Source organism: Anser brachyrhynchus (assembly GCF_964034855.1).
Source record: "Anser brachyrhynchus genome assembly, chromosome: 18".
Classification (NCBI taxonomy): domain Eukaryota; kingdom Metazoa; phylum Chordata; class Aves; order Anseriformes; family Anatidae; genus Anser; species Anser brachyrhynchus.
In genome coordinates this window covers 12367268-12636907 of record NC_137711.1, presented here as the reverse complement: position 1 = coordinate 12636907, position 269640 = coordinate 12367268, and the positions used below count along the sequence as shown (strand labels likewise).

The 269640-nt window shown below is 45.7% G+C and overlaps 6 protein-coding genes and 1 long non-coding RNA gene across 32 annotated transcripts in view; 2 read left to right on the top strand and 5 right to left on the bottom strand.

The window, feature by feature from the left end:
• Positions 1-16815: 16815 nt before the first annotated feature.
• Positions 16816-43783, bottom strand: LOC308180148 (myosin heavy chain, skeletal muscle, adult-like). Its single transcript, XM_080561343.1, has 42 exons — positions 43603-43783; positions 37131-37211; positions 36524-36752; positions 33562-33599; positions 32812-33082; positions 32578-32721; positions 32329-32485; positions 31293-31320; positions 31088-31199; positions 30906-30998; positions 30369-30432; positions 30178-30276; positions 29969-30072; positions 29749-29887; positions 28890-29008; positions 28648-28797; positions 28129-28299; positions 27357-27666; positions 27139-27212; positions 26369-26456; positions 26159-26276; positions 25725-25848; positions 25505-25641; positions 25147-25402; positions 23199-23441; positions 22914-23090; positions 22689-22834; positions 22499-22589; positions 22020-22409; positions 21722-21848; positions 21416-21534; positions 20629-20825; positions 20192-20375; positions 19938-20103; positions 19641-19765; positions 19138-19446; positions 18834-19037; positions 18418-18543; positions 18154-18324; positions 17956-18060; positions 17720-17815; positions 16816-17100 (listed from the first exon to the last, which is right to left on the bottom strand). The coding sequence occupies exons 5-42, from the start codon at positions 33016-33018 to the stop codon at positions 16945-16947; spliced, it is 5826 nt and encodes a 1941-aa protein (XP_080417469.1). The 5' UTR covers positions 33019-33082; positions 33562-33599; positions 36524-36752; positions 37131-37211; positions 43603-43783; the 3' UTR covers positions 16816-16944.
• Positions 43784-57676: 13893 nt separating this feature from the next.
• On the bottom strand, positions 57677-101648 carry LOC308180146 (myosin heavy chain, skeletal muscle, adult-like). The gene is made up of 43 exons (XM_080561342.1): positions 100653-101648; positions 94251-95371; positions 92174-92408; positions 90053-90137; positions 76518-76565; positions 74917-75166; positions 74683-74826; positions 74434-74590; positions 73799-73826; positions 73589-73700; positions 73408-73500; positions 73223-73286; positions 73033-73131; positions 72828-72931; positions 72603-72741; positions 71516-71634; positions 71268-71417; positions 70532-70702; positions 68846-69155; positions 68660-68736; positions 67034-67121; positions 66822-66939; positions 66507-66630; positions 65893-66029; positions 65547-65802; positions 63792-64034; positions 63507-63683; positions 63282-63427; positions 63092-63182; positions 62615-63004; positions 62252-62378; positions 62019-62137; positions 61604-61800; positions 61167-61350; positions 60913-61078; positions 60616-60740; positions 60113-60421; positions 59809-60012; positions 59393-59518; positions 59129-59299; positions 58931-59035; positions 58695-58790; positions 57677-58264 (listed from the first exon to the last, which is right to left on the bottom strand). The coding sequence occupies exons 6-43, from the start codon at positions 75121-75123 to the stop codon at positions 58112-58114; spliced, it is 5826 nt and encodes a 1941-aa protein (XP_080417468.1). The 5' UTR covers positions 75124-75166; positions 76518-76565; positions 90053-90137; positions 92174-92408; positions 94251-95371; positions 100653-101648; the 3' UTR covers positions 57677-58111.
• LOC308180159 lies at positions 65692-71169 on the top strand. The gene is made up of 3 exons (XR_013940781.1): positions 65692-65809; positions 65931-66034; positions 66845-71169. It is a non-coding gene; the product is annotated as an uncharacterized lncRNA (long non-coding RNA).
• A 13625-nt stretch (positions 101649-115273) lies between the features above and the next one.
• On the bottom strand, positions 115274-126955 carry SCO1 (synthesis of cytochrome C oxidase 1). 2 transcript variants are annotated; one of them, XM_080560254.1, is made up of 8 exons: positions 126631-126955; positions 125655-126458; positions 125416-125506; positions 121361-121558; positions 120320-120412; positions 120089-120204; positions 117687-117837; positions 116076-116214 (listed from the first exon to the last, which is right to left on the bottom strand). In XM_080560254.1, the coding sequence occupies exons 1-7, from the start codon at positions 126766-126768 to the stop codon at positions 117715-117717; spliced, it is 1563 nt and encodes a 520-aa protein (XP_080416380.1). In that variant the 5' UTR covers positions 126769-126955; the 3' UTR covers positions 116076-116214; positions 117687-117714. The 2 variants fall into 2 exon arrangements, with proteins under 2 accessions (XP_080416379.1, XP_080416380.1); XM_080560253.1 differs by lacking the exon at positions 117687-117837 and having other exon boundaries at positions 115274-116214; positions 126631-126948.
• A 1873-nt stretch (positions 126956-128828) lies between these two features.
• Positions 128829-134636, bottom strand: TMEM220 (transmembrane protein 220). 3 transcript variants are annotated; one of them, XM_080560255.1, is made up of 6 exons: positions 134443-134605; positions 134237-134266; positions 133281-133341; positions 131188-131311; positions 130318-130377; positions 128829-129541 (listed from the first exon to the last, which is right to left on the bottom strand). In XM_080560255.1, the coding sequence occupies exons 1-6, from the start codon at positions 134527-134529 to the stop codon at positions 129409-129411; spliced, it is 495 nt and encodes a 164-aa protein (XP_080416381.1). In that variant the 5' UTR covers positions 134530-134605; the 3' UTR covers positions 128829-129408. The 3 variants fall into 3 exon arrangements, with proteins under 3 accessions (XP_080416381.1, XP_080416382.1, XP_080416383.1); XM_080560257.1 differs by lacking the exon at positions 128829-129541 and adding an exon at positions 129548-129947 and having other exon boundaries at positions 134443-134636; XM_080560256.1 differs by lacking the exon at positions 134237-134266 and having other exon boundaries at positions 134443-134599.
• A 7625-nt stretch (positions 134637-142261) lies between these two features.
• On the top strand, positions 142262-236823 carry MAP2K4 (mitogen-activated protein kinase kinase 4). 6 transcript variants are annotated; one of them, XM_080560551.1, is made up of 13 exons: positions 142262-142546; positions 157727-157759; positions 175240-175342; positions 187796-187891; positions 193886-194060; positions 204202-204321; positions 212729-212848; positions 215095-215146; positions 215595-215722; positions 229648-229725; positions 230669-230817; positions 234720-234765; positions 235880-236823. In XM_080560551.1, the coding sequence occupies exons 1-13, from the start codon at positions 142447-142449 to the stop codon at positions 235991-235993; spliced, it is 1314 nt and encodes a 437-aa protein (XP_080416677.1). In that variant the 5' UTR covers positions 142262-142446; the 3' UTR covers positions 235994-236823. The 6 variants fall into 6 exon arrangements, with proteins under 6 accessions (XP_080416677.1, XP_080416679.1, XP_080416678.1 ...); XM_080560553.1 differs by having other exon boundaries at positions 142263-142546; positions 187841-187891; XM_080560552.1 differs by lacking the exon at positions 157727-157759 and having other exon boundaries at positions 142264-142546.
• Positions 236824-249055: 12232 nt separating this feature from the next.
• MYOCD (myocardin) overlaps positions 249056-269640 on the bottom strand; it is a 252134-nt gene continuing 231549 nt past the window's right edge. For 11 of the 18 annotated variants that reach the window (XM_080560533.1, XM_080560543.1, XM_080560548.1 and 8 more), the window contains 9 exons: positions 265813-265888; positions 263394-263555; positions 258897-259072; positions 257674-257799; positions 256889-257163; positions 256367-256520; positions 254212-255165; positions 250477-250534; positions 249056-249782 (listed from right to left, as the gene is read on the bottom strand). In XM_080560533.1, the coding sequence (XP_080416659.1) occupies positions 249214-249782; positions 250477-250534; positions 254212-255165; positions 256367-256520; positions 256889-257163; positions 257674-257799; positions 258897-259072; positions 263394-263555; positions 265813-265888 (2550 nt within the window). In that variant the 3' untranslated portion in view covers positions 249056-249213. Of the gene's footprint in view, positions 249783-250476; positions 250535-251497; positions 251612-254211; positions 255166-256366; positions 256521-256888; positions 257164-257673; positions 257800-258896; positions 259073-263393; positions 263556-265812; positions 265889-269640 lie in introns of all 18 variants that reach the window. The other 7 variants (XM_080560549.1, XM_080560534.1, XM_080560539.1 and 4 more) reach the window with 4 other exon arrangements.

Sequence of the window (269640 nt, the reverse complement as noted above, 5' to 3'; positions counted from 1 at the left end):
ACCCTTTTATCCTTGATATGACTAGAAACGACACCAAGGATAAGTTGTTCCATCACCTTACTAGGGATGGAGGTGAGGCTGACCATCTACAGTTACCCAGGACCTCTTTCTTGCCCTTTCTGAAGACTGGAGTGACATTTGCTTTCCTCCAGTACTCAGGCACCTCTCCCAATGCCTGTGACTTACCAAAGATGATGGAGAGTGGCCTAGCAATGACTTCTGCCAGCTCCCTCAGCACCCGCAGATGCATCCCATCAGGATCCATGGACTTCTGGATGTCTAGCTTGCTTAATCGGTCCTTAACCCAGCCCTCACCAACCAAGGCAAACTCCTCCTTTATTCCAACTTTGCCTGGGGCCTTAGGGGTGTGGGGCTCCTCAGGAGAGCCTCTGGCATTATAGACAGAGACAAAGAAGGCATTCAGTAACTCCACCTTCTCTTTATCTTCTGTCACCAGGGCACCCACCTCAATTCATTAGTGGGCCTATATTGCCTCTAGTGTTAGTTTTATCTGCAATGTATTTGAAGAAGCCCTTTCTGTTGTCCCTGACCCCTCTTGCAAGGTTTAATTCTAGGGAGGCCTTAGCTTTCCTATTTGCCTCCCTACATTCTCTGGCAACCGCTTTATATTCCTCCCAAGTGGCCAGCCTCTCCTTCCATGATCTGTAGACTCTCCTCTTCCACTTGAGTTTGCCCAGTAATTCCCTGTTTAACCATGCAGGTCTCCTGGCTCTCTTTCCTGACTTCCTACCTGTGTGCAGTGCATTCTGTATGAACAACATGAAGGAATGAAGTGCAGTCTGTGCAGTTACAAATGGTAAGAAGTTGTCTTGGCAGCTGATTACACTGATAAGAGAAAAAGATTGATTACACTGATTCAGAGAAAAGAGATATCATAGAACCATAGAATGGCGTGGGTTGAAAAGGACCTTAAAGATCATCTAGTTTCAACCCCCCTGCTCTGGGCAAGGTTGCCAACCACTAGAGCAGGCTGCCCAGAGCCGCATCCAGCCTGGCCTTCAATGCTTCCAGGGATGGGGCATCCACAGCCTCCCTGGGCAACCTGTTCCAGTGCCTCACCACCCTCTGAGTGAAAAACTTTCTCCTAATTCCTAACCTAAATCTCCCCTGTCTTAGTTTAAAACCATTCCCCCTTGTCCTATCACTATCAACACATGTAAACAGGCGTTCCCCCTCCTGTTTATATGCCCCCTTCAAGTACTGGAAGGCTGCAATGAGGTCTCCTCAGAGCCTTCTCCAAGCTAAACAAGCCCAGTTCCCTCAACCTTTCCTCATAGGAGAGGTGCTCCAGCCCTCTGATCACCTTAGTGACCCGTTCCAAGAGCTCTACATCCTTCTTGTGCTGGGGACCCCAGGCCTGCACACAGTATTCCAGGTGGAGTCTAACAAGAGCAGAGCAGAGTGGGACAATCACCTCCCTCTCCCTGCTGGCCGCCCCTGTTTTAATGCAGCCCAGCCAAAATGCAACACCTTGCACTTGGCCTTGTTGAACCTCATTAGGTTTTCATCGGCCCACTTCTCCAGTCTGTCCAGGTCCCTCTGGATGGCATCCCTTCCCTCGATTGTATCGACTGCACAACTCAGCTTGGTGTCATCTGCAAACTTGCTGAGGGTACTCAATTCCATTGTCTATGTCACTGATAAAGATGTTGAAGAGCACCGGTCCCAAGATCGACCCCTGAGGGACACCACTTGTGATTGGCCTCCACCCAGACATAGAACGGTTGACCACAACCCTTTGGCTGCAATCAGCCAACCAATTCTTTATCCATCTAACAGTCCATCCTTCAAATCCATACCTCTCCAATTTAGAGAGAAGAATGTGGTGAGGGACCATATCAAAGGCTTTGCTCAAGTCCAGGTAGATGATATGCATCACCCTTTCTTTGTCCAGCGATGCCATTACTCCATCATAGAAGGCCACCAGATTGATTAGGCAAGATCTGCCTCTGGTGAAGCCATGCTAGCTGTCTCGGATGACCTCTTTATCTCATACGTGCCTTAAGATGTCTTCCAGGAGGATCTGCTCCATGATCTTGCCAGGCACAGAGGTGAGGCTCACTGGTCTGTAGTTCCCCGGGTCTTCCTTTCTCCCTTTCTTAAAAATGGGAGTAATGTTTCCCCTTTTCCAGTCACTGGGGACTTCACCTGACAGACATGATTTTTCAAATATGATGGAGAGCGGCTCGGCAACCACATCAGCCATCTCTCTCCGCACCCTGGGATGTATACCATCTGGCCCCATGTACTTATACACATCCAATTTCATTAGGCAGTCCCAGACTTGTTCCACTGTCACAGTGGGACAGAATCTGCTCCTCTCACCCTCTCCTCGAGGTTCAGGGTCCTCACAGACATAGGAAACTTGACCATCAGTGAAGACTGAGGCAAAGCACTTATTGAGTACCTCAGCTTTTTCCATGTCTGAGGAAGCCAGTTCTCCCGTCTCATTTATCAGAGGGGAACACTCTCCTTGGCCTGTCTCCTCCTACCTATGTATCTGTAGAACCCCTTCTTGTTATTCTTCACATCCCCTGCCAAGTTCAGCTCCATCTGTGTTTTGGCTTTCCTGATCCATCTCTACACATCCAGACGACACCCCTGTATTCCTCCCAGGCTACAAAACCCTGCTTCCACTTCCTGTACATTTCTCTCTTTTCCCTCACTTTAAGCTGCAGGTCCTTGCTCAGCCATGCCAGTCTCCCGCCTCCTCTGCTCAATTTCTTCTTCTGGGGGATGGAAAGCTCTTGTGCTCTCAGAAGGGTGTCCTTAAAGAGCTGCCTGCTCTGTTTCATTCCTATGCCCTTAAGGACAGTTTTCCAGAGGATCCCAGGCAGTAATTCCTTGAGCAGATGGAATTTTGCTCTCCTGAAGTTCAGGGTTCTGACTCTGCTTTTTGCCAGACCTATATTCCTTAAGATCACAAACTTCACCAGGGTATGGTCACTACAGCCCAGGCAGCCTCCAGTCTTAACCTCTCTAATGTTTTCTTCCGCATTGGTGAGTGCCAGGTCTAGTAAGGCTTCACCTCGGGTCGGTCCGTCTATTACCTGGACCAGGAAGTTATCCTCAACAGACTCCAGGAATCTCCTGGATTGTCTGGAACCCACCGTGCTGCTACCCCAGCAGATATCCAGGTGGTTGAGATGCCCCATCAGGACAAGAGCTTGTGAGCACAACAGTTCTTGCAGCTGAAGCAAGAAGGCGTCATCAACAGACTCCCCCGATCAGGTGGCCTGTAGCAGACCCCAACCACTAGATGTCCTTTACTGAACCGATCCTTGATTTTCACCCACAAGCTCTCAACCTGGTCATGGCTATTTCTCAGGCATAGCTCTTCACAATCTACCCACTTCCTAACATAGAGGGCAACTCCTCCTTACCTCCTTCCTCATCTATCCCTTCTGAACAGTCTGTAGCGAGCCATAGGAATCATCCCACCAGGTTTCAGTGATGGCAACTACATCATAGTTTCCTACTACCATGGTGGTCTCCAGCTTCTCCTGTTTGTTACCCATACTGTGTGCATTAGTGTAAATGCACCTCAGCAGGGCCACCTTTTGGGCGGGAGAAGCCCTAATACCCTCTTGACCATACTCAGGTGTTTCCACAGTAACCAAGCTCTCACCAGCCCTTGTGTCCTTCCTGCAAAATGTTACGTCATCCTCCTCCTTCACCAAGACATAAGACTGCAAGGTCTTGCTAGCACATTCCTCATCCACAAGAACTGGCATGTTACATTCATGCTCCTTTCTAGTAACCCTGGTTTCACTCCCACCCCCCTTCATACCTAGTTTAAAGCTCTCTCAATGAACCTTGCCAACTCCCATCCTAAAACCCTTTTCTGCTGGTGGAATAAGCTATTCCTGTCTGTTGTCAGCAGGCCTGGTCTCATGTAAATCAAGACAAGGTCAAAAAACCCAAACCCCCACTAGTGACACCAGGCTCAGAGCCAAGTATTAATCCACTGGCTCATCATTTCCAGTCCCTCATTATTTCCTATAACTGGAGGGATAGAGGAGAACATGACTTGTGTCCCGAATCATTGACCAGTCGTCCCAAGGCTCTGAAGTCCTTCTTCATAGTCCTTAGAGAAGTTCTTCCTATTTTATCACTGCCTACCTGAAACAACAGAAGAGGATAATAATCCAAGGGCCATACAAGCGAAGGAAGCGTTAACCTTTTTACATCTTTAACCTGGGACCCCAGGAGGCAGCAGATCTCCCTGTGTAGCAAGTCTGGTCTGCATATCAGGTCTTCTGCTCCCTTCAGCAGTGAGTCACCAATGACAATGACCCATCTTTTATTCTTTAGTGAGGAGGTTTTAATGCAGTGGGTAGTCTGATTAGACTTTGGTACCTCCAAGTAAGAAGAATCATCACCCTCACCAGTGTCCAGTTGTCCTCACAGAGCACTGTATGTGTTCTGCAGGGGCAGCTGGGGAGGCAGGGGAACCACTGGGCAGGTGCACCTGCTACACTTGTAACGCCAAGCAGGGACCTTTTGCCATTGCCTCCTGTCCCCCAACTCATCACCATCATTGTTAAGGGGAGGAAAGGAGATGGGGTTCACTGTAGCAGGAACTCTGACTGCTGGTCCCTTCCTGTTACCTGCTCACAAGGTGGTAGGGGGTGATGTGCTTCTTGCAGAGCCTCTGCTGTCTGCCTAAGCCTCAAGGCTGCTAGGGACTGGCTCCACCAATCTATCTCCCTCTCACACTCCCTAATGATCCTCAGCCTCTCCACCTCTTCCTTCAGGTCAGCCACTAGGCCGAGTAAATCATTCATCTGGTCGCATCTGACACAGGTGTTGTCTCTGTCGCCTTGTACTGCAAGGGTCAGGCTCTGGCATTCACTCCAGCCACAGACCTGTCCATTCACATGTTTGCGTGGGACCTCTCTCTGGGTCTCCACACTTTTCTTGGCAATAGCCTTCTGCTGGGGTACAGCCATGGCAAACCAGCAGGCTCACTAGTACTCTCTACGGTAGCTTCCTCACTAAAATTATAAGTTGTAAGAGGCAGAGTTCCCAAAGGAGGTAAGAGCAAGAAAAAGGGAGGTGAGAAAGGGAGGAGAGGATCCTCCGCTTGAACTGCCTGCACTAAGCACCAAGCCAGTCCTGTTTGTGGTGCTCCCTAGGGACTGCTTTTATAAAGTCAGGGGGGCGGCTGCCTCGGTGAGTGACTGCAAAATGGCGGTAACGCCCGATTTAAAAGGCTCGCTGCTGCTGCTGCTGGCTCTGCTCACGCCTCGTCAGCCTCTGTCGTGAGGGCTGCCGGGTCCTGACGGCTCCCTCGAGTGGCCTCGATGCCGGAAAAAAAGCCCTGCCCGCCTCAATCCCCCGCTCTGCTGCAGAAAGCGCCTGACCTGGAGCCGATCTTTTCCTCAAAGCCTAGTCTGTCTCTCTGTGAAATGACATTTTCCACTGGCTTTCTGCATAACATTTTCTCGTTTGAATGTTCCTCTGAGACTCCCTCCCCAAGAGGTTTAATACCAGAAGCTTTCTGCAGAGCACATGCAGCCCACAGTACTTCCCTACAGGGCTGTAACTATCTTCGTGGTCTTGTATTTACATCAACTGCATTATATCTGTACAGAGTGTGTATGGAAAGCAGTCATTCACCTTGCAAGGTTGAAAATTTCAAGTGCAAGTCAGTAAGAAATCATCTCCTTCTCACCCCACAAGTTTCAAAAAAAGGAGCTCCCACTGTCAGAACAATAGAACTTCCAGAAATTCCTTCTGAAGGTGCAACTGGATGCTTTCTGCACTGGGCTACTCAGACACAACTCTAAGGCTCCAAACTAGCTGCAAGTCTGGTGTTGGTATATCTATACCAAAGAACACCTCCCCTGCAGATGCTTACTGTACATGACAGCTGTCCCTAGGGATAAAATCCCATGGATGTGCCTGGGTGGGCAAGGAGGTGTCAGGTCCAGTAAGAAGACGGAACAGAAGAACTGAGACAGAGCATAATGAAGTTCCCCTTACTGCAGTTTGATTTATGCCTGGTTCCTGCTGACATGTGGTGGAAATCCTGAATCCCTTCAGCTTCCCACAGCAGACTTGAGTAGCAGATATGGGGGACCAATGCCAGAACAGTCCTGAATTCAGAACAGCACAAGGCACAGTTGGCAGCTCACAGATGAGCACAAACTCTTTCCTTCCCCACTTTTCCTGTTAGAGAAGGAGCTGAATCTGGACTTCCTGTGGTGTCACTGGACAGCTCATGCTCAGGTGTGCCTATTGCAGGAAACAGCTAGGTTTCCATAACAGAAGTACACAGTAAGTATAAAGGCCTGTGTCTAAGACCATTAAATTCAATTGAATAGTGCTCTAATATGTGCTAATGGAAAATAGTGCTGGAAGGTTTATGACTAACAGTTTTAACAGCTGATCTTTACTGATGTCTTTTTTTGTTAGGATGTTGCCTCTTTCCAAAAACTAACTGCAGTTCTTCAATAGATGTGGCAACATAAGTTTACGCCATTGCATTTGCATCTTTCTATCAAAATGGTATAATCAAAACAATAGCTTTTAAACTCTGCTGAGGTGTCAGAGTACCTCTGGCAGAACCTGTGTTAACCACAGAGAAGAAAGGATCTGGAAGAAAAACCTGACTTGGACAATGTATACAGATGGGACTCCTAGGTCTTTCACCAGCTGGAAGGAAGTCTTCCTAGCTTACATTTTTGAGACCTGAGTGTCTGCCTGCTTCCTGCTATTCTGAGCAGTCCGTTGTTCTCTAGTCTTGCTGCAGGCCCCATATTCAGATCTCTCTCTTCTCCCCATCATTCTGGAAGTTACTTCATCATGTTCTTATCCCGTTTAATTGCTGCCAGATAAGGTCCAGTCTTCTCTTCAGAACACCTCACCTGATCTGCACTGAAGTGTGCAGGACAGAGTTTTCCCATTTGTTCCTCAGTCACAGCCATTTAACAAAATACCACTCCATAGATTGCAGAGCTGAAGAGAACTAATAAAAACCTGTTGCTAATCTGAGCATATCAGGTTTTTCACAGGCATCCCCAGATTTCATCAGTTGTTTTTTCATCACTTGTTGTTTATTCCTTGTCATATTCTATGATTATTTTTAGAATCCAAAGTGGATGTCCTGAATTGTAGTTCTTTTAGGTAGGGATTTGTCACTTAATAGGTCTGTTTAACTTCCATTGAAGGAAAAAGGAGTCCTAGAATTCAGAATAAGACATTAAACACTTAGAATAAATATCAAGACAATGGTATTCATTCTTACACAGAGGGATGATCAGCTTCTATTATGAACAGAGATCCTGGAGTTAAATTTTACAAGTCCCTGTTACTTAGTCATGCTTCCTCTGAAGTTGGAGAGCACAGGGTTCTGCTTCTGGCTCTTGTCAAAATTCTGGTCATCCGTTCAGAAAATTAAGTGATTAAATTTAAGTGGATTCCCTCTACTGAGATGTTTCTGTGGGAAACTTCACAGCACAGAAAACTTTCTCCAAACTTTCCATACAATTTCTTTGTGCCCCAAACACTTTCAGATCTAAAGCCCCTCTTTGTAATTAAAGCCAAAACTCTCAAGGTTTGAAGGTTTTAAAGTATTCCCTTGGATCTGGTGATAGACATAGCTTTGTTTCAGTGGACTGAACCCAGCAAAAAAACTTAATGAGGTACTAGAGCTGGAAATCATGCCTATTTCTTCTGCTTGTTGCCAAAATATGTTGTTTAACAAATAGATTTAGGAAATGGACTTAACACCCACATAGTATATCTTGGGGATGAGAGTGATGGGATACGGTAAGTCTTCTGCTAAAGAAACTGTCAACATGCAACAAAATAGGTTGTCTCATAATGATGAAGTGCTCACAGAATGCAAAGCTAAAACACCCATGTTTCCTGTTAATAATAAAAGATGCTCAGTGTTTTTTTTACTGTTTGATGTTAGTTTTTACAGTAATCTTAAAGAAAATTCCTGATGGGATTTGCAGCTTGCAAATGCTGTTCTCAGCTATGCTGTTAATATTTATAGAACATGCCAAGAGGGACCTTTGTGCCTGTGGATCCTTAATGAACAGACTGACAACGAATGTGTAGCCTCATACCCCTGCGTAAAATAAGACCTCTCAGGAATGCTGGCATGAGACAAGGAGAAATGCCGGAACACTAATTCTCTGGTGCAAAGCTTCTCATCCCAACACTTCTGCTAAGATGTGGCTGGGCACTGGATCCTGGAGCCTGGAGATGGTAAGGACACTTTCCACATAAAAAGTTCTCTTTATTCTATTGAAAGGTGGGTGCTGTGTCAAATTAAATGGAATATGATGAAGGTTTTCTCTGTTCGTGACTTAGCTTATCTAGTCTGGGTAATTGTTTGTGGTTTATCTGGATAAGACGTCCTTCAGGGATTTTAACTATCATTCCAGATGAGCAGTGCTAGAAAGGATGAAGCAGGAAAGAAGCTGGAGAGATTTATAGAGAATACCCAGTGATGAGCCCAACAAATGAAAGGATAACTAATCTGGTCATGTGAAGAGCACCTTGGGCCAGGTATTTGTTTGCCTATGGCAAAGACAAAACACATCCTAGGGTTAAGTGAGCTAACCTTTGTATCTGTTGCTGTTGAGAACCTCTTTGTACCTCAGGTTAGATGGGAATGGGCTGAGATGGCTTTACTATCTTCTAATCCTGTTCCTTAGTTAAGAGACTAATTTCTGCAATGCTTGATACAGTTATTTGACCTCACAGCAGGGGAAAGGGAAGTGACTTCTATTTGAGAAGTTTCAACAGTAGACTTTAAAACCAGGAATCTCTTTATTCTCCTCTAATAACACCTAAGTAGCTCCCAACAGTGTAGAAGTAAAATAGTCTTACAAAGAAAAGGGAAGATAGAGGGCAAAATTAGATAGAGACAGGGAGGACATGGAACTTAATTTTGAAGAGGAACAGCTCTTGATTATGCATCAAATTTCTATGGTTACTTAAACTCCTCCTATCTCCACAGCAAATGTCAGTGAAAGATATCTGGGCAGTGGGTCCTGGCCGAGAAGGTGACATTCAGAATGCCCTTTCCATCAGATACCATAGCAGCCAAACAGCTCAAGTTACAGAGCAGGTGATTGGGGTGGACAGGCTCTGATGACAACGGAAGAGGAAGGAAAAGGCAAAAGAAGTTGGAGAATGGAATGAAAGGAGAAGAAATGAGGATAGCAATATAAACTAAAATTACCAGGCACTTGATTAACTGGTTTGTTTGTCCACTGAAAGTTCACCTGTAAGAGAAGCAGAGAGAGAGGTTACACTATGGAGTTTTGTTTAGATTTTTTACAACTAACATCTTGTTGCTGTAAGTGGATGTTATGATTATATCCAAAAAAATGACCTGCTTTCTTTATAAAAAATGAAAGGCTTTTGAACATAAAAACCATTAAATACAGCATTCATGACAGCAGAAATAGTATGCAGTATCGTTATCACATGAGATGTTTTCTACTGGTTATTCCCATATTCATTAATTACATTGAAAAAAAAAGAGGGTTCTCAAAACTTGTTTTCAATTTGGAGACTTATCCATAGCAAAATAGTTCTCACAGATGAAAGATTGTATTGGTGTTCATGTAAAATTAGCCTAATTGAATACTAACCTAATCAGCTAAAGTTGCAATGAACACTTCACTTGTTGACTGCTTTGCCAGGCAGCACAGGTGTATATCAGCTCCCTTCCAAATCAGTGTTTTCAGATCCATGGCAAGCCCCTCCAGTTGACCAGTATAATTTATGAGCAGGATGCCTTGTAGGGCCTCAGAGCAGAGCTATCCCATGACCTTGCACTGCTCTCTGCCTCATATATTTGCTAAGCCTCCATTTTGTCTCTTAGTACCCCAATTCCAAACCCTCCTTGTGTACTGGGTTGTATTTCTCCAAGAAGTACTGTGCTGACCTCAGGAAACTACTGGCATGAAGTAGTTGTGGTGCCTGCTCTGCTTGAGGTGTAAAAGCACTGTCGTGAAACCTTACTAGTAAGACTCAGGTGCTAGTTGATTTCCTCCTCTTCTCAGGCTCCTGACAGGAGCTTACAGTGTGAACTGTTAAATGTGGCTTTACTGACAGTGTCTGAAGGGGAATGTTTTCAATCATTTGCTCTGCTGTAACCAGAACGCTGCTTTTGCACTCAGGAGATCTCCTGCAGTCCATATATGACACAAGCTCTATATAAGCCCATCAGCTGCATCTATTTTAAGCTTTTCTCTGAGAGATCTTTCTTTATGGCCATTACAGACCAATGTTTTTCTCAGGACCTTTGCACTAGTACTGATCAGATGACAGACAGCTTGACTTTAAAAATAGTGCATCATTGCAAAGCAACCCTTGACCTTCAAACATAGCAGATAATCACAATTCAAGAAAAAGAAATCCTTAGTTTCTTCCTGGTGTTCTACCTTTGCCCTAATAATGTAGTAAATTGGATCATTAATTAACCACCACTGTAATTCAAGCACAGGAGAATATCACAAATAACAGAATTGTCAAATGGTTTGGGTTTGAAGGGACCTTCAAAGATCACCTAGTCCTACACCTGTATATAGGAAAAGAATAATCTATCTAAAGATGGCTTTAGAAACAGAACACCTTGACTGAGATGCTAGTTCAAATTGAAAATTAGAGCATGTTAAGGATCCCAGGAATTAAAAAAAAAAAAAAATCATGTAAGAGTAATGTGAGTTTAAGTTACTTCCAAATATGATAATTTTCAAGTAAGGCAGATTACATTTTTAAGGTATTTCTTATTTAAGGTAAATGCTATTATGATTCTATTTTGTTCAAAGTATATTTTTCAAAGTAAAGCTAGTGTTTTTCTCATATAATCACATAATTATCAATTATGTCACGTAAGTGTCAATCCAACACACTGAAATATGAATTGTATCCTATTGTAGAAACTTTCTCATTTTCCAACAATAACACCCAAACAGCAATACATATAAAAAAAATGCTAGGAACATGTTCAAAAATATCAAACTGTCCCTTTTTTTATAGCTGTCACACAATGCCAACTTGTGATATAATTTTCACTTCCTTTCCCGTCCAGTTTGGCAGCCATAAAATATGCATTTCTCTGCCTCATCTTCCAAAGTGCTTTTTTCATCTTCATTAGATTTCCTTCTTAATTTGGAAAACTTCTCCAGTTTGCCAGAGCTACTTTTAATTCTGAACCCATTTTGTTCTACCAGAGTGCTTAGATGCCCCTCTCACACAAGTTCACAAGCCCTTAACAAAGTCTGCAATGTAATGAACATTTTACGTAATCAAACAGGTAAACAAGATCATTAATGTATGGTGAATATGGCAGCTCATGTCATAATATTGTGTGGTTCCAAAATCTGTAACTGAATGCCCCTGCTTTAAAACCCAAGAGAAATGCCAGGACAGAATGACCAAGTGCTCTTTACTGGCCATTGTGGATTTTATCCTAGAGACTTCAGTCCCTAGAGGCAAATGTCCCTGCCAGGCTCATGCTAGGACAGTCTGTTTCCATGTCAGTGGCTGTAGTGTAAGGAAATGTCACATTCTGGGCCAGAGACATAAAAACTCCTCCTTGGAGAAGGAATCCACACAGCCAAAACCACGAAGCACAGCTCACCTAGATAAGATGGGCACCTCTGCCGGGCTCCCACCTCAAACTGGCATTCGGGTCTTGGAACCCCCATCCCTGCCCCTGGAACACATTGAGCCTAGGTGTCAGGTCCTCAGCACATGATTCTGCCCCACTGATGTTCTCCTGTTGTGCCACTTGCTAGAGGAGAGACAGCCGGTGGTTCCAGTGTCTGTTAGTGACTGGCCCTACCTCTCACAGCATCTCTGTCTCCCAGGGAGCTGGTCCTGCTCACAGGCCTCAGAGGGCAAGGGGAACCTCATACGCAATTCTTCTCAACCCCCCTCACTGGGCTTCCTCTGCAAGATGAAGAGGAGGGAGATGAGAGACAGGATTTCTTTTCCCACTGTGGCCCTGTTCTGTTTTTGTGTGTGAACAGTGAAGGTCCAGGCCGGCTTTGGTTGAGTTCACAGTCACTTACTTCTACAGGGACAATTACTTTGATGATGTGTATTTTGATCCTGGAGTCAGCTTAAAGGTAGACCATGGGAAACACTTGCTTACACTTCAGGCTGCAAAGGGCTTTCTCTGTTGCTCTTTGTGGCCTAAGGGTCTAAGAGATCCTCACCTGTGGAGGCAAGATCCTCATGGCCATCCTAAGATGAGTGGGGCACTCCAGAGCCCTGAGCCTCTCCTGGCACCTGCACTCTGAAGGTCCAGCCAGAGCACAGCTGTCAAAAGAGGTGCAACAGTCGCTGCCCTCAGGCTGTGCAATCAGGTGTGTGTGCTGGAGTTGGCAGGTCTATTGGTGCTTTGTGTTGGCCTTTTGACAGTCACACACTTCAGAGCACCTACATGGAGGCTTTCTCAGCAGAGGGCCCAATGCAAACGAGGCCCTGTACAGTGACCAGTGGCTGCTACTGTCAGCTCAGGGTCCTTTGTATCAGCATTAATGATCCACAAATTTCTAGGCCTTCTTTGGCCCATTCCACCTACCTTTGTCCTGTTCCAGTGAACACAGAATATAGATAGACACTAGATAAGTTGACCTATCTAGTTAGATTTCACCCCATTTGGTTGGGTTTGGCAATAACAGGTGGGTCAGCAAGTTTCACCAGCTTTAAATGCATGCCATTTTAAGCGAGTCCTAGCTGCTGTTTTATAGCAGGGAAGGCACCCAGTGGAAGGTCCACCTCTGAGGCTCCATGCTGCCACCCGCTGGCAATTCGTGTTCTCAGCACAAATTCTGCTCTGAGCACAAATGGATGAGGTCGGGTGTTGCCTGTCTGAGTTCCCTGTGACTGACAGGAGGCTGCTGGAGTCCAGTGCCGAGAGGAAAGCTGATGGGGCCTGTGTCCTCCATGCGACAGGCCAGGTGGCAATGGGACAGGCACAGCCACCCTCCCAACTGATGTCTCTGAGCCTTGACTTCCTCTAATTGATTTCCTGTGGCGACTGTACAGTACCGGGGTGCCTGCTTTCCTGAGCTCTCCAAAGAGCTCGTGAAGGCAGGCTGCAGGCAGAGTTGGGCCTCCATAACCAGCATGTTATAGCCACTGACTTGGCCAGAGGTTCTTCTGCAGTCCCCATACTGCAATGGGATTCCTTGAAGGATCTCCGTTGTGCAGCCCTGCTACTTTACCTCAGTGAGTGCTGCAAACGCACAGTCTGAGCAAGGGGAAGAGGCTTTCTGGAAGCTTCTGGAGCTTGGAGTAAGCCCTACCTCTGGCTTCACCACAGAGGGAGGCAGTTGTAAAATTGTGCACTTTCAGGGCTACATACCATCTTTTCATTTGTTGATATCCAAGAGAAGGGATGCCCCCACCCACCCCCAACAGACCACTGAAGTACTTGTGCAGCTGCCATGTTCCCGATGGGACAGCGTGTCCCAGGAGAGCAGAGTGAGCACCCAGACACTGGTTTCACTCACTGTCATTCCGCTGGCTTCAGAGGGGCCACTCTTGATTTATACTCTTACAAGTGAGAGCACACGCAGTTTCTGATTTTTCACATTTCAGCTGACAAAGGAGCTGTGCCGGAGCAGGCCTTTCTGGGATAAGAATAGCATCTGCCATCTTAGGACACAGCACAGTTGTCCAGCACCTACACGGCAACGCATTGCAGTGAGATATAGAAGGCAAGCTACCCGCTGAGGAATGTCTTCAAGTGCTATTAGTGGAAGCGTATCATCTACACAAGCAGGCATGGCTCCACGCAGGATTCTTGCAAGAGGTGGCTATTTTTAGTTTTTGACACTGCTGATGAAGGGAGACAAATGACAAAGTGATCCTCCTGGCACTGGCAACCTCCAGAGCTCTCTGAGCAAGCCCCTTCTGGGAATGACTCTTGTCAAGGCTGCAGGGCCTGAGAGTGCAGGAGAGGGGGGCCAGGAGGGAGCTGTGAATTTGCTGGGGACATGAGGCTGAGCCTCGGTCCCACCAGCACTGCCCAGCTGCACTTACGGCAAGCTCTCCCTGAGGGCGGGAACCTGTCCCTGAACTTAGGACATTCTGCTGCCTGCTGTATTTTCAACCACATCCCTGAGCTCTAGGGAGAGAACAGGGGGGCATGGAACTTTGTGTAAGCAAAGGTTACAGTAGCTCAGAAGAGAACAGACACAGTTATACTCATGATCTGAGAGTTGCTTCATCTCCAGTGATTTGCCCGCACTTTCGTATCAGTACCTCTTGTAACATTTTCTTTTTACAAGTCATCAGAGAAACTATTTCCAGATGCCACACTTACCAATGTGTCCAGGAGTCACCAGCCGGCTCACTCTTCTTCACGGCTGCTGCCTTCTCTCTACCCTATGGCTGGCTTTTGCTGGCTACCTTGCTTTGTTCTGATGTCATGACACATCCTTGAGCTCCCACGGTGGAGCCAATGCAAGGCAAAGGAGAGTGCAGGGTCTGAAAAGTGGGATTTCAAAGAGTCTCAGAATTTTATGCTTGTACAGAGTAGCCCTGCCGTTACAGCTAACAGAGATGCTCATGCGATGTTGTGTGTCATCTAGACTCCACCCATCCCTATCTGAAGCTTCGGAGAAGCCTGCAGGTGTGTGTGGACAGGGATTCTAAAGCCACTCAAAAGGAGCACTGAGCTCATAGATGCGTTTGGACAGTCCAGGCTCACCACAGAGACCCCATCCATGATGGCAGAGCCAGGCACTCTGTCAGGCAAAGAGCAAGACTGCAGAGGATGAGGAGGCATGAAAAAGATTGGAGTCTGCTGGGAAGCCATGGGGAAAAGTTATGCAGTGTCCTCAGAAGGGAAAACTAGTCTGGCATCTCTGCAAAGTGCTGGGTAGCTTTTTTAAGGTCCTTGTGATTGAAAACCTAAAGAACCATCTCCCCTTGCTCTCTCAGACAGTAGTGACAGCAGTGACAGAGGTTCTGCTCACCAGTCCTCCCTAGTGACACTGGAAGCAAGCTGGACTTCCTTGCAAGAGCTGGTGTGTTGGTGAGGCTGCACCTGGGAGCCAGGTAGGGTGGATATTCGTCCATTCATTGGATAATGCTGTCACAGACATACAGCCACAGAGCTGTTGGTGGAAACTTCCCAGTGGTGTGAGTGCCTGCTTGGAGGCAGAGCCCCCTCTATGGGCTTCTAAAGCTTGGACCAAGAGACCAGTCTCAGTCCTTATCACTTCCCATCACCCTTAAGGAGCTCCAGTGGCAAGCTCTCCATTGTAAACACTGTAAGCCAATCAGGGCTGAAAGCATTCAGGGGCTACCTGCTTGGGCACAATCGTTTTCTGCACAGCTTTCATCCCTTCAGCCCACAGCACCAGCCTCACTCCCACCCTTTCTCCCCTTCTAGGCTTAGTGATCCATGGAGGATCCACCTCTGCTTTTGAGCAGCAGCCCTTGTACAGTAGACAGAGGTGAAAACACATGGACCCTCGTGAGCCATCAACACATGCACTGTCCTCTGCTCCTGCATCGGCTTCTTGCTTCCCTTCAGTGCCAGCTGCACCTCACTCCTCAGTTGCTGTTAATGTCTTTCTCATCCACTCTGCATCAGTCCACACCAAGGGCTCCTGCGGTCAGGAGTCAGTCAAAGTAATGGGCTGTGAACACTTCAGACAGGGGCAGTGCGGCAACAGTGGGTGCAATTGTGCAAATTTCTACTCCTTAAAGGAACACCAAATTAACTTAGTAGTCCTCAGTTACCACTAACCTGTCTTTGATTCAGAGTACGCACAGCCCTGCAGAGCTTTCTGACAGAATCCTCCAGGGTTGTGTGGTCTTCCTGAAAACAAGGGACAGAATTTGCTTGGAAGCACAGAGCTGTCAGTTATGTGAGAGCATTGGTTTAGGCAGACATCTGTGTGCATGTCTTTAACGTACCATCACACTCTCCATGTGCCTTTTCACCCAAGGCCTAACGTTTCAGAATACTCCAGCTGAGACGGCTGATAGAGCACATGAGACTGTACGTGCGGCTGTACATGCCCAGCGTTCCTCTTCTGTCCAGATCAGGGTCTGAATGGAAGAAAAATTATTTGCCAATTTCCCCCTTCCCTTCTGACTCCCATCGACCAAAATATTGCCACCTTAGTATGTATTTAGGCTGAAGGGGAGCTTCAGGTATCTGAGGAAGTAATGGAGGAATACAGCCATCAGCTTTCTTCCTTTCCCTTGCCTGTGGACTTGCCACGCATGGCCTGACCTTTGAGGTGACATGCTGAGGAGGAGCATTCTTGCCACACAGTGTAAGGGAAATTGGCCCTGAGGAGGCCTCCTTCCACCCGGTTGGCCCCAGGCAGGGCTCAGCATTTTGCCACACTGCAGAGAAACTATGAGCAGGTGGTGACGGCAGCTGAGTGAATCTAGAGTAAGAGAAATTGCACAATTTAGAGGCACCGTGGAAGAGTCAGAACAGTGTGATAATTTCAGTGTCTGCTGAAAATTGTCTCTGCTGAGGAAATGTCTGTCCCATCATAGTGTGATGCACTGTGACATCTGATAGCTTACTCAGAGTCTGGTGGTTAGGATTTGTGATTGCCAAGATCAGAAACAAAAGCAGGCAAAGCAAAGAGGAAAGGGATTGCTCCCTCTTGCAACTCTCGTGGGATGTAAGCTGTGCTGAAAGGACAGTAGGAGAAGCATCAAGAATATGTGAGGGCAAGAGCAGTGCTAGAAGCTTGAAAGCGTCTATAGGTGATTCACCAAAATCCTAAGCTTATTCAGGAATAAAAAACAAAGAAGCCACTGTTCATAGTGTGTGTGCAAATTAATCTACGGTCTTTATTCTCTAAAAATTGACATGGTTACAAATACATTGCAGAAGAAAGCAACAGAGGGTTCACATTTTGTGCACCCCTCAAGCTACTTTGCTGCCACATGACATCCTCACTCTTCCTCTTCTATCTTCTTACTGTGAAACTCCCGGCTCTTCACTCGTAGCTTGTTGACCTGTGACTCTGCAATGTCAGCCCGTTCCTCGGCTTCTTCCAGCTCATGCTGGATCTTGCGGAATTTGGAGAGGTTGACATTGGACAGCTCCTCCTGTGTGGGGAGAGGGAGTTGGTGGTGAAGAGTCCAGGGCAGGCGTTTCACTCCTCATGCGTCTGGGCCTTGAGGGGCTCTGGTGATTACGCGGAGAAAGCACAGACCTCCTGTCTCCTACCTACCACTGCTGACCCAGAACCCTCTCAATGAGCTCATCATCCTCCCTTATTCAGGACCTCACTGTGACAAACTGTACCGGTACTGTGTCACTCTTGAGGAGCAATTCTGTCACGTGGTCTCTCATTTTGTGTGCTTATTCTCCCACCACTTGGTGTCTAATTTTCCCTGTGGTTTATTAGGTTGAGAAAGACTCAGAAACCCTGTGCTGTTACCAGCGTCAGAGATTCATGAGCTTCTCAGTCAATGGACGAGGCCCTCAGGAATTTTGGTCTGACTTCCTGAATCAAACAGGCGGCAGAATAACCCTTGGTTCATCCCTGAGTGCAGCATGGCCAGAAGAAGGCGAGGCCTGCTGACACGGGAATGAACCACATGGCCAAGGCTGTTGTGTCTTTGGTGTTACTTTCATGCCTCTTTCCTTGTATTCGTGCTCATCTCAATGACTGTGCTGCCCCGATGGAAGGATGCTCATGGCCATTCTCCAAGTAATACTTACAGCCTCCTCAGCTTGTCTCTTGTAGGATTTCACCTTCATCTGCAGCTTGTCCACCAGATCCTGGAGCCTGAGAATGTTCTTCCGGTCTTCCTCAGACTAGAGTGGTTGGTAAGCAGGAAAGAGAGAGAGTTGGTTTCCCCACAGCACCAGAAAACATGTCCTCTTGGAGTTCACGGAAAAATGCTTTGGCTTTCCGTGAGAAGGGTGCGTCAGCACAAAGACGCCTCCTGCCTTACCTGGTAGGTTAGCTCCTTCACCCTCCTCTCATACTTGCGCACACCCTTCACGGCTTCAGCACTGCGCTTCTGCTCAGCATCTACCTCCCCTTCCAGCTCCCGCACCTGCAATGAGAAGCCCATGTTTGGAGCTTGTTTGGAGCCAGGTGGCTCCCTTCATGACATGCTCACTTGTGCACAAATACCATCCCTACGCACCCTGGCCTCCAGCTTCTGGATTTGCTTCTTGCCTCCCTTCAGTGCCAGCTGCTCAGCCTCATCCAGACGGTGCTGCAGGTCTTTCACCGTCTGGTCCAGGTTCTTCTTCATCCTTTCCAGATGGGCACTGGTGTCCTGTTCCTTCTTCAGCTCTTCTGCCATCATGGCTGCCTGGAGAGGCAAAACAGCAAAGCCAGGTTGGGGCCAAAGATATTCTGGGGAGAATGCATCCATCACCCTCGGTGACAGAGTTCCCCAGCTCACATCTGTGATGGCCTTCTTGGCCTTCTCTTCGGCGTTGCGGGCTTCCTGGATGGTATCTTCCATTTCACTCTGAATTTGGGCAATGTCTGTTTCCAGCTTCTTCTTGGTGTTGATCAAGCTGGTGTTCTGTGCAAACAGAAATTGTAAGACTTGTATTCTGAGGCCTGAAATACCAAAGCTACAGCCTGAGCCAACTCTTTCCTCTTCAACCTTTAAATTCAGCGTTTGGAATTCTTTATTAAAGAATTGTTTACCAAATGTCAGTGGTGGGCTTAGGTGATGGGCTATGACCCTGTTTCCATTGTGGACAGCAGTATAGAGGCCATTCAAGACCATTGTCCTGCGTCACCCTCTACTACTCTAACAGTCATCTGTGTTAAGTGTCTACACAACGGGTTTGGGCACCAAGCCCTTACCTGGGTATGGAGGAGCTGCACACGCTCGCTTGCATCCAGAAGCTCCTGCTCAGCCACTTTCCTTGACCGCTCTGTCTGCTCCAGGGCTGCCCGCAGCTCCTCAATCTCAGCCTGCAAGAGGTTTGCTCTGCGCTCCACCATGGCCACCTGCTCCTTCAGGTCTTCCTGCGTCCTGAGTGCATCATCCAAATGTATCTGGGTATCCTGTAAAAGAGGAAAGAGAAATGACAAGGCAGCACAGCACACTAGGGTGCCAAAAATGTTAGAGAAGCCTTTCTTGTATGTGTAGCTTTGCTGAACGGACCTTGAGCACTGCCTGTGTGTTTCTCAGGTTCTTTTGTGCCTCTGCAGCCACACGGTTGGCATGGCTCAGCTGGATCTCCATTTCATTCAGGTCTCCCTCCATCTTCTTCTTCAGCCGCAGGGCTTCATTCCTGCTCCTGATCTCAGCATCCAGACTGCTCTGCAAGGACTCCACAATTCTGAGGTGATTTCTCTTCAGCTGGTCGATTTCCTCATCTTTCTCTGCTATCTTCCTGTCAATCTCAGACTTGACCTGGTTGAGCTCCAGCTGGAGGCGCAGGATTTTCCCCTCTTCATGTTCTAGGGAGGCCTGGACAAATGGTCACAAACACGTATAACATGGGTAGAGCTACTTCTTGTTTTCTTGATAATCACAGAATTTTTCAGAGAACCTGGCGTGGATGTGCTCCACAGCTAGAGCAGTAGGGGGACCGTGCATTTCTTAGCCATATTTCCCCACTGCTAGCGTTTCTAGTGTGGACAGCAGTGATTATGGGCACATACCTCAGCTTCCTCCAAGGCAGCCTGGATTTCAGATTTCTCCTGCTCAATCTGCTTCTTGACTTTCTCCAGCTCGTGGATTGCCTTTCCTCCCTCTGCAATCTGCTCCGTGAGGTCAGAAATCTCCTCTGTAGGGAAGGGTGAAACAAGGCATGGTCAGACATAGGGCATAAAGGGAAGGGCCCTCACACACCAGGGTGACAGGTCTCTTCTCATCACTGCAGGCACACACCCGTGTGGAGTGGTGGGTAGACAAGCTTGGGGGAAAGCCCGGCCAGCAGCAGAAAGCCACGGACTTACGCTGCAAGTTCTTGTTCTCACGCTTCAGCGTTTCCAGGTGGTCCAGGGACTCCTCATAGGCATTCTTCATCTTAAACAGCTCCGTGCTGAGAGAGCGAGACTCCTTCTGGGAAGCTTCCAGCTCAGCCTGTGTTTCCTCGTACTTCTGCTTCCACTCTGCCAGGATCTGGGCAGATCAACAGGGTGTGAGTATGGATGTGGCAGTTGTGAAGGGATGCTCTGCCCAGGAAGCACAGGGCCAGAGGCCAGAATACCTTGTCAAAGTTCTTCTGCTTCTTGTCCAGAGCTGCGCAGGCAGCATTTGCTCGCTCTACGTCAATCATCAGGTCTTCCACCTCGTTCTGCAGCCTCTGTTTTGTCTTTTCCAGGGAAGCACATTTGGCGTTGACAGCTTCAACGTGTTCCTCTGCATCCTGCAGGCGCTGTGCCAGCTTCTTCCTGGGAGGTGGTAAAAAGCTCATAGTTAGTGATCAAAGAGGAATGAGTATGCTCTCTACAACTGCACGCTGAGTCATTTTGCATTCTGTAGACTCCAATCCATAAGGTCTATAGGATAAAGTTTACCACATCTGTCATCCTTCCCCAAAGCAACCCCATGACTTATTTCTTTGAATATCTTGGTCTTCGCTTCCAAGGTCCCTTCTGAATTTTCATTGCCCCTCCTGCTTCCTTGCATCCTGTCACCACATACTTGGCCTCCTCCAGCTCTTCGGTGCGCTGAATAGCGTCCGTCTCATATTTGGTTCTCCACTGGGCCACTTCGCTGTTGGCTTTGGACAGGGCACGCTGCAGCTCACCCTTGGCTTCCTGCTCCTCCTCATATTGTTCCCGGAGCAAGTCACAGTCGTGGCGAGCAGATTGCAAGCCATGGGCCAGGGCATTCTTAGCCTGTGAAGACAATTGGATTGAGACAGTGTAATTGTAATAAGGGGAAAATCATTGAAAACTATTTGAATCCAAAAGTCAAAGTCATCCCGACGAGAAAAGGTACTTGTAATATATAGATTAATATATAGATTCAATATATTGATATTAAGGGTTCATTTATCACAATTTCAAATATTACCTCACTAGATATGATGAGTAAATTCCAAATGACAAATATAACGCTGGGAATTATTGAATCGTTTAAAATCTGTTATAAATATCATACTGCATTTGAGAAAAACAGGATAAGAAACTCAGTTTTTATAGCTGTATCTCAACCTTGCTTATACATCATTGTTAATCCTAGTGAAGACCTAATGATGTTCCTTCCTTTCTCAGTATCCAGGCTGGACATTATGCCTTCCTTTCCTTTCTTCCCATACTAGACAGGAAGGTGTCAAGATTGTCCAGATAGTTTGGAATCTGGAAAATTACTAATATGATAGCCTGTTTCTTTGTAATATCAAGAAATATCTAAAACAAACAAACAAACAAACAAAAAAACACCATGATCTGGATCAAAAATCTACACTACTACAGCAAGTATCTACCTTTATTTCTTCCTCTAGATGTCTCTTTAGTTCTTCAATCTGTTGAGTAAATGCCTGCTTGCCTCTTGATAGCTGAGATATCAAAGCATCTTTTTCTTCCACCTGGCGTGAATATTCCCCTGAGAAAGTTTACAGATAGACTATAATTTAAAAAGCAACATTAAAACAAGCTGTCTTAATATCACTGCATATCAGCTTAGAGAGGATAGGCCAATCTGAATAAAACATGTCTTTTTTCTTGCAGCATTGGTTTCAGGTTTTTTTTTTGTTTTTTTCACATTCCATAGGAGTGTGGGGGTACTTCACCTGCTTCTGTCTGCAGACGAGCTCTTTGAGTGTTGAGGTCATTGATCATGCGCTGATGCTCCTCCTCCTTTGTCTTGATCTCACTCAGCTGATCTTCCAGCGTGCGGCACATCTTCTCCAGGTTTGCCTAGGTGCGAAAAACATGTAAACGAAAGAGAAATATCACTACATTATGGCATACAGTTCTTACAAAGAATAGCAACACTACTGGGTATGATAGCAAAATGTAATCTGAGAAGTAAAAAATCACGCATCACGTCATGTAACATAGGTTAGTAAGACTACAGAAATTCTTTACCTTGGCTTTGGAGACAGACTCCATGTTACTGGCCAAGTCATCTATCTCCATCTTCAGCTCACTCTTCTCCTTCTCCAGCTTCTGCTTGACTCGTTGCAGGTTGTCGATCTGCTCCCCAAGCTCAGCTGTGCTGTCTGCATGCTTCTTCCGCAGGGCAGCAGCTGTGGCTTCGTGCTGCAGTGTGGCCTCTTCGAGGTCGCGGCGCATCTTCTGAAATTCTGCCTCACGCTTCTTGTTCATATCGATCTGAGCTGCTGTAGCCCCTCCTGCTTCTTCCAGGCGCTCGCTGATCTCCTCCAGCTCCCTGGAGAGGTCAGCACGGTGCTTCTCTGCTTTTGCCCGAGAGGTTCGCTCTGCCTCAATTTCCTCCTCCAGTTCCTCGATACGGGCCTGGGGAAAATGCAAGACCCTTTACACACCCATGCCCTCCTTGTACTGACGTCTTTCTGAAGGGCGGAAGGGAAGGACCAGAGGCTTGCCTGCAGCTCCTTGATCTTCTTCTGTAATTGCATGCCCAGGGCTTGCTCATCTTCAATTTTGCTCTGGATCTGGCTGATTTCAAAGTCTTTCCTTTGCACAAAGCATACAGAATCACAGTGTTAACACCTGAATAAAACTACCTAATAAATGCACCTGACCCACACTCAGGTGTCTCACAACCACACTTACTTTTTCAGTTTCTCATCCAGCTGCTGCTTATCATTTTCCAAATCCATTATGGTATCATGGGCCAGCTTCAGGTCTCCCTCAAGTTTCCTCTTAGCCCTTTCAAGGTCCATGCGCAGTTTCTTCTCTTGCTCTAGGGACCCTTCCAGCTAAACACAACAACACCATCAATGCCAGGCAGGTCAAACTCCATACCTGTCCTGTCTTGCTGGAGGCATGTGTGCTTACATCATCCACTTGCTGCTCCAGCTTGGTTTTTGCTTTGGTCAATGTATTGACTTTGTCCTCTTCGGCCTGCAGGTCATCCAGTGTCTGCTGGTGGGCCTCTTGGAGGGCTTTCTTCTCTTTTGTCAGCTTCACAATGGTCTCATCCAGAGCTGCCATCTCCTCGGTGAGGTTTTTCACCTTTGACAAGAAGGGAGCAAGTGTAGATAAAAATGTGGTTTAAAACTTTATGCTGTATTACAGACTAGAATTCTTTCTCAAGTATGAGTGATGTCTTCTGAGTCTTACCTTGTTTTCGGTGGCATGTTTTTCCTTCTCAACCTTGGCCAAGGTTAACTCCAGGTCATCAATGTCTTTCTTCAGCTCTGAACATTCATCCTCCAGTTTTCTCTTCTTGGCTGTCAGCTCAGCATTAATTTCCTCCTCATCCTCGGCCCTTTCAGTCACCTCCTTAACTTTGGCTTCCAGCTGGATTTTGGTTTTGATGAGCTGGTCACACCTTTCCTCAGCATCAGCCAAGCTGTCTGCTTCCTGATGGGAAGAGACAGATGTTCTTGGTTTATATTATGAAGTTTTCAAAGTATTAGTTAAAATGCAGACTGAAATTTTCCTTCAGTCAAGCAACTCATTAACCTTGAGAGGATTTTTTTTCTGGGAAGGGCTATACTGCTTCCCTCTGGAAACAACATGGCTTCCCAATTTTGTTTTTCCTCTCCTAAAGATGTCTTGAATGTGATAGGTGTGTGAAATTTACTGTCACCTACCAAGAGCAGAAAGGGGTTACAGGCATTTTTCTTCAGAAGTGAAGTATTCAATACTTTCCCTTTTGTAATTGAATCCTGCTGAACACCTTATTATATGGGGAGTAATGGCTTTGATAGTTTCAGGAATAGTTTAATGGAAGAAGATGATTCTTTCTCTAAATTTAATATTTTAGATAATAAAGACTGCTCCTTTTGTAAGTGGTGTCTTACCATTGCACATCATCTACCTATGTCTCATCTTCCCTCAGTATATCTGGTTTCACATATGCTAATACCAGGTAATCATTATATCTTCTTACTCTGGTGGGCTTTTTGATATCATGAATTTGCTTTTTCCTAAATAAATTTGATAGGAAAATATAAGAAAATACAATGGGATATTTATTTTTCTTCACTTACTGGATAAAAGAGGTAACAAAGGTTTCCCATTTTCTATGGAATGTTCAAGTAACTGGATAATTAAGTACTGTTTACTGTTTTTAGTTTCTAGTTTGTGTGATCTAATGAGTAATTTAAGATGATGTTTAAAGTGATACTTGAATACCAAATACTTTTGTGATTATTTTTAAGTAACATTCTATTTTGTGAAGTGCTGTGTGTCTACAGGGTGCTGTTCAAAATAAGTTACTATACAGCCCATACCAGAAAATACAAGTTAGAGTTGAAAACACTGCAATGTTCAAAAAAAATTTTTTTTCATTATAAATTTAATTTATGAAACTGATTCTTAATAGTTAAGTCTAAAGCATAAAGAGCTCTTTTGTGTAATTAATAGTGGAGGGAAGAAGAAACACGCCTGGATGGTGTGACTATTTCTCAGAAACAGGAACTGTGTTTCTATATCTTCTCAACCTAGAAGATAATTTGAAGATGTATTTCCCAGTTTCTGAGTAAATGATTAACCTTTAGTTATTAAGCAAATGGTGAATGTATTTTCCTGCAACCGAATTTACACTAGTTTCAAATCTGGCTTGCATTTACCCTCCAGAATGAATTCTTTTGCACCTTGGTGCTATGGAGATAGCTTTGCCCCTGCAGAACTCATAGAATCATAGAATATTTTGGGTTGAAAAGGACTTTAAATATCATCCAGTTCCAACCCCCTGCCATGGGAAGGGACACCTTCCACTAGACCAGGTTGCTCAAAGCCAACCTGGCCTTGAACACTTCCAGGGGAAATCACCTGCTCAGAGGGAGTTCAGGGTTAAGGCATAACTCTGCTCTGAGTATTTCATGTTCCCTAGCTGTAGATGTCTTATTCCTCTGAAAGCAAAAGCACTGACTCCAACTTGATGTTCCCTCTCTTTGCACTGACTTTTGGCAGTGCTTACTACATAACTTGCAGACAACTGATTCTTCAACTTTGCATTTCTGACTTTTACTCTTCTATAATCTGACCTTTTGCTTGGTAAAGAACAATCTGAATGTACAGAATCATTTTCTCAGTGATAAATGAATGCTGATAAACTCACAGCCTGCACTTGGAGCTGCAGATCATTTTTCTCCTGCACCAGCTTCACCATTTTCTCCTCCAGCTCCTTTCTCTTTGCCTCAGACTTTGCAAGCTCTTCCTTGGTTTTCTCAAACTCTTCCTTCATGTTGGCCATCTCCTTCTCAGATTCTGCACTCTTCAGCAAGGGCTTGATCTTGAAGAACAGCTTCATCCAGGGCCAGTGCTTGACATTCATGAATGCACGAACATTGTACTGGATGCAGAAGATGGACTCTCTGAAGCGTAATTAAAATGTACATAGATTATTTTGAATGTGATGAATGATGACACTTTCCCTCACAGGAAAGTGACTCTAACTGAAGATGAACAATGTCTACCTCCTCTCCACCATTCTCTGGTACTCCACTCTCATCAGGAAGCCTCTGCACCTGGCCTGTGTGCGAGTGATGAGCTGTGCCAGCTTCTCATCCCTCATCTCCTCCAGGAGCCCCAGCAGCCCAGCTTTGAAGAACACCTTGAGAAAGGGAATGTTGCAACACATCACTGCCAGGTAGAACAAAGCACAGGCATATAGCGATTGAGTCAGGAAGTTTGTACCTTGGTGTGACCAAATTTGTACTGGGTGTGATCCACATCAATAGATGCAAGAAGTTTCTCAGAAGCCTTCTTGCTATCAATGAACTGTCCCTCTGGGATGGCACTGGCATTAAGCACCTTGTATCTGCATTAAAAACAGATAAGGACATATTCAACAAGCAAACTACTGTTTTTATTGAATGCCTTGATGTTTTTATGGAAGAAATGATAGTTTTATAGAAACTATTTTAATGCTGATGAACTGTCACTCCTTCATTTGGATGATACAGCATGTATGCATATGTACTACTAAAGCTGATGTTTATGGAAACACATCTATTCCATTAGTCTCCTTGTTGAAAAGAATAAAGAACTGCATAGTGTAAGTTTTAATTGGTTGGATGTACAAGGTGCTCAACACAGATAAAATTAGTAGGAAAAATGAGCCTTCTTACCTCTGTTTAAAGTCTGCATACAGGACTCTGCTGGGGAAACCTTTCCTGCAAATTCTGATCCCTTCCAGCACACCGTTACACCGCAGCTGGTGCAGTACTAGTTCATGCTCCATGGCACCTAAAAATTCATTGCACAAGTGAATACCTTTTTTCAGCACAGAGAAGAATAGCTATTTCAGAGGCAAATCTCTTTTTACTTGAGCTTCCTACCAGGTGTTTTCGTTTCATTTGGGATGATGCAGCGGACAAAATGGGGGTGAGTACTCCGTAGATTGGTCATGAGCTTGTTTAAGTTCTCCTAGAGGGACCAGTAAGTAATGTGAGTTTTGAATGTCTGGTGTTCAATGCATCAAACCCATGGCAATAAGTTTTTAACTTATCAAAATTAGCTAGGTTTCTGAACACTTAGGTAAAGCCACAGAAACAAAAGATTTCTTCTATTTGTAGATATTGAATATGATTATTAAAGACTGAAAGACTGTGCTAAAATAAGTAGCTTAAAGGTCTTTCATGTTCTACCTACTCAAGTCAATCTGTTTGAGAAAAACCTGTTTTGGTATGGTTTGGCTTGGTTTTTAAATACGTTAAGTAGCTTATTGGAGAATACTTCTAAGGAGACATTCAATTCACCAAAATACCAGGCTCATAGGAATGCAGGGATACTAAAATTATAGCTGAAGTCTGACCCAAAAAAGGTAGAAAACTAAAAATCTATTATTATCTTCTCCAAACATTAACAAATACTAAAAAAGAAAATATATCAATTTTCATTATAATTGAAACCTGAATACTTATTCTAGAACAGTACATATTAACAATTGATTCAAGATCAATTACAAAACTGATCCTGAAAAACAGGTCATGAGATTTCCAAATAATGTTACCAACTTCACAGTAATACCAAAATAGCCCTTTCATATTTAATATTAGCTTTCTCCCTTTCTTCATATTACAAAGAGATAAGGAAAATAGTACTATACCCGGAAAAGAGCTGAAACAGTCTGGAAGGAAGAACCCTTCTTCTTGCCACCCTTCTTACCACCACCACCAGCCTCTGCAAATGAAAGAAAAGAAAAATACTGTTAAATATGGATGCCACATATTGGAGAGTGCAGAACACAAATAGCATTAAATGTTTAGTGTTTCCTGTTTTAATTCCCTTTGAATGTGCCTAAAATACAGAATTTACAGAACTGACCTGCATCTGCTCCACCGTAGTTAGCAAAGAGTAAGGCCAGTGTCTTCACTGATGATTTCTGGTACAACCCAATGACAGTTTCATTCAGGGGGTCCTTGTTCTTCTCAAGCCAGCCAGTGATGTTGTAGTCCACTGTGCCAGCATAGTGTATCAGGGAGAAGTGGGCCTCGGCCTTGCCTTTGGCAGGCTTGGGCTTCTGGAAATTGCTGGACTTGCCCAGATGCTGGTCATAGAGCTTGTTCTTGAAAGAGGTGTCAGTTGCCTTGGGAAACATGCACTCCTCTTCCAGAATGGAAAAGATGCCCATGGGCTGGAAGATTTTACAACAAAGAGGAGGAAGAAAGAGATAAGACATCACTTGATTAAAAAGAGGATAGAGTCAAAAGAGAAGGTTGATTCTGTGTCTTTCATGACCTTAATCGGAGAAAATTAACCAAGGCTCGTCTTTTTTTCAGCATTTTTGTAAATGTCTTTGCTTATGGAAAAAATGGTAAATACAACATTGCTAAATACTATATTCCCAATAGGCCATCTTTACTGACAGCTACATGACCATCTTTTATTTAACTTTATTTTGTAATCCGGAAGTACTTTCAGGAAAAGTTCTGAAATCTCAGTAGGGTCTTTAAAAACACTTCCACGCTATTGCCACTTTCACAGGGTATGCATTTAAAAAAAAAAAAAAAAAAAGCATATTCTCCCACACTTCTTAAGTATATCACTTGGCAACTGTGGAAGATCCAGTACTAATGTACGTGAACAGGAAGGATACCTTCTCAATGAGCTCAATGCAGGCAGCCAGGTCCATCCCAAAGTCAATGAATGTCCATTCAATCCCTTCCTTCTTGTACTCTTCCTGCTCCAGCACAAACATGTGGTGGTTGAAGAACTGCTGCAGTTTCTCATTGGTGAAGTTGATGCACAGCTGCTCAAAGCTGTTGAACTGTCAAATGCAAAAAGAAAGAAGGGATACAAAGTGTTCTTCACGGATGATAGTTTAAGTACAAGGCCTCTTCCTGTTTGCTTTCCTTTTGTTCTCTTGTTGGAAAAACTTTGCATTTAGCAAATTTAGCAAATTCAGTGTAATTAGAAGGTTTTTGGGGGAGGGAGGGGGGAGAATTTCAGTTCAGCAAGTAATTGTAGGAGGATAATACTAAATAATAGTAATTAATAATAATAATAAATGCTCAGGGAGTAATTGTAGGAGGATAATAACTTTTCTCAATTGTGGCTCAGAATTCCCTTTACTCTCAATTGTCCTATTAAGAAACTGCTAGAAAAACATCCTTACATCAAAGATCTCAAAGCCAGCAATGTCCAAGACACCAATGAAGTACTGCCTAGGCTGCTTTGTATCCAGCTGCTGGTTGATACGAACAACCATCCACAAGAACATCTTCTCATAGACAGCCTTTGCTAGAGCACCAACTGAATTTTGCACCTAAAGCAAAAAGAGAGTCTTGGAGTATAGAACAGAGGAGGATCAAAGGGATCTTAATTCAAAATATGGTTCTGTATTACCACACTTCTTACCTGCTGCACAGTTTGACCCTTGGTCACATATTCATTTCCAACCTTAACTCGGGGGTAACAGAGTGCTTTGAGCAGGTCTGCTGAGTTCAGACCCATCAGGTATGCAGCCTTGTCAGCAACTAAACACCAAGAAAGAGTGAGAGGAAAAATACATGTTGGACAGTGCCTAAGATTTTGTTCTTGAGGTATCGTCTCAAAAATAGCAGTGTTCACTTTAAGGAGTTGCACGAAAACATCTGTGTCAAAGCCATGAAGCTACTGTCTCTGTCATTAGGATGCGGAGTATACAACTCTTTTTGAGCTTTGGTTTCTACAAATGTTATTAAGGTTAACTCACTGCTTTCATCCTTTTTCAGACATGACTATGGTGCGTCATGTTTCTAGTCCTGAAGCAAGAGGAGTTATCACTCAGAGAGTTGAAGGAATGGACTTTAGCTCTTACTGTACCTGAGAGGAATCAAATATGCAACTGACATCAGCGTTCTTTCCCAGTAGGTGAGGGTGAACGGAAACATATTCTCCCACCTTGTTAGAGCTGGACCACTTCACTGTACCACAATATAGCAGTGATTGCTAGGTGTATTCCAAAAAAAGTATGACTAATGACGTTACAGAAATTGACATCCATGGCTCCTGGCTTCCAGGCAGTGAGCACCAGATCTTTTATTAAAGTACTCACAAAACTAAAATGCAGGTATGATGATAGATGAGGTAGGTGTCTCAACTGTTACACAACCATTGTACATAATTGTTTTTTTTAGTTTAAACTTTTGCATACTAAAAGCCTGAAATCTGCCTAAGGCCCTCTTTTAGTGACAATGACAATATCTTTTGGAAAGTTTGTTGAATCTGCTGATACCTTCTGTGCCATCTGGCTCTGCCTGCTCCTCTCGTTGTTTCTGCTTGAACTTCAAGTTCCCATAGTGCATGACAGCTCCTGTCAGCTTGTAGATGGCAGTCTTTTCATCAGCAGTGAAGCCCAAGATGTCAATGGCACTCTGGTAATATAAACAGTAAAATAAGTGCATGTATACCAGGGCTCTTGTCCACAATATGACCTGTTTTTTTATGTTACTTACATCTGTAGCCATCAGTTCCTCCTGGTCATCAATGCTGGGAACAGTGATCTCACCTTGACTCACATAGTGGTAGTCATATGGGTTGGTGGTAATGAGGAGCATGTCTGAAAGCAGGAAATAGGGAAAAACAAGCTTACTTCAGTCATCTGGGAGACAAGATGAGTTGTTGTTTAGTGATCTTCCTCCAAAAATATAGGTAATCTTCCTACCAATTAGCTCTGGCCTTTTGTTGGACATGATCTGATAAAAAATGTGGTAGCTTCTTTCTGCCTTGAGCTGGAAAGTGACTCTGGACTTCTCCAGCAGATCTGGTAAGGAAGGTAGAAAGTGATAGGCACAAGACAGCACACAGAGGTAGGAATTTGGGAAGGTATGTGAATACGCCAGGAGGGTTTCTTACAAGTTTCAATGTCAGCAGAAGCCAATTTTCCTGTGGCCCCAAAGTGAATTCTGATGAATTTGCCCTGTTAAAGATAAAAAGAACCATTTCAGCCTGGATGCATTTCATTGCCCCTGTACAAGAAAGATAGAATTGTACAAAAATATTAAGGGACTGGAGCGCCATTCCTGTGAGCAAAGGCAGAGGGAATTGGGCCTACTTATCTTAGAAAAGAGAAGGCTCAGGGGGCATCTTATCAATCTCTATTAACACCTTAATGGAAAGTGAAAAGAAATCAGACTCTTTTCAGTGTTGCCTACTGACAGGACAAAATGCAATAGTAAATAATAATAAGTAAATAAATAATAAGTAAAAACTGGAACATAAGAGGTTCCATCTTTACTATGTAGGTGACTGAGCACTTGGACAGGTTACCAGAGAGGTTCTGGAGTCTTCCTCCTCAAAAATATTCAAAAGCCTCCTGGACCTCCAGAGGTCCCTTGCAACCTCAACCATGCTGGGATTCTCTAAGGGATTTTGTCCAAAGCTACAACTCACAAAGCGCGAGGAGTTGTCATTTCTCACAGTCTTGGCATTTCCAAATGCCTCCAGCAGTGGGTTGGCGCTGATGATTTGATCCTCAAGCGTTCCCTACAGGACAATAATTATTCCTCGATATACTTTCCAAAAACAAGGAACAGAAAAAAAACACTGATTCAAGCCATTATCTATTAATGTACCTGCATTTTGCCAGGCTGCTCCTCCTTCTTCTTCTCCCCACTAGCTGCAATTGTTGCAAAGTACTGGATGACACGCTTTGTATTCACAGTCTTCCCTGCACCAGATTCTCCACTGCCAAATAGAGAAGCAGAGAGAGTGTGGTCAGGCAGCAGGTCTCCTGGTACAGGGCAGCCCTGCAGGGACCTGAGCAGGAAGTGTACTTACGTGATCAGGATTGACTGGTTCTCACGGTCTGTGAAAAGATAGATATTAAGAATGATTTTCCTGGTGCTCATGAATTAGAAAGAACACAAAAGCTAGGAGACAAATATGAACTGCAGCTTCTACCAGAGGGTGGAAGGACAGAAGACAGTGAAGAGCCCTGGGAATTCCAGCTGATATGTAGCAATGCTATACAGCAGTACTACATGCATTCTAAACAAGATCAGTGAAGACACCACTTCAGAGTAACTTTTATATTGTTTAGCCTTTCAAGATATCCTCTTTCTACCTGATATCTCTCTTATAAGTACATGTGACAAAATTACTGAGATTGAGGGTTGATTACATATAAATTCTTCTGGAGCTAAAATCTTCCTGAGGAAATCTGGAGACCTCACAAACAACGGAAAAGCCTAACCAAACTTTTTCGCTACTTTTCATCTCTTTTATTTTTACTCCTATATGTACATAAATTATATATTTCTGAGTTAATAGGTAGATACAGTTTGTTTTTAATCCTGCTATTCATAATTTATTTTCCATTTTGCAACAAAAGAACAGGAAAAGAAGACATGAATCCTGCATATCATTGATTTCAATATATATACTGGGAAGAGAAAATAAGAGGTGGAAATAAGAGAAGAAGACAGAAATATTTTTTTTTATAACTATTCTGTTTGAACGCTAATGCTTTTGTTTTCTTTTGACATTGTTTTTTCTGAAAGCATTACTTGTCTGATGCTTACTTTTCACTATAATGAGCAATAGGTCTAGAGTCAGTAAAGTCTAGACCAAACACTAGGTGTCTTCTAGCTGATGAATTTACTCCTTCTTAAAGACATTCATTACATGGTCCAGGTCTTTATTGACTGTAATGGGAACGCAGCATACACAGATCCTTAAAGTCAAGCACTTTAATCTTCCATTAATTTCACATGTGGTATTTTAAGTGTTGCTCAGGATTTACAGAGATAATTCCTATATTTCCGTCTACTGAGAGATCAATGAAAGAGCAAGTCAAAGGAGATCAAGCACTCACCAGTCAGCATGAACTGATAGGCATTGTCAGAGATGGAGAAGATGTGTGGAGGGGCCTCCTGGCGCTTTTTGCCTCGGTAGGCCAACACCACCTCTGGGTTGTACACCGGCAGCCACTTGTAGGGGTTGACGGTGACACAGAAGAGACCCGAGTAGGTCTGCGAGGAAGGGAGACAGCACATTGGCTTCTGCTCAGCCTGGCACAGCAGGTCTTCCTAGCTCCCAAAGGAAGACAGCTGCTGGTACTTACGTAGATCATCCAGGCTGCATAACGCTCTTTGAGGTTGTACAGCACAGCAGGTTCGTGGAGGTGGGTCATCATAGCCATGTCCTCGATTTTATCATACTTGGGAGGGTTCATGGAGAAGACCTGATCATCCTTCACGGTCAGAGTCTGCCAAGGAAATGAAAGAATATGTCTGCATATGTCTGCTAAAAGTTCAGTGTGAATCAAATATTGATCTGAAGATTCCTTTTCTCTTACCTCTCCTGCTTCAGTCTTGACAGTGACCTTCCCTGTTTCCCTGCTCTGGATTGTCCCTTTTACAAAGGATTCCTTCGGATGGGCCACAAAGACGGATGACTTGGCATCAAAAGGTTTGTTCTGGGCCTCAATTCTTTCCTTTTCTGACTTTCGGAGGTAGGGAGCCGCCTCCCCAAAAACAGCCATTTCTGAGTCTGCAGAGGCCATTTCTGCACGTTTACTAAAGGAATGTCAGCAGAGGACACTGGTGGGGAAAAAAGGTTGTCGCTCACTGGGAAAAATAGAATCTATGTCAGTGAGAAAACTCCTTACTCTTTAGCTAGTACAACAACCACATAAATCTACTTTGATTTGAACTTAAAGGTACTTAAGTCCCACTCAAGAGTGAGACTTTAGTCTAGCAGTAAATAGAAGATCTTCAATACTGTCTACAATTTGGTAACTCAGGTTGGTGAATTCTGACCAGTTTTGAGGTCTTCACATAAAAGAACCTATAGCCAGAGAAAATCACTATCTGTTCTGGTTCTTAATTATAAATGATGAATATTCAAGACAGCGCTTCCTTATTAGAAATATTACCGTATGTGCTATAAATGAAAACAACTTCACTTTTTAGATATTCCGTTTCAACAGTCTAGCCTAAGTAAGAGTTTGCAGAAATATAGGAGGATTTACAATAAAAAACTCATGCAGTTGTGAAAAAATCCTGTCTCAGCCTGTACTGTAGAATTTCAATATTCAGTATATTACCCTTTGAGAATAGCTTGTACCTTGGAAACTGTCCAATCCTGTAAAATAGGAATGGCAGGTGTTTCTTATTTTGGCAAGGAGTTTTAGACACAATTTATAGATTGAAGTTATAGACATGCATTGAAATTCTATTTAACATTTTTGTTCGCATGTACAGCACCTCATATAAATGTTTGCCAGAGGCAGGAGAAACTGAGTGGAATATTGAAAGGACATTGTCCTCTTTTTCCAAGCTCTCAAAACGCATGCACTTACCTTGAAGCTTTCCGTGGAGACAGGTCAGACTTGTCTGTGGGAGATTTTATAGTGTCTCATCTGCAGATGCTGCAGATGCTCCCCCTTTCTTCGGTCAAACATTTCTGGCAAAACTTATTTGGCAAAGCATTGTCTGGCAAACTACGGGCATAATTGTCATTTGATTTGAATGATATAATTAGAATGTTTTTATATCTTACTGACTATGTGAATACATCTATAAATAATTTATCAAGTGTGTTAAGGAGAGAATCTAGACTACTCAAGGCACTTAGAGAACTTGGATGCAGGAACTTAGGGTTTCTATTGCTGGCTTTCTCCGTGGTTTGCTGCTTGACCCATGGCAGTTTGCTTGGTATGTTTATACCACAACTTTTCAGTCATTCTGTGGAGATAGTAATATGTCTATGATACTTCAGGAACAGATGCATTAAGAGCAACAGGAAAAGTAGGTCAAAAAACAGTAAGTAATGTTTCTAAGAGCTACTTTGCAGTAGTATGTTCTAAAAAGCAGGAAGTCAAAAATTACTACAGCTGCGGTTTCTGTATAGGACAGTTTCAATAGCTGAGAGAATTTGAAATACAGTAGGTTGGAAGCCTCAGCCCACGAGGCTGTTCCAAGTAACAGTAGACTCTGGTTTGAAATGGAGCTCTTGAACACATTCCTGAGCTGTTTTTTTATTTACCAAATTTAAAATATATACTTGTACATGTACAGATAATATATGCTTTTATGCACATCATTAAAAAAGGGATTCCCTGAGAAATTCTGCTTTCTCACTGTTCAGTCTCTTACATCTTTTGCTTGCATCTGATATATATATGCTCCTATTATCATCTACATAAATAAATAGTCCCCTCTTGTCAAACCAGAAATTGCATAGATCCCCAAAGCCTTTCCCTACCTATAGCTCCCCAAAACAGTATCTCCCACACAGCCATGCTTGTACACACAAGCACATGTATTAACTCATCACAAAGCTCCAGCTACTGTGCATTCTGATAAATCCTCAGTCCTTCACTGCCTCCCATGAAAATGTGCATATTAGCATGTTCATGACCCCAGAAAAAAGTCCAACAGCACAATACTATCTATACCAGAGTTAAAGAGGCAGCAACAGTCTGGCGTAATCCTGATGGTATGGGAAAAGGTTTGTTGGTAATCCAGGAGAGTAACTGATCTAGTTTTAGGAAAGGGTGTCATCACTTACACTTCTTCAGATCCTCCATATGTAAACACATTCTTCTTTATGTTATTGCAGTGGTTTTACCTTGCTGGTCAGCTGAACTCCACCACAACCACTTTCTCACTCCCTCTTCTCAAAGGGAATGGGGGGGAAAATATGATGAAAAGGGCTCAAGGGTTGAGATAAAGACAGGGAGATCACTCAACAATTATCGTCGTTGGCAAAAATGAATCATAGAATCATACAATCACAGAATCATAGCATCATAGAATGGTTTGGGTTGGAAGAGAACTTAAACACCATCTAGTTCCAACCCCCCTGCCATGGGCAGGGACACCTCCCACTAGAACAGGGTGCTCATGCCCCATCCAACCTGGCCTTGAACACTTCCACGGATGGGGCATCCACAGCTTCTCTGGGCAACCTGTTCCAGCGCCTCACCACCCTCATCATGAGGAATTTCTTTCTAATATCTACTCTAAATTTCCCCTCTTAGTTTAAAGCCATTACTCCTTGTACTATATCACTACACTCCCTGGTAAAGAGTCCCTCTCCATCTTTCTTGTAGGCCCCTGTTGGGAGACCAATATAAGGTCTTCCCAGAATGCTTAGGAATAAATATGAAGAGGGTACAGTTTTTGATCTTTCAAATAACGAAAGTGAGACTGAGTAGATTATAGTTTCACTGGTTCTTCTTGTCTTTTTTAAAGATCCACATAATATTATTTTTTTTTTCCAGTCATATGGGACCTTCCCTCTGTGTCATCGTTTTTCAAAAATAATGAACATAAGCATTACAATTACACTGGTGAACTCCTTCAGTATTTTTTTGATGAGTTGCACCCAGCCCTATAGATATGAATACATCCAACTTCTTTTAATAATTCCAGCTTCACTACGTAGTAAGCTCGGACTTCCCCACTGTTGGTTATCCCTTACCTTCTCAAACACTGTTGGAAGATATGGTTGCCTGGGTGGAATTTATGTCTATGAAGACTGATGCAGAAAAGGTGCTGCATACTTAAGTGCTTTCTGTATCATAGAATCATAGAATCATGGAATCATTAAGGTTGGAAAAGACCTCCAAGATAATCTAGTCCAACCATCCCCCTACCACCAATATTACCCACTAAACCATCTTGCACTAGGTTGTCTCTCACATTCATTGGTAGACACATTTTCCCTGAGTTCTCTTGTGCACCATACCTGCAGAATTCTTATGCTTAATGTCCCTAAGTACCCAAGCAATGTTTCTGTATTACTGTTTTATTGACAGTCCTTGTCTCCATCTCTTGTAAACTTTTTAGCTTAGTTCATCAGCAAGTTCACAGCTAAGATAAAATTCTTAATCTTCTTGCAAAGAACAAGGTGGTTTGTTCCTGAGGTCTCATTAGCTTTCTTTTCAACACTCACTACCTCTCCCAAGCACAGCTACTTCCAAGCATATTCTAACTAGTGATTCTGTGAATAAGATGAATTCTAGTCTTATGAAATCTAGAGTAATAAATTCTGCTGCTTACCTCCCCAGCTTTCCACTAGATCCTTCACACAGTCAATACGTGGTTGCTGCAGCCTGAAATGCCATCCAGGATCAAATTCATCAGTAGTTTATCCCTGCTTCCAGAACTCAGCATTGCCCCTCCATCATTTACATTAGGTTATTGTCATTAGAACAGTCTAAGAACTTCCAGTATTGCTTGCCCAGTGCTGTTGCCCTCCCAGCAGATGTCCACATGGCTGAAACCCTGCCTAAGGAAGAGGAGACTTGCTAGTTGTTTGCAGACATCATTTTCCATTACTTTGTCTTGATCAGGTGGTCTATAACAGACCCCATAACAACATGATTCATTTTTATCTCATCTTGATGCACATCTACAGTTTCACTTTGGAACACTGCATAAACAAGGAGTACCTTAAGATAAAGCATAAATCCCCTTCCTCATTTTCCGTGCCTATTCCTCTTAAATAGCCTGTACTCTCCCATGACCATGTTCCAATAGTGTACACTATACCACCATATCTCCATGATTCTGACCATGTTCCCCTTCTCCCTTGGGGAAATTGTATTAGCAATTTCTTCTCTTTGTAGCTCCTTCCTCTTCCTATGATGAAGCCAACTTCACTCACCTCTCACACTCTTGTCATCAGGTTAGCAGTTTCATTGCAAAGACCTTCCTTCTTATTCCTCAAATGCAGATGTCCAAAGATCTAGAGGAATTCAAAGATGAAGTTAAGTTTCCAAACTTGGTGTGGAAGCGCCTACTTTAAAATCTATTTGGATATCACAGGACTGCCAGGTGATGAATGTAATCCTATGGTATTAAAAGGACTCATAGGGAAATCAAGGGAACTACAATGAAGTAAGTCTGATATTTGTACTTGGCAAATCAGAAGCACTGTAATATAGAGTAAGAATAATAGACACAGGAAAAAGTGACAGTCTTTCATTTGTATTTGTAAAGGGAAGCCATACTTCTCAAACCTGCTGGGTTCTTTGAAGGTCAGATAAAGTATGTAGATAAGGAGATTTAACTATTAAGACTACATCTTCAATGCTAAATAAATCTAGTCCTGAGTGCAAACTCTGGTATCAAGAAAAGTGGTATCATCAGTCTTGCATCCAGCACTCAGTGCTTGTGAGTGACCACCAGAATTTTCTGGCTGTTTCAGCATAGCCTAACACTTTACTTGGGTCTCTTCTTTTTAGCAAATGCCTACTTTCCATTCCATACCAACTAAACAAAGTATAAATCTGTAGCTTCTCCCCTGAAGTTTTTAATAAGTGATATAAACAATGGTGTGAAAGGAAAATTGTGAATTGCAGCACTGAGATCTATGTCAATGTTGATCACAAAAAATAGTTCATTAGCTGGCAGAGCAGTTTCAAATGGAAAAACCCTTATCCTTTGGACTAGAATTGGAGGTAGCAGAAACTGATAATGGCATTGAGAGAAAATAGAAAAAGAGTGTGAGGACAACATGGGAAGCTCAGAACTCTCAGGAGAAACCACACCAAAACTATTGTTTTTCTGTTGTTGCTGCTGTTTTGTTTTTTACTGTATCCTCCAGTTGTTCTTTCTGGAAGATAAAGATCATATTATATCATACTGGCAGGCAAACTATCTTGAAGAATTTCCTTCCACAGATTTAAAAATCTTGGCCATAGGGGTAAAAAACATTGGTCTACACACCATGGGCTTCAGATTTATTTTAATTTATAGAGATAATCAGTCCTACCCAAGTGATAGATTTCTGACAAGACCTACTGGGCATTCCAGCTTCTTGCGTAGGAATTACTCAGTAATCTAAATTACTGCATCTAGACATCACATGAGTTTATCTCCAAAGTTTTCAGTGAGATAGGCCACAAAAAACTGGACAATTTCCTCTGTTCAAGTGTGGGTCAGCCAAGAGATTACCTGTCTTTGGGAAGGGAGGGATCTGCTGAAAGAGGCAGCAATTGCAATGGAGGTTTGTATAACTGCTAAATGACAAATCAAAACACAAATCAACAGAACATATGTAAGCATTTAGTTGGCTTTGAGAGTATTTTATTATTTTTAACTCCTTCTTCAGAGAATTTCTGCTCAGCAAACCCAAGGCAATTTTTTGCTAAGCTTCAAAAAGGGCACCTGTAGACATGCACAGATCTATTTTTGTACTTTTCCAATCTGTAATTTCATTAAATATATATATATATATTCATTCAATAAGTAAGAGCTAGACCTGGAGAACACTTCCCTGAACACATCCTCTTGTCTCCTTGTGAACCTTCAAACCCTGTCCTATCAGGCAGTCAAGTTCACATGAGGTGCACTTGACCTCTTGCACTGGGCGCTCCAGCCCTCAATACCTCAGCATTTTGAGCAACACAACCCCAATCCAGCAGCTCAGCCATGTTCAGGCTTTCAGAAGATGAAGGACCTGCCACTGATCGTCCTCTCTCCCTGTCATGCAGTTCCTTGGCATTTGTATTTCAGACACAACCCAAGTTTGTCACAGCCCACCCAGCGTGGCAGCAGCAAGAGCCTCACTATGGCCACACAAAGTTTGACTGGCTCCAGGGCCCCTCACTTGCTCATATCCTATCTTTGCAGGACAGCAGATTCCTGATGCTGTAATGGACATATGCTATGCAGTACTGGGAATTTCCTCTACAAAGCATTCACTGTGACCATGAGTCCTTCACTACTGCATCACAGCTCTTCCTGGAGCACAGAGTACTTTGCTTTTCCAACTCTAATTCCTTGAAAAGCAAAGGAAAATTCACACAGCAGGGGAAAAACACCTTAAATAAGCAAATATTGGTCCAATTCCCACTGAAACTACTTTGTTCAACCCATTTTCCATACTAAAACCCAGCAGAAACAGCCAAACATATCTGTAATGCCAGCTATTTTTCAGCACCAAAATAACCCATTCCTCACAGGCACTCAGATACCTTACCAAACACAACTGCGCTATTCCAGAAACACCAGCTTTTGGCTGTGATATGACTTGCCTTGCCTTGTGTTCAATGAGTATGAGCTGAGAAGATACAGGCACTCATGAGCTCTGGTTAAGTATGAAGGTGGAGCAACATCAAAGACTCCTGAGTTTACGGCCCAATGCAAACTACTTTCAGCTCTGCTTCTTAGAACAACTGCATTAACCTTGCAATCTGTCTTGTAATCTGTAGAAGGAAATTCCACATCCAGTATCTCCATGTCATTATCATGAAACCATCTATAGACTTCCTGTTTAGGTCCTCTGCTCCTTCTACCCTGGACCAATCTGAGCAGGACCTCCTAGCTAGTTGCAATGACAGGAGAAGATGCATGGCTACAAGCCACTGGCCTGGCCTCCTCTTCAGACCCGTTGGTCTTCTTTTCTGCCCAGAGAGAAGCAAGCAAAGTCAACCCAGATGGACCATGTGGGAATCAACAAGGAAAGTTCAAGAAGGCATCTTCTTAGGACTCAACATGTTTGATGTAAGATTTAACCTTAGCAGCTGGTCAATTCCAGTAGAGAAAAGAACTGTTGGTGAGTTCTCATCTAAGTCTTTGAAGAAACACAGCATCAAGGTCACCATCACACAGTCTGTGCTTTCACAACAATATTGGGTACCTTTGATACAGTCATTAGATTCCTTTAATCATGCAGCCATCCTAAAGCAGCTGCACAGTGAACAGTTTGAGGAGATATATTCAAGTCAGATGGGCATCCAGTCAAGGACTGGAAAAATGGGACATCCTGATCCATGAAGTCTCCCCAAGAAATGGAGGATGTTTTTCAAAAGATAACTAGTTTCTTCCTTTGCACTGAGAGATCCACAGGCTCTCCCACATTCCTTCATGAAGCTTTTCTTGATCAGCATCACTGGTACAGATATTTCACCTGACTTCAAAGATGGAGGGAATTCATTCACATCAGAAATGAACAGGAAATCTGAAGATGGCACTGATTTCACCCTGTCCCCTCAAAGTTGTGTCACCAGCAGTTCCCCCTAGCAAGAGACATGGCAAATTTTGCTCTTGTCCAAATGGAGCTTGATGTAGAAGAAGTAGGAGAGCCAAAGAGTGCCTAATGGTCACAGCTTGCAGCTGTGACCATGTTACCCCACCTGTACTAGTGAACGGAATTAATTTCTTGGTCTCCACACAGCTGGATGAGTGCTTTTCTTAGCTCAATATCTGCACTTCCAAGGGGTGGTAGATCACAGACTCCCTCAGCAGCCTTCACTATATCTCATCCATAAGAACAAATATAGGAAGGAAAGCTGAAAAGATCCACAGAATCAGCACGGCTATGCCACAAGCAAAAAGCAACCCAGCTGTCCTCCAGTTCCTAACAGGGGTTTACGCAATTGTTATTGCATCCCTTAGGCTGTTATTCCCACAGCACCTTGCAGCTCCTGTGCTACTTCACTATTGTAGTTAAACCCTGGAAGGCAGCTAATTGCCACACAGCTGATTGTTCACTCTCCCAGTGGGATAGGGGAGAAAACTGGAAAGATAAAAGTGAGAAAAGTTGTGTGTTGAGATCAAGACAGTTTAACAGATAAAGTAAAAACTGCACATGCAAGTTAAAAGCAAAATAAGGTATTCATTCACTACTTCCCATCATTAGGCAGATGTTTAGCCACTTCCAGTAAAGCAGGACTCCATCACATATACCAGTTACTTGGGAAGACAAATGCCATAACTCCAAACCTACCCCTTTCCTCCTTCTTTCCCCCAACTTTTATTGCTGAATATGATATCATATGATATGGAATGTCCTTTTGGTCAGTTGGGATCAGTTGTCATGGCTGTTTCCTCCCAACTTCCTGTGCACTCCAACCTGGCAGGGCATGATGGGGAACAGGGAAGACCTTGACTCTGTGTAAGCACTGTTCAGCAACATCTGTAACATCGGTTTGTTATCAACACTATCTGTCACCACAAATCCCAAACACAACATCATATGAGCTACTATGAAGAAAATTACACTTGTTCCAGGAAAACAAAACAAAACAAACAACAACAAAAAAAAAAGTACCCTCATCAAAAAGATTTCAAGGAGAACTGTTCTAAGACAATGACTGTATTACTAGGAGCTGTGCACTCAGAAATACGGAATGGTGTCTGATGTGATTCCCACTCCATTAACATGTAGAGATCGAGCACCTGTCAACTTTTGTTTGTAAGAATCACAGTTCCCTCTTCTACAGCATCTGAGCTGTGAGCCCAAGGCTTCTGACTCCATTGAGTCCATACACAGACAACCTGGGTTGTCGGAGATTTTGAATCATCCCAGTACCAACTAAAGAGTAAATTGCCTCACAAGATGAATGGCACTCTAGAGTTTGGGTTCAGCTTCTAGCATTAGCCTCCTGCTATTTTTGAGAATGCCTGCAAAGTGGGAAGGGTGAAAAACAGCACAAAGGATAATGAGTTCAGAGTAGAGCAGAGAATCCCTTGTCTACAAAAGTCAGCCCCAGCATTAACTACCTTCTGCCTGTTAGCCCCATGGATAAAGCATTTGCCCAGGAAGTCAGTCTGTGTTCAGCACTCTCCTCAGCACAGAAGGGATGTGCATGCTCAGCACCCTTAACTTGCCTCTGAAATCTTGGTCCTAGTTTCCACAGAGACAAGTGCACTGAGATGTGTTCCTCCTGTCTCATGCTTACCATTTTTCTGGGTAGCTAGCTCTAGCACTAGCTGGCTTCATGATTGCCTATATCACGTGAGATGATTTCCTGAGGTGTTTCCAAACTTGAATGGTGCTGGGTGGTGAACTTGTTTGGAGCTGAAAAATCTCTGAGTACAGTGTGGAGGTCTTCCATGCTCTTAGCTGTACTGAAGAGGACTAGACATCTGTTTCTTAAACATAGGTGTCCAAGAACTTACTCTGTCTCTCTTCTCTTCTGGCCTTTCTGCCACCCACTGTGCCCATGTCCCACTGGATGCAAGAAGGCCTTCTTTGAATTTAGCAAAAATCATAAAATCATAGAACGGCTTGGGTTGGAAAGGACCTTAAAGATCATCTAGTTCCAACACCCCTGTCAAGGGCAGGGATGCCACCTATTAGATCAGGTTGCTCAGGGCCTCGTCCAACCTGAGCTTGAACACCTCCAGGGATGGGACATCCACAACCTCTCTGGGCAACTTGTTCCAATGCCTCACAACCCTCTGAGTGGAGAAGACCTGGATGAGACCAGCACCCATCACTTTCAGCCTATCTCTTAAGTTTCTGCATTACTGTGTAGAGGTTGCTGTGTGTGCAGTGGGGCTGTGTGGGCATATGGGTCACGTAGATCATCTTTGAGGACTGTGCCAGAGGAGAAAGGAATCTGTCAGGCTCTACATTCCTGCTGCCCTGGCCATTGACATTAGCTGCTTCTTTCCCAGGAGCTCTTCCATTTATTTAGTCCTTCCTCCACCAATTTCTCCAGCTAGGCCTTCCTTCTTTACATCCACATCCCCCAGCTGCTTATGCCCTGCTGGCAGCTCTAGCTATCTGCTCCAATTAATCCCTTCAGCACTGATGACTGAGTTGCTTCTTCAGGGTCTTCTGACTTGAGCAAGACCCATGGAGCAACCAGAAAGTCTCTGCTACTGAATGGGTGTGGATGATAGAAACCAATGAACCCACACAAAACAATAACACCTCTCCATGCATCCTGAGGTACTTGTCTCTTGACAACAGCACCACATTATTCCAGCTCACGTACTTCAGGCAGATGGCAGAGCAGAAGATTTTCAGCCTGCCCTCTACCATGAGTGAGGATGTCTGGCTTATTTCATGTGAGAAGCACTCAGGAAGAGGTCAGGTCAACCAGGTCTCTGCTTACAGACCTGGAAAAAAATGATGCAGATAAATTAGCATGATATTTTGTCCTCATCTGGGCTGAACTTGGGCAGGATTTTCACAGGTTTACTCTTCTTCATCTTTGATCCATCAGGTGTGTTGCAGCTATTAAAGCTAAAAGCAGCCTTTTGACTCTTGCCCTCTTTTTGGAGCTCAAAGCTACCCTGGTAAATTGGCAATCTCACTCTGTATAGGGTCAGCCTTCTCGTGGTACTTCCTCCAAGTTCTTCCCCTCCTTTCTCTGTCTTTTCATCCAAAATCCACCTACCAGAAAAGTTGAGTTTCTGCTCCTCATTTAGTGCAAAGGAAGGTTTCTCCATTGCTTTTAGGATGTGACTGCTGGTGTAAATCCTGTCACTGGTTCTGCCTGAGACTGTATGCCTTTGAATCTTTCTTCAACCTGAACCAGGTTGAATTCATATCCCTGATTCAGCTTATTTAGCATTTTGAGTAACTCTCCCCAGCTGATCTGGGATTGTTCCTCAAAATCTTCTGAAGCCATTAGTTCACATATGTATGCTATGAGGTGTTGCTGCACAGACCTCCCAACAGTTTCTCATTTGTGAGAGTACAGGCAGCAGGGAAAAAGTTACTTAGCATGAGGAACAATCATTCTGCTTTCTTTTTCTGCTTTTATTTCTGTATGCTCCTTAACTTTAGGATGCAGAGACACTGCCCTCATCTCTTTCATTTCCCCTGCATCTGCTGAACCTTTTGGCATTATGTGCATAACAGTAAATGGCAGCCATTTCCTAAGCCCTCCTCTCAGCAGTCAGTATTTTCACAAATTTTTCAAAAGGAATGTTAGGTGTTTTATTTTTAAGTGTGGATTCCCTAAATTCACTTCTACCGAGAAATAAGCATTGAATAACATTCTGGTTATATTCTATCTTGTTATATAGATAATATGTTTCAGTGCCTTGATTCTGCCCGAACATGTATGGTAATGTGAGATCTAGTTAATAAAAGACCACTTTCTGGTCTTATACTTTTTTTCACAAGATTATGTAATTCATACAAGGTGGAATAGTATCTCCCCAGAATCAATGGCATTCTTTCTATTCTGGAATGAGGGTATTAATATACAGCACTTTCCAGGTAAAATAATAAACCATTACCTCAAAACAGCAGAAGCTGAAATAGTGACAGACCCTCTCCCAGGGTAATGTGGAATAGTCAATACCTATGACTCTTGCAGCACACTTACAGAATGGACTCTGAAGTTCATAGAATCATAGAATGGTTTGTGTTGAAAGGGACCTTAAAGATCATCTAGTTCCAAGCCCCCTGCCAAGGGCAGGGTTGCCACCCACTAGATCAGGTTGCCCAGGTCCTCATCCAAGTTGGTCTTGAACACCTGCAGGCATGGGGCATCCACAACTTCTCTGGGCAACCTGTTCCAATGCCCTACCACCCTCATAGTAAAGAACTTCTTCCTTATATCTAATCTAAACCTAGCCTCGTTTAGTTTAAAGTCATTTCTCCTTGTCCTATATCACTACACTCACTGACAAAGAGTCCCTCCCCAGCTTTCCTGTAGCCCCCTTTAGGTACTGGAAGGCCACTATAAGGTCTCCCAGGAGCCTTCTCTTCTCCACACTGAACAACCCCAGCTCTCTCAGCCTCTCTTCACGGGAGAGGTGCTCCAGCTCCTTGATCATCTTTGTGACCCTGCTCTGGACTTGTTCTAATATGCCCATGTCCTTCTTGTGCTGGGGGCCCCAAAGGTGAAAGCAGTGCTCCAGGTGGGGTCTCACAAGAACAGAGCAGAGGGGGAGAATCACCTCCTTCACCCTGCTGGCCATGCTTCTTTTGATGCAGTCCAGGATATGGTTGGCTTTCTGGGCTGCAAGCACCCATTGCGAGCTCATGTTGAGCTTCTCATCAACCAGCACACCCAGGTCCTTCTCATCAATGCTGCTTTCAGTCCACTCTCCGCCCAGCCTGCATTTGTGTTTGGGATTGCCCCAGCCCAAATGCAGGACCTTGCACTTGGCCTTGTTGAACCTCATGAGGTTATCACAGGCCCACCTCTCAAGCCTGCCCAGGTCCCTCTTGATGGTGTCCCTTCCCTCCAGCATGTCAGCTACACCAGACAACTTGGTGTCATCGGCAAACTTGCTGAGGGTGCTCTCAATTCCACTGTCCACGTCACTAAGATATTAAATCATGCCGGTCCCAATACTGACCTCTGAGGAACACGACTCATTACTGATCTCCACCTGGACATTGAGCTGTTGACGGCAACTCTTTGAGTGTAATCATCCAGCCAATTGCTTACCCACCAAGTGGTCCATCCATCAAATCCATGGCTCTCCAATTTACAAATATATCATGGAGGACAGAGTCAAATGCTTCGCACGAATCCAGGTAGGTGATATCAATTGCTCTTCCCCTATTCACCAGTGCTCTAACCCCATCGTAGAAGGCCACCAAATCTGTCAGGCACAATCTGCCCTTAGTGAAGCCATCTTGGCTGTCACCAATCACCTCCTTAACAAGTTCCCTGTCTTGGTCATGTTTTAATAATAATAATAACAACAACAACAACAACAACTCTTTGCAGGATTTCCAGCTTGCAAGTGCTGTTGTTGGCCATGCTGTCATTATGCTAGGATTTTCCTAGACACATCAGTTGTCTCTGTAGCTCCTGCTGAACATTATGACAGAATGCCCAAGCTCTGCTCTAGCAGCATTTCTGCTGCCCTCAGTGTAAAATGAGAGCTTGCAGGAATGTTAGCACAGGACAAGCAGAAATGTCAGAGCACTGCTCTGTAGAGAAACATCTCATCCCTACACTTCTGCTAGGATGTGGCTTGACACAACCCTGGAGATGGTAAGAGCATATTTTCCATATTAAAAGGATATTTATCAATTCAGTGTAGACCTCCTAAGGTGCATGCTTTCAGTGTTCCTGCAGAATATGCTTAGTCCATATTTTTTATGTTGCCTGGTTAGGAAATGTGCCATTAAACTAACATTTCTGGTAAATGCGCCTGAAGAAATGGGGTGAGAGAATTGCTGGAAGCAATAAATACTTTCCCACGAAGAGTTACTTAGGATCATAATGAATGAGACTTAAAACCCACAGGTTGAAAGTAGTGTGTGTTGCCCATTCTTTACCATGGCGAATACGATCAAAAATTTCTGTTTACACATGAGCACTTGTGAAGACAGGCTAAAGTCACAGGCTGGTTATAAAGGAATGATGATGTCCTTGCTATCCCCTCACCGTTGTGCTCTCCTTAGAAACTAATTTCTGCAGTTCCTAATGCAGTTGTGATTTACCTTCACTGCATGTAAAGGAAGAGGAATGTGTCTGTCATAGGAGGCACACTGGTGACAGATTTGTTGGTAAGTAGCTTCTGACAGAGTGCTACTCTTGGAAGTTCCTAGAATGAGTTAACCAAACATTAAAGGCAAATAAACCACACAGCCAGTGATTAGAGAACGAGCAGCTTTCAGATATGCACCGCAGGTGCACCTTTATTCAAATTCCTCTTGTCTGCACAGCTAACATCAGTGGAAGAGATCTGGGCAGCACTTTCTGGACAAGAAAATGATATTCAGGGTGCCCTTTCCATAATTCAACAAAGCAGCTGAGGGGCTCCTGTTACAGAGCAGGTGAGTGGGGTTCACAGGCTGGGAGACTACTTGATAGAAAAAGTGATGGAAACAGCAAGTGGCAGGAATCAGAGAGGAGGAAGGAAGGGGAAGAAAAGGAAAGTAGGGAAGGAGAATGACATTTACCCCTGCAGGCAACATAAAATAAGTGGTACTAATGATATCAAAAGTCCATGTAGCCCAACTTTCTGTCTTTATAAGCAAATCACAGGAAGGAGAGGCATCTTGCATAAGGCAACATAGAGTGACAATTCATTAAAACTCTCCCAGCAGTTTGTATTTATGGAATCCCTGAGCAAGACATGATATCTGGGTATTTAACGGGTCATGATGTATTTTAACCGATTTGTTGGTCTAACATTTTTTGAAACCATTAAATGTTCTCTGAATGTATGGCATATTGTTGTGATCCTCAGCTGAGGCTAACTCAGAGAAAAGCAGACATCCACACATGTATTTTAATTCACTTTATTATTATCTCTGACTGAGTGCTACAAATAGATATATTCTTCTCACTTCAAATTTTTATATGAAGTCATACATTTGAGGAAGTAAAAAAAAAAAAAACTATTAAACTACAGAAAATATCTGCCAGGTGCCAGAGTAGTCTATGCTATAGTTATAGCTATATCTGCAGTTCATCTTTATACTACAGCATGATATTTTCTTTTCTTGAGGTATTTTCTAGATCATCTTTTTCCAAACACTAAGGCTCCTATCACATCAGAGACTCTCCCACAGCCTACTATGTAACGTTAGCAGATAGATTTCCTAGGTGGTCAGCCTAAATATTTTTTAATTGCTTTCTACATCCATCTGAGATGCAGAGGGAAGCGTACAAGTCCCTGCTCCCTCTGAAGACCAAACCAGACCAGCTCCAGCAGCAGATGGTGACGGTGACATGCCATCACATAGCCAGCAGCCAGGGTGTCAGGGTAGTGGTGCCCTGTGTGGAAGACCAGCACTTGGGGGGGTCTAACTGTGCTTACATTCCCTGTCCTGTGGAGATTACCTGCCCATCCCACTAAAGTCTTTTAGGGACAGATCTTTCTCTCCAAGTGGATTGTCACAAGGTACTTGAAAAGGTTTGAGTTCATCCCAAAGGAGAACTGAACACTGAGCCCAAAGGAAAAGAGAAAATTACTTTGCATCTCAAGGAGGACTGTGGCCTGAAAAAATATACCCCAAATCTGCTTCATCTCAAGGTGCAGTGCCAACTTCAGTCAGTTACTGCTTTGTCAAGCAATACGGGTGTATGTTGCCTTGCTTCCAAATAAGTCTTTCAGGTCCCTCAAAGTGCCTGCTTCTCCCTGAGATGTCTTTCCAGATAGTCTTCTTGGTTGTAGGGTCTAAGAGCAGAGCCATCCCAAAACCCTGCACTGCTCTCTGTCTCATGTATTTGCTAAGCTTGGATTTTTCCTCTTAGTACCCTGATGTATATATGTTTTTCATAGTCCTATCTGTCTTGAAACTCTACTTTTAGACACACAGTTCTGAATTCAAGAGAAATGGGAGAAAGAAACACCTTCTTTTTGTAGGCCCTTTTCCTGGGTGCATGCCAGATTTGTTGGTAAATGCAAGGAGAATTCTGATGTTGAACTGATATTTTTTTTTTTCTCAAATTGTCAGGAAGTTTCTTCCCCTAATACAGAGAACTTTCAATACTGTTCCAATACTGTTATTGGAATAGTGCTTACATACTCAGGAGGAACACATCCTTCTAGCCCAGGAGTTCACAGATCAGAGGTCCTCTGCAGTGGGGCAGAAGCTCTGCCGGAACATATGCACTACATCTATTTTAAACTTTCTCTCAGAGATCGTCCTTTATGGCCATTTTGGAGCTGTGTTTTCCCCATCATCAGTTAACAGCTGTCAACTGACAGGCAGCCCAACTCCATAAATAGCATGTCAATGCAACAGGCTATCCTTCTGCAGTTATGGCAGTAAGTATCTAAGAGGAAGGAACCCTTGGTTTCCCTCCCCTTGGTATGCTATTTGGACCCTGATAATTCAATAATTCATCATAATTTATGGCCTCCCATACATGAATAGTACTGTTAGTTCATCAGAAAACAAACCTGAGAATATGGTTTTTTTCCCTCATGTTCTATCTATATGTGATGTTTGTTGTTTAGACTAGCAGACTGACATATGGCACCGCTAGAGAGATTCATTTTTACCAGTTAAAATATTCTGGAAAAAAAAAAAAACATTAGCCTAACAGGTCCATAAAAAGAACAAAGAGTTCTCGTTTTCAAGGACGTTTACAGTCTTTATTAAATTAAAGGCAAATGATTAAGTTATCGATTTTGAAAGTTGATGTTTTTATGTACTTCAGAGTGTATTCCCCAAACTATCCTTGCTATTCAGGTAAGCAAGTAAACAGAATCCCCAAATGGGAATTCTTTCTATCTGGAAAAAGAAGCTTTTAATAGATAAAATTAATATTTCAGAGATTAACACTTCTACAAAATTTTGATGGGTATTGCAAGGCAAAGTCAGACATATGCACCTTCTCAGAAATTATAGCAATTTTTCTAGACGGGAATAGTAACTATGAAATATAAGCATAAAAATAGACATGAGGATCATCACAGTTTCAGTTGCAAGAAAGCTATTGAATTACTTGTTATTTGTCTATAAAAGTTCATAAGATACCATTTGTTATCTAGACAGTCCTTGAGAGATACTTGACTAATCCTTTAAAGCATAGGCTAAAGGAGATTATGGAAGACTGTGTTAATATATTCTGTACTAATATACAGTATTGCTTATTCAAGTATTTCCTAAATCTTTACTCCACATACTCTTTACTGCAAATACAAAAGTTATGGTCTTGGCCATAGAACCACCTATGTCCCTTAAAAAAATAAATAAATCTTTTCCATGTGAGAAAATTATTTTCATACTCCCATACCCAGTCTTCACATCTCTCATCTCTTGACTTAACAATGAATATCTGTCTATAACTCTTCATACTTGTTTTCTTTATCTTTGTCATTCTAGCTCCTCTCCTCCCTACAATGTGGAAAGATTTTCTCTCTCAGAAGAGTTTTACAAAGGTGCTCTATGCAATGCATCATATACAACCACTAAGATAACCCATTGCTGAGGAAAGCAAACATTTACTTCTAGCACCACAGAAACAGTACTTAGACTAATATAATAATAATATGATAGACTAATATAATAAAAAGACTAATATACTGAGTTATACTATTTTTGCAACTGTTTGACATTGATGGATGTGTATAAGCTTCTGCCCCCACTTCCTTTTCTCCCTGGCTCAGCTGAAATAATGCGTGTATGTCCCTGTCTGCTGTTGTCCTCCCAAAAGCAATTTGTTTCCATTTAGTAAATTTCCTTCCTAAAATTTTAGACAATTTCTCCAGTTTGAAGAGCTAACTGTCCTGATTGCATTTTTTCCTGCCAAAGTGCTCAGATGCCCCTCCCCCACAAGCTCTAAAACTCTTCTCGAAGTATGCAGTGTAACAGCCATCTGAGGTAATAACATCAGGTAATCATAAAATCATAGAACAGTTTGGGATGAAAGGGACCTTAAAAACCACCTTAGTTCCACCCACCCCACACACCCCCAATAAGCCTGGATGCAACCCACTAGATCAGGTTGCTGAAAGCCCCATCAAACCTGGCCTTGAACACCTCCGAATATGGGTAATCCACAGGTTCTGCGGGCAACCTGTTCCAGTGCTTCACTGTACTCACTGGGAAGAATGTTTTCCTAATATCTAATCTAAATCTCTCCTCTTTTAGGATAAAGCTATTGCCCCTTGTCCTATCACTACACTCCATGATAAAGAGTCCCTGACCAGATCTGTTCTGTAGTCCCCCCTTTCAGTACAGGAAGGATGCTATAAGGTCTCCCAAGAGCCTTCTCTTCTCCAGGATGAACAACTCCAGCTCTCTCAGACTGTCTTTGTAGGAGAGGTGCTCCAGTCTTCTGATCATCCTCATGGCCCTCCTCTGGACTTGCTCCAACAGCTCCATGTCCTTCTTTTCTTGGGGGCCCCAGAGCTGAATGCAATACTCCAGGTGGAGTCTCATGAGAGCAGACGGAAGGGGAGAATAACCTCCCTTGACCCGCTGATCACCCTTCCTTTGATGCAGCCCAGGATATGGTTGGCTTTCTGGGCTGCAAACTCACATTGCCAGTTTGGGTAGAGTTTTTCATCCACCAACACCTCCAAGTCCTTCACCTCAGGGCTGCTCTCAATCCATTCTCCATCCAGCCTCTTTTTGTTCTTGGGTTTGTCCTGATCCAGGTGCAGGACTTTACACTGCCATCTTGAACTTCATGAGGTTTTTACAGGCCCACATGTCATGGCCCCTCTATGTGCAACCATCCAGCCAATGTCTTACCCACTGAGTGGTCCATCCATCAAACCCATGCCTCTCCAATTTAGAAGTAAGGATGCCATGCAGGACAGTGTCAGATGCCTTGAACAAATCCAGGTAGATGATATGAGTTGCTCTTGCCTTATTCACGAATGCTGTAACTCCATTGTAGAAAGCCACCAAACTTGTCAGGCATGATTTGCCCTCAGTGAAGTCACATTGGCTGTCACCAAGCACAGTTTCCAGGAGGATTTGCTCCATGATGTTACTGGGCACAAAGGTGAAACTGACTAGCCTGTAGTTCCCCAGGTCTTCCGTTATTCCCTTTTTTAAAAAGGGAGTTATGTTTCCCCTTTTCCAGTCAGTGGGAACTTCACAAGGCTGCCATGACTTCTTGAATATGATGAATAGTGGCTTAGCAACTTCATCTGTCCAGTCCCTCAGGACCCTTGTATGCATATCACCAGGTCCCATGGACTTGTGCACCTTCAGGTTCCTTAGATGCTGTCAGACCTGATCTCCTTCAGTGATCAGGTCTTCATTCTCCCAGTCCCTTTCTTTTGCCTTCTGCAACTTGAGCAGTGCGGTTACTATATATTAATACTCTATATTAGTCACTTTCTGGTGAAGACTGAGGCAAAAAGACATTGAAAACCTCAGTCCAAATGCTAGGTAACCAGGTCTCCTGTTTCCTTATGAAGATGGCCCACATTTTTCCCTAGTATTCCTTTTATCACTGTACAGATTTAATTCTATCAGGGCTTTAGCTTTCCTACACTGATTCCTGGCTGCTCAGACAATTTCTCTGTATTCCTCCCAGGCTACCTTCCTTGCTTCCAACTTTTGTAGGTGTAATTTTTGTGTCTGACTTTGTCCAGGAGCTCTTTATTCATCCATTGATGCATCCGGGTCTTTTAGCCTGAATTCCTCTTTGTTGGGACATATTCCTTCTGTGCTTGAAGGATTTGATCCTTGAATATTAGCCAGCTTTCTTGAACCTCTCTCCATTCCAGGGCTTTGTACCCTTTGTCCCATACTATACCAAACAGATTACTGAAGAGGCCAAAGTCTACCCTACAGAAGTCCTGTGCTGTGAGCTTGCTGTGCACCCTGCAGTCTTCTCTAAGGATCTTGAACTCCTCCATTTCATGGTCAATATAGCCAAGAATCTTAATTACTGTGAGGTGAAAATAACAGTTCATGTGTTGGTGATACTGTGTGGTTCCAAAATCTGTAACTGAATGCCCCTGCTTTAAAACCCAAGAGAAATGCCAGGACAGAATGACCAAGTGCTCTTTACTGGCCATTGTGGATTTTATCCTAGAGACTTCAGTCCCTAGAGGCAAATGTCCCTGCCAGGCTCATGCTAGGACAGTCTGTTTCCATGTCAGTGGCTGTAGTGTAAGGAAATGTCACATTCTGGGCCAGAGACATAAAAACTCCTCCTTGGAGAAGGAATCCACACAGCCAAAACCACGAAGCACAGCTCACCTAGATAAGATGGGCACCTCTGCCGTGCTCCCACCTCAAACTGGCATTCGGGTCTTGGAACCCCCATCCCTGCCCCTGGAACACATTGAGCCTAGGTGTCAGGTCCTCAGCACATGATTCTGCCCCACTGATGTTCTCCTGTTGTGCCACTTGCTAGAGGAGAGACAGCCGGTGGTTCCAGTGTCTGTTAGTGACTGGCCCTACCTCTCACAGCATCTCTGTCTCCCAGGGAGCTGGTCCTGCTCACAGGCCTCAGAGGGCAAGGGGAACCTCATACGCAATTCTTCTCAACCCCCCTCACTGGGCTTCCTCTGCAAGATGAAGAGGAGGGAGATGAGAGACAGGATTTCTTTTCCCACTGTGGCCCTGTTCTGTTTTTGTGTGTGAACAGTGAAGGTCCAGGCCGGCTTTGGTTGAGTTCACAGTCACTTACTTCTACAGGGACAATTACTTTGATGATGTGTATTTTGATCCTGGAGTCAGCTTAAAGGTAGACCATGGGAAACACTTGCTTACACTTCAGGCTGCAAAGGGCTTTCTCTGTTGCTCTTTGTGGCCTAAGGGTCTAAGAGATCCTCACCTGTGGAGGCAAGATCCTCATGGCCATCCTAAGATGAGTGGGGCACTCCAGAGCCCTGAGCCTCTCCTGGCACCTGCACTCTGAAGGTCCAGCCAGAGCACAGCTGTCAAAAGAGGTGCAACAGTCGCTGCCCTCAGGCTGTGCAATCAGGTGTGTGTGCTGGAGTTGGCAGGTCTATTGGTGCTTTGTGTTGGCCTTTTGACAGTCACACACTTCAGAGCACCTACATGGAGGCTTTCTCAGCAGAGGGCCCAATGCAAACGAGGCCCTGTACAGTGACCAGTGGCTGCTACTGTCAGCTCAGGGTCCTTTGTATCAGCATTAATGATCCACAAATTTCTAGGCCTTCTTTGGCCCATTCCACCTACCTTTGTCCTGTTCCAGTGAACACAGAATATAGATAGACACTAGATAAGTTGACCTATCTAGTTAGATTTCACCCCATTTGGTTGGGTTTGGCAATAACAGGTGGGTCAGCAAGTTTCACCAGCTTTAAATGCATGCCATTTTAAGCGAGTCCTAGCTGCTGTTTTATAGCAGGGAAGGCACCCAGTGGAAGGTCCACCTCTGAGGCTCCATGCTGCCACCCGCTGGCAATTCGTGTTCTCAGCACAAATTCTGCTCTGAGCACAAATGGATGAGGTCGGGTGTTGCCTGTCTGAGTTCCCTGTGACTGACAGGAGGCTGCTGGAGTCCAGTGCCAAGAGGAAAGCTGATGGGGCCTGTGTCCTCCATGCGACAGGCCAGGTGGCAATGGGACAGGCACAGCCACCCTCCCAACTGATGTCTCTGAGCCTTGACTTCCTCTAATTGATTTCCTGTGGCGACTGTACAGTACCGGGGTGCCTGCTTTCCTGAGCTCTCCAAAGAGCTCGTGAAGGCAGGCTGCAGGCAGAGTTGGGCCTCCATAACCAGCATGTTATAGCCACTGACTTGGCCAGAGGTTCTTCTGCAGTCCCCATACTGCAATGGGATTCCTTGAAGGATCTCCGTTGTGCAGCCCTGCTACTTTACCTCAGTGAGTGCTGCAAACGCACAGTCTGAGCAAGGGGAAGAGGCTTTCTGGAAGCTTCTGGAGCTTGGAGTAAGCCCTACCTCTGGCTTCACCACAGAGGGAGGCAGTTGTAAAATTGTGCACTTTCAGGGCTACATACCATCTTTTCATTTGTTGATATCCAAGAGAAGGGATGCCCCCACCCACCCCCAACAGACCACTGAAGTACTTGTGCAGCTGCCATGTTCCCGATGGGACAGCGTGTCCCAGGAGGGCAGAGTGAGCACCCAGACACTGGTTTCACTCACTGTCATTCCGCTGGCTTCAGAGGGGCCACTCTTGATTTATACTCTTACAAGTGAGAGCACACGCAGTTTCTGATTTTTCACATTTCAGCTGACAAAGGAGCTGTGCCGGAGCAGGCCTTTCTGGGATAAGAATAGCATCTGCCATCTTAGGACACAGCACAGTTGTCCAGCACCTACACGGCAACGCATTGCAGTGAGATATAGAAGGCAAGCTACCCGCTGAGGAATGTCTTCAAGTGCTATTAGTGGAAGCGTATCATCTACACAAGCAGGCATGGCTCCACGCAGGATTCTTGCAAGAGGTGGCTATTTTTAGCTTTTGACACTGCTGATGAAGGGAGACAAATGACAAAGTGATCCTCCTGGCACTGGCAACCTCCAGAGCTCTCTGAGCAAGCCCCTTCTGGGAATGACTCTTGTCAAGGCTGCAGGGCCTGAGAGTGCAGGAGAGGGGGGCCAGGAGGGAGCTGTGAATTTGCTGGGGACATGAGGCTGAGCCTCGGTCCCACCAGCACTGCCCAGCTGCACTTACGGCAAGCTCTCCCTGAGGGCGGGAACCTGTCCCTGAACTTAGGACATTCTGCTGCCTGCTGTATTTTCAACCACATCCCTGAGCTCTAGGGAGAGAACAGGGGGGCATGGAACTTTGTGTAAGCAAAGGTTACAGTAGCTCAGAAGAGAACAGACACAGTTATACTCATGATCTGAGAGTTGCTTCATCTCCAGTGATTTGCCCGCACTTTCGTATCAGTACCTCTTGTAACATTTTCTTTTTACAAGTCATCAGAGAAACTATTTCCAGATGCCACACTTACCAATGTGTCCAGGAGTCACCAGCCGGCTCACTCTTCTTCACGGCTGCTGCCTTCTCTCTACCCTATGGCTGGCTTTTGCTGGCTACCTTGCTTTGTTCTGATGTCATGACACATCCTTGAGCTCCCACGGTGGAGCCAATGCAAGGCAAAGGAGAGTGCAGGGTCTGAAAAGTGGGATTTCAAAGAGTCTCAGAATTTTATGCTTGTACAGAGTAGCCCTGCCGTTACAGCTAACAGAGATGCTCATGCGATGTTGTGTGTCATCTAGACTCCACCCATCCCTATCTGAAGCTTCGGAGAAGCCTGCAGGTGTGTGTGGACAGGGATTCTAAAGCCACTCAAAAGGAGCACTGAGCTCATAGATGCGTTTGGACAGTCCAGGCTCACCACAGAGACCCCATCCATGATGGCAGAGCCAGGCACTCTGTCAGGCAAAGAGCAAGACTGCAGAGGATGAGGAGGCATGAAAAAGATTGGAGTCTGCTGGGAAGCCATGGGGAAAAGTTATGCAGTGTCCTCAGAAGGGAAAACTAGTCTGGCATCTCTGCAAAGTGCTGGGTAGCTTTTTTAAGGTCCTTGTGATTGAAAACCTAAAGAACCATCTCCCCTTGCTCTCTCAGACAGTAGTGACAGCAGTGACAGAGGTTCTGCTCACCAGTCCTCCCTAGTGACACTGGAAGCAAGCTGGACTTCCTTGCAAGAGCTGGTGTGTTGGTGAGGCTGCACCTGGGAGCCAGGTAGGGTGGATATTCATCCATTCATTGGATAATGCTGTCACAGACATACAGCCACAGAGCTGTTGGTTGAAACTTCCCAGTGGTGTGAGTGCCTGCTTGGAGGCAGAGCCCCCTCTATGGACTTCTAAAGCTTGGACCAAGAGACCAGTCTCAGTCCTTATCACTTCCCATCACCCTTAAGGAGCTCCAGTGGCAAGCTCTCCATTGTAAACATTGTAAGCCAATCAGGGCTGAAAGCATTCAGGGGCTACCTGCTTGGGCACAATCGTTTTCTGCACAGCTTTCATCCCTTCAGCCCACAGCACCAGCCTCACTCCCACCCTTTCTCCCCTTCTAGGCTTAGTGATCCATGGAGGATCCACCTCTGCTTTTGAGCAGCAGCCCTTGTACAGTAGACAGAGGTGAAAACACATGGACCCTCGTGAGCCATCAACACATACACTGTCCTCTGCTCCTGCATCGGCTTCTTGCTTCCCTTCAGTGCCAGCTGCACCTCACTCCTCAGTTGCTGCTAATGTCTTTCTCATCCACTCTGCATCAGTCCACACCAAGGGCTCCTGCGGTCAGGAGTCAGTCAAAGTAATGGGCTGTGAACACTTCAGACAGGGGCAGTGCGGCAACAGTGGGTGCAATTGTGCAAATTTCTACTCCTTAAAGGAACACCAAATTAACTTAGTAGTCCTCAGTTACTACTAACCTGTCTTTGACTCAGAGTACGCACAGCCCTGCAGAGCTTTCTGACAGAATCCTCCAGGGTTGTGTGGTCTTCCTGAAAACAAGGGACAGAATTTGCTTGGAAGCACAGAGCTGTCAGTTATGTGAGAGCATTGGTTTAGGCAGACATCTGTGTGCATGTCTTTAACGTACCATCACACTCTCCATGTGCCTTTTCACCCAAGGCCTAACGTTTCAGAATACTCCAGCTGAGACGGCTGATAGAGCACATGAGACTGTACGTGCGGCTGTACATGCCCAGCGTTCCTCTTCTGTCCAGATCAGGGTCTGAATGGAAGAAAAATTATTTGCCAATTTCCCCCTTCCCTTCTGACTCCCATCGACCAAAATATTGCCACCTTAGTATGTATTTAGGCTGAAGGGGAGCTTCAGGTATCTGAGGAAGTAATGGAGGAATACAGCCATCAGCTTTCTTCCTTTCCCTTGCCTGTGGACTTGCCACGCATGGCCTGACCTTTGAGGTGACATGCTGAGGAGGAGCATTCTTGCCACACAGTGTAAGGGAAATTGGCCCTGAGGAGGCCTCCTTCCACCCGGTTGGCCCCAGGCAGGGCTCAGCATTTTGCCACACTGCAGAGAAACTATGAGCAGGTGGTGACAGCAGCTGAGTGAATCTAGAGTAAGAGAAATTGCACAATTTAGAGGCACCGTGGAAGAGTCAGAACAGTGTGATAATTTCAGTGTCTGCTGAAAATTGTCTCTGCTGAGGAAATGTCTGTCCCATCATAGTGTGATGCACTGTGACATCTGATAGCTTACTCAGAGTCTGGTGGTTAGGATTTGTGATTGCCAAGATCAGAAACAAAAGCAGGCAAAGCAAAGAGGAAAGGGATTGCTCCCTCTTGCAACTCACGTGGGATGTAAGCTGTGCTGGAAGGTTAGTAGGAGAAGCATCAAGAATATGTGAGGGCAAGAGCAGTGCTAGAAGCTTGAAAGCATCTATAGGTGATTCACCAAAATCCTAAGCTTATTCAGGAATAAAAAACAAAGAAGCCACTGTTCATAGTGTGTGTGCAAATTAATCTACGGTCTTTATTCTCTACACATTGACATGGTTACAAATACATTGCAGAAGAAAGCAACAGAGGGTTCACATTTTGTGCATCCCTCAGGCCATTTTGTTTCCTCGTGACAACTTCATTCTTCCTCTTCTATCCTCCTATGAAACTCCCGGCTCTTCGCTCGTAGCTTGTTGACCTGTGACTCTGCAATGTCAGCCCGCTCCTCGGCTTCCTCCAGCTCATGCTGGATCTTGCGGAATTTGGAGAGGTTGACATTGGACAGCTCCTCCTGTGTGGGGAGAGGGAGTTGGTGGTGAGGAGCACAGGCTAGGGGTTGCACTGATTTGGCTGTTCCTTTCCTTCCACATAATTACCAAACTTATCTGGATTGCAGTGTTCCAGACGTCTTTCATAAAAATGCTTATTTAAATTATTTGAATTTTTTTGTGAAACATTTTTAGTACATTGTACATGTAGTATTATTAGTAAGAATTCCTTCTTAGAAATAACATCTGTTCTATGCCCCCAGAAATACTACATACATTTGCCCATTTATTTCCTTTCTTTGGTCTCATTCCTTTAGTACTTAAACACTAGACAAATATATAAACATGTCAGACAATATTTGGAGTCCTTCATTATTGACCTGTAGATTTCCCAGGTTTCCCATATGCTTTTCCTCAATTAATCCTCTTACCATCACTCAGAGTAATACTTACAGCCTCCTCAGATTGTCTCTTGTAGGATTTCACCTTCATCTGCAGCTTGTCCACCAGATCCTGGAGCCTGAGAATGTTCTTCCGGTCTTCCTCAGACTAGAGTGGTTGGTAAGCAGGAAAGAGAGAGAGTTGGTTTCCCCACAGCACCAGAAAACATGTCCTCTTGGAGTTCACGGAAAAATGCTTTGGCTTTCCGTGAGAAGGGTGCGTCAGCACAAAGACGCCTCCTGCCTTACCTGGTAGGTTAGCTCCTTCACCCTCCTCTCATACTTGCGCACACCCTTCACGGCTTCAGCACTGCGCTTCTGCTCAGCATCTACCTCCCCTTCCAGCTCCCGCACCTGCAATGAGAAGCCCATGTTTGGAGCTTGTTTGGAGCCAGGTGGCTCCCTTCATGACATGCTCACTTGTGCACAAATACCATCCCTACGCACCCTGGCCTCCAGCTTCTGGATTTGCTTCTTGCCTCCCTTCAGTGCCAGCTGCTCAGCCTCATCCAGACGGTGCTGCAGGTCTTTCACCGTCTGGTCCAGGTTCTTCTTCATCCTTTCCAGATGGGCACTGGTGTCCTGTTCCTTCTTCAGCTCTTCTGCCATCATGGCTGCCTGGAGAGGCAAAACAGCAAAGCCAGGTTGGGGCCAAAGATATTCTGGGGAGAATGCATCCATCACCCTCGGTGACAGAGTTCCCCAGCTCACATCTGTGATGGCCTTCTTGGCCTTCTCTTCGGCGTTGCGGGCTTCCTGGATGGTATCTTCCATTTCACTCTGAATTTGGGCAATGTCTGTTTCCAGCTTCTTCTTGGTGTTGATCAAGCTGGTGTTCTGTGCAAACAGAAATTGTAAGACTTGTATTCTGAGGCCTGAAATACCAAAGCTACAGCCTGAGCCAACTCTTTCCTCTTCAACCTTTAAATTCAGCGTTTGGAATTCTTTATTAAAGAATTGTTTACCAAATGTCAGTGGTGGGCTTAGGTGATGGGCTATGACCCTGTTTCCATTGTGGACAGCAGTATAGAGGCCATTCAAGACCATTGTCCTGCGTCACCCTCTACTACTCTAACAGTCATCTGTGTTAAGTGTCTACACAACGGGTTTGGGCACCAAGCCCTTACCTGGGTATGGAGGAGCTGCACACGCTCGCTTGCATCCAGAAGCTCCTGCTCAGCCACTTTCCTTGACCGCTCTGTCTGCTCCAGGGCTGCCCGCAGCTCCTCAATCTCAGCCTGCAAGAGGTTTGCTCTGCGCTCCACCATGGCCACCTGCTCCTTCAGGTCTTCCTGCGTCCTGAGTGCATCATCCAAATGTATCTGGGTATCCTGTAAAAGAGGAAAGAGAAATGACAAGGCAGCACAGCACACTAGGGTGCCAAAAATGTTAGAGAAGCCTTTCTTGTATGTGTAGCTTTGCTGAACGGACCTTGAGCACTGCCTGTGTGTTTCTCAGGTTCTTTTGTGCCTCTGCAGCCACACGGTTGGCATGGCTCAGCTGGATCTCCATTTCATTCAGGTCTCCCTCCATCTTCTTCTTCAGCCGCAGGGCTTCATTCCTGCTCCTGATCTCAGCATCCAGACTGCTCTGCAAGGACTCCACAATTCTGAGGTGATTTCTCTTCAGCTGGTCGATTTCCTCATCTTTCTCTGCTATCTTCCTGTCAATCTCAGACTTGACCTGGTTGAGCTCCAGCTGGAGGCGCAGGATTTTCCCCTCTTCATGTTCTAGGGAGGCCTGGACAAATGGTCACAAACACGTATAACATGGGTAGAGCTACTTCTTGTTTTCTTGATAATCACAGAATTTTTCAGAGAACCTGGCGTGGATGTGCTCCACAGCTAGAGCAGTAGGGGGACCGTGCATTTCTTAGCCATATTTCCCCACTGCTAGCGTTTCTAGTGTGGACAGCAGTGATTATGGGCACATACCTCAGCTTCCTCCAAGGCAGCCTGGATTTCAGATTTCTCCTGCTCAATCTGCTTCTTGACTTTCTCCAGCTCGTGGATTGCCTTTCCTCCCTCTGCAATCTGCTCCGTGAGGTCAGAAATCTCCTCTGTAGGGAAGGGTGAAACAAGGCATGGTCAGACATAGGGCATAAAGGGAAGGGCCCTCACACACCAGGGTGACAGGTCTCTTCTCATCACTGCAGGCACACACCCGTGTGGAGTGGTGGGTAGACAAGCTTGGGGGAAAGCCCGGCCAGCAGCAGAAAGCCACGGACTTACGCTGCAAGTTCTTGTTCTCACGCTTCAGCGTTTCCAGGTGGTCCAGGGACTCCTCATAGGCATTCTTCATCTTAAACAGCTCCGTGCTGAGAGAGCGAGACTCCTTCTGGGAAGCTTCCAGCTCAGCCTGTGTTTCCTCGTACTTCTGCTTCCACTCTGCCAGGATCTGGGCAGATCAACAGGGTGTGAGTATGGATGTGGCAGTTGTGAAGGGATGCTCTGCCCAGGAAGCACAGGGCCAGAGGCCAGAATACCTTGTCAAAGTTCTTCTGCTTCTTGTCCAGAGCTGCGCAGGCAGCATTTGCTCGCTCTACGTCAATCATCAGGTCTTCCACCTCGTTCTGCAGCCTCTGTTTTGTCTTTTCCAGGGAAGCACATTTGGCGTTGACAGCTTCAACGTGTTCCTCTGCATCCTGCAGGCGCTGTGCCAGCTTCTTCCTGGGAGGTGGTAAAAAGCTCATAGTTAGTGATCAAAGAGGAATGAGTATGCTCTCTACAACTGCACGCTGAGTCATTTTGCATTCTGTAGACTCCAATCCATAAGGTCTATAGGATAAAGTTTACCACATCTGTCATCCTTCCCCAAAGCAACCCCATGACTTATTTCTTTGAATATCTTGGTCTTCGCTTCCAAGGTCCCTTCTGAATTTTCATTGCCCCTCCTGCTTCCTTGCATCCTGTCACCACATACTTGGCCTCCTCCAGCTCTTCGGTGCGCTGAATAGCGTCCGTCTCATATTTGGTTCTCCACTGGGCCACTTCGCTGTTGGCTTTGGACAGGGCACGCTGCAGCTCACCCTTGGCTTCCTGCTCCTCCTCATATTGTTCCCGGAGCAAGTCACAGTCGTGGCGAGCAGATTGCAAGCCATGGGCCAGGGCATTCTTGGCCTGTGGTTAAAAGTATTGCAATAAGGAGTAGCTGTATTCTGGGAAATCTTTTCTTACTGCCATTTAAACGCTGGAGTATCTTCCAGGGAAATAGTAATTTACCCAGTGTACGATAATATCAAGCCAAAGGCTGATATATTGCAGGAAGCTAGGAGTCTGCACTGACAGAGCAGTGAGGTATAAATTTTATGAAATAAATACACATGAAGTGTCTTCACCTTTATCTCTTCCTCTAGTTGTCGCTTCAGTTCCTCAATCTGTTGGGTGAAGGCCTGTTTCCCTCTAGAAAGCTGAGAAATTAAAGCATCTTTTTCCTCAACCTGGCGTGCATATTCACCTGGAAAAGTTTGTATTTAGAAAATATTTTAACAGCCAAATTAAATGAATTTTAAATGAAATAAAGCCATTTAAAGGATTCTTCCATTTCTAAACTAGAGATTTGTTGCTTTACCAGATTCTGTCTGTAGACGTGCTCTTTGAGCACTGAGATCACTGATCATGCGTTGATTCTGCTCTTCCTTTGTTTTAAATTCACTTAGTTGGTCTTCCAAAGTGCGGCACATCTTCTCCAGGTTTGCCTAGGTGGAAAACATACATTTAAAAATGTGTTAATACCTGGACTCTGCCTTATTTACAGCAAGCAAATGTAGCCAGGAGATGCAGTTTACGTATCTATGGACAATATACATAAACCCAGGATGTATATATCAGATCAGAAGAAAAAAAGTTGTATTGTAACCTGGTGATGTTTAAGTACAAATATAAAAATAAATATTACATTGTTTACAAAGTGCTAATAAAAGTATTTCAGTACCTTGGCTTTGGAGACAGACTCCATGTTACTGGCCAAGTCATCTATCTCCATCTTCAGCTCACTCTTCTCCTTCTCCAGCTTCTGCTTGACTCGTTGCAGGTTGTCGATCTGCTCCCCAAGCTCAGCTGTGCTGTCTGCGTGCTTCTTCCGAAGGGTGGCAGCTGTGGCTTCGTGCTGCAGCGTGGCCTCTTCGAGGTCACGGCGCATCTTCTGAAATTCTGCCTCACGCTTCTTGTTCATCTCAATCTGAGCTGCTGTAGCCCCTCCTGCTTCTTCCAGGCGCTCGCTGATCTCCTCCAGCTCTCTGGAGAGGTCAGCACGGTGCTTCTCTGCTTTTGCCCGAGAGGTTCGCTCTGCCTCAATTTCCTCCTCCAGTTCCTCGATACGGGCCTGGGGAAAATGCGAGACCCTTCACACCCATGCCCTCCTTGTACTGATGTCCTTCAGCAGGGTGGAGGGAAAGGACCAGAGACTTGCCTGCAGCTCCTTGATCTTCTTCTGCAATTGCATGCCAAGAAGTTGCTCATCCTCAATTTTGCTCTGGATCTGGCTGATTTCAAAGTCTTTCCTTTGCACAAAGCATACAGAATCACAGTGTTAACACCTGAATAAAACTACCTAATAAATGCACCTGACCCACACTCAGGTGTCTCACAACCACACTTACTTTTTCAGTTTCTCATCCAGCTGCTGCTTATCATTTTCCAAATCCATTATGGTATCATGGGCCAGCTTCAGGTCTCCCTCAAGTTTCCTCTTAGCCCTTTCAAGGTCCATGCGCAGTTTCTTCTCTTGCTCCAGGGACCCTTCCAGCTAAACACAACAACACCATCAGTGCCAGGCAGGTCAAACTCCATACCTGTCCTGTCTTGCTGGAGGCACGTGTGCTTACATCATCCACTTGCTGCTCCAGCTTGGTTTTTGCTTTGGTCAATGTATTGACTTTGTCCTCTTCGGCCTGCAGGTCATCCAGTGTCTGCTGGTGGGCCTCTTGGAGGGCTTTCTTCTCTTTTGTCAGCTTCACAATGGTCTCATCCAGAGCTGCCATCTCCTCGGTGAGGTTTTTCACCTTTGACAAGAAGGGAGCAAGTGTAGATAAAAATGTGGTTTAAAACTTTATGCTGTATTACAGACTAGAATTCTTTCTCGAGTACGAGTGATGTCTTCTGAGTCTTACCTTGTTTTCGGTGGCATGTTTTTCCTTCTCAACCTTGGCCAAGGTTAACTCCAGGTCATCAATGTCTTTCTTCAGCTCTGAACATTCATCCTCCAGTTTTCTCTTCTTGGCTGTCAGCTCAGCATTAATTTCCTCCTCATCCTCGGCCCTTTCAGTCACCTCCTTAACTTTGGCTTCCAGCTGGATTTTGGTTTTGATGAGCTGGTCACACCTTTCCTCAGCATCAGCTAAAGCATCAGCTTCCTGATCATGAAAATGCACTTTTTTCAGAATATGTCTTTTGAGGGGATATTGTGTTTCTCAGCTTAATAATTTAGAATATTAAAAGTTATTTTATGGTTAAATATCTGTTTTATGTTCCAGCAGAAAGTATGTGCTTGTAGGAGTTTTAAGGAGCAGACCAAAATCTTTCTCGATGCAATGGTCTGCAGCTTCCTCACAAGAGGGAACAGCAGGGGAGGTGCTGATCTATTTTCCCTGGTGACCAGCAATTAGACCTGAGGGAATAGCATGAACCTGATTCCGGAGTGGTTCAGACTGAGTATTAGGAAAAGAATCTTCACCAAGAGAGCGGTCAGGCACTGGAACAGGCTCTCTAGGGAAGTGGTCACAGCACTGAGCCGGCTGGAGTTCAAGAAGTGCTTGGACAATGCTCTCTACATAGGGTTTTATTTTTGGGTAGTCCTGTGTGTAGCCAGGAGTTGGACTTGAAGATCAACTGTATGAAGTTCAACAAGGCCAAGTGCCGGGTCCTGCATCTGGGGCGCAACAACCCCAAGCAGCGCTACAGGCTGGGAGACGAGTGGTTAGAAAGCTGCCTGGCAGAGAAGGACCTGGGAGTATTGGTTGATAGTCGGCTGAATATGAGCCAGCAGTGTGCTCAGGTGGCCAAGAAGGCCAACAGCATCCTGGCTTGTATAAGAAACAGTGTGGCCAGCAGGTCTAGGGAAGTGATTGTCCCCCTGTACTTGGCTCTGGTGAGGCCGCACCTTGAGTACTGTGTTCAGTTTTGGGCCCCTTACTACAAGAAGGACATGGAGGTGCTCGAGCATGTCCGGAGAACGGCAACGAAGCTGGTGAGGAGAACAAGTCTTACGAGGAGCAGCTGGGCAAGCTGGGATTGTTCAGCCTGGAGAAGAGGAGGCTCAGGGGCGACCTTATTGCGCTCTATAGATACCTTAAAGGAGGCTGTAGCGAGGTGGGGGTTGGTCTGTTCTCCCACATGCCTGGTAACAGGATGAGGGGGAATGGGCTAAAGTTGCACCAGGGGAGGTTTAGGTTGGATATTAGGAAGAACTTCTTTACTGAAAGGGTTGTTAGGCATTGGAATGGGCTGCCCAGGGAAGTGGTTGAGTCACCATCCTCGGAGGTCTTTAAAAGACATTTAGACGTAGAGCTTAGTGATATGGTTTAGTGGAGGACTTGTTAGTGTTAGGTCAGAGGTTGGACTCGGTGATCTTGGAGGTCTCTTCCAACCTAGATGATTCTGTGATCCTCGTGGGTCCTTTCCAACTCAGGATATGCTATGATTCTATGATTGTTTGATAAGTCTCACCCATGATATACATACAATCATGGAATGCCCTTACTAGAACTTTCTGGCAGTACCTAGTTATGTTTTTAAAAGCATCATTTAATGAACTACAAAGTAATTGATTTAAATTTTACTTGTTATGTGTCTTTTGAAAATTTAATTGTAAACATCGGCCTTGTAGCCACTGTTAAGTTAGAATGAGGCACACTGGTCCTACTCACAGCCTGCACTTGGAGCTGCAGATCATTTTTCTCCTGCACCAGCTTCACCATTTTCTCCTCCAGCTCCTTCCTCTTTGCCTCAGACTTTGCAAGCTCTTCCTTGGTTTTCTCAAACTCTTGTTTCATGTTGGCCATCTCCTTCTCAGATTCTGCACTCTTCAGCAAGGGCTTGATCTTGAAGAACAGCTTCATCCAGGGCCAGTGCTTGACATTCATGAATGCACGAATATTGTACTGGATGCAGAAGATGGACTCTCTGAAAGGTAAGTGAAATAAATATTAAAAATTTAGGCGCAGATGACAAAATATACCAAATACAGTGAACTTGATTTAAATAAATGTTTACCTCCTCTCCACCATTTTCTGGTACTCCACTCTCATTAGGAAACCCCTGCACCTGGCCTGTGTGCGAGTAATGAGCTGTGCCAGCTTCTCATCCCTCATCTCCTCCAAAAGGCCTACTAGCCCGGCTTTGAAGAACACCTTAGGTAAGAACATAAAAATAGGTATAGTCTATGAGCTTGCTGTTCACAGTGGCCCATATCCCGTCTGCCATGGCAGATTATATGGGAAGTTAAGAGAAAGAGCAAAACCACAAAGAATGTATGCAGTGATGGATCCTCTTTTATATCTTCAGGCATCCTGGTCTGGTTATTGCAGTCATATTACTGCAGTTGAGAAACTATAATAGCCAGATCTTATTCATTTGTTTTTATTAATCCTTGATTCTTCTATTCTACAACTTTGTCTTCAATTAGGAACCCTGAATTAGAATCATCCTATGACAATGAATTTCACTGTTTTATTGAAGTGGTGAGTCAAAAAGTATTTAGTTGATGTGTTTTAAACACTGACGTGTCAGTGTTTGATGATTTCACGTGCTTTCTGAAGTATCTCAGTATCATTCTTAAGCTGTACAGAACAAAAACACACAGTACTTGAAACAAACAGTTTTGGTACCTTGGTGTGACCAAATTTATATTGTGTGTGGTCTATATCAATTGATCCAAGAAGTTTCTCACAAGCCTTCTTGCTGTCAATGAACTGTCCCTCTGGAATAGCACTTGCATTTAATACTTTGTATCTGGGGGAGAAAATGGTAATATAAGGAGGTCTGTTGTTGAGACCAATTGACTGATACACTACAAAAAAGAGAACGTAACTCCACTGCTAAATGTAAATGTTAGAGAAGGTTCTATTCACCAGAGGTGAATTTTAAATTTCATAAGCTACTTAAGATGGCCAAAATGATCTAGGAACGGGAAGCAGTCTGACCTCTGTTTAAAATCTGCATACAGGACTCTGTTGGGAAATCCTTTCCTGCAAATTCTGATCCCTTCCAGCACACCATTACACCGAAGCTGATGCAGCACCAGCTCATGTTCCATGGCACCTAACAATTCAGAGCACAAATGGATGTTGTATTCTGTAATACATCAGGGAAGACCTGCACCATATTGAAGACTTTCTATATGTAAGTCTCTTACCAGGCGTTTTTGTTTCATTTGGGATGATGCAGCGTACAAAATGGGGGTGGGTGCTTCTCAGATTTGTCATCAGCTTGTTTAAATTTTCCTGGGAGAGTCATTAACAAAAGTTTATATTAGCAAATGTAATTTCCAATGTAAGCATCAAGCAATTTGTACTGAGATAATGTGTTATCAAATATTAGCTTGCAGAATCCTGAACTGAAGCCACCTGCACCAGTTTTCTGACTTTCCACATATCTTTGTTATTATTAACTTAAGGTATTAAGCTTGTCTGTTTAGTCTGTAGGAACTCTGTACTCTTAAACATACAGTTTTATGACATTTCACTGACTCTAGTGAAATACCTTCATTAGAAATTATATCCTCCTTCCATTATACGTTCCAGGAGGGATATACTGATACTCCTCTGATGCGGTTTGAAGCATACTACAGTAGACATTTAAGGTGGGTCATATGGTTCACACTACATAGAACCTTCCTATTTTCTCCACTAAAAGCAAGAGTAACAGGCTGAATTTTATGTGTCTCGATTTCATGTTTTGCTTGTAAGTAAGGTAAGATGAGAACAAGGTGAGATGAATCCCAGGGCTGGTCTGTAACTAATATCTGTATAATTATTTATAAATAATTATTGTCTATAATTAGGGTAGGGAGGCAGGTACCTCCAGAGAACATTTCAGACTACCTAAATTAAGTAGTCCAAACATTAACATGTCTAAACTTTAAAATGCCTAAACCAGCCGGATATTGGAAGAAAGTCTGAAAACTTAAGAGCAATACAACCTAAATGCAGCAAGGTTCACCTCTTACTTCTTAAAGTATTATGATCTTAAACACGGGCTTATTACATTATTTTTGAATGATATGTGCTGGCAATAATTTCCCATTTGCAAGGCAAAAGCCTTGCAAACATAGCCTAGATCTATGATTATTTATCCTAGGTTGTATACACAAAGTCCATATCATGTTTCAGAGTACTGGCTAGAGGCTATGTCAGGTGATCAAGAATCATATGACAACAGATATGTAGGAGGAATTAGGCTGGATCAAGAAGAGAGCCCTGAGTGAATATCATAATGAGTGAATATCATAATGAGTGAATATCATAATGAGTGAATATCATAATAAATAGCCTCAGGGGAGACTCAGCATTTTACCTGACAGAAGTGTATGGAGCAGCCAGGCAGCAAAGCTTGGTTATAAGAAAAAACTGCCAAGTATCTCACATCTTAAAAATTCATAGCCCAAGGTTTATTTCAAGCATAACTGATCCATGAATCATGGAAAAAATACTAGAGATACAAATGGAGCAAACAGCTTGCCTCCAGGCCTCTGTGCATAAACAATGGTTAAAAGGTAATAAAAGGTTCTGAAGCAGAGGTGGGCATCTAAAGGAAATCTGTGTCTTCTAGGTATATTTTAGAAGTTTTCTGGAGAAGTGGACACAGCCAAATGTTGTGCATTCAATGGAAAAGAGCATAAATAAGTTACAGTGGATTTTCTCCTAAGGCCCAAGAACATCAATTTTTTTTTTTACACAACTAAGCCAAAAAAAGATGGGCTATTTTAAGTGACGAATTTCCTCCTTATATTAGGAAAAAAATATTGAACTTTGTACTGCACCCGGAAAAGAGCTGAGACAGTCTGGAATGAAGAACCTTTCTTCTTGCCACCTTTCTTGCCAGCACCAGCACTAGCCTCTGCAAAATTAAAAATATATAAAATAGATTTTATATTTTTGTTATTGCCTCTTACAATTCCTTTTTCTAAGCTGTACATCAGTGAAAATATGACTTTCATAGATCTGACCTGCTTCTGCTCCACCATAGTTGGCAAACAGTAAGGCCAATGTTTTCAGTGAAGACTTCTGGTATAACCCAATGACAGTTTCGTTCAAGGGGTCCTTGTTCTTCTCAAGCCAGCCAGTGATGTTGTAGTCCACTGTGCCAGCATAGTGTATCAGGGAGAAGTGGGCCTCAGTCTTGCCTTTGGTAGGCTTGGGCTTCTGGAAATTGCTGGACTTGCCCAGATGCTGGTCATAAAGCTTGTTCTTGAAAGAGGTGTCAGTTGCCTTGGGGAACATGCACTCCTCTTCCAGAATGGAAAAGATGCCCATAGGCTGGAAGAAACACACAAGAGAGACAAATTGCAATTTAGTTTTATGGGCAATTATGGTCTTTACCTAGTCAGAGTAGCAGAACACAGGCATAAGTGCTCATCAGAAAAAGCTATTTTTCAGTCACATTTTATGCTAGAAAATGTGATTAAACATATTGATAGTTATGTTTTTTACACCAAATGATTCATAATGATAAATGGAAATTCCTTTAGTTTGTGTTGAAAAGCTTCTTTATATAACCAGGGCACTACCTTCTTATTCAGAGGAACACAAACATATACAGATGTCATAAAAGTAATTGAACCAAAATGAGTATACAGTACACCCCTACAGAAAAGGCAGGCACCTATCCTGTGCTGCATTGAGAAGAATATTATCAGCAGGTTGAGGGAGGTGATCCTTCCTCTCTACTCAGCTCTGCTGAGAAACATCTGAAGTGCTTTGTCCAGTTCTGGGCTCCCCAGTACAAGAAAAGCATAGGCATACTAGAGTAAGCACAGTGAAGGGCCACTAATATATTTAGACTGGAATATCTGACATACAAGCAGAGGCTGAGAGAGCTGAGACTGTTGAGCCATGAGAAGAGAAGGCTCCGGAGGATCTTACCAATGTGTATAAATACTTAATGGGGGGTGGGAAGGAAGATGAAGCCAGTCTCTTTTCAGCAGTTCTCAGTGACAGTACAAGGTGCCACAGGCACAAATCGAATTACAGGAAATTCCATTTAAATGTAAGAAAATGTTTTTTTTACTGTGAGAGTGGTCAACCGTTGGAACAGATTCCCCAGAGTATCTATTCCTAGAGTATCATCTGAGATATTCAAAACCGAGCTTTACATGGTCCTGAGAAACCTGTCTAGTTAACCCTGCTTTGACCAAGGGAGTTAGATTAAATGATCTTACAGTTCTGTGATTATAATTTCTTATCATCTTGACAGCCAATGAACATTAAATTCCATGTTCAATATGAATACCTTCTTATTCTAAATCAAAGGATTCACATTAAGTGCAACCGTTTGCAATCAGTTATGCATTTCCATCTTCTATGTTTATTTTACAAACGATATATCTATTTTGCTGTAGGAGCACAAGTCTGTTGGACCTGAAAGGTGAGCTGGAGACTTTTAACTGGAAACTGTTTCTATCTGTTTTGAAAAAAAAAATACAGTTTTGTTGGGAGTTTAACAATCTTTTGGCACTTCAGAAAATATCAGTTCAAACCTGCCCTGTGACACCACCTTAATGTCTCATTTGACAGATAAAATAAACTAAGCAGCTAAGTATTCTTGAATAACAAAAGTTGAACATTTGGACATGAACGTGAGCGATCCCTTTGAAAAATTAGACTAAGTAATTATAATATTCCCATGCCCATACCTTCTCAATGAGCTCAATGCAAGCAGCCAGGTCCATCCCAAAGTCAATGAATGTCCATTCAATCCCTTCCTTCTTGTACTCCTCCTGCTCCAGCACGAACATGTGGTGGTTGAAGAACTGCTGCAGTTTCTCATTGGTGAAGTTGATGCACAGCTGCTCAAAGCTGTTGAACTGGAAATAGAATGAGAAAGATCCATATCTGCAAGATGCAGCAGTAACTGCAAAACCTTATCCTTTAAAAATAAGGAATGCAGTTACTTTGGTTTCATAGTGACTGAGCATTTCTTCAGTCAGCTTTACATCTATATAACAAAATAGAGAAATGCATGACATTCATTGTTCACAATTATATTTTTCTCCTCGATAAAACTGTGAAAATAGAATGTATTTCCTATGTTATCTTAGAACAAATTACAGAATAAAAAATACAAAGTTAGGCCTATTATGATGTATGTGTTTTATACTGTGTTGAACTTGATCATTTAAACTAAGAAATTTTTCTGCTTGAACCTTTCTGCTCTTTTGAGTTTGCACATCTTGAAAATGAGCCTATTGTTATAAGAAAAGTCCTTTCAGAAGTCATTTTTTACTTCATGACAAAAAAAAAAAGAGGCAATTAGCTACAAAAAAAAAAAAAAGGAGTTGATCATATGTGTTCTTTAAAAATATGTCTGAGAGTTGTCAGAACACCCAGCTGTCATTTCTAAGCAGCTCTTACCAAATCTTTGTTACTCACATCAAAGATCTCAAACCCAGCAATGTCCAAGACACCAATGAAGTACTGCCTGGGCTGCTTTGTATCCAGCTGCTGGTTGATACGAACAACCATCCACAAGAACATCCTCTCATAGACAGCCTTTGCCAGAGCACCTACAGCATTGTGAACCTAAAACAAAAGTAAATGCCTGCAGTTAGAACACAGAGCAGAGGAGAATCAAAGGGATATTATTTCAAAGCATGGTTACAGGTTACCATGTTTCTCACCTGTTGCACAGTTTGACCCTTGGTCACATATTCATTCCCAACTTTGACTCGAGGGTAACACAATGCCTTGAGCATGTCAGCTGAATTCAGGCCCATCAGGTAGGCAGCCTTGTCAGCAACTAAATAGCAAAGATAGACAGGAAAAAAAATAGAATTTTTTGTCATATAGATTTTGGATCTCTAAGGGCTGCAGTGTTCAGGTTTCTGTTCTTTGAAATATGTTGAAAGACTGTCACAGATATAATCTGTATAGCAGCAAAGTCTTAATTATGCATGTTGAACTTTTCTGAAAGAACTTATGTTTGAAGGTCTTCATTGAAGCATGCAAAATGCAATGAAGTTTTCAAAAAAAATCTGCAGCTTGTTAATCTGAATATTTCTAGTATGTGTGTAGCTCAGAAGTTGCAGTGACCTCAGGCAGGTAATGAGCTATACTCCAAATGTGATCAAAAACACCCAAATATTTAGAGTGGAACACACAGAGGATCTCTCTGTACTATTTCGGATTCAGCATCTACAGCCCTTTCTGAGCTTTGGTTTCTACTGATCTTCTGTAAAATTCAGTGGTTTTCATCCTTTTTCAGACATGACTATGGCACTTCCCAACTTCTGCCTAGTTCTTTAAAAAGAGAAGACTCTGAAAACCGGAGGCATGGGTTCTAGCTCCTGCTCTGACAGAGAGGAATCAAATCGACCTCTCTCATCAGAGTTCCCTGGACATCTGACAGGTGAGGGTGAATGAAAATATGGCCCCCTATCCTGTTAGAGCTGAATCACTTTATTGTTCCACAAAGATTGCCAGGCATTCCCAATAAAAATATGACTAGTAATGTTACAGTAAAGGCATCCATGGCTACTGGCTTCCTGGCACTGTTTAGAAGGCAGTTTAAAATGTCAATTTTTCACTGTATAGGATATGTAAATCCAGAGATTATACATCAGAGAAAATGATGTACTGTGAGGAGAAGTGAGATTTTTTTCTGACTTGCTGTTTTCCTTGAAATCCTAAAATCTAACTTTAGATGACTCTGTTTCTTTCACATACAGAGTGGCTCAGAGAATATTTAATTTCTGAGTTTGACAATACCTTCTGTGCCATCTGGCTCTGCCTGCTCCTCTCGCTGTTTCTGCTTGAACTTCAAGTTCCCATAGTGCATGACAGCCCCTGTCAGCTTGTAGATGGCAGTCTTTTCATCAGCAGTGAAGCCCAGGATGTCAATGGCACTCTGGTAATAGAATCAGTAAAGTGGAATATTTGCCTGTTATATGATGTATGACCTGTACCAGCTTGCCTGTTTCACAAGTTACTTACATCTGTAGCCATCAACTCCTCCTTGTCATCAATGCTGGGAACAGTGATCTCACCTTGACTCACAAAAGGGTAGTCATATGGGTTGGTAGTGATAAGGAGCATTTCTGAAAACAAATGTTGATGGGTTAAATTTCATTGTTTCTACAGTGTAATTCATTGGTGCTCAGTGATCTTCCTCCAAAAAAAGCTCAGTGATGCCTCCTACCAATTAGCTCTGGCTTCTTGTTGGAGGTGACCTGATAAAAAATGTGGTAGCTTCTTTCTGCCTTGAGCTGGAAAGTGACTCTGGACTTCTCCAGCAGATCTGGTAAGGAAGGTAGAAAGTGATAGGCACAAGAAAGCACACGGAGGTAGGAATTTAGGAAGGGGTGTGATCATGCCAGGATGTCACTTACAAGTTTCAATGTCAGCAGAAGCCAGTTTGCCTGTGGCCCCAAAGTGGATTCTGATGAATTTGCCCTGTTGAGGGGAAAAAGAACCACTTCAGCCTGGATAGATTCTTTTGACATCTCTTTATGTAAGAATGCCACTAGCCTCATCACTACTGTTAGGAGGGATTTTGTCCAAAGCTACAACTCACAAAGCGCGAGGAGTTGTCGTTTCTCACAGTCTTGGCATTTCCAAATGCCTCCAGCAGTGGGTTGGCGCTGATGATTTGGTCCTCAAGTGTTCCCTACAGGACAATAATTATTCCTCGATATACTTTCCAAAAACAAGGAACAGAAAAAAACACTGATTCAAGCCACTACCTATTAATGTACCTGCATTTTGCCAGACTGCTCCTCCTTCTTCTTCTCCCCACTAGCTGCAATTGTTGCAAAGTACTGGATGACACGCTTTGTGTTCACAGTCTTCCCTGCACCAGATTCTCCACTGCCAAATGAAATAGAGAAGCAGAGAGAGTGTGGTCAGGCAGCAGACACCCTGGTCCAGGGTAGCCCTGCAGGGACCCGAGCAGGAAGTGTACTTACGTGATCAGGATTGACTGGTTCTCGCGGTCTGTGAAAGAGGCAGAATGAAAGTTTTTAGCCATTGTCCTGAATAGAACTGAGTTAGTTGACTGAAAAGTAAATCTGTAAATGTAAGTTGGGGCTTCTCCAGAAAGTCCAAACAGTAACTCCTAGAAGACAGTACTGAATTTCCTTCCACATCCTAACAGTAGTAAATACAAGCTCTGCTGGACCCATACAACTCTCAGATGCACATGGTCCTCAGACAAACTGTGTATGCACTTGCCCTTCACACAGTTCTCATCAAGGAATCAAATCAAACTGACTACCTGTGTTCAAAGCAAAGATTGTATGGTATCATACAATCATACATACCATATTGTATGGTATGCATACAAAGATTGTATGCTTTCTGTTCCCTCACTGAAAAAAAAAAAAAAATATGAGCTCAGTATTATGTCTGTGATGGGAGAGTGTAGAATTGGGTACAATAGCACACAGTGCTCAATGTATGCATGCTTCTGGTACAGTTTGTCTTGCAATTGTCAATTTCTCTCACTCAGCTCCATGGTGTTTGTAGCTGCCTTGTCACATGCTCCAGTAAGAGCCGTGAGGCTTTTTGGTTTAGATTGCTTTGAATGAGATCAGGCACTCACCAGTCAGCATGAACTGATAGGCATTGTCAGAGATGGAGAAGATGTGTGGAGGGGCCTCCTGGCGCTTTTTGCCTCGGTAGGCCAACACCACCTCCGGGTTGTACACCGGCAGCCACTTGTAGGGGTTGACAGTGACACAGAAGAGACCCGAGTAGGTCTGCGAGGAAGGGAGACAGCACATTGGCTTCTGCTCAGCCTGGCACAGCAGGCCTTCCAGCTACCCAAAGGAATGCAGCTGCTGGTACTTACGTAGATCATCCAGGCTGCGTAACGCTCTTTGAGGTTGTACAGCACAGCGGGTTCGTGGAGGTGGGTCATCATGGCCATGTCCTCGATTTTATCATACTTGGGAGGGTTCATGGAGAAGACCTGATCATCCTTCACGGTCAGAGTCTGCCAAGGAAATGAAAGAATATGTCTGCATATGTCAGCTAAAAGTTCAGTGTGAATCAAATATTGATCTGAAGATTCCTTTTCTCTTACCTCTCCTGCTTCAGTCTTGACAGTAACCTTCCCTGTTTCCCTGCTCTGGATTGTCCCTTTTACAAAGGATTCCTTCGGATGGGCCACAAAGACGGATGACTTGGCATCAAAAGGTTTGTTCTGGGCCTCAATTCTCTCCTTTTCTGACTTTCGGAGGTAGGGAGCCGCCTCCCCAAAGACAGCCATCTCAGCATCTGCAGAGGCCATGTCTGTGCTTTACCGAAGGCACGTCAGCAGAAGACTCTAATGGCTAGAAGTAATATGGCATTGATTATTTATGTCTATTCTGTAAGACTGGGAAATCTTTTACATCATGTTCCTTGTTTTCTCATCACAATCTAATATTTGGAACATCTGTAATGACCTATCTGAAGATCCTAATCTTTAGGTTACTTAGAAAATGAGGATATAATTGATGTAGCCTAGTTCTTCAGACTTCTAGGAGAGCAATATCTAATCACCTTGCACAACTGAAAGTTTGGCTTTTTAAGAATACCATATCTGTAAGATGAGAGTGAAGCTACTTAGCAAGTTTTAATAAGACTATATAAGACTTAATAAGACTTAATAAGACTTAATAAGACTTCGCTATTAGAAGTAGAAATACAAGTGGAACATTTTGTTGAAAAGAGTAAAAGTGGAGAAACATTTCTGAAAAGCTGTAGTATAGGAGACCTACAGTCCTGGAAAATATTGAACCAATGGGGCATTTACTTATTAACTCCGATGGTAAAAGGAAGGCCATGGGAAATTAATGAATTTTGCTACTGAAGTTGCCAACAGAAGAAAAGGGCAAGTCTTTTATCTTTTAGTACTCTGCCGTAATTTAATTTGTTTATGCGTTTGTCATTGTTAAGTACAATATCTAAATAATCCCAGCCCCAAAGTTCTGACTTGAGTGAAACAAAATTCAAGCACTGAAATTGGAATTGCTACGCTTGTATGAAGCTCCCAGATAAATACTTCCTTAAAAAAACATCCAGGAGCAGGTGAGTTCTCCAAACTTTAGAAAACAAGAATACTTCTTTAGATGTTTTGTTAAACATGTGGATAGCTAAGTTAGCCAACTGCACTTGAAAATTCTCTATCTACATTAGTGAAATTTATTCCCTCTGTTCAACAGTTAAGAAGTCTCTTTTTTTTTTTTTTTTTTTTGTCTGGATAAAGAAAATGGGTACGTGAGAGAGCCTTGCATTTTGCAAAGATGGTTAGAATCTCTGTATGCTCAGATGATTTATTAATTCATACATTCTGAGGTAGGATGTACAATTTTGCACTTTTTCCACCTTTGTTCATCTTAGTCCTGTTCTATTGCTGCCATAACAATGATGTGAAGCCAGCACGCCTCACTCCCTGTTTGGTCAGTTAAGTAAGGTGAAGAATATCCCCATGGGAATTTTCTGGTCTTACATCAGTTGTCAGAGGATTCAAACACAGTCACTTGAAAACCTTACCAGCTGTGGGTACCCCACCACCTGCCTACTGTAATCACGCTGGTTTTGATTATAAGGTGAAACAGTGACCATTCATGCAGCCATACAGAAATCCCACCCAAAAAGATCTTTCTCTGCCCTCTAAGAATTAATAAATCAAATTCTTACCTCTCGTGACACCAGGTTGGTGGCTTGCACCCTGGCAGCTGGTCAGTACTGCAAAACACAAATGGCAATTCCCTACTTGCTGCTGCACAGAATTCCAGAGTGAAAATGTGCAGGTGTCTTGAAAGCAGATTTAAAACTTGAGCAGAGAAATTGAGTCCACTCATGGAAATGAGCACTGGAGGCACAAATACTGTGGTGTATAAGGACACCATCCCCTTCCTGCAAGCCCGCAGATCCCATACACTTACCTTGAAGCTTTCCGTGAAGACAGGGCAGACTTGCTGCAGGGATATTATATACGATCTCATTTGCAGATGCTGCAGATGCCTACTCTTTCTTCGGTCAAAAAATTTTTGGCAAACCTTCTTTGGTAAAGCATTGTCTGGCAAACTGAACTAAGGGCATAATTGTCATTTGACATGACTAGATATAATTAGAAAATTTTGATGTCTTACTGACTATATGAATACATCTTCTATAAACAATCTGACAAGGGTGTTAAGGAGGGAATCCGGACTAGTCAAAGCACTTAGAGAACTTGGATGCAGACTTATTGCTGACTTTCCCACCGACTCAGTGTATGACCCAGGGAGGATTGCTTGGTATGTGTGTGCTGCAGCTAACCCAGCAGTACAATAGATAAAACAGGATGTTAAAAGATAAATTAGCATTTTCAAAAGCTTTGGCAGTTGTGATGGTAAAATCCTGAAAGCAGAAGTGCAGGCATAGAACGTCTTACAAGGGTTAAAAGTACGGCAGCATGTTCAGCCACAAGCCACAGTAGTGAGAGACTTGGTCCTAACTGGGTTTTTAGGATGGTGTCTCTGAGAGAGATGTGAGGCAACTTCAGAGGTATCAGGAAGAGCATACACACTGAGTCGTGTGCATTTGTGCCTCTGTACACGCTTCAGATTGCAAAATTTGAGAGATTATCCAAGAAATGTTGTTGTGACTTTATGCACCAACTCATGTTGTAGGAGAGGTTACAGCCTCCTGAGACTTCTGATTTGCAGGTCAGTGCCAGTGAGCAAGAGATGCTCCATTCTTTTGCCGAAAATCTTTAAGCTTATCCAGGTCTTACCTGCCTATAACTCAAGGAAAGATAACTCTGATCTAACAAAAGGCCCCCACATCTTTTTTCCTACCTACAATTGACAGAAAAATCCCTCTAGTCAGTCACACCTATAGAAATAATTAGACACATACACACAAATTTCACCTCAGCATGCAGTCCCAGATGCTCTGTGCCGGATACATCCTTAGTCCAGCATTCCCATCTCATCACATATGTCTTCCACACATTCACACAGTCCAAAAAACACTGTGTTACCTATACCAGAGTACTGGTGTTGGCAAACATGCCCCTTGAGTGCTGATAGTGTGGGAAAGAGGGATTTGCTGGATGTCCTGGAGAGTGACTAATATAGGAAATGGGCATTGTCATGTAAGCTGCTTTAAATCCAGTCAGATTTCAACAAACTTTTCTCCTGGTCACTGGCATTTTGGTCATTAAAAGATGTCAGTGGGTAATACAGGGACAAGGTTAGAAAGATGATTCATGGGATCTGATGTAATACCCAGCATCAGGCACTGCTCTGTGCATGAAGGCCTTTTCCAAGGAAGGCTCTGGCACTGGAGCACCCACATTTTGGGCATCTGAGCCCAAGCCTGGAGCCCAAACCCAGTCCAAGCCAGGGTGCTGGGTTTCCAAGTGGTGCCCAACAACACAGTGGTTATAGGTCGTGGCCTAGGAGGGGACAGGAGGGCCTTGGCAGCTCAGAGCAGAGTTCAGAAGACCTCACACAAAGAGCAAGGCCTGGGAGGAGCAAAGATGGCTGAGAAGCCTCACCCAGGTTGGGAGAGCTAGGGGTTTGCTCCCCTCAGGCTGAGGCAGGAGCCTCTCACATTTCAGTTTGTGCCCATTGTCCTGTCACTGGACACCACTGGAAAAAGCCTGGTTTTCTCTTCTCTACATCCTTTGTTCATGTATTTATACATTGTGAGATCCTCTCCAAGTCTTTTCTTTTCAAAGCTGAACAGTCCATCTCTCAGCCTTTCCTCATTGCTGAGAATCTCCAGTCCCTTCATAATCTTTCTGGCCCTTAGTTGGATTCTCTCCAGTATGTCCATGTAGTCTCTTGTAATGGAGAGCCCAGAACTTGACCCAGCATTCCAGGTGTGGCCTCACCAGTGCTGAGTAGAGGGGATCACCTCCCTCAACCTTCTGTGACACTTCTTATGCAAACCGGATGACCATTCTCCTTCTTTGTGGAAAGGGCATGTTGCTGGCTCATGTTCAAGTTGGTTGTCCACCAGGACTCCCAGGTCCTTTTTTGCAAAGCTGCTTTCCACTTTCCAGCTGGTCAGTCCCCAGCATGTACTGTCGCCTGGGGATGTTCCTCCCCAGGTGAAGGACTCCATCCTTCATCTGCACTGTTGGACCCAGTATTGACCTCTGTTTTTTGACTAAGTAGTACCTATTTGTGCATATATATCAATAGTATAGAGAACACTTCAAGTTAAATGGTCCTGAGCAACTGCAGAATCAGAAAGACTTCGGGACTCCTCTGGGACTCTGAGGTAGAAGTGACAAGGAAGAGGGAGATAGACATTCACGTAGACATCAGTTCTTGAAGACAAGGGAACACATCTTTGAATGACAGTCAGTTCACATATTTGTACTAAAATATCTTCAAGCAGTATCTCCTCTAACTTTTGGTCATGTAAGTATGGATCTTTCAAGCAAACTACTGCACAGTTCTACCACACCCAAAAGGATGAAATCACATCCTTTCTGATCTAAAGATAACAGGAATTAAGCCACTCTTTGGTTAAAGTACTATCATGGTTTGCATTGTCTGAGTGCACTGATTACTGCAGGTGAATCAACAAAGGTGAATTCCCAATAGCTCTTCAAATTTACAACCAACCTGTTAGTCTTTATGTATTTGCTGAAGTTTTCAATATTTTACCATTTCTTAAACAGTCCTAAGAATCATCTGCAGGAACTGGTTCTGTGCAGATGGAGTAACAGGATCAACTTAACATCCACTTAGTTAAGTGAAAAGATGGCTGTGGTAATGAAGAGCTTGATTTACTGACGGAAACCAAAGTCAAACACTTTCCTTAGCATGTGTTAGAGATATTAAGGAGGTAACTTCCAAGAGAGAACATCTCTTTACCAAGGAACCTTGCAGACAGCAGAATGATAAAGTATTTACACAAGAGCTTGGAAGGTCTGGGTTATTCTACCCAACATACATTGACACAGAGGACAACACTTCATGAGGAGTCTGGAAACCTGTTATCATAAAGGGGTAAATGACACCGTCTCTGGTTGAGGAGAATGGGAATTTGCCTCAAAAGTCCAGAGCCCAACCAACCATAGGCACTGGTCAAGGGAAGGAAAGCAACTGACTGCCATGCACATATGGCATAAAAAGAGTTCTTGAAGATTACCTGTAGATAAAAAATATAACCCTTCAAAGGAGAACTCAGAAAACTGCAGGCAGTCTCATCCTACAGGGAAGGCTGGGAATGCTACCAGATTGCTCAGGGCATAAAAGAATTGCAGGACATACTTTCCCAACTAACTCTGTATCAGGTGTTTGAGGAGGTCCTCCTTTAGCAGAACACTTTTGTGTGCATATACAAATCCACAGTGTAGCTATGTGTACTGACATCTGCTCAGAGAAGGAGAAACTGTTCTTAGCATAGAACTGTAATCTGATTTTTTGTGCCTATCACAAGCATTGACATATAGCCACATTACTAGCACTTTATTAATATTTCAGTACTAGTATAAACCCAAATTTAGCATAATGTGATTATGGGCATGTGGGCTTTGTTTAATATCTTGGAGTGAACCATACCCTGAAAGGGGATTTGTATCAATCAAGACTCTGAAGGTTTACTGAAATCTAGCAAAATTGATGTCATATTACTGAACTTCTGTAAGACCTTTAACATACTCCCACATGACATCCTGATCTCCAGATTTGAGGGAGATGGATTTGAAGTGTGGACCATTCAGTGGATAAGGAATTGGCTTGAAGGCCACACCCAGAGAGTGGGTCAATGGCTTCATATCCAGGTGGAGGCCAGTGATGTGGTGTCCCTCAGGGGTCTGCCTTGAGACCGGTAATGTTTAATATCTTTATCAATGACATAGTGGGACTGAGTGCACCCTCAACAAGTTTGCAGATGACAACAATCTGAGTGGTGCAGTCGATACAACAGAAGGAAAGAATGCCATCCAAAGGGACCTGGACAAGCTTGAGAAGTGGGCCCACTAAACTGAATGAGGTTCAACAAGTCCAAGTGCAAGGTGCTGCATGTGGGCTGGGGCAATCCCAGACATGAGTACAGACTGGGAGAAGAACTCACTGAGACCTCTCCTGCAGAGAAGGACTTGGGAGTTCTGGTGAATGAAAAGCTTGACATATGCCAGCAGAGCGCTCTTGCAGCCCAGAAGCATCCTGGGCTGCATCAGAGGATGAGTGGCCAGCAGGAGAGGGAGGCGATTTTCCCCCTCTGCTCTGCCCTTGTGAGGCCCCACTTGGAGTCCTGCATTCAGGTCTGGGGCCCCCAGCACAAGAAGGATATGGGGCTGTTAGAACAGGTCCAGAGGAGGGCCACAAAGATGATCAAGGGGCTGGAGCACCTCTCCTATGAAGAAAGGCTGAGAGTTGGGGCTGTTCAGCCTAAAGAAGAGAAGGCTCTGGGGAGAGCTCATTGCAGCCTTTCTATACTTAAAGAGGGCTTATAATAAAGACACAAAGCAAATTTTTACTCAGACAGGTAATAATAGGACAAGGGCTACATGAAGATGGTGAAGGGACTAGAGGGGAAGACGCATGAGGAGCGGCTGAGGTCACTTGGCCTGTTCAGCCTCGAAAAGAGGCTGAAGGGAGATCTCATTGCAGTCTACAGCTTCCTCTCAAGGGGGAGTGGAGGGGCAGGCCCCGATCTATTCTCTAGTGACCTGCGATAGGACCCGTGGGAATGGTGTCAAGCTGATGCAGGGGAGGTTTAGGCTAGACATTAGGAAGAGTTTCTTCACTGAGATGGTGGTCGCACACTGGAACAGGCTCACCAGGGAAGTAGTCACTGCGCCAAGCCTGTCGGAGTTGAAGAAGTGTTTGGACTGTGCACTTAGTCACATGGTCTAAACTTTTGGGTAGACCTGTGTGGTGCCAGGAGTTGGACTTGATGATCCTTATGGGTCCCTTCCAACTCAGGATATTCTATGACTCTATGATTCTAAGGGGGAATGGTTTTAAACTAAAAGAGGGGAGTTTCAGATTAGATGTTAGAGGAAATTCTTTGCTCAGAGGGTGTTAAGGCATTGGAACAGGTTGTCCAGCGAAGTTGTGGATGCCTCATCACTGGAGGTGTTTGAGACCAAGTTGGATGAGGCCTTGGGCAACCTGATCTAGTGGATGGCATCTGTACTGGGTCTGGCTGGGATGGAGTTAACTTTCCCTGCAGCAGCCCATACTGTGTTGTGCACTGCACTTGTAGCTGGAACAGCATTGGTATCACACCAGTGTTGTGTCTGATGAGCAATGTTGGCACAGCATCAGGACTCCCTCCAACCCCTCAAGAGCCAGCAGGCTGGGGGTGGGCAAGAGGTGAGGAAGGAACATCACCAACCAAAGGGATATTCCCTACCATATAATGTCACACTCCGCAATAAAAGGTGCAAAAAGGAAAAAGAGGGGAGGGGTGGGCTCTCGTTGTGAAAACGTCTGTCCTCCCAAACAACGGCTACATGCGTTGAGGCCCTGCTTTGAGGACGTGGTCAACCATCGCTCGTTGGTGGGAAGTAGAGTAATTTCTTTCCTCTGTGCTTCCACACAGCCTTTTCTTGGTTTGTTTGTTGTTTTGTTTGTTTGTTTGTTTGTTTGTTTTTCCCTTTAGTTAAATTATTTTTTTCCTTTTCTTCTTCCCATCCTTTTCTGAGGAGGGGGATTGAGAGAGCAGTTGTGGTGGAGTTCAGCAGTCTAGCAAGGTAAAACCACCACATGGCAGAGGGGTTGGAACTGGGTGATCCTTAAGGTCCCTTCCAACCCAAACCATTCTATGATTCTACGAAAATTCTCCAAGATCTTGTATATGGAGGTGTAGCTCTCATGCTGAGAACACTTTGCATACTGAGTTCAGCTAAAGCGTATGTATTTCACATTAAATAGATCTACCTTCACCATAAAGCAGCCACTATAGATGATGCCAGGTGTGTCTGCTTACTCTTCTGTCAGCTGCACCATAATACAAAGATAATCCTTGTAGCTTAGACCAACAGGGGTGCAGGGGCCTGACAGTATTCAGCATTAAACAATGCAGTGCTTTGCAAACTAAATATCAAGATTATTCTAACAACCCCTCTAGAAGAACAAGCATTTTAAATTGTTAGAATAAGAAAATATTTTTGCAAGTGTCATGATGCAAAAGGAAAAATGCAAAAGTTGCCTGTCAGTCATGAACTTTCTGTCAATCCTGTTTCCATCTCTGCAGGGCTAGACTCTGCTGTGACCAGAAGCAAACCACAGCACAGTCAAAAGAGAAGAGGCAACCTGAAAGCCATCTCTGGATACAGACTGTCCTGCACAGCAATGTGATGTGGGCAAGGCACCGGCGTGCTGACATTTTCCGTGGGGGAGAGGATTCAGGCGTACTGAAAATAGATCCCTCTTGAGATGGAGATCAGGCAGCTGCCTCACTTTCTGCCAGCCCTTAAGATATGTTATTTTCTTCTCCTGAGCCCTGTGGTTGCTGAGAGACAAAGAGTGAGAAGATGCTTTTTAGATGGGCAACTAGACTGGAGTGAGGATGTGGAAGAACCTACAGACTGCCAAACGCTGGCTACTGAGAACTTCTCTTCCATTCCCATTCAGTGCAGTTCAGCTTACAAGCTGGAAACATGCAAATGTACCTGTATGATAGGTACATATGTAAAATTTTAATTTCTAAATTAAAACAGTGCAGTATCACAAGCTTCAACTATTTACAGCTTTTTTTAGCTGCATTGACTTTAACCTTATTGAGTCAGTCTCACTTGACTCCTCTTTCCCACCAACTTTCCCCACGTGCTTATTTCACAAAGACAGAAGATCACTGGCTTCCTGAGGATTTTTTTCCCCTGCAAAACATATTCAATTGAGAGGAATTCAAGAAGCCCACTCATGATGACACAAAATTCGACTTCACCAAATTTTTGAATGACACTAAGTTAGACAGAGTAGATGATATGACAAATGACAGAGCTTCATTCCAAAGGGACATTATGAAACTTTAAGAAACAACATTAAGACTGGATCAACAAAAACCTTATGAAGATTGTTGCGGAATAGTACAAAGCTCACATCTGGGAAAAGAATAAGCCCCAGGTGTCAGTACAGGCTGGGAACTGACTAGTTCAGCAGAAGCCTTGCCAAAAAGGACTTGGAAGTTATGGTGGATGCCCAGAAGAATAATGAATGCTCTCGCTGCAAACATGACAAAGTACTGGATGATGTTAAAAGCATGTTCAGCTGATTGTAGGAAACCATTAACCCTCTTGCTTGGTACTGGTGGGTTGTCATCTGAAATGGTTTGTCCACTTCTGGGCTCTCCTGTTCAAAAAGGTTGTGCACTAACGGGAGAAGGTGCAGCAGAAGGCTACCAAGATGATCTAGAAAACTAGTCCTATGAGGAGATTTTGAGTGTATTTAATCTGAGGAAAAAAGGTCTAAGTTTCATGAGGGGCAGTTACAAGTACAATGTTCCAAACTTTTCTCATTAGTAGCAGACAATGTAACAAGGGATGATGACCACATATCACATCTGGAGAGGCTCCAGTAAGTCATTAGGAAAATTCTTCACTATTAGGTAATGCCGTAATGGCACAGGCTACCCAAGAGAGGTGGCTGAGCCTCTGTCCCTAAGGCGTGGCTAATCAAAGCCATGACTAACCTGACTGATATCAGCAAGACATCTTGAATTGGGAGACTGAATAAAAGCCCTCCAAATGTCCCTTTACAAAATATTTCTGTGGCTGTAATGTAGAGGTTCCCTCTGTTTATCCAATCTTTACCTCTTTATCCAAGTGAACAACAGCTGAAAGCTGGGCAGATATCTGCAGCTTCATGTCTTGTCATGAAGATTTTCCTTGAGGTCTGAAAAACAACCTCAGCTCTTCGTCAACATCAGCTCTTCTGGAGTCAACTATTGGGCATGAATCTTTCATCTCTCTGCACTGTTGGAAGCAGTTAATTCCATTCAGCTTGTCAAAGAAGACCCCTCCAGAACACTGATTTGAGAAAACCACTTCTCCGTTATGTTGTTTGCAAATGTCCTCAGCAACAGTAGGTTTTGGTAGCTTTCAGTCCCTGTATAACAGTGTAATATGCGGGGAGAATCAGACAACTGTGGAGTTCACTGGAGCAGCAAAGTGCATCACATCACATCAGAGAAGTTTCAGCAGGTGAGGAGCAGCAGGGCAGGTAGAGTACAGGAGAGTTCTCTTGCAACCACAGGCTTGATACTTTCAACATGGTGGCTGTGTGCTACCTAAGGTAAGAATTTCCTAAGCCCTCTTACAGGAATTTAGGGATCTGGGACAAAACTTCTTCATTCTGAGTCACAACATACCACATGACAAAAAGGTTGTGTATGGTATAATGAACAGCAGCTAAGATCACCACTGTGTGCTGTTTCTGACCATAACATAACGTTGAGGGAAATAACACTACACAAATGGTTGTTCTAGGTGAGATCAAAGGATTGTGTAGTGTGTCACACCTGAGATCTTTCTCACCATCCCTATGGTGAATACGTCTAAAGCACAAGACACCTCAAGCTGGTGAAACATGTCATGTGACTAGAACAAAAACAAGGTACACATGGGAAACCTTGTATGTGAAAAATGTATATTCTGTGTCACTGCCAATAATGAGAGACAGAAGCACAAGCAGGGTCCTGCTATCCCTTTATGAAGCCTAAGAAGCCTTTAACCATCTCAGCTTTCAGTAACTTACATGTCCCCACACGCAAAGCCTGTAATGCTCACAGGATAGAGCAGACATTCCCTTCAACAGGGATGCTCTTATACTCCCTGCTATTGAGCCCTGAAAGGCTGGAGAGATCTCAGAGCTGCTCAGCTTCTGCTCAGGTAGGAAGCTTCCTCTTCTGGGTCAATGATCCTGGGCCTGGAGAGCAGGCTTAGGTGTCTTCTCGGAGAGCTGTGTCTCCTGTGCCTGTGGACAGGTCACTTCAGCTACTCCTCTTCAAGTGATTGGTAGCCCTGATGTCCTAACCAGGAGGGACCAGGAATGCCTGTGTGGATGTGCTACTCCTGTGACAGACCATGGCCCTGCATGCACTGGTGCAGCTGGGAGAGGCACAGTGCCTATGTGCCTGTCCCACCCTGAGCATGGGCAAGGGAAAGGCTGGCACACAACGCTGTGAGTGCTGTGTGAAGGAAATCCCATCAATGACAGGTTGTGGTCAGGGGAGTGAGGGGGAGAGGAATGAGAGAGAGTGATGGGTGGAAAATGGCAGTGTAAGAGATGAGAATGCAGAAAGAAGCAAAAATGTGAGGTTGGAGATCTGATGAGGAAAAAAAGACTTTGCAGGGAAAGAAAAAGAAAAAAAAAAAGAAAAGAAAAAAAGAGAGAGATGTTTGGGAATATGAAAGGCATTCTTACTGAATCTGGGAGGACCTGATAGTAGTGTTTGTGGAACAGCTTCATCCAATTTGTGTGGCTTGGGCTGCCTTTTCAAGAACAAATCGTGGCCTTCTCTCAGGAATCTTGATGTGCCTGTAGTTACCACCAGAGCTACAGAATTCACAGCAGCGACAAGTCCCTTCTGAAGTGTGGCTGCCTTCTGCACAATAGCAGACTGGCCACACATAGCTCTAAAATTCCAAACTGACTCAGAGTATTGGATTTTATGAGGTACGGCAGGGGCTTCTCTCCCAAAGAACACTTCTCCTGCAGAAGTCAATGAAGGTAGAAGTAGGAGGAGATGAAGGTATCATGAGAGAATAGCAGAAGGTACATGTGTGGCAACACAAGAATTACAAGCTGCTGAGTATCCAGCTCAGTCTGATTTTAGCAAACCTGCACACTGAAGAATCACAAAAGGAAGAACTAGTATTCCATTGTTAGCAAGTTCTGTTAGAGTCCCCAGATATAACTATACATTTATATCACAGAATCATGGAATTGTAGGGGTTGGAAGGGACCTCAAGAGATCATGAGGTCCAACCCCCCTGCCAAAGCAGGCTCCCTAGAGCAGGCTGCCCAGGTAGGCGTCCAGATGGGCCTTGAGTATCTCCAGAGAAGGAGACCCCACAACCTCCCTGGGCAGCCTGTTCCAGTGATCCATCACCCTCACCGTGAAGAAGTTCTTTCGCATGTTGGTGCGGAACTTCCTGTTTTCCATTTTGTGGTCATTGCCCCTTGTTCTATCCCTACAAACCACTGAAAGAGGTTGGCCAAATCCCTCCAATGCTTACTTAGCAGTAGTGTACCATTTTTACTAATTTGTTTACTCTTTCCAAAATATGCAATAATAGTGATTACTGTGAAGTATTATAATGCATAGCCTGGTATAAAGTACATTTACTCAAATGCACTGTAATTCAATAGCAGAAAATTAGACTAAAACTGGGCTCACAGAGTGGGGTCCATGTGGATGAGTGCACGTGATAGGATTCCTCTTCTACCTGTAACCGTATGAAAGTGAGTGATGACTAGATCTGAGCTAGTCTCATGGGCCACAGTATGCTTTTCTTTCACTTCCTTCCTTCCTTCCCTTTCCCTAGGTCTTCAGAGAATCTTATTTCTAAATAACTTGTTTTGTTGGCTGCTATACAGAAGCCTCAGCCCATTTGAGAGGATGTGAAACAGCAGTTGTGTGTCCATCTCCCGTCTGATAACGAGTGTCTCTGTAAGGCTTGATCAGCCATGGGAAAACCAGAGCAGAAAGCATCATGCAGAAGCAGTCCCATAAAATTAAGAATAAATAGACAGCCATATCACCTTAGGGCAGCGTTCTGTCTGGCGTTCTGAGAATGAGTGTATATAGGATGACTGGTGAAAATCCAATTTCATGTTTTCCAATGTACTTATAATTTTATGTAAACATATCATCTTCCCACCTGGCTGTTCCTTTCCCAGATTGAAACATCATAGTCTGGACAGCCTGTCTCCAGTGCTCCCATCAATTTTATCATCTTTCTAATTGCACAGGCCAGAACTGTGGATAGTGTCAACTGTAGTTTATGGGCCCAGTACAACAATTTCTGTTTTGTTCTCAATTGATCCTAATCATTCCTAACATTGTTTGTCTTTTGTGGCCAGTATTAAGCACCAACTTGATGTTTGGAGACAATGATTCACCATCTGGTAGCATGCTTATCTCCTAACCCTGGTACTCCTTTCAGAGATTTTTATAGGGTTTGGTCTATGCACAGCTCAAAGACAACGTATGGACAGAGATGTTGATGTTTGGTTTCAGCTGCATAAAAGGTTTTTATAACTGATGACTATACAGCCTGGCTTACAAGGCTAATGTAGATGTGGCTTTCAGTAAAATGACAGTGAGTGAGACTGGAGTGGCACAAACCAGCTAACAGAGCAGTGGAGAGACAGGTAAAATCTGTTATTTGAAGATGAGCAGCTCTTGACTATCAGAGTTGCGGCATTATTCATACTTCTCGTGTTCCCAGCAAACATTAGTGGAACAGATCTGGGCAGTGGGTGCTGGCCGAGGAGGTGACATTCAGGATGACCTTTCTATCAACCACCTAAGCAGCTGAGGGGCTCTTGTTACAGAGCAGGGGAGTGGGGTGGGCAGGCTAGGAGACCTCTGGGTAAGACAGAGAAAAAAGAGAGCAAGTGGCAAAAGGGGGAGGGAAGGAAAATCAGGATTAGGTGCATAATATTAGCACTAGGAACAACTGTATCCTAAAAAAAGAGAGCAATGAAGTGATATCTTCCTATGCTGACACTCATCTGTGACAGATGAACAAGTCCCACTTCTGGGCAGGTTTCAGTGCTCTAAGTGGAAATATACTAGTACTGGAATTTATATAATCCTGTTCCCTTTAAACATTAGACTCTTCAAGGCTGGGACACACCATAGGACCTTCTGACTGCCAGAGTCACTGCAGGGCAGTTACCAATAGGATACACAGAAAAAATTTCTAGCGGTGTTTTCTGTACTAACTTATTCTGTTGCAGAAAAGTTCTTTTTGTTTCCCCAGGAAATTTGTCAACAGCCTCATATTTTATCCATGGATAGTCAGCCTAAATATTTTTAATTGCTTTCTACATCCATCTGAGATGCAGAGGGAAGCGTACAAGTCCCTGCTCCCTCTGAAGACCAAACCAGACCAGCTCCAGCAGCAGATGGTGACGGTGACATGCCATCACATAGCCAGCAGCCAGGGTGTCAGGGTAGTGGTGCCCTGTGTGGAAGACCAGCACTTGGGGGGGTCTAACTGTGCTTACATTCCCTGTCCTGTGGAGATTACCTGCCCATCCCACTAAAGTCTTTTAGGGACAGATCTTTCTCTCCAAGTGGATTGTCACAAGGTACTTGAAAAGGTTTGAGTTCATCCCAAAGGAGAACTGAACACTGAGCCCAAAGGAAAAGAGAAAATTACTTTGCATCTCAAGGAGGACTGTGGCCTGAAAAAATATACCCCAAATCTGCTTCATCTCAAGGTGCAGTGCCAACTTCAGTCAGTTACTGCTTTGTCAAGCAATACGGGTGTATGTTGCCTTGCTTCCAAATAAGTCTTTCAGGTCCCTCAAAGTGCCTGCTTCTCCCTGAGATGTCTTTCCAGATAGTCTTCTTGGTTGTAGGGTCTAAGAGCAGAGCCATCCCAAAACCCTGCACTGCTCTCTGTCTCATGTATTTGCTAAGCCTGGATTTTGCCCCTTAGTGCCCTGATTCAAAACTCTCAACATGTACTAAATTGTATTTCTCCAAGCAGTACTGTGCTACTTCAGGGAACTTCTGGAATGGTGTGGCAGTGGTGTCTGCTCTGCTGGAGGTGTAAGAGTATTGTCATGAAACCCAAACAGCAAGGCTCAGGTGCTAGTTGATTTCCTCCTCTCCTGGGGCTCCTGACAGTGTGAAGCTGAATGTGGCTTTACTGATGAACAGTGTCCGTAGAGAAATGTTTTCAGCAATTTGTTCTGCTATAACTGGAATACTGCTGTTGTGCTCAGTAGATTTCCTGCAGTCCAGCTCTATAGAACCCCATCAGCTGCATTTATTTTAACCTTTTCTCTGAGAGATCTTTCTTTATGGCTATGACCAATATTTTTCTCAAGACCTTTGTACAAGCCCTTACCAGGTGACAAGCAGCCTGACTCCACAAATAGAGTGTCAATGCAAAATGACCCTTATCCTCTATAAAGCAGTGAGCAATTCATTTTCCATTTCGCTCACATCAGTGTCCCACTTTGATCCTGAAAATCCAGCCGGCTTTATAGCAGAGGCTGTCAGTCCTTTCCCTGTTATGTACCTACACCCACCTTCCTGGCATTCCTCAGAGCTGCTCAGCCTCTGCTCCCATCTCCTCTTCCACCTCTGGGATTGTTGTTTTTTTCTTGACATATTCTGCAATTGCCAAAAAAAAAAAAAAAAAAAAAAGAACTACCAAACAACCAGCCAAACAACAACAATTTAAAAAAAAAAAAAACATATGCACAGGTGGTAGCCACAAGCTGGGTTCACACAGTGACCTGTGAGGTGGACCATTGTACTAGGAGCAGCACAAAAACTTGGGCCGCTTGGGCCCCATACGCTTATCACCTAAAGAGAAAAGCAGATCCTGGGACCTTCCCTGCCTGGGGAGCAGGCCAGTAGTGGCCAAGGGCCGGTGGTGTTTGGGGGCTTCCAGACTCCATCTGGGAACAGTGGTCACTGTAGTCTTTAACCCTCTGGAAACACTTGGCTTTTCACTGTATTCTCCCCATGTAGCCTGTGCTCCTAAGTTTGGGAAGTGCTGACTGCACTGCAGTATGGTATATGGGCATGAGTGATGAGCTTGGATGTGCCATGAGCAGTCACAATAAAATAACATACTGCTTTGCCTGAAACAACAAATACAATTAAATAATTTCTTCAAAACTAAAGTTAGTCTTTACAAAGCTCTTTTGATGTGGACTTCAAGTTAGATGGACATGTGCAGATTATGATTGTAGTATTTACCAAGTTTTTCCACAGATTTCTTCTGACTCTTCCCTAAAGCTGATGTTGATGATGACATTTCTTCTAGTCCTCATATACTCTACTTTCTTCTCACTCATCCCTCTTTCTTCACACACATCCAGCTCTGTCTCTTCCTGCCAGACTCCTGCCTGCAATCCCCAGCACAATTCTGAACCCACTTCAGTACTCTTACTACCTCTCTGTCTTGTTTTCCAAGTTATTCATTTGTTCTGAAACAAGAGCTGCATGAAGGCACATTTAGCCACTCACATCACAATGCACTGGGGTCCCAACTTCGTATTAGATCTGAGTATGTTCATGGGCTGCTCTTGCTCCATATGGCTGAGAGAGGGGAGGTGAATTTCTGCAATGCTGCTGGCCCTGCAGGAAGCTTGGAACAAGCCCTGGCTCTGCCTTCCTCGCCTAGAGAAGGGGTTCATGGACTGGGGTCATCTTGATGATCAGCAAATATGAGCTTTCAGGTCCACAGGCTTTGCTTCCATTTGTTGATGTCCAAGAGAAGGGATGCCCCCACCCACCCCCAACAGACCACTGAAGTACTTGTGCAGCTGCCATGTTCCCGATGGGACAGCGTGTCCCAGGAGGGCAGAGTGAGCACCCAGACACTGGTTTCACTCACTGTCATTCCGCTGGCTTCAGAGGGGCCACTCTTGATTTATACTCTTACAAGTGAGAGCACACGCAGTTTCTGATTTTTCACATTTCAGCTGACAAAGGAGCTGTGCCGGAGCAGGCCTTTCTGGGATAAGAATAGCATCTGCCATCTTAGGACACAGCACAGTTGTCCAGCACCTACACGGCAACGCATTGCAGTGAGATATAGAAGGCAAGCTACCCGCTGAGGAATGTCTTCAAGTGCTATTAGTGGAAGCGTATCATCTACACAAGCAGGCATGGCTCCACGCAGGATTCTTGCAAGAGGTGGCTATTTTTAGCTTTTGACACTGCTGATGAAGGGAGACAAATGACAAAGTGATCCTCCTGGCACTGGCAACCTCCAGAGCTCTCTGAGCAAGCCCCTTCTGGGAATGACTCTTGTCAAGGCTGCAGGGCCTGAGAGTGCAGGAGAGGGGGGCCAGGAGGGAGCTGTGAATTTGCTGGGGACATGAGGCTGAGCCTCGGTCCCACCAGCACTGCCCAGCTGCACTTACGGCAAGCTCTCCCTGAGGGCGGGAACCTGTCCCTGAACTTAGGACATTCTGCTGCCTGCTGTATTTTCAACCACATCCCTGAGCTCTAGGGAGAGAACAGGGGGGCATGGAACTTCATGAAAGTGAAACACTAATTCTTTGCCGCCAGGAGGATATTCATCTCTTGTCTGCTGAAGCTGTCTGTTTCTGAGTGGTTCTTTGGTATTATGGATGTTTGAGGCCTCTTTTCCTCTTCCCTCCTATTGCAAATTCCCTCCCCAACTTACTCACCTTCATTTAACATCTTCTTTGTTCTACTGGTATATAATTCTTTCATTCTTAATTATTTTCATGCCACATTTTTCTTTGTTTTATTTTCAGTGCTTTATGAAAATCAGATCTGCACGTGGACCTGTCTGGGGAAAAAACACCCCCAGAGAAAAGTTTTCTGTCTTCATGAGCTGGCCAAGTCCATCTCCCTCAGGAACTCACATTCAGCTGGACTGATGCACAGCAGCAGTGTTAGCTGTCAGGAAAAAGTGGTCAGGGGAGGGAATGTGTGTTAGGTAGTTTATAAAGTGCTTCCACTAAATGCATTCCCACACCCATAGGGGATGGATCTGATGCTCACTCTTGCCCCTTGTCACAGTCACAGTTTCCTGACCCCATTCTCAGGTATGTCTTGTACTTCTACGGGTGAAGACTCGAGTTGATTCATCTGACAGATGAGAGGCACAACCATTCATTCACAGGTAAATTATTTTTCCAGTAGCCTAACCAGCTAAGCTGACTCCTCCTATAACTCACAGCAGTCTGGCTTTGCCAAGTACAACCATGCAAGCATAACCTCTCCCCAGCCTATCACAAGAAAGTGCAATTGTGTGTGTGGTGTGAACAGCCCGTCCTGGACTGCTAACCTAAAAATCGGGTTGGCGATAAAGAAAAAGGCTTCATCCCTGTCATGGTGCCATAGGATGAAGCTCAGGTTCCTACAGCGTAGCGTCACCAGGTGGAGACTCAACCAGGAACCCAAACAACTGGTTGAAACTATCTCCCTGTTGGGATAGGGTGGCAGGCTGAGTGGTAGGGATGTCGGACACAGCTTTGTGTGCTTCTTGGAGGCTCTCCAGTAGTGATGTATTCCCATTTGTGTTGGTCTGAACCATCACAGCTCAGCATGGGTCAAGCTTCCATGCAGTAACTTGAGCTGTGAAGTTTTCTGACTGTGGCTGCACATTACTTTCAATCTGTTTTGTTTTTATTGCATGAAGTTGACATTATACAAAGCTGACCACAGACTTTCCATACAGCCACATTGCCACCAGCCGGCCATGACTGTGCTTGTGCTCCCAGGTCCGTCAGCTCCAACCTAGCCAGACCAGATCTACAAGCATGTCATTTTATGCCAGTGCAGGCACCAGTGTCCAGATACGATCAGCCTGGTGACTCAAGGCTGCCAAGTGGAAAGCCAGTGTCTCCCAGTTGCCATTCTGCAAAACCTGTAGTGAGTCAGAGCCAAAGCATTAAACCAAAATAAAGTTAATCCCACTTTTTGAACTGGGAGAGAGCTCCATTGCTGGCAGAAAGCAGCTGGTGGGGCAAGGATAGTGCTAAAACTAAAGCCACATCTCCACGTCCCCAAGGACTGCAAGGGATGCTGTGCTCTGCCTAATGTGCTCTGCCCACTGTGCTTGAGCAGATAGCAAAGGGTCTCAGGAGATTATGGACTATGTAGCTGGGGCAAGAACAATCAGCAAATTTGGAACCAAAGGGAGAAAAGAAGGCTGAGAGACTTACAAGACATATCCAAGCTGATACTGAGATACATTGGAATGATTAATGACAGCCCCTTGATTAGGGTTGCTAGACTGTGCAAAGAGTCAGCAATTTCCCATTGGTTTTGCACAGCTACTCCTAAGCAAATTACAGCTGTTCTACTATAGCTCTGTGAAGTTGGTTATTGTACTGTGTAGCCAGTCATTTGACACTGTGGGCTAGGTTAATCAACATGATGTAAGAACAAAAGCAGGACTTTGGTTTGCATCCTGCAACACTGCAGTGAGCAGCTGAGAACAAGATACAGGCTGTCTCCTGGGAAAGTTTTGCTTCCAGACAGCAGGAGCTGAAACATGAGTAATCCCCTGAGGGCTGAAAGAGTGACACGTCCAGATCTGTCCCATCTGGTGGGACAGATTCAGTCCTGATTCTCCAAAATCACAGACCCATAACAGTGGATGGTCACTGCCAACTGGAGGCCTGTCTTGAAAGGGTCATGATGCAGGGACAGTCTGGGAGGAAATGAATGGCTGGACTGACTGAGAAGTTTTATCAAAGTTACAGGTTTCTCAAACAAGCTGAAGATACTCACCCCATCATGAAGAAGACCAAGAAAGAACAAGCACTTCCTTTTTGAGGGAGCAGTGTGTGCGGATGTTATTGAGCACTGTGTGAGTCAGCACAGGCAGGCAGCAGGAACAACCACAGACTTGCAGCTAAAACACAAAGAGTAGATTTATTCTTGTTACCTCACCAACCGGGGGACCCCGAGCTACACCCGGGCAGAAGCACACAAATGGGGACAGAGGTACTGCTAAGCTCAGTCCATACTACAAGATCACTGGCCTGCTATTTACACCTGCTTTTATCAAGGGTTCAAGCAGGTGCAGTTTTTTCCACCATGTTGTGTTCTTCATTGTGCTTCTTTGATCTCTGTACCAAGGTCAGGAGATCAAGCTCATCCAATAGGGTACCTCTGAGTCTACCAAACATCGATGTTATCTATACACAGATATGCTAATTGCCAAGCACACAGAGCACAAAGAGAAGTAGGTACAATTGATATGCTTTTCTACATTTCTACTCCCTAGACTTTACACATTCCCAGCTGCAAGGTCACTTGAGTGTATTTACAATCCTCCTCACCAGTCTTCCATTTTGATCCCATCCTCCTCGCTTATCTTCCACTTTTAACCCATTCCTCCCAACAAGCATACAAGTCAGTATCTCCTGAGGTTATCTCACGGGGGGAGGGAGGGTTGTTGGAACTAAATCCCTACCAAACAAACCCTTCTATGATTTTATGATACTGCGACTGGCATAATTGATTATGATGGTAGGGCCAACCATAGTCTTTGCTAAGGTGCATGGATGTAGTGGACAAGGAGGGACAAAAAACCTGGTTGTAAAAGTACACCTTGTACACGCTCATGAGTCAGGCCACTAAAGAACATCAAAACAAGAGTCAGGCCACTAAAGAACATCAAAACAACCAGCAGGTGGATCAGGCTGCTAAGATTGAAGTGGCTCAGCAAGATCTGGACTGGCAATGTAAGGATGATTTATTTATTGCTCAATGGGCCTAAGACACCTCAGGCCACCAAGGAAGAGATGCAACATATAGATGGGTTTGTGATAGAGGGGTGGACTTGACCATGGATGCTATTGCACAGGTTACTCATGATCGTGAAACGTGCTGCAATAAAGCAAGCACTTAAAGCCCCTGATATGGAGGATGATGTCTGAAATATAAATATGGGGAGGCCTGGCAGATTGATTATATCACACTCCGACAAACCTGACACATCAATCACCATGTGTAGACAATGGTGGAAATAACCACCAGATAGCTGAAGACATATTCTGTGCCCCATGCCTCTGCCTGGAATGCTATCCTGGGTCTTGAAAAGCAAGTCTTATGGTGACATGGCACCCCAGAAAGAATCTTCAGACAAAGGGACTCATTTCAGCTGTTCAGGACACTGGTTGGCAGAGTCCTTTGGGAGGCAGTTCTGAAGGGCAGAGGAGTCCAGGAAGGCTGGGCACTCCTCAGGAAGGAAATCTTAAAGGCTCAGGAGCGGTCTGTCCCCATGTTCCGAAAGACAAGTCAGGGCAGAATAAGACTGGCCTGGTTGAACAGAGTTGTAGCTAGAGCTTAGGAAAATAAAGAGGGTTTATGACCTTTGGGAAAGAGGGCAGGCCACTAAGGAGGTCTATAAGGATGTTGTAAGGCTGTGCAGGGACAAAATTAGAAAGGCCAAGAATACTTCTCCCAGCCCAGTGGCTCCCAGTGGCAAGTAACAAGCAGGAAAATAGGATGCAAAATGCAGAACAGAGATAAACCCTACGGAGTACAACAAGGTACAAAGCATGAGGAATTTTCTTTCCTCACAGTCTTGGCATTCCCAAAGACCTCCAACAGTAGGTTGGCGCTAGTGATTTGATTGTCAAGTGTACCCCATGAGAATATTTGAACAATAGCTGAAAACACCACAGGATAGGTGGTGGAAAAAAGTGACTATACTGCAGCTCAGGTGATCATGTGTGCAACTGTGTGCTGTACAACCTGCTACTGTGCTAGCAGCTCAGCTACAGTGCCAAGAATCATCACTCTGTGTAAATGGTAAATTCCAGAGCCACGAGCTGATAACATCCTGAACTGTACTTCTGCAAGGCCTTTCTTCTTCATACCTTCATCCAGAAGTCCCTCTTCTTAGCCAGGTCTCCACTCACCATAATTACTGCAAAGTACTGGATGACACATTTTGTGTCTTCCTGGCATTGGATTTTCCACTGTTGACAGCAAGCACAGAGCAAAGATTTATATGCCTGTTTTTTGTTGGAGATAAAGTTCAAAGTGACAGATCTACCTAAGTGGTTATGATTTACTGATTTGCATGATCTGTCAAAGAGAAAAAGAACTGTGTCAGAGAAGCAGTAGCAAAAAGTGCTGGTTCTCAGGGGAAATAGCAGTGGGTTCATAGCATATACATCATCAGGTTTGAAGCAACCATCTGAAATTCAGAAAGAAAGAGTTAACCTCAGTTAAGAAGCTCTTGATGTCCCTTGCATGTACACATATGCAAAAACAAATACAGAGAAGTAATAATATCTGTAATGCTGCTCTAATTCAGATTTTCCTTCCTGTTCAACAATGCAAAATAAGACATGGCTATTACAGGGGAGACACTGCTTCCAGCTGGGAACTCTACAATGCCAGCAAATTTAGAGGATGTAAATTTACTGTCCCGAAATTGCTGCAACCACACAACCAAAATTTGTGCTGGACCAGCCCATTCTACGTGTTATTGCTGCTTGTGAACTTCAGGTCACTGCTGCTCGTGGCTGTAATAACCAGGGGTACAACTGCTGGCCTGTCTACCTTTCAGCCTTCAAACCTCATGCTGCTCAAAGCCACAGAGACAGGATACTAACAGCACAAAATTCATCAACTGTAAATCCTTTGTTGGAACAGATTTGTTCCACTCCTGGTTGTTGCCATGCCTAATCAAACAAGAGTTCTCTCCCTACCAAATAGCTCTGCCTACTGGGCTCGTGTTGTTGCTGTCCTGCCTGTCACACACCCAAAGCCTGTGGATATGTCTGAGGACATGCAGGAAAACAAACGTACACAGATGGCAGCATTTTATCTGGGCCACTCTGAACCATGAAGGAGCTTGAAAATCCCATTGTCATTTCTCCAGGCAGCTTTTCACCTTGCCCAGTGAAGAAGAATTATTCAGTATTTATTCTTGTGCAAAAATAAGCTGAAACTACCAGGCTGCCTAAAAGATAAACTGAAATTACCATGTTGCGAATTACAGAGAATAGGAAGCACTTACACATACTCCAATTCTAAGCAATAGCAATCTTTCCCACAGGACACTCCAGAGGAAAAAAAAAAACAAACAAAAAAACAAACTTAAATGGTATGAAAAAGCCAACCCCCAGGAAAGCAATATCCAAATCCTTCTATATAAGCCTGCTACAGCCTCTGCTCAGTCATGCTGTTGCTGGAGGCAGGAGGGTGAACCAATGGATGACGGCTTTATTCTTTATTTTCTTTCTTAAGAATCTGGTAGGGGCTACTGCCAAGATTTTGGCTGAGGTGGTGCTTTGTTCTGTTGCAGCTAATTTTACATAAGTTATCAGGGCACATTTGTTAAGAGTTTTTGCAGGATTAAGAGTTTTTGCAGGATTAAGACTTGGAGGTTCCTCTAGGAAACTGTTTGCAGCCAGTGACAGTGATAATAATTTCACCGGCAAAGGGGAATTTCAAAGTAGCTGCAAGATCTGATACCAGTAAAGAAAGGAATTTAATAATGGATATGATGGTGTTAGATTAGAAAGGGTTAAAAATAGCAGTTGAGGAACTCTGTGACCAGCAAGGCAACAACCCAGCCTCTAACAGAGCACTGGTTTATTTTAAAAACCTGAATCAATAATAATTAATCAATGGATATCTTCATCACAGCATCCAGAGCAATTCCTTGCTCTAAAGGCTGTGCTAGTCCCAGCCAGAGGGCAGGTGCTGTGCAGGGCAGATTTCTTCCCAAGCCAGCCTAGTCCCTCCTGTATTCCTTGCCCTCCCTAGCAGACATCTGGGGCCCTCAGCAGGGCAGGGAGGAGGACCAGGAGGTATGCACTCACCATGCTATCCTCTGCCTCAATAGTTAGAGTTCCCATCCTTTGTAGCCATGACCTTCCCTTTGGTGTACTACACCTTGGAGTCAGCCACAAAGCAATAGGTTTTGGCATCAAATGGCTTCTGTGCTTCTATCCTCTCCTTCTGTGATTGTGTAGGTGTGGTGCAGCATCACCAAAAACCTCCATGCCAGTGTCTCTACTGATGGCTGCAGCTGAAAGACAGACCCTGCCATAGTGGTCCCCTGTGCAGCACTTGGAGTTGAGCAAAGTGGATCTGAACATCACATCAAGCAGAACCACCAACCCTCCTGAGCTGGGGTGCTCTGAGAGCAGTCACCTGAACACCCTTCCCATCTCTTGGATGTGTGCCATGAGGGATATAGGGAATATTTGTCTTTCAAAGGTGGAATGTACAAAAGCAATGAGGAAAAGATGCTGCTCCTCAAGACTCCAAGGAAAGGGATCGGTGCCCAAAGGAGCAGTTGATGTCCCTGGGGAAGTGTGCAAAGGGAGAGGATCTCTGAAGGATACATGTAGTATGACTGCAGTCTTGAAGCACGATTCTCTTCCTGTTCTCTCCATTCATGATTTCCCCCCCTGCCTTTTAATGTGAAGCCTGTCCTAGACCTCTGGTGGGCAGCCAGAGTGGGCAGGAGTGGACACACACGATGAACTATTAGAGCAGCTCATGCAGGTGTTTGAATGGGAGGAACTTGCCCACAGTGATTGCAATGAAAAAGCCAGTTCAACTGCACATAGCAGTCTGGGCAAGCTATCAGTTTTCATTCCTTAAACTCTCACCTTAATAATCAGTCAGCAGAAAGAAGAAAGGAACTGGCTGAAACCTCTGATCTCTGAAAAAGTGGAAGTTTAGACTTCAGCTAAGCTGCAGCCTCTCTGAAGGCCCAATTCCTCTCATGACAAGCAATCACTCCAGCTGAGGACCAGCAAAAAGTAAACTATAATTTTCTAATTTTAGTAATCCTGGAACCTAACTTTTATTTGTGGATTCTTTATTGGGAGCATGCTTTTCTGCCAATTACCACCACAGCTGACACTTCACTGTTATCACTTGCCTATATTCCAAAGAAACAATTGCCCAGAAGGGACCTGCCCCTCTGGACCTGCTGCTACTAACATGGGCACAGTTGCATAGCAGCAAGGGAACACAAAGCAGCTACCTATGGGGTGGAGGGCAAGGCCATGGGAAGGGAAAAAGGTGATGAGGATCCACGTATGATTGGTTATGGCAGTTCTTGTGGATTCTCGTCACTTCATGGGCCAGAGATGATGGGAGAAGAGGCCATGACTGAAGTATGATGTGACAAACCATGGCAAAATAGAGGCTAATCAAAGAACAATGCCCAAATCTAGCCAGGGATGGACATTTCTTGAATGCCAATCCCTGAATATGATACAGAAATTTAGCTTCCAATATTGTTTTGACTCCCTAGGAAGTTTACTACTCTAACTGCCAGAAGGAGCTGCAGAAGCCACATCACAGATCAGGACCCTAGACACAGCTGACTGCAGTTCCTGTTTTTAGGAACAATATTGGCAACGGGACACAGTGGCCACCAAAACGCTGTGCGCTAACTGTCTTTGCATGCTAGCTAGGACAGTGCTGCTCTGTTCAATCCCAAGTATGTGTGACCCAGAACAAAACTTTCATGTGAAATCTTGTGGCTGTAGGCTTGGCCATGCCTGGGGAAAGGCAGAGCTGAGCCTGAGGAGAAGCAGGCTGTGCAAGGTTATACCGAGGACTAGCAGCAAGCATGGCCAACACAGGCTCAGACGCCCCTCTACCCTCCCCAGCGCCCCCAGAGTAACGCTGTGCCAAAGGCTTCCAGGAACACACTACTAAACCATCGCTGAGTCCACCTTAGCCTACGTCTATGTCCTGAAAAGCATCAGAAATTGCAATGGCAATCAGCATGGAGAAAAAATTAAATGTAAAGAAATTCTACGTATCTGCAGGAGAAATTGGGGCTCAGGAAGGACCCTGAGCTGAGCTCTCCTGTCTTGAGGAAGACCACCATGACAAGCAGGCAGCAAAGCCAGGTTTCTGCTAGCTTACTGTCTTTCTGGCCCAACAGTGTTCCTGCATAGCAGCACATTTCCAAGAGACAAAATCCCCAGATCTCCCAGAGCCTGGCTTCTGGCAGAGAGAGTATGACCCCTCTTTGGGCCAGGATGGGCTTTGAATGGAGGTCATCCAATCCCAAGGCAAATGCTGGGTTTTGTTGGTACAAAGCGGACAGGCAGTGGCTGCACAGTGAGTGAAGAGGGAATCCAGCGCATGAAGCAGAGCAGGTGAGGACACCAGTTGGCAGGAGCTGCATATGACCAGAAGGGTTCCTCTGCCCAGAGTCATCTTCTGTCACTGTTCAGTGTCACTCACTCACCCTCCACACTGCATGCACACCTCATCCAAAGCTGCAGCACCAAACTCCCCTCACCAGACCAAAGCCCATGGGGCTTGTGTGAAGTCAGAAACTTAACACAAATAGCTCCTGCAACCAACCAGAGCACCACTTCCAGGCAGAACTCTCTGGGGCACTGACAGCTGTTTCTGAGACATCAAGGATATTACCTTGTCTTTCAGACTTGGTGTCTGGCCCTGTTTGCAATTGCTTGAGGAAAACTGACCCCATGGTTTCACGAGTGTCATCATCACTAGTGTTTTGACAAACATATTCTGTGCCCTTAATTTCATTTAAGGTGAGTTTAAGTTGACATTATAGTCACACATCTCATGAAACACAAATTCATAGAATCCCCCTAAGCCTGGAGGATGAGGGAAAAATTTTATAGCATGCATCCCCTGTGATCAGCCCTTTGAACTCAGCACAGAGAATGTATTGAGTGTCCACAAAAAGCTGAGACACATTAAACCAACTACCAGTTTTGGGCTTTGTCTTGATAGTAAATTGTCAATCCTGCTCCCAGGCATACTGGAAAGCAAGTAGACCAGACCCTACACGTCCAGGCAGAAAGAACCACTGTCCCTATTTTCTCTGACTAGTTCGGCTGCCCAGCTGGGAGCAGATAGTGCAGGAAAACAATTAGCAACAAGCAATAAACCACAGGAAGCCTCTGCTGTGAGACAGTCACTGTCATCCACACTGCACTGCACCAGGAGCATACTGGAAAGTTTAAAACCATTTGCAAGCAGCCATTGTTTCAAATGCTCTAAGTCAGGGCTGTCTGCAAGCTGTCATATTTCATGTTTGCCCCAGGACAGCAAGGGTTAGTAGCTAAAAAAGTCTGTATGAGTTACTTCCAGGTCTCTAAGTTGTTCTGTGAGCTGTATAACCAGGTACAACAGGTATTGCTATTAAATGCCCACTATTTGAAAAGGCCTCTCTTTTCATTTAGTCACACACTTATTTCTAGCAGTTCTTCGTCATTACATGAAAATATTTCACATAATAATAATTGCTATAAAATCTTACTAGGAGGCAGCCCGGAGGAAGGACTGAGATCTAAAAATGTGCCGATCACGACGCAGCAAAGCAGGAATGCCCACTGGCTCTAGGAATGCAGACGAATCTACACATTGAGATTTAGATTTTAGGCATTTAGATTTTTCTCACTCAAGAAATGAGTGTGCAAATCTTTTTATGTTTAGACTTATCTGTGCTTAGGAGCTTTTGAATGCTCAATGAGCTGTATAAGTAGGGATGACAGAACTTCATGTAAATTAAAATCACAAATTGCCATGATAGGTATTAAATATCTCTCTTGAAATGACAAGGGGAGTAAAATGAATGGGGCATCACAGGTCTTTCAGCCCAACCAAGGAAATTCCAAAATTTCAGCAAGCTGAGGAAAGACAACTGCTTTATTCCATGTGTTTGGAGTTCTCCAGAGAACAACTCATTTAGAAATACTTTGTATTTTACTCTGGCAAGATGACTATTCTCATGCTACAGAGGAAATCACGCATGAATGATTTGTGTCATACAACAGAAGAGGTTGGGCCAAGCCCAAAGCAGGTTGTGGACATGTGGGTGTCAGATGCCAGAGTGAAATCCAGATTCCACTGGATCCATGTGAAGGTCCTTGCACAGTGCAGGGGCCTGTCAAGCACTGCAGAAGGACAATTTACTAACTTGTTTGCTTAAAAACAAAGAGTAAACAAAATAAATAAATCAATAGGGGATCTGCTTAGCCTGAGCTGAATGATGATCCTCAGCACTCAGCTCTTCACCGTTGGTCACAGTCTGTTGCTTGCATTTGGAAGCCCTGAGCTCAGCCTCTCTAATGGGTCTGGCCCTGGTTACTCCCAGCAAGACCTGAAATCAAACCCTTTCTAAGCCAACTGACATTTGCCACCTTCCCAGAAGTGAAGACAGCTCATGGTGAAGATGTTAAGAGTCAGTGAGAGGCAGCAGAAGGAAACCTGTCTGCAGCCTGGAAACTCCAGGACTTGGCTGGTGGATGCCTTGCTCCCAACAAAACATCAGGATTTTGGTCCTATTGCTGTAGAAGGATATTTTTTACTGTGCTCCCAGTGCCGGAGGACATCTCAGCCATTTCGCCTGAACCCCAGGACTGTGCAGGCCGTCTCCTACCTACAGATCCATTGCCTGTGACAGCCATTCATAGCTGCCATGCCTGCACTTGTGGTAGACCTTGCTGATGCTCAGGAAAACCTGAAGCTGAGCAGGCTGAGCACAATAAGAACAGGCCTTGGGCTTGCTGGTGCAAACACGGGGCATGGAGATCCACCAAATCTTCATTTAGGTGCCTGTAGATCAAGAGAGAGGGTTTAGCTACAAACCTTTGTTCAGAGCAAATCTTTAGCAGATATCTTCCAAACGTGAAAATGTGCAGTGGGCACATTGCACACGTATGTGGCCAAGAGCAGGCCAGCATGGACATTTTTCAGCAGGGGAAAATAGAACTGAAACCAAAATGCAGACCATGGAGTCAGTGCCAATACCAGACTGCCAAGCTGATTTCCCTGTCAAGCCCTTTACAGATTTGGTCCCTAAGACCACCTCATCGAACCCAGAGCACCAATCTGTGGCCCAGCATGGAGGACAAATCACCTGTTAATTGCCCAGCCCTCCCCCAGAGACCTCACAGTATCTCCACCGTTATCTTTCTCCAGGGACTCATCAGCTGGCTGAGGCTGAACCTGAGAGTCAAGGTTGGCAGCAAGGTGCACGCTGCTGTTGTCCCAGCAACTCGTGGAGAGACCCAGAAAGAGCTGGGGGGACCACAGCTTGCTGGAGTGTTCACCACTGTGCCTGCCCAGGCTGCTGGGTACTGCACCATGCTCCCACAAGCTATGGAAAATGAGAGGGATGAGGGTTCATATACACAACTTGGTGGATTACACCTAAAGCTCCACAGTTACAACATGAGGGCTCCCAGGTAACCCCAACCACAATGAAGAAATGCCTAAGTGCAGGCAGGCCATTTTAGAGGATGTGGACCCCAAGGGTGCTACACAGGCTGGGTATCACTTATTGCCGATATTTTTCTATAAAAGTAATGGATGCTTGTTTCTTGGCCTCACCAGAACTGGACTGGGAAAAGCAGCCTTTTTGTTTTATTTGTTGAGTGCCTGGATCTCATTCCTTAGCTCAGAGCTTTGGACCAGGGATCGTTGCTCCTTGTGTCTGGTGTGGTACTGCCTCTCCCCTTGACCATGCAGTCAGAGGCAGTACCAGTGCTCCACGAATGTGCCAACAATACACAGCCTGGGACAAGGGACTGCTGCCTCCCAACAAGATACAGGGAGATACAGGGTTGGTCCTTGTGAAGAAGCACCAAAACCATGCCACTGCAACTGGGACTGGGAGAGAAGTGGCTGAGAGCTCGTCTGCTTGGTGTGTGGGTGGCTGTGAAATGATGTCCCAGGAAAAGACGGGAATTAGGGTGAGTCCCAGGTCAACAATACCCTGCTTCAGCTTCTCTCAGGCAGAGGACAGTGAAATGCTTTCCTCTATTACCAAGACCTTCCCAGAACACTGCAGGAAGACCCCAGCACAAACATTTAGGTGTGTTGACTTGCAAACAGCCTCGAGGAGCAGCGGCTGCAGTTACATCTGGTGCTCCATGTCACCAACATCATTCACAGACAGAGCTCTCCTGAGGTGAAGGTCAAAAAGCACAAGTGTGCTATCACAGGGAGCTGCATTGCCTTGCAAGGCTTACTAGTCCTGGTGTTGCCAGGAAGCTTTTGTTACTGCCCTTCATTCAGATAAGGACACTCACAGGTCAATATACCCCACAAATTAATGATGGATTTACTGGTTGGTGTCCATCTATTTTTGCACAAAGTACTCAGGGAGAACAAGGAGGTTTTGTAAGCTGCAGCTGAGTAAGTTCCCTGGCATGCTGAAGGAACCTACTTTATTAAACTAGTAATACACAGCTTAAAATACAGAATGAGCTGGCTCTTGCACAGACAGATACAATCATTCCTGCTGAGCTCTCACCTGCACAGATCATCATACTCCCAGGAACATGTACAACTGGTGCAGAGCTGGCCAGAACACAAGGGTTATGTATTCCACTAGCAGCACAGCTTTCTTTCCAAAGTTCAGTTTACACGTGAAACAAACTAAACCTTTCAAATTCTTATTTGGGGGAGGGGGAAATAATTTGTTTGTTTGTTTGTTTGTTTCAGGGTGCCAGACCTAAGAGCAATCCAGTAAAACTGACCTGCTTATCCATTCACATTCAATAGCAAGGACTGTGGCTGTTCAATCCATAGCAGAGCCTAGAATATCAGCTTCATGAAGCATACACTCACTGTCCCAAGGCTGAGGAGCTCTTTAGCAGCCCCAGCACACACCATCATGGAGTCACGGCTCCTGGAACTTCCAGGTGAGCACCCTACTCCAGCAGCAGGGACTGGAAGGCCTTGGCTGCAACCAGCATCCTCAGCAGGCTGTCCATAGTTCTGTCTGACTCCTCAGCTGTCAGCACTTTACTTGTTTTACTCGACAGGGGATACATACTAATTTGCAGTTTGCAGTTAGGTAATAAAGGTCCCAGCTCAACACTCAGCCTTCAGTTCTATCCTATAGGTCATCAAAGAGCACCTGAGACCTCATTCATGCTACAGTCCTGCCTATGGGCTGGTGGGAGGCATCTTCATAACACAGGATCAGTGCTTGGACCATGCAAGCCTGATAAAGTGAGAAAAGATTCAGAAAATGCAGACACCTGCAAAGTTATCAGAGAAGGGGAGAAAAAGCTGTTCTATTTCAAACTACACGCAGCCTTCATCTGAGACAGGGATGACGAAGACTTGTCTTCCTCAGGATGCTAATAGCTAGCAAGCAGCAAAGACTAAAGGGACCTGGTGGTTGCACAAGGATGCAAAGCTTCAGCCAGCCGATGACCAGGCATCTTTACCACCTAAGTTTGGTGCCACAGGTTGCAGGAGTGCCATAACAGCCTCATTGTACCATGCTTGCAGTACTCTGCAATGCTGGCCAATGATACTGTTCAGTCTCTCATTGTCAAAATGCCAACAAGCAGGGACGGTTGCACCATTTCTACTAGCCCTAAGAAGCACGAAGCCTCCATCTCCATCAGCTGAACCCCTGTATGAGCAGGACAGCACTGCTCTACAGAAGGGGGGGTCAGGGAAAGCATTTGGGATGGGAAGAGCCTGGAGGGGCAGAGGACATGTAACAGCCACAGTGGGGGAGATGCTGGCAAAATGACAGCCCCATGGCCAGGTGCCAGCTCAGCTGCACAGCTCCATCTTCCATCCACCCCACTGCTGTCCATCCCATCCCTTGGCCCCACACTAGCATTTTTCACTGTCCTCTGCACACTCTGCTCCAGCCTGTACTTAAGGCTGCTGTGTCTGCTGCAACCTCCTTGCTCTCTCCCTGTCTGCCCAAGCATTACAGCCCCCTGCAAGAGGGACCTGGTACACAAAGGCAGCTTCCAAGCAAGGAGCCACTGTGACAGGCACAGAGGAGCTGTCCTGAGCTCTGCAGCCCTCTTCCCTGCCCTCTCACTGTCCTTGCACCTTGCCTGTGAGTAAAGCTGGCTGGGTTGTGCTTTGGAGTGGCTTAGGAGTGCTGGCACCATCAAGAAGCATTTAAGGGGATCTGATGGTCAGGGAAGGTGACTGAAGTATGTGGATCTGGAGCCTAAAAGGACTATTTTGTTTCCAGACAGCAAAAATACCTATTTTTCCTCCCTCACATGAATTACTCCACCAGTAGGGAGTTTGTAATGGAGGCAGACAGTGAACTCAGCACTGTGGTAAACACTTGCCCTGGAAGCCCATCTAGGGAACAACAGGCTGCTCTGGTTGGGGACGGTCACAAGTGGTTAAAGACACAAAGATGCAATCATCATTTGAAGTAGTGTTTAGTCTGGAGCAGAGGAGGTTCAGGGGAGACCTCATTGCTCTCTACAACTACTTGAAAGGAAGGTGTGAGGAGCTGGAGGTTGGCCTCTTCTCGCAGGTAACTAGCGATAGGACTAGAGGGAATGGCCTCAGGTTGCACCAGGGGAGGTTCAGGTTGGAAATTAGGGATATTTCTTCTCAGAAAGAGTACTCAGGCCTTGGAATGGGTTGCCCAGGGAGGTGGTGTTGTCACCATCCCTGAGGATGTTTAAGGATGTGGTGCTTAGGGACATGGTTTAGTGGGTAATGCTGGTGGCAGGGGAATGGTTGTACCAGATGATCTTGGAGGTCTTTTCCAACCTTAATGATTCTGTGATTCTCTGCTGTGTGAACATGTGACACAGGTAGTCCTCATTGCCCAAGTGCAGGGCACAGGCTGAAGCAGCAGCAGTAGCAGATGAGATCCAGAAGCAGATGTGTACTGCTGGCACAGCTCAAGCTCAAGCACGATACCAGTGGAGAGCACGGCTGTTCAACAGATACCGATCAAAACAAACGTCTTCAAAAAGAACCCTGAAGTCCAGGTGCTGCTCAGGTCAGGCCAGGGAGCCTCGTGCTCTCTGCTGCACTCGCCTGCTTTGGGTACAAGCAAGCTCACCAGCTGCAGCTCTTGTGCTTTCAGAGACGAGGAGCAGATGAATTCACCTGTCACAGGCCATTTGATCCAGGTCAATTCTGCTTAAGATCAAAACTAAATCTGGACTGAGATCTTTTTACTATCATGGCAGGCACACAGAGTATTTTCACACTGGCATTCCATGTGACAGCATGGAAAAATAAGAACTTATTTGCATTTTGCCCTGTGACAGATGCCCAGTCTGGCTCCTGCATCCTCTCAAGACACAAGCCAAGATAAGGCCTTGCTTTCCCAATAGGTTTCTTTCTTAAGTGCAGAAGAAAAAAAAAAGGGGCAGGGGGGAAGGGGAAGACGCAGAAATGTGTTTGGAGCACTTTTCTGGGCACATAAAAGAGAAGATGACTTGGAAAGGTCAGTTGCCTACATGTCTGTAAATCATGTCTGACCATCATGATGGCCTTTTACAATAAAACCACCAGATCTATGGATGTGGGGAGAGCAGTAGAGGCTGCCCAACCTCAGCTTTCAAAACTATCTGCTACAATATTCTTGTGTCCAAGCTAAGAGGCTGTGGTTTGGGTGGGTAGATGCAAAAAAAACTGGCTGGACAAGCAGATTCAGAGGGCAGTTGTTAATGGCTCACACTTAGTTACTGCATGGGTCAGTCCTGGGAGTTTTCCTGTTCACACCTTTATCAATGGCCTCGCAAAGACAACGTATTTGATCATAAAGTTTGCAGCTGGCAACACAGGGAGGTGAGCAACTGACACCCTCAAGGTCAGGGCTGCCATCTAGAGGGACCCAGCTGGAGGGATGGGCTGACAGGAACACTGTATGAAGTTCACCAAGGACTGGTGCAAAGCCCTGCACCTGGGAAGGAAAAAAATCCATGCAAAAAAACATGTTCTGGGAACTCACTGGCCAGGGAGCAGTTTGGGGAGAAGAACCTAAGGTCAAGATGGTCAGGGCACTGTAGCCAGCCATCACATATGATATGAGGAGAGGCTAAAGGAACAGGGCTTGTTCAGCCTGCAGAAAGTCTTCAGGAGGACCTAACAGCAGCCTTCCAAAGAAGAGGTTATTGAGAATATGGAGCCAGACCATTCATTTTAGCCATCTTACTTCATGGTGGAAGAACACAAGTTGAAATTCTGGTTGAAAAGAGAAGTTTAGACTGGATATAAGGGAAAAAGGTGCTCTATTGGGAAAGCTTTTTTTTTTTTTGCTTTTTTTTTTTTAAATGCATCCAGAGAGGTTGCATGGTCTCCACCCTTAGAGCTTTTCAAGACCCAGCTGTTTAAAATACTGAGTAACCTGGTCTTAACCCACAGCTGCTCCTGCTTTGAGCAAGAGGTCAAACTAGAGACCTCCCAGTGTTCCTTTCCATACAAGACATCCCATAACCCAGACTACAATCTAACATCAGGCTTTGCTGACATTTAAAGCCACAGTCTCTGTAGCTCTTCAAAACCTGGCTATGCCTTAACAGACATGGCAGTATGCTGCAGTGTGCTGGCAGTACAAATATCAAGAAAACAGCCAGCTTCACCTAGGTGGCTGAAGTAACACTCCTTAGCTCAGCTCCTCCACAGGCTCTGCATGCGGCTAGGAACACACCTAGGCTTGGGCAGACAAAGAGAGCCTCCTCTCATTCCTCAGACATCTTGTCATCAGCCCCCACCAGGGATGGTATCAGCTCTGGCATTACAGATGCCAGCTGCTCTGAATAGACGTGATTTTGCCACTGATATTTTAAAGGATGAGCAGGCTGGGGCTGGGTGTAATGTGGGCACACAGAGTAAAGCTCACAGTTTGGTCTCTGCCAGGCTTGTACTCTACCACTGTCTGTCCATCCATGAGGCACCCAGGGCTCCCTATTTGCCCAAGGTAAGAAACTCACCTTCACAGCACCAAGCTCCAACAAATTCAGTTGCCAAGCAAAACCTATAGTCCTGGTGATAACCCATAGGAGAGACCCACAAAAAGGACCCTTGTCCTTCAGCCCAGTGCTCAGAGCAGCCACAAGCAAGGAGTCACATCCTCATCTTTCCTCTGCCACACCTGAGTTCCCCCTTTCCAGACCAGGCACTGCGTTCCAGGCTAATGGGCATTTGGGTATGATGAGCTCGTGGTAAAAGAGTTTGTACCGTATCTCATACAGGTGTAGTACTGGACATATAGAAAGGGTCTCCAAGTCCCCCGGCATATTCCCTTTCCTTCACTGTATCTTCTGCAGCTACTGTCTGTAGACACTCATGTTCAGATGCTTGTGTTAGTAATAGAAGAAGAAATAATACAATATTGCTTAATATGTTACATTTGCGATGTACTGTTCCGAGGCTGAGCTTGGAAGATACAAAATATATGTGTAAGGGTAGCATGAGAGAATGCACTGATTCATGATGAGGAGTAAGGAGGATTAAAAGAATGCTCAATTTGCAAGACATCTAGATAACTGGGGCTTCTTGGACTCTGGGAACTGTATCAAACCAACCTTGCGGTTTGGACTGAGACCAAGGGCTCAGAGAGCATGCGTGAGAAAGAAAGGTTAAAAAGTTCAACTCTGATGAAGACATCTTACCTCATCCCGACGACCACCCAGACGACCACCAGAGAGTAGTACGCAAGCGCAGAAGGACTGATAAGATAATTAGCATACGAAGCGAGGCTAGGCGGAGCTAGGAAATGAATATGCATAGATGAGTTGTGAAACCTAATGCATATGTAGTACCTTAGGAGATAAAAGGGAACTAAGAAAACAAATCAGACGAAGTTAGATTTGGGCAGGCATGCCCCTAACTTCCGGCGCCTAATAAAGCACCTTCATATAATCACTTTGTGGATTGTGTGTTTTCATGAACGCTAACACTTGGACACCTCCCTTGGAGCTCAGGGCAGCAGGGTAAGGGCCACACCTTTGCCCAAGCGTGGATCCAGAGCCCACTGTGGTGGGTGCTGTACAAGGACATGCACAGGAGCATCCAGCTTAGAAGGATGAAACTGGGAGGAGATCACTTCAGCTTGAGAGCTTCCCACCATCACTAGGGTACTGCTCCAGCAAGCAGCCTAGGCATACCTGCTTCTGCTATCTAATGCTCTATAACACCACCTCTCCTCCCAGAGGTAGCAAGAGTTCATATCTTCAGTGATCTCTTCTGGTCAAATAGTTTTGCTCAATATCTCTGCTCCTGACAGTGCAGCTTTGTCTTTCTCTGACTGAGCCTGCGCCCTACCTGCTCCTTGAACAGCTCAGCCTCCTCCTTGTGAGCACCCAGCACAGCCCTTGGTTCACTGAAGCATGCAGGGAACAGAGCTGTGCTCCAGGACGAGGCCGGGGAGAGCAAGGACTCGAAAACTGCATCCCACAGGATCGGTGCTCCTGCCCAGACAGACCCTGCCTGCAAGGCAGCAGCTCTCACCTTCAACTCTTTCTAGTTCTCTCTCATTTCTTTGTCTGGAAGGACTTCTATGGCAGTGCACCATTTCTGTGGTTTCAGAGAAGGTCTCATAACAGAAAACAACCCTATTTTCCACTCCACCAACTTGAGCTTGGAGTTGTGTCTCTCAGCTACACAGGGTATGACTCCTAGTGCGCAGAGGAAAGGACTCCTTCCTGCTGCCTTTGGCCCCCACGTTATGTTCAGCCCTTTCTGCAGAACAGAAGGGGTGCCAGCAAGAATTTGTTCTGCCATTGAAACACTGATGTTCCTTGTAGAAGCGAAAGACTGAGAAGTACTGAGAAAAAACAAAACTCTAAGGGACCGAAACTGCAGCTGGGCAGTCCAGGCCTGGGAAAATAGGCTTCTCCAACCCACAAGTAGCAGGCAAAGCCAGCTCCGCCTCTGAAAGTCCTTCAAGGCCCCATGGAGGACCCTGCTGTCACCAAGGCAGGACAGTGAAAGCTTAACAGTTGCCTGAGTATCATATTAGTTTAAAAAAAGAGTTCTGAAAGTTTCCCTCTTGACACACGCCATGGCTCCTGTGAAAAAATGAGGGAAAGTGATGGGCAGGGTCAATTCAAGAGGCAAAAAGAATCAGGACATCAGCTCCTGCTGGCGTGCAGGAGTGCAGTGACATGCCCACAGGCCTGCCTCTCCATCCTGTCTTTCTGTGCTCTTCCCACAGGACCCCCAGTCTGCCACAACCTACTGTTAGTTAGATAGCTGGCTCTGCCTTTCAGAGTGCATGAAGCAAGTTAAAGGACGTGATACTTACGCCAAAACTTCTGGGAGAAGACAGAAATTTACATTTGTTTCTGTACTAGGAATCAGCTGCAAATTAGCTTCAGGCTAATAAACGTAAACAGAGGGATCCTTGATGCCCTGTAGCCCACAGGCTTTGTAGTGAGTTTGCAGACTCAGGACAGAGGCCTGGCAAGCTTGCCTCATTTGAACTTTGACTGACAGCCTGGCAGCTTTAGCTTGGCCTAGCTGTGATAGCAGGGGGTTCTGGCTAATTTATTTTTGCTCGTTGTTGCTTGATACAAGCCTGGTTTTACACGGACTGTAGTAACAAGTAGTTATTCTGTGCAGAGTAAGGTATTTATGACTTATATATTAATGTAATATAAAGAAATACATGCCTGATATGTTGGCAAAGACCTTGAGAAGTGGAGACAAAGGATGCTGTCTGTGTAGAGAAGTGCAGCAACAGAATAACAAGAGATAGGGTAGGGGCTTGGCCCAGGAGACTCCATAGCTATAAATAAATCAGCAGTGGTCAAAAAAGAATACAGTCCTGAAAGCGTTACCAACAAATAACAGTTTTGTCCAAAAACCAAGTATCTGATAAATCTAAAATGCATCACAGATGTAACACTGAGTCGTACAATAAAAATAAAAAATAAAAAGGGAGCATCTTGCAGTTCTGACTTCAATACAGAGAGAGTTTTTGTTGCACAGATGTTAGAAGTGAGCAGTAGCCATTTCACAGCTATTTACCAGCAATATTTCAGGAATTGAAACAAATTTTTCAATATTTTTTTCCTGACTTTGGTAACAACTGACCAGAATCAATTCATGATCACTGTGCCAAGCAATCCATATACCTAGCCCCATTCATGCCATTTTTGCAAAAACATTCCCTTAAGATCAGCTTCCATTATATGCCAAGTATCATCAGCACAAAGTGCTCTAGGAGAAGATTCAAGGAAACTGCCACATTTTTCACATGTACTCCCCTGTGAAAAACAGAAGGTGATGAGAGACCCTGAGCGCAAAGGAAGGCTGTTCCAGGACGCTGTGCACCGGCATGGCAGGAAGAAACCCCACATGTCACTATCCTCAACTCTGGCATTTCAGTGGCTACCGCTGATGGAGACGCCCATACACTGCCAGAGAGCTGACCAGGCTGTATTCCTGTAGGCTACCACACACAGCAAATAGGAACCACTCCACTCCTTAGTGGTCAATTAAGTAGAACGGGGGTTTATAAACACATGCTCTATCCCCCTAAGCTCCACAATCAACCTGCTGCATTTTTAGCTTGAAACGATGTCTCCCCCATTCCTATCAGATGACAGATATGGCTGGAAAATGTGTATTACGAACCTTTTCAGTCTGTAAAGATTCAAATTATAGTATTAAGTCTTCCTCCATGGGATACCTTAAGCACTTGGCTGTAATCAAGAGAAACACAAGCAGACTTTTAAGAGGCAGACTAAATACCCTCTCCGATCATCTAAGACCTTGGGGACTAACAGCATGAGGGAGAGGATTCAAAGAGCTCAACAGGTCTGTGCTTCAAAACACCATCTCTGCTAGTACTACTCACTGCTGGTTTTTGTTAGTTAATACGCGCAACTCGCCTACTAGAGATAGAGTGCTTATAGCGTGGCCAGACATTTGGGCCACTGAGACCCGTAAGGTCAGTGATATTTCCAGGTTGCTTTTCTCACAAGAGCAGATAAATATAATTTACCACCTCCTATACCTTAATATGCCGTATTCTATGGCATAATCATGATTAAAACAAGTGCATCAGAAGTTCAAAAAGGAGGTGGTTTTCCCTGGTAAAGGTCATGATTAAAAAAGAAAAAAAAAAAAAGAGAAAAAAAAAGAAGAAAAAAAAAAGCAGGTCAATTGTCTCCAGAATACGCTATTGTAAATTCTTCTGTACACATAAATAGCTGAGGCTGTGGTTCAAATGGACATGTGCTCTTCTGGATCAGCGAGGCTCACAGCACTGAGTGCACTTTCTGGTCTCATCAAGGCTAATTTCACAGAAACGCAGAAGAGCTGGCTGGAACGGAACTCCAGAGGTCTCCAGTCCAGTTTTCCACTTAAGGCAGGACTATCACCAGCAGGTGAACTTCAAGACGAACGTGTGCACAGCCACAAGGACAAAGGAATGAAGAGCTAGAAGGTGCCAAAATCATTATTACAAGGAAAGTTTTTGAACATAAATTATCTCCAGGATTGTTGGAAAAAATAAAAGGTGAGATAAGGCTCTTTAGAAAGGATGCTGACACTTGCAGCCACTCTATGAAAACAAAATTATCATTGCCAGTGCCACTCATCACAGACACTAATATTATTGGTAACACCTTGGATTTGACATGACCTCTAACTGAAACGTGACTTAGCATGTGAAATTTCCTTTGGAAGCTACCCCTCTTGCTAACTGCAATCAAAACAGCCAGCACAAGAAGAGCAACAGCAAACTCAACAGCAGAATCACAGAACTGTAGGGGTTGGAAGGGATCCTAAAAGATCATAAGGTCCAACCCCCCTGCCAAAGCAGGTTCCCTAGAGCAGGCTGCCCAGGTAGGCGTCCAGACGGGCCTTGAATATTTCCAGAGAAGGAGACCCCACAACCTCCCTGGGCAGCCTGTCCCAGTGCTCCGTCACCCTCACCGTGAAGTTCTTTCGCATGTTGGTGCGGAACTTCCTGTGCTCCATTTTGTGGCCATTGCCCCTTGTCCTGTCCCTACAAACCACTGAAAGGAGGTTGGCCACATCCCTCTGTCTCCCACACTTGAGATATTTGTAAACATCTATAATATCCCCTCTCAGTCTTCTTTTCTCAAGGCTGAACAGACCCAGGTCTCTCAGCCTTTCCTCATAGGGAAGATGCTCCAGGCCCCATATCATCTTTGTGGCCCTCCACTGGACTCTTTCCAGGGGTAAAAGGGAGTTATATACTATTAAGACACTAAATTTCCCACTGTAAACCAAAACGCAAAAGTTCTTGGTGAGCCTTTAAAACAGAAAACAAAACCTCCTTTAATATATCCAGTATCTGAGAGGCAAAAAAATAAAATAAATCGCATCTCGAGTCTTCAGCAATCTTCCTTCCTTAGCGGAACTTTATAAGAGTGCATTTTCAAACATATTCCATCATAACAGTCTTCCCGATACCCTCAGGAACTCACCATAATATAGGGTAGCTGCCCTAGACTACAGTACCTTATAACTACTCTAGACCTCGTAAGTTTACCATTTTTCAGGATTTTGGAAAGATGGAAATTTACCATAGAAATTGCACCTTGCCTCTGCACAGCAATTTTCTCTTCCACATCTCACCCTCAGAAGAATGCCAATGATACCAGCAGTAGCACTTGTGTGCAGCTGTGACTGTGACTTGCACTGAGAACTTTTTTCTTTTGTGTCCTGTGGATCATTCTCTGGTGTTGAGCTAGCACAAAAACGAGCACATCCAACTTACGAAATGAGTTGTACCATTATAGATCAACACTACTTTCGGAAAAGAGATAAAACACATTAAGTATATGAGGTCTGACCAGCATTCAGAAGTCTGATTTGACTGATAATGGATTATCATTAAACCACGGAAAAAGAAAAGAAAACAGATGCCTCACAATCACTCTGGAAATGAGACCCTTTTTTGCATAAACCCCTCTAGCACTAAAAAAGAGGTGATACAGGCTGGGTTCTCTTCTAATGTTGTCCCTGTGTGCAGAAGAATACCAGACACACACTACAGTCACTCTTTCCTCTACTGGAAGGTGATTCCTGCAAAGCTTAGAACACGATAATTCTATAAAGCAATCTTTATTTTCAAATGATGCACTGCATAAAATTTACCTGATTCATGGTCCTATGGATGGATACAGATGCCCATCATCCTCCTCACTTCATTATTCAACAAAACGCAATCAGGCTGACTATGCATAAAATTATTTAGATCACGAGAAAAATCTATTTGCAACCCATTATTCATTTCCATAGAAGTTATCAGTGTTTGCTTGGAGAAAACACCAAGAAAAAAAAATCATTTCATTTCTGCATTCAAATGAGGAAGATAGGGCACATTACAAGGCTGATCCCATACATGGAAGCTGCTGATGCTTTCAACGCTCTTCATCTTCTCAGCCTGTATAAAGGACTCTCTCTTTACAATATTGTAAGTGTCTCTCCCAGAAAACAAAACATTGCAGGAAAAAAGGCAAAGGTCCTCTGGGGTTGCAATGACCCACACGGCTTTTCATCAAGTAACCATCCTTTGCTGATGTCTGGCCAAGAGATACCAACTAATTCTACAAGCGATACAGGTGTTCTTCAGAAATGAAATGCTTTCTCTTTTGCTCCCAAGATTGTTTCCAAGAAGTCCTGAATTTCATTCTGTAGCCCAGATCTCCCTGCAAATAATATCCATGGGGGAGGCTGTATATGGATTTTTGATAATGGTATTTTGCAGGAGTGCTGTTGCCTTTCTTATTTGGAAGAAAGGAGGCATGTGGTGAGAGAACATTACACTTGTATACTTCTGAGTGAACACTGAGTACGATGCCCAATTCAAGCCAAATCTACAGCTGATGTCACCATCAATCTTTGAAAACTTTGTGTTTTACGATCTGTATTTTCTCATGTGTGCAGCAATAGAAGCAGAAATCTCAGCGCTCCTCTTATTCTGTCCATAATAGTCCACAAAGTCACCATCTGGCCCAAGGAGATACATTATTATTGTGTGATCCACCTGCAAGAAAGCACATCGCTGTTTAGTAAAAAAAGATCCTGCACATCTCTCAAAGTCAGCAGTAACAGTACCCCATTCAGCCTTTCAATTAGCTGTCTGACAAGACTTCTTGCCAGCAACCTAAAGTAAGATAAAGAAAACCTTAGCATCACTTTGGTCACCATTTATTGTTCTACATAACAAAATAAATGGAGAAAACTATTTACATACTCAGGATGCATGAAAGAATACTGTATACAGGAAAATCTTCCCAAAGCTGCAGGCACCCTTCTTTCAGCACAGACAGGGCTAGGGAAAACATGAGGAAGGTTCAGTCTAGTGGTCTTTCCCCCTCACTTTTCCCAGTTTTCTTCTACTTCTCCTAATGCTCCACAACCCCCACAATTCAGGCTTCCTACTGCTTGTATCATGTAAATCCAGTATAAATGGAGATGCTTCATTCAAGCAAGTTCACTGTCTGTGCAAACAAAAGGACTGAGAGCATCACCAGGATACAGCAGTTACACACAGTGGAGATGATACACAGATAAATACCATGAGCTGGTAGGGGGCTCCCTCTACTGTCTCCATGTGATGGTAACTGCAAACATCACAAGGAGTCTGAGCAGAGATAGCGGGAAAGAATTTGAAATAGCTCCCCCCCCCCGATTTAAAAGTAACTGTTGTTTGAATGCTTGAGGTATTCCAATTGGATTTATATAAAAAGCAATTCCATTTTAAGTACCTTAACTACACCACCGAATATATGGTCTACACCTATGACAGCATCTTTATGAGTAAAGACAATATACTGAAAACAGAGGCCATGAATCTGTGATTGCACCAGTGAGTACATAATATATGAGATATACTCACTATATACTCACATGAGTATATCTCACTATATAAGAGATATACTCACGTACTAAGGGCATGTCTGTGTTTGAAATCAAGAAATACTGTGGGTATTTCCAGCATAAGAAGCTAAAAGGACACGTTAAATTTGATAGCGTTTCTGTCATCAAAGTAATGGTTCTTAAAGTTCTATTGACATGTTTAATTGAAATATATTGCTTTAGAGTATCAAATATTCAAGATACAATCAAGTACCAGGACCTTTTAAAAAGGATCTGAATCATAATTCAGATCCTATAGCCCTTCAACTGGAAACTAACAAAAAAAAAATACAGGTAGCCTGCTCAGAGCATCTGAACTCCCTGGCCTTTGGAAGATTAAGTACAGTCAGGAGGGCATGCTGTTCATGTGCGAGAGATCACTATTTTTCCAAGCTGTGCCTGAAGTCTGCCCCATTACCACTGTATGGATGCACATAAGGTCATCATCTGATTTTAGATGCAATCTTCTAAACAACTGAATAAAGAATAAAATTAGATACTCTGGCACTAAAACTTAGAAAATTGAAATTATTACATAGGAACTAGTAATATTCAAATAATACTTGAACAATGCAAATAGATATTTAGAAAACATACTTCTTAAATATTCATCTCAATGTTCTTCTCAAGTCAAAACAAGCAGAGAATAATTGGCTGCACTGGACCTCTTCCCCACCTCCCAGCAGCATGCAGAGGACACAGCACTCGCTCCTACATCAGTCTTAGTCACTGACTGGCAAGACCAGTCCTTGCAAGACAGAATGTAGAAAAAAATCCATCTTTAATGAAAGGAATTAGAGTAATAATTACCTGGATAAGTCACAGGTAGACACAAAAACAGACTCAAGTTCTCCCTCCCAGATCTTCTATTACTGTTACCCTCTTTCCAGTTTGTTTCAGAGAGACCTGTATCCTCTGGCCTTCCTGCACTGAATACAGCGAGCTCACTGCCTATCAAAAGCAGAAGCCTGTGACAAAACCTGCAGAGACACGCGCATACCATTCCTCTGTGGCACCACACCAGACCCAAGCTCTTAGGCTGCTCTCCTGCTCCCGATTCATGGGCCTTTCTTCCTCAATGTCCTCTTCTGCTATTCGCACACTCACAAGGCTCCCAGGTACTTAGCACAACCACAGCACAGCATAGCATAGCTCTGTTCCCTCTGGACCATGAAAACTTCTTCATAATTTGTTATATCTCTAGTCACATTCTCCTCTTTTGTTTCACCCTCCAGCTTCCCTTGAAGCTGCTCTCATCTAACAATTATTTTCTTCAGTGAGATTCCTGTACTTCCCCACTATGATCATGCTGAAGACCAGGTGTGGTTTGTGAGAATTTATGTGTGTTTTAATTCATAAACAGCAGCCCTCCTTCAGCTTTTGTGGCTTCTTCCCAACTTTTCACGGATTCTATTTACTCATTTAATGTCAGATTCTACAGATTCTTTCCCTCTTCTGAGTCCACATCCTTTGCCAATCCTTCTCCTATAACGCATTCTTGTATCCCCATCAACCATGTTTTATAAGTCTGTTTTAGGCAGTATCTTCAGACAGACAGTAGATCGATTAAAATTGGTGTTAAATTTCCCCACTGAGTTCGTCCTTCCATACAAATATAGTATCTTAAGACACAGACTTCTGCAGCTTCTGAGCTGCCCATAAGTGAAAGCCAGTCCTTAATGTCCCACTTCGCACCCTTTTTAGTAACCCAGATCAGTGCCTGTTACCACTGTGACTCTCTTTACTGAGATCATGTGTTGCTTTTACTTGTTCTTTCTATGTATCAATTTTTTGTTCCACCAGTTTTTTTGTCCACATGCATAATTTATTTGCTGCAGTCAGGTAGTTTTAAACCAGAGTAAGAATAGGATTACTGGATCAGACCCAAAACAATCTGCCTTAGCATTCTACCTCAAATAGTGGCAAAAAATGGTTGTTTTAAAGAAGAGTATAAAACCAGCACAAGCCCAAAAAAATTGCTATTTCCCCATATTATCTGCCAGTTTCCAAACATTTTTAGCTCACAAGCCTCCTCAGCGAAGCATAAATTACATCCATTTCATATTTTTTTTTCCAAAGAATAATCAAGTCTCCTTGTGGGCTCATCTAAACTTCTACCAGTTGCATCTGCGGCAAGGGATTCCACTTCTCACCAGCTCATTTCAACAAAAAACATCACCTTTCCTTTAGAATCTGTTTTTTGTTTTCTCTGATGCCCTTCAGTTCTTGTAAAGAAGAAAACATGATCATGTAATATGAATCCTCACCTGTCACATCACTTGAACCTACTTCACTCTTCCAGTCTGCTCAGGATGTGGCAAGTGCGGAAGGCCTTGGCAGTAGCTCAGAGCCCCTATAACCAGTCCCATTCACTTCCAAAAAGTAAGATTTTGACTACCCAGTTTAGTCTTACATAAACCTCAGTTTCCCTTTTCCCACTATCACTCTATGTAATTTACTCCCACTTACTTTAGCATTAACATGCTTTCTCTTCCAGGTCATTTGACACAGGAGGAAGATACCCACATTATCTGCAGGCAGACTTTGCATCATCCAAGTGTCATGCCAGGAAAACCCTGCTTCTTGGTCTCAGTTTGGCAGGGAGTAAGTTGTTACTCACTTTCCTCTCATTTCTTCCTCTTCCTATTGCCATAATTCCCCAGTTCCATTTTCACTTTGGAGCACCCGGGAAAACAGCCAGACAAAAATGTTACATGATGAAAAAAAGGTTCAATTCATCACAAGGCTTGGTAGCTTGTATGGTATTCTGCATGAAGAAATTGGACCATGTGCTTTTAGAACTATATTTCAGTGAGGTTCTACGTTTGTAAAGAGGGAGCCTCAATTCTGACTGAGACCTCTAAAACTCAACACACAGGTGCAACAGGCCTCTGTCACAGAGGGCTTCAGCAAGACTACAACAGCTGTCTTTTGTTTAAAATCTTTATCCTGTTCTTAACCAAAGTCGTTCATTAGGTAAACACCCTATATTTACTCACTATGTAATCGTTGTCTTCATCTTTGGGACCTTCACTGTAATACACACGGTAAGCTTTGGCCACTTGGTCAATTTGTGCTTTGCTACCAGTCAATCCAATCAGCTTCGAAGAAAATTCTACAGAGAAAGAAGGTGTTTAGAAACTTCATAGAAAAGAATCCTATGAGGATCTTCCTTTTCAGTACTCTTTATTACATGTTATAAGACATCAATGTAGGAAAAAAAATGGTACCTCTAACATATCTGGCAATGGCTTCTTCATTGTCCCTCTCAGGATCAATGGTGATGAAGAGTGGGGTCAGATTAGGCAAAGATGGAATTCTATCTGTAATCAGAAACATTAACAATTACAATTTTTCTTAGCAAGCTAAAAGTCGTTTTCTTTTCTCCCTTCAAACAAGGTCACAGGCAAGTTATCATAACATCCACCCAAGTCCACCCTAAGTGGCAAAGTAAAAAGGCCATTTTGTGTACCTTAATTTATATAATACAAACTCTGAAAGAAACAAATGCCATGAAAACCAACACTCTCTGCTTATGCTGGGTGCAGCTACACTTCCAGCTCTCCTAGCTGGACAGTGTGCCCTGCTTAGGACAAATGACAAATTGGCTCTGATGAAGGAAATGCCAGTGCAAAGTAGAGAGATGAAGGCTCAATGGTTGAAAGCACACCTGTGATGATGGAACGAGAGGCCAGATGAAGACACGATTCAGGATCTTTCCCTCACGTTCCACTCATACCTTCTATATTTTCTACATTTTAGTCAACCCTGCCACCTGCTTGGTTCCTACTATCCCCTACTATCCCCGTTGTGCAACTCTTCAGAGAGCGTAGGCTGAAAAAACATCTCTTCTACATACCCTTCCCCCAACCTCTGTTTCACAGTGCAGTCATTTTCAGAAAAGACTCTCTGAAAGATTTGTTATCAGAATTAATAAAATAGAGGAAAAAAGTGCCTAATATACCCCACAACCTCTTGGCAAAAATGCAGTCTACAATGGCACTGTAACCTCCTCCACTGTAGCCTGCCACTGTCATATTTTATTACATAGAAATTCTCTGTTCCAGAAAGGTCAGTGCTGTCATGCCCTAAACATCAGATCCTAGTGGCTGGAAGATTGATTTATATATCATTGAGCAATTAATTCAACTACTGAATATTAATTAGCATTTTGTAAAGAAGATCATCACTTATTACCACATGCAACATTTTACCACAATAAACCTTAGCCTCCTATAAAAAAGATGGCTCTGTGAACTGAATTCCCATACCAATTTCATCTACCACTTCAATCATTTTCTCAAGTTCATCAGGGCAGATGTCAGGGCAGTGTGTGAAGCCAAAGTAGATCAGCACCCACTGGCCAAGGTAGTCCTTGTTGGTCTTGGGCTGTCCCTCATGGTTTACAAGTGAGAAGGGCCCTCCCAGCAGCGGTTTCCCAATGCCTCGGTTTCGTTCTTTCTCCAGCTCTACAGGAAAAAACAAGAGATCATGAACTTCCAGGCCACAATCCCTGTCCCCACCCACAGGAGAGTCTGTGACGCCATCAGGAGTCGGGTGAGAAGTCTGTGTACAAGTCCAACACAGACAAGACTTCCAAGCAGTGTGTCTGATTTTAGACAATGTCCTGTACCAAATTTAGCCAGAGATAACTTCATTTGAAATGTAATAATCTCTAATCTCATAAAATCATCATCTGATTGTCATATTATCATCAAAGGTACATGAGATGGACAGGTACGTGGCCCGAGTTGGTATGAAATCAAAAAACTGTCATCCTTCACAAATTGAATATATCCTAAAAGTTGTACTATCTCTGAGTTTCAATGAACATGAAAAAAAACGTGAAAATAAAAACATAAGCAGTTACTGCAGAATAGGGAAACACACGCAGAAGTCATGGACTTAAAAACCAAGGTGTCTAAGAAACCCCACCTCCCCATCTGTGCCTATGACAACAGACAAGTTTCTCCTCTCCCCTTTGTGGTTTTATGTATAATGTATCTACTCTCAGTAGCGTGTAAGTAAATGTAAATAGTAATAGCAAAAGCATATATAAGAGTTTTTAAATACTTAGTCTTTAATTTTTATTTTCTATTTTAAAATATTTCAGTTTTTTCTCATTTTGGCTGAGAGGCTGGTGCCATGCCCAAGGTTTTGGGTTCTATGACCACGGAAGTGCTTTTGAGGGATCGGGCATGCTGACACCGGATGGGGCACAGCTGTCCAGAAGGGGCAAGAGAGTTCTGGGCAGTAAGCTGGCTGGGCATATCAGGAGGGCTTTAAACTAGATGTGGTGGGGGAAGGGGATGCAGCTCTGAGCGAAGAAAGCATATGTGAGAACACCATCACTCTAAGTAACGGCAGGGAAATACTTGTGAACTGTCCCAATGCAATCAGGGAGGGCTCTAGAAACGCAATACGACTGATTGCCCAGCTGAAATGCCTCTACACCAACGTACGCGGCATGGGAAACAAGCGAGAGGGATTGGAAACCATGGTGCAATTAGACAAATATGACCTGATTGCTATCACCAAAACATGGTGGGATGGATCACATCATTGGAACATTTGAACACAGGGCTACAAACTCTTCAGAAGGGATAGACAGGGAAGGAAGGGAGGCGGTGTTGCCCTCTACACTAGGGAAGGAATTGATTGGGAAGAGTTGCCTTTGAGAAACAGCCACGGACAGGTTGAGAGCTTATGGGTGAGAGTTAAGGACCACACCAATAAAGGACAGCTTGTGGTTGGGGTCTACCACAGGCCGCCTGATCAACGGGAGCCTGTGGATGAGGCATTCTTGCTGCAACTACAAGAAGCATCGCACTCGCACGCTCTCATCGTGATGGGGGACTTCAACCACTGGATGTCTGCTGGGAAAGCTACACAGCAGGCTGTGAGCAATCCAGAAGATTCCTAGAGTACACTGAGGATAACTTCCAGGTCCAGGTACTAGACAAATCAACCAGAGGAGAAGCGTTACTTTACCTGGTGCTCACCAATGCAGAAGAGCTCAATAAAGAGGTCAAGATTGGAGGCAGTCTGGGCCACAGTGACCACACCCTGGTTGAGTTTGCGATCTCGAGGAATATGGGCCTGACAAAGAGCAAAGTCAGGGCCCTGAACTTCCGAAGAGCAAACTTCAAGCTATTTAAAGACCTAGTAGCTGAGATCCCCTGGAACACTGTCCTTAGGGACAAAGGAGCTGAGCAGAGCTGGAGACTCTTTAAGGATGTTTTCCTTAGAGTGCAAGAATTCTCCATCCCCCTGCGTAAAAAAGCAGGCAGGGAGGGCAGACAACCGGGATGGTTGAGCAAGGACCTGTTGGTCAAACTGAGGTGCAAGAAGGAAATGCACAGGCAGTGGAAGCAGGGACATGTGGCCTGGGAACAGTACAGGGATGCAGTCCGGATGTGTAGGGATGGGATCAGGAAAGCCAAGGCACAGATGGAACAGAGCTTGGCAAGGGATGCAGAGAATAACAGGAAGGGATTCTATAGGTACATTGCTCAGAAAAGAAAGGCCAAGGAGAGTGTACCCCCTCTGATGGATGAGAAGGGTGAACTGGTAATGACAGACATGGAGAAGGCTGAGGTACTCAACAACTTCTTTGCCTCAGTCTTCACTGATAGTCAGGCTTCCCATGTCGTTCATCTTCCTGAACCCATAGATGGAGGCTGGGGGAGCAAAGTCCCACCCACTGTAAGTGAAGAGCAGGTTGGAGACCACCTATTTGAAAAGTCCTGGCAGTCAGATGAAGTCCCTGGTGACTAGAAAAAGAGAAACATCACTCTCTTTTTTTAAAAAGGGCAGAAAGGAGGACCTGAGGAACTACAGACCGGTGAGGCTCACCTCTGCCTGGCAAGATCATGGAAAAAATTCTCCTGGAAGCGGTGCTGAGGCATATGTAAGACAAAGAGGTGGTCTGAGACAGCCAGCAGGGCTTCACCAAGGGTAAATGTGCCTGACCAATCTGGTGGGTTTCTACGATGGAGTGACTGCACCAGTTGACAAAGGAAGACCAATCAATGTGATCTACCTGGACTTCTGCAAGGCCTCTCACACGGTCCCTCATGACATCCTGGTCTCCAAATTGCAGAGAGATGGATTTGAAAGGTGGACAATTCAGTGGATAAGGAGTTGGCTTGAAGGTCGCACCCAGAGAGTGGTGGTCAATGGCTCTATGCCCAGGTGGAGGCCAGTGACGAGTGGTGTCCCTCAGGGGCCTGTCCTGGGACCGGTACTGTTTAATATCTTCATCAATGACATAGACAGTGGGATCGAGTGCACCCTCAGCAAATTTGCAGATGACACCAAGCTGAGTGGTGCAGCTGATACAACAGAAGGAAGGAATGCCATCCAAAGGGACCTGGACAGGCCAGAGAAGTGGGCCCACATGAAACTAATGAGGTTCAACAAGTCCAAGTTCAAGGAGCTGCACGTGGGTCAGGGCAATCCCAGGCATGAGCACAGACTGGGAGAAGAACTCACTGAGTGGCCCTGCAGAGAAGGACTTGGGGGTTCTGGTGGATGAAAGGCTTGACACGAGCTGGCAGTGCACGCTTGCAGCCCAGAAGGCCAACTGCATCCCAGGCTGCATCAACAGAGGGGTGGGCAGCAGGGGAGGGAATTGTCCCCCTCTGCTCTGCCCTGGTGAGGCCCCACTTGGAGTCCTGCGTCCAGGTCTGGGGCCTCCAGCACAAGAAGGATGTGGGGCTGTTAGAGCGGGTCCAGAGGAGGGTGACAAAGGTGATCAAGGGGCTGGAGCACTTCTATGAAGAAAGGCTGAGAGAGCTGGGGCTGTTCAGCCTGCAGAATAGAAGGCTCTGGGGTAACCTCATCACAACTTTCCAGTACTTGAAGGGGGCTTATAAAAAAGATGTTTGCTCAACCAGATATTGACATGACGAGGGGAAATGGTTTTAAACTAAAAGAGGGGAGATTTAGATCAAAGGTTAGGAGAAAATTCTTCGCTCAGAGGGTGGTGAGGCACTGGAACAGGTTGCCCAGAGAGGTTGTGGATGCCCCATCCCTGGAGGTGTTCAAGACGACACTGGATAAGGCCCTGAGCAACCTCATGGAGTCCCTGCCCATGGCAGGGGGGTTGGAACTAGCTGATCTTTGAGGTCCCTTCCAACGCAAACTGTCCTATGAGCCTATGGTATAGAAGTACTTCAGATTTAACTACAGCTGGATACTGCAATGAGTAAAATCAGTTGAATGCTTTTTTGCCCTAACAAGAAGCAATTTGGAAAAAGGCAAGAAACAGCAGGACACAACCGCCCACCCTGCGGGGACATCACCGGGCTGTGCAAACACTCACTCTCCTCCTTCGTTTTCTTCATCTTTTTCATAGCCACGAGCAGCCCTCCGCACACGATGAAGGTGGCCACCAGCGACCGCCAGGACACCAGCTACTGAAGAAAAAGCTTTTTAGTGCCTTGGCCCCGAGGCCCGGCGGGGGGAGCGCGGGGCAGAGGCCGGGAGAAGCGGGGCTGCGGGGGCCCTGCCGGGGAATCCTGCCCGCGCCCCCCGCCCGCCGGCCGCGGCGCCCCCACTCACCCTCCTCTGCGGGGCCGCCCGCTGGCCGCTCCCCGGCGGCAGGCGGGACAGGGAGCGGCTGCCGGGCACGGGCACGGGCAGGGGCAGGGGCACGGGCACGGGCAGAGCCCCGCGGGCCGGCAGCGGCACCGCCCGGCTGCTCCCGCAGGCCAGGGCCGCCAAACCGACGCCAGCCGGGAGGCGCCAGCGCCGCGAGAGCCGCCAGCAGCGCAGCGCCACCGCCATGCTGCCGCCCGCCCCGTCCCTCCCCTTCCCGCTCCCCTTCCGGCCCCGGCGGCCGCGATGGAGGCGGCGCCGCGCGTCTCCTTCGGGGTGGTGGCGGACATCCAGTACGCAGACGAGGAGGACGGCTGCGACTTCTGGGGGCGCCGGCGGCGGTACTACCGGCACAGCCTCCGCCTGCTGCGGGCCGCCGTGGAGGCGTGGGCAGCCGAGCAGCCGCCGCTCGCCTTCGTGCTGCAGCTGGGCGACTGCATCGACGGCGTCAACGCGCGGCGCGGCGCGGCCGAGGGCGCTCTGGAGCGGGTGCTGGCGGCGCTGCGGCGGCTGCCGGTGCCGGTGCACCACGCCTGGGGCAACCACGAGCTGTACAACTTCTGCCGGAACCGCCTGGCAAGCAGCGGCCTCAACAGCCGCCCCGCCGCCGCCCCCGCCGCCGGGCCGCCCGCCGGGCCGCCCGGGGACTGCCATGCCTACCACTTCAGCCCGGCCCCGCGCCTCCGCTTCGTCCTGCTCGACGGCTACGACCTGAGCGTGCTGGGCAGGGACCCGGCCAGCCCCCTCCACCGGGAGTCCTTGCGGCGCCTGAGGGAGAAGAACCCCAACGAGAACCTCAACAGCCCGGCAGGCAGGTCCCGCAGGTCCCGCCGGGCGCCTCACGCCGGGGCGGTGCTCGGGGGGCCGGCGCCTGTCCCCGGGCTCCTGCCGGGAGTGAGCCGGGCAGAGCTCTGGGCGTATGCAGGCCCTTTTCCCCTACCTGTCGTGCTGCTCTGAGGCTTTTTAGACGGGTTCGTGTCGTGTCGCGTGTCCTGCGGCGCCAGCACGGAAGGCACCTACCTGCTAGCGCGGGTGCTGCGGCCGCGTCGAGCGGAGGCCACGCCAGCCGCGACAGCATGCAGGGACACAAGTGGAAATGCTGTGCGGGCGATATGGCCAACCCCCACCCCAACAGTAACTGTTTTCCCTCGTCTGTCCAAGGAGGCTGTGGTTCTGATCTGAGATGTACAAGATGGAAGCTCTAAGAATAAACCATTTCTCATAAGTAGATTTACAGAAGTAGAAGTAAATAAGGAAGTTACAGTAGGTGTATGCACGTATGCCTAACGTTCTTGTTCATTGCAGGGCTCAAAGAACCTCAGTTTGTAGAGTTTAATGGAGGATTTAGCCAAACCCAGCTGGACTGGTTCGATGAAGTTCTCAAGTTCTCTGATGAAAACCAAGAAAAGGTTGTAGTTACAGGTACGTGGATACGGGGGATATAAGTAAAAAAAAAAAAGTTGTAAGTTAACTGAGGAAAACATATAGTACCATAGGTACGTATGTAACCTGTGAACTTGGAGAATAGCTACCCTGTCTCACACTCAGGTGAGCTTGCTGGGTACAGGTAGAAGTCTGAACTTCCCACCAATGAAAGCGGCTTGTCTGGAGGCAGAGTTTGGTATGTTAAACATACTCATTTAGACTGAGTAACAAACCAGAAGTGATCTTGCAGTATCACTTAGTATTGCTGAGAGGAGACTTAATATTCTGATATACATAAAGACAAAAATGAAAAATATTTGAAAGAAGTGAAATACTAGAGCTCTACAGATGCTCTGATTTTCCCTGGGCTATAAACCAAAGTGACTCTGTTGCTTTCATAGAGAATCCCAAAAGATGGAGGGGTCTGCACTGACAATTGTTATGTGCTTTAAGTAACTCTTCTTCTTTCCCTCTCATCTGCAGGTCATCTGCCCATTCATCCAGATGCTTCAGACAAAGTTTGTTTAGCCTGGAATTACGAAGATGCGCTTTCTGTCATACACTCTCATCAATGCGTCATCTGCTTTCTTGCAGGACACCTGCATGATGGTGGCTATTGTTTAGACTCACATGGTGTTCATCATCTGACTTTGGAGGGGATTATTGAAACTCCACCAGAAAGCAATGCCTTTGGAACTATTTATGTCTATGATGATAAAATGGTATTAAAGGGAAGGGGCAGAATTTCAGACAGAGTTATGTATTTCTAAAAATGGTAAGCATACATATACAAATTGTTCTTCAGGAAGTAGTCAGACTAAAAAGTATGGGATCCAGCATATTCTTTGCTTGTAGAAATATCTACACAGCTGATCCTTACAGCTTTAACTTATGTTTTTCTCTCAGATACAGAATTCTAAAAATTATACTTCTGTAAGAAACCGGACTTAGTTTCTTCTTGGAGAATAGAGAAGGCCAGTAACTGTGTCTGAAATAAATATACTTGAATGCAGAATGTTGACTTGAACCACCCAATCTTGAACAGATTGTTACTTACTGTGGAAAAAAAAAAACTCACTAGTTGGTTGGTGTTTTGGTGGTTTTTTTTTTCAATTCATATATATTATATATGTCAGATTTAAAGCATGCAAAATTGTACCTGCATAGAAGCGTTTACATTTTTGTATGTCTTGAGTCTAGTAGAAAAGTCCACCCTGTGGACTTAACATTGCTTCAAAAAGCTCAAGTAATTTTTAAAAAAGAAAAGCCCAAGAAAAATGGACACCATCTATGCTATGTCAGAACACAGCACAGGGAGGCCCAAGCTTAAAAATAAAAATAATATAAATTAAAGCAGGAAGACTATGGCATCAGGTAATGTTGCAGATACACCAGCTGGGATCTACGTGTGCCCAGCCATGTTAGCCTGCAGCAGTATCGACCTAAAAAGCCCTGACTTGGGATGACTTAAAGCATGGTGCTGTGCTGCAACTGAACCCATGCTGGCTCACACCCTGCCAGCTTGAGTGTCCAGCACAGTCACCTGTGCTTTCTTCTCCAGGATTAGTGATGATGGAGCATGGTTACTGTCTCTGAGTTGCTGCATGGGTTCTGCTTTCCAGGACAAGAAATTTTGCGAGTTGTGACAGTGACTATGTCTGCTGGTGGCAGTCAAGCATGCATCTCACAGAAAATAAAGAAGTTTTCACTGGATTTTCTTTAGAAAAATAGAATTTACTACTCTGTCAAAACAGTAATCACAATTAAAGATAATAAAAACATTGATTTAGATATATCGATTTTACACATAAGATTTTAGTGTAGGAACAGAAATACAGACTGCTTAATCTTTCAGAGAATCTCAGTGGACTATCCAGGTGGATACCTTGGAAGTTTTACAGCTGTAAAAAGTCATTTATTGAAACAAAGTGATTGGTATACTTTTCCTTTATGTTACTGAACAGTAGCTTTCCCAAGGTACAACATGGGAGGAGAGTGTGGACAAGGGATACCAGAATATTTTGAATAATTAACATTGGAACACACATTAGGTCAACAGTGCTTTGAAAACATGTGAAGAAGCAGACTGAACAATAATTTCCATACAAAATTCTCCACTCAGATTTGACAATGTTCTTCAATTTATTTCTGGTGCCTATTGACAAACACTAAGCTACACTGTTGGAAGCAACAAGGCATTCCTGGGTCCTATCAAACTGATACTAACCTTTCATTAAGAACCAAAAAGCAGCGGTACTAAGGTCAGAATGTTTATGTACATTTTCCCACCTGATTAAATCACAGTTTTACAGTGTGCTGGCCAAGATTCTCGCATCTCTTTGTTCACATAAATGTACAGCCATGAAACAAAGGGGAAGAGAGCGACCAAGACTGCAGCAGTCAGATGAATTCCACCCAATGGATTCCTACAATGAAGCAAATGCAATGGCGCTATTTAAAATCTGACTGCCACCACTCATGTTGCTGTGGTTGGCTAAAGACAGCAGAGAGCCTTTGGCTGCTGTAATGTAGCTTCTGTAGTTGCATCAGCAGAGTCCCACAGAGCCCTTCACTGGAGATGTACCATGTGCCAGCAGAAAGTTTTTCTGCCACTTTCTCAGGCTATATAAACCAGGTGAAAAAAAGCCCTCTGCCCAGAGCACAGTGTATATTTTGCCAGCACAAAGCACTGTTTGGAAGATTGAGATTTTTCATGCTCCCAGATAACAGGAATTACTTTAGTAAAACTGCTGTAGCACAGTTCTCCGAAGAGGCCTGCCTGCACTGGGAGGATGCAGCAGACCACGGTACACAAACCCTCACTGGAAAGTTCTGTAAATTGGGAGCAGAAATGGTTTTGCAGCTTTCATTAGCAGTTTCATTAGCTCATGTTCACTAGCCTGTTCCACAGAAAGAGCATGCTGTCCTTTTACAAAAACGGAATGTGTCTCCTGCCCACTATGGTAGAAGCAGCAGGAAAAAATGTTTTGTTAAGCTTTCTTTCCCACCCCCCCCACCCCATCCCCCTTCAGACTTCTACCTGTGCAGGATCCTACAGGCCACAACACCAACTACTCCTGTGCTCAGGATTAAGGTTTAGACAGTAATATGAAATAGAAAAACAAGCAGCCAAAATCACCTACGTGTTTTCAAGAAGCTAGTCACTAAATATGAACATTCAAGTGGATTAAGAAAAACTTACTTTGCTGAACTGCGACAAAGACTCATCCATATTGTAATAATCACCAGACCAAATAACTCTCTAAAAAACAACAACAAAAAAATGAGATCAGAAAATAATGCCAACATCTGCTTGCTTGTGAAAAATACAACTTTCCTCCAAAAAAAAATAGATGAAGTATGGGCTGTCTCCCTTTGGAGAAGTTCAATATATTTTACAAGGATTATAATTACACTAAGTCACTTTGTCTCTCAGCTCAAATCTACAAACACACATGATCCAGCTATACAGCTGCAGCAATTCCTGCTTCCACTTTTGTTCCACTGCTAAACTTACATTCTGCGGCACATTTCCCTCAATACAGAGTGAAGCAACATCCCAATATTCATCTGTAAACAGAAGCACTACCTGCCGCTGCTTCCCCTCTATACTGAGCAAGCACCCAGCAAACAACCAAATGATTATCCAGGTGCAAAATCCTCCCTCCCTCTCAACCCCCAGCAATTCAGAGGACTCAGCAGCCTGTGACAGATAAGCATGGATATGGTATCACCTCAAAGGTTTTTAACACTAAATCCTGTTTCTACAGCTCCAGTAGCAGAATGCAAAGCTATTTCACAGTACCAGTGCTGTGTCTTTGAAAGCCAGAACTGCCCCCGCAATTAAATCTTGCTACCTCAGTCAGGTAGGATTCAGGCATAATTAGGATTCACCTTTCAGTTCTTTTGTCCAACAAATTGCTGTTTTGTAACTCTGTGATCCTTTCTCCTTAGGTTGATTCCCCTGGACAGACACCATCATTGCAACAGCTCAGATGAGCTTATCGAAGTGACCCACCAGAAGGAGATGGCCTGGTGCACCGAATTCATGCAGGGAAAATTCACTACTTACCTGCCTTCCTCTTCATGCAAAATGTTTCCTTGAGTGTACACAAACAAAGAACAAGCCAAAGCAATGGTTCCAAAAATACAACCAGCAGAATGAAGGTCACAGAGACTTCTCCAAACCGCGTTTTCTGAGGAAAAAAAATAGGCTGGCAGGAACTGCAGTGTAGCATGAAGTGAACTGAAAAACAACCCTATGAACTGAAAAGCAACTGAGCTGCTAAAAAACAGATTCCTTACAACAAGCACATACATCTCAGGCAGGAAGACAGAATTAATACCAGCATCTTTATGACCAGGGAAACCTTCTAGAAAGTGCCGTTGGAATTGTATGCTAGTGGGCTTGGGTCTTGTTTTCCTAGGAATGCAACCTCTTGGCAGCAGTGCCTCAAAGAAAACAGTTTCTTAATCGCCCTAGCAAACGAAGCAGGCTCCAGCATTCAATATGCACAGAAGATGACAAGGCAGATTACAAATGGAAGTTTGCTTAAGCAAAAGGAATGTCCCTTCTCAAGTGCAAGCCATGTTCCTGGAGGATCCAAGGCTCCAGGGAGTGACTCCCAACCCTTAGCAGCGCCAGTGAGCTACCAGCACAATGCAGGGAGCTCCATCCTTCAGGTTCCCTGATAAGCCTCTGTCTAACCTTTCACCAGTGATCATGACGAACACTGACATCTCTGCCTGTGGGCTCAGGACTGATGTTTTAAAGACAGAAAAAGAGATGTGAAAAATCTGAATGGACCCACAGATTTTTCTGGTTTACCATGTTCATTCCCAAGAGCTCATTCATGGGAGAGAGATGAGCAAATGATACAGGCAGTGCTCCGTCTGATCCCAACAATGTCATCAGCAAACACCACAAAGTAAAAAGTAGCCTTTCCTAGTCACTGACCCCTCCAGGAAAGCGTTAAAGATGACGCGCTGCCAAAATTCAAGAACTTGGTATGACCTAACTTCATAACTGATCCTACAGTAAACTGAACTTACTGCATCTCTGCAGAGGCTGAATTGGAGTCTTCCATGGACATGAATGATAAATATCACTTGTTGAATTTACATAAATGTCAAATTACACAACAGTTGTGCTATTTTAATTTTTATTTCTTAGAGACCATGGTGCAAGTAACAAATTTGTAAGTTTAACTTGCAGATTCTCTTGGCCAGTCAAATGCCATTATGTTGAGGCTACACCTACCACACAAGTAAACCTCCTCCAAAATATTCAACATCACAGATGGGTTTTGGTTTTATGAATGCTGCTGCTTTGTGTGCCTAAGGTACCCAGAATGGTGAGACAGTGTAAGGGTGTGGTTTGTGACAACAACATGTACTCTTGAGGATTTTCCTTTCTGGTATAAGTATGGTTTTAGTTTATTCAGATTAAGTATTCACCCAGCTAAAACACAGTCACTTTGGGTATATCAAGAGTAGTCATTTAAAAATTATCTCCACTGGATTAAAACACACAAAAAAATGAATTTTCTGGAATCCTGGACCAAATCTGATCTGACCAATTCTTTCAACACATCATATGGTGTTAGCCCTCAGCGTGCAATGTTGGAAAGTCAGTCATAGCATAGACTGAATGTCCCCACCACTGCCCTTACGCTCTTTGGAGCAGCTGTATTACAGCTAATGCTTGATACTAAACAAGACCTTTAGCTCTTTCAAAGCATTGCGCTGAGCTTAATTTCTTTTATATGAGATAGATAAGCAAAAACACAGCTTTAGAACAGGGAAACCATGTTGATTAGACTATGTGCTAAGGTCAACATCAGAGACAGGTTCAGAACGTGCTCCCAGACTTGTGCTCCATGTGCTCCACTTATTCCATGACTGCTTAAACCAGGGTGCAGTGATAAGATCATCCCAGAAGCAGGCCTTTATGCAGGGCTCCTGCGTTTGCTTATAGCAAGTTCAACTACAAGTACTAAAGCAATGACCAGCTTTTGTAGAAGCAGGTACCACAGCTTTCTGCCCTCAAAAAAGGCAGTAGGACATGTTTGCATGCAGCCTGATCTTAATCTGTGACTCAATGAAAACAAACTTTCTGGAGGCAAAATTTGAGCAGAGATTCTGTTTTACACACCAATACTATACCTGTTACTGAAGGGCTAAGGCCAACAAGCAGTGTAAGGGCAGCCGGGACCAAGTAGACAACCTGTTAATGAAACACAAGTATACTCTACAGCAAAATTTACGAAGGTAAGGAAACAGAAGCAGTCACCCATACCAGTACTTCTTTTCCACAGCAGTTTGCCAGATGCACAGAACAGCCATACAACTCTGTCCCTTTGGCATGCCCTGGTACTGCTAGTGCTCTTCTGAGTGCAGCAGCAAGCCAGCGCTTCCTTACTCACCACCCAAAATCCTTGCACAGCACAGCTGTGAGACGGTCAGCTGAGCACCAGCCCCTGTGCCTGGGCTTCAGGCTTACCTGAGCTCTTACTGCCCAACCAGCTCGCTGCACCAGCCCTGAGCTGCAGTGTGGTCCCCAGGGAGAGCCCCTGTAAGAAACATCCCCCTGCACCGTGACCTCTGCCTGTGCTGGGTGGGAGCAGAAGCAGCCTCTGCTGCCACTTCCCAACCCCGCCACTACCAGCTGGGCTCACCTGGACAAGGGATGTACGGGGTGTGCATGGACATGGAGAGGACAGGTACGATCCCCACCCACCCAGCAGCTCCTGACATGTACAGAGAGATCCCCCGGGCCCCTGCAGCTCAAAGCCCTGCTCACACTGATCCAGGGCCACTGGTGGCTGTTCCCGTGCCTGAGAATGACGGGCGTGGGCAGAGAGATGTGAGTTTTCTTTAGGTCTCTTCTGAGACTCAAGGGTCCCTGCTGAGGTCAGTGGTGACAGACGGTGAGCTAAGGCAAGCACAGGAGATGATGGAGACCTGGTGGTGACAAGGTCAGGAGGCCTAGGGCCCAGGCAGGGAAGAACCAGAGGTTTGGTGCTCTGCACGCCGGGGGCTGAGCCTCAACCCCAAGCAGACAGCCCCGCAGAGCGCAGCACCTGCCTTCTGCCCTGCGCCACGCTCCAGCCCGTACTCACCACCCACAGCCCGGCGTCGGGGTCGTTCACCTGCAGCGAAGAAACGCACGCTGAGCCTCCGCAACCTCTGCGCGGGCTAGGCCGGGCTCGGCAGGCGGGACAGGGCGGGGAGCAGAGTGTGGGGGCCCCGGCCGGCCTCAGGTCGCACCAGCGCCCGGGCCCACCGCAGCCTAGGGCAGCCCCAGGCCCTCGGCCGCTGCCCTCACCTGCACGGCAGCCGCCAGCCCGAAGAAGGCGGCCATAAGCAGGTTGCAGAGCTGCCACAGCCGCCTCGCCGAGCTGCCGCCCGCCATGGCCGCAGCCAGCCTCCGCCTCCGCCTGCAGGGGGACGGCCGCTGAAGCCGCGCATTCGCCGCCGCGGGCCCGCCTGCCGGGCTGGCTGCGGCCGCCCTGAGGGGACGGCCAGAGGAGGGGCGCGGGGGCGCGCTCCGCTCGCTAGAGTCAGATGATACACCAAAGGGCAGGGGGCGCAAATGGTTGGGCTTGGAAGGTTTTGACCTTCGTCCTCACCAGGAGGGTCGTGCAGCCTGCCCCAGGTCGCCAGACAGGCTGTGCGATCGCTGGCCTTGGAGATTTCTGAGGCTTGCTCACCCGGTCTGGTGTTGGTGATAATCCTGCTTCAAGTGACACGTTGGGCTAGAGATGTTCAGACATTCCTTCACACCGTCATGGCGATGTTTCTGCAAAACTCGTACATGGGAGAAAATTAGATCTTTGTCCCATGAAATAAACATGACAAACCTATACAGTAAGACTTATAAGTAGCTATGCAAAAGCATAAACCCTTCAAGAGGGGCCCTGTGGTCCCTGCCTGAGCTATGCTGTAGCAATGCCCATCTCCGGCTCAGCCACAGCCACGTCTGTGTTTGCCTACAGAGCCTACCGGGAAGAAAGATTCACATATGTTATATTAATCTTGGTGGCAGGTATCTGAAACAGGATATTTTTTTTTGTCTATTGTAGAAATAACTAAGCCTGCTGACAGCTGGCATCACAGAAGAGAAAGACGTCATTCCCAGTGAGCTTCTCACAGGCATCTTGTCTCTCCCAAAAGCCATGAACGGAGACAGCTCTGGGGATCACAGATTGGAAATTTGATGATCTTGAAGAACCACAGGCATAGGAGAGGATTAGCAAGTCAGGGATAAAAGGAGGCTTCTTTTTTTTTTTTTTATTTTCCCAGCCAGGAGACTGGGATTTAAATCACTATTTTTGTAACGACCCTATAGTCTAGGATTCATTTGATATTTAAGAAGACATCCAGTCTTTTTGTATTGTCTGGAGAACAAAAGGGATACTACTCAGAAAAAACAGTACTTCCTCATCATTTCCTGATCATTTATCACCCAAAGTGATAATTATTTACAAAATGAAAGGGGGTTCTTAAGAAATATGATATCTACTGTGTCCATCTACCAAAGCTGAGTATCTGCCAGATTATTTCTCCCACTGATTTCAGTAGCAGCATTCAGCCCCACACAGAATTAGTACTCACTGAACTGTTATGCGGAAGACACGTGAATACATTTGTGGAGGGGATTAATGCTCACCTCGTCCTGTTATTTGTAACCGAGTCTTTCCTTGAGCAGGTCATGAGAAATGAAATTACTGCGGAGAATGTCACAGAGAAGTAAGAGCCCTCTTTGTAAATGGCTGCCATTGTTACAGCTACACTGAGTAGGCTTTATGGCTCATAATAATTGTGTTATTCTGTATATTAAACAATTGCTGGTGGCTGCAAGCATAACAGTGGGCCATGTCCAATATAACTAAATCCCTCTAGATGTTTAAATTGATTCACACTGACATCCTGAAGCTCAGCAAAATTAAACTGCTCTCTACAGGTGCCCTTAAGAGTAAAACTTTCCTATTAAGCATTCTGGGAAAGGAGTACCAATGGTTAGAGAAAAGCTGAAAGACTACAATCCAACAGGATACGTATATTTTGTTCTCCTCTTACCGAACCCTGCTTGAAGTGTGGATTTGCAAGAGCAACAGGCAAAATGCCGTGCAATCTTTCAGTAGGTCCCCAGGTAGATGCATTCCCTTGGTGAGGCACCAGGAACTACACTGTATGACTGGTTCGTTTTTTTAAGGACACAGGACTTCACCAGAAAGCACGTGGTCATGATTTTCTTTGTGGTGCAACCTCTGCCTCCAGATCTTCAGTCCATTCCCCTCACCTAAAGCAGAGAAGGTGTATCAGGCTAGAAAACAGAAATGTCAAGGACTTTTAGCTGGGTAAGAAATGATAGTGGTGTTAGTAAGAATAAGAGAGATGAATATAAGACAGAGTATGTCTTTTGTTAGAACAATTTATATGATAGAAAAATAAAGGTAGAGATGTTTTTCAGGCACACCAGCTCTTTTCAGGTGGGAAAAAAGGTGTGAATTTCTGTCCATTTCCTCCAACTATATTAGCTGGTCTTGCAAAAAGAAATCTCAGCTGTGATGAACTCTGACTGTTTCCTTTGTCCTGTTACAAGTTATTGCACACACCTTTATAGCCCACCTGGTCCATGGGCCATGGCTGGGCCACCTGGAGGAGAGCTGCTGCTTGCCATTTTGTAGCTGCTGGGCTGTGAGTGCAGAGGGGAGACAGTGGCTTCTGGAGAGCAGCTGTGAGAGAAAGTCACGGAGACAGGGTGGAAGGCAGAGAAACAGTCTGCCAGGCAGAGTCAGGATCGTGTGTGGAGTGGGCTGGGGTAGGCCAAGACCTCCGTCTCCCCATCAAGTAACAGTGAGGTCCGAGATCAGCTCAGCTGTGCTGCCTCACTGCCATGGGCAAGACCAGCAAGAAGAAAGGGGGACAGAGAGGGAAGGGGCTGCTGAGCTGACAGAGAGCAACTTCTCCTGAGCACTTGGAAGGGTCTGCATGGAGGTGTCCCTGTAAGCTAGCAAAGTTCAGTGACACAAGCAACAGAAGGCAAAAGATCCCTGTCTTGAGAGGATAGGGTAGGGAGGAGGGGATCAACTTACAAACTGTTTCATCTCGATCTGTTTTATTCTTTGCTGCTCTAATTCAAAAGCAATCGTGCTGTAGTTTGTGTTTTAGAAATGTAACGGATTTCTAGCGGTTTGTGTACTTACTGCAAAAAATAAGTCGAGGCTTGTTCACTTTAAAGCTTTAGCTACTACGACAAGCACTTCCTAGAACTCCTCCCCACCTCCGCAGGCAGAAGAGACTTACCTCTGAAGGGAGCCTCCAGTAATACTTCTTTCTCCCATAAGAGGGAGGCCAAGAACATTTAGTATCCTTGAATATAATTTGAGCTACTTGAAAATTAGTTCCTCAATATTAGATGAAACTTTCTCCCTCCTTATGTCTCTCTGGAGTCTGCTTGGCAGAAACTTCAGCTAATCTTCAGTTAGGGAACCTAAACCTATCTAAAGGACAGAAGTTTTCAGATGAGAGTGCTGGAGGGATGGACCCAACAACCAAGCTGTGATACTGGGAGAGCCATGTTGCTGCCCAAGAACCTGCACCAGAGATGTCACTTGTCACAAAGCTCACTTGGGACATTCCATCGCTGAGGAGGAAACGGGACCCAAGGGCAGATTTACAAAGGTTTCACTAAAGTTTAATCATGATCATGAGGTTGCTCCTCCATTAGGGAAAGGAGAGGTAACCATTAAAATTTGCTACAGCTTATATACAGTTTGCAACAAAACACTGCACAAACACCTCCAATTGCATCATTACACCAGTCCTGACCCCGTCAGTCACCTTCCCTCATTGCTGGGCACAGTGGGCACAGTGGGCCTCCTGGTATGGGACAGGTGCAGGCCTCAGGCTGGATTCAGTCCTCTGTTTATGTCCCGAGACCTTGCTTTTCTCTGGAGTTAGTGTCTTTTCAAAACAGGATTTCTGGTGTTTTTGTCACACAATCTACACCACTAATGGAAAAGGAAAATGCCATCCTGGAGCGTATAAGCAGGATAAACTGGAGTAATGTGTCTAGCGAGGGACACTGTATTTGAAAAAAAAAAAAAAAGTGAATCAACAGAAGAAAGTCAAAGGAGGGCAGTGAGGATGCTGGGAGTTAAGAAAACATGAAGAAAGGCTGAAAGAATTGGGTTGATGCAGTATGTAGAGAAAGCCTGAATGAGGAGGTGAAGGGAAACATGTGCCTAAGAGGTCATTTCAAAGAAGGGAATTACTTGTCTTGCACGGCTGTAGAGAACAGGAAGGGATATAAGGGATTTCAGCTCAGACAAAAAAGCTTAAGTTAGGCTTTCAGATAATGTTGGGACAGTAGCATGCCAGAACAGATTGCTGGGGGATGGCACAATCTCCATCACTGGAGGTCTTTAAAAACAGGTATCCCAAAAATCTGTCAGGACAGGTATTGTTGATCCTCTCAAATTTGCAGGGCAAAATAAGATAAACAGTATGATTTTACCTAACTGTACCACATGCAGGTGGCATAAAGTAGAGATGGAAGCCAGGTGTCAGCTTCTGACAGTGTTTGCCAGTAGGCACTGTGTTTCTTTATTGTGACTTGTAAGATGTCATCTTCGGTCTTGAACTCTTGGTTAGGGCAGAAGAGAAAAGTTAAGCAGGAGGAAGAAGAGAAAGAAAGGTAGTGGAATTAGGGGAAGATGTCTCAGCACCAGGGGCTGGACTGCATATGCCCCCCTTAAGCATGTAACTCTGCATTTAAGGCTACTCCGGTGACAAAAGCAAGCTGTTTAAGAAGTATCATCTGGCCTTAGAGCACTTTGAAACAATGCTGAAAGAAGCCTCAGGTGGGGGTTTTCTCTTCTTCCCAGGAAAGTGCCAGGGAAGCTCATGGAGCAGATTATCTTGAGTGTCATCACACGGCACTTGCAGGGCAACCAGGCGATCAGGCCCAGTCAGCATGGGTTTATGAAAAGCAGGTCCTGCTTGACGAACCTGATCTCCTTCTATGACAAAGTGACACACTTAGTGGATGAGGGAAAATCTGTCGATGTGGTCTACTTTGATTTCAGTAAAGCTTTTGACACTGTTTCCCACAGCATTCTCCTCAAGAAACTGGCTGCTCATGGCTTAGACTGGCGTACGCTTCGTTGGGTTAAAAACTGGCTGGATAGCCGGGCCCAAAGAGTTGTGGTGAATGGAGCCAAATCCAGTTGGAGGCCAGTCACTACTGGCATCCCCCATGCTCAATACTGGGGCTAGTTCTCTTAAATATCTTTATCGATTATCTGGATGAGGGGATCGAGTGCACCCTCAGTAAGTTTGCAGACGACACCAAGTTAGGTGCGCGTGTCGATTTGCTCGAGGGTAGAAAGGCTCTGCAGGAGGATCTGGATAGGCTGGAGCGATGGGCTGAGGTCAACTGTATGAAGTTCAACAAGGCCAAGTGCCGGGTCCTGCACCTGGGGCACAACAACCCCAAGAAGTGCTACAGGCTGGGAGATGAGTGGTTGGAAAGCTGCCTGGCCGAGAAGGACCTGGGAGTATTGGTTGATAGTTGGCTGAATATGAGCCAGCAGCGTGCTCGGGTGGCCAAGAAGGCCAGCAGCATCCTGGCTTGTATAAGAAGCAGTGTGGCCAGCAGGACTAGGGAGGTGATTGTCCCCCTGTACTCGGCTCTGGTGAGGCCGCACCTCGAGTACTATGTTCAGTTTTGGGCCCCTTACTACAGGAAGGACATCGAAGTGCTTAAGAGAGTCCAGAGAAGGGCAACCAAGCTGGTGAGGGGTCTGGAAAACAAGTCTTACGAGAAGCGGCTGGGCAAGCTGGGATTGTTCAGCCTGGAGAAGAGGAGGCTCAGGGGCGACCTTATTGCGCTCTATAGATACCTTAAAGGAGGCTGTAGCGAGGTGGGGACTGGTCTATTCTCCCACATGCCTGGTAACAGGATGAGGGGGAATGGGATAAAGTTGCACCAGGGGAGGTTTAGGTTGGATATTAGGAAGAAATCTTTACCGAAAGGGTTGTTAGGCATTGGAATGGGCTGCCCAGGGAAGTGGTTGAGTCACCATCCTTGGAGGTCTTTAAAAGACATTTAGATGTAGAGCTTAGTGATATGGTTTAGTGGAGGACTTGTTAGTGTTAGGTCAGAGGTTGGACTCGGTGATCTTGGAGGTCTCTTCCAACCTAGATGATTCTGTGATTCCCTTCTGGGTTTCTTTTAGCCAAGGTTTTTACTTTGGTCCCCACCCGACCCATGTTGCAGCTGCATTGCTGCCATGTCCATGCCTTGCCATGTCCCCACTGAGCCAGACCTTGATCTGGGAAATTGACTTCCCAGTTTATCCTCAAATCTCCCTTGTCACGGTAGTCTTGCCTGGTAGTCTGGTGTCTTGGCTGAATCCGGTTACTGTCACAGGACCTGCCCTGCTCGCCTTGCCCAGGTCTGGGCCCTTGCTGCTGAGGCCATTGCCCTCACGCTGCATTAGGCTCAACTCCTGCAACTCCTCCCTAGCTGTCCTAGGTGCTCCCTGACATTGGGTAGGCAGAGGTATAGAGCTGGGATACTACTCTGCCAGGGGTAAAGTGTTCCCTCTGAGAATAATGGAGAAGAGGATAAGGGCACACCTTCTCCTGGAGATTAGTGCTTGTGCTGCTGCATGCAGTGGGGTCTGTGGCCTCTGTTGCAAATTTGGCTGAGGGCCATGACTGACCATTGCCACCAGCTGCACCCATGCAAACTGTGTTTAGGAAGGCCAGTTCCTGTGGGCAGCTCTGGGTGTGAGTGCTTCCTACTCCCATCCCCGCAAAGGAGTGGAGGGGACAGACTGTACACGCAGCTTTGGAAGAGCGAGTGATGGCTCCAGAGGAAGCAGCCGCCAGGTAAGACGACAAAGGGTTGTAGCCCAAGATCAAACCCAGCAAATAGGTCACTTGGATTTGGGCCTGAGTGCGTGAGGAGTGCACTCAAGCATTTGCCCAGGTGAAGGGAAGTGGTATCTGTGGCGAGGAGGAAGCAGACTGCTGTCCTTGCAGCAGACAGAGGACGGAGCAGAAACAGGAGGTGGTCAGAAACAGCTCTTTCATCAGTGGATCTCAATTTACAAAGGAGGTCAGAATTATTTCTGTGATACAAATAAGGACACAAGGACTGTTGTAGGTGAAGGGTCTCTTCCACGATATGTGGTGGGCTAGAAAGAGAGTCCACATCCCTTTAGACCCATTGCACTCCTCTAGTCCCTGTCATGTGCTGTCCCTAAGGCTGTAAGTTTGGTGGAGCTAGAGGTAGGATCAGAAACCAGGTAGAGGAAATGTGCTGGAACCAACAGTAGCTAACGGAGGAAATAAAATGATGATGAATGGTGGTGGTAAAAGGGGGTTGATGCCCTGGCTATTATGGAAAACACAGGAGGAAGTTACACTCTGCAGTGGTTAGGGAAGATGTTTCAGGTAAGACATGAAAAGACAAGTTTGCAAGTAGCTGCTTGTGCAAGAGCAAGTCATGGGTGAAGATGAGAAATGTGATCAAATGGGTTGGACAAACTGCCATCCCTCAGGGGGCCTCACTGAGGCAGGAAGATGGGGGATTGGGGAAATGAGACGTCTGGGCACCCCTGGTCAAGGAGGACGTTACGGTCAAACAGTGGGACATGCCATCACGTTGGGACCACAGCACGGCACAGGGCTCCTGAAAGAAACACAGTGGCCTCAAAGGGGCTCATGGCAAAGGGAGTGGGCAATGCTTCACCACCAGAGAAAGCGGGAGGGATGCAGAGCAGGGATGCTGGAGATGGGGCGGGGGGCTCGGCTCGGTGGGGGCCGGCAGATGGAGGCGCCCGGGCACAAAGGCCTCCCGGAGACCCACCCCGCAGGCCGGGCGCTGCCACCCGCGGGGGGCCGAAGGCGGAGCGGGGCGCAGAAGGGGGGCGTGCAGGAGGCATCGCCGAGCGCCCCCCGACCGTGCGGGGCAAGGGCCCGGCGGCGGCGGCGGCGAGCGGAGGTCCCGGCCGCGGTCGACGGCCCGGGGGCGGCAGACCCCGGCCCCGCAGGCGGAGGCAGCCGCGGGGCAGCCCGGCCCCGGCCGCCGCCCACCGCCCACCGGGGAGAGGCTGCGGCCCGGGCCCGCAGCGCGGAGCCTGGGCGGCCGCTGCGGGTGCCCCGCCTGGGAGGGGTTAAGCGGGAGCCCCAGCCCGGGGGCGGACGGCGAGGCTCCGGCGCCTGCTATACGGCGTCGGGGCTCTAGGTGTCCTGCCTGGGAGGGTCCCTGCTGCATTGCAGCCTCCGCGCCGCTCCGTCTCTGGCGCACACAATGGCGACTCCCAGCCCCAGCAGCGGCTCCGGCTCGGGCGGCGGGAGCGGGCCGGGCCCCGGCGGCCCGCCGGCACACGCGGCCGTCAGCAGCATGCAGGGTAAGCAGCCCCGCGCTAGGCCGCGGCCCGGCCGCCGCTTCCGGGCCGGGCAGCGCGCCCCGCTCTAGGCCTCGCCGCGGCCCCGCTGCCCCCGGCGGCGCGGCGCGGCGCGGCCCCGCCTGCGGGCCCCGCGACCTCGGCGGGCAGCGCCGGGCCCGGGGGCGCGGGGGGCCGGGGGCGGCGGCGGCCTCGCCGCTTCCTCCCGGCCCGGCGCTGCCCCGGTCGGTCTGGGGCAGGCGGGTGCCGCCCCCCGGGGCGCGGGCGGGCTGCGCTTCTCGGGGCTCGGCCGCCCTGGGTTCCCCGCGCCGGGCCCCGGCCGGGCGGGCCCGGACCCCGCGGCAGCGGCGCTGGGGACCCGCTCCCGAGCGGGCCGGGGGGTGCGGCCGTGCCCGGCCCGGAGCCGCGCGGCCCCCTCGCCGCCAGCTTGGGGCTGCCGCCCCGGCGCGGCCCTCCCGCCCGCCGGGCTGCCCCGGGGGCTCTGCGCGGCCCCTCTCCGGGCCGCCCCCCGCGGCGCCCCGCTGCAGCCCCGCGGGTGCCGCGTGTCGCCAGGCCGCAGCCGGAGGCTCGGCGGAGGGCGGGGCCGTGCCCGCCGCGGCGGGGCCGGGAAGCGGGGCTCGACCTCGGCCTGCGCGACCCCGGGAGGCGGTGGCCCCGTGCGGCCGGCCCGGAGCGGTCGGGGAGGGGGGCCGGGGGCAGGCAGGAGCGAGACAAAAGCCGGGGGTTTAGCTGCGGGTTTTCTCCGGCCCGCTCCGTTTTGTGCCCTCCCTGCTCGTGCCTCTGCCCTGGGCGGTGACCTGCGGGGGGGTGGGCGCGCAGCAGCCTCTGCCCAAATGCAAGTTTCTGGTGGCGGGTCCAGCCCGGCAGGACCGTGCCAGGTACCGTGTAACGCGCTGCTCTTTTCCCCGGGAGCGCAGCGTTGTTGGTGTTAACGAGCTGGGGTAGAGCCCCGGGGGAGGGGGCTGGCCAGGGGGCAGCCGGGGTAACGTTTTGGCAAACGCTGCTGCCCGTGTGCTGCTGCAGTAGCCGGGCTCTTGCTGGCCTTGGGAGGATGGCTCTGACCCGACTCCCGCCGGACTCTCCTCGGCGTTGCTCGCTGAACGGTTCTGCTGCTTGGCATTTCTTGTTCCTTTGTGTCTGTTCATATGTTTTTCTCGAGACAGATGTTTAAGTAAAAACAGTTTAATGGCAAACTTGTGGTTAAATTTTTGTTGTTGTTTTATTCTGATGGAAATTTAGAGCGTTATACTAGGGTAAGGCTGCCAGACTTCCCATCTGCACTTGTTGATGGTTGAGTATTCTTGTAAAAACAGTGGATATTTATTTTTCAGAAAAGCCACAGCGAATACCTTTGGAGTTTTTTCTTTAGAGTTACACCACTGAAAAATACTCTCTGCTTAAGCAGCATTTTAGACTCTGTTAGTCTGAGGCCACACAGTGTTTGTTTATTTTTTTAATTTAATACAGGAATGGTAATACTAAGGAAGCTGTTTGTCCTGTTTTGGGAACTTTTTATTTCATTTTTTAGAAGAAAGAAGAAGGAAAGGTCATGATCTCTCTGTTGACAGGAGGAGTACAGGAGCTCTCAGCTAAAAAATTGTCATGTTTTGCTACAATCTGTTCTGTCCTGTTGGGAGGGACTGCTTGGAGGCTGACAGGGAACCTGTTTGGGTGGAGAATTGATTATATAAACTACAGAGTTTGGTGTACGGGGAACTAGACAGCAAACTTTCACTGTTTGCAGCTTCCACTGTGTGAAGGTCTCGTGTTTGCTAAACTAAGGAGTTAGTACCTGTTGGGCCCTAGGAAGGTGATACTATACAGGTTCACAATACCTTTCAAGAACCATAGTTCCAAACCTCTTAAATGAAGTGCATGGCTCAAGAACTCGACTGAAGGCACAATATGCAAAAGCAGTTGTGATGAGACCAGAAATAGCCATGTTGCAGTGCAGTTAAAACTTTGTGTTACCCCTTTTATTTTCCACCTGACCCATATTCTTCGTATTTATGAATCATTCCCCTGAATTCTATGCATCTTCAGGGCTGCAAGTTTGGTTTTGTACCATGACATAAGAACCAGTGATGCAGTGTGAGTTTGCAATGACATAGAAATATCCACATCCTTTCTCCAGGGGAGGAAGGGCAATTGTTTCTTTTGTAGTTTCTTGCAAGTGTCTATTTAAACATGAATTCAGGAAGACAAAGGCCAGTTTGATGTTATGCAGGTGTTTGCAGTAAAATCTGGTGTTAAATAAATAGTTGTTTAGTTGTTGTTGTTAAGGTAGCAGATGTGTGTTGAGGTGTCCTGGGAGTAGCTCAGTGGCTCTAGAAAACTTCCTCGCAGAGGTGAGCATGTTGCTGTTGCGGTGGTCGTGAAGGGAATTCCCTGAAGTTGGCAAAAAGAAACTCCTTCCCATGAGGACAGTCCTCCACCAGGATCACCGTGTGGCTGTGCAACCACCTGTAGGAAAAAGAGGGAGACACCTATAGGAAAAAGGGGGAGACATGTGGGGCAGGAAGGGCTGCCTCTGCGGGCTGGTGGCAGGTCCATCGGGCATCCCACCTCCCTCCTCTCACCAGCGCTGGTTCCCTGTTGACACTGACATCTCTGCAAGCTGAGCTGTTGCAAAATGAATCTGCCAGAAGAAAGGCAGCAAGATTTTTCTAGTTTGGATGCCGAGTGTTTGCTCGGCATGGGGTTGTGTGAGCAGTGGTGCGAGGAAGGCGCAGGAATGTGTAACTGGGTGGGGAGAGAAGTAAGTAGGACTGCGTCGTTGTTGGTCTAATTGGCTTAAATGGTATGATGAGGTGCAGCAGGGAAGTCGTTAAGCTGCAAGGAGTAATTATAGTAAAAAATAAGTTTTGGTGAGTTAATTTTCAGCTAGAACTGTTCTCTAGTTTCAGCTAGAAGTGTTCTCAGTGCAACTGCTACTCTGAAGGAGGTAATGGGAACGAGTGGTTGTGGGGCGGGTGGGACAGCGGCTGTGGGCTCAGCCAATGCTTGTGCTGGCCATGAAGGAGCCATGGACCTGCTCTCTGGGATAGCGATTGCTTCTGGAGGTTGTGCTGAGAGGACGTGCTTGAACAAGTTGGCCTGTGGTTCAAAGCCTTTTGCAGGGGATTTTCTGTGTGTTCCGAGGGCTGGTCCTTTTGTAAGGGGTCTCTGCTATTATGTAGGATAGCAGGGCCTAGGGATGAGGAGTGGGCCAGGTGGTGGTAATGCAAGGGTGAAGTTGTCATGGAAATTGAGGCCTGTCGTGTTGATATCTGGAGCTGGGCAAACAGATCCAGGGCATCAGAAAGTCTTTGCAGACCACCCAGTTTCATTTTGTTTTGTATCAATATCCTATGGAGTTTCTGTGTAAAGCTTCTTTAGATAGCCCGGTGTCTCTTAGACTCAGTGTCACCGTACTCACACCAGGCTTATTGTGCAGTGATGACCCTCAAGCCTTGCAGTCACGTAAAGCGTTGCTTCAAATCTTTCCACCCATAGTGTTCTGCATTTCCAGCTTCATTCTCCTGTCTTCTCCTGGCTGACTGCATTAGCCTTTCTTGCCCAGGCACGTGGGAGCTTCATTTGTTCCCAAAGGCAGGTTCCTGGCACATGTGGTTGGTAGAGCTGTGTTCAATGCATGGTTGGCAGATCAGAGACAAAGGAGGGCTGGAATTTTAAGTATTGAAAATAGTTGTTATTTAATTATTTTCTTTTTCTTTTTTCTTTTTTTTTCCTTTCTTTCTTTTGTTTTTTCTTTCCTTTTCTTCTGGTTGTTTTTTGGACAAAACAGAGGTTCTGTGGGAAGTAAGATATTGAACTTTGAGAGTGATTTTAAAAAAACACAGAAATAAAAATACAAAACCAAAACAGTAATTTGAGGAATTTTGCATTTCTCTTACTGACAGAATTAGTAACAGTCTTTACTGCTGATGTTATGTAGGAAACTATCCTTTGAAGAATTAGGGTATGAAATTTAGAAATTTAATTAATTCAAAGGCATAGAGAGAATTTTAATTCTAATTGGGAGCTGAGGAGTCAGTCATCATACCTCCAGACCCAAGCAAGAGTTAGGAAACACTCGTAACTGGCTGTTGTGTATTTGGCTCCTGCATTCAGCTTCCAAGGGCCCTGGAGGCTAACCAGGACTTTTCCAAGTACTTACTGCTTGTAATACTCTGGTGTCTTTCTAAAACCAAGCATATATACTGTTTATATCTTTTCAGAGTGTACACAAACAGTTCAGACATTGGATGGGCTGGGAATTTGGGATTCTCAGTTCCCTTCACGTCTGTTTCTCTGTCCCAGCCTTTGCCCCTTCTACTCCCCTGCCTGCACCCCAGCCATAACCTGTTGGGTTTTAGCAAGAATCGGAGAATTGTGATATCTGGTTAGACAGTCTCCTGTGTGGATATGTAGCATGAATTCTGGACAGGGAGATGGCAGAGGGGTTGTTGCCTGAGTGTGTTAAGAGGCTAGACTCCTGCTCTCACCCGTGGATGCCATTCAGTGAAGTATCGGGGTTGGGAGATAGGTTTCTGCACAAGTATGAGGAAGCTCTGCCCTGTACCTTTCTTTACCTGACAGAAAAGAGCTTCCAGGAGGCATTTCAGTAGGTCACGTATCATTCATATTTAGCATGCAGCAGAATTGGTGATTGCAGAGATGAACTTTGCCAGTCGCTGTTGTCGGATGAACTTGCTGTTGGTGTGTGACCTGTGCTGTGTCTTTGAGGTGACTATAGTTTCTTCAGACAGCATGGTGAAAAGTATTGCTGAAACCGTTTGTGGGCGGCACTGTGACCAGAATGCTCCTTGTTAGGGGAATTCAGTAAGAGAGGCCATCATGCCTGCATCTTCCTCCTCTTCGTGCTACTGCCTTGGTGAGTGCAAGGAGTGACCTGAGCAGCTCTTCTCCTTGTTCGTCAGGAGGAGGGAAATGCGACCTCAAAGCCTCTGTGCTGAGGTGTTGGACCTGCCAGGGCACAGTGTGAGCAGCCTCAGTCCTGAAGTCAAAGCTGCGCCAGCAGGGAGTGGGCCCGTGGGTCTGCGAGCAGAGCGGTTGCTGGCGGCGGCCTGGCGGAAAGGAGAGACCCGTCCTGGGGGCTGTGTCTGCGGAGAGCGGCAGGCAGGCAAAGGGCTGGTGTGTGGACTTCCTTCTCTGCGCAGAGGGGCATAAGAAAGTAAGGGCATGGGGAGAAAGTAAGGAAAACAAGTGGCAGTAAACACAGGAATTTGCTTAGGGAACCTCAAAGAATGGAATTTGGGGAACAGGAAGGCAGTTGAGAAGTAAAGAGCAGAAAGTGAGCAGCAGGTTAGGTAAGAAGCAACGTTTGAAAAGCCAGCGTAAAAGAAACAGATGATACATGTAAGAGAGCAGGGAAGATAGAAGAGAACAAGATGAAAAAGTGAGGAGTTTGGGGGGTGGAATTAATCCTTGTCCTCAATAGGTGATAAAGTACACATTATTAAAGTACACATTATCTTTCACTGCATATTATTAACCTGTTGTTCTGATGTAGGCAAAGCGAAATGTATCTTTAACTCATTGAATAAAATGAGAAGCTGACTGCCATTATTCTTGCCCACAGTGGAATTATAGAGCCATTGTGTGTTAACATAGGCTGCTGTTGCAAACTGACGTTTGCAGATTTGTCAGATTGGTGTGTATACATCGACTTTGACATGTTTGCGTTTATTATAGAAGGTAAGATACTTGTCTGGTGAGCAAATCAGCGTACTTCAGTTTATTTGAACCCGCTAGTTCATTCCCATACTGTAGCCCTGCTAGGATATGGCTGACATGCCGTACTTCTCCTTCGTGCTTGTCTTAGTGTATACCTCTGCATGTAGTACTGTATGTGTAAGCAAATGTTACGGCATTTCAGCTTTCTATTTCAATTTACTTATCCGTTTTCCTGGTAAAGGAGTGGCCTGAAAATAGTAGTTAAGTCTCATCAGATGCTAGGAGTTTTTTTCTGATATTTCATGCTGACTTGATGGAGCTGACAGAATTGGAAACCACATCATTGTCTGTCTGGCAAAAAAACAAAAACACCGTCCAGTGGGAGAAAGAAGAGTGCTGTGAGAAAGGAGAAAAAAAAAAAGGCAAACCGCCAGAAAACTTTCCAATCTTTATTTTACTGAGAAGGGGTCCCCAAAATTAGAGTCATTCATAGACATATGTGTATGGAGTGAAACATTAATTACGGGAGTCTTGTGTAACCACATCAAGCTATGCGTGTATCAGACAAATGCCTTGTTAACATCGTATAGTTAGGACGTGATTGCTGCCTTTGAAGTCGGCCATCTTCTATTGGATTTAGATTTGATAAAATCTTATGCGAGCTTAAAGAATGTGGAGGCTCGCTTCTCAAAGTGAGGAATAGCTTCCATAACCAGTGGAGGTGTGAAGGAGAAACTGCATGAGAGAAACTGCTTGGAGTGTTTGTGTCGTCCTCTGCCCTGTGGGACAGGAACCAGCAGCAGATGTCAGTCCAACTTTCACTGAAATGATGATTATTAAGAAGGTACAAAGATCTCTGATCTATGAATGAATGTTCTGCTTCTGGCACCCTCTCAAAGGTTTGAGTACACTGATCTGGACTAGCTTTCAAAAGGTGCTGGTTATGTTCCCAGATCTGATGTATCTTATTTAAAATGCACTGCATTGTATTCACTGAAGATAAATGCCTCTTTAGATACGTATATTTTTGTTGTGCTTCTGTCTGCGTGCTGAGGCTACAGCATCCCTTGCGGGGAGGTGGGAATCGCTGTGCTGCAATGGCAGCATGAAGAAAACTCAGCTGACTTTGCCAGTTGAACCTTTCTGTGGTGACTGTGGGGCTGTCATCTAGTCTCTGGGGACATGGGTTCTTCCATGGATATTCTGGTCAGGATGGATTATTATCATCACACAGCCTGGCCTCCTGCTTAATGAGAGGTGAACAAATGTATCAGAAATTCCTGTGTTGAACTTGATCTTTTGTGGTTTGGTTCTAGCATCTCTTGTACAGAGGGAAACCCAGTCCCTGCGAAGATAGCAAGTTTAGGACAAACTGCGTTTTGAAGTAAACTGGTTCAGTAGTTACTGCATTTTTGGGCTGGATTTTTTACTATCATTTTGGTCAGTTTCTGGTGATAGGTGTTGGCTGTGTGGTTGCAACCTAAGGAGTCTACTCTGTGCAATTGCAGTTAACCAGTGTGAATCCTGCACCGTCTTAGTTGAGTCTGCTGGTGTTCCCTGCAAAGGCCCTTTCTCATCTAGATATTCAGGTTTCTTTTTAATGTTGCAGGCTTGTTTGACTGCAGAAGAAACGTATGAGCAGTGGGTAAATGCAGTGCCTGTTGGTCTCTGAATTTTTTTTTTCCCTTTTAGAAAGATGTGCTGTTATAGCTGGATTAATTAACGTGTGATAGTTAACTCGTGGTAAATCCCAAGTGAGACAGTTCAGTTCGCCTGCGCTTCTGCAGTTCAACTTGCAGATAATTTGAATACGGTGTCACTTCTAGGCTTTAACAGTAGAATAGCCAGCACATACCTAGTTGTCCCCCTGTACACACATGCTACTCTTTGGTGATGATGGGTATCTGAAAAAAAATCTGTGAAGCTCAAGCCTTTCAGTAGGCAACTGACCCTAGATGTTTAGGGAAGCAAAATATCAAAACATTTTGATATTAAAACTACCGGAAAGAAGGTGCCCTTACCTATTCTAAGGGTGCCTAGGGGTTAAGTACTTGTCCACAAAGCATGAGATTGCGAGGGGGATGCATTACATCTCATTCTTCAGGGACAGAGTTGCAGGGAGGATGTGTGCAGCCTCAAAACCCTCTAGTTTTTACTCTTTGTCTGAAGAAGACAAAGGAATTTTTGCTGTGACTCTGTGCCCTGTTTTATATCCTAGTCCCACATCCTTATACCATTGCTGAATTGCTGGACAAGTTACCTCCATTGTTAAGCTCTTGCTGAGTTTTGCTAGGTGGGCTTGTTCTGCAAGCTGTACATAGGAGGCTTGGAAAACTGACACTGTAGGTGGCACGACGTACGGCAGCCTGTTGAAGGGATGTGTGCTGCAGGGAGCACAATGTTTCTGTACCGAGCTTCTGGAGCACTGGAGCAAGGGTCAGGGCTGGAAGTGGGAACTTGCTCCAATGTTAGCTTCTCTGGCAGGGGTGTTCATGCTGCTTGTGACTGTGCTTTTGAAAACCCATAGGCACCTCTAACAGCCCTCTGAATGATCGCCTTGTAGCCATCTGCCTTGTCCCGGCTGTGGGGGACAGGTCGCCTTCCCCTCTGAAGTGGCAGAGTTTCTCCAGGACAGGTAGGACTGTGCTGCTGCAGGTGGCAGGAGGGAGGAAACCACCTTCCTGGAGGCGGGCAGCCAGCCTGCTGGCTTCGCTCCACCAGTAGTCAAACTCTGCATGTCCGCAGATCCACTGCGTGTATGTTTATCCTAAATCCCATGCTCCCTGAACTAATCTAAGCCAAAGGCAGTTGCTCGCAGCTGGAGAGAGGTCTCCTTGCAAGCTTGTGCTGGGTGTTGATGCCGCGTCAGTGTCTAAGGCCACATGGAAGCTGGCACGCTGGTTTACAATAACCTCATGTATTAGAAGAGCACCATGTTGGACCTAATTAGCTTCCTGCCTTCCTTTAATCCTAGTGTTTTTACCTCTTGGTAACTACCTTAACTAGATTGGTCTTCTTCCAAGATGTTTCTGGAAGTTGAACAGCATAGAGTGGAGGAGAGAGGTCAGCAGCAAGGCAGATTTGGACTAATTCATATGGCTTAATATTTTAAACTTGGTGCACCCAGAGGACAGGAGGGATCCATTTTATACCAAAGGATGTAAAAGAGACAAACTCTGGCAGCCAAATATACTTGCAAGTGATGATAAGGGTGGGAGGGAGAACTGAAAACATGTTCTACCTCAGTATTTGAGCATGACCTATGCAAAAGCTTTGTGTCAGCCTTAGTGCCTGTGTTCAGGAGTCAGTATTTTGAACAGGCTGCGTTTCTGACTTCAATTTTTAACTTTTCACTTCGCTCTGTTTTAAGTTAGCTTAAGCTGTGTCTTGTGGGCACCTGCAAAGTTACCAAGATTCCTGTAGTCTAGCCCCTTTTATAGCGTTGGGGGAGGCTCTAAGTTTTGAAGATACCTGCGATGTGCATTTCGTGGTCTGCTTAGGTGCCCGTTACTTCAGGATACATTCTGTGTATTCTGTGCAGCAGCAGTATGTTTGTGCCTCCCTATGCTGAAAGGTGCAAATATGACTTCTGTCAGATATCACAGACTTATTTAAGTTTCTGTGCATAGCTTGCATTTCTTTTTTTTTAAAGAAGCCTGGGCTACAAGTAAGTAAAGGTCCTTGCAGAAATCTCGGCACAGCCTACTGCGTGCCTGCTCCCCACTTGCCCAGACCCTGCGCAAGGCACGCGTGTCGTGTGCCTGGATTTGCATCAGGACTGTCATGTGATGCTGCAGACCATCTTCCAAAACGTGTGACCTTGTCTCCTGAGGCTGTAGCCCTCAGTGGAGGGGACTCTGCTATTGCTCTTTGTGAGGAAATACAGCATGGTGCTGCCAAGCCTCTGCTCCCCCTCTGCCTCCCAGTTCTGCTTTGAAATGAGCTCAGCTGCAGTTCGCATGAACATGTGCAGTAACTTTGTGCTTAGCGGGGTACGGCCCATTAATTTTTGTATGAGCATCAGGGGACGCAGGGAGTATGTATATTGCACAAATTGCGTATTTATTAGCTGCTAAATTGATTTCCTCTTCTCCAAATCGAAGCCTTTGTATGTGCCCTTTACTGGGGGCAGAGCAAGCCCTTCAGGAAGCAGACGGCTTGCACTGATCGTGGAGCGAACAAAGAGTCCAAGCGCCAGGAATTAGCCAGTGTTTTGAATAATTTATTTGATCTTTCTGAGGTGCTTCAGGAGATGCCCTTTGGCATAAGGAGGACAGCTGTTGGGAGCAGGCACAGCTGAGCTAAAAGGGAATCAGTCCTTTTATTGTGTTTTGTCCAGGCTTATTATTTCTGTGGAGCAGAAGAGTTTTATGGTTTGCTTTGGACCTGATTCTCTGGAAGAAGTTCTCTGAACTGAATTAGCCATCACTTTGCTTTTGGACCAGAGAGCAAAGTGTTTGTACTTTGAAGAGGTTTGTGGACAGAGATGAAACGGTTTCCTTTAAAAACACATGGCTGTGTTTCTTTGACCTGGGAGGGGTTATGGAATAAGATAAAAGCATTGCATTTGGAAATCCCTTCTGGGGAGTGATGGGACCATGCCTGAGTTTTCCTGTAAAGACCACTTCCCCTACTGAACCGTGTCAGCACAGAACTTGGTCTCATGCCAAGCAGTTGGAACCCTTGCCCTACCTTTGATGTACTCTTCTTTCCACTCATCCCGCTCAAACTTGGAGGGGCCGAAGGTGGGATGGAGCGGGATATTGTGTGAGGATGATCAGAACCACTTTGTAGAAGTGGTCAAGACTGGAAGCCTAGAGCAGAGGGACAGAGTGGCTGTTGTCCTTTCGGACAACCTGATGACAGGCTGTAGAGACTGTATGGACCCCAGATGTTTTTACTGCTGAAGAGGTGTTACCTTCCAGAAAAACTGGAAGAGAAACTATATGTCATGGTGCCATATAGAAGTGAGTATGCTGCTTCAGGACATGTGAGTCCTTTCTTCAAGGTACCTTTTTTTTTTTTTTTTTTCCCACCCTCAAGGTAGCAGTAGCAGCCAGGATGTGGAAACTAGGGCATTTGGATGTCTGATGTAAGATTAGTTTCCTTGCTGATCTGGGGACGAGTAGAGGTTAGCTCTCTCCTAAGAACTACTGTTCTGATGTAGCCCAACTGTTAAAACTAGCAAGTGTGACTGCATGGTATCAGAAGCATGTCCGCAAGTTCGTGCAAAGGAGTTATGAGTGAACTCTGACATCCGTTGGAAGAAGGATCTGAAGGCACAGAGACCTGCTGCTATGGGCAGCAGCTCGGCAGTTGAGTTCTTGCTGCACAGGGACACACATGTTGTTGAACAAGCTTGCTGGTGTTCTCCTGGAAATACAAAATCTATTTTAAAATATGTTTCTAATTTGTTTATTTCTTTTTGAGAGGAGTTGGAATAAGATCCTGGAGCTCTTTATGTGCACGTAGCAGAGTTATGGCCAAATAAGCTTTCTAAAGCGTAAGCATTGCTGCTGCACCTCAGTGCTAGATATCATCGGGTTGAAAACAAGACTTTGCTATCTGGCCTGCTCATGTGGCCTTGTTCCTGCTGCTCTCTGTGAGCGGCAGAAGGAACTTCTCAACAAGCATGGAAGCGGTGAAAGTTGCGATGGTGGGAGCTGGTGTCTGCAGCTCACGTGTGTCTGTCCATATCCTTGCGTTAGATGGCTTGGCTGATTTCACCATCAAGGTACACGATTTGGAATATCTTGGGCTTTGAATTGGAAATTTCAAGTCTGGTTTGTGGCTATGACTGCTTTTTTTCCTGCCCTATGAAAATACACTGTAAATGAAGAATGTGTGAACACAGGCTGCATTTCAGCTAAGACGTGAGATGTTTCTGGGGCTGGTCATTTGCTTTAATATAGACAGGTCTTAGTCACAACTAACTTGAACGTGAGCCCAAAACAGAACTGGCAGCAGGGAACCTGCTTCATCACTGAGTTGCCAAAGGTCTGCGCCGATCCCTGCGTCATTCCAGGGCACTGTGGTGCTCTCAGCACTGGGATAGGCTCCAGGAGCTGCTTGTCCATGGTGCTATTTCAATGTAGTAAATAGAAGCTTTCTGGGAAGGTTTGCATTGGATATCCCTGTAAAATCTGATTAATACTCTGACTTTTTTGGCAGTGAAGCTCTAGCCACCCAGCATTCATATTCTCCAAGAAACCCTGTGCTGGCATGTCCTAAGTGTTCGAGACCCAAAACAAACAAAATGAAAGCAGCTTGGCAACATTCTTCAGCTATTTGGTTGTCCATGCTGCAGAGCGATGCACCAAGTTGCAGATGTAGTAACACTGGCATCAAAATCTTGCTGTCCATTAGGGCATCGTATTCAAAAGGTTTGGGTTTTACAGCCAATGCTGGTTGCTCCGTGGCACCTCAGCCATGTGAGGTGAGGGTTGGGTTGTCTACTTCCAAGCTACCAGGAGTAGTTGCTGCCTCCTGCCTGGTGGGAACGTTGCCTCCTGTTCACAAGGACAAGCAACTGCGTGGTCAGGGTTTCATCCAGAGAGACCCACAGGTGAACTGAGCAGGGTGACTGTGTTCACCATGGGATCCAGCATTCATTGCATCCACAGCAGTCTCGCAGCAATGCTGTCTGCTAAATTTGTACCTGTCGTTAAAATCCAAAAGCTGCAACTGTGATGTGCTGGAGAATTGAGTCTATTCCCAGTACTCAGTCTTGCGGGAATGGGAGTTACGAAAAAATCCTGCAAGTGATCTTATAAAGTAATTTTGCCCAGTGCTTTAGAGGAATAAATAAACCAAACTACTCTAAAAGAAAAGTTCCCCAGTCCCGAGTGCAGCAGTTATTTTAACTATCTATGAGTTTGACATGCTTGTGTCCATGTTAGGAGTTTAGTATTTTTCTCATGTCAGGAGTTTAATATTTTGTCTCCAGTAATGACCCCTTTCTACCACAGGCTCCTTTTTATAAGCGCATCAAACTTCTCTTGAAAACAAGTTAGATGTCCTGCTCTGCTTTGGCTTCCAGAAGATGTCTTCAGGATTTCAGTCAGTAGCTGGAAATGTTCAATGACCAGACCACACTGACAGCTTTGTCACTGTTGATCTTCTGTCACCCTTAGTCTTCAACACACATGCTGCTACTCCTTCCTTCATGCTGCCTATTCAGATGTGTTTCACAGCTTTACAGTACAGTATTCCTGTCCTGCCATATGCCTTTGGCTAGGTCGAAAGCACCAACCGCTGCCACCCTTTCCAGGAAATAGATGCTCTGTTGCCATTGATCGGAAGTTACTTGCAGTGACTTTGGAATACACTTCATCTCGAGTTTGCCTGCAGTTTTGCATGTGGCAGAAAACACGGGCAGCAGAACCAGGCTGAATGCAGAGGGTGGGAGCATCATGAGCGATGCCTTCAGGTGCTCCCTTTCCCCTGCTGCCTCCCAGGGGAGCAGCAGCAGCCTCAGCGCCAGAAGCAGACCAAAGCTGTGTTAGCAGGCACAGGGTTGGGGTCAGCCACGAGCAGAGATGAGCATAGCATCACTGATTCTGGGATGGTATAAAAGAGCATCTTGGCAAAAGATCAGGAGTCCTGCTCTAGTCGAGACATTTCAGTCTTAAACCAAGGCATTACTGCAGGTCAGTTTTCTCTGGCTGGGGACTTGATACAGGTGATAAGCAGCATTGGCTCTGTGTGTCGGCTGCACGCAGACGGTTGTGAATGTTGATGGTTGTTTTATTTGTGGTGCTCTGACACCTTGCAAGAGCTTTAACGGGTAGGGAGATTCTGTGTTACTGTATGGCACACTCAAGTTTTTTTTATGCAGCACTGGTGTCTGATGTCCTTTTTTAAGGAGCTCTGAGTGAGAAGGAGTTAATGGGGATGAGGACAAGGGAAGAAGATAGCTGGGTCTGGGCTGGGGCTACTGGCTGGTATTTTTGCAACAGTCTTCTGTTACCCAGTGTGAGCCTGTGGGGATTAGCTGGGCAGACTCCCAGGCTCCTTCCGTACTGAAGACCTGCCTGCCCTCTGCACAGGGATAGAACTCTTTCCCTAGGACTTCTAAAAGCCAATGGACTGGAGGAATTTTTGTTGAAACGTTACGGGGCTTATTTCTTTAGCAGGAAAACTTTGTGTCTGCCCCTACTTGTGGGATTTTGAAAGAATGAAAAAACTTGCATAACCCCCAAAAGAATCATTTCTGGCATAGTAACTTATAATAACATGACTGAAAAGAAAAGTAAAGGGATGATCAGAAAGAAAACTAGCAGTAGATAAAAATGGCATTAATAATTTCTGAAAATGAAAATCTATTCAGAGTATTTGTTTGGACTTCAAAAACTTTAAGAACCATGGTGCAGCTGAACAGCTCGGTAGTGTGCTCCCATAACCAGGAGCTGAGAAGGGAACATTTCCTGGGTAAAGCAGAGGTGACAGATGCAGGGCTGCGCCAAAGGAATGGGAAGAAACTTTAAGGCAAGACAGTGAACTTGCAAGCTAGTTAGAAAGCTGAGTTGCTTTTGTAGGGGGGAAAAAGGAACTTCCCTCATGGAATGAAATAGTGGTTGTTTTTTTTCCTTTATATTTTTATGCTGTCTTGCCAGTGAAATGGTTGGGTAATGCATTTTTTAATTTTCACTGATCAATTTATATTATTGTTAATAAAATTTCCATTAACATTTATATTATTGTTAATAAAATTACCGTTAACATTATTAGACTAATGTGGGTACCTTTAATTACCATTCTTATTTGCTCCTTCCTCTCTGAACATATTATCAGCCTGCTTTGGTGGCTTTGGGGTTATTTTTCTGTTTTTGCATGCTATTGTAGAGAGAAAACCAGTTAAAAAAATTCTTATTCAGGAGATGGTTTAAGTTGGAGCTGCTGGTGGGAAGGGGACACCAGGTTTTATAAGGCTCACGATGAAGCCCAGAGTTGGCAACAGTGTGCCCTTGAGCGATGTACAGCACAGCCAGCAGGTACCACGGTGTGCTGTGGACAGTGATGCTCATGTGAAAGAGGATGGATTTTCTCTTTTTTTCTTGGTCACCACAGTGTTGGGTTACTTGTTGTGTGGAGCCCTGCAATGCCGTCACTGCTGCGGTGTCCAAATCCCCCTTGAGCAAAGCTGGGATTCCTGTCCTTAATTTGTGAGCCTTAGAGCTGTTGCTGTTTGAGTTTTATTAACGCCTCAAGAAAACTAAAGCTCCTTGAAGTGAACTGATCTCCTCCGTGCCTGCTGTGCAGCAGGGCTAGTGCCCTTGCTGGTCTGTTGAACACTGCTATCACTCAAGACTGGTTTATAAAATGACAAATCCTGAATTGATGGGATTGCTCTACATTTGCAGCAACGCATTCTAAAGTTTGATCTAATAAACTTGTTTAATGTATGATTTTAGAGTTAATGAACATTGAAACATAAAAAGTGATTCTTAAGTGATGCGCTTTGACTTGCAGTGAATGAACAAGAACTTGTCTCTTTTGCTTTAGGCTTTCAGATAAACTTCTGTGGAAAGGCACAAAGTAAGCTACGTATTTTTATAGTATTATCCTGTTTTATATATCAACCTTGGTACTGGGAATGTGTCCACTTTCTGTTCCAACTAACCACCTATGGCAGACCTACTCCTAAGAGAGCTTCCATTTTTCACAATGCTGGTAAAGTAAAAGTAAAATTAAGCAATTTAAAGGGTCACTAATTTTACTACTTTACCTGTAACAAAAGAGCAACTCCAGAAGCATGCAGCTAAACTAATTGTGTATGGAGCACTGGAAATTTGCTGCCTGCTGAATTGCTCTGAAACGCAAACTGGGTGGGATTTGGCAGTTTGATTTGTGCCTGCCAAAACTCGTGCTGAATGAGCACCTGATGTGCACACTTTTATACAGAGCGTGAACACCTTGAATTGCCATCTCAAGAGCCAGCAGGACAGATGTTGGATCCTGCAGTGGGTTGTTTCTGTTCGAGCTTCTTTCAAGAGAGGTGAGAGCAGGACAGGAGAGCTGTCAGGAGGGGCTGCTGGCTGGCATCAGCTGGTGCCAGCGCTCCCGCAGGCAGCCCTGGCTGCTGCAGGACAGTTTGTGGTGACTAATGGAAGCTCTGCAGAACTAATTTTTCTTTATTTTCTGTCACTGGCTTATGCTTTGTGTTCCTCTGTCATACTATCAAAGTACCTTCTACAGTATGGTGGTAGCTTTATTGGAAGCAGTCTCTTTTTTTCTGAATTCTAGATTTTTTTTGACTCTGCATTTCTTTGAATTTGCATTCAGATTTTTTTCATTTGTGCTTGACGTGCTTGTTATAGCAATTCTAATATCTAGAGATATAATTGTTATTTTTTTAATAGTTGGTGTCTTTGGATTTTATGTCAGTATACTTTGTGACTACTGTTCAGATAGATTTCGTCTGAAGCAGTTGTACGTAGAAAAACCTTTGCTGTCCATGGCTTTCACAGAGCAATGCTTTCTGTGTTAGGACTGAGGAGGACGTCTGCTCCAGTGTTACGGTGCAGAGTGAGCCTGGGTGTCAGAATTGTTCTCCCAAGACAGGATTGGAGAACATATTTATTCTTTAATAACTTTCTGTTAGCATGGAAATCTTTAGGAAACTCGATGTTTGAAGCAGGAAATTCAAACCTGTTTTGCAAGCTAGAGCTGTATGTCAGAATCAGAGTTAGGCTTTGAGACCTTTTCTGGTGGATTCCTAAGATGACAGCTACTGAATTGTGAAAAGATATGGAAGAAAATCAGCCACCCAAAAGGAGCAGTTGGCTGCTGAAGTTTGTATTTTGGAGCTGGGTTAATGGCCGTGCAGGTGAGGCTGAGTTGGAGATGGGATTTGCTGCTGGGAGGAGCTGGCATGCAGCATTTCATGTGAACCTTGGCAGCTTAAAAAGGTTGATTAGCATTTACTTAGGACAATGTCTTGCTCCTGTTGTCGGTCTTTTTACAAATTCCTTGTTGTCTGGCACACTAAGAACACTGTAAATGCTTCTGCAAGGTTTTCGCTATTTCCCCAGCAGTGCCTTTCATCTGAAGCTGGAATCTGTTGTCAGACATAGACAGTCCTTGCTCTCTGGGGCAGTTGCAGTCTGGAACAAAATGAGAAATGCTCAATACATGACTCTTCAGAGGAAGAAATAAAAGGCTTTGCCATTAGAAGGTTTTGCAAAATAATGAGATGGTTCCCACCCGTGCCTTTGGAATAGGAAGTGTGGAGGTGGGTGCTGTGAGCTCCCTGCAGCAGCGCAGCTGGTCACAGAGATTGTGCCAGGGTTCCTGAGGGTAAGTCTGAAAAACACCTCGGTTCATACTGCTTTGCTGACTTGTGTGCTGGGATGTACGAATGTAGGTAGGAACCAGAGAAGCATTGAAAAAACTCAAACACATTAGCACCTGCCTGTCAGAGCACCGTGGTTTATGTTAAAAACAGGGTAAGTACATCAGAGCAGTTGGATAAGTACGGTTGTGTATCGGGCACTTTGCTGCTGGGGAGGTGCTCAGTGTGTCCTGGAGGGTTCTGGCACCATGGTTCAGGCGCTGTGTGCACAGGAGGCGGCAGCAGGAGTAGTGTGGAAGCCTGCGGGTGCTGGACGCACTGGTGGCTGGCGGGGCCGGCGCATCCCCCTGCCTGCAGCTCTGCTTGGCGGAGATCCTCATCCCGAAGAGGTGTTGCGGAAGTGAAGCGTGTTTCTGTAGAGGTAACTCCTGTGGTTCATCCCCCAGGACCTTGCTGGTTTGAACACCAAGGTTGCACGCAGCCTAGGTTTTGTTCCAGAAGAAGTTTCACATGCTGCTGTGGCGGAGGAGTGAGTGCCTCCGCGCATGCTGTGGGCTGCTGGGTTGTTTGCCTGATTTCCCTCTCTGCTTTGCCAACCTGCCTAAAATTCAGTTTGTTAGCTGTGTAAATTCACGAAAATTCAAAACTTTGTTAGCAGCAAGTATAACCTGGTGCAGTCAGGCCTTGGGAGGGTGTGTGGGTCTGCAGGAGAGGGGCTTGCCCCACCTGCCTGAGCTGGGGCAGCAGCAGTGGGCAGGCAGTGAGTGCCAGCCCCAGAGGTGGTGGAGAGCTGCGGTGGCTTTTCTCCTGTAGACTTAAAGTGAATTGAGAAGTGAATTAGCAGGAATTCACAGAGTTGAAAAAACCCTCTTGACAGAGAAAATACCAGGTTTCTTTGTGCCAAAAATTGTTTACAGCAAAGACAGATTTTGATGTTGAGTATTTTCCATTAAAGCACTGTTGACTGTTAGACACTGACAGTTTGATCGCTTGAATTATCCCCTAAAGTATATTTTAATTGTATTTTCCTCTTTAAGCAAGGTTTTAAAGTGTTAGGGGTATTAGCTGACTTTGTGCATGTTATGTGTAAGTGTCACATTTATTTAGAAGGAGAGGATAATGAAAGCATTAATGCATTTGTGAATTCTCGTACCTACTTAGCTTTCTGTTTTACGGGCAGATTTTTAGTCTGTATTTACCAGCTATTAACAAGAATGACAGGAGCTATTGTGTTTTATTTCTCTGAGTCTCTGCAGTCAGCACGAGCACTTGGTAACATCAGCAGCAAAACTGGTGGCATTGCAGTGCTCAGGAGGGGTCTGGTTTCATTTGGTGCTGAACGGCACATATCTGCTTCCCTTCCCATTGGCCTCTCCAGGTAAGTGATCGTTTCTGTTGAAGAACCACTGTTTGCCAGAGAAACACAGGTTAGCCTTTTCATCTGGAGAGGTGTTTCCGTGCTGAGAAGGGAACGGGCTGTTGCTGTTCTGCAGGTAGGAAGATCAAAGGTGTGCAGTGGAAGGAGTTGTTGCGCAGATTTTCTTCTTGATGTAAATGAAAGGAATGTAAAACAGACATCTGAATTCCTCTTGTAAGCTGTTGAGAAATGGCAGGGTTTGATCCCAAAAGCTCTACAGCTCTTTCATGAAAAGTAATAGCAAGTATCTCAGTTCAGAACTGCAGCTTTGTCTTCTTGAATAATTTGACAAAACTGTTTGTTGTTGTCTGAGGCAGGAGATCTATTGATTTTCTGTTGAGCTGTATTTGAGTGACCAAGGCAGTAAACAGTCATTTTATATTGAACAAGGGGGAAAGGTCTCAACATGAACAACTTCCCACTGTTGCAGGGGAGAGCAGGTTTTTGCTGCATCTCCTTGCCATTTCTTGCAAAGGTGGTGGCCCAGGTGATTCCGTTTCCCTGCTCACTGCCAGCTGGGACTGGCTGAGCAGTCTGCTAAGGGCGGTGTCTTTGCCATTAACTGCTGAGAAACTTCTATACTGAAAGAAAAAACACTGTTCTCTTCAAGAGACAAGGAAGCAGTCAGGGTCTGTTCTTTCTGTTGTTTGTTTTTTTTTCTTTTTCTTTAGGGGTTGCAAACATCAAAACTTAAAAAATGGGTTTCCAAGACTTTAAGATCGCTTCTAGTGTAATTTTATTTCTCTGATTAAGAAGCTGTAAAGTAAATATAACATTAAAGGAACGCCATGACGAAGTATGTTCTTGTAGGCTAGCAGTTCTGATGCTTTGGCCACTGTGCAAGATTTTTTAAAAATACTGTGTATGTGAGGTGGCACTTCTAAAGTGATTGCCATTGTCCTTTGATGGCAGCAAGACTTCTGCTTTAGTTATGTTTCACTTCTGCTGCTTTCTCTGGTTTTCCTGCTCTGACTAATCTTTCTAAACAAGTATTTAAATCGTGTGTTGGATACAAAGTGCCCTTTGGGGACACCTGAGACTTAAATGTGGAATGAAACATCAGGTTGCCTAAGAGTGCTCTTCAAAGCATATACGTTGTACAGTTACTACATATACTGTACTCAGCAAGTCACGTTTAGGGTGTTTAATGGGTGGCCTTTGAAATTTTGTTTAGGCAGTTTTTAGAGGAAGGAGGGTATCAACAGAGGTGCCAGGGCTGTCCTGTGTACTGGCTCTGAGCAGGGGCGTTACAGGATGACACAGGATGTGTGGGTGTACTGGAGTCCCTCTAAATTCTTGTAAGGTCCCTTCAGATAGAACATCGGTCAGTGTTTCAGTGATAGAGGAGCACTGTCCTCTGGTGAAGAAGGTGCTTGAAAGTAGTGCTTGACATTTCAGAGGTTTCACCTCTTCATGTGGGAGACTGTATGCTAGGTCTCAGGCCAGAAGTGTTTTTCTGTCTGCTATCATTGCTAATTATTTTCCTATAACAGCTTTCTCTTTCCAATTTGCATAGTTCATATATTTATAGACTATTATATTTATTCTTCATGAGACAAACTGCAGACAGATTAAAGAGCTAAATCTGTCTTCATGTGAGTCACCTCCAGCCCTGTGACTGCCCTCGTTCTTTGAACACTGCCCCAGGTTGGTGACGGTGACCAGAAGTGATTTAACAATTCCATCAGTTCCTTGCTGCGAGGGTCAATCAGAGCAGCCTGTATGGCAGGACTACAAGGACTGTTCAGAATTTACCAGCTGGACAGACCAGGAGGGAGGCAGCAATGTGCCCTTGTGGCCCAGAAGGCCGAGGGGATGCTGGGCTGCATTCGGAAGAGTGTTGCCAGCAGCTCAAGGGAGGCGATCCTCCCCAGCTGCTCGGCCCTGCTGAGGCCACACGTGGAGCATTGTGCCCAGTTCTGGGCTCCCCAGCACCAGAGGGACATGGAAGTACCGGAGTGAGTTCGGAGGAGGGCTCCTAAGATGGTGAGAGGACTGGAGCGCCTGTCGCACAAGGACAGGCTGAGAGAACTGGGCCTGTTTAGCCTGGAGAAGAGGAGACCGAGGGGAGATCTCAGTAACGTATATATAAACACCTGAGGGGAGGGTGTCGAGAGGATGGGGCCAGTCTCTTTTCAGTTGTGCCCAGCGACAGGACGAGAGGCAGCGGGCACAAACTGAAGCACAGGAGGTTCCGGCTCAATGTGAGGGGGCACTTCTTTACTGGGAGGGTGACAGAGCACTACAACAGGCTGCCCAGAGAGGATGTGGAGTCTCCTTCTCTGGAGATATTAATAACAGGCCTGGGTGCCATCCTGCACAAGGTGCTCTAGGTGTTTCTGCTGTGCGGGGGGGTTGGACTAGATGATCTTCAGAGGTTCCTTCCAACCCCAGCCATTCTGTAATTCTGTGAAAAATAATGTTGAAGGAGGTAGCATTGCTCATTTTACTTTTTCCTGTGCTAGCACATAGTGGGAGCAGCAGACTGCAAAGGCAACGGGTGTAGCAGGCTGGTGAAAACTAACCCAGGAAAAAGAAGTCAGGGCTGAACACCTATGGGAAAGAGCAAGGCTGCTGGTGGTGGTGGTAACACAGGCATGAAGTGATCGGAGATCCTGCTGTGCTCATTCTTCATGTTCCCAAGTGCAGGTCTTCCTTCTGCATGACATTAGTGCCAGGCATGGCGGGACCCATATTCCAGGGTCGGAGCCTGCAAATAATGCTGCCCTATAAATACATGGTGAGTAAAAAGCACGTCTTTATAGTAATAAAAAGGCATAGTGATAAAAAGGCAGTGTTTTCTTATTGAAGCTCCTGCACTTGGGAAAGAGTTGGTTTCTGTCTTCATTCACCTGTGAGCTATTTGAGAAGCAGACCATGTTGATCTAGATGGTGGAAGAAGGAAAGCAGAACCTTTGACAGAATCTGTACCTAAGGATTGTGATTTGTATGCTGGAGCCGTGATCTTTAGGTGCTTGGTTTCATTGTAGCTAGAATCATAGGGATTTTACTCATCTGGAAATGCATAGAAAAGGATAACCACAAAATCTTCAGCTTCCTCCTTTCCTCCTTTGCAGATTATGTTGACGCAGTTCTTTGTTTCTTTATGCTCTTTACTTTTTGCATGATTCTTGCTCTCATTAGGATTCTAAAAAAAAGCCCCACCTGAACTACTGATTTTAATCTACCTGTTCCTACTAGTTCCATCCTGTCTGGAATAGCAGAGTCTGAGTTCTTTGCTTAGAGTTGCACCGACTGCTTTAGCAAAGTTGTGTTCTATGTAGCTTATGGCTGCAGAAGTTTATGTGAAGTTGTGTGGAGTATAGTGTTGCAGAGATGCTGGTTCAGATTCAGAATTGTTTGTGTGCTGCTATTCAGTTCTTCATTAGAAAGAAATTTAAACATTGTAGTGCTTCCATCTGTGCTGACTTTGCAAACAGAAATGAAGATTTCTGTCACATAAGTGACTATTGATAAAAATTACAGGAGTAGCCAGTTACTGGCAGGCTAGAGGCAGTTTCAGGTTCTCTGCAAACTGTTGAAGGCTGCTGTGCCATGACAACTCCCTTGCTGCAGCCAGCCTTCAGTAGAGGGTTGGAAGAGGTGTTCATTATTTTCTGACTTCTGTCCTTCCAGCGAAGTGTGCAGAGCAGCAAGATCCACTCCTAACACTCCCAGATGTTTTGGCAGCTGAATGAAAATGTCAGGAATGTCCCATGCATCCTCATGAAGAGATTTTGATGCTGCCAGTCTATTAAAGTTCCAAATTCTGTTGGAAAAGCCGATTGACTGATGGTGTCACGTACATCTCAGCACTGCAAAACAAGGGGACTCTTTCCTATATTATTCTTCCTGCTACAGCATATTACAATTAAAAATTGATATTGAAGTCTTCAGAAGACAGCCTAAAGCATTTTATTTATTTGTTTTTGAGCACACAAGGAGATGCTAATTTTTTTTCCTTAAGAAATCTGAAACTACAAGCCGGTGTTTGTAGGATAGCATGGTCATGTTTAGTAAGGCCTCTGAGTGCCTGTCGGGCATGAGTTATTTTGGTGCTGGGAAATAACTGGAGTGTTTGGCTGTTTCTACTGGACTTTAGCATGAAAAATGGGTTGAACAAAAGAATTTCAATAGAAAGTAGACCAATATTTGTTTAAGGTATTTTTTTCCCCTGCTGTGTGAATTTTCCTTTGCTTTTCAAGGAATTAGAGATGGAAAAGCAAAGTACTCTGTGCTCCAGGAAGAGCTGTGATGCAGTAGTGAAGGACTCATGGTCACAGTGAATGCTTTGTAGAGGAAATTCCCAGTACTGCATAGCATATGTCCATTACAGCATCAGGAATCTGCTGTCCTGCAAAAATAGGATGTGAGCAAGTGAGGGGCCCTGGAGCCAGTCAAACTTTGTGTGGCCATAGTGAGGCTCTTGCTGCTGCCACGCTGGGTGTGCTGTGACAAACTTGGGTTGTGTCTGAAATACAAGTGCCAAGGAACTGCATGACAGGGAAAGAGGACGATCAGTGGCAGGTCCTTCATCTTCTGAAAGCCTGTACGTGGCTGAGCTGCTGGATTGGGGTTGTGTTGCTCAAAATGCTGAGGTATTGAGGGCTGGAGCGCCCAGTGCAAGAAGTCAAGTGCACCTCGTGTGAACTTGACTGCCTGATAGGACAGGGTTTGAAGATTCACAAGGAGACAAGAGGATGTGTTCAGGGAAGTGTTCTCCAGGTCTAGCTCTTACCAATTGAATGAAAATATTTTTTTAGATGAAATTACAGATTGGAAAAGTACAAAAGTAGATCTGTGCATGTCTACAGGTGCCCTTTTTGAAGCTTAGCAAAAAAATTGCCTTGGGTTTGCTGAGCAGAAATTCTCTGAAGAAGGGATTAAAAATAGTAAAATACTTTCAGAGCTTTGAAAGCCAACTAAAAGCTTACATATGTTCTGTTGATTTGTATTTTGATTTGTTCTTTAGTAGTTGCACAACCTCCATTGTAATTCAACTAAGCAAAAATGCTTTTTGGGTCTGTGTTCTTGTTTTTGAGGTGCAGACCAAAGGTTTTCCTAATGCAGCAAGGCAAAATCTTTCCCAGTGCAGTGGCCTACATAACCTTCTCACGAGGGGAGCAGAGGGGCAGGTGTTGATGACCAGTCTCCGGTGACCAGTGATAGGACCCGAGGGAACAGCACAGAGCTGCATCGGTGGAGGTTCAGGTTGGATATTAGGAAAAGGTTCTTAATTGAGAGGGTGCTTAGGTGCTGGAGCAGGCTCCCCAGGGCAGTGGTCACAGCCCTGAGCCTGCCGTAATTCAAGAAGCATTTGGACAGTGCTCTCAGACGTAGGATTTGATTTTTGGGTGGTCCTGTGTGTAGCCAGGAGTGGACTTGGTGATCCTTTGGGGTCCCTTCCAACTCAGGATAGGCTATGATTCTACGAATGCAGATAGATAAATGTATTTTAAATAACCTTGCAAATGAGACTGTTTTCAGAAAGGGGTCAGCTCCTTGTTAAGTCTTTAAAAACATTGATTAGATGTTCAAAAGAACAGGACATTTGGGAGCTCACAGAGAAGGAACCTAGCTTACATGAAGCGGATTCTAACTTGAAAATTTGGCTCAGTGTAGTTTTAGCTATGCATAGGTATCAGGTGATATTTGGAAAAATAAGCATATGTTGCAAAGTTTTGGATCCAATATCAACATGGATGTCTGCTGCCCTTGCATTGCAGAGGGTTTTTGCTAATGGAAACAGTGGTCAAGTGGAGAAGAAGCCCAGTGCCTTGATCAACCCCTGCCTGCTGGAGTCTTCAGCGTGTTAAAAGCATGCTCCAGTACAAGTCTGTTCACCCTAGCACAAGTTGTTTCCAGCACTTTCTTTGTGCGTGTTTGTGGAGCATTAATGTTTTCATGCGAACACACTCTCAGCTTCGCCAACCAGTCGATAGCAGATAATGCGTGTTGGTACCTCTTCAGTTGTCTCTAACTTGAATAATAGAATCATAGAATATCCGGAGTTGGAAGGGACCCATAAGGATCATCTAGTCCAACTCTTGGCACTGCACAGGTCTGTCCAAAGTTTAGACCATGTGACTAAGTGCACAGTCCAATCGCTTTTTAAATTCAGACAGGCTTGGTGCAGTGACTATGTCCCTGGGGAGCCTGTTCCAGTGTGCGACCACCCTGTCGGTGAAGAACCTCTTCCTGATGTCCAGCCTAAACTTCCCCCGCCTCAGCTTGACACCATTCCCACGGGTCCTATCACTGGTGTTTACAGTGAATAGGTCACCTGCCTCTCCACTCCCCTTCGCGAGGAAGTTGTAGACTGCGATGAGGTCTCCCCTCAGCCTCCTCTTTTCCAGGCTGAACAGGCCCAATGCCCTCAGCCGCTCCTCATGTCTTCCCCTCTAGGCCCTTTACCATCTTCGTCGCCCTCCTCTGGACACTCTCCAACAGTTTCATGTCCTTGTACTGTGGTGCCCAGAACTGCACACAGTACTCGAGGTGAGGCCGCACCAGCGCAGAGTAGAGCAGGACAATCACTTCCCTTGACCGACTAGCGATGCTGTGCTTGATGCACCCCAGGATACGTTTGGCCCTCCTGGCTGCCAGGGCACACTGCTGGCTCATATTCAACTTGCTGTCAACCACAACCCCCAGATCCCTCTCTGCGGGGCTGCTCCCCAACTTGTAAGGGTTCCTGAGGTGTTCCTCTCAGCCTTCCACTAGTCAGTTTGAATCGTTTTTCAGAACAACTTGATCCATTTTCTCTGGCGTGCTCAAGGTGTGCGTGTCCGTGTCCAGGGATGGGATGCTGCCTGAGCTCCCCTCCAAGCAGAGGGCCCATGTCCCCTGGTAGTGCTTTGGTACTTGTGCACCCTGAAAAAGCTGCAGGGGCTTGTCTTGGGGAGGTGTGAAGACATGAACGTAAGAGTTGCACTGGGAGCAGGAACTGGCAGGGATCAGTGTTGCCTGCGCTGAAACCTCTCGCAGAAAATCAGCGCTTTCTTGGGCAGTGCCCTTCACGTAGGTGGTATGAGGAGCAAAAAATAGGCAGTTTGTTTAATAGGGTTCTGAGCAGGGAGCAGCAGAAACAAAGCCTCCTGTGCCATGGAGATGTGGAGCAGGGCGTTCCTTCTGACTGCTGTCAGGAGCAGCTGGGGCTGGGGACTGAAGCCCCTCTTGCAGCTTGCCTCTTCCTGAGCAGTGATGAGGGACGACCTGATGAGTGAAGGGATGGAGCCTCCATATGATGGCAGCCCATGGGAGAAAAGCAAGAGGCAAGGGAGAGCCTTGCGAAGGAGGAGGAATCAGAAGTTTCAATCGTTTCTGTAGGCTTCCTGGGGGACGTTTTTCTTAAATGAGCCCAGACTTGCTCTGCTAATCCCACCTGAGACATCAGTGAGTGCCATATGGGCCTTTTTTTGAGTTAAAGAGTTATCAGCAATTACACTTAGGAAATCCAAAGCTGCTTTGTCAGGAGATGCCTCCTGGCTTGATGGCCAAGGGCTTTCTTCATTCTTTCCTGCAGACGTTCCTGTACTCGAGTGTTTCTTGGTTTTGGCGGGTTCCTGTCATGGTCTCTAGTCTTCAGAATTATGAAACCTGATATGCTAGCTCCAAGGTGAACACAATCAGTCCCTCCCCCCAGAAAAAACTCTTGTCTTCAAATGGAAGAAGGCCCCACGCTCCTGATGCCTGCTGTTCTTCCCGCTACGCAAGGTTCAGCGGTGGGTGCGAGCTATTTAACAGAGCCAGTGGGATGCAGGCTGTGATTGACATTGCCACTTTTCTGGCATAAGGTAACTAGAGGGATGATGGAAACATACTTGTTGCTTTATCCAAAGAAACTAAATCCTTTCCATTGACCTTAAGCAAAGGCCTCAAGGGCAGATTTTTTTCCTTGCTTTTGGTCTGTGTGCTCCTAAAATTGGGGAAAAAAAACAACCCCAAAAAACAACCCCACCTCGCACCCTCAGTCTTCCTCCACACAGTATATTTTAGAATTTGCTGTCCTGTTTTTTAATGAAAAAGCACCTGGCACAGCCCTTTGCATAATTTACTGTTGTTTTACATCGGGAAGGGCTCCAGGTGCCTTGCAGTAAATTTCCCAGGCCAGCGTGACTGTTTCCTTCTGACAACTGCTCCACTATGGTCTATATAGGGTTATGCAGCAGAGGGAGGAAACATGACATGGCATCAACCACGGGTAGCATGAAAATTTTGCAATATCTGTGACTGAAACAAAGCATGCCTTTGAGGGCAGCCCTGTTTTCACAAGCATCTGCTCTGGCTGTAACTGCAATGTGCTGGCTGGGCGAAGTTGCTTGGAACAACGAGACCTTCCAGATTCTCTCCAGTGTTTTGCCAGCTTTGGCATTTGAGTGTGGCTGAGCGACATATTCATGCTCTCCAACTGGAAATTGCCTGAATTCCAGTTTTGGTGGAAAGGTGACTTTTGACATTACTGTTTTGTTCTCTCTGGGCAGAGAGCTGCCTGGCACCAGCACAGTTGTGCACATAGCCATACATGTGCAGGGGTGTCCTGTTGTATTCAGCATATAATGCATGTACAGGCACAGATTTAAGCTCTTTTACTGCAGCTGATCTGCTCCCAAAGCTCAAATAGTTTTAACTCAGTTTATGGCTATTCATGTGGATGACATTTTCACACAGGGTAGCATCAGGGATAATAAATGCTGAAGGTTAATGGTGGGTTTTAGACATTTCAAAGACTTCATTCTTAGGACTTTACTGATGAGAGTTTCCAGTCTGAGAGAACTGATCTTAATCTGATTGCAGTTTCTTGCTCTCGAAGCCTAACCTACTTTAGCCAGGCTTTGTAGGAGAGGTATTTATAGAAGCAGTTGCATGTGCTGCTGGAAGCAACGTAAACTGCATTTTGCAAGTTGCAGACGGGCATGTCCGCTGGTGCGGAGAGCATCTGTGCAACTGTGAGCCACCTCCCATTGTTAAATTACTGAAACGTCTTGCTAGCAGTTTGTTCAGTACAAATGTGTTACTTCATAATGTTTTCATGACTGGGGAAGGTAATGACCAGTAACCGTTCCAGAGTCCCGCCTGATCTGGGCTTCTGTATTTTTGTGGAAGCACGCTTGGGGCTGTAGATGAATTATGGATAAATGCTCCAATAAGGTGACTTCCAAAAATCAGCATACTTAGTATGTTCCTGGAGTGCAAAGTTGTCATCTTGGATCTGAATTCTGGCTCTTGGACTGTTCTAAATCACAGGTTTCATTAAAAGGAAATGTAACAGACATACTGAAAATGTTTGTGCTGTTGTTCTTCAAAGCGATTTTCTGTAGATACAGTTTGTAAAAATGTTAACTAAAATTCCAGTGTTCTCCTTCCATTCAGGCTTGCCAACTAAACTGCTGTATGTGCTGAAGTTCTTCATGTTTTGTTTCAAAATTTGAGTATTTTTTTCTTGAAAAAATAGTATGTCTTGAGGGCAATGCTGGAGATTGCGTTACTCACAAGTTAGTGCTGTTTTTGGAGTACTTGAACAAGAGTGCTCCATAAACAAGTCTGGAAAGGAAGGAAATGTAGTTGAAAGAATGCAGGTTGGAAGGGTTTATGGGAAAGGAGCACTGTCCTGGCAGGAGCAGAGACAGCAAGCAGTGAATCCTGGGTGCATTCGGGATGTCAGCATCAGTAACATCAAAGCAGGAATTTTGTTCGCAGACATATCTAACTATTTGCATGGCAGATAGTAGGAGTTCTTGGAAAAACAGAGAGTTCTGTGGGGTTTCTTCTGTGTGGTTTTTTCCCAGCTCAGGTGAGAGTATGCACTAGCTGTGTTTTGGGATGCTCTGGAATAAGTTGGACCTGGATTGCAGTTTTCCATTTTTAAAAAGTTAGCCTCAAACATTCAACCTCCTTCTCAACCAAGTATATCACCCAACCTGCCTGGCCTCCTGACATCCTTTCCTCCTCCTGACATCCTTTCCTCCTCCTGACATCCTTTCCTCCTCCTGACATCCTTTCCTCCTCCTGACATCCTTTCCTCCTCCTGACATCCTTTCCTCCTCCTGACATCCTTTCCTCCTCCTGACATCCTTTCCTCCTCCTGACATCCTTTCCTCCTCCTGACATCCTTTCCTCCTCCTGACATCCTTTCCTCCTCCTGACATCCTTTCCTCCTCCTGACATCCTTTCCTCCTCCTGACATCCTTTCCTCCTCCTGACATCCTTTCCTCCTCCTGACATCCTTTCCTCCTCCTGACATCCTTTCCTCCTCATTTTCTCTCTTTAACTTGTTTTAGTATTACAAAGCGAAGATAAAAAGGCTGCAAAGTTCATTACAATGTCCTTTTTTTCCCTCCCTGCTGGTTTTCTGCCTTTTTTTTTTTTTGCCTGCTGTTTTCTGCCATAACTTTTTTTTTTTTTTTCCCCTGGTTTTACTAGAATAAGGAAATAAAGTGTGGACTAGGCTCCTGGCATATTGCTGCTCTGCAAGCAGCAGAGAGACTCTGGTGTCCAACCAGAGAGAACAGTCACATTCACACTGCGACGGTCACATTCACATCGTGACAACAAGTGGTTGATACCGCAGATTTGAACCAAGCGGAAAGCACTTTGGCAGGGGTCAATTTGTATCCCTGCAAAACAGAAACCTATAAGAAAATCCATTTATCTACTTCTGCTTTGAAAGTCTTACTGCTTGGAAACTGAGCATTTTCATATGTATAACTGGGACATTGTTATCATTGTTATTGATGTGTGGCATGCAGGAATGTAGGGAAATTATAGGAAAAAATAGATTTTTCTCCAACAGGAGGTGACTCAGAGGCTTGTTGAACTTGTACTTGTCCCAGGTGAAGTGAAAATACAGAGTATAACTCTGAAGGAATACTTTGTACTTCATGTTATCTACCAGATAGACATTTCCTCTTGCATGAAGACTGGTTGGCTGTGGTTATGGTAAAGCAGCCTCAAAAAGAGTGATGAGAACGTAATTGCAGAGCCAAGTGCCTGGATTAATCCTGGTGATGGATAGCAGCACATAAATTATGTACAATTATGTACTTAAACTAGCATCTGCTTACCAGTGCAGCAGGAAACAAGTGTGTGTTATGAGTCTGGATGGTTCTGCTGTGGCCATTGTGTAGGTGGTCACCTGTGTGTACTTGGTAAGGCTTCCCAGCTGCTTTTCGCTGGGTCCATTTTGGCTACGATCAATGAAATGCCAAGGGATGTGCATTTGTTGGGTAGGAAAATATCCTCTGCTATCTCAGTGCTACGCAGCAGCCTGGTGCTAAAACAGACTTTTTTTTTTTAAATGGATTTGAACACAGGAATACTGTTGTTTTATGAATGTAATGATTTGAAATAAGTATTACTATCATTTTATGGATGGAAAATGAACATGCAATAAAAAACTGTTTCCGCTCTGAGATAAGTATCTAGAATAGATACGACTGCCGACCGGGCAGTTGGACTTCATGATCTTTGTAGGTCTCTTTCGACTGGACTATTTTATTTATGTAGACTTTCCATTGTTCTGGAAGAATTTGGAGTGACAGTGTCCAAGTAGTAGAGGAAATTTGATTAATAAATGCACTCTATGCGTTGTCTTGCTCAAAGTGAGTCATTTTTGGGGTAGATGTAAGTAATAAAAATAAGATATTCCTCCTGGCTGCAGTGAAGGGTAGGCTTGGAGGCTGATGAGAATTTAGATACCAGGCCACCCAGTTGAGCTTAGGGAGGCACCCTACAGCTCCAATTAAATTCTTTTCAGTGGAATAGAGGATGTGGGATAAATGTGGAAATAATTGTCTTTATAGGAAAAAGTAAGATTAATGAGGCTTGATTTGAGAGATGAAATTTGAAAATGCCAGCATTGTTGAAGGATACCTTGGGCTTATAAATCAATTCATCAAACAAGACAGTTAACGGATATTTTGGGGTCTTTCACTTACGAATGTACAAGCCAAATAAATTTTTTTTAAATTAAATTCTATTTTATTTTTTACAAGGCAAGACAAAATCTGAGGATGCAACAGAAGGGAAAGTACCCCAAAGCAGACCACCTGTCAACGTGAACAGTGATGTTTCTCCATATTCTGATGAACAGGTCTATACTTTTACTTTTGAAAGGAGCATTGCTGTTCATTGCTCACCCTGTTGCAGTGTGTTCAGGATTTTTAAAAACAAGTATTTTATTGTTAGGCCGCAGGACTACAAGGAGACTAGCTCCTACTGAGCAGTCTCATGTGGGTAACATACCCAAGAAAGACACATTGGGAGCATTGAGCTCTGCAGTGCAGCAGGCATCATCCCAGCCAGTTGGGTGCCCAGGCTGGAAATCCTCGCTGTCCCTTTTCTCTGTCATTATTAGTGATGAAAGGCTGCCATTACTACCAGCTGGGGCTTTATGGAAATCTGCAGGTGAATTGTCACATAAAAATGATGATGTATTGTTTATTTTAAGTGGTTGATGCAAAGCCCTGAATAGTTGGTTTCGTGCTGCTGAATTTTGTATGAGTTTCTCGGGTGGCGTTTATTTATAACAAATGAGGTGATGTTCAGAAAATGCAACACATTTGCAGATATTTCCAGATAGATTCTTGTATTGCAGCAAGATCAAAGCTGAATTAATAATTTAGAAGTCAAAGGTATTATAGAGGAAATAGGTGATCATTCCTAAGTGAAAACTACGAACTGGGGAAGGTCAGAGGGATGCTGTAGAGCTCCACGTGCTGTCGGTCTAATCCTACCAGCAGCAGCAACTGCATCATGCAGCAAGACCTCAAGGCAGAGCGTAGCTAGGCGTGCTGTGGTGTGTCACTGGGACGGCAGGCCTTGCAGAGCCTCAGCTGGGTGCAGGTGGGTGTTTGGTGGTCACCGGCTTTCCTGCGTGTTCCAGGCTGCAGGTGTTTGTATTTCTTTTGAGTGGATCCCCAGTTCTGAGCTTTTTGGATTTATCAAGCTGTTTTTAGATGAATGTCACCATCCTTGTAATATTTCAAGCTGAAATTGTTGTAAGGACTTTAACTTTTTTTTTTCTCTTTCTGTTGTCTTAGATAGGTGTTTTTAGTAACTCCCTTTGTGCGAGGTAGAGTAACTACAGAGTGCAGTGGTGCTTGTGCTCAGACCTCGTGCTCTGCAGTGTTTGCTGCTTTTCCCAAAAGGCCTGCAGTATGTTTGGGAATCTGACACCCGCCTTAGGGTGCAGGCAGAAGAAAGGTCTTGGAGGAATTCAGGTATCGGGTCCATTGCTGAAGGCTGGTGCTGCTGGTGATGGGAGGTGGCAGTATCCAACCTGCAGATAGCATGGAGTGGTTCGGGCCTCCACCAGGAAGCGAGAAGCCTGAGGGGTTTGGGGTCAGGATCCTGGGAAGCTGCGGGTGGAGATTAAAGTGGGGCTGCTTAGTACAGAGGAGCATAGGTTTCCTGCAGCCAGATGGGGCAGGAGGGGACCTTTTGCGGCCCGGTGGGAGGGCTGGGAAGGGACATCTCACTTTGTAATCTTTGATCCTGCTGGTGCTTGTGCAGGTCATCTCAACTTTAATAAGAAACACATAGCTGGTGGCTAGAGTGGTGATCAGCAGCCTTCCCCGTGTTTCTGTTTCTCTTTATGTATGTTGTTCCTCATGGTTTCTCAGTTGACTGGAGACCAAGGCTTTCGCCCACCTGGTCACTGCTCTGACAGGCTGAGCTGTACTCCCTGCGCAGAGACCCCCTTGGCAGAAGCAGCACACAGCAGCTCTCTGCCATCCTCGCTGAAGCCTGATCGTGCCTCCTTGCTGTTAGGCTGAGGAGGGTCAGCAGACCAGTCAGTCCTCGTGTAGTTGGGGTATCATGTAAAACACATCCAGTGCTTCCCCTTCCCCTTTTCCGGTGTCATCCATCCTGAATCTGGTAGGCATGCCCAAGCTGTGCCAAGTAAGTCGAGCTCCCTTTGCCACCTAACTGAAGTTGAGCTCAGTGTGAAATCTGTTTAAATGAGTGATTGTGCATGGAGGGAGCTCAGGGCCTGGGTGTGGAGGTGGCCCATGGCTGTTGGTAGTCCTGGCTTGATGCTGACGCTCCAGTTGCAACAGAAGGTCCATGGGACACCTCTGATGGGAGACTGGCTTGGAATGGGATGGGGGAAGGCCATGGGGTGAGAACTGACTCCATTTCTCCATTTCTGTGTCCCTAACACAAACTATGATTTGCTAACGTCATTGTAAAATATGTTTTCAGTTTCTTAAAATGTGTTTGTTTTTTCTGTTTATTTCCAAATGCTCTTACAAAATGGTATTTTGTTGCTCACAAAAAGTTTACTTTCTGTTCGTTGTCTCGCAGGTAAACGCAAAGCGCTGAAGTTAAATTTTGCAAATCCACCTTTCAAGTCCACAGCAAGATTTACTCTAAACACTTCTGGAGTTCCTTTCCAAAATCCACACATGTGAGTATAAAGCCAAAGGCATAAGTAGTGGAACAGCTTTGAAATTATTTAGCCAACAAACAGTGTTATTTTAAATGCAGTTTGAATACTTGAGTTATTTCTAGGTTGTTCAAATCAGTTAGTTTGAATCACTGTAGAAGGAGGTTGTGGGTTTTTTGCCTTTTTTTTTTTCCAGAATTAAAAAAGGTTAAATTTGGGATCTTTCTGTTTTACACTGGAGCTACTGTCTTCCAGAATTAATTAGCTTCAGATAAATTGTAGCCAATAATGCAAGACCTGTTCACTGCCATTTTCCTGTCTCCTTATATACTGCTTATTACTTTTCATTAGAGAGAAATTTGTGTTATTTGTGAAAGACATAACTATGCTATATTCTTTAGCACTAAAATGAACAAAAACTTGAGGAACGTCATTCTACTAACGTGGAGATTCAAGGGAGTTGTACAGTGATTAGCCCTCACTGAATTTTCTAGTCCACTAGCTTCAGTATACTATCTAAAGTTTGAATGCAAGTGTGGCAGAGCTGTTCCTGACACCAGTAAATAATACTAATACATTGCCACAGAAAGTATTAGCTTTGTATCCTCAGATCCACCAATCTAGATTGATGGGTGACGCACCCACAGCCTGTTCGTGTGGCAGAATTCAGCTAGTGTGCAAAGATGTCCCAAAGTTTTCCTCTTCAAGTTCCCTACCAGGTCTTGAGAGTTTTGTCAGTGGCAAGTGACAGAAACTGCACTTGAAACTTCCCTTGCTGCCTGGACCCTTCAGGGTGTCCTTGGTTATAGTGTGCTTCTGCTTTGCTGTGCATGTTGCTGCCTCTTTCCTTCAGCTTGATGCCTTCTGCTTCCTGAGGATATATTCCCTGTGGTCTGTTCCTATTTCTGGTAGCTTCTTTTATGCTGGAGGTTTTTAAGCAAGCTTTTTCTGAGTTAGAAACATGTTTCTGATGAGCTATCACTGGTATTTACAACATTTAAAAAAAAAAAAAAAAGAGTACTTGCAAAGATTCCTCTTACCACACAAGCAACCTTTCCAGGAAGTCCTCCTCTCTCTTCCACTCATTTCTTAAAAAAATAGTGTTCTTTCTGGTTGTAGAACTAGCATTTATATATGCACTTTTTGTGTGCCTTCCTCAATATCATCAAACCCTTGTTAACATTTTTCTGTAGAACCCCATCTTGGACCCTTTCCTCTCTCAAAACTCCCCATGTACATTAAATAAGGAACTTCATCTCAGCTATTGAGTTTATACTATAAGCCATCTGTAGAGCTTTGACTTTCCTGTGTTTATCTCCATGGATCTCTGTCTTGGATTCCCTTGAAGTCACAGTGGTTCCAGTCTAGCACGGAAGAGCTTTCACAGTTAATTGGTGACGTCTTAAGTATCATGTTTGTGCAACAGACTGTCAACATTGTCCATTGAGAAGGCACTACTCAGTCTTCATGGGAGCTGCAGTCCTTGGCAGGGCTGGGATCCTGGGCTGGTTAACAATGTAACTAGTTCTAAGGATATGGAAATGTTTTGGGTTGGATATGATAATTAAAGTGCCAAAAATGATGGTGATGTGTCTGCACTAAAGCTTTCTTGGGAGGCTACAAGCTGTAGTAGTGGTTTCCATTTGAAAGAGATGAATGATGTTGGTTGGATTGCCTTCTCTGTGATGAAGCTGAATAAGCTTGGATACAGCTAATTGATCCTCTCAGCCTTTATGTGGTCTATAGTGGATGTCGTTCTCAAAGGCAACATTCACATCTTCTGGTTGCACGCTTCTCCCAGTGACACAAACGTTTCTCTTGCAGTTGGTGCATTGCGGTGATGTATCTGTGTCTCCTGTCTGCATCTCCAGAGAGAATGGAATGGTTTTCCTTCGTTGTCTAGAAAGGTTTTTAGACTTCAGTTTTGAATTGGATATTCTATCCCAGCTGGCCAAGCTGCATTCTCCATTCAAGATGTGTTTCTGTTCACCGAGTTATTTCTCTCCCAGCCTGATGGAACTCAGTGGCCTTGGGCTCGCTGGTGCCAAGTCCTGAGATGAATGCTGTCTTGATGCTGCTGTGGATTTCCCTGTGTAGACCCTGTTGGTCCAGATAGGTGGATCTGAAGATACAGAGAGGTCAATTTCTTGCATGAAATTTGAGTTTCTCTGACTTGGATCCACCAATCGGGAGGCTGTCCTGTGGCTCCTGTCTCAAGGAGGGCCGAGGTTTCTGCCTCTGCATTTCCTTTCTGAGCTCTGACAGTGAACTGTGGTGAGCAAGAGGAGGCAGCCAGCAGTGACCTGCAGATGCACTGAGATGTAAATTGCTATTAGCTATTACCTATTGCCGTATTATTGCTAATTATTATTATTGCCTATTAGCTGTATTTTGCTTGATTAACAGGTTTTGTACAGGGAACTGATCAGGCTGGATTGGTGGATATACAGGTAGGAGTGTGGCTTCCTACTACGCAAGCAGAGAGCAAAGTAGGCAGGTGGGGTTCTTCATACCCATGTGGTGTGTTAGGGGGAAGGAAACCTTCTTGTAAGCTGCATCTCCCAAGCAAAGAAACCACTGCTGCCAAGGGAATGCATGTTGTGCCAGGGTATAGATTGTAGCTGGGCTCCTCATTAGTGCCCGGGGCTTTGTACTCTGGTGAAACGTGTATGGCCATTGCTTATCCCATAAAGGTGCAAATTCAACCTTCTTTTTAGGGCTTGCTTCTTGATTTGAAAGGTCTCAGGAGTGTTGAGGAAAAACAAAGGGGGGGCAGTGTGGAGGAAATAATTTTGGGAATCACACTAACCAGGGATAGAGGTTCCTGCTCTTGTAAGCAGGGGTGATGTGATGTGCACACGCTGTTTTGAAGGGAGCTGAAGCCTGGTGCTTGGCTGGGTTTCCACGGGAAGGTTTCCTTGGTGAGCTGTGCGTGATCTCAGCTTCTTCTCACTTGGTGTTGTTGGCACATTATCTGGAGGAACAATTTCAGAGGCCCTGAAATCCCAATTGCAAGACGTGATGTTGTTAATCACTGACTGATGCTTCCCGTGTCTTTACATCCCAAGGCGCAGAGCACCCATGACAACCCAGTGAGTGCCCACCTGCTAGGAGGATGCTCCTAGAGCTTCACTGCTCTCAGGAGTAGGGGCTTTTTGCAAATGTACAGTTTGTGCCCTGGAATACTGTTTGCAGGAAGAGAGATCCTAGATGATGTAATCTGAAAGGAGAAACTTGGGACATGGGTTCCCAAATTTTCTTTCTGATGCCACCTTGTTGTTTCTTTCCCACCTGCAGCATTGTTGAGCCATGTCTTGCAGTTTGGTTCTCAGGTTGGGGCTGCACCCCGTGCCCCAGGACACACCGTAAGGCAGCGTGCTGTCGTGGGCCTGCAGGGAGTGAAGGAGCTGGGTGCCAGGGCTGGACTTGGAGCAGCACTGAGGAAGGCCAGACTGCGTGGGGAAAGGTGGGAAGGCTGTATGTATATAGAGTGGGTGCAGTCGGTGGGAGGTTGGGACCTCAGAGCTTTGCTTTGGCTGGTGTTTCTGTGATGGCCTTGGAGCTGAAAGATGCTGGGGACTTTCCTTCTCCATCCTTGCACATCCCATGGCACCTCAAGCCCCTACCCAGGACACCTCCTGTCTTCTTCCTTCCCACTATGTCCACTGCCAGGTGTGCTGGGGTGTCTTGAAGGACATCTTTGTCACAGATGACCAGGATACCAAGCAAGGATGCGGCCAACGGAGCACAGGCTACAGCTGCTCAAATTGGAGTCAGTGGCAAAATTGCCCACATCTCAAGTGGTGCTTGGGTTTTTCCCTAAATGTTTTCTGAATTAGTATTTGTGTTGAAATCAAGAGGCTTTGAAGTGACCTTTAAATAGGAGACTGACTCAGGGGGGCTTTGGATGAGGTTAGAAATTGGAGGTGCATTTCTAGTTGCTGGAAGTGGGGGCTGTGGCTCCCTGAAATCTCCCTTCCTGGTGATGCCAAGGGCTGTGGTGCCTTGTTGCAGTTGAAAGGTCCTGTGAATGGCTTTCTTGCACAGGTCTGGCGGGGCAGGTGAGCAGAGCCTTAGGATGAAATGTTCACAGCAGGACCAAGGCCAGAGGGTTTGGAAGGAAGATGAACTCTAGTTCTGTGACTGATGGAGCGTGAAGCTATAGAGAATGTGCATGCTGTGTAGTCCAGCTGTGACTGCTAACACCAAATTTACTTCCTAAGTACAGAGAGTGGTGTTTTTTTCTTGTTGTGGTATGCTGCCCAGCCTGTCTGTAGAGTATCTAGCGCAGTGATATACATACTTTTGCACGAGCTATATGCAGTAAAGGAAGAATAGAGCCTAAATTGCAGAGCTTCGTTTGAAAAATAAAGCCTTTTAGAATTATTAGTGTAAAAATAAAACCTGTATTTTTGCACATTACTTTTACCATGGTTATGCCTGTTCAGCATGATTCTTCAGTTAAACCGTCTTTGGAGGGTAAAATTCTTACTTGAAGGGTTGTAAATACTTTACTGACAGCTGAAGCCCCAGGCCAAGGAGGTGTATGCAGTGGGTCCCTTCTGGCTGCAGTCAGGAGGGCTGTGTGTGATTGCTGTGCCGTGCAGGCTGGGTAGCTGCCGCTTGAGACCCCAGTTCTCCTTAGTTCAGCCTGTGTTTCTGACTTACACCAGACTAACAATCACTGGCTTTGTTTGGCCCAAAGCAGACAGACAGAGGCCAGAGGGCACAAGCTGTCATTAGGGTGAGCACTTCAACTTCCAACCCACTGTTTCCCAATTGCTACTTTCAGCAGACTGAAAAACATCTCACCTTTTACCTCATCTGCTCTGTGTCCAAACAGGATTTAGGTCACAAGCAAAATGAGCTTAAATAATTATCTAGATGTAAGTTCTGTGGAGCTACTTGTGACTGGTGGCCTTTGCTGAAAGGAGTTGCGCGGGGCAGTGTGATGTGGCTGGAGAGCTGTGTGCAGGTGGTTTGCTGGCAGCTGGCCCTCGCTGATGGCCATTGAACCGAGTTGTTCAGTTGGCTGTAGGTGAACTTACCAGCTTTCTGGAAAGTGTTGCATTCTTCTGGTGCACTCAGTCTGGACTTCAGACTACAGATTTTAGACGCACCTGCTAGTAAATGAGCATCTAAAAAAGAATTTGTTTGACATCTGGTTTTGCTTGTTGAGCGTCCTGTCTGCTGGCTGGGAAGTTTGCTGACTTTCAAAGGTGTCAGCTCTTCAGAATTTCAACACAGAGCATTGCAATCTCATCTGGAAAGGTGACAAGATGAAACGATCTCTTCTAATGCTCACAAGCCCAGCTTCTGAACCATCTGTTGGCCTGTTGGACTCAACAGCCTGACTTGGCTATGGTATCACATGTGGGTGTCTTTATGGGTACATCGTGACTTAAACTTCCAGAGGTGCCCTGTGGACCTTCTTCCCCTTATGACTCCTGGGCAAGTCACATGTCCTTTCCAGATTGATGCCCCAAGAGCGTGTTGGCAGATGTTTGATTAAGACTTTCGAGGTTGGACTCTTCAAAAGCAAATTGAGGTCCAGTTGCATTTCAGACTCTGCTGCTTCCTTTGTTTCCATATAGTTTAAGGACTGTCATTATTCCTGGCAAGAATTTTTCTGGCTGTCCCGAAGTCTCTCTCAAGTGTCTCCTTCTCTTTTAATCTTCTCTTACACTTTCCAAACCTTTCTGGCATGTGGTTTCAGGATCTGTAGGTGTGTAGTCTACAGTTGGCTGAGTTCCTTAGGAAATGAGCTCTGAGAATTTCTACCGTTTGTCTGAAAAATATTAAAAAACAAAGTGGAACATCCTATATTGGATGTTCCCGATTTCTTGTGTGAAATTCCTTGGAAATAGTTATTTGCTCTGCACCTCTAACAGTTATTTCATGTCTTTATTATTACTAATTTCTGATACCCTTCTGCTGCATGATACCTTCCCATTGCAGGGTAGGACTCCTTAGACACAGGTTTCAGTATAAAAGATACAAGTTTAGAATTTGATTTTTCTTTTTCTTTTTTTTCTCCTGTGACTGTTTTGCAGTGTTTCCTGGAAGTTGTAGTATTTGAATATAATCACTGGGAAACTAGCTTGTATTTTCAAGTAACCACAAGTAAGATGGAAACCTTCAAGGACCCAGCAAATTCTTTCAAATGTTAGTCTGAGTCCACAAACAAACAGGTTTTCTCTTTTAATACAGACCTCACTGTAGTTTGAGTGCTAGAGCAATGGCTTTTACACATCATCTTTTTCTCAGGAGCTTTTTGTGGCAAACTGATTAATTTTGTTTATATTTAACACTCCTGTTTCTTACAAAGTTTACAAATTTGTTTGGCCTAGATGGGAGAGGTGACAAGGTTTTGTAGAACATCCCTGTTTGGTATCAGACTTCGAGTAGATCACCTATTCAGGAAAGGTGCAGCCAAAGTTAGTGTGAGGTTTTGATTGTGCATACATTCTACCTTAAGGTCTCTTTTTTTCTCACCTTCTAAGTTTTGTTATTTCTCTAATGTGCTAATCCTGCAGAGGAGCTTTTTGGTGTTTGATGTTTATTAAATTAATTTTTTTAGCAACTTCAATATCCCATAGTCCCTGGTAGGACTGTTTTCCTCTTTCTGCAAGGGTTTTGTATCTCAGCCGTCTGCTTCTGACTTTGGGCCTTTGATGTCTGGCACCAAAATTTGGAGCTTGTGTATCTCCATTATGCTAATTCACATTGACTTTCAAAATTGCTGAGCATCTGTAGCTTCCTGACATGTTTTTGGGACCTGGGCTCCTCAGAACATCTGGAAACCTAATCACCTACGTTTAGGTAGTCAAATCAAATACAACCTTATCTGGCTCCTGTTACCATAGCATCTGAGCGCTTCACACATGTTCACTGATCTGGCTTCGCAAACCTAAATTGTTGCACAAAATCCAGTGTTCCCCATTTTGTAGACAGGAAGCTGGAGCCTGATGTGATTTGGGAGAGGTAAAGGCTACAAGAAGCTTGTGCCGGGGTAGGGAGTTCAGCAAGGATCACCTGATAACGTGTGATTCAGAGTGTAAGTATATATTACCTGTCTCGCTACCGGCATGGTTAGAAGCTGCTGTCCTGGCTCTTGCGTGCAGATAGCAGTAGCCAGAGCTACTCCATTTGAGAGCAGGATTTCAACTTCGCAGCTTTGCTCTCCGCATGCCATACGTTGTAAAACTGATGCCGTTTCTGGTGTCCGTGTGGACGTCTGTCTCTTCTGCGGTGCGGAAGAGTGATTGAGAAGTTAGGAGGCTGTAAGAAGATGGTGACAGTGGCAGTCACTTTCCAGAGTACCAAGACGTGGCCACTGCTGCCCACATGTGCCCAGCACAGATATCTGACACGCTGCCTCCTTCAGCCTGTTTTCATCTGCAGCATGGATGAGGGAAGGTGGGAAGAGGGACAGAGCCTGAGCTGCCATCTTCTGCTGCCTGTGAAGGTGTTGTTGATATCCTCTGCAGTTTTCCTGCTCCAGGGACACCTAGGTGGTATCTAAGGAGATTCTGTGAAGACCAGCAATTTCAATTTGATTATCATATATTTTTTCTGAGTTGAATGGTATTTCTTACATTTGCTGTGCGGAAGAAGGTAAAGTGTTGTGATCTGATGGAAGTTGAAAGCTGTCAGGTAGAAAGCAGTGAGGTAGAAACGCTCCTATTCAAACAGAACTCAACTTTATTTGCCATCAAACCTGCATTTAGTGTGGCTGAATGTTGCTCTATATAGAGGCTGTACAGAAGAGCAAAGCTGAGTGATGTCTCCCAAGGATATAAATACCCAGTAGACTTTCTTTCTAGTGCCTGCCTTTCAATGAGATGTACTGCCTACCCTTTATTTAGTAACACAGCTCCCTGGGTGACCTGTGAGTGGCCAGATCCCTTCCTGACATTCCTTAGGAATCGTCATCCTCTGCTCCATCTGCTTATGGCAAAAGCCAGGTGCTTGCAACATGCTCAGGACCGAACTCCAGCTCTAGAGGTATCCATTACTCTCTGGAGCCCAGAGAAGAGCTAGGATATGACCATGTTTCTTGTTTAGTCAGCTTGGTTTATAAAACCTGAGTATATGGTGAATGCTCTAGTAGTTAGTTTGCGTGGTCAAATGAGGAAGATATTTTGAGAAATGTCTGTTGTCCTGACCATTGGAGAGTTAGCAATTTTCCCCCTAATATTTATGCCCTTGGAAGTACAGTATCTTTACTACATTTGACATGAGGGACAATGCCGCTATTCAAAAGCAGTTCAAGGTTTCAGAAGTACTGAGTGTTTGTTGTGGTTTAAGGATTTTGGTTTTATTTACCTCTGCTGTTTGTATCCCAGTCATTCAAAGAATGTGCTAGGTCTGGCTGGGGCAGCAGCTGTAGCATTGGTGTCAGTAGACCTCTGGGACTCCCGAGTTACAGCACTCTTCACATGTCAGGAGGAATGCATCTGGTCCTGCCATGCCTGAATAATTCACAAAAAGATGTAACAACTACAGTGCTTATTTAAGCAAAGTGAAAGTAGGACAAATAGTTTCAGAACTGGTATTGGCTCTTCTGTTCCCTTCTTACTACTGTGACAGTAGAAGCATTTTTTCTCCTTTTCCTTTCTTTATTTCTAGGATCTGCACTCCCTAGAAGCAGTGCACGTGTTTATATGCAAACAGGTTGTAAAAGTGTGGTGTTTAGAGACTTAAAAAAGCATTCAGCATCCCCACGCACCCTAAACTTTTCTGTAAGGTTATACAGAACATGGGAGCTTCTGGTTAAAAATCTCCTATGGCACCTGTGTGTTGCGTGCCCTGTGCCCCAGGGCGTACCTGGGATCTGTTGAGATGTGCACCTTGCTGCCATACTGCGTAAGGTCAGAGGCATCTCCATATCTGAATTCACCAGTTTGTAAGGCATGCTCTGAAAACATTTAAGACGGTACCAATTTCAGTTAAAATTTAGCCAGGGATCAGGAGATGCTGTTACTCGTCTTATATAACAGCTCAGAGGCTGGAGTACCTTCTTGACATTTATCTTTTAGTTTTTCTTCTTGACCCATGAATCAGGTTTCTCAGTTGTGGATCAGTCCAAGTTGAATAGGGGCAAAGAGTTGTCCCATTCTGTGTGTCTCACAGATGGGTCTCCTGGATGTGGACCAAGTCCCGAGGCTGAAGAGAGCCTAGATTCCTATGTTCTTGGACAGATACAGTAACTGTGAGCTTAACATGAGAAATTTGCTGCTGTTTGGAGAGAAAATGTGATAGAGCAGTCTGGGCTCCTGTGCACAGTTGATACCTTGATGCAGAGGAAATAATTTCAAATGATGTATTGTAACTCCATATGTGCAATCCATTGAGGCTTTGACAGAAGCTCAGGTGAGAGAAAACCTCAGATGCACCCTGCTTTGCACTGTTTCCTGTGGATTGGCTCACACGCCCCAGCATTCAGCCTGACGATTCCTCTGAATCCCAGCTCTGCAGGTCTGTGTCTCCTGCCTCAGTGTACAGAAGCACACAGGTGTCCATCTCAGTGCTGTGATGCCGTTCCTGAAGCACACTGCTACTCATCCAGTGTTGCACTGCTGCACATCAGTGTCTAGTTACCTTTCTTTCATGCATGTAAAATGCGTGAACACATATATGTATCTCCCCCTATTTTGTGTCGACCCTTGTTTGGATAAATACTTTATTCCAGTAATCGTTTACAAGTAGCAAAATTGGTCATTGCTTACACACTGATATGAGTTTAATGCCTGTGTATGAGTAGTCTCCACTGTATCATACTGATGGTGTGTCTACTCTAAGTGATTGTCACTGTTGGATTCAATACAAGTTTATCCATCACAGGCATTTTTTTGCTGGTTTGTGTGACAGAGACCAATGTCAGACAGGATTTTATATACAAACTGTCAGTATTCATGTTTGTGATTTAAGTTGGACTTGAAACCTATGTTTCCAGATGTGGACCTTGCAAAGCACATCCCTGCAAGAAACCCCAAATAAACAGCTAATGTTGCAAGCTGTAGAAAGAAACTTTGTTCTATGCCATTCTACGTACCAAGGATCACACTACATTTCAGCAGAGCAAGATCTGTGTACCTCATTTCTTTGGACATTACTCACCACTTTGTAGTAAACTATCTTGCAGTTTTCCCTGGCTACTGAGAAGTGAGCTAAGTACTCTGATCTGTGGATTCAAACTGAAGGAATCAGTCATCCCTGTTGTCTTACCTGAACATTAAGAAATGGAGAATGAAGAGAGGAGAGTGCAGATTTAGAGACTGCTTTGGCCTCGCAAATCATCATCAACAACATCTATTTTGATCATCTGTATATATGAGTGACTTTCAGTACATACTGTGGAGGCCATCTAGAATGAATGAAGAGGATGCTCCCAAGGAAATCAGCTGCATAGAACTCACGTAGCGGCCTTTGCTGGAATTGAGTGGATGGGGTGGAGGGGGCCGTTGGCCTGCAGGGCTGAACTGGTTTTGCCATTCTACTTGTTTGAGGAGCTGACTTCTGAAGAGGACTAACTGAGCTCATGACATATCCCAGTGAAAGCTACAGACATCTTTTTTTGAGGTTCAGATGGATGTTCTTGCCTCTGAGTGGGAGGGCTTCTCAGTTTTGGGAAACTTCTGAAAGCCTTCCTACCGTGGACTATGGTGACCACAAACCATGGGCTCTTTTAGAGCCTGTCTTAATTCTCTCCTTTGTGGAATATGTTTGGAGTAAATCTGGATGGCAGTTGCTCCTTTGTACCCCATGTAACTGATGACTTTGCAGACACAAGTGTACATCAGCTGAAAGCGATTGTTTTAAATACAACTTGCTCAAGCAGTGTGAAGGTGGTTGTCCTCTCTGAGGAGTGCGGGCGGGTGGGGGTGTTCTCTTTAATCCACTTGGATTTACTTTGTCTCTCTGATATGCTAGGTGGATATTACATACCACTGAGAGATGGGGAGGGTGATTCTGTGGGGCCATTGGCCAAACTCAAGGCGAGCATCCTTAGAAAGCTTACAGAAATTAGCCTCTTAGCTCCTGAGAGTCAGTGGAGAAAACTGAGCCCCGCACATCCATTTCTGGGGAGGACAGAATTTAAAATGCCACGTTACTATCAGATTGTGGAGCATAGGACCTTTGACGGACATTTGCTCTCACTGGCCTGTAGGAGTCTTACCTCTTAAATGAGGGGCACTTTGAAAAATGCAGATCACATTTGCTCCATTTAGTCTTACCAAGAGCTCTCTTTTGGTCACTGAACTTGTCAGATGCATCTCACTGAAAAAGAAATCTTTGTCTTGCAGTTAGGTGATTCTTTGCCTCCTGTCTGTCCTTGTCTGCCACAGAAGAAAAAATACTGCCAGGTACATTTTTCTGGAGTTGCACTGAATTTCAGGTTAAGGCATGCTTTTCTGCCCAAATTTTTCTATCCCAAATAGAAAATAAATCCTGAAGCAGAAATTGTAGAGCTTTTAGCTTTCCTGGACTAGGGTTCGAATTTTATAATGTGTGGAAGTTTAATTTAGTAAAACTGCTTGCTTAGAGTATTTAAAACAAAAAGTTTTCACATGGTTGAATTAACAAAGTGCTCGTTATCTAGCGCTGTCAACTGTTTCCAACAAGGAGCTGGACAAAATCATAAGTACAATTTGCTGACCATTTGTAGATAGCTGCATTGGTCATTTGTATGAGAACTTGAATGCTTGTTCTCCTCCACTAAGTGCTTGTCAGGAGCCTGTCTTCTCTAACCATACTGAGATACCGGGTCCTTGTGTCGGGCAGCGAGATACCGGCAACTGGAGAGGCTCAGAGATACAGAACCCGATTTTTGTTCTTAGACAATGTCATAATACAGAGTGGTAATTAACCTTGGGTTTATTGTCAGCTATGCACCTCTTAAAAAGAAAGGATGTCGTTGTTCAAGCCATGCAAATTTGTTCATTAAGCGATGTGATAAGATGAATGACAAGCCCATCTGGGAGTGACCACCAGTCCTAGATTGGTGGATCCGGGATGGAATATAGATTTTTAAAAAGATAATTTTTTTAGTAAGTTCTGCTTTAGAGACCACAAGAAAAACAGTGCAGTGTTGGCCCATGTGCCTTAGTGACAGACCGTTGCCTCAATATGTAGATATCTGGTTAGTAAATTAAATGCAATGATTCATGTTTTTGATTACAGTAATATTACATTTGGAAATAGAAATTGACATTGCTGTAAGAAAACAGGTTGCTTACAATTTAATGTGTTAAAATACTGTTTGAATCATCAGATACCTACACCGTCTCATTGTTCCCAGTGAGAGGAGATTTAGGGGAAAACTAGAAGAAAAATATATAGCTAACTGATTTTGTATGCTAACCACTCCGTAGGTAGCATGACTAGTTGAGTATTGTGTTATATGTTGTTGTGTCATGTGATAACAGCACCATGTTTTCCTGTCATTTTCACAACTTTTCCTGGCTGAAGTGATATACAAGCAACACTGGGTAGTAATCACATTGTCCCGTTCAGTTTCAAAAGGAGAGAAGCGGACCTCATCCAGAAACTTTCCAGCAGGCTACAGTAAGCTTAACTGTCTGTTAGCCATTGTCAAATATTTTTCATACCTGCAAAAATGGCATCTATTAAAGTAATGGGAATTGTCTCAGAAATAGTGTCATTCCATGAATAATACTTGTGTAATGCTAATTAATGATATTGCATCTCAGTATCATTTTACAAACTACTTAAGAAATATATTCAGATTCCTTTGATTCTTACTGATGTGCTTGTGTCTCTGTTTCCTGTTCTTTCATGGATAGCTGAGCATGGCTCAGGAAATGTAATGTTTCAGAAAAAGAGTTAGCATTCTCAGAAGGATTGTTTAAATTAATTAGCTCAGTTTTTTCAGTGTTATTCTGAAATTCTTGAATCCAGTATAAGCTTTGAATACCCAGCTGCATTGCATTCAGCAAATGTGCGGCAGTCTGGCTCATGTCCAAGTCAGAATGAGTTTGAGATTAATGTACTCGGTTAAATTCAGTGCAGGTTTCACCATGATGAATTGAGAGGTTTCCTCTGTGTCAAGGGCAAGGTTAATCAAAACCTGTTGTAACTCAGTAGTTTACCAGGGGAGCTTAATACAAAATACTGACATTTTAAAAGTCTCAACCAAACCCCATTTAAGATAGTGAGAATCATAGCAGGTTTGAATGTGTGCTGGACTCAAGGACTGTGAAAGACGCTGTGGACTCTTCCATGCTTTTGTTAATATTGTTTTTTTTCTGTTGTTGTTGTTTGTTTTTTTTTTTTTTTTTTTTTTTTTTTTTTTAAAGTTCTGGAGGAGCAGAGAAAGCCAGAGCAACATTAGGGGCAACTTGTTCATGATGAAAGTGAGCAAACGTGCTTTTGGTTTTAAACTGAGTAGGTATGAGATGCAGAACTTAATCATTTACTTCCTTTGATAAGTTTTCTGCATCTCTTCTTTATGTGTAAGAATCTGTTCTTAAATGTAACTGATGAGCTGAGCTTCAGGACAGTTTACATGGGTCAGGCCAGAACCAGTTTAGTTCTGCCCCACTTGAAAGGACCTCCATTGCCTGTCAGCTTTTCTAAGCTAAGCATTTCTTCTGGAGATTTCTCCATGATATTTAAAATAGGGTTGCTATTTTATAAGCATTAGTTTGCAGGGGCTGAAAACTGTTTTATGAATAACGCAGACAGACAGAAGGTACACAGTCTCTCTGGGCTATCTGAAAGACTTGGTAGAAATGTGTTAGCCAAAGGCATAAGCCTCATTTTCACTCTGAAGCTATGAACAATGCATTGTATTATTAAAACTCTGCAGTTTGCATGGAGACTTTAGCTGATTGACCATGTTGACCACAAAACAATTGCTGAAATCTCATCGTGTCAAGCAGCTTTTTACCAAACTTATGGAGAATTAGAATATATTCTAATTAACCGTAGTGTAAATAGGAGCTTTAATGAGGTACTCCCTTCAAAAGATCTGGCCTTATGTAGACTTATGAAACACAGTTGGACTGTCTAGATCTCTTTGACTCTGCAGATTTGTTTTATTCATATCAACTCTAATGTTGAATCCCTCAACTTTTCGAGCTTCTTTGCTCTGAATCCTGCAGAACTCTTAACTAGATAAAACAAAGAACTAGTAAAGGAGATAGTTACCCATAGCATCTTTCTGGCCTTGCTTTGTGTCTGATAATGTTCAGTTTTGCCTAAAAAATCAACCAACTTTTCTCTGCTTCTCCCCAAAGTCCTTCTTTTTAATGCCAAAGAAATGCTTGTTTTAAAAAATTTTGGCATCCCTGCAATGAGGTGCTAATAGCAGGGCTTGGGGAACTAACAGCCTGTCCGAGAGCTTCCAAATGTTTTCATGGTTCTTCCCAGGAGGTTTCTTGGGCCTCTCGCTGGGGCAGACCTTCCCGCGTGGATCCAGCTCACCAAGCTTGCAATGAACAAACCCATGTCCCGAGTGCGTGTGACACTGTCCTTGGCCCAGCTGCGGTGCCTGGCGCCAGCAGTCTGCGTGCCTCCTGCCAAGCTGGACCCACAAACGGTTTTATTTCTGACAAAGGGCAACTGTTTGGAAGAGTTGTTGTCTTGCTTGGTGTTCCTAATCCCTGGAATAACTGCTGTGACAAGCATAGTAACCATCTGCAGTAAGACCAATACTTTGGTGCCTTTCAAGTGCAGTAATCAAAATGACCTCCAGAGCCTAGGATCACTCTTTATTTTTTACTTTTAAAACTTCTCGGAGGCAAGACAAAGAATTAGAAGCTCAAGTCCTGGACAAGTCAACAGCACCTCTGGTCCTCTAGGTGTTCTTGAAAATCCTACTTGTAACTCTTTGAGGATTATGTGAATCTAGTCATCTTGTCAAGATTTTTAATGTATGGTTTAAAAAATAAAGCTGCACAAGTCCATTTTAGGCATTCTGATCGTTGGGAGTATTTATGTCCAGTTTTGCCCAACATTCCTAGCCTTAGAAAGATTCAGATTGCACAGTTTAAAAAATGAAATGCTAGAAGGAGACCTATGTCTGCCCAGTGCTGTGCAAACTAATGAGCGCTAAAGGCAGTGACTGAAACTGACTGCAACCTGATCTGTTGCAGAAACAGGAACTGGCCATTAATTACTTTTCACCTTCACTAGACACTATTCTATATGGTTACCTCTCTGATATTTAAAGCAAGCTCAGGATTTAGGCAGGTGCTTTTTATTACTCTGGGAGCTTGTCTGCCTTGTGGATTTATCTACGTATGTATCTACAGTAGTGCAAATCCAGTGACAGATGTACTGCATTGGTGACTTATTTATTCTTTATTCTGTTTTACATCAGACAATTCCTCTTTTATGTCAGTGCAGAGTCTGTGTACTAGATTTGCATTTTTGAGCTGCTTTCCTGGCATGGAAATAAACAAATAAATAAACTTATATTTATATATATGTGTGTGTGTATATATATATATATATGTATATATATATATACACACACACACACAACTATTTTGGGGGGATTTACACTGAAAATTTCCTGATATAAACAACCATCATCTTCTAATGCTAGAAGTAATCATTACATTCCAGTTATTGACTCTTAAGTTAGGCCATGCTGCTTAAAGGAAAACTGCATTGTTTACATCTGACAAACTACCTAAATGAGAAAAATCTATATTAAAATGTCTGATGCCTGTCAAGCTTGTCATTTGGTTATTTGATCATTTCCCTGGGTATTTGGAGGGGGGAAAAAAAAGGCAGGAAGTCTGATTGCATACAAAGCAGATGGCATCATAAATACATAATGGAAATTAAGCCAAGCTAAAATGTATGAGATTTTTTGAGTGGACTGTGCTAATACATCTCATTTTAAACCCCTGGGTTCCTGGGAGCTACGTTGCTTTGCACCAGAATACAGCTGCAGAGGGCACTCAATGAAACCTGAGGGGGGGGCAGTATTTCCTAGCTCCCATCTTCTTCCCTGCTGCCTGAAACAACCATCCCACAGCTGCGGAAACAATGGCATAGATCTGCTTTCACACTACAGCTGGGGAGAAACAGGCTTCTTGTGTAACAAAAATATAATGAATTCAAATTTGATTTCTCTTCTGATATAGAGTAAGAAAAGCAAAGTTTTCTGGGCAGTAAAACAGACAAAGGGAAGATTGGAGACAGGTTTATTTGCTTTCTTTGAATAAACCATGTCAACATCTAAAGTTTTTTTAACTTTATGAAAACTTAGATAGGAAATATTGTTTCAAAATGATCTGGAAAGGGTTTGCTCAGAAAATCCAATCTCACATTTCACCCTCCTGGAAGCACCTCTTTGCCTTTCTTTTTCCCTGCCATTTAGAGCAGGATTTAGCTCTTGTTGAATGGTCTTGCTTCTTCCTGCACTCCAGTTGGCAGGAGGTAGGCAGGAAATGCAATGCTCGTTGGCCGGTCCCTCCTCAGCATGTTGCTCGTCACCTACATTCTTCCATCAAAACCCGAACTATTTTTATGGTACTGACAAAGTGGTATGGTTGAGCAGTTAGATGGTGACTGATTCATGCAGCTTCCAGTGTAAGCTGCCTGCAAGACAGCTGGCAAGTCTGGAGGTCATGTTTCTTTCTTTTTCCTTCTTTTCCTTTCCTTTCTTTTCTTTTTTCCTTTCTTTTTTTTTGTTACTTTACTGCCTGATTTTCATTCCTTGCTCTTCAGTAAATAGATTTCATGGAAAACCCTACTAAATGCACTATTGTAATTTGAGGAATCAAATGCACAGAAATTCAAAGAATGTAAATAGTGCTAATGAAGGGGTGCCACCTCTACGGGCTGTTGTGTTCGTCACATCCGTGCTGTGCAGTAGCACTATCAGTAGGTTCCTCAGATTTGTTCTTAAGGGCAATGAAGCTGGAGGGATGTTTTAGAGAATAGCAGATTGAAAATCTCAAGCTACGCACTTTAGAGATGGGTAATGAGCAGGGAAGGACTGCTTAAAATTGGTGAGAGGATCTATTCGGTAACAATGTTCCTTGAATAGGTCAAAGGTTCAGGAAGTGCAGCTGCTCAAAGCCCGAAAAGTGCTAAACCAAAGTATCCCAGGGAAGCCAGAGTGCAGCAGATGAAGCCCTTTGAACCTTAGTTGCTCCAGTAAATTGACCTTTGGACCTGACCTCGTTGCCCTCACAAAACCCAGGTTCCAAATAAAACGTGGTGGAGGTTGGGTCCACCATCATATCCAACTGGGCAGTGTTTGCAGCTGCTGATTGACAAATGCTCTGTTGTGTTTACCAGTTTGGAATCAGCTGTGGCGTGTTTATTCCTCTGGCTGATAAACTTGATAAGCGTGATGTGTTTGGTCAAATACCTCATGTATGTTCTGCTCGTATGATTGGACCCTGGACAAACATGTGGTCGCTTGATCAAATGCTCAGGTGAAGTGATCAGAGTCCAAGGGATGAGTTTGACAGAATCTCCCTTGTTCACAAGGCGGTCAAAAATACCTGCTGGCTTTAATATCTGTGTGGGATTGGTGTGCCCTGCAGGGGGAACTGTCTTTAATACCGTTAATGCTATGTTAAAGTAGGAAGTTCAGGCTTTTGGCATACTTCATGACCGAAGATGTGTGATTCATCTAATTAATTAATAAAAATGAAATTTTGCATGGCATTTTAGCGTGAAAAGTGTTGAAAATACTTGTGCATTTCCTACTAATTCAGTAATGCGTTGCTGCATTTGAATGAGTAATTGGAGGCATCTTAAAACAACTGTTGAACTCTTCTATCTTACAAATTTTGGGCATTGTTCTGTTTTTCTTACATGGACAAATCCTGGTGGCTTCAGTAGAAACAATTTTTGCTAGAGAACAGTAATCTAGGCATTTGGTAAAGATGCACTTGAACAGGCACTTTTTGTTTTTGTATGTCACAAACAGCTTGTATTGTTTTTTATAAGTTTAAATTATTGGCTCTTTATTTGGTTTTGTTTGTTTGTTTTGTTTTTTCAAATAAATTAAATGACTACCTAAAATGTTTTTAAAATTAATTGCAGTTTTCCATTAAGAGCAAGCTCTCTTTCTAAAGTTCCCTTGATACAAACATAAGATCTTGTCCATGTTGAAAAGAAGCCTGATTAAAAGCGAGGCAGTTGCTGCAGAGCGTAATGGTGTAGGGCAACAAAAGCTTTGGGAAGATGGGGCTGGGGAGTGCTCTTCAGACTCTTGGTTCTGCATGTTATCAGATCCTGCTTTAAGCTTAATGTATTTTGTGCAAAGCAGAAAGAACTGTGTTAATGACTGATTAGAATGACTCTAATATATGAGACACACTGAATTTCATGCCACAGCTGGAGAAACTTAGCATTAATTGAAGCTGTGGGCAACAATATGTCATTTTTGATTTAAGATTTTCCCTCACCCCTGCATCCCCCACCCCAACCAAAATCCCTCATGGAGTCAGATTGTTGCTGTAGCTTTTGTGAATCCCTCTCTTCTAATGTTTAATCAAGTGCTGAAAAGAGAAATTTACAGACTATTTAAAATGTGGAAAAATTGCTTCCCAATATTTTTGACAGAGAGAGACTGAGAACACACAGCATTGAATCATCAGGAAAATTGAAGATTTCCCCTGAACAGCATTGGGATTTTACAGCAGAGGACTTGAAAGACCTTGGAGAAATTGGACGAGGCGCTTATGGTTCTGTCAACAAAATGGTCCACAAACCAAGTGGGCAAATTATGGCAGTTAAAGTAGGTGATGCCCATACTTACGTTTGTACTTCAGTCCATTAGGGATGAAATGTGATGGAGAATTAATGTTCTTCCATCTAGCACCCATCTACTGCTCTTTTCTATTTATTTCCAATATAAAGGCTGCTTTTTGCTGAAAATGCATTGTATAATGGGCATATTGTCAAGTGATTTGTGAAGCTCTCATAATTGCTTGTGCCCTTTTAAAGATGCCTATCAGGAACTTACTGTTTTGAGGGGATCACGTGTCTCTGGAGACTGATAATGGGGTATGGGTCTTTCACCTCTGGGTCACTGGTTCAGATACAGACTAGGTTGGTAGTAGGCACAAGCTGACATCCCAGCAGCTTTTCGGTGTCTTTTGTGAAATAAGGTAGTGACTTTAAATTTGCTTTTTTGTAAGCATGTGCCCATGATGTAATAATTAACAGCCTCACCCCTCACCAAGAGGGGCTGAAATGGGAACCTTCTAGGGAGTGTTTTGCTCTTGCTGTTATGTGATGGAGTATATTTGCTTTGTTCTTACCATGCTGGATCTACTGTGGAGATGGGAAGTGTACTGTTTTTCAGGACTATCCATTTTCTACCTTATGCTACCCAAAAACTCACCATGAAAGCATGAACATTATGCAACTTCATTTCCTAGCTGGGCAATATGGAGTAATCTTTGTCTTGCTGTAGCAGTGCTTCTCACTGGGTATTTTTGAGGAGCTGCTTGTCCATTGAGCTGGGTTTGGTGGGACAGCATCCATTTTCTTTCTTTCACGTCCTTTACTTTGCTTGCTGCTAGGTGGTAGCTCATGACATCAATCTTTTAAGTCTGGTGATGATATCAACTGTAAGTGCTCCCATGAAAGAGTAGAAGAGAGCTTTGAGCTATGTAGAAGTTGGTGTCACTCTCTTTTTCATCTCTCTCTGTCATCTTTGGAATATTCTCTGATCTGATCTGGAAACGTTCACTCCTGCTGGTCTCACGTGGCAGGTAGACATGTCGCAGTCCTAGCTCTAGCTACTATGGTTATAACTCATACTTGTCTGAAGCGTGCAGGGTATTGGATACTTTGATATTCTCCAGTAAATGTTGACTTCCTCATAGTGGTGGGATCATTGGCCAGGTCTCACAGCTTTTTGGATCACAGTGCAGTGATGTTTCAGGGTTTTTTTTTGTGGTTTTTTTTTTTTTAATCCCTAAAAGTTTCCAATGGAGCTAGAGGTTGCCTGTCACTAAAGATCTGTTTCTCCTAGTTGCCTTTGGTGGAGCTTCTAGATGGAGTTTGTAGATGATGGGTTGAAAACCACGGATGTGGTGAAATGATGCCTGGGCACCTGTAGCCTCAAGCCCAGAGTATGAGACCTGGGCAACAGGTTTTGCTGCTGTAATCATGATGGCTTTGGGTTATAAAAAACTACCTATAGCTGAATGGGGTTGTTTTCAAAATCTCTGCAGTGGGTATAGTTGTGTTGAGAAGAACGCTTTGTTGGGCTAGCTAACATCACTGAGAAGGAGATGTGTCTGCTGGCACAGATATTCTCTTGTCCCAGATTGTGTTTGCAAAGGGACTTTGAGGATGGTAGAAAAGTAGCCTCAGTGTGGAGGGTCTGCAGTGCAGGTACAGCTCCCACCTGCGAGGTGGGAAGCTGCAGTGCTGTGTTCTTGAAGCACACAGCTGGAGATGACGTTGGACAACCTGTTGAGTGAAGAGAGGTGGGCTGAACCCTAGTGGGGTGCTGGGCTTGGGGGCTCACTTCTAAACAAATAAAACCTCATACTTCTACATTGTCTGAATGCTGAAATGTCAGGGTTGTGGGCTGGGATGATGCCACCTTCTTTTCTCTGAACACACCCCTTGGGTGGGCACAGCTATGCCTGCGGCACCTTTTCCTCCCTGGAGAGAGAAGGAGGGCTGGAGGGTCTGGGCAGCTGTATCTACTTCTAAAATGTTAGTAACAAGGGGGCTAGTGGGGATTAAACACAAAACTGAGCAAAGGAAAGCCCGTGGGTGGAACAGTGTGTGAGGTCTCTAGGGCAGAAACAGCTATTCCAAAGCTTGGATGGTGCAGTTGTAATGAGATTTTCAGGACAGCTGATTCTGAAGTAGTTACTAGTTCATCCCAAAGAGCTCATGTACTCCAAGCCTTTTCTTTCTCGGATGGCTGTTGCTTTTGGGGCAATCTTGGTTGTGCATTAACCTGCTCTGTCTTAATCTGCCTTATGGGCCATCTGTGTTTGGGGCTGTTCATCTTCTGCTCTGTTTCCCTCAAGCCTGTGGTGTCCTGATGGCTTATGGAGCTGTTGCCATCTGAAGACCCAGCTCCTCACCTGCGTTCATATAAACCAGCTGCTTCCTATGGTGTTTCTTTACCCTACAGGCAAACACTTGTTTTATTCTCTTTCAGCTCAAAATACTTCTGTAAGAGAAAAAGGTTTAGAAATTACCTAGGTTTTTCCAGGAATATCGAGGTTGTTTGAGAAAAAAAAACATGTCAGTCTAGTGATTTGAGGTCCTAGCTGTGATCTAAAGGACACCTGCTTGCAACTTGGTGGTGTGGCACTGTGCTGTGTGCATGGCATCAAGGACACTGAATTTCAAAGCCAGTGTCTCTGGGTATTTGGTGGTGCTGCTGTGCCTCTGCTGTGCCTCTCCTGTGCATCCCCAAGAGCTGATTACAGTAACAGCAGTGCAGCAGGCAGATCATCCTTGGAAGGGCATTCAGCAAGAGGAAATAGGTTTTCGGAGGCTGCAAGCCAAAAGCTTTTGGCTGTTCTGTACTGATGAGTGAAGCACAGAGATGGCTCCAGAAGCTGCTAGTTAGATGCAGAGAAAATTGCTGCGTGGGCCTCCTCCAGCTGCTGCTTCATTCTCCTCCATCACTACCCACGGCAGATTTCTGGAGCAATCAGGTATCTTCCCACCCCACTTCTTCCTGGAGGGCCAAGTCCTGTTTGCACTTACCATCTTCAGACTGTGGCTTGTCAGCCCCTTCTCCTGCACACAGTTTCAAATCCTGCTTGTTGGACAAGCGTGCTGCACTTATATAGTAAAGAGCAGATGAAGATTCATTCCTTTCCTCCATGCTGGAGTTTTCAGCTCCTGCTGTGCCCAGGCAGCCTGACAGCTTTGGGCACTCATCCTGCTCAACTTTCAGGCTTGAGCAAATGCGGCTGCTGTAGCAAACCCTCAAATCCTGTTTCCAGCTCCTTCCTCTGTCTTCTTCTAGCTTATCATGCCAATTCCATGGTGCTTTGCAGTCTTTGGTTCCTTGAAGTGTGGTTTAGTTTAGCCTTCTGCTTTCACTCTGCTTGGTGTCCTTTGTTTTCCCTGAGCTGTCCAAGCAAAGCCCTTTTGCTGCCCCTCCTGTCTATGCTTCTTACCGTTTCAGGAAAGCCACTCAGTCTCTACTCCTGCTGCATGTGCTGAAATACCACCAGAATAACTTGAGATCTGCAGATGGAGGCACAATTTTGTTTCATTTTCCTCTTTTATGCAGTTTGGCTTGATCAGTCAACGTATAGATCTTGGCAGATGTAATCCTGGCACCTCTAATGAGGGTGTCTAGTTGCTGCCAGGCCCCTGGGTGAGTCAGAAAGCTTTCATCTGGTACTCTAGCATCAGTGGCGGAGGAGGAGAATGTGCCTCTTCGTGTCGCTGGTGTGAAACCACTTCAGCAGAGCTTTAGGCTGATGGAGCATTACTCAGGGAGAGGCTTTGATGATGAATTTTTGTGCCCAGTCCTGCTCCTCCTTCTCCTTCAGCTTTTGTCACTCTGTGCCTCCAGAAATACATACTTAAATAACAGAAAGCCATGGCATGTATCTGCAAGGGCGGGCTGAAGGCTGGAGCAGCAGGACATGGCTAGAGGAGCAGGCAGCTCACACCTGTGAGGCTGCTGGCTGCAGAAGGCTGGGAGCTGTGATCTTTTATGGAAACAGACGGTTGTGGTCTTCGGTGTGATGTTTTTGCGTCACTTACCTTCTATCCCACAGACAGCCTCTTTCTAGGGCCATCAGGAAGAAGGGGGGGGGGTGATAAAGAAAAGAGGAATCCAACTCTGATTTGTATCCAACCTTTTTCGTTTTTCTCCATGAAAAATGTTTTACTATGTTTGCAAGATCATAATAAGAATCATCTTGTTCATTAAGTCCATTTTTTCTTACAGGTCTTCCTAGAGATTCAAAATTCCTGTTTTCTCTGGGTCAGCTGGCATTGTGATCTTCCCTCTCACTTAAAAAACAAACAAACAAAAAACATCAACAACAACAACAAACAAAACCACTATTCATTTTCTTGAGCATTTATTGACATACAAGCTCATGACTCGTCCAGGTGGGATAGAAAACAGCCCTGTTCTGTCCACTGCCAGCTCTGTGCACATTCATCATTGCAAGGCCAGTTTTTACATTAACTCCTCACTTCTTGGCAGGTTTCTCTTCTGGACTCTTGTTTTCCCTGAAAGCAGTGTCTGCCCTGGCCCGCGTTTACCTGCGTGCTGCAGCACCAGTTCTCTGTGATATTGTCTAGTCCAGCTTCCAGTTCCACCCGATTTCTTTTGACTTCAATCCTGGTTTCTCGATTGCTCTTCAGTCTGTTTTTGTTCAGTCTGTAGCAATTCATAAGTGTCTCATGAATAATCTCCGAAGCTTGTCTGCTCTGCAGAAAGCCCTGGTCCCTTCTCAGGATCTGCTGCACTGCTGTCACTCCTGATCTTATCCCAGAGGCTTCACAACATGTCTTGTTCTCCAGTCCCCTTTTGTACGTGCCCTCCAGTATCACCATATGGTGTTGTAGCTGCTCCGGGGAGGGTTAACACATCTTGTTTCATGAGGATACCACACATCTGAAGAACCAGACTGTCTAGCAGATCAGAGGATCTTCAGAAAACTCCCATTTTATTCAGGTGAATTGTTTTTCTTGGGAAGCTCACCAAGCAGCTGAGGGTTGTCGTTCTGTCCTGAAGTTTCCCTTTAGAACGGTGATCATTCACACAAAAAGGGTCTTTAAAAAATCCTTGGAATGCTTGCCTTTCCAGACTGATAAAAATACATAAATGAAAAATCTCCCAATCTGAATGAATGCTAGGAACTATTCTCCCTGTTGGAGCAGCATCCTCTGCTTACTACATAAATAGCATAGGTAATACATAGTGTGGATTTTATTAGCCAGAGTACTTAAAAAGGCCTTAGAAGGCTAGGAGGTTTTCTTGTTTGAAGAGTTCCCAAGGTAAATTATGAAGCATTTAAAATAGCCAACCTTTAGTCTGTACAGTAGTGCATGTGCCAACCAGAAGCCTGAGCACAACAGCGAAGAGCCTGAGGTCGGCAGGAATGTGCAGCTCACATCTGCGCTCACCTTCCTCTCTCCCATTCAACCTCCTGAACCTCTGGGTGCTCGACAGGTCTTTTCTTTCCAGCAGTAGGGAACACCAGGACCTTTGGGTTTCAGTATTAGAAGCTTCTACCAGTTTCTTCCTCTTCCAGTTCTCTTGCTTTGACCTGGCTGAAAAACATGCTGTCAAGAAACTAGCAGAATGGCTTGTGCTTCAGTTGACCTTTAGGCTTCTTGTCCTTGGCCCATGGAAAAGTCTTGCACCTCTTGTGATTTTTCTGCCAAAAATAGCTATGACTAGGGAGTAATAGTAAAATAGTAAAACTGGAGAGGGGCATTTTTTTCCTTAGTCCTTTTGTTCAGTTTTCCTCCACCCCAGAATTTGCAGTGATTTTCAGCCACATACCAGAATTTTCTGTATCTTCCAGTATTTATTGTATAAATCAACCTAGTTGATTCAGTCTTTCTCTGCAATATTACCTAGTCTAGTCTCCAGTTCCAGCCAACATCCTCAGATCTTGTTGCTGATTTCTTGTGTTCTGTTTAGTCTAGTGGTATTTTTGACCAGTCTTCAGGCAGTCTTCCACTTCTTCTGATCTACGCTTGTCCTGAGAAATTCAGAAGCAATTCTAAGATGAGTTGGGTATCAGAGAAGCTGGCCAAGGCACTGTTTGGAGATGCATAAAATTCAATAGGATGTCAAGCCTATAAAGTGTCCATAAAAGATCACTGTTCTTCCTGGATAAGTCTGTAAGCTATGGAGCCATTTCTTGTTCAGAACACAGTGCCTCTTTCACATCGTTTTGCCTTGTACTCAGTGCTTGCTCTCTTATCCGTAGTTTTAAAATAGGTGTTTTGTCTGTCTTTCCTTGGCTTTCACAGAATTTTGCTGATGGCTGCCTCACAGTTGAAATAGTTTGTTATGTATCAGGTACACCTGAGAGCAGAAGTTGGATATTTATGTATACTTCTGTAATTTATCAGTTGTTTCCTGCATGTCTGATAGCCCATAAAAGCCCTCTGAGATGACACGTAAGTGTATTAAGTTCAGTCAAGGGGCAGATTTTTCTGACCTTCCTGTTCCCATATGATTTCTGAAGAGAAGTATTGGGATTTTTGCAAGCTGGCTCTGTTGTAAATCTTCATTTCCATTCTTCTCACAATTAGATACCCTCCCTGGAGTTGAATACTTAAGGTTTATTGAGGAGAATCTTCTGTTTCACTCATCTGTCTTGGATAGCTGTCTGAGAGTTAGGGAAAACAGTGCTTCAAACCCTGCTGATATGACACTGAGAAAGGAGTGAATGAGTAAGGGTTAAGAGGAAATGGTGAGGGAGTAAGCCTTATTAGAGGAGATGGGATACTAGTTGTTACCAGTAAAAGACCTGACATGCTTCTTTCAGCACTGGAAGTGTTTTGGATGGGCAGGTAAATGTTCTTGTCCTCAGCAGCAAGTGGGAAAAACCCCTTTCTTCCTGCTCATTTTGTAGCTTTCGGTCCTTGCTGTCCTGCAGATAACACACATCCCTTTGGGGACACTGTCAGGTGCTGCTGCAGGACTTTCTGCTGAGCACACCTGTGAGCTGTGTACGCAGGACAGCACTGTTTTCTCTCTTGGCTCAAGACGTAGGTTTTCAGTTTGGTGCTTGTGGCTTTCCCTTCCCATTGCTACCCACTGCACCTGATTTTTTTCCAGTGCATACTGGAGTTGAGTGATGTCTCTTCTGTTTTGGGTCTGGTTTCTGGGATCTGTCAGCTTTTAGGTTTGAGAGTGGTACAATCCACACAGCGTAGTTTATCATTTTGATGTTGATGCTGCACAGAGCGTCACTTATAGAGCTCTTATTTCAGATATCAGAAACCTTTTTCCTAACCTGGGTTTGTGCTAAAAAGGTTGGAGAATTTTCTTCTGAAGGATTTTATGCAGTTTGTTTGAGGCCAACAAGAAACTGCTGAAGATTAGACTTTCTATAATCTCCACTACAAAAGCCACTTCTTCCTTATGTGGCCTGTTTGGCCATGGCAGCAACTGCATGCAATTGAGTAACCAGGCTGAGAGATGTAAGAGCTGAAACCAAGTCAGACTTGTCCATCCCAATCTTACATGGTGTTGTCGGGCTGCTGCCTTCCTTGTCTTCCTTTTCTGCCACCTCCTGTGTCTTTGGGAGAGTATCTGTGGGTACTGCTGCAGTGTCTTGCGCTCTGCCTCGGAGTTAGGTAGCAGGTCTTCATTGTGGCTCATGTGCTGTTTGAGTACTGGCTGCTGTTGACTTCCATCACCTTTTGCTTTTTCTTCCTTCTTTTGCTCATGAATGCTTCCTTCTTAGCTGATGAATTAAGACTGTTTTCTTTTCCAGCCTGGGCGACCTCAGCTCAGCATTGTGCTGCATGTTGCCTCTGAGGGTTTTGCGCTCTTCTTGAATTATCAGACCTCTGGTCTCCAGCAGTCTTATAAAAGACTCCCCTTCAGTCTCCAAAGCAGTGTTTGTTCAGGAGTTTATGCTGGCTTTTTAAGGTGTCCTTTGGGTGTCATGGATGTTCTGTATTATAACCTTTACATAACTGTACATCCTTGGGGTCCTCTGCCTGCTCTTCTTATTTCTCCATGGGGAGATTGTGGCTGGAAAAAGAAGTTGTTGGGTTTGGTTGTTGTTCCAGGGTGCCATTAAACTTACCTTCTCCATACAAGTATCTCAAATGCTTTCCAGAGTTGAAGAAGATAGAGCAGAGAAGATGCAGAGAATGTCAGAGTTGGGATGAGGTACTTTCAGGTGAAGTTGTAGAGTTCGAGAAGCATGCTGCAGGGATGGCTGAGACAGGAGTGTGCAGCTGTGAGAGGAATGCGAAGGGAGGCTGAGGAGATGACCAGGAGAAAGGCTTTTTGGGGAAAGCAGTTAATGGAATTGGCACAGAAGAGAGCTGTGAGTTACAGTATGGAGAAAAGATCTTTTGGTATTGCTTCTCACCTGTTTTGTGAACTTTTCAGAGGAGTGGGTAGCATCTCAGTGGGAGACAAAACTGCTCCTCAGAGGTCCCACCACAGTGGCTTTGGCATCCATCATCTTCTATCAAGGTCAGAGCAACATCATTGTTATTTCATACAGTGCTGATGGTGTGCCATCCAGAAAGAGACTTTTAATCTTCTTAGCCTTTGATAAATCAGTGCAGGGTTGAAGAGCTTTATATGATATAGATCCAAGACAAAGAAGTGATCGAACTTATCAGACCTTCTTCACTGATGTGACTAAACTTCTGCGAAACAGATTTGAACCAGTGACCTAGAGGTGAAGTGTTTTAGTTTCATTACTAGGCCCTTGAGTCGTCTTCTTGCTCTGTTTGCAACTACAAAATTCCACCCACTCAGTGACATGGCAAGGTGTGGATGTTACAGATTGTGGGTGTGCTGGGCAAGGCTCTTACTAGTTTTCCCTAGTACTCTAGAATTCATTGGGAGGGAAGAGGGCAGTATGAACACAATTACTGTTCTAGGCCAAACTAGAACTGCTAGAACATAACGAATGAATGGGGAAATACCAAAATACCAGGATACAACAAAGGTAAGGAAATTGTAGTCTCAGTACGGTCCTCATTTTGTGTGGATCATCACAAAATAGTCCAAAGGTACATAATCATGCCCTCATAATCTCAAGTGATGTAATATGAATAGCCAACCTTTAAAGTACCTTCATATGCTTAGCCTTGTGCTTGCTAATGCTTGTGGTCTTGCTGCCACCAGCAGCTGCTCACAGGGCAGTGAGCTCTGCCAAGTAGTGTCAGTGGGACTGCCTTCTGGTATCATGCAGGTTTTTCCCACAACCTTGAACATTTTTTTTCTTTCTTGGATAGACAGTTTTTCTCCACAAGGAGAGTCCAGGCTGTTTCTGTTGCTTTGGACTTGTCATTTTTTTTCTTTTTGATGATTTCTCAGTGTGACTCAGTTCTTCAGTATCATAATTTTACTCACTGGTGTTTCAGAGAATGCATTTAATTAGTGCAAGATGCTAAACGTATCTGTAAAGTTACATGAAAAACTGTGGATGGACTCCTCCATCCTTCATTTAATGAGCTTCATGGTTGGATGTGTGCTCTTTTTATTTTCAAACTTAAATTGTTCTTTCAAGCCCAAATCAGAGTTTTCTTTATATATACACTATAAAGTATAGTGGGTATATATACATTTTTAAACATACAGCATATAATCTATATCGTTCATACAGTGTTAGTGTTAGCTAGGCCAGTACAAGGTAGAGTTGTTAGTTTTATGAGAAGGACTGTTGCCCACCATTAGCATTACCAGAGCAATGTGTTCCCTCGATTACATTATGGGCCTTTTCCACTGTGCCAGCCATGGTAAAGGCAAGGTGGAGGAAAACTTTTGTCTTCTTTGCTTTTCTTAGTCATTTCAAACATAATGTTCCTTGGTTAAATTTCAAATCAGTCTCTGAGCCCCATCCAACATGGCTAAGAACTCTGTGGGAATGTTTTGAAATGATAACCTGAATATATTGTTTTGCTGTAGGTTTCAATGAAATCTTTGCTCTTTAATTTCATACTGCCATTTCATCCGAAAATGCTGATGCTCATAAGAGTAAAATTTGATTGGAGATTTTATATTCTGTATTGAATGGCTTTTGGGTTTTTCAGTTACAGTTCTGATTCGAAAATGGTTCAATTCTCTCGAGTGTGCTTTATCATGCCTTGGGGATTGCCTGCTCAGCCTTGGGTTTGGGGTCCCTGGCACGTTGCTCCACTAATGGTTCTGAAGATACAGTAATGGCTTGTAAGTGATAAAGTCTCTGCCACTCTTCCTCTTTCAGAGAATTCGGTCGACAGTGGATGAAAAAGAACAGAAGCAGCTTCTGATGGACCTTGATGTAGTAATGCGAAGCAGTGACTGCCCGTATATTGTTCAGTTTTATGGTGCGCTCTTCAGAGAGGTGGGAACTCCAAACTTGCTTCATTTATAGCAGAATTTTTTGTTTTTATTTTATTAACTTTTTTTCTTTGCAGTTGCCAGCGTGCAATAAGGAAGAGAAAGTTAATTTATGTTAGGATTTTTAGCTTGGTACCTTTAATCAAGGTTATTTAACCAAGGTATCCAGATGTCTAAGTAGTGTTGAACACATAGATGCTATTCCCATTCGTTGTTAGGTCTGTCTGCATATTTCAGTCTCTCTTTCTCTCCTGTTTTTCTCATTTGATGAACTTGTGGTTCCCCTCTGCACTGCTGGGCTGGGCACAGCTCTGTGGCACTGCACTTGAACACAAATGTGATTTATGTCAGTAATCAGATATGACCATGTGGAGGACGCGTGCAAACTCAGTATCCCTGTAATAAAGGTGGCTGCTGTGATCAGATAGTTATTTGCTGTGTGTATGTATGTACATGCATACGTACCAGGGCTGTGTCAGAGACTCATAATTGAAGTGCCTCTTCCTTGAAGTGGTTTGTACCTGCAGATGCGTAAGACAGTAAGAGTGACCTGGCTGGGTCAGACCAGTGGGTGGTCCTGTCTCTGGGGATGGCCCAAAGGATCTGCATAAAGAAGCACACGTGATACTTTGCCATAACCTTCAGTTGTATGTACCTGAATGTCTTCTGAGCTCTACATGCTATCTTTTGCTTAGTGATTCTTCCTAGACTTCTCGTCCAGTAAATGGTTTGTTTTCCCCATGGATACATGTACATTTTTTGCATCTTCAGTGCTCCCTGAGAGGCACTTCGCTTGGTCGTCTGCCTGTCATTTGAAGGCCTGTCACCTTGATCGATTTTGAATTTTCATTCTGCTGTTCTGAATGGTGCCCCTAGTGGTTTCCCTAGTTTTTGTATTTGAAGAGAAAGTTGTTGCTCCTTACCAATTCTCTCCAGGCCACTGAGGATTTTATGGACTGTTGCCCTATCCCCTCTCTGTCATGTCTTCTCCAGACTGAAAAGTGCAAGCCTGTGTCATGCATAGAATCCATTCCAGACCTTTGATCATCTTTCTTGCCATTCTCTGCATCTTTTCCAGTTCTACTCTGTCCTTTTGGGATGGAGACCAAAATTGCTTGACTGCTCTTGAAAGGAAGGAGCAATATCTGCAATAGCCACCGTAGGGCCTGTCATTTTGCTTGGCCCTTTTATGCATATAGGTATTATGCGCTGTAGAGTGGGTTATTCAATATGATGCTTCATGAATTATACCAAGTGAAGACCAGAATTAGAGCATCAAAATCTGTGTAAGCTGACTGTAGTTAATTCTGATATAGATCACTTATTCATGTCCAGGAGTATAGTGTTAATCACTGAGTGTTTGTGACTGTTTTAGCATCTACTTATTGTAATTTAAAGAATGCATTTTGCTGCAGGGCCACAGAAGGTGTCCTTCTTTCTCCTCGTGCCTTGCTCAGGCACTCCCATTGCATTTGAATGACCAGTAAAAACAGCTGGGAAACTGGCATTCTGCATGCAGCCTGGACAGTCTTATGCCATGCTTGCCTGTTTTCCTCTAATTGAATCTAAACCCTGTACACCTACCCAAGGGAAGAAGGAAAATAGAGACCTACTCGCTGCTGTTCATCTTTGCTTATTATCTGGTAGTAACCTGTGCAGAGTCTGTTGGGGCTTTAGTGGAGAGCTGTTGAGAGGAAGAAGGTGAATCTTGCAATTAAAACCACAAATTGGGACTGAATATTCAATTCCTGCTTCTGGAGAATCTTTCTCTGTTATTTTGTCAGGTTATTCCTCTGACTTTAAATCTCAGTCTCTAAAATAAGGATAAAAATAATTTCTTTTTTCATGCTTTGCTTTGTCTTATCTGTTGAACGCTTTGAGTGAGAAGGTGTTGTCCCTGTTCACGCATTTCAAACTCCTGGTAAGTGTGGAGCCTCAGCCTTGGCTGAAAGTTTGCAGCTTTGCTGAAATACAAATGATAAGGCTGTCAGCTGGTTTGAAGAAAAGTCTCTGGGCAAGACAATATCTTGCCAGATTGCTGATGAGCAACATGTTCAGAACTGTGTGAGCCTGTCACCTCTGCAACTCTAGGCACATCTCAGAATGTAAGTATACATACATAAATAATACAGAAACCTACCTTGATCAACATCCAACTGTCAGCCTGTTTTTTTCTGCACCCTTTGTTTTGTCAAAAACTCCTGTCTTCCTGCAACCAGGCAGCATTCCTTGGGTGCTCTGGGGAAGACTTCAATAAGGTCACTCAGGGGTATAGTGTGTCCCTGGAATCCCCTCTGCCCACACCCTCAGCATCAGTGGTGTGTGTTTCTGAAATGAAAGCAAACTTCCCCCTCTTCTCAGTCTGTTATGGCTGGCACACACCTCAAAGGTATGCAAGGCAAACTGATAGATAGACTTGGATGAGGTTGTCTGTCTTGTCATATTAATTACATGTTCTAACGTTAATTACATTTTTTAAAGGCAGAAAACTATGACAGCAGAGAAAGCAGAGAGATAAAGTATTTAAGGGAAAAAAATAATTTCACCAGTATGTTTGAACCTGTCTCACCCCCCCCCCTCTGTGTTCCCAAAGTAACTGATCCAGCTCACTGCTGCACCATCCTCTGGAGTATAAGAACACATGGTATGTTATTAAAAATTCCTCTCTCAGGAAGTCCTATAGCAAGACGTGTAAACAAAGCCCTTTGTTCCTGGATTTCAAGGTGAAAAGTAAGGAAAAACATTCCAAAAGGCGCATCCTTTTGGGACCTTTTGCTCTGAGCCAAGACTCGGATTCTCTGGGGATAGACTGAGCTACAGATGGGAAGTCATCTTCCTTCTGCTCCTAAAGGGTGAAGGACTTCACTTAGAGTCTCTTCAGAGGAGCTTGAATGCTGAGTAGGCAGCTCTCACAATCAAATAATTAGCAAGAAGATTATAACAGCTTCAGGGAGAGCAGCAGGACAGCTGCTGGGCTGTTCTGAAAGGCACAAAGCCTGTCTGGAAGAGTGAGCTGTTTGTGCTGAGAAGCAGAGCTCAGCTTTTGAGTCCTGACAGTTCAGGGAGTAGTAGTAGAAAAACCAAATTGGACAAAACTGTTGAAGGACTTAATTTGAGGACAGACATATATCCCAGCTTGCAGTTAGGAAAACAACCATAAACAGACAAGTTGCTGTGGCAGCCTCTCTAAAAGGTTTAAAGGTTTAAAAAAGGTTTAAAAAGGTTTAAAAAAAATAAAAAATTACAGGTGAATATTTTCCGTAGTTGTATTTTGGCTCACTTTTCCAGCAAGTTTTTTCTGATAGAGAAAGATTTTAAATAGTGCTTCGTCTTTGGCAGTTTTGAGCCTTTTTTTCCTTTAAATACTATTTGGTCTTTGGCAGTTCTGACCATTTTGAAGCGTCCTCTCGAAAAATTTCTGGATACCATAAGCTACAGCGATACCATTGAGTCGTGAAAACCAGACTGAGGGCATGAATGCCAAGTGTTGTTAACCATCACCCTTCAGGGGAGCTTGACAAGGGAATGAGTCTTCTCTGGGAAGTAGTGCTGGTTGTCCCTCAGCCGACAGCGTCTTAACCCATGGTATATTTGCTCCTTGTTCTTTAATCACATGGTACATCCTTCTGTATATATGTCTACATACGTAGTTTAATGTGTAACAATGCAAAAGCTATATATTGACTACCAACAGTGGGACTTTACATCAGTTTTTAGGCACACACTGGATGAGACTGAATTATGTATTTATTTAATGAAACGGGAATATAATGCTGGGGTTTTGGTCCAGTAAGCACTCAGTTCAAAACTATAGGATGTGTAGGAATTTTCAGGTTACGTGACCTTTGTAGACTTCTCCAAAAACTTTTTTTTATTGGTAAAAAGTTAAAACTTTGTGAAGAATGAAAGTAATTAATATTCCATGAAATTTCATACTGCACAGAAGCATTCAGAAAAAGAAAATGACAGTCAGTTTAACTTCTCTGTGACAAGACAGAGCCACAACTAGAAAAAGAAACAGGAGAAGAATAAATATTTCCAATATCCTGCGTTCTCGGTCCGAGATAGAATTGTCTCTGCACCCCCCTAAGATCTCTGACAATTATATGAAATAGGTACAATATTCAAAATAGCTGCTAGCCATTTCGAAGACTTTCAAGACTGTCTCAAGTGCCAGCAGAAGACATGCCATTCAGACAGGCTCTTAAATCTGTAGTATTTGTTATTTCAAAATCTTCATGTATGCTTGGTACCATAAAGATAATTCTTCCATCTGACTAAGACTCTGTATGTGATATACCTGCTCTTTAGCATTTCTGTGGAGATGTCCAACATGCTACTTGACTATGGAAATCTTTGGCGGTTTTGGAATTGCTCGAGGTGTCTGCCCAAGCAAGCAGTCCGCAGTCCCTAGGAAAAGTGTCCTTCGTGCCTTGTAAGGAAAAGGGAGGGTGATGAGAGTCTTGATTCTCTCTCATTAGTATAGATGCTACTTGTGTAAAAGGTTGCCCTGCAGTGTACTAATGTGATAAATCTGCAAGTACTGATGTTGTAGAATCACAGACTTGTTGAGGCTGGAAGGGATCTCTGGTGGCCATCTAGTCCAACTCACCTGTTCAAGCAGGGCCACCTAGTACAGGTTGCCCAGGACCATGTCCAGACAGCTTTTGAACACGGAGATTCCACAACCTCTCTGTGCAACCTGTGCCAATTCTCGGTCACCTGCACTATCATGTGTTTCCTGACGTTTGTAGGGAGCTTCCTGTGTTCTGGTTCATGTCCACCGCCTCTTGTCCTGGCACTGGGCACCACTGACAAGAGCCTGGCTCTATTCTGTCTGCACCTTCCCTTCAGGTATTTATACAAATTGATGAGATCCCCCCCTGAGCTTCTTCTTCCCCAGGCTGAACTCTATCATCTTTTTGGCCCTCGGTTGGGCTGTCTTCAGTAGCTCCCTGTCTCTTGTAGTGGGGGCCCAGAGCTCGACCCAGCACTCCAGGTCTGGCCTCACTAGTGCTGAGCAGAGGGGAAGGATCACGTCCCTCAGCCTCCTGGCAATGCTTTGTCTAATGCAGCCCAGGATACCATTCCCCTTCTTTGTGGCAAGGTCATGTTGCTGGTTCATGTTCACCTTGGTGTCCACCAAGACTCCGGGTCCTTTTAGTGCCAAGCTGCTTTTCAGCCTAGTGGCACCTTTGTGACATGCTCAGTTGTGGGCTGGGAATTAAGGACGCTGCATTCAGGAATTGCTGGTTAGGACACAGTTTTTGTGTATGTCCTGGAGAATAGGCAGTGATACTTTGAATGAAATAGTAAGTGAAGGGCGTTCCTGGATATTTTTTGGTATGCCTACAAGAAGTGCATTAGTACCTGGTAATTTAGTACCTGAAAAGGACTAAAATATAGTTCTTTGGAAGAATAGCTATAACTGGAAGAGAAAAATTAAAATGCTTCCTTTGTCGTTTTCTAATCAGAAATCAGCCTGACCTGGAAGCATAAATTGAAGATAAACTTCTGTTAAGATAGCTTTGCCTTCACAATTCAAGGTGAAGCAGAACTTTCCCATGCACATCAGCATTTCTCTGTATAATTTGCTAAGAAAGGGGCTAGGTGACAAGTATTTAGTTGCACCTGCCAGTCTTCCTCTTTGTTCTCAGTAAAATTCATCAACTTTGCTTTTAGGTAAGTCCTTTCAAGTCTCAAGAAGAGATGAGAACTTGTAGGATTTTCAGTCTTATCACCAGTCTTAATGAAGCTGCGTAATTGAAAAGCTGTCATCTTTCTTCACTGATCTTGCTGACAGAAACTCATGTTGATCAGGTAGATTTTAATATTACCAGATCAATAAATGCTCCCATTCAGGATTTCTATATCATTCTATGGTATTTCAAGAGACCAACTAAACCATGTCTTGGTTTTTTTCCCTTTGGGTGCTTTTGATCATGAGTAGTTTGTATTGTGATTACACACAAACATGTTTGAGTGCTCAGTCACATGTACATTGCAACCCTGCAGACGTACAAAGTATGCTGTGAAGTTTTTGTTAGTCACAGCTCTGATAACCTTGCCTGTTGTTTCACTTCAGTTTGCTTTTCCTGTACAAACATCACCCGTTGTAACCTGGGCAACTGAAGACACTGACGTATTAGTGCGATGGGACACAAACGTGAGGCTGCAGGTGGTTGGTACTATTCCAGCATTCTTGAACAAATCCAGTTCTCTGTAGTGTCTCGGTACAGCAGCACGGGAGTATAGCACATTACCAATTTTTTATGCAAAGCTGGTCAAAACAGAAGCAATGTCTTCAACGATCCTGCAGGCAGTAGAACCAAGTCCGTGTTTGCTTTCACTGTGGATAGTTTGTAGTGGTCTGGTGTGGTTCCAATTTCACCTGATTCACGTGCACCACCAATGCTGTATCCACTTACCTTTTCTTAGCCGCTCTTGATGATACAGACATGCCGTAGCTGCACTCTGCATTTGTTTGCAGTGTTGAAAAGGGAAACTTTTTGCATGTGTTACCTAATTTCATTTCTGCAGTTTAAATCAGATCAAGTTCTCAGCCAAATCCATCCATTCCAACCTTTATCCAGCAGCCTGAGATCTCCTTTCTCCATGTCTCTCTCCGTGACTGGCTTGTGTCAGTCACTTGAAACACCAGTTGTGTTCTCTTCCACTGTGCTGCATTTGCCTCTCTCTGGGCAGTGTCTCAGCCTCTGTGTTTGGCACAGTGCTTGTTTGACCAGTGCCTTTTTCTTTGGTTCAGGTGAAATGCTTGTTCTCTGGGCTCAGGCTTGTAGCAGCCATTTCCATTGGGTGGGCGATGAGCTGATACCACCTTTGCTGGCCCCTTCTGTTCCCACTAAACCAAGTGCTTGGACTGGAGTCAGGTCTTGGTGGATGCCATTCATTCCTTGGTGTGTTCATGGTGTCCAGGAGGTCATTCTGAGTGGGCACAACCCGCCTTTTTGGCTTTAAGACACATGGCTCTGCAAGCTTTTTTAATCATCTGAGTATAGCTTGAGAATTGCTCTTGGCTGACATGAGCACCGGCAGATTGCTTCAGACAGAAGTGACTGGAGGTGCACGGGATGGGAGCACGGGGCTTTGCTGCGCTGCCAGCATGCCTATGCTCGCTCGCTCTCTCTCTCTCTCTCTTTTTTTTCTAATTTCATTTCCATGTATGTACTTTTAAGTGTTTGTGGTTTTGTTCTTGATGGGGAAAAATCTACCTTCTGCAGTACAGGGAGGCTTCTCCTCTATTTCTTACTTCCTGTATTCCAGGAACGTGCAGCTAAGTCACCACCAGGCAGGCGCCCAGTGCTCTGAGCCACCCAGGCAGCCAGGGGCAGTGATGCCTGCGGAAGCTGCTGCTCCTCATACAAGTGTTTTGGATGGTGCCTAGCCAGAACAAGACAACCAGACTGGCCTACCGTCTTTTGCACTCTACTTTTGACAGCTAATGTGGTTCTAACACTGATTGTGATACAGCCTGTAGAAGATAAGAATACATAATTTCTGGGGAGGGTGGCTGTAGTTCTGGTGTTTTAGTATTCCTAGCAATGAAGCATTGCATGAAGTGCATTAGACTCTATGGAAACAGCTCATACCAAGCGTTCGATTGTCCACTACTGGAGTTAAAATGTTCAAAAATTTGAAATTTGAGATCAATCCGTGGCTAAGCCATTTATCACCATATACTAGATACATACTATGACAAAAGATGAAATCCTTTTATACATCATCTTTGTGGGGATCCGTTTCTTCTCCCCAGCAAATCTGTCATGAGCAAGTTGATTCACGGATCTCAGCAGAGAGTTTCATAAACATGTTACCCTCCTATGGTTGTTTAGCTTAGCATTTGATTTAACAGAGAGATGTCTTACAATTTTCTGCATTTAAATTACCTGCAAGATGTAAATCAACAAAACCACCTGCCTTCTTAAATCTACTTTCATTTTCTCTTGCTTAGATCTTATCTCCAAATGTGGTATGAAATGTTCTCTGACCCATGCAGGGTTGTCATAAACTGCAAGGGACTTTTTTTAGTCTTACTGTGCATGGCTGTATCTCACCATGCCATCAGCCTTTTTGAGAGCCAGGCAGTTTTTGAGACTTCCATTCATTTAGGTTCAGGCATCTGAGTTGTAATGTCAGGTCTGATCTTGTCAGTTAGATTTCTCTGCTGGTAAATGGACTGGAAGAAAGGTACGTATTGGTGTTACTCTTCCATTGCTCTCAATGACTAATTCAGACTTGCTGCTGAAATGGCTGAAATTAATCAAGATGAAATCTATCCTTCCTGTCAAATGCAGGTTGCTGTTTGTGTTTTATTGGATTCAAGGGATGCTCTCTGGGTTTTTGTTTCTCATTTAAGCTTGACAGTTACAATGATTCTTTTCTTTTTCCAGGGTGACTGTTGGATCTGTATGGAGCTCATGTCTACCTCGTTTGATAAGTTTTACAAATATGTATATAGTGTATTAGATGATGTTATTCCAGAAGAAATCCTAGGCAAAATCACTTTAGCTGTGAGTATTTTGTTAAACTTTTCTTTTTGAAGCTGATTTGAAATATTCAGATCTCTCTTACTTGCTTGTAAAAAAATTGCTTGATCTGCATGCAGTACAACTGCTGCTGTTATATCGTATCACAGTTTTAATGAACCTTGAGAGTATTCCAGTTTTAGCGTGATGTATCACGTAATAGAGAAGCAGGTCCTGCCATCTGTAATCTGTATGCAGAGGCCCCAGAATTTTTATCCAGAGCCCCAGCAATTTGGGAAGGACTCCCTTACCTGGCTACACTATGCACTGGAATTTCGTGATATTTTTGGAGTAATGGTCAAAACCAGGCTGAGAAAGGGAGCTTCCTTCCACTGTTTAGCCCCTGTGTTTCTGTTGCTCCTCAGCAGCAATTAGATTGTGCTGCCCTGGCTGACGGTGATTGCTTGCTGACTGTGGGCAGGAGGGGGCAGCTCTGTAGGGGGCAGCTTGTGCCTCTGCTAGAGGCTCACAGCTTGTGTCACTGAGATGGCGTGGGCATGGCAGCAAACCTTGGCAAATGGCATGACTTGCCTTTCCAGACAGCCTTCCTGTAACTGCGGGAGGGCTAGGGCACTGACAGGAGCTGAGCGTACCGTGAGCCCTGTGTTTGGGAGGGGCTGTCAAGGGGCTGCATCTGCAAGTAGTCCTCTTGTTACCCTGCGATGCCGCTTAGCAGGACCATGGGTGGCAGGAGCCAGGTGCCAGATAGAGGTGGCTTCCCTGGAAGCTGGGTGAAGTTTATCTCATCCCAAGGATGTTTCTAAAATAAATGAACTGTCTCCCCATCTCACGTTTGTAAAGGGAAAAAGGGGTTGAGCATAGCCAGGAGAGGTGAACCCCACCAAACTTCTGGGAGTAGGTTTCTGGTCTAAGTTGCATGCTCTCTCTCTCTGAAGTCAGTGGGAAGAGGTTAGTGTCTCTGTATACGAGCTGGGTTCCTATCCCATGGCACTTCAGATGGTCAAGTGAAGCGAGGTGAGTCCCATCCCAAGTATCTGAGCACACCCCTGCTCCATCGAGGCCATTGTCTACCCCAGGTCCTCTGGCATTGGATTGTTTCATGTTCTGTGTACCTATATTCCTCCAGAAGTGAAGTGAAGGAATTATTTTCTAAGTGAGGGTACCTTTAAGGAGCCCTTAAGAATTTTACTTGGCTCTGCCAAAATGAACCCTTGGTTGTCTAAACACAAGGGTAAGTTTTGGCCCTGCAATAAAAAACTTTAGGTTTGGGTTGTGGACAAAAGGGTGTTGAAAAGTATCCTGAAACTTCTGTCCTGTTGCTGCCCCTGAAACTCTGTCACGTCTGTTGGATTTCTGGTAAACTGAGCCACTCCAGTCCAGAGAAATCTCTGGTTGCGTTGAGCAAAGGCTCCTAAAATGTAGGTGGGTTCTTCAGCAGGTGGAGAACATGACTGTTGTTTTCTTCATCTTAACCTGGAAGTCCAGGTCCATTAAAAATTTTTATCTCAGAGCCTGCCAAAGTTTTTAATTATGTAAATGCTTGAACACAGGGTTGTGCGAGCAGGAAGGAGTGTGCACACTGGAAAATGCAAGCAGGAAGGGGAAGATTTTGATTGCTAGACTTTGTCTTCCTGCAACTTCGGAGAGCTTAGCAGCTCAACGTGAACATCCTATTGCCGTCATCATTAAGACAGTCTTTTGGCCATCTATTTCAATGATCTGTTCATTAGAAGTGAAATTAATTACAATGTTGAACTTTCAGCTGTTTTCTTTTGTTTTGTTTTTAAATTATCCTATATACCAGGCTCTCTGAATATCTTTTCCACTTGATGGTGAATGGGTGAATCAGAACAGCCTTCTCTGCTGCTCCTCACGCCACTGACATGAGGAGCTGCTGCTCAGCCAGTGGAATGGGAACAGCAGAATAGGGCATTTATTATTTACTGGAAAAGTACAATGTAGGGCTTGAAATAAGTTCTTACTGAAGATAGTTAATATCAGAAATTGCTTAACTTCATCTCTTGCTTCTCTCTCCCAAAGTGTGATCTTTCAAGGTTACAAGTGTTACGTGTTTTACTTAAGCACTTCGCCTCTTTTCTGTCACCTCTTTGGAGGAAAAAATATGAGTAAAAATGTTTTAATCATCAATTTACAGCATTGATATCTTTTCATATTTAATGTTTTTTCCCCTCTTCTTGGAACTCCAACAATTTAATAATCACAGGAATCTTATGACACTTGCTTATTTTTCTTCTGTATTTCTTTCCTAGACTGTGAAAGCACTAAACCACTTAAAAGAAAACTTGAAAATCATTCACAGAGGTAAGTTTGTATCTTTTCTTCTTACCTACCAAAATAATTGCAAGAATTTTAAGCAGCCTTTGCATCAAGTCAAAATGTAACTTGCATGGGTACTGCCACAGGTGTGAGCATTGGAGAGCGAACACATTCTGCACAGGTGGTGGCTGTTTTGCTGCCCCTCCAACCTGTGTTTTTCTGTACCAAGCAGTGGTCAGACCGTTGTAGTGGTATTTGAGGGTTGTTGGGTGTCTGCCTCTACCTCTGGGCACACAACCTGTTTGGGGCAGGCTCCATCTCCTGCTGCTGCCGATTGGAACCTGAGGCGATGAGCACGCCACGTTGTTTCCTGCCCGTCCCACACCAAGGCTATGCACAGCATTTGCTACTGGTGCTGATTCTGTGCAGCTGCCGTTTTTGAAATTGAAACCTCCGGCCATGACTTAACAGTTTAAATTTCTTTCCCTTACAGATATCAAACCTTCCAATATTCTTCTGGACAGAAATGGAAATATTAAACTCTGTGACTTCGGCATTAGCGGACAGCTCGTAGACTCCATTGCCAAAACACGGGATGCAGGGTGCCGACCATACATGGCGGTGAGTGGGGATGTGTGAGGTGCTGGCATGCCCATATGCAGGTTCCTATCCCCCTTCATCAAGCCTAGCACAGCATGACTGAGCAAAGAACTAGCTTGGTTCACATGGGGTAAATACTCTCTTACCAGAAGAAACCAAACTCTAGAGTAAGCGCTGTTGCTGGCAGTGTCAGCAAAGACATCCAGACAGTGGCAAAGCAACCAAATTCCCTTTTTTTTAGCTGGGTTCTTCTGCTGCTGCCAGTGCTGCAGTTGCACTAGAACAGAGAGCATTTCTGTATCTTGCAGAGGCACCCATTCGTGCTCCAAAATAAACAGCACAGTACAGGGGGGAAGGCAGTGCAGTTTGGGTGTGAGGTTTTCTTCAAGAAATCCATTTATTATGGTAAGATTATATCATAGCAGTGATTGCAGAGTAAAATCTTTCAGAATTATAGTGATTTTTGAAAACCACTTTATTTCCAAAGTATGCCATAACTTAATTCCAGGAAAATGTAATTCTGCAGAGTAGCAGTAGCAGAACAGCTGCATGGAAATTGTTTGGTCTGGGCTGTGGTTCCTGGGAGTCTGTCCTGCTTGCTTCCCTCCATCTCCCAGTGATAAAAGCTGTGGTTGTGATTTTCAAAGCTGTCTGAGGGTTCAAATACTTCTGTACATCAGGCTGTTTTGAAAATGCATTTCTGCATTTCACCTGAGCTGAATTTTGAGGAGTGGCTTGTGTCTGAGCTGTTTATCTGCTGGTGTAAATATAACTATTTCCAGTGACTGTTTAACTCTCATTGCTTACCTTATGTCTCAATATGCGAAAAAATACTGTTTTCTGAAATTGAACTTTGGCAGTGGTAGTTAAGACAAAATAAAAAATAAAACTCTCCCTTTTAAGTTATGGTGCATATCTGGTCTAGGTTACTGCTCTCCTATGGTTTTTCCTGGGACAGCATGGTCAGATAAAACCCGTTTGTCCCGATTCTAATCTGTGCAAACAGAGTCAGAGTTCTTGAGCATTTGGTCCTTTTTGTTCGCTGTCCTTGTAGTGAATCTAGTTACTCAGTACTCCAGCTGGATGGAAAAGTACTGATGCGATCTGTTGTTGGAGACCACTGCTATAGTTCCAGAACTACCTATCTTGGTGACATGGGGCACTTTGTTTAAATAAAGACCTGGAGGGTCTGGAGAGAGGACAGGGTCATGTCTCCTCTCTGAGCACTTTTGGCAACTGTGTGGAGGTCTATGCAGGGAAGAGGATCAGCTGGAGCTGCACAGTCAATTATGTTCATGGGGAATAGGATTCTAAGGGCAGAAGCAGAGAGTAGTGCCCCAGGATGGGACTGGAGCCAGTGCAGAGGCTGTGATAACCTGCTCTGAGGCTGAGTATTCACCCCTCATCCTGCGGGCAGTTCTGGTAGCATTGCTTAGTGGAGTTAGGAATGCTGTTGACTTTTCCCTATCCTCTGAGGTGTGCGTCAGTTCTGTAAATAGGGGTCTTGAAAACTTGCTCTCCCCTTTTCCCTCACAAATTAAGTGGACTATAATTGCAGGTATTAATGTTCCCACTTTTTCTTAAAACCATGGATAGATGGTTAGTTTTGCATGGACTGTTGGTTTAGTCACTACGTGACAATTACTAGTGTGTTTGTAAATAGCTGTGCTTCTTCATTTCCCTTGGGACTTGGGTGGGTGGTTGATAACATCTTAATTTTCCTCCCTGTCCATATGCACTATATTCTTTGTGCACCTCTGTCACCAGCTCCAGACTGGGTTGGACTTTTCAGCGAGCAAAGATGTTTCAATTCAGTTTGTTTGTAAGAGCCTTGGCATGGTATACGGTTTGTGGGATGAGCCAGCAGCTGGCAACTGGTGTGGGAGACTGCTGGCCTCTTCCCTGCTTCTCTCCAGACACAGTGACTCCTCTCCAAGTACACGTGCATTTCCACATACCAGGAAGCCTCGGAAATGGGGAGATGTCCCCAGCAGGCAGACGCAACTGCCAGCTCTCTTATCTACACTAGCAAAAACTGATGGCTGTAGTGGTGCTGAATATACCTGGGAGTGAGTCAGGCCAGTCACGCTCCTTTCAAAAGGAAAATAATTGGCTTTAATGCAAAATAGGTAAAGGCTACTAGCTAGGGTGCCACAGTGTAACTGCATTCAGACAAGACAGGTCTAATAATGGCTGCTCGATGATGCTCTGTGATGATGAAAGTATGTTGCTCTGCAAGGGCTCTTTGGCACTTGCAGAAAGTAATTCCTGCAGCAAGAGCACTTGCCCATCTAAGGAACCTGATAACCCCATGCTCACTGGTGCCGGGTCCCCACATAGGCATTGATAACAACATTGGATGTCTGCCAGTTTGGCTGGGAGCAGTCTGATTAGGCAGCAGGAGCCACATCCAGCTGCTAAGCAAGTTCTTTGTGTTTTAACCAAAATTGTTAGAGCTGTTACAGAAAGCAGCATGTCAACCTTGGAGCTGCCAGTTCTGGAAAAGTTGTTTTGCTTTCCACAAATTTCCATGTGACATTGCACTGAAATAACGAGCCCTGTGTTCTCTGAAAGAAAGAAAGGAAAGATTGGAGCCTCCCTGTTGTCCCAGGATAGCAGGACTGCCCCCAAGGGCAGTTCAGGCTGTTTGTGTGGACAGCGTGATGCTGAGTTCTCCCAAGACCCGTGTTGGTGCCAGCACTGTGGATTTGCTCTAGGTGAGGTTTCGCAATGTGGTCATGCCAGCCTTACAAGCTGCTGCCAGCAGGGGAGAGGTGGCTTTTGAGTATTCCCTGGTCCTCCCGACTGCTGCTCCTGCTTCTCTTCTGCTACATTGCTCTTCTGAGCCATGGAGAGGCAGTGCAGGGGTTAGTAGTTATAAAGCAGACCTTACCAGAAAGGAGACAGAATATTTCTTATGCAGTTGGCTTGTTGAGAAGGTGCAGAGCCTGAATGGTGGCACAAAGGAGGGTTGGGAAGGGTGGTTGTGGGAAAGGAGAGCCTGACTGCCCTGTCAGTGGTGAGCAGCTCTTGGTCAACTTCACTCCGCTGCAAGATCAATCCCCTCTGGTCTGGTCCTTCAGCTTTGTTCCCAGAGCAGCAGCGCCTGAGGATTTTGTCAAGTAGCCCTGCCTCCCTGGTGGGCCCTGCATTGTCTCCAGCTGTAGATAATGCTTCTGATTAGGGCTGGAGGGGAGACTTTAAGTGCCATGCTGAAGCTGACAGTCTGGGGCATTACTACTTTTCACCTTCTTGATGCTCAAGAGATCCCAATTTTTGTGTCAGAGGGGAGTGATGAGACAAAACTGGAAGCAGCTGGGCTATGGAGGTGAGGATCCTGCCAGTGTATGGTCAGATGTCCTGCCCTGTCCTGCTTCTCTGGGACCTCTCTCAGGACAGAGACATGACTGTCTCATGCATGTCCTCTGTCCCTCAGGTCCTCTTCCCAGGTCTCCTGGGAGCCGCCCTCTGCCGGCTGTGGCTGTGGTGGCACCCCGCGTTGCTTCTCCCACCCTTCCCAAGCTGTTGAATTGATGGCCATGCACAGAGCTGTGTGGCATGGGGTATACAGAGCAGCCTTCTTGGTGCTAGTGCTTGTCCCAGCAACCGTGCTTCTGCTTGTCCCGCATGTGCGTGGTTAGATGGTAAGCGCAAAGCCCCAGCAGAGCAGCGCACAGGATGTGCTGCCGTCCTCACTCTCCTGTGGGACAGGTGGGCATCACTGCTGGGGCTTGCCTCTGTGTCCAGGAGGGCCTGCGTCCCCACCTTCGGGTGGATCGTACGGAGTTTGGCCATGCACAGAAAATGAAGAATTCCTGAGACAGGCAACAAAGCTGTCCCTGTGCCATGCTCCCCGAGCCTCCCTGTGGATGTGGAGGGAGAAGCTGTGGGGATGGGGCAGCTTGGGGCAGAGCCCCTTCACCTGGGCAGAGCTCAAGCAGAAGCCTGCATTTCAGCTTTGCATTCCATTCCTGACCCAGTGCCAAGGTTTTCATCGGGCTTGGTCATTCATTTAACTGAACAGGCAGCCTGTTGGTTTGACTTCATGCAGCTAAAGTCCTTTGGATGCTCCTGAACTGTGCTGTGTGTTGGGTTTTTTTCTTTCTTTTTTTTTTTAAATCTGAAACTTGGCACCTAGCCATAATTTTTAAGATTGAGAAAGCAGATTTGAAGGGAAACTGTGAGACATGCAGCACTGTCCCTCTGCACGCAGCGCAGGCTGGTTCCACACTGCTGCTCGCAGCGTAGCGAATGTCTGGGAAGATGCCTGAGCTCTGAGCGCAGCTCTCCGAGCTCGCGTGCTGCTGATGTCACCCGCATGCTTCAGTGGTTTCGGCTGAGAACATGCCTCTGCTTACTCATTCATAAGCTAAAATCGTCCGTGAGGTTTGCCCAGTGTGGGACTTCTCCTGTCCAAACTTAGCTCCTTACATCATGCGGTGCAGAGCCTGTGTGGAGCAGCCTCCACTGCGGAACTGAGCCCGCGTCCATGCTTTATCCTCTGTCCTGCAAGAGTCACAGCATGGAGGACTTTCCACCTTGACCCTTCAGCCTCTCGTCTGCACAGGCAATTGGTTTACCCAGGTTTATACCTGGGTAAATGTGCTAGCACCTGTGTAAGCAAATCACTTGGCCAGGATGTGAGTTTCATGGAGGAGAATATTAAAGAGGAAAAGGTCATTTTGGCCACTAGGATTTACATGGAAAGTGCTTAAAAAACAGGTTTGGGAGATCATTGCCCTTGGGAGGCATCAGAGGTTGCTGAGTGGATCTTGCGTCATCAAGCAGAGAGGAGGCAGGAGACGATCTGGTCCATGTTCCTGGCTGGTGAGCACAGCTGGAAACAGCGGACAGCTTCTGCTCTGTGTGGGGCATGGCTGGTTGGGCTGGCCCCAGAGTAGCTCCCTACTGTCTTGTTTAGCTGTAGAAAAGGCTGATTCAAAGCCACACCTAGGAAGACACAATCATCGGAGCAGTGAAGCTGCAGAAAGGTATGGGTCTGGCTCCTCAGGGCAGGGTCAGGCATGGGCAGAGGCAGCGAAGGGAGAAGGGAAGGGTTACACAGGTCCCAGCTCTGTAGGTGTGCTTCTCTCATTGTCCCTGAGCTGTTTGGTTCTTGCTGCTTGTGTGGTTGAGGCTGGCAAGGCAACCTATTCAGGAGGACCATGGGGATAGTGCAGGAGGACTCTCCACCCCAGTGCTGATCCTCTTCCTACCGAGAGCACGGCACTAGCTGAGGGGCTGTGAGAGCTGCTTGACGGCACCAGGCTACCCCAGAGATTACCCTGGCACTGAGGTCTGGGCACAGCCAAGTCCAGCCTTCACTTTCTACACCTGTTCCCTGCTGCAGTGTCACCCTGGGCAGTGGAGCAGGCAGGACACAAGGGCAGTGTCTGCTCCGGGGCGTTGCTGGAGCTGGGCACGCAGCCTCCACCCTGCATGTCTGCAGTGCTTCGAGCGGTACAGACCATCCCCTCAGAGACTGACCATTCTTCTGTGTTGTCTCTGAAAAATGGCACATGGAGAGGCAAGCAGGGCTTGGCATTGCTTCCCGGAGAGTGCAGTTCAGATGGGCATTGACAGGGTTGGGCACATGGGCCAGGGTTGTAGGGCCCCAGCTCCTGGAGCTGTGGCAGGCTGTGGCCTTCAGTTCAATTTTTGACTGAGGTATATATTTCATCCTGTCTTGTCTTAGTATTTAGGCCATTTTTCTGAGATTGAAGGCAATCTGAAATAGTAGCTTGAATCTTGCAAAGTCCTCCATGTCTCGGCTGCACAGACAGGGGGCACAAGTCCATTTGTGACCTTGGCATCAGCCCTGCAGTGCTTGAATCCCTGTTCCTCTAAGTCTGTTCGTTTAGTACCAGACACTCCAGAACTTGTGGAGTGCAAAAGCTCCTGATTTCCCACAGTATGAGAAGGATCAAGGTTAGATCTAGTGGTGAGGGTGCTGCTTTCCAGGTGGAAATTTTCATGGATGGTGAGAGCAGAAGTTGGGCTGACTGAATGCACATGGGGAATCCTCTTGATCCTGTACTCACACCAACAGGTCCTGGTTGAATGGAGGAGATCTTTTAGAGAGACAAACTAGATCCTAAGGCTCAAGTTGGTCGTGACTCCAGTCTGTCCCTATCTGAGCAACCACACAATGCTGATGACCATCTGCATTTTGTTAAATTTGATTTCTGGTTCAAATGTCCGTAACTTCATCTCTGAACACTACCTCTTGTCTCCCTCTTCTACTGCTTAAAGTGTCCTCCAGGATCAGAAATCTTCACGTTGCTTTCTGCTGGACTCCTCTTCTTTCCTGCGTATGTTCAAAGGTAAATCATTGAGACTGGAAAAATAACAGCTCATGGCAATTCAGTCTTAATTACTTCAAGGACTTCTAAAGCATCCCCACCAAAATAGCAGTCCCTCAGTGATATTCTGTGATGAAATTACTTAGCAGTGCTGAAACAGTACCTTACAGCCCTCCAAATCTGCTGCCTCTCCAGAGCTTAACCCTGTGAATCCAGTGAAGTTCTTAGAAGCAGTGGAGGGGATGGCATTGAAGGGTTGCATCAAGCTCTGGGATACTTGGCTGTGGACTTCCAGAACAACACCAGATGAAGAAGCCCTCCAAAGGTTTCTGTCCTGCTTTAAAGATGCCTCTTCAGGTGTCAGAATCTACAGTGCGCTTGAAGTGGTCCTGGTTGTTAACTACACTCGTAATATAGTATTTTTAATGAGCAAGCCTTGTTTTAATGGATGGCCATGGTCTTTTGTTTCTACTTTGTCTGAAGAATTCATGAGTCTTTCTTGCCACAGCCTCTTTCCCCAGCAGGTACTTTCTGACTCTGATGAAATCACCTCTTAAGCTGTTCTTTGAGGAGATTAAGAGACTGAGCAGTTTATGTCCTTAAGGCAGATTGGATTGTAGTTAATGTCTATGCTATAAGCCCTCCAGGTTTTTTGCATCCGTTTACAAATGTAGACTCTGAAGTCAAACAAAATTCCAGCAGTTGTCCCCTCTCTGGAGTATACAATGAGAGCAGGTGTTCCTAGTGCATAGCCCAGCTGCATGCCTTTAATCGTGATGCTCCTCTGGGATTTCATGCTCCCCATTTTTCTAGGATTATGTCTGTCACTCCAGAGTGCTGTTTTTTCTGTTTCTGCTTGAATGAGTCAGCATCCAGTCAGAGCCCAGCTTACCAAGCAGCTCAGATCACACTTGTTCTTCAGGAGCACTTACTTATCACACAATATTTTAATAATATGAAGAATTTAGCAACGTTAATTTTGTATTTTCTGCGATATCATTAGCCATAGGCCAAAGAAAGATACCTTTGAGGTCCCATTATAAATGCTGTCTTTCCCACTGAATAGGGTCCTCTTAAACTCTTGGACACTTATCAGTTAAGCCATTTACTAATGCAAATTATTGATGCTTGTTTAGCTGCCATCCAGGTAATGCACTGTACTAGTCCAAGTTTATGACAGCCACATTTACCTTTTTTAACAAGATGATTATGGTCATAAAGAATATACTGTGTCAAGCCCAATAAGGTCTCATTGGCCTCATAAACGTTCCTGCCAATCTTTCTGTGTCCAGTGAGTGTCCCCTGTGCACTAGTCCTTCGCTGTCCTGGGATCCTCCTGCTACTGAGATCGAGGAATTCAAACTCTGTTAGAAAAGCCAACTGGGAGGAGATGGTAATCCCATGCGAACGGAAACCAGCGTCTCCACCTGGAAAATGCTGCTGGAGAAGTTTTTAAATGAAACATTCTCTCAGAGTAAATATGTAAAGGAAATAGGAGGGGAGGAAAGGCCATTCTCTAGAAACCTGATCTCTGCTGATAATCTCTCTGCAGCCACAGGGTTCATGGCTGACCTGGGCGAGGGGGAGGGACAGGAAATCAAAGAACAGAGGGGATTTGGAAAGGAATGTCTGAAAAAAAAAGTTAAAGCATGGATAAATATTTTGGCTGAAGTATTTTTTGACAATGATAATACTCTTACCTGCTATGTAGTTTTTTTCATCAAGATGCATAGAAAGGTTTACCCAGAGCCTAGTGTTCCTACTTGGATCCTAGAGATAAACCGTGGAGCAGGAAGAAGCTGCTTGTCCACAGCCATGCAGCAACGAAGACAGAAGAAGAAGGCCTGTTCTCTGCTTCCCTATCAGCTGTTCCACCCATCACTGTCATGTTGCCTTTGCTCTGCTATGTCGCACTCCGGCTGAGGAAGCCCTGTCTTCTGCTGCATCCTGGCTAGGCTGCTGTGTAGGATGTTGCAGGACCCCTGTAATCATCGGCTCTGTGATACAGATCCAGAGAAAACAAAGGGTTAATTGCTTTTTCATCAGTCACCTAGTACTGGGGAGGAGGGGTATAACCTCTGAAAAATTTGACTGAGTTGCCTCGCTGCTTGTGTGGATGACTCACATCTGTGTTCTTAGACCAAGGCTTTTGCAGCACTGAGGTCACCTTCTGTGAGCTCTTGCATGCCTATGAGGAGATCCAGGAAGCTTATTAGGCTTTACTGCACATAAAAGTTGAGTTCCAAATGAAATCAGACACCTCAGCTCTTTAGCAGCCAGAATTAGGTGTCACCTAAGGGAGAGCCCCCGAAACTTCCTGCAGAGCAGAGCAGTAACATAGCCAGGAGGAGTGGCTGGAAGTCCGTGTCTTTCTGGAGCTCTAGCACCTACCCTAGGTCTGTGTCTGGTCTGCTCAAGAATCAACACGGTGAGTCCCAAGGAGGACAGTCACTTTACAGAGCAGGTCTGCCTCTCTCCTAGGAGGTGGTGGTCATGGTGGTGAGCTGTTGGTGAGCATCTCCCAGGGAGGTGGGACATCAGGCTCCTCCTAGCCTTACAGGCTCTGAACTCCCAGCCTAGTCTGTAGAGAGGGCAGGGAAGGGGCTCCCTCCATGGACAGGAATAAAACGTTTGGAAGTCTCAGCGAGCAGATGGGGGGGGAGCTGCATGCGGGAGAGGCAGGTCTGAGAGCCCAGCAAGTCAGTGCCTCCTTGCCAGCCCTGCTTTGAGCCCGCTGCTTGCTTCCCTGCTTGGGCTGTGGCGTTACACTGCTGCTGGCCCTCACTCCGTGCTCCAGTTGAGTGTGTGAGAGGCCCATGCAGGGGTTAGCCCTGAGGGAAGAACAAGTTGCTCTTCACTGTAGGAATATTCACGAAAAATACAGCAATCTGAAAAGTGACAGCATTTTCCTTTACTGAATAGCAGAAGAATTTCCCAAACTAGTTATTTATGGTCCTAAAGATGGTTTCCATTGCTATTGCACAACACTACAGGCAGCTGTTCATAAATGTTGCTCCCATCCTTGCTGTGGCTTCTGCTTGGAGTTGGCCCTGAGAGCCGAGTCGCCTGGGCAGCAAGAAATGCTCCTGTCTGCAAGCACTTGCTGAGCCCCTCGCGGGGCACTGCCATCTAAATGAAAAAGCCATGATAATGGAGTCATCACCATAGGGAAAATGACATTTTTGTCTTGAGAGTTGCTGAAATCAATATATATATTTGATATATTGGTTAACGCAGCAGCAGATTAGTGTGCTAGGGAGCTTATGGCTCTTGTGTGCAAGACTCATATCCAGTCCCTTTCAGAGTGCTGGAGGTCTTTTAACTCTGATTGGCCTGGGTTGTAACTCACTGTATGATTTGCAGCTGAATTTAGCACAGATAACTCTGAAGCTGCAGCCAGCACAACCCCGTTTCCAGATGTGCAGTGCTTTACCTTGCTCCCATCATCAACCAAAGCCAGGGGAAGTCCCTGGACTTCATTTCTTTTTTTTTCATCGCATGCTGTATGTGTGTGAGGAGATCGTTTCCAATGGAGGTTGGCAGCTTCCAGCTCACATCCATCTGTTTCTGTGGTTGAAGGGGAGGGAACATTTATATCCTGTAGATTTTCTTCTACTTTGTGTATTGTAAAATTTGAGCTCCTTCTGGTAGTTATTCACTCCTTGTAACCTTTTATTTTCTTTTGCTTCAGGGACACATTGGCTTAAGTAGCAAGTAAGAGTATGTTCCATTCAATTTAATAATGTGTAGGCAGTTTTGAATTTGCAGTGCATTTAGGATAAAATTCCTTGGTTATATAACCAGTGAAAATCTAGTTCTGAGCTTCAAGAATTGTGTTTTCCTAGACATACTACTTTGCTCATCAGCAACACGAAACAGCTGAAGACTTCGGCGAGTTGTATGTGCATTTATTCTTTTGTCAAACCTCACATTACATGTATTTGCTTAGCTGGGGGCTTGGAAGTGAGGGGAGGATCATTGCTTCCCATTTCTGCTCTTTTTTCAGTGCAGACACTGAAATGAAGGGAAAACCTATGTCGGTCTGTGCCCTTGTTTAATGCATTCATGCCCTGCCTCTTCACACCATCAGCACATCCAGTGGTTGACTTCCATCTCAGCCATTTCCTTTCCTCACTTGCACTTGATGTTCGAAGGACATCCATGAAGAGCTGGATTTGTCTGCAGTTCTTGTTCCAGGTCCCAGGAGTGTGACATACTGACCCTCCCTTTGTTGGTGTTAATTACTCCCATGTTGTCTACATGGAAAATTCCCAGGATTCTTTTTGCTCTGTATTTAGACAGGATTTATTCTGGTCCATCCTGCTTTCCCTTTAACTGTGCCACTGCTTTCTAGGGCCGAGTCCCTGTTGCTCCATTTGTACTCTGCTTGGTCATGGTAACAGGCTGCCCCTGCGTGGGTGCTTCAGACTCAAAGCTGTCCTCTGCACAGCCAAGAGGTGCCCTGCAGTGCCCCAAACAGGTCCAGCCTGATGAAAGACTGTCACAAGTGCCACCTACCTCACCAGTCCCTGTAATGCACACCCTTTTGCTACTTGACTCCCAACCCAGAATATCTGCTCTCCATGCAGTCCTATAATTCATTGTGCTACACAAACTGTGAATTGTTAGTTCAATTTGCGAATCGCTCTTGGTCTCCCACATGCTGCTGCATCACATTCTCTATTGATCAGTGGTGTAGGAGTCCCATCACTGGCCAACATCATTTTATGTGGCCCTGCACCAACTGGTCCCACTGCCATTCCTGCATGGCAACATCTATCACATGGGCTGAGTGTGAGTGCACCACGGAGGTGTGTTTGATACTTAAGAGGCAGTCTCTTGTCACAAGGTTCACGTGAAATGGCTCTGATATCCATGGTGTGAATGCACATGCCAGCTGGGGAATCCATATTCTGTTGCCAAAATGCATATGGCCTGGCAGAGCTAGCTGCCATGCCCCTGAAGAGCTGCCTCACTGTGGGGCAGTGGTCTGTAGTAGTCTGCTGCGCAGCTAGCACTGATATCGTGTCTGCAGAACAGGGAAAGGACAGTTTTAGCAGCTTCACAGCCTGTCTTCCTGCCTGCTGCTAGAACCCAGAAGGCAGGAGAAGCATGCCACCAGGATCTGTCAGGAGGGGATGGATGCAAGGAGAGCTTTGCACTGAGGTAAAGCAGGGCTAGTGTCTGGCAGACACAGCAGTATGGCAACAGGCGTGTGGTTGGGCTGGGACATGATTTCTCACAGCTGACGGAGTCAGGCTGTTCTTCTGAGTTCCCTGAGAGCAGTCATGCTGGAGAGCAGGCTGTCGGCAGACAAGGCTGTTGGGGGTGTTGGAGGTCCATCATGTTGACTGCCTACATTGAGACAGGGAAGGGATAGACACAGCATCATCCGTGGGCGTGATTTATGAGAGAGTCACCAGAAACTCCTTCCATGACAGAAGGTTCCTGCCATGCCACATCTAATGCTGGCCTGTTGTTGATGCCACATTCTTCTGTCTACCTTCCTCCTGGCATTTTCCATTTGCTGTCTTTCTTGTCAATGTTTTGGAGTACTGACAGAAGTAAATCACAGAGAACACTTTGAATTGGTTAGACCCATTAGATGACATTATTTTCACATACTACTTTTGAGCTGAGTAGAAATCTGAGTTCCTCTTGTCCTCAAGCCTGAGTCTGAGCCAATGCTCTAAACGCCCACTGGCTCTTCCTTGAGATGTTTTACTTCTTTCTGAAACATCCAGTAGCTTCCTGAAATATCCAAGAGCATCCAAACCTTGAATGTTCACTGCTTATCAACCCTTCCCCAGCAGGGACTGGGAACACATTTTCCATTCAAATCCTTGCCCCTTCTTCTGTTTTCAAATAAATCCATTCCCCGCTGTCTTGGCTTCAAAATGTTGGAGAAATTGTCATTACGTTTCTGTTCCCCATTTGTAAAAGAAAGGGATGCTTATATTAGCTATTAATTCTGTATCAGCTGATTTAGTAGTCTGTTGATATGGTGGAACGAATATGAAACGACTGCACTCATCCAGCAAAGATAGAATGCTGGGTTGTGAGCGGTTAGGTGCATGGGTTTACTTGCAATATAAATAGGATTGACTTTGACTGAACTTGAAGGTGAACATATGAAGGACTGATGGTAGGTTTAAGAGAACTTCATTTGACCAATTTTATTAATTTACATCCCCTCCCACCAGGACTACTGAAAAGTCCATCCCACATTTCCTCATGAACGGGAAGACCTAATATATGAGGTTAAGACAAACAGAAACGTAACTAAAGAATAAGAAAGCAAAGGAAAGTAGAGACCTGGGAGGGTGGGAAAGACATCATGTTTAGAGCATTGCCTTTGAAGCCAGCCTATTTCAAGGTGGATATTGCAGCTGGAGATAAGGATGAGATAGAACATCAGAGGTATTGGGAAGGTGATATACTCTATACCCAGTCATAGTAGAAACAGACAGGTTGTAGGAACAAACACATGTAGAGCCACTCCAGCTTGCTGGAAGTTACCTCTCCTTTCTCTGTGTGGGTATGTGTGGGTGGTGGTGTAGCCATGTTTCGTTGCTGGAGGAGATCCTTGTAACTGAGGAAATGGGAAAGGTTTGGAGGCAGTCAAAGCTGGGGCAGCTGTGTGTAAGGTGGGCTGCAAAGAGGAGAGCTGGCAGTATGATAGAGCAAACAGAAATACCATGTGGGGTTGGGGATCGGAAGGTATTGTGGGGATGTGTTAGTCTTCTCGCACATGTGGTGGTCCACTGGAAGGTTGAGGGTGCACTAAGGGATTTTGTGGATTTCATAGCACTCTTCAGCATGCATCTGCTGTGAAATCGTATTAAAAAGTAGCTCACAAAGCAACCAGGGCTTTCATAGTATTTCATTCAGCTGATAATTTATTATTTTATTGTGATTCAGGTCTCTTTATCATTGCTACAGTTAAAACTGAAAGAGATCCGGTTTTTTTGGCATTTTTAATAAAATAAGGGAGAATTGACTTACGAAGATGACATGCAAAGTATAAAATGCTGGTTGTGCTCTCTGGATAAGTCACTCCAGGGTGACTTAGCACACCCATGTCTAGCTTGATATCATTTTCTATGGGAAGACTTTTTGGATGTCTGAAGACTTGGTAAAGATGTCTTAATTGCCTTCAAGGGATACCCAAAAACTCATAAAGGAGAGCTGTTCTTAAAATGCATTGTTTTAAACCTCAGTTCCCTGGGCTCGTGGATCAGAAGATGTTTATTCCAGTTCTTATGATTCCCTAGGGAGGACTTTGCTGTAAAACAGAGAAAGCAAGACTTTACATTTCAAAGGGATACAGAGGTTAAACAACACTAAACAAATAGACAGTAACGATTATTCAAGCCATGTGCAGAAAAGAAAGAAAACTAAAAAAAATTGGACTGTGCTGAATTGCGGTTTGAGACAAACTTTTACACTGTACCTCCATAAAATCGGTGTTTAATTCCATAAGATGTTTCTCTGCTGGGGTTGAAAGTGATAAAAAAGTTTGTCTCTATACATGTGCCAAACTCTGCCTGGTTGGACAAACTTAGAATTTTTTCCAAGTTTGCAGATGCTTCTCATTCCTTCCTATGTGGCACAGTGTTTGACTGGTAATTCTTTCTGTTTCAGCCGGAAAGGATAGATCCCAGTGCCTCTAGGCAAGGTTATGATGTCCGCTCAGATGTCTGGAGCTTGGGAATTACATTGGTAAGTGAGCGGGGTTTAAGCCCTCTGATGCATGATAGTTTCCTGTTGGGTAACTTTAGTGCGCTTTGTGATGTGATGGAGTTGGTCGGTGTCAAACGTGCTTGAAGCAAAGCCCATCTATGCTGCAGTGAAGCATTTGTATTTTGTGATTGAAGTGGGCTCCTCCTAGCTCAGAAGGAATATGAATCCCTTCAAGGCAGATGGCTCTCCTGAACCCCTGAGGATACATTTAGCCGCAGCTATGTTTTGCAGAGACAGATGTGAGTGAGGAAGAGGTGTCGGATTGTAAATGAATTTTGTCTTCAAAATCTTGTGTGAGAAGGGATGGTGAGTATGGTGCAGAACTGAGCATCCAACCTATGTAAATAAGCCTCTTACAGCCCTGGTGTCTGGTATTATTTGGCTGTGCAGAAAATTTCAGTTAATCCTGGATCCCAGTTGCTTACTCCTCTCTGGCCAACCACAAAGCTGCTGGATATACACACTGATAATTTGAAATTATCTTCTCTTCTCAATGTGGTGAAGCAGAAGAGGAAGCCAAAGCAGTGAGTCAGTAGCTTCTATGAATGGGCTATCTTCCCTGCTGGCATTTTAAAATGCTTGATTTCTCAGTATCCATTTTCTGTAGTGGTTGGTAGGAAGCTTGGGAAGGAACTGGAGGATTTTACTTTACTACTTTAAAAATCTTAATAAGAGCATTGGTTCATTTTATAGACGGTGGAAGAGTGGCATGAGTTTGGCATACCTGAATTAAATCTGGAGACACTCCTAATGTAGTTAGCAAAACTAGCTTTTGAGTGTTATGTTCCCTGCCCTTCTCTCAGCTAAACTTCCTGTAGCAGCTGGCATGAAGAATCTCATCTTAGTCTAACTTTGGGTTTTCTTCCACTGCCTGAACTTACCTTTGTGTAACCTATCCCATGCTGTTGCTGTCTTTTTGCAGTATGAGCTTGCCACAGGGCGATTCCCCTACCCCAAGTGGAACAGTGTGTTTGACCAGTTGACACAAGTAGTAAAAGGAGACCCACCACAGCTGAGTAACTCAGAGGAAAGGGAATTCTCCCCAAGTTTCATCAACTTCGTCAACTTGTGGTAAGTGTTCCCTGCTTGAAGCACTTGGAGTTGGCTAGTTTTGTCATTGCTAGGTATTTAGCATGTAGCGTGCCAAGCACTTTTTAGCTTAGTTTCATGTTTCTGTAGCAATGTGAGGGTGAGGACTGTTCACATTTCACTTCTTTGGAAGGTGATGGGAGGTTTGTGAGTCTGAGTAGGGTCTGAAGGGCAGACTATTGGATGTTGCTCTTCAGGGAAGGAATAAGGAAAAAACCTATGAGAGTCTGTGTTCAGGAAACCCATGATAAGACCCTTGGCGGGAGGTTTGCGTGACTGGAAAAAAGGGCCTGGCCTGTGCAGCCTGTTCATTAGTTAGTTATGACACAGCCTTGGGACAGACCTCCTTTTTGTTTTACCTTCTTCAGGAAGAAGCCTGAGAAACCTGGCAGTATTGTCTTGTGGTTGAGCTGAGGATCTGTACTTTTCCTGCCTTTTGCATAGCAAGGCCAGGAGCCTTCCTGCCTGGGAGGACAAGGCTCTGCTCAGCAGGTGGCTTGCTTGGCTGTTGGCTTCTTTTCCCTTGTCAATCATATGACAAGGTCAAGGCTCAAAAGGCTTTTATGGCAGGGTCTCTGCAGTTCAGTCAGCCCTGAATTGAGGGATTGGGTGTGTAGAGAGATTGCACGGGAGAAACCTGGAGCAGTCCATCTGCCTGCCATGTGTGCATGGTCCTGCTGAAGTTAAGGGCTGATTTGTGTATTTTCTAAGTACTTTTTCATCAAAATGTAAAAGGTCATCAAAGTAATTTTGTTGATTTAATAATGAAGTGCACGGAAGATTGATCAGTGTGACCTGTGTGGCTCTTCTGCTGGGACCTTCTGTTCTGGGCTGATCCAGGCGCTGGACATCCTGAGGCTCGGGGTGCCCTTCTCAAAGCTCTGCAACACAGGAACATTCAACGTGAAACAGCTCTTAACTTTCAAAAGGTTTTGTTTCAGGATTTTCAACCCACTAGAGAAATGAAAGGTTCAGGTTCAAAATGGAAAAGTTTTTTGTGTTTGGATTTTATTCTTGTTCAGAATTAGGAATTTTAATGGAGCCCAGGTTCTAGTTTCCAGGTGGCTGTAGGAAGACCTTGTTATCTTTGGTCTGCAGGAAATGAAGCATCAAAATGGTTTGCTGCTGCAAAGAAGTTTTCATTTTTCAGTCATAAAGTATGTGGTATTTGATTAGAAAGTTGCTTTCCCCATGTACAATACAAGCAGCAGTGTGGTTTTTTTTCCCCACACACGTATCCATAGAGGTGCAATATCATAACAGTGTGTTCAAAACCAGGAGCTTGCTCTTCTGCCTGTGTGTGCTGTTGTGTTTGGCTACAGGTCACCCAACAGCGGAACCTGCATGGCATCTCTGGTAAGCAGCAGTGTGTTTGGCCAACATGTCCAATTGGGTCAATTCATATTTCCTGCCCATTTACCCCTCCTAAAGCGTTCTGTTCTGGGACAACTGCAATGCATAGAGCATGGGACAGTTTTCAGTCTAATTCTGTTTTTTGTTTAATATGATTTTGAAAATAATCTGACTTCTACCACTTATGTGTTCATAGCAACAATGTAATAAATATTTCTCTTAATAACATTCAGTTAACCATAAACAATAACCTTTGGCGTTACTTAGCAGGCAGGTAAATCTCCTAAAGACTGTGCTTTTAGGTGACAGCACAAATCTCCTGGGCATTTTCCCACAAATGTGAATCTAGTAATTTTCTATTTTTGTGTATTCAAGTGTCAGGAAAGATGATGAAAGAGTTGTGCAGTGTTGCTGGCTGCTGGCTGTGATAGATCAGTGAGAAAATGTTATTTTTGATAAATGTTAGAAAGTTTCTGGGATTTTTTTTTTCAAGTTGTTTTGCATCCCAACATTGCTATGAATGCCTCGGTAGAACAGTTTTCTCCATCAGCCCACCTCCCTGTGTTCTTTACATGCCTATCTGAAGTCACACGCCTTCTGGAGCTGTTTACAGCAATTAATCTTCTGCTTCAGAGTTTGCAAAGTATCCAAGCTCCGTGTCTGGCTTTTCAGAGTTTCATGCTGGCAGCTGCAGAGCTAACAGTACTTGCAGGAAGCGTTGCAAGCTCCTGAGGTCCAGCATGACTGGGAAGGATATCAGATGTTCCAGCAGAAGAGCTGTACAGCACCTGGTGCTGCAAATGGCTATTCCAGATCTGCAGCTTTGCATTGAGTTAGGAAAAAAAAAAAAAAGATTTATGAAATTTTTTTTGCTTTATGAAAGCATGCATGGAAATTTCAGAACAAAACCTGGACAGTGAGCTGAAGCTTTGACTAGTTGCACTTAAAAGTGTTGTAAGGAGCATATTTGAATCCTCAGACTCACAAAAGTCAGAAGATGAATTGAATTTGTGTAGGAAAAGCTTGAAGCGAGGGTGTTTGTGCAGCAGCCACAGGATTTCTTACCTTCTGCCTTTGTGCAGCTCTGCAGGCCAGTCAGAGGACAGAGAAGAGCCAAACGTGAGTGTGCAGCATAATTACCCAATGCTCTGAATAATTTGAGGTCACATTGTAGTAGCTCCTGAATTTTAAAAAAGGTCCTGCCACAGCCTCCATGGATGGTAATACAGCTGTCAGGAATTGTATTCATGCCCCCCCTCCCGCCCCCCTCCATCTGGGTACAACACTACATCCCCCCTTTGTCTTTGGGGTGGCTGCAGCTCTTACCTTGAGGGCAGAGGCTGCTGGTGCCAGGTGTCACCAGGTGTCTTCTTGTCGGGGCCAAGCAGCAGCACGGCCTGACCCTGCATGGGGCTGACCCACCTCCTTCAGATGGCACCGCTGCCTCCGAGCAGGTCCCACAGGCCCTCCGAGGCAGTGGAGGCAGGCTGGAGGGAGCGATGGAAGAGGGATTCCTGCTGCCCAGTGCAGGAGCTTGGTTGGGCCTTGGCCTGGCGCCCTTGGAGAGGCCATGTCCACCCCAGGGCACCCAGGCAATGCCTGCCCCCAGGCCTCTCCTGTCCACCTGCCATGTCCCTGCTGCTGCAGGGGCTTTGGTGGCTTTTGCTGCCACCTGCTGTCCCCACCATAGCCTGGCCATGCCCCTGTGCTGCACTGGGGCCAGGCAGCCAGTGGGTCATCCCCATGGTATGGGGAGAAGGTGGCCACCAGCAGCCACCACTCTCCACAGCGAGACTGACGGAAACACTGGAGGCAGAGGACAGCATGGGGAGTGAGGACAGCATGGCAGGCTCTCTATCGCCTTGGCCAGAAGGACTTGTCAGCTGTAGTGGTGCTGAGCCACAGCACCTCTCCTGGCGGCTGTGGCCCACTCAGCGAGGGACGTGCCACCAGTGCTTGGGATGATCTGGGAGGGCCTGGAAGCTCTCTCTTGCCCTTGCAGAGTGGTCCGATTGCCTGATGCATGGTACAGCCCCTGCCCCAGCCCACATATGTGCCAAGGGGATGGTGTTGTGCCTGTGTGCCCTGGCAGACAGTGCTGGCTCTCCTCTGCTCCTTGCCATGCTGTCCTCCTGGCTGGAGTACAGGCCAGGGCTGCCTACTGATTGCTGCTGCCCAAAACTTCTGGTTGTGCTGGTCAAACCCATTTCCATATGGGTAGGACCATGACAGTCATGGTGGAGTTTAGCTTGCAGCTGTCTTAGGCCTGTCCCCAGTGGGATTTGTTGATGGCTATGGGGTCTGTACTTGTGCCAGCACCTTCACCCATGTTGGAAGTCCAGTGATGACTCGCAACATGAAAAGGATGGGTTTTGCAGGAACCAGTTTCCTGGACTTGAATAGTTTGGGATACTGTTGAGTCCCACCATGACAGTGGAATTCAGTATTCTGTGCTGTAAAAATTTGCAAGTATTGTCTGTAAACGTTTCCGCAGTCCCACTTTTTCCTAATTCTCTTTCTGTTTTCTTTAGCCTTACAAAGGACGAGTCCAAAAGGCCAAAGTATAAAGAGCTTCTGGTGAGTGCAAAACATGGCTGCCTATGCCAGCTGTCATGGTTGTACTGATCACACAGTAGAGCTGGGTCACACTTTTGGGGTTGCTCCATAACTTCTCAGGTGATGAAGGTAGCGTTCAGCTCTGCAGCCTGAGGGAAAGCACCACCTCCATGCCACTGTGTCTGGCTTGTGCAGCTTGTGATGATGGCCAAGATTATTGCTGTCTGTACCCCTGTTCTAGAAGATCAGTGTAAGGAGAAATGCCATGTTGCAGTGGATCAGCTAACCAGACTTAGCTAGCCCTGAACTATTCAGGCCTGGGAAACAGCATGTTGGGTGTGCCCCATAAATTCTGCCTTTGCTAGAGATCCTGGCATCTGCACTCAGGAGCCCTGTCAAATTGCTGACACACACTGTCACATGTAAATGCCTCCAATGTACAAGCCACACCATGAGGCTGGGAGTGCTCTGGTAAAAGTGAGTCCTGATAGGGTGCAGCTCTGGAATAAGACACCAGCAGAGCCCGTGTGTGATGAGGTGCTCTGAAGCAGGAAAGTTGGTGGGGCTTTTGGACTGGATAAGTCATGCTTGGCAACCATGTACCTTCAAGGAGCTCTGGGCGTCCCTTCAGGGGATATGGGAAACCGTGTCCTGGGTCCCTGATGGTATTGTCATGATATGAATGAAGTTTGCCTGGTGTCCTGGCCCAAAGAGTCACCACGTTGTTATGTTCCAGCTGTTGTCACTTGGGTCTAGCCAGTACAGTCTGCTGGGCTGACCAGAGAGTCACTGTTCAGGAGAACTGGTTTTGGGTACTGATCTCCTGTTTGAACCCAAGTCATGTCTCCCTATCATTGCTGTCTCCTCATTGCTGAAAAGGCTGCTGATGAAATCTTTCATGAAAATATTTCACTGTGTGTCCCATGGAGTCCCATCCCACCTCTGGACTGCACATTTAAGAGGGATTCTTCATATGCAAAAAGCCATGGACCAGGCTATGTCCTGGTGTCCTACAGTCACCACCAAGCCCTGTGGTCTCTCGTAAGGCAAATCCATATACTAAGCTTTTATCCAGGGTAGCCAACCTGTGTCAGAAAGGCAAGTATAACCTTGTTGTTTCTCTATCTGATTCCAGAAACATCCCTTCATTCTGATGTATGAGGAACGCACAGTGGATGTTGCATGCTATGTTTGCAAAATCCTGGATCAAATGCCAGCAACTCCCAGCTCTCCAATGTATGTCGATTGATATTGCTGCTACATCAAACTCTAGAAAAAGGGCTGAGAGAAAACAAGCTGTAAAGAATTTTCATCACATATTGCAGTGTTTTTAATGCTCGCCCAGACACCATGTGCAATAATATTGGTGTTATTTCCATCCTGTCTGTATAATGTTGTCACATATAAGTGCATCCCTGTAATACCTGATCACACAGTGTTAGTGTTGGTCAAAGAGAGACCTCATCTGCTCTTTTGTGGACATATTCATGAAATGTGGAAATAAGTACATTTATTTGTTGACCGTGATTGGATAGCACCTAAAATTCATTTCTAGACTCAAAACTTGGAGACTTCTCAGCAGCTACTGGAAAGATTTTTCTCTCAAACTCTTCCAATTGTTGTTTCAAGTAATAATAAAAAGCAAACAAACAAAAGTTAGGCGTTGTCTGTCTGAACATTAAGAGACTTTGCCTGGAGGGAGAAGAACTTGCTTAGCCAACAAGATACTTTGCCTTCTGGAGCTAGAAAGGCAAAGGAGAATTTTATTCTTCACAAAGTGCAATAGATTTACTGCTATGAAATTCTGTTGCTTTACAGTCGCTGTGTACTTTCTGGGGACAGTGTGCTCAGCTGACCTTCCTGTTAAAGAGAGATCATGTTAAATATAGTGAATATGTCTTTACCAAAAATAAGTTGCATTGAAAGAGGCTAACATTAAACTATTCAGAGATGGGACATAATGTATTCTTTCTCCTTTTACCAAGCCAGCCACTCTTCACTCTTAACTAGGTGTCCTGTAAATTGTTACCTGGTAAGATAAGACCTAAAGAATTATTAAACTACTCAATTGAATTATAACCTGCTTGTGACCTGATTTATAGCTGCACAGTACTCACCACCAGCTAGCTTTGCTTTGATTTCAACGAGTGCCGTTCACAAAGTCTGCAGCTGTTTTAGTGAGCCACAAATGAATGTGATTTCTAGCCTGTTTCTCATGCTCTTCACTGTCCCCAACCCTGATGCTAGCACCTTTTCACTGACCCTAAGCCCAGCCCAGCAGCACTGCCACTTTCCAGCCTATTGTCCCTAACAAAATCAAACCTCGGTGGTTCCTTCTCACCACTGCAAGCAGGATGGTGGGGATGCTCTCCTGCCACACTGGGCTCTGTGCCCATCACGCTACTGCAAATGTGGTGCTTTGCTTAGCTGGTTGGAGATCTTGTTCACCTTCTTCTGGGCATATGTAACCTTCTGTTACTCTCAGTAGCTCTTGTTATTGAACCTAGAGTGAACCTTGCTAAGACTGGTTAGTGCAAGGTAGTGGAGATGGAGGAGCAACTAACACCCGGGGTTTTAGCTGACCCTGCTAGGCCAGGCAAGGTGTGACCTTCTGGCTGACTGCTGAGCACACAGCAGATCAGTCTCTCTCTCTCTCTTCTTGTTTTTCATTTGACATCTTTTTCTGAGATTATTTTTTTCTGAAAACTTTTTATTTCCCCCACAACATTGCAGTTTTCAGACATTTCGTAGCATACCAGGGATAAATTGGAGCCTGTGTGGTCTGTGATTTCCATTTGAATTGACTAATTTAGGCACTTGGTATGATTTTGTCAAAGTGAGAGCAACCCACTCACAGCTCTGTGGCAAAACCACACCCAGGATGAGGAGGTTTAGAGATGCAGTGGGAGTGAACATGCAGCGAGTGGTACTGGCGGGATTTCCCTGGAAGGGGCTTCCCAGTTCAAACCAATACCAAGTACAAACTGGGCTGCTACAAGAGCACTGGGGATCAGCACATCCCTGCCCAGCTCCTCAGCTGGGAAAGGAGAGCGCCAAGGCCATACTTGGAGACCTGGTATTTCTTCAGCCACTGAAGGGACACCGCTGCCTAAGGCTTGCAGCACTGTGCATCTCCCGCTTGGCTGTTGGAGCCGGTCCTTCTGGCACCACAGGCTGGTGCCGATGTGATCCCCCAGGACACAGAGGGCCCTTCAGCTGCCGCCCTACTAGGCAGGGAGCTGTGGTCCCCAGGCCCTTCCTGGACTGTGTTCCTGCAGGGTTGTGCACCGAGTGGGATGGCCACTAACGTCTACCCAAGACAGAAAAATCAGAATTTTCTGAAGTTACTAGTCATTCCCAACAGCTCCGATTAATCACGCGAAGTATTAGTTGAACAGGATAGATACGTAGCATATCTAAAGCAGTAATTCTCCCCCCAGCCCTCTAGTCTCACAAAACTCAGTTTTCCTCAGGCTTGGCAGGTTCCCACAGCTGTGGTTCATCTCACTGGCCTTCAGCCACCTCTAATGGGGATCTCAGGCATGACTGAGTTTCACAAGGTGCTGGCCAGGGGACTACAGAGATGTAGATCGAGTCAAGACAGACACATTCAGAGGTGCTCTGCTCCTGTTCAAATCTTTCAGCCATTAACGGCTGTTTCACATCTCCTCGATGTTCACTGAGATGACCCCTCCCAAAAGATCTGTTTCTCTCCAAAGCAAGCAGCTATCTTTTTACGCTCACTCAGCGTGGCCGGGGTCTGTTCTCTGCTGCTGACCCCATCCCATGCTCATTTTCAGCAGCATGACTGGTTTGCTTTCGATGGACGGGAAATGGAGACATGAAGCTTTGAGCTGCAGGTGCCAGAGTCAGGTTTGGAATGTGCTGTGGCATGGATGGCTGTACAGGACAGGTCTGGTGTATTAAAAAAATTATTATGAACTATTAAGGGTGCACCATTTATTAAGATGTATCTTTATTAAAAAAAAAAAAGGTGTATAGTGTTCAGAAGCTGTGAAAATAGTGTAAGAACTGTACATTGTGAACTCTGGTTATTTTTTTTTCTTGTACCATAGAAAAAAATGTATAAAAAATTATCAAAAAGCTGATGTGCAGGGATGTTGCCTTATTGTCTGTAAAATGGAGCTCAGGAACATAACCGCTTCAGAGAGCTTCAGAGTATTTTATCCGGTATCCTGGTTGGACTTCCTCCTCTATTTAAGATATTATACATGGATCAGAGTGTTTATGTAATAGACTATCCTTTTGCCTGCAGGTCAGTTGTAATAAAACTAGGATGCGACCATGACCTTGTTATTTTCATTTTGTAAGGTCAGACATAAATGGGAAGAGGCATTTAAAGCTGTTGAAATACTTGATTTCCAGGCCCTCCCTCCAGGTGGAAGTAGCTGTACAGGAGTAAAGCAGCCTTCGGTTAGAAACTGCTTGTGCTAAATTAAAAATGAAAAAAAAAATAGAAATAAAGCATAGGAAGATCTGGAGATCTGGATATATTTTCTTTCTTTGGAAGACTTCTGAGAATTCAGCAGCTCCTCTGTGCTCTTGGAGTGTGAGCCCTGTTTACTGCACTGGGAGCACTGATAGGATCTGGTGGCTTGAGACACCTTGTCCCTGCGAGGAGGGCAGGTGGCTGTGCCCACAATCTGGGGATAGAGCAGCTGATGCTCACAGCCTTGTAGGCTTATTTTATTTTGATGAGAGCTGTCACTGTCTGCAATGTTCAGATGATTTAAGAGTACTGATTCCTGGGTAATTCCTACTGCCAAGACTCCTGGTGCTGGGATAAGCGTCTCCTGCCTGGAAGCCGTGGAGGGCTTGGAAACCATCCAGGTAGGTGAAAAGAACTGGACCCCAGCAGCTCCACCAGGAAAGAAGACGGTGTCTGGGCAGAGGGGCCATCCACAAGTGCCTGCAATGCTCAAAGTGGCTGGAAGGGACCACACCAGGAGTGCGGGAGTGGTGAGAGGGAGAGCACGAACATACTGGCAGGGATCGTTGGTCACACGTAACACAACTCAGGACTAGAAGTACTTACGAACTGGTGGAGCAGCAGGACATTGGCTCTCGCAGTGTTCCTTCACTTGGAGGCTGAGAATTTTGTCAAGAGAAGGAAAGGCAGGCAATGGAGCTGAAGAAAGGCTTGCTACATAGAGATACATGATGTGATAGGTTTGAGGTGGTTGAAATCTGTCAGCTTAAATAAATTCAGTGGTTCCATCACATCAAAGTGTTGTTTTCTTGTTTGTTTGTTCGTTGTTTGATTGATTTGTTTTGTTTTTTGAAGTTTCCTGTTCACAGCACAATACCTGGGACATTTTTGGACCACTTGCTGTCCTCACTCTTCAGCCAGAATTCAAGACTGCTGCTGATTTAGTGACCTCCAGGCAGAAGATAAAATCCACCACACACTGGGGTAAAAGTCCTTTCCTGCTGGGCAGATACTGGAGCAGCTCTTCACCTCATAGCTCCACAAATGGGAGTTGCCCTGGGATTGTGTTCCTTTTGCACCACAACCTTCCTTTGTGTACTGAGATTCATTCTAAAGAAATCTGTCACAGCTGATAACAAGCTGAAGGAAGCTGGTGGCAAGATGTGAGTCCACCTGTACCACCCTGCTGGGTATTCCCATTCTCTTCAGGACACAGAGGATCCTGCTAGTCTTTTCCCCTGCAACCACGTGGCATGTAAAGGCCTGTGTTTGTGGTCATTTCAGGTTCTCTGAGTTGCCCTGTTGAATACATCCTCGGTTTTCCTTTCATTTTCCCTTCCCTTCCCTTCCCACCCCACCCCACCCCACCCCTTTTTCCCTCTGTCCATTTCCCTTTCCCCCTTTTTTCCTCTCCCTTTTTTTTTCTCTCTTTTTTTTTTCTTTTTCCCTCCTGTACACTCTTACACTCTTCTTGCCCATGTGGACTTCACCGCCTTCACGGAGGACTCCTGTTACCGTTGTATCATTGCTGAGAGCAGTAAAGGAAGCCTCTGGCCCACACCTCAGACACATCCTCTGTGTCTTGGCCAGGACCCGTGCCTGAGCGGTGGTAACACAGTTGCTGCTCCTTTGAGCCTTGGACCAGCCTAGCATTCCTGGTCTGAATGAGCTGTGATGGCTTTTTCCAGCCCTGGCGCTAGGGATCCTCCCATGGCCAACATGAGCAGGTCCACGTCTCAGCTCTTGCTTTCCCTCGGTAGCACTGCGTGGGCTCTGAGGGTGCCCCAGTCTCTGCGGGCGGTGCCGAGCTGAGGAGCAGCACTTTCGGCCGACCGCCAGGGAGACGCCGAGCGGCTGGCAACTGTCCCTGTGCCCAGTGGTGCACCCTGACACCTCGTACCACTTCCTCATATCTTTGTGCCTATCTGCAGGGCTGAGGTGCTCCTGATATCTTCACCAAGCATTATATAGCACCCAGAAGTTATAAATTTTCATTTACATTTATTATGTGTCTGTGGTACTCCAAGAGCAATTCAGATGATTCCCAACTCCTCTCTGTGTGGACATGAGCAGTACACACGGACATGTGCAGTACCACCTATTCCCATGTGGAGTATTTTGAGTTTTGTGATCTATATTTCCACTCATCTTCTGCTTTGGCTTCCCCTAGCCTTCCTCCCCACCTCTTGTCTCCTTTAATTGCCTGGTACGAGTAAACGAGGTGCTGAGACCCAGCTTCCTCCCAGAGGCACTGCTTAGAATAAAAGCTCCATTTACAGTCCGAGTCCCGATGCAAATCACAAGCGTGGCCATTGCTTTCAGTGTGTGAAGGGTGCAGGGGAAGAAGGAATGGCTGCTCTGAAGGACAGAAGTGAGCTCTTGATTTTTTACGTTGTGTTCAAAGCTGTGCAAATGCCTCGAGAGCAGGCTGAAGCACAAACTCCCCCTCCTGGCGATACAGTGTGCCACTGTTGTGCTGGGAATAAAATACAGAGCTGGCTGCTTGGTGGGACCTTGGGGTGTCTGCCAGGCGGAGTGTGAACACAAGCCGTTAGCCTTGTATAAATCCCGGACAGGAGGGCTGGTCAGGCCTTACTGCCAAGAGAAAACCAGTTTCTCCAACCATTTGTTACTTCAAGCCGCAACCCTCTGCTCAGCTGGCATGCGGCACCGGAGTGCTGGGTGCAGGGACGTTGCTCTGCAGGTGGAGCTGTGCCAACTCTCCCAAAAGCACATGCAGGATCTGAAAGCAGGAAGGGTGAAAGGATTTGGTGTACATAAAGGTTGAGCGCTCACATTAGAGTAGATGCTACACTAGAAAGCTGTTGGAGAAGGTGTTTTTTGTGACCCTAACACCTCGTTAGACACCAGACACCTGCTCTGGTTCATTGTTGACAATGATCTGTCCTTTCTTTTTCTTTTCCTTTTTTTTTTTTTTTTTTTTCCATTACTGACATGTCAGCCACCTCAGACAGAAATAAAAGAAAAAAAAAAAATAGGGGTGAGAAAAATCCAAATCCCTCATGGCCAGCAATGGAGGAAGTCTCACCTTTGGCCAGATGGGAATGCAGCTTTTTGGACAGAGATGGAGTTACATAATGTAATGGGCAGTGTGCCCAGGTGGCCAAGAAGGCCAACGGCATCCTGGCCTGTATAAGAAGCAGTGTGGCCAGCAGGTCGAGGGAAGTGATTGTGCCCCTGTACTCGGCTCTGGTGAGGCCGCACCTCGAGTACTGTGTTCAGTTTTGGGGCCCTCGCTACAGGAAGGACATGGACGTGCTCGAGCGAGTCCAGAGAAGGGCGACCAAGCTGGTGAGGGGTCTGGAGAACAAGTCTTACGAGGAGCGGCTGAGGGAGCTGGGCTTGTTCAGCCTGGAGAAGAGGAGGCTCAGGGGCGACCTTATCGCTCTCTACAGTTACCTTAAAGGAGACTGTAAAGAGGTGGGGGTTGGTCTGTTCTCCCACGTGCCTGGTGACAGGACGAGGGGGAATGGGCTAAAGTTGCGACAGGGGAGTTTTAGGTTGGATGTTAGGAAGTACTTCTTTACCGAAAGGGTTATTAAGCATTGGAACGGGCTGCCCAGGGAGGTGGTGGAGTCACCATCCCTGGAGGTCTTTAAAAGACGTTTAGATGTAGAGCTTAGCGGTATGGTTTAGTGGAGTACTTAGTGTTAGGTCGAAGGTTGGACTCGATGATCTTGAGGTCTCTTCCAACCTAGAAATCTGTGATACTGTGATAATAATGCAGCAACCCAGATTATGTTCAATCAGCTTATTTTGGGAGAGGAGGACATCCTGCCTTACCTCCCAGGGAAAATAGGTTTCCCATCAGATTCAAGATGGACTGAGACCCTGTCCTGTGCAGCACACCAGGCAGTTCCACAATGAACTGACTACAAGTGATTTGACTTGAGGGGCTGCTGTGTGTTTATGAGGCCCACCAGATAATTGTAGAACTGGTTCATGAGCCACCCAGTTCACGACCATGTCTAGTCCCACAGCCCCTGGAGGCATGCTGAAATCTCAGAGAGAGACAGAAGACCAGGAGTGCTGTTCCATGCCAGCAAGTGCACCTCAACAAGTTGAAGATGCTTTAAGAGAAAATACCAAAACACAGAGAAAACTGTGCGTGGTGAGCTGTTGTACCACAACCTTTTGCAAAGCTCAGACAATGGCTATTCTCTTAGCCCCCTGCAGCAGGATCACATGCTTCTTTCTCTTTCTCCATCTGCAACTGAGTTTGTGCTGGAAAAGCAAGGGGGTAATAAATGAGGAAGGACAGAAACAGATCCACATCCTGGGACTCCACATCACAATGATTTCCTGAAGACATTTGAAATTAAGCCCAATTTAAAGAGGTTGGTGGAAACCTTATTGAAATCCAGCCAATTCCTGTTTCCTGTGAAAATGCCAGTGTGGCTGACTTCACTTTTTTTAATGGAATCACTATCAGCAGTACATTTCCAGTGAATCGTGCTGGAGCCACTTTGCATGTTGCTGGCTATGCTTGGCAGCAGAAAGGGGAATTACTTGGATGGGCCCATCCAGTGGGGGTGGGGGAAGTTCAAGCGTCCCTGCAGAGCATTTTCTTACCACATGAGCAACTGAGGAGACACTCAGTGGCATCTACTGAGGTCTTGTGCTTTTTTTAGAGCTTCTGGACTAGTTTTAGCTTGCCTGGAGCTTTGCTTTAATTTGTTTAGCTGTAACAGCAACTATCTAATGACAGGATGATCATTACTTGCTTTGTTTTAGCTTTCTTACAATTGCATGATGTAACACACTGTTACATATATATTTTGTAACTACTAATAATGAGTGGTTATTCTGTGTAGAAAGAAAGAGCTATGACTCTATAGTAAAATGCAGTGTAGAAGACTATAGACATGGGGTGACAGCAGGGGCCTGAAGAAACAGGCACAGGATGAAGCCATAGACCCCAGGTCTATAGACAGCTCACCAGTGGCCAGTCATTGGTCATCAAAGGAATGTATTTTGGGGTTGGGGGGGGGGGTAGGGTAAAACCAGCCTTAAACAAAGATGAAGAACAAGCCTCTAACGTATGTAGAACACAGCATGTACATTAAATTCAAATGTAATGTGGAATTATAGACCACCTATATGAAGAATAAGCAGCTGAAGAGCATGTTAGGAAAGGTATAAAAATGACACCACCCCCCCACCCCACCCACCCCAGTTCCTTACAGACAATTATAAAGTGAGGAGGAAAAACACATCAACATCGATAGCTTGCCCCTCCTGGCAGAGACTGAGGCTGCTGACACATGCCATGGCATTGCATACCCTCCTCCTTGGGGCTGAAGGCATCAACTCTAACCTGCAGAAAGGTTCAGAGAGTGAGAAGAAGGTGAGCAGAGCCCTAGAGGAAGGGGATAAATACAAGGAAGGCTGTGAACATAGATGTTAATTGTATGCAAAAAACTCTTAGTGTCATTGTAACAGTACTAAAAAAATATTTTTTTTTATTCATCTCTTAAGACATCAATGAAACTAACAGTAAATTCATGGCTTTGTGTTAGAAGTATGTTTCATTTTGCCTGTAGCAACATTTTGTGTGTAACAAAATGGTACGAATACAAAGAACCTAGTTGGTAAATTGGATACAACAAATTGGTAGCAGATTGAGTGTGGAGGTGCTGTGATTAAAAAAAGGCATCTCTATGAAGGCCAACTTGTCCTCCTCTGGGTAAGCCCAGCAGTGCAGATACCTTTGGTGGTCTTGAAGAAAAGCTTTTCATACTGCCATAACGCTATCAGTATGCTGTTGTGAACAAATGCCTGGGCTTTAAAACCAGATGGAGACTATGCTGAAGCCCACTCGGAACCTGAGTGCAACTTGCACAGCCAGAAGTCCCTCTTCCTTGGTGGCCTCCTTTTAGGTGTCGCAGATGCGTGTGGGGGTGACAGCAGGGTCTGTGTGCCCCGGGGGTTGCAGAGGCTCCGTACATGGGTAAGGAGTGGCCCTGGTCCCTCCCTGTGTGATTTGGGTGAGAGGTGGTGGAGGCTCTGGGGGACCTGCCGGGGAGGAGCAGAGGGATCTGGTGGCGGGTGGCCGTGTGCTGTGCGAGGGGTGGCAGGGCTCTGCACCAGGGGGCAGGCACAAGGGTAATGCCTGTGCTGGTGTGGGGGCAGGGAAAACCACCAGGGGCCTTCAGCCGGTGGGTGGGTGCAGGGCGCTGGGCTGGGGGCTGCTGGGGTTGCGGAGGCGGCCCTGGAGTGCATGAGAGGGTTGGTGGGGGTCTCGCAGGGCGCCGGGAGGTGGTGCTGGAAGGCACCCACTGCAGGGCAGGGGCCAGCTCGGAGGCTTTGGGGCTCCCCATGCAGCAGGGGCTTCAAGCTCCACACCACACACCCGAGGGCACAGCATTGCTCTGCTGAGCCCGGAGGGGCTGAGGACGGTGCTTTCCTGTGATGCCTGTGAGGGGAGACTGCCCAAAACGGGGTCTGTCTGGACCTGGGACTTGGTGGAAAGGTGTCACTGATGTCTCCATGCCTCCCATGGAGAGCACAGCAGATGGTGCACTGATCTGTCATTTCGCATTTAAAAAATCTTTCCAAAGGCAGAAACCATGTTATTTGATGTTTGGAACATTTTTTGGCTATCTTCTGTATTTTTCAGGAAGGCCCAAGAATTGGACATCACTGGGATCCTCCAGCCGGGCTTCTGCAGGAAACAAAACCCCTTGGGACAGGCTGTGTGGGAAAGCCACCCACACATCAAGGCAGACAAACCCAAGGAGGCACTAATGCTGTGGGAGCACAGAGAGTTCAGCTCAGCAGTGGGTGCTGAGCAAAAAAGGCAAAGAACCATGGCATTGCTCTGGCACAGGGTGTAGCTGGAAGGATGAGAGCTATCCAAGAGGCCAGACACTGCGGCATGGGAGCAGGGCTGTAAAGCAGTGCGGGCAAACCTGAATCTGGAAATGAGGGACCCTGCAGCGACTGGAGGGGTCCGGCCCTGGCATACCTGCCCAGGCGGGCAGGCCATTGAAGCAGCTCCCAGGCAGGACCCAGGGGGTCCCCAGCACTCCACTGGGGGTTGCCAAGTGTGGAGGGGGCTTTGCTTGTGCTTCTGCCAAGGCAAGGGGAGAGGAGAGCAGGTCCTGTCCTGCCGGTACAGCCTGTCCTTCCCATGGAGATAGCTCTGGTGGGGCTGGAGAACCACCAGCCTGTGCAGAGCTGACCTGAGCACTTCTCTGGGCAGCAAAGCAGCTTGGCTGCAGGTGTCTTTAGGAGGGATAGGGCCTGGAAGGACCTCAAGTGACCCTCTGATCCTTCCCCCTGCCCCACAGAAGAGTCTTGGTCTGGGCTTGGCCTCCTTGGTCTCCTGTAAACTGTCAGTTTATAGGAATGACAATAATCAGACCAAGACTTTAAGCAGACAACTTATGGTGACAGTAAAAGAGCAGACAGATTAGGGGAATCCCGCAAAAAATAAAGGATGCTCCAGTCTGTAGCTTGATACCAGTCCCTTATCCCTCTCCTCCCTCGGCATGGTCTGTCACTTCCAAAACTTTGCTGGCTCTCGGCCCCCGTGGGACCAAATGAAAGCACAGCACCCAGCTGAGCTCTCCAGCCCACTCCTGCTGCTCCCCTGTGGGCAACAGGAGGTTCAGCCCCGGCCAGGAGCTCAGCTGCTGGAAAATTTGAAGGTGTTTGGTCAGCAGCCCAGAGTACCAGCAGCTCCCTTTGAACAGGACGCTGACCAGTGGAGCAGGGTTTGCAGGAGAACAAAGCAAAACCAAAGCCAACAGAAGGAAAAGTCTTTGGAAATGGGAGACTGGTTAGAAATCTCCCAGGAGAAACTGTTTCTTTAAAATCAAACTTCTGCAAAGATTGTAGCTGCTCCCTGGAATGGAGCTGAAATGAAATGAACACAGCTGGGATGGCTGTCACTGCCCCAGCCCAGCAAAATCAAACAGCAGACTGCGAGCAGACGTAGTGGCAAGACAAAGGGGTTTTTAATAATGAAGGTGTTGCTGGTAACATAGGTAAGGAAATGTGCTTGCTTACAACTTTGAAGCTGACAGCATCCCTTTAAACAAGGAAATACATTTGTTGAGAGGAGAAAGTTGTCTGGAAAGCTCTGTACAATGACGCAGTGTAGCAGCTAACACTACTCTGATTCAAGTGCTATTAATATTCTTCATGGAACGGCTTCTAAAAATCTCTCACTTAGAAAAAGATTTTTTTTTTAAAAAATGCAACCTGTGATCGTCTATCCTAGCAGTGCATTGTGACCATTTGTACAATAGAAAAGTGGTGCTTTAAATAGTGACTTAAAAGCTACTGCCATGTTCTTTATACAGCATGCAACAACACCATAAGCTGAGACACAGCAGTGGCCACAGAGCCTCCTCCGGCAGCTCCGGCAGCCTTGGGTGCGGGTGCCCCACAGGAGCCGTGGCCAGGCTGCCTGTGGTGCCCCTCGCGCTGGGCCTCCTCCCCAGCTGCTGCATCTCCAATGTGATGTCTTTCCAGTAACACGAATATTAAATACACACAGTCTGTAAATAGTTTAACAATCTTTGTCAGCAACAATATTTACTTTGGCAAAACCAGAATTGCAAAGAAGTAGATGTGTCCGTCAAAGAGTCTGCAGTAAGTTCTTTGGTGGAAGCCAAGAAGTGAAGCAAAGGCTCCTTCTCATTAGAGCCCGAGGAAGTATATTGCACAGAGACTTGCAGGAGAAACGCTGGTGACTTCAAACTGGAGGCATCACTGCAGGAGAGCATCCATCTTCGCTGGCTTCAGAAGAACAAGCTCCTCTAGGCTCAGTGATTCACAGCTGTTCTCCAGATGGCTTTGCTCTGAGCTGGGTGAACAGTGATGCCGGAGTAAACTTGGGAAAGGAGGATCACTGCTGGGGATTGAGGAAGAATGGGAAAAAGGAAGCCTTCTGGATGGCAGAGGAGTGGAGACAGCAAAGCAGGTGCTCACACAAAACCACAGGCACACAAGGGCCTGCTCAGCCCTGTCCCACACCAGGTGGCTGAATGGCTGCTCCTGGCTGCCCCTGCTCCCAGGTCATGCAGGGCAGTGGAGACCCATCCTGGTTTTTGGCTGTGCAGAGGACAGCCCCTGCAAAGCTTTGCTGTATTTTCCATGTGACTTGCTCCTACCCCTACCTTGGATCAGAACATATTAACACTTCATCTGTACCACACTAGCTGGGACATGCCAGCTGCACCAGAATGCCACAGCCCTTCAATACCTGCACCTGCAGCCTGAGCAGCTGCCTCCAGCATCCCGACCTCTCTGCTTCAAGGTCACAGGCTTCAGCCTGATTCAGTTCAGACTGCAGCCAGGACAGCTCTTTGGCTTTCAGCCCCACAGGCAGCCTGAGAACATCCCAAAGTACCACCATGAACATCGGCTCCATCTCTCACTCACCTGGAGCACAGCTGTGCAGGGACTGGGGGAACATGGCTTTGGGGACAGAAGGAAGGATATAAGGCAAGTCTGGCTGTACAGAGAAGTGTGTTTGTTGCCCTGGCTGGGCAGAGCCCTTGGACCTCCCTGCTCCCAATCCTCCTGACCTGGCATGGCTAAGGTGAGCCATGCACAATGGCCTAAATAGCTGGACAGGCAAGAGGGAAGGGGGCAGCAACCTCTGAATGATTCCCTGTTGCTTCCCAGCTGAGGTGTCCTCACCACAGTTTTGTCATGAGCTGCTCCAGTTCTCATGGGAGTAACTGCTAAAAATGGGGAGAAAAACGTAAGAGGAACAAAATTGAAGTTCTAGACAACTCTCAATCTAAAGGAGTGTTGATAAAGGTATCCTTTGTGGGGATGTGTCAATGGAGGAAAACCAAAGTACCAGAGCTGTTGAGCTGTCACTTTGCAGTAACAGGAAATTCAAACAAGTTTATTCACTGGGAAAATGGCTCCAGTTTCCCCTGATTCTGGCATGTTAGCCCTATGTGTTCTCCGGCATGACGGAAACACTGCGCTGGCTGCTGCAGGCTTACAGTATCCTGCCTCCGCCGCCCTCCTGTTCACCACTGCTGCAGGTGAAGGTCCATGCTGGTGTTTAGATTGAGATCAGTAACATCTAGGAAATCAATGTTGAAGATGCTGGGGCCCGCAGAGGTGAGCGAGCCAAAGCCGGTGGCAGAGCTGGGGGGGGTGAGGTCCAGCCACTCCATCGTTTCCCATGGAGATTCAGTGAAACTCATTTGTAAACCAGAGCCATCAGCAGGGGAAGGGGAGAGCTGTGTTTCCATTGGTGAGAGGGGAGTCTGTAAAATCTCCTGGGAGGTGAGCAGTTCATCTGCAGCTTTGCTGGAGAACCCCTCTATCATCCCTTCGAAGTGGGACTCTTCTCCTCCCATCTTCAGTAGGGCAATTTCACTGACTCTCCCCAGTGGGCTGTGAGCATTCAGCAGGACCTCGAGGTGAGTGTCACCACCGCCAGGACAGTGCTCGAACGGGAGCTGGGTGGAGGAGACCTGTTCGAATGTGGCAGACGACTTTGGGAGAGAAGTGCTGGAGTTCCCTGTAGACACTGTTATGTGAGGTACTTTCTGCAGGCAGGACCGGTCTTCCTTGGCATTGGCTGGCATTTCTGTGCAGCAAACAAGAGCGGGTTGAAGTGCTTTGGCAGTGCCCATCACTGCTGGCCCAGAGGCACAGCCAAGGCCCTTGAGCTGGGCTCCTGGGCTGGGCATGCTTGCACAAACCCACTCCCAACTCAATCCCTTTGGCATTGCTCACCCACCCTCCCTGTGGGAAGCCCCCCATGTTCCCACTTCCTGATCTCAGCTCCACTGGTTTTGGACCCCATCTCCAGGACTTGAGCACTGGCAGCTGTCCCCATGGGGGTGGGCATGGATTGGGTCATGCACAAGAAAGGGCACTGGCAGCTATCTGCACAGGGGAGAGCACCGCAGTGCTCTACGTGGGAGATGGCACTGGCAGCACTGGGAGTGGCGGAGGGCAGCAGGGGCTCTGCGTGGGGAGGGCGCTGGCAGTGCTGTCACCCTGCAGTCCTTCCTGAGCAGGCTGCATAGGTGACACCCTGAGCCCAGACTCCCACAATGATTTGGGGCATGTGCAGAAATAGGCTCTGGCAGGCTTCCTCACCAGCACAGGTCGGGTGTGGTTTTGGAGTCAATCTCAGTGGCTCCTGGCATAGGGAAGCAAACGAAAGCTGCACCCAGCTCAGGCAGCTCCACTGGGGCACACTGAGAGCTCTGGGCCCCACCGACCTATGCCTGATGGAGGGGAAGCCCTGGAGGGAACAGAGAAGCAGTGCGTACCTCCACTCTCAATCAGCACGTCCAGGAGTTCGTCCATCTGCTGACTTCGAGTCATCTGCTGCAGCAAACGGCAAAGAGGAGAGTAGAGGGCATTAGGAGGAGAGTCCCTCCAGCCACGCGCCAGGTAGGTGGCTCTAGACCCCATGAGAGGCGCATGGGGCTGGCAGCAGTGTTCAGAGATGAGCACCGCAGGGACCTGGGACACGTGCAGCAGATCTGGAGAGCACTGAGCCAGGTTCCCCCTGCCCTGCCACCGAGCCTGTCTGTGCTCAGTGACACTGCAAACTGCCTCTGCCCAGAGCAACCAGGACATCCAGACCTGGACCCGGCATCTAGCACTGGCACGTGCCTGCTTGCAGTCCCAGCAGCCTCACTGGGGATAACATAGTAGCATCCTCCTCTCCCTGACCCCATACTGGAAGGACTTTCTGCACACCTCCCTGCCAGCCAGCATAAGACAATTTTTAGCACTGCCAATGGTATCACTCTATGTTCCTAAAGGCACCGCGACTGGCACTGAGGCTGCTGACGGACTGTCACAAGAAGTAAGGAGTTCATGGGAGACGGGAGCTCCTCCCCACGGCAGCACCACTCCAGGATAAGGCTAAGGGCATGTGGCTCCAGGATAAGGTTAGGCAGATGGCAATCAGCAGGGCACTCTGCTAATGGGCTAGGTGAGGTGTCCCAAAGAATGGCCAGTAGGGATGCTCCAGGGTCTGTTCCCTGAGCACCCTGAAGAAGAAGACAACGAAGTCCTGGGGCATTTGTATGGGATGTCTGGACCCCAGGCACCTTTCATCAGCACAGAAGATGCTATCCCTTCTAGCACGGTGTCTGACTGCTTTGTGGCAGTCATTTAGTAACTGACTCTTCAAAGAAACCCCATTCCTTATGTAAAAAGGCTTGTCCTACCCAGAGATCCCATAATGGGTTGTAGCTCCTGCAGCTGACAGTTACATTAACCACAAACGAACACTCTGCACAGCCCTAGCCCTATAGAAAGTAAAAATCATGCAGTTACCTGCTTTACTGCATCCTCATAGGGTGGAGGCTGCTTTACCTCTGAGAGGACTGGGCTTGAATTACAAAAACTTGGGGATGGAATAGAAAACTTTTGACCTGCCTGCGTAGCCATCTGCGTGGGGGAAATACAGGGAAACGGAATCAATGCACAGGGAAAAGGTTACGCTCCTCGGCACAGAGGGAGGCCCTCTTTCGCCCCAGTTGAAGCCAGAACGAAACCAGGAAAACTAATGATACTGCAGGTCAAATCAGCTCAAAGTGCCTGGCCTCTGGGCAGGAAAGAGGGAGGTAAAACAGCTCTTTGGGTTAGCTCTGAGGACACCGGGGGAATCCAGGGCTGGGTTGAACCCTGGTCACTGACTGAGATCTGGCCGCAGGCATGGTCTTGCAGAGCTGTTACTTTATCTGTGGTTTTTCTGTGAATGTGCGGAGCAAGAGGGAGAGGTGGTTATGCCCAGGAGTGCAATGCTCCCCCAGCTACCAGCTGCCTCTCAGCTCCTCCCTTTGGGGACCTTCTCTGTCACTACCTGTCCTGGGACAGCTCATGGAGACTGCCCAAAAGAGTCACAGCCCACAGGCCTTCTCTGTGCCCATACCGAACACCTGCATACTGGTGCCAGCTTTTTGCCAGCAAGAGGGCCACCCTCTTCCAGGAAAGACATCACCTAAAGGTCCAGTGACTGCAAGTGGCTGTTCACCTTGTCTTGAGGCCCACAGGGAAGCCCAGGACAGTGGTTTCACAGCCACGATGAGCTGCAGGACATTGCAAGGCCAACCCCTAAATGTGTTCCTTGTGCTCTGGCAATGGGGAAAGAGCTGGAGGAGTCCTTGAGGTGTTGCTGCTCCCTGATGGTGCCCTGTGACTGCTCTCTGGTTGTTGTGAGCAATCCCACTGTCTCTCTTGGAGCATAGCCCCACCGCGCTGCACTCTACTGTGCAATGCACCATGGTGCTCTGTCCCACTGCTTGTTGCACCCACAGCTCTGTGCCCCACTGCTGAGGTCGCCACTGCACCCTAACCACGGCAGTCACTGCTCTGTGCCCAGATCACCCAGAGCAATGCACCCCATTGCCTCTATCACCCCAGCAGCATGCCCCGCGTTGCCTACTTCACCCCTGCAGCACCGTGCCCTGCTGCCCGTCCCACTGCAGCACTCTGTTTCTCCTCCTGTCTCACCCCAACAGTGCTGCTCCCCTCTGCCCACCTGACAGCACCATTCCTGACTGCCCATGTCACCTGTATCGCCGTCCTCTGAGCAGCTTAGTGACAAGGCTGCATCCCACTTTCTGTCACCCTGCAGCACTGCACCCCGCTGACACTGCACACTGCTCAGGGTGCTGGCTGTGGGGCTGTGGCTCTTGAGCTGTCCCGCGTGAGCGCTGCGTGCAGCGGTGGTTGTTTTGCGTGCGCCTGTTGCACACTCAGCGCACACCTGCTGTGCATCTGCCCAAACACTCTGCGGGTGCGCCGTGCACCTGGAGCCACCCTGCGTGCTTTACAGACAACAAATATGATGGGTGTTACTACTGCCTGGGGAACCCTGGTAGGGTGTTAGGATGAAATGGGGCTGTGATAAGCAGCCCTTTGTGCTGTTTTTGTGTGTTGGCAGCATGTGCCCCTCCCTCTCCAAGCTTTCATAGCACCCTGAGGGCTGAACGAGGCGTGGAGACACTGAAGGGACAGCTCTGCAGTGCTGGTGGCCTGAGGGGGTGGCACAAGCTCTGTCCTGACATCAGATCCCAGTGGCAAGCCCTGCTTTGTCATCTCCCCAAGAAAAGGCTTCCCATATGACTGGGGTAACTGCCTTCCTTCAACCCAGTGGTTAAAGTACCTTACACTGCTAGGAGCTGCAGTGGCTTAGCAAGATGCTGACTAGTATTGCAGGGCTTCCCCAGGGGCATAGGAAACTGTGCCAGAGACCTCCCAGGGGCAGAGGGAGCTGTGCTGGTGCTTCCCCACTGTGGATAGAGCTGTGCCAGGGCTCCTAGGGGCAGAGGGAGCTGTGCCAGGGCTCCATGGGGCAGATGGAGGTGTGCCAGGGCTCCGTGGGGCAGAGGGAGCTGTGCCAGGGCTTCCCTAGGGTGGAGAGAACTGTGCCAGAACATCATGGGGCCGAGGAAGCTGTGCCAGGACTCCCCCAGGGGCGCAGCAAGCTGTGCCAGAGCCTCCCCTTGAGGGGACATGGAGATGCATCAGGGCTCCTTTAGGGTAGAAGAAGCTGTGCCAATGCTTCCCCAGGGCAGAGAGTTGTGCCAGGTCCCTCCACGGCAGAGGAAGCTGTGCCAGGACTCTCCCAGGACACAGGGAACTTTGCCAGTGCTCACCCAGGGGCAGAGGGAGCTGTGCTGGGGTCCTCTGGGGAAGAGGGAGCTGTGCCAGGGCTCCCCCAGGGCATAAGGAGCTGTGCCAGGGCTCCATGGAACAGAGGAGCTGGGTTGTGCTCCCCCAGGGCAATTGGATGTGGTGGCAGCAGGGTTCTCCAGGAAACACCCTGCAAAGGACCCTGCAGTGCCATTAGCTTCCAACCCATTCTCCATCTCAGCTACACTGCCTTACAGGCAGCCCCACGTGCTCCTGCAACCCCCTGGGTGCCCATCCTGGACGCCAGCTGTCCCAGCCTGATGGAAAATCACTCAGAGACATTTGTGTGAATGGCCACAGATATGAGCGTGTTCACCACCTAGATGACGGCTGGGGTGCTCTCCACTTACCGATGCTGTGCGAAGGCAACTGTTGGTCTGTGGGGACCCGCTGCGCCCTTCTGCCTGTGAGCCGGGGGACACCGACAGGAGATAGTGGCTATTAGGGGACGGCGGCAGGCTGATGTGCTGCGGGCTCTTTGCAGCCCCGAGAGGAGAGTGCTGGGGGGAACACTGCGGGCTCAGGAATGTTGAGGAGGTGATGGTGCTTTGCCCTGCAGGCTCCAGGCAGTGGCTATTTACAATGTGAGACAGCTGTGGCACACCACAGTTACTTAACTTATCTGAGCTGCTGGCTTGGCCTTTTAAGGCAGTTTGTTTGGATGCAAATGGGCAGCTGGACACTGCATTTTCTTGCTTGATGGGGACACCAAAGAAATGCTGAGTGGGCTGTTGTTTTTCCTCAAGGCCATTGCTTCTCTTTCGCTTCTGGAGCTGCATCCGTAGCTCTTCCACCTGCCTCTGCTCTTGTTGCAGCTTCCATGTCAATTCATTGATGACCTTCTGCTTCTCCACCAGCATTTTGTCTTTCTCTGTGTCAATCCCTTCCAGCTCCAGCTGGATGCTCCCTCCATTCATGCTGCTCATGAGGCTTTCTTCAGCACTACCATGAACTGGAGATGGTTGAAGACCAAACTGTGGAGAAGACATGGGCCCATCATTGAATGTGTCTGGCAAAGAGCCACTCACAGAGAGGTCGGAGGAGGCTGGAGAGATGGGTGGGGTGGAGCTGGTGCTGCCAAAGTGGTAGAAGCCGTTTGATAACATGCTGGTGGAGGACTGCGACTGGTAACTTGACAAGGTGCTTGTTGGAGTGACTGGAAAGGTTACAGTTGTGATCTCACTGAAGTTTGGCACTGCATTGCTGCTGCACTCCTGGAAGGGCCGCAGCCGTTCCATCAGCGCTGTTTTGGTACCGGATACAGGAAGGCCTCTTATTCGGAGCTGCTGTCTCAGTTCTGACACCTAGAAGAAAAGTAACCAATAATCATTCCTTGTGCTTCCCCTTGCAGCTGAGTGCTTCAGAAACGTGACATTTCTCACACGACAAGCCTCATATCATAGGTTACATGCCTCCTGCTTTAAAGCTCGGGCTCCCCAGGTGATCAGTCAGCATGCACAGCCCTGACTACCACAGGACCCTGATCTTCCTAATAGGAAAACCTTCTTTCTTCCTCCAGAAGCTGTGACTGCTCTCCGTGAACCAGCAGTGGTCCTTGGGCCATGGAAATAATCCATGGTTCCTTTCCTAGCAGTAGTATCTACCAGAGCAGAAGACTTTCAACACAGGCCGGGAACTATCCTTTAGCTCAGATAACACGACCACAGATCTCTGGAGCCAGCTACTCCATGTTCAGGCATCTGCACCAGGTTCAGGCATCTGAGCAAGGTTATTGCTATGGCCAAGCACATGTTATTTCTACCTCATCTTATTTCTCCATCTAATAACGATGGAGAAATCCATTTCCCCTAGGTCTCTACTTCTAAAAAAAAGATTGGCCTTCCCTATGGCTGAGGCTCTGTTAACAAATGATAAAAGAATCAGTGATTTGAATGATTCTCTCTTGTTCCCTCCTCTCTCGCCTATGTGAGAGATTTAGATACTATTCAAACCAGTGCTCAGAGCCGCAGACTCCAGGGGATACCTGCTTCTCCAGAGAGCTGAGCTGGCCTGAATGCTGCTGGCAGAGGAACTGCAGCATGGGCTTGCAATGACCACTGAGAAGCTGAGTCACTGAGTTGGTGTCAAGGCAACGCTGACACATTCTGTCTGGTCTGCTAGCAGTATCCAAGACATCCACCATAAAACTACTGAAGGTATGGGGCCATGAGCTACAGGAGCAGCAGCACAGATTGTTCTTTAGACTTTGACCTGATACCCTGGCCTGCAGCCATCTCAAGATGCAGGGTTTGCTGATATGTGCACTGGAGCAATGCACCCATGTGATACCCGCAGAGCAGAAAGTCCACGTTTTTAGTTACCACAACACCAATCGATTCCTGATTCATCATGCTGTATGCCTGGGTTTGCATGTAGAGTGGTGGTTCTGGTTTGCTGACCTGTAACACAGTCAGTCCCTGCTGCACTACACTGCACACACAAGGGGTAGCAAAGCACATTCAGGCTATGAGATTCTGCTCCTGTGGTGACAAAGTTTTAACTCACTTTCAGATCATCCAGGTTAGATGGCAGAGGGCCTGGCTTGATAGATGAGACACAAGTCTGGCCTGAAAAGGTGGTTTTCACAGGAGAAAGAGGGGTGTTGTTGACAGAAGTTGATGAAGAATTTGAACTTTTGACCATTTGCTCATTTGATTGCCTGAAATAACAAAGGAGATTTGGGGTAACACGTCTGTCCTCCAGGGTCTCTGTGCCCAGTGCTATATGACGTACCATCTCTCTGCTCCCTTGGGGCTCCTATCTCCTGTACAAGACTTGAAGGACCACCAACCCCCCAGGAAAACCAGTTTGGGCTGCAAGGAGATTGCTGGTGACCTACCAGCACGTCACAGGTTCCCCAACCAGTGCACAAAGCCAGAACAGCTTTTCAGAAGACTGCTATACTTTGAAGCTTTTGTGTTTCCTTTGCATGCATTTATCCCCTTTGCACTGGCACAGATGGGCAGGAAAGAGGAAAGCTTGGAGGGAGACAGGACTAAGCCCTGATACTGGCACACTGTCACTCACTTTATCTGCCCTTGGTGCATCCCTGGGTAGCTGAAATGTTGCTGTTGCTGCTGCTGCTGCTGCTGTTGCTGCTGTTGCTGCTGACTGAGGATCTGGAGCTGCAGAAAGAGCTGCTGCTGCTGGAGGAGTCTGGCATATGCAGAATCCATGGGCGGAGGGGACTTTTCTGCCTTCTGGTCTGGAGGGATGTACTGATGATACTTCAGCTTCTTCACCTTGGGCTTGGTGTCCTTGGGCTTTTTGTGACGGTTCTTGCTATCACTGGATGATTTTGACTGTTGGTACAAGAAGCAAAGGAATTAGTGGAGAGAAGAGGTCCTGTCACTCCTGTGGGAACTTGGAGACCTGGCAGAGCAAGGGCACGTCCTGCTGGCAGCCTGACAGCCCAGCTCCATGAGCAGCTAAACATGTGTGTGACTCCCCAAGGGCAACATTTCATCCCAGATGTGCTAAAGAGCACATGAGAAGGAGAATGACTTGCCTTGAAGGTATTTCCCTATTGCCTTGTGTCTCCTGTTTCCAGCTCCAGGGGATATTCCAATAAAGGAACTGTTCAATCACCTTGAGCAGGGACCAAAGCTCTACCTTTTATAGTTAAAAAATGAAGTCAACTTGCAGTACTTGACAATGGGATCCATCTCCCTTCATTATTCCAGGCCTTCGAGGCCAAACCCCTAAACTTGCCAGACATATGGGGTGCAGCACCTGGGTGCTTTGGGCCTGGCTGCAGCCACCTGCCCTGTGCTTGTTCCCTCTGCTAGGGAGCCTGGGCCTGAAGACATTACCTTCACCACAGAGGGCACCGGGAGGGGTGGGCTGTCCTGTCCTGGTGCTTGCTTGGGGCTGTCACACTGGCTGCTCTGCCCCGAGGCCAGCTCCGCTGCATTGCCCTCAGTGCCGTGGGGGTGATCCTGAAAGGAAGAGGTGCAGTGTGAGGGGATGTGGGGCAGATGCAGGCCCCCTGGACAGCCTGTCCCCACAGACAACCTTCCCTCCACCCTGATGCTCAGTTCCTGCAGGGCGAGGGGCCGCACCCCACTCCGGCAGCCAGGGACTGAGCTGCAGCAGCTCTGCACCCCAGTGCTGATACACTGCCCTCTCCAAAGCTGGTCTCAGAGGGCCCTGACCAGGCTGCAGAGGTCTCTTGGCACAGAGAAAGGAGATGGAGAGCTTGGAAACCTCATGCAGTCCCTGGGGAAAGGACAGCCTGGTGTCCCTGGGCTCACAGCAGTGTGTCTGGAGCACCCATATTCAGTGGAAGTGTCTCTTTTCCTGAATCGAGCACCTGCCACCCTCTTCCCCTGCCCAAAGTCTTCTCCAGTCCACCCATCCATCCCAGTCCTGCCATGCCTACCCCAGCCCACCCTCCCCAGTTCCCACAGGCTATCCCAGTCCCCTCTAGCCTTCCTGTCTCCCCAGTCTATCCCTGCCTACCCCAGCGCCCCAGCTATCCCCACTCCCCCTCAGCCCTGTATCCCCACCCCTCCCAGTGCACCCTTGGCCCCTCGGTCCCCCAGATGGGCCCAGTCCCCTCAGCACACCTCAGTGCCCCCAGGATACTTCTGGCACGACCCAATCCCTCCAGTTCCCGTAGTGCCCCCTCCCTCCCCCCCCAGTCCTCCCAGCCCAGAGTACTTTCTTTCAGTCCATTCCAGTACACCCCAGCGCCCCAGCCCAGGATCCCCATTTCCCCCAGTCCGTTCCAGTTCCCTCCCCGCTCGCCTCCCTCCCTCCCGGTGCCCGGAGCCCCCCCACCGCTCCCCGCTGCCTCCGCCCGGCGGCTGCGCGGCCCCCGCGAGGCGGCAGAGGGCGGCACCGCTCCGCGGGGCCGAGACGGGGCCGGGGCCGGGCCCCCTGCGCGCCTCCCCCCGCCCGAAGCCGGCCCCGTCTCGGCCGGAGGCGCAGGGCCGCGCCGTGCCCGCGGAGCAGGCGGGAGGCGCTCGCTGCGGGCCCGCTCCTCGGGCGCCGTCCCCGCCCCGTCCCCGCCGGGCCGGGCCGCGCCACCCACCTGGGGCGTCCCCGAGGGCGCCGGCGGGGCCGGCTCCGAGGCTTTGGTGCCCGCCGACGACTCCGTGGAGCCCTGGGAGTCCTCGCTCCTGGCCTGCTCCGGGGACAGGCCGTCATTGCTGCTGTCCTCCTCAAAGGCGAAGGCGTCGGGTGGCTTGGAGAAGTTCACCTGCGTACCTGCCGGGTGCGGGGGGGCGGCGGTCAGCGGCGTGCCCCCCCGTCCCCGCCGGCCGGCCCGCCCCAGGGCAGCAGCGCCCGCCTGCCCCCGGCTCCTGGCCGCGGGCTCCGCCGCCCCGGCTGGAGCGGGCGTGGGTGGCAGCCAGCGGCTGGGCTGTCCCCGGCTGGAGGGATGGGGTGAGCACAGGGCAGCGCGGGGAGTGCTCGGAAACCGCAGCGCGCCCTGCAGTCCCGGCCTGCGGGACCTGGTCAGTTTCCCACGTGTCCCCCTTTTGCAGATCTGGCTACAGGCTGAGGACTTGGTGCTCAAGGCGTTCGAATGCCTCATCCCATGTCAAACCATTGTCCGAGGACAGCATCGCTGGTTTGACATGGGGAAGGATCCTGCAGGCCAGTCCCCTACAGCCAAATGAACAAAGCTGGTGGGGAGCACAATACTTGGGAAGTGGAGAAAAGAGGTCTCAGAGAAGCTTGGCCTGTCAGAGGCAGAAGGCTCTGAGAGAGCACAGCACACTGGGCTGGTGCAGAGCAGCTCAGCTGTCCCGACCTGCCTTTGAGCTGAAACGAGGAGAGGGGCATTAGTCTCTCTCCCCAGTCTGCCAAGCATCTCGATCGCACTTAGTGATCCTCAGCAGAAGAGCTGAGGTTGAAATTGACGTGGAGGGTGACGCTTTCATGGCAGAAGAGCCAAGGTGAGCGCACCTGGCTGCAGCTGGACAGAGGCAGCAGGTCCTGTGGCTGTCCACACACTTCAGCCACATGAAATGCTTCAGATTGCTGCCGTTACTTCCTGACTGCCACAAGGCCTGCCCCAGACACTGATTCTCCCTCCTGCAGAGCTCCTCCTCATAGTCAGATGGGCAAGAGCTCTTGACCCCAGGCTTTTACTGATAAATGAAGTGGTGAAAAACAAGAGCTCTCATGTGAGCTTTGGGAGAGCTGCAGGTGGGGGCAGAGGAAGGAGCAGCGTGGTCATGCTCATAATCTCCTCGTGCTCACGTCTGGCATTTGTCAGGCAGCTTGGCATGCCGATAGCGAGGTGACAAATGGGGAAATAGGAAGGGCTCGGGGACAAGCCTCCACCTGTCTGTGCGGCTGCTCTAGCAATGTGCACCTTCTCACTGACACGCACCCTCCTGCCCCTATCTCAGAGATAAAGGCTTATCTCTGCTTGCTTCAGCTCGTGGTGCCAGGGCGGGTGAGGGAGCAGGGAGCCCTGGCTGCCCGCCCCAGGATGGGTCCCTGAGCCACCAGCAGCTAGACCCCTGCAGAAGGTGGGCCCGCCTGCCGTGGGGTTGTGTTAGGAAGAGGTCCCAGACAGTCAACAGTTGCTGGTATCCTGACAACATGGCTCTGCGTCCTGCGCACTGTGCCTGTCCCCATCCACAGCTCTGCAAGTGTCAACAGCAGCAGCCTCCTCTGTGACCCTGGTGTTCCCAAGGAGCTGCTCTGTCTGCTTGGCAGAGAAATGCAAACAGCTCAACAGTACACTTGCCATGGCAGCTCTGGGGCAGGCAGGCACGGGAATATGAGAGCAAGTGTCTTGTGGAGAGCCTCTCTCCTCCCTGCTCCCCACGGCCTGGGGTTCCTCATGTGTGTCTGGAAATAGGGCCTGTCCCCTCTCCTCTACAGCTGCCATCAGAGGTTGTACCTTCCCTGAGGAAACACAAGGCTGTACGATCCCTTGCGCTGGGGTGTCTACAGACAAGTGTGGGCATCCTCTCCTGGGAATAATCACTCCAAGCAGAGGGACTTGTAGATCTCCAAGACTTCCACTAGGCTGGCATTTGACAGGCATGTGAGGAGAAAACGTGCCAAAGCACGGAGCCCAAGGGACCTTCAGGACACAGCGGCAGCCTGGGGCACGACAGGAATGTGCTGCATCCTGCTGCCTGATACTGGGGGCCTGTGCGGAGCAGGGAGCGCTGCCCTTATCTGTCTCTCTCACCCAGCCCAGGGCTGACCGTGTCGTTTCATGATCCCATGTCTCTGCTGTAATCTCAGGCAGAATGGTGTTTGCTTGGGGCTGTTTCTAATGCACTGGGTATTGTCCTCTCAAACGTATTGGACAAAGTGATGACAAGGACCTGGTAAAAAAAGGTTCTTATATCACTGCTCAGCTATGTAGGGCACTGTCGGCCTCCTGTCACTGGGATGTTAGGGCTTTCGGCTGGGGTCTGGCACTTTCCGCTCACCCTGCCGGAGGTGATTAGAGGAACACGTCAGCTGAACTTTCCGCTATATAAACAGTTGGGATTCCAAGGTTAAAGTAAAATGATTTTAAATCCTGTCATCTTTCTGGTATTGCAAAAACAAAAGGCTTAATGTTCACAAGTCCCAGTGCTCATCTCTGCTCTTTTTTCAACCTTCTGCCCCAAGCTGTGAACACCACAAAGTGCCTCTGACTTCAAAAATCAGTTTGAGGAGCCTTCAGCTTGAGGCTTTCTTCTACAGAAGCCTGAGGACTGAGATTGTGTCCCTGGTGCAGCTGCAGCACCTCCTTCTCATGGCACCCAAATAGCTTACTGCTGGACTCTAACATGCTGTGCGTTTCACCTGAAATGGGATAAAACTGGCTTACAGGGAAAGTTTTTCCCCAGCAGATGATTGATGGAAGGCTATGGCAAAAGGGAGAAATTTCAAAATTGACTAAATCATTTTAATCCAGACTTTTGTTTTTAACAGTTTTGTCCCGTAAATCTCTATTTACCACAAGCTCCTGACAAGGCAGCTGGAGACAAACATTGTTCAAATTTGACACGTGTTTTTCCCAGCCTCCAAGCCTTGGCTCCAGTGGATAAAGTCATATTCAAACTGCCTTGATTGTTTATAAAGAGGGGATTTTTTTAATGGTTTCTCTTTCTCTTTTCTTTTCTTTTTTTTTTTCACTCCTCTCCTTTGATAAGTGACTGAGGAGATTTTGCTTGAACTCTCCCTAAAAGCTCTCCCTAAAAATTCCTCTTCAAACAGAGTCCTGGAACATTTTGCCGTCAAAGGCAAGATCTGTGAAATGCTGAAACCAGGGTGGCTCAAGAACCAGACTGAAGAAACCACTGTGCACACTCTATGTGCACTTTGCAGAGGGAAAATGAAGAGCAGGAACAATTGCAGTACAGGAAAAGGGGTTTTTGAGCCTGCAGTATTTCATGTTTCTGCTGGTTTCTGAGATGAAACCAAAGTCAAAGCGCTTCCTGTTTCAGTTCCCATTTTTTGCATTGCTCCTGTAGTTCAAAGACCCCTCATGTTCCAGAGCCCTGCTACTGTCCCCAGCTTGTTCTGAGCCCAGAATAGACACTTAACATGGGATTACACCAATGGAAATAATCTCATGAATTTAGGAACCAAGAGCAAGAGAACAAGGAGCTCCTGGGGGCAAAACAGCTCTCAGTGCCCCACTTGAGACCTGAGGTCCAGTTTGGATGTGGAGGGATGAGCCCAGACTTCAAAAATGTGGGCTGCTGGGCTAGCAGGATGCTGCAGGTTTTCTTGCTCCTTTCTCTGCCTTCTGATCTCCCTGTCTTGGTACTGGTGAGCTCTGAGTCACCGTTTTCCTTAGTGTCAGCTCCCGCACTGGCCTCCCTGCAGCAGCATGGGGGAAATAACTGCAGAGGATTCTGCCTCCCTCCTCCAGCTGGGAGGTGGATAATAGAGGAACACTGAATTTATACATAAACAGCATGGGAAATGGTTGGTAGGAGCATAGCCTGCTTTGGGATGCAGGCTGCTCCTTGTATTCCCCAGCAGTCTAGCACCCCAGTGATGCTTTCCCTTCCTCTCTACTCTGTTGGACCTTCTGTGCCACTGGCATCAGTGGAAAAAAAAAAAAAGAATGTCAGCCTCTCTGAAGTGGGGCTATTTCACTCCTTCTTGTTGGGATGTAAAAGCTTGGCAGGTCACAAGTGGGAGAATCCAGACTGGCCTAATGCCCACATGTGTTCACCCAAGCCCTCTCCCACGTGAGGGAGGAAGGAATGACCTTTCTCCAGCAATACCATTTACATGCTCAAAGCCTTGGGCAGGGAAGGGGAGTAAGAAACGAGGTGTTCTCTCTGAGAAGACATGGCTGAGAAATGATTCATTTTCCCATACTGGCTGCGCTAAGAAGACGAGAGATCTCTTTTCATAGACCAAGGTAAGATAGCACAGGCTGTGCTGGACTGCAATATTATGGTGAAAAATAAGGAATTTTAAATATTGTGCAGCCACTGCTCCTAACTCTAGGTCGGTCACTTTCTGCAGTTGCTGCTTGACATCCGTGTAACCTTGACAGCCCCTGCCCCGTGCCATGCACACGACACAAAATACACGCTCACTTCACTACCTTTTATGGCCTCTTTCACAGCTGAGTCGACAGGAATAATATTCTTCTCCACCAGCTCCAAAGGACCCGGCCTGAGAGCAATCTTTTCATTGAGATCATCTGCCAGTCGGGCTCTTTTCAGCTTCATTTGAGTAGACTGAATGGACCCCTCTGCAGCTGAGTCTAAAAGGCCAAATGGAAGGCATCAGTTCAGGACCTGGGGCATCCATAAGCACACTGCTCAGTGAGAACATACTTCCCCCTCAGCACAGCCTTCTGGACTGTGGCCAAGACCTGAGCATGGCTCAGTGTGCAGCAGGAGCTGCTCAGAGACTGGGAAGCAAGATGGGATTTAGGGACTTGCGTCTTCCTCTGAGCCTGAGGTCAAGCTTCTCCATTCCCAAGTAAAAGCTTCTGTTTTCTAACCTGGGCTTGCAAACCCAGTCTGCAGCCAGACTGTCCTTCCCAAGGCCCAGAAATGATCTGCAATGGAAATTTCATTAAGCTGTGACTAACATGAGAGCAAAAGTGGACTCTGACTCCTGCCTTTCAGGAGCCCATTGGGCCTTGTGGCCTAACGCAGATGGATCCCTACTTCTGAAGGAACAGCTGGAGAAAAGAACCGTTAACAGAGTTTGACAACTGGAGCAAATTCCTTACACTGAAAAATAAAAAGCCAAATCTTCAAGAGTGGAATGTTTGGAGGCAGCATGAGGACAGTGTTCAGGCCTTCAGGGGAAAAACAAGCTGGTGGAGAGGAGCATAACAAAGGCAGCTAGATCTGGAAGCTACCACCAGACCAAAACAAACTGAGAAACTCTAACTTACTGAGTGGTGAAAGAAGAGTGGCCAATTACAAAAGAAAGTGGTGATTTCCCAAATAAAGATTCTCTGACTCCTCTGGTAGCACCAGAGCACCCTGGTAGTCAGGGAGCAGGATCCTACACTAGACTATGCCTTTACACTTTGGGGTTTAAAGTAAGAAGGGCTGCATCTAAGCTGTGCTGCCTTCAAAGACTGGACAGTCTTCTGGCAGAGATTCTGTAGGCAACACAAGCTTCATACTAGACAATAAAGAAAACTCTGCAGGAGGTCAGGAGAGCTGATCTAAGGCCAATTTTGGCCTCAGATTACATATGAAAAGGAACCACATGAGCTACTTGAGGTGAACAGTAATAGAAAGTGTGCCTGGAAGACATTTAGATGACAGCAAGTGTCTCAGCTGCCCAATTTCAATCATGTCTTTGTCATGTTTTGAACCAAATGGGCCTGTAAGTCCATGAAAATCCAGGGCACACCTCTTTGTGTGAGCAGAGGCCCTGGCCAAGTGTTTGTGGGGCAGCACAGACAGCGTGCTCAATTTACAGCCCGGCCACCTCTGCACCACCTCTCCTCCAGCTCTGTCTCGCTGGCCCAGTCAATGCCTGGTGACTGCAGCCATCTCCACATCTGTTTTACAACTCCTGGCCCCAATTCCAGTTCATATTTGCTTCAATATTTAGCCTAAGGGAAAGACACTTTCCACCTGTTAAATGGCCAGTGATGCTGGCTCATTTTACAGATGGAGAGAAAAGGGAAAAGTAAGAGAGTGGCACTGATCTGTCACAGACTCTGGGCTTAGACCTCTTGCATGCCAGAGGAAAAAGAAATATGAACTGCATCCATATTGAGAGCAGAGGCCAGCATTTACAGTTCCCAGAGAGTAATCTGCTTCTTCCAAGGGACTAACAGGACTCAAGGAGGGACTGCACATCCTCCCTGTCTCTAAGGAGCTTGTTATCTCTGAAGATAACGAGGGACACCACAGAGTTCTGCTGTCTGTGACAGGATGCAGCAGAGCACTGCCAGCTCCCTGGCTGGGAGGGGACGCCAGGCTGGGAGAGGGGAGAGCTGCTGGGTCTCACTGACTGGTACCAGAGCTCAACCTTTTTTTGTATGGCTATGCTTGGGTCATTGATTCCATCAACATCAATCGACGCATAATGAGAATTATGGAAAAAAAAAAAAGTCTACCTTTAGGAGGTTATTACAACTACCTGCTACAAGGATTTTACCACAAATGCCCATGGTATGCACTTTGTGAGGATCAGACCTCTGCACCTCTGTGCAACAGAGTACTCTTTCACAGCTGTTCTATATCCCACTGTCTTCTAGACCATCTCATACTGGTCCCTGCCAGAGATGGGACAAAGATTAGATGGCCTTGTTTCTGCTCCTGTCGGGAAAAGTGTGTATCCTGCCTTCTGTAGGTCAGGTCTGAACCGAATACCATACAACATCCCATTCCATACAATGTCCCCTTTGACTGTGGCCCTCATGAGCAGCTGAGGCAAAGTTAATTGTGATGAGAGTCCTGAAAGGATCTCAAGTGGGGCAGGAGAGACATGAGTCACAGGCAGGAGAAACAAGGAGTATGTGGGAGAATCTCGGGCAGGCTTACCTTGTAAAATGTGCATGTTGACCAGGTCTGATCTCTCAGGCCTGCTTCTGATCTTGTGCTTGAGATAATCTTCAGTCTGCAGAACACAAATGCAGAGAGTATTATCTGACTAGAGCAGCAACAAGGTACAGAGAGCAGAGGCCCCCATGCCATTCCAAGTTTTTTTGGATTTGGTACAGTCTAGGTTTGGTGAGCTCCTAAATGGCATTTTTTTCCACCTGGACACTGGCCGATTCTTGGGCAGAAATTCTTCATAAAGGGAACAACATGCATTGAGCTGCTGACTGTTCACTATCCCCACAGCTAACCTGTGTTCTTTCCAGTTTCCTCTGGGCTTCTGATGCCTCAAGTATTATGAGAGCTCGTGGAAAGGACGAAACCTGTTTGCTGGGAATGGTAGATTTGCTCCTGGCTCAGCATACCATTTCACCTTTGAGACCTACACAAAGGCAACTCCACAGTGTAGTGTTAGCAATGGCTTCTGTGGGAAGCCTGGCACCCTGTGGTGAGATATAAGGCTGACTTAGCCTTACCGTGGTCCTGCAGCTCCTGTGCTCTGCAGTTCTTCACCCCAGCTATTGTGTGGGTTGGGAAAATCCAAGCTGCAGATCACTGCAGTGGAGCTTGTGATGAACTTGTACCAACTTCTCCATGGCTTTAAGAACAAAAAGGCACACAGAAGTGCAATAACATCTTTCTCCAGGGCCAAGGAAGTCCGTATTGGTGGCAGCTGACCTCAAGGATACAAATACAAGCTTATCGCCTGGTTAAGAAGAGCTAGAGAACAACCTAGAGAAATTATTACCTGTTTGTTAAGTTGAGATGCTAGAATAGATAGTATAAAAATGTACGTAGTTCAAAGAGGTGAAACCCTTCTGGATAAATAGAAAATAGCACAAGCAGCTGGAGAAAACTGGGAAACCCACAGGACAATTGTACAGGTTCATGAGAAAAAGATTTTATAAGCATTTCTGTAGCCAGCAGAAGGCAATGGAAAGTGCTGTCTGTGTTCTATAAATAGGAGAAATAATTGTGGATGCTGCTGAGATGGCTACAGAATTTAATGCCTTTTTAAAACATCGTCACTAAAAAGATAGATGACTATCAATCACATGACTAAGCCAAGAACCTTCAGCAACAAGACAATAGAAACTCCAGTTATCAGTTTGGAGAAGTACTCAGATAGTTAAATGTTCCCAAACAGTTTGAGATACACAAGGCTAGAGTAATAGCAACTGTCTCTGGTTCTCTAGGAAACTGGGCCAGGGAGAGCATATTTTCTAGTTTTAAAAGAGATGGAGAGAAGAAACCTGGAAATTATAATTCCAGTCAAAGAGATATTGGAACAAGTAATCAAACAACCTGTATAAATGGATTTTGAAGATAGCAAGGAGGTGAGTAACAGCCAGGATGGATTCATGAAGAACAAACCACATCACACCAACCTAATTTCCTTTTATGGATAGATGACAGATTTCTGTTACAGGAATAAACAAAAAATGGCATGTAGCTTGACTCTAAGCATGTTTTGACATTATCTCACATGGTTTTCTCATATGCAAGCCAGAGAAATTTGGTCTGGTTAAGACTAACATAAAAAAGGAGCATAACTGTGGGTCACCAAAGGAATTAGGAATGGTTCACAGTCTAAACAGAAGAATATATCAAATCATGTTCTGCAGCAATTTTTCCTGCTATTCAATATATTCATTAATGCCTTAGATGACAGAAGACATACTTCTTAACTCTGAATCATTCAAGACTAACAGATTAGAATAGAAAATGTTTTGGAGCAATTGAAGAAATGATCCGAAATACACTGGCTACAGTTCAAGAAGGACAATTGGAAAGGAGTACATTCAGGTCAGAGTTAGCCACAGCTAAGCCAGCTGATTAAGCACTGGAGGGGATGAAGACAATCCACCAGAGATGTCTGTATTGGTCACTGGACAGTGGTCTTAGACAGAAATTAGTAACTGCATAAATATTGGAAAAAATATGAAAGACTCCAGAGAACCTAGTGATCAGCAGCTGAACCACATCCCCAGGCCAGCAGGCAGCTTTCTAGGAAATACCATGAAGAATGTCAGATGGGCACAAGGAGTAATGAGGCCTCCTTCTGGTCCTGCATCTGAAGGGACCTGTGGGAAGGGTCTGGAAGGCAGCAACAGAAATTACTGAGCCAGAAATTAGACCAATGAAAAGAGGCTGAAGCTCAGTACACAGATGACATTGCTGTAGGGAAACAGGATGCAAAATACTTTTTAAAAGTACTGCATGACAAAGATAAATGGTTCTGCATGTCCATGCAGAAGGATAAGTAATGGTCGTAATCTGCAACAGAAAAGCTTGGGCTAGTAATTGAGTAAGACTTGGTAACAGCACAGGTTAGAGAGCACTGGAGTGTGTTGCTGGGGGGGTGGATAGGATGGCCATTGGTTGTCACACATCTTTCAGGAATGACCTAGAGGGGGCTGTTCTGCTCTGGGACAGAGGCACGATTGCTGTCCCCTGCAGTCCTTCCCTGCCACGTGTGCTGGGTTGCTGGGTGTAAGTGCTGGAGCCCTGCTGAGCCTGACGGCTTCAAGAACGTCAGCATGCTCTCTGTCCTCCAACCCAGCAATCTATTACAGGGCATTGACTTCAAAGTCTGTTGCACTGGCCTGATGCCAGCCTCCTACATAGCCAGTGATATGTTTAAACAAATAATAGATATTTTATTTACAAAAGTATTTGCAATTTCTTACCCTTCTCCCATATTTTTTCTGCAGCTTATTTTCACCAACGCAGTCTGTGCCAGGTCAGCGCTAGCTGGTGCCTGCACTTAAGTGCAGTTAAATTCACCTAATGCATTTCTAACTAACCCTCAGATCAGGCCCTCATCTGAGCTAAGTTTGAGTTACTCTCCTACAGATGTGGCACTACGATGTTGACTCCAGCATTCACACTGCACTAGCCTGAATTTCTGCTGTGACTTCAGTTCTGTTTGACCTTTGCTACATTTGTGTCACTGGGGTGCAAACAGTGGAGTAAGACCTCAGGTTTTTTTTTTTTTTTATTTTTATATCAGCTGTAGCAGAAGAGCTTTCAAAACACATGAAAGTGGTTATTGTTATCTGCTTTCTGTTTGCAGAACATCAGTTTGGAGGAATATCAGCTAAACAACAAATGCCATTGAGTAATTATCTGGAAACAGACGTTGCCTGTCAGGGCTATAAGCAGGACATCCTTGCAAAGGAATATATTTTTGTTATAGACTGTGCTTATTAGTGTGTTCGTTAGCATGCTCTAAAAATGGGATAGACTAGACCATGCTTCCCTTTTCCCCAGGCAACCAGCCAGTGAAAGCCTTTGAAGAGAAAGACAAAGAGACACGAGTGTATACTTAAACTGTAAAATATATGACACTCCATGGATACTTTGGATTGCTTGAAATTTTCTAAGCATGCTAATTTTTCAGAGTCAAATTGTGTTTCTTATGCTAGCCATTTATTACTGTTGGAGTCTCAGGGCAAGTGATTTGGAGAGTGTTTAAGTTCAGAAGAGCACTTCTTCATATTTCATAGTTATTCTTTCTTGCAAAGGTCCCTTTCCATGTGACTGCAAGCACGTTTTGCAGAATAATGGAAGAAACTCTCGTGTTCAGGCAAAACCTGTATGACTGACTATTCTCTTTGCCTTGCTGTGTGTGGACATCCCTCCAGCTTGGTCAGGGCTGGGTGCTACAAAGGGCTTGGAAAACCAGTGCAATTTCCAAAAAACTGATCACACCACAGAGTATCATTGTGTTCTGGAAGTGGCTACTTATATCTCCCTTCAGCAATATTT

Excerpts from the sequence above, each read along its gene's own strand:
- LOC308180148 (XM_080561343.1), bottom strand. The coding sequence starts at position 33,018 with ATGGCCTCTGCAGACTCAGAAATGGCTGTTTTTGGGGAGGCGGCTCCC. Across the intron at positions 28,798-28,889 it reads AGGGTCAAACTGTGCAGCAG|GTGCAAAATTCAGTTGGTGC; the intron begins GTAAGAAGTGTG and ends TTTTTGCTTTAG. Across the intron at positions 22,410-22,498 it reads AGAAGATCAAGGAGCTGCAG|GCCCGTATCGAGGAACTGGA; the intron begins GCAAGCCTCTGG and ends CATTTTCCCCAG.
- SCO1 (XM_080560253.1), bottom strand. The coding sequence starts at position 126,768 with ATGCTGTCGCGGCTGGCGTGGCCTCCGCTCGACGCGGCCGCAGCACCC. Across the intron at positions 126,459-126,630 it reads GCCTCAGAGCAGCACGACAG|GCGCCGCAAGGACTCCCGGT; the intron begins GTAGGGGAAAAG and ends CTTCTCCCTCAG. Across the intron at positions 121,559-125,415 it reads GAAGAAAACGAAGGAGGAGA|AGCTGGAGAAAGAACGAAAC; the intron begins GTGAGTGTTTGC and ends TTTTTCCTGTAG.
- MAP2K4 (XM_080560551.1), top strand. The coding sequence starts at position 142,447 with ATGGCGACTCCCAGCCCCAGCAGCGGCTCCGGCTCGGGCGGCGGGAGC. Across the intron at positions 175,343-187,795 it reads CCTTTCCAAAATCCACACAT|TGATATACAAGCAACACTGG; the intron begins GTGAGTATAAAG and ends TCCTGGCTGAAG. Across the intron at positions 230,818-234,719 it reads ATCAACTTCGTCAACTTGTG|CCTTACAAAGGACGAGTCCA; the intron begins GTAAGTGTTCCC and ends TGTTTTCTTTAG.
- LOC308180146 (XM_080561342.1), bottom strand. The coding sequence starts at position 75,123 with ATGGCCTCTGCAGATGCTGAGATGGCTGTCTTTGGGGAGGCGGCTCCC. Across the intron at positions 67,122-68,659 it reads CTGTCTCAGCTCTTTTCCGG|GAAAATTTAAACAAGCTGAT; the intron begins GTGCAGTACAAA and ends TGACTCTCCCAG. Across the intron at positions 60,741-60,912 it reads TGAGAACAAGAACTTGCAGC|AGGAGATTTCTGACCTCACG; the intron begins GTAAGTCCGTGG and ends CCTTCCCTACAG.
- TMEM220 (XM_080560255.1), bottom strand. The coding sequence starts at position 134,529 with ATGGCGGGCGGCAGCTCGGCGAGGCGGCTGTGGCAGCTCTGCAACCTG. Across the intron at positions 134,267-134,442 it reads GGCTGGCGGCTGCCGTGCAG|GTGAACGACCCCGACGCCGG; the intron begins GTGAGGGCAGCG and ends TCTTCGCTGCAG. Across the intron at positions 130,378-131,187 it reads TTGCATGAAGAGGAAGGCAG|AGAGTTATTTGGTCTGGTGA; the intron begins GTAAGTAGTGAA and ends GTTGTTTTTTAG.